At 44.1% G+C, this 270,806-nt stretch overlaps 1 protein-coding gene across 4 annotated transcripts; it reads right to left on the bottom strand.

Annotated features, from left to right (window-relative positions):
• Window positions 1-59,676: 59,676 nt before the first annotated feature.
• ARHGEF10 (Rho guanine nucleotide exchange factor 10) lies at window positions 59,677-257,377 on the bottom strand. 4 transcript variants are annotated; one of them, XM_040428537.1, is made up of 30 exons: window positions 212,159-212,169; window positions 211,023-211,027; window positions 209,385-209,475; window positions 205,787-205,939; window positions 204,835-205,131; window positions 201,802-201,865; window positions 200,768-200,847; window positions 198,937-198,993; window positions 197,822-197,991; window positions 181,776-181,892; window positions 181,551-181,665; window positions 176,188-176,300; window positions 168,974-169,051; window positions 160,494-160,673; window positions 158,416-158,532; window positions 152,178-152,270; window positions 150,211-150,381; window positions 142,719-142,864; window positions 141,042-141,211; window positions 133,770-133,885; window positions 120,946-121,073; window positions 120,721-120,821; window positions 115,141-115,262; window positions 114,714-114,800; window positions 105,309-105,532; window positions 102,083-102,240; window positions 95,210-95,352; window positions 93,735-93,909; window positions 78,550-78,672; window positions 59,677-60,418 (listed from the first exon to the last, which is right to left on the bottom strand). In XM_040428537.1, the coding sequence occupies exons 3-30, from the start codon at window positions 209,437-209,439 to the stop codon at window positions 59,898-59,900; spliced, it is 4,074 nt and encodes a 1,357-aa protein (XP_040284471.1). In that variant the 5' UTR covers window positions 209,440-209,475; window positions 211,023-211,027; window positions 212,159-212,169; the 3' UTR covers window positions 59,677-59,897. The 4 variants fall into 4 exon arrangements, with proteins under 4 accessions (XP_040284471.1, XP_040284470.1, XP_040284472.1 ...); XM_040428536.1 differs by lacking the exons at window positions 211,023-211,027; window positions 212,159-212,169 and adding an exon at window positions 257,256-257,377; XM_040428538.1 differs by lacking the exons at window positions 211,023-211,027; window positions 212,159-212,169 and adding an exon at window positions 257,256-257,377 and having other exon boundaries at window positions 152,178-152,267.
• Window positions 257,378-270,806: the final 13,429 nt, after the last annotated feature.

Here is a 270,806-nt window from a genome sequence, read left to right as displayed (position 1 = left end):
GGGGGAAGGCAATTAATAGAATACTGAGAACAGAGAGGAGTAGAAGGGAGGGACTGTGGCCACTGCGCCACCAATGAATATAGTTAATGCTTGAATACAAATGTAGCCTGCGTGTGCCGGCCATATCAAATACCTGGCCCCCGGCTTCTATGTCGCTGCGATCAGCCGCAATTAACAGGTCCTGAGGGGTTAATTGCGGCGGATCGCAGTGCGCAGTCATAGAGGCCGGGTATGGGATATGGCCAGCACACACAGGCTACATTTGTATTCAAGCATTAACTATATTCATTGGTGGCGCAGTGGTCACAGTCCCTCCCTTCTACTCCCCCTCTTCTCAGTATTATATTAATTGCAGTCCCTGCCCCCCACCCACAGAGCGCCCCTCTCCCCCCCCCCCCCCCCACAGTATTAAATCATTGGTGGCAGTGGCCCCAGGGTCCCCCCTCCTCACCCATTGGTGGCACAGTGGCAGCTTCTGATCGGAGCCCCAGCAGTGAAATCCTGCGGCACCGATCGGTTACCATGGCAGCCAGGACGCTACTGAAGCTCTGGCTGCCATGGTAAGCTCCCTGCTGCAGTGTGCACAAATCACAGGGCAGCAGGGACAGTGCAAAGTCCTATTCACTCTAACAGATCTCTATTAGAGTGAATAGGACAAGGGTTATAGCCCCTAAGGGGGCTAATAGTAAAAAAAAAAAAAGTTTAACCGCCCTCAAAATGTAGAAAATAATATATAGCGATATATATCGTTATCGCACATGCTTCAAATTATATTGCGATATAGATTTTAGGCCATATCGCCCAAGCCTAAGTTAAATACACTTCAGTACACTATATACTATAGTATACTGCAGTGTATTGTAAGCCATCAGACCCACTGGATCTTCAAGGACCAAGTGGGTCTAAAAATGTAAAAAAAAATTGAAAAAAGAAAGAATAATTAGAACAAAACCTTCCTATATATACACATAATTGGTTAAAAATGTAAAAAATAACACTAAAACACTAAACATGTTTGGTATCGCATAAAAGGATCATGTTATTTTTACTGCATGGTGAACACATAAAAAAAAAAGAAAAACTATGATGGAATTGCACACCGCACTTCCTAAAAAATTGTATAAAAAGTGATAAAAAAGTCATATGTAACCAAAATTAGCACCAATCAAACTGTGGCCTCATCCCACAAAAAATGAGCCCTGCATAAGTCAATCGTCCCCAAAAAAAAAAAAATGGCTTTCAGAAAATGGAGACTCAAAAACATGATTTTTTTGAAACATGCTTTTATTGTATAAAATAAAGTAAAAAAAGCACATATTAGGTATCGTCTTGTCCGTAACGACCTGCTCTATAAAAATAGCATGTGATCCAACACATCTGGTGAACACCATAAAAAAAAAAAATAATAATATGTGCCAAAAAAAATCCATTTTTTGTCACCTTACATCTCAAAAAGCGCAATACCAAGCAATCAAAAAGTCATATGTGCCTCATAATGGTGCCAATCAAATAGTTATCTCATCCCGCAAAAAAATGAGACCTACCTAAGACAATCGCCCAAAAAAAAATATGGCTTTCAGAAAATGGAAACAAAAAACATGATTGTTTTCTAAAAATATTTTATTGTGTAAATCCAAAATAAAATAAAAAAATAGACTTATTAGGTATCGCCGCATTGTTGGCTACAGTCCATTTTTAAGAGGAGGGGCGGGCATAACTGAAGCATCAGGGCGGTTCTGGGGTCAACCGTGTTAGTGTCAGACTGAAGTTCCCTGGATCCATCAGAGGAAATTTGTCTGAGGGCCCAACTGCTTATTTATGCAGGGCATGTGCACTTTTAAGTAATCAATGCACATGCAGGACCTTTAGGCTACTTTCACACTTGCGGCAGAGTGATCCGGCAAGCAGTTCCGTCATCCGGCAAAACGTATGCCAACTGATGGCATTTATAAGACTGATCAGGATCCTGATCAGTCTGAAAAATGCCTGATCAGTCTGAAAAATGCATTGAATTGCCAGATCTGTCTTTCCGGTGTCATCCGGCAAAACGGATTTATTTTTTTCACCTTTTTGAATGCCGGATCCGTCACTAATATATTCCTATGGAAAAAAATGCCGGATCCGGCATTCAGGCAAATCTTCAGTTTTTTTCGCCGGAGATAAAACCGTAGCATGCTGCACTTTTATCTTTTGCCTGATCAGTCAAAATGACTGAACTGAAGACATCCTTATGCATCCTGAACGGATCACTCTCCATTCAGAATGCATGGGGATATGCCTGATCAGTTATTTTCCAGCATGGAGCCCTTTTGACGAACTCAGTGCCGGGAAAAGAAAAAAAAGCTAGTGTGAAAGTACCCTAATAACTATGACAATAGTGAACAGCTCTTTACATGCAATGAAGTAGACATTAAGAAGCATTGGTGTTTTTTTTGTAAGATAGAGATGAGCTTCTTTTCCTACTTGGCCCTTGAGCAGGGCCACATATGGTATGTCCACTTCTTATCTGAAACATTACCTCGAAATGAGATGGTCTTCTGCTAGATCTTTGGAGCCCTGTTTTATTAGGGTCTATTATAGTTTCAGTGCTTGGGCCCACCAGGATCTTCAAGTACTCTGATGGGCCAGTTGAACACTGGATAAAAATGCTCCTCATTTTAAAAGGTATCATAGAATCTAGAAAGCATATTACCAGATCAGAACATATATGTACAGTCGATCTACTGTGACAGCTCAGAAACATGTCTTGATCAGAAAAACTGGCCACCTCAGTTTTTGCATTCCTTCTTTTACCACGCATAATCCAACTGTATCACTTCAGGCCATGATAATAACTGTACAAATATTAAAGCTGCAGGTGCCAACGTGCCACTTTCAGTCTGTGCTGGCAATGTGCTTACATTCCTTGATCATGTTGCTACATTATATCCCTATCTATAGAGTACAACCTCCTGGAGTCAATATAAGAAGCAATGTGCAATGGTCTCCACACCCTGTATCATTATCTTCTTTTTCCATTTAGTCACTAATTCAGTTGGGCATTAGAAGTTACAACTCTTCTGCCACTTCCCTTTTCCAGTCCATGATCGGATGCCCCCCCCCCCCCCCCACTCCACTGTTATTAACCTTTTCATCTACTAATAAAATGTATCAACACTACCAAAGCTTTTACTAAAATATGTGGAGCATAAAAGCAGACAAATTGGGTGTCATTTATTCAGAAAACCTATGCTACTATACTATTTGGCGTAATTCCATTTTGCAACTTATTTTTACTCTCATGCGACAAAATTTAGTTGCACGGTATTTTTACACCATCCTCATCACTAGGGAGTGGCGGGGCAGTGGTGGGGGCTGGGTCTGGGCCGGGACATCAGCCCCGGCAAATTTACTAACAATTATGCCTGGAAACAAAAACTACTTCAGGGACATGGACTGCTGGAGGTGAGCCTGATTGATAAGGTCTGTGCCTGGTCATAAATTAACAACGGTCATTGGACCAAAAAAATCCCTTTAGGGATCTCCACTAAATTTGTAAAATGATCTCTTTATTTCATTATTTTAAAACATGCGGTATCAGGACAGAAGGAACCGTTAAAACTATCAGTCCAAGATGGGTTTTGAAACCAATTTACCCAGTGGCTGCTAGTGATCACTAGCAGTGACTGAGAGGCATGTGGCCATATGGATGTTGTAACCACATCCAAATGCTCATTACACTGTTTTGGAAAATGAGCAAGACAACATGTGTGATTTTAAATGCAAATTTGCAAAGGTGTACACATAACCCTATTCCTGAAGGCATGCATTAGCCATTGACAGCAGAGTATGACTTGTATTATTGATAGGGGCAGGCTGGTACTGTGATAGCTAGTTAGTTGTGCATATGTATGCTCATAGAAAGCAGGCTTTGGATGACTGAGTAGTGCTAAAGTCTAACCACACAACTATTTATTGTGGTTGATCTTTGCCTGTTTATTTCACAGGTATAGCACTTGGGTCAGTTGCCCTGCAATTGCTACAATGTGTATTAAACACATGACTCAATGGCATACATTGTTACTAAACACTATCTGTGTGCCGCCCCTGTCTTTATCTATCTATACTGTGCAGTGGCAAGCCTTAATGGACGCACATGTTGCTGACTAACTTGCCCTCAGTGAAACATCGCTCACTGTATTCCGCACTTGGACTGTCTAAAACTAAAGCGCAGCACAATCACACCTCACCCGACATGTTTCGCCGCGGAAGTGGCTTCGTCAGGGGATGTGGGGTACTAGCGTGTGCGCGCTACAAAATGCCGATTGATATGTATGTCTGGGATCCGCCCCCAACGTCAGCATCCAATGATAGAGCAGTAATGCAAATTGGCTGGCGCACGTCACTGACTAGCCGGCGTATGTTGCTGACTGAAGCGGGCGCGTCACTGTGAGGTATTTCTGCGCTCATTCCCACTTTAACCCTCGCTGAACTACCATCGCCGTTCTGTGTCCACCCCATCTGTGACGATCATTATTATGAGTTAACCCTCTAGTTGTCACTGATCTGCTTACACCCATGCTGGGGAGAACATGTAGAGAGAGGACACAGAAGTGTTCTTACTAATGGTCCTCCTGCAAAGCCATATTATACTACCCACATGCTATCTTGTGTATATGTACCTAAATTTAGGTGTGTTAGCTCTATGATAAGAGTATATAACACCAGTTACCATGCAGTAATATGGTTGTATAATGTAACATGTATTGCACAAATATATATGGCATCAGTATAAGGAGGCCAATCACTCTCATATGACAGGATTGTGTGACTTCGATATATAAAAACCAATCAATGGACTATACCAAACTGTATTTGGCCAAGAGAGGTCTCAGTTATTGGCCAATACTATATGGAATATACACTCACCTAAAGAATTATTAGGAACACCTGTTCTATTTCTCATTAATGCAATTATCTAGTCAACCAATCACATGGCAGTTGCTTCAATGCATTTAGGGCGGTGGTCCTGGTCAAGACAATCTCCTGAACTCCAAACTGAATGTCAGAATGGGAAAGAAAGGTGATTTAAGCAATTTTGAGCGTGGCATGGTTGTTGGTGCCAGACGGGCCGGTCTGAGTATTTCACAATCTGCTCAGTTACTGGGATTTTCACGCACAACCATTTCTAGGGTTTACAAAGAATGGTGTGAAAAGGAAAAAACATCCAGTATGCGGCAGTCCTGTGGGCGAAAATGCCTTGTGGATGCTAGAGGTCAGAGGAGAATGGGCCGACTGATTCAAGCTGATAGAAGAGCAACGTTGACTGAAATAACCACTCGTTACAACCGAGGTATGCAGCAAAGCATTTGTGAAGCCACAACACGCACAACCTTGAGGCGGATGGGCTACAACAGCAGAAGACCCCACCGGGTACCACTCATCTCCACTACAAATAGGAAAAAGAGGCTACAATTTGCACGAGCTCACCAAAATTGGACTGTTGAAGACTGGAAAAATGTTGCCTGGTCTGATGAGTCTCGATTTCTGTTGAGACATTCAAATAGTAGAGTCTGAATTTGGCGTAAACAGAATGAGAACATGTATCCATCCTCTGATGGCTACTTCCAGCAGGATAATGCACCATGTCACAAAGCTCGAATCATTTCAAATTGGTTTCTTGAACATGACAATGAGTTCACTGTACTAAAATGGCCCCCACAGTCACCAGATCTCAACCCAATAGAGCATCTTTGGGATGTGGTGGAACGGGAGCTTCGTGCCCTGGATGTGCATCCCTCAAATCTCCATCAACTGCAAGATGCTATCCTATTAATATGGGCCAACATTTCTAAAGAATGCTATCAGCACCTTGTTGAATCAATGCCACGTAGAATTAAGGCAGTTCTGAAGGCAAAAAGGGGTCAAACACCGTATTAGTATGGTGTTCCTAATAATTCTTTAGGTGAGTGTATATAGCCCATACTCATTTTTGTAGAGTACAGTGATGCTGTTATTTAATGGTCAATATAATGTAAAGTATATGCAGACCATAATAATTTTATCGGATATGGTCACACTATTATTTAAGGGTATTCAGATGCGATGAGTATGTGGATATAGATGGCTATATACTTACCTAGTGATCCCATGACGTGCAATCAATAAGGCACATCGTTCTGTACCTGCCTGACTCTTGGCAGTATTCCTCATACATTAGGTTGTCATGGTTATTACTATGTAAAATGTTAGATAAAGGCCGTATACGAAAATCCTTAATTTAGGCCATTGGGGCTGAGGGTCTGCAACCTATGGATCCATCTTGCCTCTTCTTGAAGCAACTTTTGGTCCAGGTTACCACCTCTGGGGCCCAATTTGATCTTGGTCAAACCCCAGAATTTTAAGATGTCCAGATTACTGTTGTGGGCATATGTAATATGTCTATACAGTGAGGTGTCTTTTTCTGTATTGATGGCACTGATGTGTCCTGATATCCTTCTCCTAAATTCTTGTATTGTTTTCCCTACATATAATTTAGGGCAGGAACGTGATGCCACATATATAATCCCACTACTCCGACAGTAAGAACTCTCTTATTGTGTATTCTCGCCCATCCACCGGATTTCTAAACTTCTTTACTTTGGGTACATATTTGCACTGTGTGCAATTACCACATGGGAACGACCCCAGAGTATTTGATTTTAACCAGGTTTCTTTAGTTTTTTTTGCATTACAGGGAGAAAACTGTGAACCAATTTATCCCTAAGATTTTGTCCTCTTCTGTAGGTTACACTCGGATATGATGATATGACTGTACTCATTTCTCGGTCACCGGTAAGTATCTTCAAGTGTTTTTTAAGGATGTTCATTATTTGTAAATGGTTGTGATCATATGTACCAATACATCTTATCTTTTTTGTATAGTGCATGGAATCAATTCCCTTTTTTTGTGATAGGAGCTCCTCTCTTTTTAGACTTTTTGCTCGAATGGCTTTGCAGGAGGACCATTAGTAAGAACACTTCTGTGTCCTCTCTCTACACATTCTCCCCAGCATGGGTGTAAGCAGATCAGTGACACCCAGAGGGTTAACTCATAATAATGAGCGTCACAGATGGAGTGGAGACAGAACAGTGATGGTAGTCCAGCGAGGGTTAAAGTGGGAATGAGCGCAGAAATACCTCACAGTGACGCGCCCGCTGGTCAGTGATGTGCGCCAGCCAATTTGCATTACCGCTCTATCATTGCTTGCTGACGTTGGGGGTGGATCCCAGACATACATATCAATCGGCATTTTGTAGCGCGCCACGCTAGTACCCCACATCCCCTGACAAAGCCACTTCCGTGTCCAAAAAATGTAAAAAAAAAAATAGAAAAAAGAAAAAAAAATAATTAGAACAAAACCTTCCTATATATACACATAATTGGTTAAAAATGTAAAAAATAACACTAAAACACTAAACATGTTTGGTATCGCCGTGTCCGTAAGGTCCTGATCTATAAAAGGATCATGTTATTTTTACCGCACAAATCACAGGGCAGCAGGGACAGTGCAAAGTCCTATTCACTCTAACAGATCTCTATTAGAGTGATTAGGATAAGGGTTATAGCCCCTAAGGGGGCTAATAGTAAAAAAAAATATATATATTTAACCCCCCCTCAAAATATAGAAAACAATATATTGCGATATATATCGTTATCGCACATGCTTCAAATTATATTGCGATAGAGATTTTAGGCCATATCGCCCAAGCCTAAGTTTAATACACTTCAGTACACTATATAGTGTACTACAGTGTATTGTAAGCCATCAGACCCACTGGATCTTCAAGAACCAAGTGGGTCTGAGTCCAAAAAATGTAAAAAAAATAAATTACCATAAAACCTTCCTATATATACACATAATTGGTTAAAAATGTAAAAAATAACACTAAAACACTAAACATGTTTGGTATCGCCGTGTCCGTAAGGTCCTGATCTATAAAAGGATCATGTTATTTTTACCGCATGGTGAACACACATAAAAAAAAAGAAAAACTATGATGGAATTGCATACCGCACTTCCTAAAAAATTGTATAAAAAGTGGTAAAAAAAGTTATATGTATCCAAAATTAGCACCAAACAAACTGTGACCTCATCCCACAAAAAATGAGCCCTGCATAAGTCAATCGTCCCAAAAAATAAATAAACAAATGGCTTTCAGAAAATGGAGACTCAAAAACATGATTTTTTTCAAACATGCTTTTATTGTATAAAATAAAGTAAAAAAAAAGCACATATTAGGTATCGTCATGTCCGTAATGACCTGCTCTATAAAAATAGCATGTGATCCAACACATCTGGTGAACACCATAAAAAAATAATAATAATAATATGTGCCAAAAAAATCCATTTTTTGTCACCTTACATCTCAAAAAGCGCAATACCAAGCAATCAAAAAGTCATATGTGCCTCATAATGGTACCAATCAAATAGTTATCTTATCCCGCAAAAAATGAGACCCTATCTAAGACAATCGCCCAAAATTTTTTAAAAAATATGGCTTTCAGAAAATGGAAACACAAAAACATGATTGTTTTCCAAAAATAATTTGTGTAAATCAAAAAATAAAATAAAAAAATAGACTTATTAGGTATTGCCGCATTGTTGGCTACAGTCCTTTTTTAAGAGGAGGGGTGGGCATAACTGAAGCATCAGGGCGGTTCTGGGGTCAACCGTGTTAGTGTCAGACTGAAGTTCCCTGGATCCATCAGAGGAAATTTGTCTGAGGGCCCAACTGCTTATTTATGCAGCGCATGTGCACATTTACTTTTAAGTAATCAATGCACATGCATGACCTTTAGGCTACTTTCACACTTGCGGCAGAGTGATCCGGCAAGCAGTTCCGTCATCCGGCAAAACGTATGCCAACTGATGGCATTTATAAGACTGATCAGGATCCTGATCAGTCTGAAAAATGCCTGATCAGTCAGAAAAATGCATTGAATTGCCGGATCTGAGATCAGCCTCTTTTTCTACTTGGCCCTTGGGGGCGGATCCCATACATACATATCAATCGGCATTTTGTAGCGCGCACACTCTAGTACCCCACATCCCCTGACGAAGCCACTTCCGCGGCGAAACATGTCGGGTGAGGTGTAATTGTGCTGCGCTTTAGTTTTAGACAGTCCAAGTGCGGAATACAGTGAGCGATGTTTCACTGAGGGCAAGTTAGTCAGCAACATGTGCGTCCATTAAGGCTTGCCACTGCACAGTATAGATAGATAAAGACAGGGGCGGCACACAGATAGTGTTTAGTAACAATGTATGCCATTGAGTCATGTGTTTAATACACATTGTAGCAATTGCAGGGCAACTGACCCAAGTGCTATACCTGTGAAATAAACAGGCAAAGATCAACCACAATAAATAGTTGTGTGGTTAGACTTTAGCACTACTCAGTCATCCAAAGCCTGCTTTCTATGAGCATACATATGCACAACTAACTAGCTATCACAGTACCAGCCTGCCCCTATCAATAATACAAGTCATACTCTGCTGTCAATGGCTAATGCATGCCTTCAGGAATAGGGTTATGTGTACACCTTTGCAAATTTGCATTTAAAATCACACATGTTGTCTTGCTCATTTTCCAAAACAGTGTAATGAGCATTTGGATGTAGTTACAACATCCATATGGCCACATGCCTCTCAGTCACTGCTAGTGATCACTAGCAGCCACTGGGTAAATTGGTTTCAAAATCCATCTTGGACTGATAGTTTTAACGATTCCTTCTGTCCTGATACCGCATGTTTTAAAATAATGAAATAAAGAGATCATTTTACAAATTTAGTGGAGATCCCTAAGGGATTTTTTTGGTCCAATGACCATTGTTCTTTTGCATTGATATCCCGAGGATCTCCAATAGGGCTTTTTGAATGGTCATAAATTAGGCACTTCCTCCAGCAGTGCAGGGGCTATCAAAGACTGTAAAAAGCCAGTCTTTGATAAATGACCCCCAATGTATGTTTGTTTTTTTGTTTTATTTTTTTGCTTCTCACATTGGCTTTTGATGACAGCAGAATTATTCTGGATAGTAGACATGCTTACTCATAGATCCAACCACCTAGGGCACGAATGGCCAACCTGCAGCTCTCCAGCTGTTGCAAAACTACAACTTCCAGCATGCCCAGACTGCCTACAGCTATTAGCCTACAGCAGGGCATGCTGGGAGTTGTAGTTTTACAGCATCTGGAGAGCCGCAGGTTGTCCATTCCTGACCTAGGGCTCTTTACACTGGACAAGAATCCACCAGATAATGCTGGTGGTGTAAAGGTGCTGCCGATTACCAAATGAACCTGCAAAATGCTCATTCGTTGGGTAATATGCTTGTTTGCGCGGACACCTAAATCGTTGTTGCGATTTAAATCGCTGCCAGCAAATAATGGTTCTGTATGTGGACAAGCGATGACATTAGTGATCTCTCCTCCCCATACTGTGGAGGAGGTCTCTGCATGTAAACGAAGCAGTCTCCTCTAGTGACAAGCAGGTGTTCCTTCCCTCCCGACAATAGCCTTCAAAATTGTCCTGTGTAAAGAGATCTTTATGCTCTTTCCTCCAGTAAATCAGTAAACACTAGTTCACTGCACCTTCTCAGACTACTGGACAGTGATACTTGCTGGGATTTGTAGTGCTATAACACTGGTGCTAAACTATGTTATTCCCTACGTGTATAATTCAAGGTGATTTTGTGGAAATTTAGGGCTCCATGGAGCTGTTTTGTAATGCAGAAAACATGTCCTGATTTGAAAATGTGTAGTGTACGGGAACTGTAATACCCGTCACTACCAAAGTGTCACTTGGTGTGCTGTCGTCCCTCCTAATTATGGAGAAGTTGTTATATGTCAGTTTTATAAAATGTCATGTAATGTTATGTATTTCCCTGTTACTGTGAAACTTGCATGTACAGGCCTGCAGGGGTGTCATTCCAGCTTCTAGTCCTTAGAGGGAGCTAGGGAGCCCTAGTTTATATAAGGCCCAGACAGGGAAGTAGAGGGCAGACGGAGTCTAGTATCTGTAATCTACAGTTGGAGATTAGACAATGTCCGAGACAAGTCCAGGCCTGAAGCCTGTTGTTCAGGAGAAGATTCCCTCCTGAATTCCCATATGCAGAAGCAGGAATACCTTAGACTAAGAGCCTGAGGAACCATTCAGAAGCTGAGAGAGACAGAGGCAAAGATCAGGAAAGCCAGAGGTACTCAGAAAGACAGAGGAGGTACTTATGGAAGCCATAGCCAAGGATATAAAGCCAGAATTAGGTTAATGGGCCTTGGTGAAGAATTGCTGTATTCCAGGATCAGACAGAATTAGAGTGCAAGCTCCTGTGCTGCAAGTCCTGTGTTCAACACTCTGTGATTACCCTGCTATAACTGAATTGCCTGCATCGACCGAATTGCAAAATCGACTGTATGCTAAGGAACTGCATTTCCATTATTGTCTCTGCTTGCAAAACTACTAAAGTTGGAGTTCTGTTTTAATACTACGTTTCCTCAATTTATTCCTGCATCCGCAAACGGCGTGCCACCGTTTACTTGGCACTGGCGTCACGAACTATTTCTACCTATACCTGCCCTTGCAGAGAGTCAGCTGTACCAGGTTAGTGTATATTGCACTACATCACCCAGAAACACCTATTGCACACAACTTGAGTACGCTGCAAATGGTCACTACTTATGCAATGTCCACACATGACGTGACTTAAATGCTGCAAATTTACCATCATAGATTTTCCTATGGCATATCTGCAGCATTGTACAGTACATGCAAAGTGCATGAGATTTCAACCGCATGATATTAAGCGTGAGACTTAACTAAGTAGGGAATGCATTAATGACCACAGGCTGCACCTGGCAAGAGGTATGGTCATTACCAAACCACAACACTGAGAATCAAGAGACTGTCAGTTAATCTCACGGGCAGTCAGTCTCTCCGATCTTCTAACCTCTGTCACAGAAGGTACTGTAACAGTACCCCCTCCCCCCCTCCTTCTACGCGTGACCTCCGGACACTCAGGACCGACCTTATCCAGATTAGCCCTGCGAAAGGCTTTCACAAGGCGTTAACGTCAGTCGCTGGAACCCACATTCACTCCTCTGGACCGTAACCCTTCCAGTGAACGAGATACTGGAGGGATCTACAGAGAATTGGGCGCCATTTACTAGGTGAAGGACCCTGCAACAAGACTGCTCCTACCCCTACCTCGGATGCGTCAACCTCCACAATAAATGACACATCCGGCTACACCAGTATAGGAGCAGAAGCAAAACATTCCTTCACCACTGAAAAGACTTGTAATGCCTCATCAGACCAGACTGAGAAATCTGCACTTTTCTTAGTCATATCTGTTAATGGTTTAACAACAGTGAGTAATTCAAGATAAATTTACAGTAGTAGTTGGTGAACCACAAAAATCGCATGAGCGCTTTCAGATTTTCGGGTCGATCCCAGTCCAACACAGCACAGACTTTTTCCGGATCCATGCGAAAACCCGAAGATGAGAGTAGGTAACCCAGGAATTGCACTTCCGGAACCGCAAATACACACTTCTCCATCTTAGCATACAATTTATTCTTCCTTAAGATCTGTAAGACCTGTCTCACGTGATCCTGATGCTTCTCCATGTCGGGGGGAAAAATGTAAATATCATCCAGATACACCACCACAAACCTGCCCACCAGATGATGAAAGAGGTCATTGATGAAATGTTGAAAAACAGCAGGAGCATTGGTTAACCCAAAAGGCATGACCAGATTCTCAAAATGACCTTCAGGGGTATTAAAGGCCGTCTTCCATTCATCCCCCTCCTTGACCCTTACCAGATTATATGTCCCCCTCAAATCCAACTTAGAGAACACCTTGGCACCGACAATCTGATTGAACAAATCTGGGATCAAAGGAAGGGGATAGGGATCACGGACAGTAATGCGATTAAGCTCACAGAAATCCAGATATGGCCTAAGAGTTCCGTCCTTTTTCTTAACGCATCAACTGGGGATTTAGACGGTCTAATATGTCTCTTAGGGCTCATGTACACGACCGTTGTTGTTTTGAGGTCCGTTTTTCATGGATCCGTTGTTCCATATCTGAGGTTTTCTTTTTCTCTGATTTAAGTCCTCTTCCGTTCCGTTATTCCACAAAACATATCTGGATGGTTTCTGTATGCGATCCGTTTTTTGCAGATCGGAAACGGAAACGGAAACAGTAACTTATTGTTCACCACTCAACACATGAGCAATATGGGCAAAGGCATAGCATTTCTACAGTATGGATCTGCAAAATACAGATGACATACGGATGTGTTCCATGTGCGTTCCCTATTTTTTGCGGACCTATTGACTTGAATGGGGCCTTGGACCGCGATTTGCAGACAATAATAGGACATGCACTACTTTATTGCAGAACGGAAATACGGAAACGGAATGCACACGGAGTACCTTCCGTTGTTTTTGCAGACCCATTGAAGTGAATGGTTCCGCATACAGTCCGCAAAAAAACAGAACGGAAGCGGAAAGAAAATACGTTTCTGTGCATGAGCCCTTAGCCAAACTCTCGGTGATATACTCTCACATGGCTGCTCTTTCGGGTTCAGAAAGATTATATAACTGAGATTTGGGCAATTTAGCTCTGGGAATAAGGTTGATAGGGCAATCATACTCTCGATGTGGGGGTAATTCCTGGTCTCCACTTTCAGAGAATACATCAGCAGAAATATAGGAAGGTACAGCTTTAGTGGTTACAACAGAAAGCGATGTGCTAAGACAGTTGTCTATGCAATAATCACTCCAATCAACAATCTGTCTTGCTTGCCAATCGATGGTAGGGTTATGTTTACTTAACCATGGTAAACCTAGCACCACTGGAACAGGTAGACCCTCCAGCACAAAACTCAAGATGGATTCTTGATGAAAATCCCCCACCTTTAAACGGATGTCCTGCACAATTTGTGATAAACATTTTTCAGTGAGTGGAGCGGAATCAATTGCAAACACCGAAGAAAAAAAAAAATTCTAATGCATTTGTTGACAAACTGACCATCAACTAGGTTAACCTCTGCCCCACTGTCAATAAACACCTCAATTCCCAGTTTTGGAGTCTAGCGCCACCTCGGCCGACAGGAGAAATCGGGTACTACCAGTAAATATAAAAAGTAAGTTTTCTGGCTCCTCCACCCACACCACCAATAGTAAGTTGGAGATTAAACATTATTTTTTTTTGTTTCACCTGAACGTACGGACATATAGTCACAAAATGTCCTTTCTTTCCACAACAAAAACAGACTCATATGACCAAAGCGCTTGCCAGCAGTTCCAGGAGTAGCTCATCCTAACTGCATAGGCTCGTCACAAGGGGTAACCACAGGTGTCTCTCCACCATAAGTGTCAAAAGAAGCCGCCACATTATTCGACGGTACGGTACTTCCTCAGCTGCACTGATCCGGACAAAATGGCGGTTTTTGCCGGTTGATAATGTCACGAATACAGGGGAGGGGAGGGACACAGAACTAGGCCTCAAGGCTAGGGAGATGGTAAAGGTCACTTCCTAGGAAGCCCCTAAACCTGGCCCTGACTCCTGTCAGTAGGTATAGACCCTGGAGGTGGGAAAATACATAACCTAGATCCTAGGAGCCCTGAAATGCCCTAGGTAGTGGCAGAGAATGAGACTACTGGTTCCTTCCTAGGCGAATGAAACAGCGTCTCCCTGAGGCCTAGTAACAACAAGAACAGGGGAACAACCAAATACAAAGAGCAGTACAACTTATGTTATAGAAAATGGATGAGCAGGAACACAGGTCAGGTCCACACACCAACTCTTCCAAATCCAAGCAGAGAATATCACGCGCATGGAGTGAGAGACCAAACTAAGTAGGGAAGGCAGTAATGACCACGGGCTGCACCTGGCAAGAGATGTGGTCATTACCAAACCACAACACTGAGAATCAAGAGACTGTCAGTTAACCTCATGTGTAGTCAGTCTCTCCAATCTTCTAACCTCAGAAGGTACAGTGACAGTGGCATGAAGTACAGAGAGGAGGTGGTGTGTAATGAGCAGCAGTATTTGTATGCAGTCTCCATTACCACAGCCCCACAGTCTGTCCTGTTAGTCTTCTCTGTACTTCATGCCTCCTCATGAACTCCATTCCTCAGAGATTCAGCTTAAGATCTTATTAAACTGTATTCAGGATGATAATCCCTGACGAGCAGAGCAGAGAGGAGGATGAGGCAGCTCTTTACCTCAGTGTTGTGAAGTAACTTGTCCTCCTGTGTGATTAGGACAGGTTTTGTTTGCACTAATAGGACGACAGCCATTTTATTTTTGCTGATGATTGCTCCCCAGACAAAACGAGCCATTATAACTAATGAAAGGTATATAGAAATATATTCATTGTAAAGTAATATTTCAGTATTTTCATTTTCTTAATTCCCAGAGAACCCCTTTATATCTGCAACAGGTCAATTCATGCTGCAGTTCTCCTCTGCTGATTTCAACCTTTGCAATGGAGAGTGAAATCCACTGCCATTTTCATGACACAAAAAAACAAATTGTAATACATGCGGTTGATGTCATGGAACAGTAGCAAAATTTTTTCAGGCATGTGTATACTAAATATATAAGTACTGTGCATATCTATGTAACATTTTAGGGTATATACCATATACATGAAATCAGCTGCAGATTTTCCACAAGAAAATTCATGCATAATGCACACCATGTGGTCTGATTCACAGGACCATGCTCGGTCTGGAAAACAAGATTCTGGGGTTGGCAACATCTCCCGGGCTGATAGCGGCTCCCCTGACCAGTCTACATCATAGTCTTATCTAATTTATTTTATTTTTAATATTTTTTATTTCTATTTTTATTTTATTTATTTTTTTATTTACCCCTTTTTCTTGTCTACACATGAATATCCCCATGTCAGATTGTTTTGCAGATATTAGTCCATAGGGTCCTATAGTTGGTCTCTTTCTTTTTGTAGAATTGTTTATGTGATCCAGTTCAGTTTTTAGTATTGTTTTAGAAGCTTATGTATCAGTAGCAGTTCAGTTTTTATTAATTAATTTAGTACCTATAAGGCTACTTTCACACTAGCGTTCGGAGCGGATCCGTCTGATGTTTCATCAGACGGATCCGCTCCGATAATGCAGACGTTCGCATCCGTTCAGAACGGATGCGTCTGCATTAAAACTTAGAAAATTTTCTAAGTATGAAAGTTGTCTGAGCGGATCCGTTCAGACTTTACATTGAAAGTCAATGGGGAACGGATCCGCTTGAAGATTGAGCCATATTGTGTCATCTTCAAGCGGATCCGTCCCCATTGACTTACATTGTAAGTGTGGACGGATCCGCTCGCCTCCGCACGGCCAGGCGGACACCCGAACGCTGCAAGCAGCGTTCAGGTGTCCGCTCACTGAGCGGAGCGGAGGCTGAACGCTGGCAGGCGGATGCATTCTGAGCGGATCCGCCTCCACTGAGAATGCATTGGGGCCAGACGGATGCGTTCGGGGCCGCTCGTGAGCCCCTTCAAACGGTGCGCACGAGCGGACACCCGAACGCTAGTGTGAAAGTAGCCTAAAAAGTTTATGGGAAGACAACAGCTCACATCTCTTTCAGCTGCTGAGGAGGGGGACAGGAGCACCGAAACGCGTTTAGTCTAGCCTATAATATTCGTCCATCTAATCAACAGTAATAATAATAATAATACAGTAATCTTTATTTATATGGCGCCAACATATTCCACAGACAGCGCTTTACAATTAGAGGGTTCATGTACAAAGTCATGCATTACATAGCAACAAACAAGACATCAATTAAAACAAGAGGAATTAGGGGTCTGCTTGCAAGAGTTTACAATCTATGAGGAGATAGGCCAGGGATGCTCAACCTGCGGCCCTCCAGCTGTTGCAAAACTACAACTCCCTGCATGCCCTAATAGCTGTAGGCTGTCCAGGCATGCTGGGAGTTGTAGCTTTGCAACAGCTGGAGGGCCGCAGGTTGAGCATCCCTGAGATAGGCGTTACACAGAAGGTAAAAAGTGCCATCCTAAGGCCTCTTGCACACAACCGTATGGCTTTTTCATTATTTTGCGGTCCGCAAAAAACGGATCCGCTAAAAATACAGATGACGTCCGTGTGCATTCCATTTTTGGCGGAATGGCCCCTGATAGAACAGTACTATCCTTGTCCGTTATGCGGACAATAATAGGACATGTTCTATCTTTGAACGGAACGGAAATCCGGAAACGTTTTTTTGCGGACTCATTGAAATCGGAATGTAAACGTAAAAGAAAAATGTTCGTGTGCAAGAGGCCTAACACAATATGATCTACTGTATGATCCGAAGCTCGATTCACAATACTACAGAGTTTGTTTGTTCCTATTAGGTCAGGTTCACATTACCATTTAGTTTTCCGATCTTCTAATCTGTCAGAAGACCAGAAAAATAAACAAAAAAAGAGAGATCCTGTATTTTAACTCCTTCTATCCCAGGCATTCCTGCCCAGGCCATTTTTTTTGCAAATCTGACATGTGTCACTTTATGTGGTAATAACTTTTGAACACTTTTACTTATCCAAACCATTCTGAGATTGTTTTCACATGATATATTATGCTTCATGACAGTAGTAAACTTGAGTTGATATATTTCACCTTTATTTATAATTTTAAAAAAATCTAAAATTTACCCAAAATTTTGAAAACTTTAAAATTTTTACAATTTTTATTTCTCTACCTTTAAGACAGATAGTAATACCTCATAAAATAGTTATCAATCATTATTCCCCATATGTCTACTTTATGTTGGCATGTCATTTTATTTTTTTAGGACGTTAGAAGGCTTAGAATTTTAGAATACATTTTTCAAATTTTCAAGCAAATTACCAAAACCATTTTTTTTTACGTAATAGAAACCACCCATAAGTGAACGCATTTTAGAAACTACACTCCTCAAATTATTCAAAACTGATGTTACAAACCTTGTTAACCCTTGAGATGTTCAACAAAAATTAAAGGAAAGTGGAGGTGAAATTTAAAAATAAAAAAGTTTTGCAGATTTTTTATGTTAATCAATTTTTTCTTGCAAGACAGCAAGGGTTAACAGCAAAATAAACCTCAATATACATTACTCAGATTCTGCAGTTTACAGAAATACCTGTGGTAGTAAACTGATTTAGGGGCACATGGCAGTGGTCAGAAGGAAAGCAACGCCATATGGTTTTTGGAGGGCAGATTTTGCTAGATTGGTTTTTGGGCGACATTTTGTATTTGAAGAGACCCTGAGGTACCCCTACAGTGGAAACCCCCAAAAAGTGACCCCTGAGTATGTACTGAGCATTTTGATCTCATAGGTGTTTTACAGAATTTAGAAACACTTGGTTGTGAAAATGAAAAGTTTCATTTCTTCCAACAAAATGTTGCTTTAGCCCCAAATTTTTCATTTTTACAAGGGGTAACAGGAGAAAAAGCATCCTTAATTTTTTACCCATTTTCTCCTAAATACAGAAAAAAACCATTTGTGGTGATAATCTACTCTAGGGACACATGGCAGGACTCAGAAGGGAAGGAGCGCCATATGGCTTTTGCAGCACAGATTTTGATGGAATGTTTTATGGGCTCCATTGGTTTTTATTTTTTGGGCCATTGTCTTATGTGGGGACCCATTTTTTGCGGGATGAGGTGACATTTTCATTGGTAACATTTTGGGGTGATTGAGTTTTTGATCACTCGATATTAACCATTTTGTAAGGTGATGTGACTGTTCTGGCACTGTTTTTATTTATTTTTACAGTGTTTAGCCGACAGGGTAGATCATGTGATATTTTTTTTATAGAGCTGCTTTTTACAGATGCCACAATACCTAATATGTCTATTTTTTCTTTTTGTTAAGTTTTACACAGTAAAAGCATTTTTAAAAAGAAAAATATCTTATTTTTTATATTTTTTGATCGATTGTCTTATCTAGGGGCTCATATCTTTGAAGATGAGATGATGGTTTGATTGGTACCATTTTGGGGTACATACAACTTTTTGATCTCTTGGTATTACACTTTTTGTGAGGAAAGGTTTTTGCTTATTTTTTTGTTGTTGTTTTTTACGGCGTTCTTCTGACGGGGTGGATCATTTAGCTATTTTTATACAGCCGATCAATACAGACATGGCAATACCTAATATCAATATTTTTTTACAATTTTATATGACTTCTGGGAAAAGGGCACTTTTTTTTTTTTCTTGGAACTTTGTGTATTGTAATGCATTGCCTGTCAGTGTATTACCAGTGTAATACACTGACAGCCGTCTTGCCTGTGAGACTCAGGGTGCTGGGTCTCACAGGCTTCCGTATAAGGCATGCCCTGATGCACGTGGAAGGCTTTCACAGCCATCAGGTCCCTGTCATCACAGCGCGTGGACCTGATGGGGACCCGTACCCTCCACAATCCCCTTCTATGCCGTGGTCAGTGCTGACCACGGCCTAGAAGGGGTTAATGCGTCGGCATCTGTGTATTAATTGCAATGTACCTGTACGCGCTGGTACTTTAAGTCACGTCCCACAGCGCGATACATGTACGGTGCTGGTCAGGAGGGGGTTAAGCATCTGTTATGTACACTTTTCATTCGTTGTAGCCATTTCCATCTGAGATCCATTATTTTAGATGGAAAAAAGTCAGTGATGTGAACGCAGCCTGATCATTCAGCTGGATGATTTGTGCATTGAATATAGAAAAAATCCTGCAACAGCTACTATACTATCTATGGATGGACAACTGCAGCCTTGAGCGCATTCATATACTGCAGAAAGCATCTTATATTAGTAATGACGTTTATTAAGATCATTTGACATCTTAGTATTAATTTAGGTACTGTTCTGGAATATTTTTAATTTAATATCTAACGATTATTACTTCCAAGTATTTTGATTATTGTGTGGACATCATTGTTAAGTTTTTTGAATTTATAATGGATCCATTATTATTACTTCAACTGCTGGGCCCGCAGCTATTACATATATATTACCTAGTTAAATTTCAGGACTGTTATCATTTTATCCTATATTTTTATATATTGTTGAAAGTGTCCTCATTAACTATACTTAGTATCTTCAATTATTTTTTTTACCTGTTACTGTTGTCACCAGACCTGTGAGGGTACGTTTACAGTTGTGGTTCAAATCTGGCAGGCTCTTCCAGTAGCCTGTTCCAGCGTAAATGCAGGCTGTTGGCCGGACAAACCAGATCTGCTGGAAGGCAGCAGGCTGCTCTCTGTTGGAACAGCCTACCGGATCCACTGCTACGACAGACCAAAAATCAGATAGGAACTGACAAGGTCGGATTGGGAACTTAAAGTGGCCCAGGAAAAAACTTAAAAAGGTGGCCCCATGTTGATGGGACAACATAAGTAGGCAGTGCCTGCAATACCATAGTGCAGCACAAAGTACCACCCCAGCAGAATCAAATACTACACAGTGCAGCACAAAATACTGCTGCCCTCTCAATAATGTTTAACTGCATCTTCATCTTGAGGATGGTAATACAGTTGAGTTCAGGAGGACAACTGCGGCCGTTGAGCATCAAATCATTATCTGGCCTGTGGCCATCAGGAGATCTTGGGTGGTCCCTGGGCATCGGCCCACCAAGAAATTTCCCTGTTGGGCCTATGGCCAATCCGCCCCTATGATGCAGTCTGCTAGGGTCAGGGGGCGACACACGAGCCATATTTCCAGGACCAACTACGGTCATGTGAATCAGGTCTTAGGTAAATTTCTGCAGCAGTACCACAAGAATCTGCAGGTAAATGTGCAGAGGCAAATCCACACCAAATCATAAAGATTTTGGTGCAGGTTTGCTGGCAGATTTCCCCTGCGGAAAACAGACAAATGACAAAAATAAAGACAATGCATACCTCCCTTGTGTTTCCAAGGCACACTTGCCTTGTTTTTGTTTTTTTTTAAACTTAGGCTAGTTTCACACTAGCGGCAAGGAACTCCGGCAGGCTGTTACAGCGGGTGAACAGCCTGCCGGATCAGTGCTGCCGCTAGTGCACACGTGCCCCCGGACTACCGCTCCTGCCCTATTGACTATAATGGGGGCGGGCCGGAGTTCCAGCGGCAGCATGGCAAACATACCGAGAGGCGGCCAGAATAAAACTACGACATGTCATTGTTTTATTCCGGCCGCCTCTCAGCATGTTTGCCGGCCCGCCCCTATTATAGTCAATGGGGCTGAAGCGGTAGTCCGGGGGCACGTGTGCACTAGCGGCAGCACGGATCCGACAGGCTGTTCACCCGCCGCAACAGCTTGCTGGAGTTCCTTGCTGCTAATGTGAAAGTACCCTTACAGATTTTGCTGCAGATCCACAGGTAATCCGCAGCAAAATCTGCTGCTTGTCAGGTATTTTGACTTTCTCCTTGAGCTCAATAGGAAAAATCTGCATTAAATCTGTGACTCTTCCGTGTAAGAAAATGATACGCTGCAGATTTCAAATTCTGCACAGGTTATTTTCCACATGGAAAATATACACAGCGCGTGGATGAAATTTCTACAAAGCCTGGTACTTTAATCCACTGCGGATTCTCTGCTTGCAAACCCCACAGCAGTTCCATTAGATGTGGATGAGCCCTTCCATTATTTAACCCTAAACAGACTGTACCATACAAACACATAAAAGTGCCTTTGCTATAGTAAGGATCAGCGTACAGGGCTGTGCTTTCATCTTCCTAGGAGTCAGCTAATTGCTTTGTACTTTGATCCGTCTGATCTGTAATAACCACGATAGACCAGTGTACTGTATTACGTACAGGGCCCCTTCCTGTGATGTATGCTGGGAACAGTGTAGCACAGTGCACACCTAAATCTGCCCCATCTCCATTTATAGTCTTTTACTGAATCTACTGATTCTCACATGTTCTTATTTAAGCATCTCATTACAAATCCCTGCAGCCACCGGCTGGACTAATTCATTCTTCATTTAGATTTAATATAGATTTTCATCTCTAAACTTTCAGTCGGAGAGCCATTGAGAAGTGAACATCTGGTGTAAGACTCAATGTACAAATACTTCACTAATACAATGAAAACAGCCATTATATTGATGTTCAGCGCATGACTGTGGGCCTTAATCAGAGTCGGGAAATCACACCAGGACGGATGATTTGCACAATAAACATGATTACACGAGGAGCTAGACCTCTGACATGCAACCGAAAATGGAAATGAGTAAAGTCAGAAACAAGAAGATCGCAGAAATCTCTTCAGGTACGTGAATATACTGCGGATGTTCTGCCGCGGAATTGCGTGAAAAAAAATCTGAAGAATGAGTGGGTGAGAATCTGCACATAAATTGAAATGTGGTGTGGATTTTAAATCCGTGGCATGTCAAGGTGTTTTTACCGGTGATTGCCCCCTTTGCAATGCAACCAACAGCAATTACACGGTTCTGCAACAAAATACGCACAGTTTTCCTGCAGATTTTCCGAGTATAGGTACCTTCACACACGGCAGATTTTGTGGGGGAAGATTCTGCGACCGAAAATCAGTTCACCTTAATGGAGCTTGCAGAAATCCATGTGCTTGCTGCCTCATTCAAATGAATGGAACGGATTTTCAGTCGCGGAATTTTCTGCCACAAAATCTGCCACTTGTGAAGGCACCCTATCAGTTCCACTTGGACATACTTTAAGGGCATGGCCACACATGGCGGGTACACTGTAAATTTTTCTGCAGCAGAATTGGATGTGGAAGATCCACTGCGTACACAGTATGAGCAAAGTGTGGGAGATTCAAAACCATCTCATCCAGATGCTGCGGAAAATGTCCACAACTTGACAAGCTATGTGGATTTTAAATACATGCATTTGAAATGCGGGTCTGCATGCTGAACCAATGGCTTCTGTACAAGTTAAAGGGAATGTGTCACAAGAACATAACCTATTGTTTAAATCACATTTTTATGTTAAATGCATTTTCTAGAAATTATTTTTTATTTTTGCATTTTTACATCATCTTTATAAAAAAAAATTATATAATCCGGCACACGTACACACACACACAGGGGGGAGGGATGTGACCACTGCTCTCCACCCTTACCCCTGGCCCTGCCTACTTGCCTCGCGAGTCCTAATGACAGGGGACAACTGGACGGCAGTCCCCAACTTGGAATGAGGGCTGAAAGGACAGACCAGACATACAACAGAATGTGAACGGACCGAGTCAAATGCCAGGAGAGCAACGAAGTACAAATGGAGCAAGCAGAGAATAGTCAGGAGAAGCCGGGGTCATAAATACCAGGAGAGTCTTGAAGTACCAAAGGAGTTAGCAGAGGATCGTCAGGAGGAAACCGGGGTCAGAATACCAGGAGAGCAGCAAAGTACACAAGGAGCAGGCAGAGGATCGTTGGATATCACAGGAGGTAAGTACGCCAGGTCAGACAAAATCGCAGGTGGAACCTAAATAACAGGCAATCTATGGCCAGAGTCACATGACTCACCCTGCTGCATACAGCTGAGCACCGAGTGCCTGGCTCGGTGCTCAGACTTAATCTGGTTGCTGGGGGAACAGAGGACACCAGCCGCACTGAGGAGACGTGCGCGGCCGGGTCCGTCCCGCCCCCTATCACCTAGGAGACGAGGACGCTGCACGTGTCCTCGCTCCTGCACAGAGGCGGGACGTCGCCGGCGCTGTGGAGAGTGAGCGCATCGTCTGCGCCCCTTGACACTCTAGGGCTCTATGTAGAAGTCGGATTTATTTGTGACTATCAAGTCACAGTAGCAGCACGTTGCATTGTGACATCATTGAAATACTTTACATGAAATGTTGCATCACAAATGTTGCAGCGTAGCCGTACCCTTTTTTTTGTGGATTATATTACTTGTCATTGTATTTCTGATTCTGAAAATAACTACTGAAAAGTGGTGAATGTGAAAATTGTAGGATTATATAAATTTGTTCTTTAAATATAGATAGTGACAAGGGAAAAAACACCAAAAAAAATAAAAATAAAAAATGTTTAACACAAAAACTTGATTTATACAATAGGTCATTTTCTGTCTTTCAGAGACTTTTGCTATTAATCGTGGCACTAGACAAGGGTATCTTCTTTCACCTTGATTGTTCATTTTGGCTATTAAGCCTCTGGCTCTACCTATACAAAATGAGGCCTCATGCATACAACCGTATCCGTATTTTAGTCTGCAAACCACGAATCCGCTAAATATCGATACCTTCTGTGTGAATGCCACATTTTTCTCACTTCGATTAATACAAATGGCTATTCTCATCCACAATGCAGACAAGAAAAGGACATGTTCTATAATTTGTGGAACACAAATACAGATGTGTGCATGACCCCACAGAAATGAATGGGTCAGTGCAAGAAATTAAAGCAAGGATGAAAAGAACGGCCGCGTGTTTTAGGCCTAAGGCCTCATGCACATGACTGTTGCCCGGCCATGGCCGTATTGCAGCCTGCAAAAAGCGGGTCTGCAATACATGGACACCGGCTGTGTGCACCCCGCATCACGGATGCGGATCCATTCACGTGAATGGGTCCACAATCCGGAAGGTCGCTGCGGAACGGCACCACGGAGTGCTTCTGTGGTGTTTCTGCATGCACTACTTTTTTATGGTGCGGACCATCGGATGAGGATCACGGACCCCATTCAAGAGAATTGGTCCGTGTTCGCATGCGGCGGCGGCTCTACGGTCGGTGCCCGTGCATTGCGGTCCGTGTACAACGTTCGTTTGCATGAGGCCTAAGGTTGATATAAAAGGGAAATTTTGGTGAAAATGACCAGAAATGTTAATTATTTGCAGATGATATGATGTCATTGATGTTACCTTTGGTATCTCTTTCTAACCTGTATAAAACTCTTGATTTGTCTTCACAGATTTTGGGACTTCATATCAACCATTCGAAATCTGAGGCTTCTAAATGGGTTACCCGATAAGAATATTACTATGCAATGAATAGAGCATTTTAAATGAAAGTATAATCGCAATATACATGCAATTAAACTATTGGGGGTCATTTATTAAGACCGGCGTTTTAGATGCCGGTCTTAATACCCCTTCAGCTGGCAGTGGATACGCTGAATTTATGTAGAGGCGCAGAACTGCAGTGTATCCACTGACTGTCTAAATGTAGAAAATGAAATGTGGAATCTGGTTGCTAGGGGCAACTATGTCAGTTTTCCTTTCCACCAGTCTTGATAAATCTTCCCCTGCGAGTCAATATTTTTGGCCATGTCATTCCCTAGATATAGTACCATGTTACATAGCAAACAGAATGCTTATCCCTGCTATCATATGATTCAGGCCATGGATATTTTTATTCTGATTAAAAATAAATAAATAAAAAAAACACGAGATGTAGATTTGTATACATCTCTGCATATAAAATAAGTCAAATATTTTGTTATGACATGGATTTTATATTGCAAATCTTAATTCTGCTTGAGTTTTTGTTTGCTTTTCTGTTGCCAAGCTTACACTGCCAAATTTCTATTTCCACTTTATTAAACATTGATTTTGTACATCACCCAAACCTTCCTAGAAGCAATCATTCCCACCACAATGAGAAATCACAAGGAAATCACTTATGTAATTACTAGCTGATAATAAATTGATTGTTGGTTCACAATGGCAAGCTATGATCAATGTACATCTCCTCCTTGGGTATAATAAAAGGTACAGTAAGGGTCCGGCCACACGGTCAGGTTCCTGTATGCGGGTTTTTAAGCCAAAAGCAGGAGTGGATCATAAAAGGAAAATATAAAAGACAGATATGACTTCTCTTTTTTTTAATTCGCTCCTGGTTTTGGCTTCTAAAGCTGCATCAGGAACCCCGACCATGTGGCCTTCCAATAAATGCAGTAAATTTAGTCTGAGAACGCGTGGATGGTTGTATGTAGTCGAAAGTGCTACATATATACTGATAGACTAGGTCACTATTTTTTATTTTATGAAATGATCACTCCATGTTACAGTCAAGTCTGTGGGAACAGAAGGAAAAATTAATGTATTGGTTTTAGTCTGGAGACTATGTTGTCCCCAAAAAAACAATAATTAAAAAAAAGGATTAAAAAACATATCTGTTGAGCCTACGCCATGTTCAACTCTACTTTAAGAGGATTTTGATGTGTCAGTGTATTAACTAATTGAATAACGACGGTTATAAATAAAGAAACAAGTTTTGATTAAGTAATATTATCCCTACTAAAATTCAAGTCTTGAACTTGAGGATTGTACCACAGGAAAGGAGGAATTTTGGGATTCTCTACATGCCTGGCTGTGGTCCCCAAGATCATCATGCAGGGCTTTTAGTGTAGCATATTTAATCAGTCAGATACCTCGATATAGATCCATCTGCCATGGGAGATATGTGCTACTCTCCACATTCTAAAGCTCTTGGTTCGAACTTGCTATGTGCCCCCAATGTGGAAAAATCAGGCATTTATTTTTATGCTGATTAGTCCTTGGGGCAATTAGAGCGTTGCAGTTGCACCTTGTTGCACCCAGAGGCTCCTCTCACTTGCTTTGAGGTCTGTACCCCCACCGGACATAGTCAAGTAGTTAAGATGTACTTACGTCTGGCCCTGAAGTCTTGCATCAGTGCATTTGGCACACATGTAGTACAGGGCTGGAGATCATCGGACAGATGGGCGATCTCCAGCCCAGTACTGCGCATGCCCCGAATTTGCTGCAGCAAGAATTCAGGGCCAGTTGTGAGTATGTCTTCACTGCCTGTCAAAGAAGTGGGGGAGTGGACATCAAGGCAAGTGAGCAAAGCTTATGGGTCCAATGACAACACCAGGGGCAATTTGCATAAAAATAAAGGGCTGATTTCTCCACAATAGGGGCACATATGGAGATCGGACCAAGAGCATTACAATGTGTTGAGCAGCGCATGTCTCCCAGGGCAGATGGATTTATATCAAATTATCTGATAACAGATTCCCTTTAATGATACAGTCGCTAGACTGAAAAATCCCTCTGGTTTGTCGGAAACATCTCTGCTAGACATATTACTGGTCATTGATCATATTTCACACTAAACAGATTCAATGGGCATGCGTCTATACATAGACAGATAAGAAGATCTGGGTGACTAGATGACAGTAAAATTAGCCCTCACACCATCTCCTATGCAAATGAATGGGGTTTCCATAACCCCTCACATGTAAGAGGAAAAACCCCACATAGCATCATTATCTCATGGATACCACCAGGGGAGGACTGGGAACTTAAAGTGGCCCTGGAAAAAAAAAAAATTTAAATGGCTACATGTTGTAGTCGGGTGCAAATTGACAGAAGGCTAGGCAACACAAGTAGGCAGGGTCAACACATGTAGGCGGGGCCAGCAATACCATAGTGCTGAACAAATTACCGCCCTAGCGGAACGAAATACCACAGAACAACATAAAATACTGCTGCCTGCACCACAGTATGAAACTATAAAAATTTCCTGAGCATCAGATTGTTATATACTTGGCTGTCAGAAATGAGGAAGGCTTGGGCAGTCCCCTGGGCATTAGTCCCCCGGGAAATTTCCCTGTAGGGTCCACATGGAAAAGCCACAGATTAATCCCGTTGAATGACAATGCTGCTAATCTTTGTGTGGATCAGAGTGTCAGCTCCAGATTTCTGCCAAGGATCCTCTAGTAAAAATACACATCAGATTTGCCCATTGCAAATGCTTGATGTGTGAACTTAGCCTTATATTCTCTTTGCTGAATTACCCATCGACATTGGCTTTACTGAATCAATAGACTGGACATAAACTTCACTCGCAAGATGGATCTTTTCCTTTTAGTTCCACTCCTGCTAAAAGATATGTAGGAACAAAAACAATAAAAAAAACACTGGAGAGAAATATGAAATGTGGAATAGTTTCCCTAAGCTTGGGAGTGAACCAGAAAAGTATTCCACTTAAAATAAGCACCGAGTGATCCATGAATGGATTTCTAGGTAAACAGTGGAAATCTGTGTGGACATTGTTCTTCTATTACAATGGGTTTCTTTATGTGCTGGTCGGAAATTTGTATATATTCATAACATGGCAAATGTCTTATTAGATTACTTGTATTGTGGGGCTCTCCATCAATATGTGCGGTTAGGTTTGGCATATTGCATTTCTATACCCAGACGGTGAATATTAGACTTGACACATTGTAACATATTGTTATTGTACATAAACCACAATATAGCTGCTGATTTCTAAAGAAAACTTTAATTTTCATACACATATTTTGTAATCTCACCGGTAAGTGGAGGAAATATATATGCCTACATTTTTTTTGTGCAGTACTTCTTTCTGTAATAAAGGGGGTTTGACAAGCCATTCTAATATGTCACATTGAGGTAATTGAGGGGGCCTAGGGGCAAGTCAAGCATGGGTCTCTAGGATCACTTGTGGTCAATATAAAGCTGTATTGTCCTGAAGTAGCGATAATAGATGATTGTATGTGTTCCAAAAGCCATAATCTGGAACGCTAAGCCTCATTCACAAGTCCTTGTCCATGCTCAAATCATTGAGAAGTTGGCAATGCATCCGTGAAACTGTCCGTGAAAGATCCGTGCTGGGTCGGTGTGTCCGTTTTTTGCTGTCTGTGTGCCCTCCGTGTTTCACTGAACCTGCACAGCTGAAAAATAATTTTCAAAGCATCTCTTTCTAATGATCCGTCAAACAAGGGATAGACACGGATTGCATAAACTACACTGCTCAAAAAAATAAAGGGAACACTTAAACAACACAATGTAACTCCAAGTCAATCACACTTCTGTGAAATCAAACTGTCCACTTAGGAAGCAACACCCAGTCCCCATAGCTCTGTGTGCTTTTATTGTGTAAAAAAAACCGATTTGATACATATGCAAATTAACCTGAGGAGTCAGAGCTTGAAAATATGACTCTTCTCTGGTCACACAAGATATGACTCTTTTATGTTAATTTGCATATGTATCAAATCGTTTATTTACACAATAAAAGCACACAGAGCTATGGGGACTGGGTATTGCGGATGTGCTAGTGGCCATCTAGCAACTCATGTCCTCAGCTCTATACCCAAAATCCAGGTGACAGGTTCCCTTTAAAGGAAGTGCTTTTGTGGAATCAGGGTCAGCATTTAGTTTTGTTGATCTCAAATTTGTTGAACGGGTAGGGATCCCAATACTAAAATTGTCCACCCCGGTCCAGGTGGTTGCTATCGACTCTACCCCCCTCCTGGGGGGCACAATAAAACTCTGTACTCCCGAGATTACCCTGTCTGTAGGGGTCTGCCACACTGAGAAATGCTCTTTTTTTGTTTTAGAGAATCTTCCGGTACAAGTAGTTCTTGGCATGCCCTGGCTTCAGCAACATAACCGGTCATAAACTGGAGTTCGGGCGAGTTAGAGAGATGGGGTTCCAACTGTAGTTCAAGCTGGAGTTTTAGATGCCATTCCTCACTTTAATGCTGATTTTTATGATGTTTTTTCCACTGCTGAGACAGACACTCTCCCTCGCCATAGGCCTTATGACTGTGTTATTGAGTTGGTTCCAGAGTCCAAGTTTCCTAAGGGACGCATTTACAATCTTTCTGGTCCTGAACGCACTGCCATGAGAGACTACATCCAGGAGAGTCTTAAGAAAGGACATATTAGGCCCTCCACCTTGCCCTTGGGAGCTGGGTTCTTTTTTGTTAAGAAGAAGGACGGTGGTCTCAGACCCTGAATTGATTATAGAAACTTGAATAAAATTACTATTAGGAATCAATATTATATCCCGTTGATTCCTGATTTATTTAACCAGATCTTGGGTGCTTCTTGGTTTTCTAAACTCGATTTGAGGGGGGCTTATAACTTGATTCGTATTAACCTCCTCAGGACCGCCGTACGCAGGATTGCGTCTTTGCGGCGGTCCTGTTGTTCTGGGTGGACGCGCCGGTGCGTCCTCTCGCGAGACGCGAGATTTCCTGTGAACGCGCGCACACAGGCGCGCGCGTTCACAGGATCGGAAGGTAAGCGAGTGGATCTCCAGCCTGCCAGCGGCGATCGTTCGCTGGCAGGCTGGAGATGTGATTTTTTTAACCCCTAACAGGTATATTAGACGCTGTTTTGATAACAGCGTCTAATATACCTGCTACCTGGTCCTCTGGTGGTCCCCTTTGTTTGGATCGACCACCAGAGGACACAGGCAGCTCAGTAATATGTTGCACCAAGCACCACTACACTACACCCCCCCCCCCCCGTCACTTATTAACCCCTTATTAGCCCTTGATCACCCCTGATCACCCCATATAGACTCCCTGATCACCCCCCTGTCATTGATTACCCCCCTGTCAAGCTCCATTCAGATGTCCGCATGATTTTTACGGATCCACTGATAGACTGATTGGATCCGTAAAAATCATACGGACGTCTGAATGCAGCCTTACAGGGGAGTGATCAATGACTGTGGTGATCACCCCATATAGACTCCCTGATCACCCCCCTGTCATTGATTACCCCTCTGTCATTGATCACCCCCCTGTAAAGCTCCATTCAGATGTCCGCATGATTTTTACGGATCCACTGATAGACTGATCGGATCCGTAAAAATCATACGGACGTCTGAAAGCAGCCTTACAGGGGCGTGATCAATGACGGAGGTGATCACCCCATATAGACTCCCTGATCACCCCCCTGTCATTGATTACCCCTCTGTCATTGATCACCCCCCTGTAAAGCTCCATTCAGATGTCCGCATGATTTTTACGGATCCACTGATAGACTGATCGGATCCGTAAAAATCATACGGACGTCTGAATGCAGCCTTACAGGGGAGTGATCAATGACTGTGGTGATCACCCCATATAGACTCCCTGATCACCCCCCTGTCATTGATTACCCCTCTGTCATTGATCACCCCCCTGTAAAGCTCCATTCAGATGTCCGCATGATTTTTACGGATCCACTGATAGACTGATCGGATCCGTAAAAATCATACGGACGTCTGAATGCAGCCTTACAGGGGGGTGATCAATGACAGTTGGGTGATCACCCCATATAGACTCCCTGATCACCCCCCTGTCATTGATCACCCCCCTGTCATTGATCCCCCCCCCCCCCCTGTAAGGCTGCATTCAGTCTTTTTTTTGGCCCAAGTTAGCGGAATTTTTTTTTTTTTCTTACAAAGTCACATATTCCACTAACTTGTGACAAAAAATAAAATCTCACATGAACTCACCATACCCCTCACGGAATCCAAATGCGTAAAATTTTTTAGACATTTATATTCCAGACTTCTTCTCACGCTTTAGGGCCCCTAGAATGCCAGGGCAGTATAAATACCCCACATGTGACCCCATTTCGGAAAGAAGACACCCCCAGGTATTCCGTGAGGGGCATATTGAGTCCATGAAAGATTGAAATTTTTGTCCCAAGTTAGCGGAACGGGAGACTTTGTGAGAAAAAAATAAAAAATATCAATTTCCGCTAACTTGTGCCAAAAAAAAAAAATTTCTATGAACTCGCCATGCCCCTCATTGAATACCTTGGGGTGTCTTCTTTCCAAAATGGGGTCACATGTGGGGTATTTATACTGCCCTGGCATTCTAGGGGCCCCAAAGCGTGAGAAGAAGTCTGGTATCCAAATGTCTAAAAATGCCCTCCTAAAAGGAATTTGGGCCCCTTTGCGCATCTAGGCTGCAAAAAAGTGTCACACATCTGGTATCGCTGTACTCAGGAGAAGTTGGGCAATGTGTTTTGGGGTGTCTTTTTACATATACCCATGCTGGGTGAGATAAATATCTTGGTCAAATGCCAACTTTGTATAAAAAAATGGAAAAAGTTGTCTTTTGCCAAGATATTTCTCTCACCCAGCATGGGTATATGTAAAAAGACACCCCAAAACACATTCCCCAACGTCTCCTGAATACGGCGATACCAGATGTGTGACACTTTTTTGCAGCCTAGGTGGGCAAAGGGGCCCACATTCCAAAGAGCACCTTTCGGATTTCACTGGTCATTTACCTACTTACCACACATTAGGGCCCCTGGAAAATGCCAGGGCAGTATAACTACCCCACAAGTGACCCCATTTTGGAAAGAAGACACCCCAAGGTATTCCGTGAGGGGCATGGCGAGTTCCTAGAATTTTTTATTTTTTGTCACAAGTTAGTGGAAAATGATGATTTTTTTTTAAATTTTTTTTTTTCATACAAAGTCTCATATTCCACTAACTTGTGACAAAAAATAAAAACTTCCATGAACTCACTATGCCCATCAGCGAATACCTTGGGGTCTCTTCTTTCCAAAATGGGGTCACTTGTGGGGTAGTTATACTGCCCTGGCATTCTAGGGGCCCAAATGTGTGGTAAGGAGTTTGAAATCAAATTCTGTAAAAAATGACGAGTGAAATCCGAAAGGTGCTCTTTGGAATATGGGCCCCTTTGCCCACCTAGGCTGCAAAAAAGTGTCACACATCTGGTATCTCCGTACTCAGGAGAAGGTGGGGAATGTGTTTTGGGGTGTCATTTTACATATACCCATGCTGGGTGAGAGAAATATCTTGGCAAAAGACAACTTTTCCCATTTTTTTATACAAAGTTGGCATTTGACCAAGATATTTATCTCACCCAGCATGGGTATATGTAAAAAGACACCCCAAAACACATTCCCCAACTTCTACTGAATACGGAGATACCAGATGTGTGACACTTTTTTGCAGCCTAGGTGGGCAAAGGGGCCCACATTCCAAAGAGCACCTTTCGGATTTCACTCGTCATTTTTTACAGAATTTGATTTCAAACTCCTTACCACACATTTGGGCCCCTAGAATGCCAGGGCAGTATAACTACCCCACAAGTGACCCCATTTTGGAAAGAAGAGACCCCAAGGTATTCGCTGATGGGCATAGTGAGTTCATGGAAGTTTTTATTTTTTGTCATAAGTTAGTGGAATATGAGACTTTGTATGAAAAAAAAAAAAAAAATCAGCATTTTCCACTAACTTGCGACAAAAAATAAAAAGTTCTATGAACTCACTATGCCCATCAGCGAATACCTTAGGGTGTGTACTTTCCGAAATGGGGTCATTTGTGGGGTGTTTGTACTGTCTGGCCATTGTAGAACCTCAGGAAACATGACAGGTGCTCAGAAAGTCAAAGCTGCTTCAAAAAGCGGAAATTCACATTTTTGTACCATAGTTTGTAAACGCTATAACTTTTACCCAAACCATTTTTTTTTTACCCAAACATTTTTTTTTTATCAAAGACATGTAGAACAATAAATTTAGAGCAAAATTTATATATGGATGTCGTTTTTTTTTTGCAAAATTTTACAACTGAAAGTGAAAAATGTCATTTTTTTGCAAAAAAATAGTTAAATTTCGATTAATAACAAAAAAAGTAAAAATGTCAGCAGCAATGAAATACCACCAAATGAAAGCTCTATTAGTGAGAAGAAAAGGAGGTAAAATTCATTTGGGTGGTAAGTTGCATGACCGAGCAATAAACGGTGAAAGTAGTGTAGGTCAGAAGTGTAAAAAGTGGCCTGGTCTTTCAGGGTGTTTAAGCACTGGGGGCTGAGGTGGTTAAGGAGGGTGATGAATGGAAAATGGCCTTTAATACCCCAGAGGGACACTTTGAGTATCTTGTTATGCCATTCGGTCTATGTAATGCCCCAGCTGTGTTTCAGAACTTTATGAGCAACATTTTTAGAGAACTTATCGGCAAGGTTATGATTGCTCATCTTGATGATATTCTTGTCTTTTCACCTGACTGGAATACCCATGTATCTCACATCAGATCTGTTCTTAAAATCCTCAAGGAGAATCATCTGTCTGCTAAATTAGAAAAATGTGTGTTTGGTGTTCAAGAGATTCCCTATCTTGGGTACATTCTTACTCCACATTCATTTAAAATGGATCCCAGTAAGGTTCAGGCTATCCAAGACTGGGTAAGACCATCCTCCTTAAAGGCACTTCAACGCTTTTTAGGATTCACCAACTTATATTGTAAATTCATAAAGAATTTTTCTGTTATCGCTAAGCCCCTTACTGATTTAACTAAGAAAGGGTCTGATCTTGTCAACTGGTCATTTGAGGCCTGTCAGGCCTTTGAGAATTTGAAAGATTGTTTTCAAGTGGCCCCACTCTTGGTTTAGCCTAATCCTGAGGAACCTTTTGTGGTGGAGGTGGATGCCTCGGAGGATGGTGTGGGGGCCATCATTTCCCAGGGGTCTTCCAACTTCACAAATTTAAGACCGTGTGCCTTCTTCTCTCGCAAGTTCTCTCCTTCAGAAAGAAATTACAACATTGGAAACTGCGAGTTACTGGCCATAAAATGGGCATTTGAAGAATTGAGGCATTTTTTAGAAGGGGCTAAACAGTGTGTTACGGTCCTTACTGATCATAAGAATTTAGTGTTTCTTGAGGAGGCTAAACGCCTTAATCTTAGGCAGGCTAGGTGGGCTCTGTTTTTTACTCGTTTTAACTTCTGTTACTTTTAGGTTAGGAAGTAAAAATATTAAAGCAGATGCCTTGTCCCGGAGTTTTAATGCCATCCAACCTCCTGACGCTCCTCCTGGATCCATCCAGGCAGCACAAAGGTGGAACACAAGGATGAGGAAAAGGACCCAAGAGGGGGCCGAGAGGTCAGCACACCAAAAACAGGGAAAAGGATAATGCAAATGAAAAGCACCAAGACGCCTGTAAGCAGTAAGCCCCGGGCAGAATCTGCAACAGAGGCAAATATAAGGGGAAAAGCTTGGTGGTTAGAAAAAAATATTCATACCCTGGATGGTGTGTCGATCTCTCAGCCGCCTCCTTATTCAAGGGATTTTTAGATCCCTAATTTGGAGGAAAAAGCAGCCGTGAATAAGTATTGCAACGCTCCAAAAAAAATAAAGAGGGGGGCATATTATCTTTACCAAATCCATGGCTCTATTTCATAGCTGCCCAGATGCAACATTTTAAAGGATGGCTCTGGACTGAAGAGTTGGATTCTTCGGCTGCCATTATCTCATCCATAACGAAACAGAGGGCTCCGATTGCCACAGTGGAAATGGGATCCTTGCACTTGACCACATTCCCTACTCTGTCCTTAGTGACCAAAGTATGGTCTAAATTTAAAAGTATGATGGCATCAATGGTTTTTGTGATGCTACCCCTTTATGGCGTAATCCCCAAATGCCTGAGATATTTCGCCTGGAGGGTTTTTCTCCATGGGAGAGAAAAGGTTTATTGTTCCTGGGACAACTTGAATCAGAAGGAGTTTTCAAATACTTTACGTAGTTGCAGGAGGAGTTTAGCTTACCTAACAAATTTTTCTACCAATATTTACAACTGAGACATGCGTTTCAGATGCAATTTCCCAGGGGTGTACGAATTTCTGATTTTCCCCCAGTGGTTAAACAGTTATTAAAAGCCTCTTCCACTAAGGGCTTTATATCTTTGTTATATAGGCATATTATAGATATCTCCTCCTCTTCTACTACCATTAAGGCAAGGGTCCAATGGGAGAGGGATCTTGGTGCATTGTTCCCAGGAACAATGGACAGATATTTTGGCCCTCACTCCCTCTGACGGTTAGTGAATCCCAGAGACTATCACAACTGTATCTTATACATCGAGTATATAGAACCCCACAATTTCTTTTCAGAATTGGAGTGCGTTCAGATTCAAAGTGTCCCAGATGTGGGGAAGGGGACGCGACATTGCTCCATATGATTTGGAACTGTGTACGATTGCGATCCTACTGGGAGGATGTCAGACATATTATAACAATGGCAACTCAGATACGTCTACCTGATGACCCTAGAGTTTGTATACTGGGGATACTGGACTCTCCAGGACTGGGAGATGGGAACTCCCTATGTATTCAAAGAACCCTGTTCCAGGCTAGGGTACTAATAGCTAAACACTGGATACGAGAGGCCCCGCCCACAAAACAAGAGTTTATTAATAGGATGAATATAATTTTGAGATTTGAAAAGGGAGTATACGCTAAATGAAAATGTCCAAATAAGTTTCTATCTTTATGGCAGGGGTGGGTTGAGTCAGCACAGCTAGCGTCCCAGGCATTAGTTCAAGACTGTATACGGGGACAAATGTCTTCCTTACACTCCCTCTCCAGGGGAATCAAATAGTTACCGTATAATGTTCAAAAGGCTGGCCTATTGTAGATAGACTGAACTGTTTTGGCGTCCAATTGTATAACTACTCTTAAACATACAGATACGGATGTTTCTCTGCTCAAGTTGGGTTGGGGGGGGGGGGAAGGGTGTTACTGTCTTATTTTATACAAGGTACAACGTTCATTTACTTAAATGCTGTTATATTCATATGGATCTTGATTTACCATAAATTGCCATGGGTGTCTGCGTACACCAATGTTTTTGTAAGTTGTTATACTTATGTCCGACTATACAAAAAACTACGGACTCCTTGATGGTATTCATGTGATAATGTTTATTTCAATAAAAAATAAACTGATTTAAAAAAAAAAAAAAGAATGAATTAATCTTCCAGGAATAAAAACGGTTTGATCTTCATGAATTATCGTTTTTATTATTCTTGAAAGTCTATTCGATAACACTTTTGATAACAATTTTATATACCGTAAGTATTCAAAAGAGATATAGGCCTATATGAATCTGGCATTAATAAATCTTTGCCCTCTTTAGGAATCAAAACAATAATGGCCTCTTCCATAGAAACTGTCAATTTTCCCCTTTTTCTAGCCTCACAAAGGGTCTCCCTTAATCCTGGTAACAATATCTGACTAAATTCCTTATAGATTTCAAAAGGTATTCCGTCTCCTCCTGGCGCTTTCCTATCCTTGACAGATCTCAGTGCCCTTTCTAATTCTTCCAATTGAATCTCTCTCTCCAGATCATCTCTCTGGTTCATCGTCAGTTTTTTTTTTAAAGGGGACTTGGTTCAAATATTGACATAAAATATCCTTCTCATAGGAAATTTTAGAGCTATACAACTCCTGGTAAGGGTACTTTCACACTAGCGTTATTCTTTTCCGGCACTGAGTTCCGTCCTAGGGGCTCAATACCGGAAAAGAACTGATCAGTTTTATCCTAATGCATTCTGAATGGAGAGCAATCCGCTCAGGATGTCTTCAGTTCCATCTTTTTAACTTTTCAGGACGAAGATAATACTGCAGCATGCTGTGGTTTTATCTCCGTCTAAAATTCTGGAACACTTGCCATTTTTTCCCATTGACATGCATTAATGCCGGATCCGGCCACGAGTGTTCCGGCAAAATGGATCCGGCATTGCGGTCTGCACATGCTCAGATCGCAAAAAATGTTAAATAAATTAAAGGCCGTATCTATTTTTCCAATGACACCGGAGAGACGGATCCGGCATTTCAATGCATTTGTCATACGGATCCTGATCAGTCTGACAAATGCCATCAGTTTGCAAGCGTTTTGACGGATCCAGCAGGCAGTTCCAGCGAAGTAGCCTAATAGGTCCAAAAAACCTCACTTATCTGTTCGGGGGTTTTTACAGTATGGCCCTTATTATTTCTTATAATTTCTGTTGATTTTTCACTATGTTAGATAGGATCCCCATTTTCTCACACTCTGAAAAAAACGTAACCGCTTGAAAAAAACAAAGCTGTTTGGGATTTATCCATGTAAATGTCTCTAACATTCTCCTGTACCTCTTCCCATTTATTCAAATTAACTTCTGAGGGATCTGCTATATAATTCCATTTTGCCTATTCCAACCTCTGATCTACTGTTTTAATTTTCTCTTTTTCTTTTTTTCCCCCAAAAGTTAACTTTATTGATCAGAATACCTCTTAAGAAAGCTTTCACAAAATCCCAAACTACTTGCCTATTGTTTGAGTCTTTATTTACTTGAAAAGAAACTTTAATTCTGCCTTAATGTCTGCCTTGTCTTTTAGTATAGCTAACCAATGGGGATTAAATTTGAACAATAGCGAGCCCTGCCTAGGAGAAAGTTCAACCTCCATTATAAGTGCACAATGGTCTGATAGGGCCATGGGGACATATTTTATACTTGATATATTTTTTTTTCAACACATTTGAAAACAGGAATAAGTCCTTTCCTCTGAATTCAATAATGGCCAGATATCTACCCAATCAAACTCAGCCATTAAATTGGCCAAGTTCGTATTGTAATATTTAGATTTACCATCAGATATCCTGTCCTTAGTTGAATCCAATATCGCATTATAATCCTATAACCCTACCGCTATCAACATACATTCTGGCTTATCCAACATATACTTTTGTAAATCATATAACACATCAGGTTTATATGGAGGAGGAATATAACTATTTGCCATAACCATTTTTATGTCATCTATATTACACTGTAAAAAGGAGGTACCTGCCGCGGTCATCCGCCTTACATGTCACGCACTAAAAAAAATTTTTTTTATTAACTAAAATCAACACTCCTCTAGAGTATGATGTATATATAGAGTGATATCTCCCTTCAAACCATCTTTTTTCCACCCATCTCACAGAATCTCTATCCAGATACATTTCCTGCAGGCAGATAACAGCCAGCAAGTACCTTCTCAACCAATGAAAAGCTGCAAATCTCTTTATTTTCTCTCTCAATCCCCGTACATTAAGTGATATTATTCTCAGCATTCAAACTATAATAATAAATAAATAAAAGAGGGACCCCTCCCCCATCTCTCTCTCCAACACAACCCCCCACATATCTCTCCCATGTTGCTCCCCTCTATAAAAGAGAGACAGCTCCAGAACCATACATATTGCTTCCTACAACCGCCCCCCTCCCCTCACATTTAATTCAAACAAATCTTTTTATACAGGCCCTTTAACTCTAACCATTCATTAGCCTCTAGCCTCTTCAGGTGACTGAAAGAAAAGTGTCCTATCTTGATGTTCCACACGTAGCTTACCCGGAAATACCAAACTATATTTGAGGCCTGCCAATCTCAATCTCCTTTTTATATCCACATATTTCCTACGGTCCTTAGTGGCCGCTGAATAGTCTGGAAAAAAAAACAACTTATTTTTGTACCCTCTATCTGAAATTTATCAGAAGATCTAGCTTCTGACAGGATAGCATCCCTATCTTTAGAAAAATTAACTTAACCAAAATTAGTCTTGGATACTCCCCTGGTACTCTTTTTTTGCTATACACCCTATGGCAGTGGTGGCGAACCTATGGCACGGGCGCCAGAGGCGGCACTCAAAGCCCTCTTTGTGGGCATCCACACCCTGGAAAAAGTCTATGGTGTACCAATATGCTTTAGACTTTTCCTGCCATTCATCAGCGCAAGACACAGTATGAACGGCACAGGCAGCGCATTGAACGCAGTCAGGCTATTATAACTGAATGATAAAGTACATGGAATATACACTATATTGGACTGTACTACTAAAGGTTAAATTGCAGTGTTGGCACTTTGCAATAAATAAGTGGATTTTGGGTTGCAGTTTGGGCACTCTGCCTGTAAACTGTTCACCATCACTGCCCTATTGGCTCTTTCTATAGCAAAAAAGTTAGAAAGTGTACCCACTTTAAAATTCTCAAGAAACCATTTCTCCATAAATTCCACACAATTAGAACCATCTACACCTTCTGGAATTTCTACACATCCCAGATTAGTTCTCCTTGCCCTATCCTCCAATTCCATTACTTTATATTCCATAACCACCTTTATTTGTTTTAGGGATGCTACCTCCTTCTCCAATTTATGTGTTAAATCTTCCACTACTGATGTTCTATTCTCTATTACCTGCAATCGTTCTCTAACCTTTACTAAATCATCTCTAATCAAACCCATGCAGCGGCTCACTGCCAGTGTCTGGGGTATCCCTTGCCCCTTAGGAGGTTTCTACAAAATACGTCCCTCTTTTAGAGCAAGTAAACTTGACACCAGTTGCAGTTAAGCAACGAGGACATGGAGTCCCCTTTGTAGATGGTAGTGTTGGTACCCAGATGTAGGATTGCCAGAGTGGTGCACGTGTCATGGTGCTCCTACATGGATATCCTTGGATCCCAGACGTGGTGTAGTCCTAAGTAAGTGTGAAAGGGATGAATAACTTGGATGATTAAGGAATAATTGAGTCCAGACTTGTAATAACGTAGAACACAACTTTACTTGGCATAGAACGGTAATCCAATTTTCGAAACGGTATCTTGGTCATCAGCAGGTATTGGCTTATTCTGGCAGGCAAACATTTCTGCAACAATCTCAGCCATGCTATGTCTGTAGCTCTCTCAGCTCTGCTATGTTAGCTGGGTAAAACAGGAACTTTTCCTCTTCTGCTGGAACTTAGTTTAGTTGTTGTCTGTCGCTTACTTTATCTTTAGTCCTATTAACTTCTTCCTGGCTTCAAGCTCTCATAGCTTGGAGTTTAAGGCAATGCAAGCCCAGGAGGGGACAAGCAACCATGAAGACTTCAGAGGCAAGGCCTGTCCGGCAGGGACACCCACATCTGTTTGAACTGACCTGATCTGAGAGACCAATTTCCCCATCACATTTTCAAGTCTGGTCACTGTATGAAAAATCTCTTTAACCATTTTCTCATTAACTACAGTTGTTATATCCTGCATTTCCTGCCCCACCGAATCATTCAATGATAAATCTCCTTTCAACAAAGAGTGAGAACTTTATCCAAGTCCAGATGTTATAGTACAACTTTCCCTTTCACCCAGAGTTTGTAGATTAAGGGTTGAAGGATAATAATTGCAAGAAAAGTTCCTTGATCCAAGGTCAACTTGTATATAAACGTGCAATTTAGCAGCTAAACATCGTGACCACAGTCCATCAATAGGGAAAGAGGAGCAAATCACAGTCTGCATCCCAAGTATAGCCTATTCCATCCAAGATTTTAAAATTAAAGGTCCATCTTTTGCAAAAACAACATTGGTTATAGCAGCGATTAGTACATTGAAGGCAGAGGGTTAACGGGTTAGCAGCAGCAGGAGTTCCTTAATCAGTGTAGACAAGTCTAGAATAATCATATACACTGCTCCAAAAAATAAAGGGAACACTTAAACAACACAATGTAACTCCAAGTCAATCACACTTCTGTGAAATCAAACTGTCCACTAAGGAAGCAACACTGAGTGACAATCAATTTCACATGCTGTTGTGCAAATAGGATAGGCAACAGGTGGAAATTATAGGCAATTAGCAAGACACCCCCAATAAAGGAGTGGTTCTGCAGGTGGTGACCACAGACCACTTCTCAGTTCCTATGCTTCCTGGCTGATGTTTTGGTCACTTTTGAATGCTGGCAGTGCTTTCACTCTAGTGGTAGCATGAGACGGAGTCTACAACCCACACAAGTGGCTCAGATAGTGCAGCTTATCCAGGATGGCACATCAATGCGAGCTGTGGTAAGAAGGTTTGCTGTGTCTGTCAGCGTAGTGTCCAGAGCATGGAGGCGCTACCAGAAGACAGGCCAGTACATCAGGAGACGTGGAGGCGGCTGTAGGAGGGCAACAACACAGCAGCAGGACCGCTACCTCCACCTTTGTGCAAGGAGGAACAGGAGCAGCACTGCCAGAGCCCTGCAAAATGACCTCCAGCAGGCCACAAATGTGCTTGTGTCTGCTCAAACTGTCAGAAACAGACTCCATGAGGGTGATATGAGGGCCCGACGTCCACAGGTGGGGGTTGTGCTTACAGCCCAACACCGTGCATGACGTTTGGCATTTCCCAGAGAACACCAAGATTGGCAAATTCGCCACTGGCGCCCTGTGCTCTTCACAGATGAAAGTAGGTTCACACTGAGCACATGTGACAGACGTGACAGAGTCTGGAGACGCCGTGGAGAACGTTCTGCTGCCTGCAACATCCTCCAGCATGACCGGTTTGGCATTGGGTCAGTAATGGTGTGGGGTGGCATTTCTTTGGAGGGCCGCACAGCCCTCCATGTGCTCGCCAGAGGTAGCCTGACTGCCATTAGGTACCGAGATGAGATCCTCAGACCCCTTGTGAGACCATATGCTGGTGCGGTTGGTCCTGGGGTCTTTCTAATGCAAGACAATGCTAGACCTCTGGCCCGCCCGTTTCCCAGACCTGAATCCAATTGAGCACATCTGGGACATCATGTCTCGCTCTATCCACCAACGTCACGTTGCACCACAGACTGTCCAGGAGTTGGCAGATGCTTTAGTCCAGGTCTGGGAGGAGATCCCTCAGGAGACCATCCGCCACCTCATCAGGAGCATGCACAGGCGTTGTAGGGAGGTCATACAGGCACGTGGAGGCCACACACACTACTGAGCCTCATTTTGACTTGTTTTAAGGACATAACATCAAAGTTGGATCAGCCTGTAGTGTGTTTTTCCACTTTAATTTTGAGTGTGACTCCAAATCCAGACCTCCATGGGTTGAAAAATTTGATTTCCATTTTTTAATTTTTGTGTGATTTTGTGGTCAGCACATTCAACTATGTAAAGAACAAAGTATTTCAGAAGAATATTTAATTAATTCAGATCTAGGATGTGTTATTTTTGTGTTCCCTTAATTTTTTTGAGCAGTGTATATCAAAGGAATCCCAGCATGTTTCAGTGTTCATAGGAGGCAATTGTAATATTTGTTAGGAGGGAGATAAGATGTTAGTACGGACCAAGAGTCCCTTTTTTCCCCTTACTCCTTCGTGGAGGAGGCACGATTTAGATCTGTATAATCGCAGGGGGGGAACATACAAAGTCAATAGTGCCACACAAAATGCGCAATTCACCTCCCCTTGCTCCTACCACCATCACTCGGGGGACTCCTGCAACCTCCAGCAAATACCTCCAGCATTTCTGCTTGCACCCCAGCTTGTCATCTCTTCCATCCACCGCCGGCACTGACCCGCTTACCGCCCGTTCTCAGCGCCTCCTCTACAAACGCAACCTTGCTTTCAACACTCCAATCCAGGCCAGGAGAAGCAGTGACCTATCTCACTATGCCGGACATTCAGTGCATCTCAAGCCGTCCTGGCACCCAGCGTCTCCACCATATTCAGCCACCACATGGCCAGCTAACTCCATAGCTTTCAGTGAGAGTGAGGGGGGAGGCGGAGCTTAGCGTCTCACGTCAGACGCCCACATGCGCACTCCACCTGACCTAATAGGTTATCTAGCTAACTAGTTCCCTGCAAAGGTCTGTTGTATTTGCTTTTCTGCCTGTATGCCAACTTCTGCCTAATGGCTGGATTCTGACCCTGTGTGCCTGATCTCTGTATTGACCCTTCACTGCCTGCCTTGACCTAACACCATATACCATATTGCAAGTACCATATTTTTCACCCCAAAGTGGGGGGGGGGAAATGCCCCTGCGTCTTATGGGTTGAATACTAATGAGCGCTTCCATTATGGAAGCGCTCATTAGTATCGGAGAACCAGGAAGCGGTGAAGGCTCTGTACTCACCGCTTCCTGGTCATTGGCTGTCGGCTGTACTGTAGCTGCACACAGCGTGAAGGTGCTTTGTGACCTCATGCTGAGCGTGCCCGTTCACAGTACAGCTGACGGAGGAGAAGGAAGAAGATCGTGGGCGGTAAGGAGCAGCACTGCCCGGAGCAGGAGAGGTAAGTGATTTGTTTATTTTATGTCATCTGAGGCATGGGGCACTTCTAAAGCAATAGGGGCTGATCAAAAGACGCATGTGGGCTCATCAAAAGTGGCAAGGGGCTGATCAAGAGAGGCTTATGGGGCTAATATGAGACTGGGCTAGTCAACAGAGGTATGGGGGCTAATATGAGACTGGGGGCTGAACAAAACAGGCATGGGGCTGATATGAGGCTGGGGACTGATCAAATGAGGCATAGGGGCTGATCAAAGGAGGCATGGGGGGCCGATTTGAGACTGGGGGTCTGATCTGAGGTCTGAATGGGGTCTTATTTATATTGGGGCTCATATCCGAAGTCTGATTGGAGGGTCACTTTTTGGTGTGAGCTGAGGTCTTATTGTGGGTCTGATCTGAGGTCTTATTAACATTGGGGATCTGATTGGAGCTGTGATCTGATTAATATTGGGGGTCTGATTGCTGGTCTGACCTGAGGTCTAATGAAATTTTTTTTTATCCCCCTCTAAAACCTAGGTGCGTCTTATAGGGCGGAAAAAAATGTACTTCTCCTGCAATGACCTCAGCCTGCCCCTGACTATGATTTTGCCTGACCCTTCAGTGCTCTACAACTGTGCTTCTCACCCCCGTGGGTCAACTGTCAACCAAACAGAAACTACTCCAGGATGTAGCAGCCTGTTGGCTCCCCTGAAGTGAAGTCCAGATCCCTGTATAGAGGTTAAAGAGTGATTACCAGGAGACTGCCAGGATAACGCACTTAGGTTTAGATCAAAGTCAAATCTGTTGGTTGACTCAGTGGTTCCACACCCACTGCCTTAACAGCCACAGGCCATGTATGTTTTCTCTACTAAACGCCTTGCGTGATAATTGTCAGTATAAGGGTCCATTCACACATCCAAAACATGGACACGGCAATGTGCATCGCGCATTTTGCGGACCACACATCGCCGGCAGTAATAGAATATGCCTATTCTTGTCCGCAATTGCGGACAAGAATAGGACATGTTCTATTTTTTTCGGGAACATCGTGCTGCCCCATAGAAATGAATGGGTCCGCAATTTCGTTCCGCAAAATGCGGAACAAAATTGCGGATGTGTGAATGGGGCCTAAAGGTGATAAAACCTTATCCTGCAGTGGATACATATGATTCCCACTATCCCTAATGCCTGTTACCAGAATGGGAGTGCATTTGAAGGGGGAAGAGCAGCCAAGCTAAAGCTGTATATCTGTACACAAAACCATTGTGTATATCTATACTGTCTCTCACTGGGTCACTGGAACGGTAAAAGGGGAACGGTGGCACTGCCTCTCACATCATTTATAAAATTCACTACCATATCTGGCTCATTTCCTTGTCAAAAAACTGCCCAAGATACAACTGTCTTTTACAATAGACCACTGACTCATCAATTGATTTTTTTTTTCAGAAACAACTCTACAAAATTTGCTGCGTTTATTTTGACACAAAAGAATGGAGTGAATTCTGGGTATTTAAAGGGAATGTGTCATCAGAAAATGACCTGCTGTTTAAATCACTTTTTTATGTTTAACATATTTTTTATTAATTTTTATGATATTTTTTATTTTCCATGTCACTTTTTATATTCAAACTAAAACCAAAAATCCTGCAGTGTTTGCACTGGCCATTATGGCTAATAATTTGCGCCACTTCTTGGTTTATATTGATTATGTTACTACATTTAACTCATTCTAATCCTGCCTGTAATAATATCACTTCTGTGTATAGATAAGGATCCACCATTCACAATAGGTGATATCACAGCTTATCTGCTCCCTCCTGACTTCTGCACAGGTCACAGAGCATGCCCAGAAACCTCTTCTATATAAGTCAATAGGGTCACCTTCTGACCATTGTGTCTATGGCCCATATGGCTGCCATAAAGTAAATGCTACCCGTATGTAAATGCTGTTAAGAACAGCTTAGGCAAGATTGCCGCCCCTGTAACCATGTTCAGGAAATAGAATTTAAAAAAATTGCAATCAGAAAATAAAAACAGATTTGAAAAAAGGAGATTTTAACTGGCAGATCCAATTTTTGGTGACACATTTCCTTTAAGGACTATGTGCCTGAGGGCAACGTATATCATTGCTTCAGCTAGGTTCACCTGGTTAACAAGCCCTGCTACGACTGAGTGGGATAAGGATGATAAAATAACTTGGGATTCACCCTCATTTTCACAGATTGTTTTAGAATTTAAAATATATAAACAGTATATAAATAAACGGCAAGACATTATGGCAATTTTTTTTGTTATAGATACATTTATGGAACATTTGTGAATTTTTCTAAGCCTACTTCGTTTTAATATATGCTACATATGGACCTAAAAGGACTACAACCCCTTCACACTATTCACAATAAAAAAAAATCATATTTCAGCTTTTCTCTATAGGAACCCATCATATTGACCGATGAATGAGTAGGACCACCTACTGGACTCTTAAGCCCGAATGAGCAGGGATTTAAAATGTATAACTTAAATTGAATAATTTCCCACAAAACTATATATCAATCTTTTAACATGCCAGCATTTTCAACGTCACACATTTCCTTTAATACAATAGCACTATACCAAGCCTTAAAATATTTATTAAAATAAATTATGCCACTTACGCTAGAATATTAAGTGATAACTGTTCCCTACTCAACTAAACCCTAAGTTTGTAAGTGCATTTATGTAAAAAAAAATATAGAAAGAGGATTGGGGTCATTGGAGGGGGAACAATAGCAATTTAGTACTGAGAGAGTTTTTTGAATTTATTTTTTAATGAAGAAAAAAAAAATAACACTGTGATCCACCAACATAGGTATGATGTCCTGCTCTGATCTCACACAATAGAGGAATCAGTCCATGGAGCCTAGGCCCATTTTCATCAATACAAAAATTGGCCAGTATACACTGATTGACCCATTAAATCACAGCGATCAGCAGCATAGTTTCCTGCATGGCAATAAAGATGGTCAGCACTCAGTGACAGCTGCCATTACCGTTCTGTCACTGTATGATTAAACACAATGACAATTTGTGTCTAGTCAGCAACTGCAAGCTAGGCACTGTACTATTTTTTAAGGACCCTTTCAGACGAGCAGCATTATGTCAGTGTTAGGCTACTTTCACACTAGCGTTCGGGGCTCCGCTTGTGAGTTCCGTTTTAAGGCTCTCACAAGCGGCCCCGAACGGATCCGTCCAGTCCTAATGCATTCTGAGTAGAGGCGGATCCGCTCAGAATGCATCAGTCTGGCAGCGTTTGTCCTCCGCTCCGCTCAGCAGACGGACACCTGAACGCAGCTTGCAGCGTTCAGGGCTCCGCCTGGCCGTGTGGAGGCAAACGGATCCGTCCAGACTTATAATGGAAGTCAATGGGGACGGATCCGTTTGAAGTTGACACAGTATGGCTCAATTTTCAAACGGATCCGTCCCCCATTGACTTTCAATGTAAAGTCTGAACGGATCCGTTTGCATTATCATGGTAATGCAAACGGATCCGTTCTGAATGGATCCAAGCGTTTGCATTATAGGTGCGGATCCGTCTGTGCAGATACCAGTCGGATCCGCACCAAACGCAGGTGTGAAAGTAGCCTAATCCAGTACATTCCAGACCTCTAAGGCTGGGTTCACAATATAGAGCTTGCTGCGATTTTCATGCAACGCACAATGTGCACAGCCCCATAGAAATGAATGGGTCCGGATTCAGTGCGGGTGCAATGCGTTCACCTCACGCATTGCACCCGCGCGGAAATCTCGCCCATGTGAAATAGGCCTAAGGGGTACATATCATCATAAATCAATATAATGCTATGCAACCCTAGCAGTGCTGGAAGTTCAGGCCGGGTGCTGCGCTGCGATTCCGCAGCGTGACACCCGCTCGTCTACCTCAGAAAAATCATCTGTTTATCTAAGCCAAACCATGTTGCTTTTGTATTAACCTGTTCAGGAAGTTGCGATTTTGCACTTTTGTCCTTTTTACTCCCTGCCTTCCCATGATTTACTTTTCCAATCATATAGCCATATGAGGGTTGTTTTTTTGCGGGACAAGTTGTACTTTCTTATTAATATTGCATAACATGTAGTAGGAAAAAAACCTCTGTCATAGCTTTATGGGTTTTGTTTTTACAGCATTCCCTATGTAGAAAAACTGACCCGTTACTTTAATTCTCCAGGTCAGTACAATTACAACGATGCCACATTTACACACTTTCTCTTGTGTTTTAATACTGAAAAAAAACGGGAAAATATTTTTTTTTTCTTTTCCTTGACAAATTGTCACCAGCATAACCTTTTTATAGTTATGTCTGCGGAGCTGTGTGTAGGCTAAATTTTTGCAGGCTGATCTGTAGTTTTTATTGATAACCTTTTGGGGTATGATTTTTTTTCATGACCTTTTTCAAAAAAAATTGGGAGGTAAAGCGTTAAATCGTCCCCTTTGATTTTTCTTTGTTAGGCCTCCTGCACACGAACGTGCCGTGTTTTGCGCAAAACACGGATGCCGCCTGTGTGCCTTCCGCAATTTACGGATGGACAAGAAAACAGACAAGAATAGGACATGATCTACAATTTTTGCGGGGCCACGGAACGGAGCAACAGATGCGGACAGCACACGGAGTGCTGTCCGCATCTTTTGCGGCCCCATTGAAGTGAATGGGTCTGCACCCGAGTCGCAAAAAATGCGACATGGATGCGGAACCAAACCAAGGTCGTGTGCAAGAGGCCTTAGAGTGTGCATCATGGGGTAAATGCATTTGTATTTTAATAGTTTGGGTGTTTTTGGATGCAGTGAAGCCCATGATATTGTTTATTGTTTATTTTAATTATGGGGAAAGGGGTTTATTGGTAGTTTAATTTTTTGTTTGTTTTTAATGCCGCCTAGAGAGGACCTGAACATGTAATCATCAGATTGCTTTTCCTATACTGGAATATACCTGCAGCTCTACTTTGGAATATACCTCTGATAGGCTTGGTAACCCCCAGCCTATTCAGACCAAGTATCAGCTTCCCCAACCTAATTGCAGTGAAGCTGTTCCATTTGCCACGGATGCCGTGGTCACAACTGATCACCACATCCGAGGGGTTACATTGTCTATGACTTCATTATCCCCAGGTGTCTGCTGTTTAAAACAGCAGACACCCGGAGGCTATGGCACCCGTGAGCGGGCACCATTTTGAAAGACCAGAATTCAGCCGTAAATGTATGGTGGATGGCCAGAAAGGGTTAAAGGAACTGTCTGTAAAAGTACTGTCTGTATACGGTACGACCAAGAAGAAATAAACTTCTCTCATATGTGTCAAGAGTAAACACCTCTTTTCATAGAACAGAAAAACAATGGAATTGACAGCATGCCGAAAGCAGCCTGTGCCCCACATACATTAGCCTCTCACTAGGTAAGGGACTACAAATATTTTCCTAAGTAGCCTGTGGCTTATTATAAGTCCAGTTGGTCTTTATGGGAAGCTTTATAAATAAGCTGGAGATGCAGTAACTGGGTTATATAAATACAGACTAATGCTCAGTAATTCACTGTCTGACTTCAAAAGCCACTAACAGAACTCTTTCATTTCATTAAAATAAGTAATGTTTTCAAACATAGTTAGAAAACATGATGTCTGGATGTACTAACATTATCTGACGTCTCATTCATGAATTGAATATCAAACTTAAATACACAAATTAGGCTATTTTCACACTGGTGCTTTGGCTTTCCGTTTGCAAGATCCGTTCATGGCTCTCAAAAGAGGTCCAAAACGGATCAGTTTTTCCCCTAATGCATTCTGAATGTAAAAGGATCCACTCAGAATGCATCAGTTTGCCTCCGTTCAGTCTCCATTCCGCTCTGGAGGCGGACACCAAAACGCTGCTGCTTTGGTGTCCACCTGACGAAGCAGAGCCAAACGGCTTTGACACAATCTGGCACAAAAGAAAACGGATCCGTCCCCCATTGACTTTCAATGGTGTTCAGGACGGATCTGTCATGGCTATAGAAGACATAATACAACCGGATCCATTCATGACGGATGTGTTCCGTATGTCTTCCGTTTTTTTTTTTTACAGTCCGCAAAAAACGGAAGAAAAAAAATAAATAATAATTAAGGCCTTGAAAAATACAGATACCGATCCGCAAAAAACGGATGACATACGGAAACCATTCCGTATGTCATCCGCAATTTGCGGATTTATTGACTTGAATGGGGCTGCGGACCGATCTGTGCAGACAATAGTAGTACAAGCTTCATATTTTTGCGGACTAGAAATGCGGAAACACGAATGCGGAAAACATACTGAACGCTGTCCGCACATTTTATTCACCCATAGAAATGAATGTATCCGCATCTATTCCGCAAAATGCGGAACGGATGCGGATAAAATTATACGGTCGTGTGAATGTACCCTTACCAGAATGAGAGTATGAGAGCAATAACACCAAATTTAACACACCTGCTCCCTATTCACACCTGAGACCTTGTAACACTAATGAGTCACATGACACTGGGGGATGGAAAAGGGCTAATTGGGCACAATTTGGCCATTTTCACTTAGGGGTGTACTCACTTTTGTTGCCAGTGGTCTAGACGTTAACGGCTGTATGTTGAGTTATTTTGAGGGCACACTAAATTTATACTTTAAATTGTATCAAAGTATCACATCTTCAGTGTTGTCCCATGAAAACATAATAAAATATTCACAAAAATGTGAGAGGTGTACTCACTTTTGTGAGATACTGTACATAGATAGCTGTCAGTCACTGATAGTTGTACATTGGGAGGTGTTATCAGTGATTGATAGCATTCTCTGTGTAAGTTTGTATACATGGATAGCTGTCAGTCACAGATAGTTGTACACAGAGGAGGTGTTATCAGGGATCAATAGCATTATCTGTGTAAGTGTGTATACATAGATAGCGGTAAGTCACTGAAAGTTGTACACAGGGTAGGTGTTATCAGTGATTGATAGTATTCTCTGTGTAAGTGTGTATACATAGCTGTCAGTCACTGATAACACCTCCCCCATGAAAAATGGGATTACACTTACCAGTAATCGGTTTTCTTTGAGCCTATGACAGCACCCATGGAGAGACAGCCTCCTCCTCAGGACAGGAAACAGGAACCAGAAACCGCTTTAAAGGAGGGACCACCCCCTCCACCACCAGTCCTTTTCCAAGAACTAAGAAACACCATAATATGATAGTTTTTTTTATTTTTTTTATATACAGTACAGACCAAAAGTTTGGACACCTTCTCATTCAAAGAGTTTTCTTTATTTTCATGACTATGAAAATTGTAGATTCACACTGAAGGCATCAAAACTATGAATTAACACATGTGAAATTATATACATAACAAACAAGTGTGAAACAACTGAAAATATGTCATATTCTAGGTTCGTTAAAATAGCCACCTTTTGCTTTGATTACTGCTTTGCACACTCTTGGCATTCTCTTGATGAGCTTCAAGAGATAGTCCCCTGAAATGGTTTTCACCTCACAGGTGTGCTCTGTCAGGTTTAGTAAGTGGTATTTCTTGCCTTATAAATGGGGTTGGGACCATCAGTTGCGTTGAGGAGAAGTCAGGTGGATACACAGCTGATAGTCCTACTGAATAGACTGTTAGAATTGGTATTATGGCAAGAAAAAAAGCAGCTAAGTAAAGAAAAACGAGTGGCCATCATTACTTTAAGAAATGAAGGTCAGTCAGTCAGCCGAAAAATTGGGAAAACTTTGAAAGTAAGGGCTATTTGACCATGAAGGAGAGTGATGGGGTGCTGCGCCAGATGACCTGGCCTCCACAGTCACTGGACCTGAACCCAATCGAGATGGTTTGGGGTGAGCTGGACCGCAGAGTGAAGGCAAAAGGGCCAACAAGTGCTAAGCATCTCTGGGAACTCCTTCAAGACTGTTGGAAGACCATTTCAGGGCACTACCTCTTGAAGCTCATCAAGAGAATGCCAAGAGTGTGCAAAGCAGTAATCAAAGCAAAAGGTGGCTACTTTGAAGAACCTAGAATATGACATATCTTCAGTTGTTTCACACTTGCTTGTTATGTATATAATTCCACATGTGTTAATTCATAGTTTTGATGCCTTCATAGTCATGAAAATAAAGAAAACTCTTTGAATGAGAAGGTGTGTCCAAACTTTTGGTCTGTACTGTACATATATATATTTTTATTTAAAGGGGAAGGGAATTAGTCAGGTGATGTCATAGGCTCAAAGAAAACTGATTACCGGTAAGTGTAATCTTATTTTTCCCCTTCGCCTATGACGCCACCCATGGAGATTTAATCTAATTTAATCTAGACCACAGCCTGGAGTACCTTACGGACAAAAACCAGGCCAAAAAAATCATTAGAAGGCAGCTGTAGTCTATAGTGCTTGAAAACAGTATGAGGGGAACTCCAGGTGGCAGTCCTACAAATAGGCTCTATAGAAGCGGAGGCCCTCTCTGCCCAGGAGACTATTCTAGTAGAGTGAGCCCAGAACCCCGATGGCGGAACAGCTCCCTTGGATGAGTACACTAAGTAAATAGCTTGTCTAGCGATAGTCTAGGAAGATGCAGCAGATCCCTTTTTCTTATCCTGAAAGGAAAGCAACAGATGGGGGGGGGGTGACCTCCAGGACTGAGTGACCTGCAGATATTAAATTATACATCTCCTCACGTCTAAACAATGGAATTCTGATTCCTTCTCATTCTTTGGAGAAGCACAGAAGGAGGGTAGAACTATCTCCTGGGAAAGGTGAAAGGAAGACGATACCTTTGGTAAAAGAGAAGGATCAGAAAAAATGACCACCCGATTTTCCAGGATTTTTAAGTAAGGTTGGTCAATGGAAAGAGCAGCGATCTCACAAACTCTCCTAGCAGAGGTAATGGCAAGGAGAAAGGCCAGCTTTAGGGAGAGCATCTTATGTGAAATACTATCTATAGGCTCAAATGGATCTGAAGTGAGAGCTGAAAGAACTAAGATTAAATCCAAGGGAGGGATTATATCTTTACAAACTGGGGATAACTGAAACTGCAGTAATGAACCTCCCAATTTAAACTCAAATAAGGCACTTAAGGCTGAAATCTGCACTTTTAAAGTGCTAGGTCTAAGTTTTTTTCTCCAACCTTCCTGCAAAAATTCTAACACAAGCGTAATGTCTGGAGGCTCTAGTACATCCACTGGTCTATTGGCAATCTGCAGAAAGCCTTCCAGACTCTCAAAGAAATCTTTGAAGTGACCTTCTTACGACTCGCCAACAGAGTAGTAATAACCTCATCAGAGAGACCCCTTCTCTTAAAAATTTCCCTCTCAATAGCCAGGCAGTCAGGAGAAGACTTTCTACTTCTGGGTGAAGGATTGGACCCTGAGCTAGAAGTCCCCGGAATACTGGAAGAACCAAAGGGGTGGCTATTGACATCTTGCGGAGTCCGGAAAACCAAACCCTCTTTGGCCAAAGGGGAGCTATCACTATGACCGTAGCACAATCGTCCCTGATCTTTTTGAGGACCCTTGGCAACAGCTTCAGAGGGGGGAATGCATAAAGAAAACCCCTTCTCCAGGACTGAGCCAATGCGTGCACAGCTTTTGGCCGTTCCCTCAGGGAAAAAGAACTCCCCCACCTTTCTGTTTGACATGGTGGCAAAGAGGTTCATCTCCGGGACACCCCATAAGACAGAAATCTTGTTGAAAACCCCCTGATCTAGGGACTATTCGCCCTGGGATAGATGACGACAGCTGAGGAAATCTGCATTCAAGTTGTCTACCCCCTTTAGATGCACAGCAGAAAGCGATAAGAGAATCCTCTTCCAGGTTGAATATCTGGTGGCTTAGGGACATCAGACTCAGAGCCCTGGTACCTCCCTGCCTGTTGATAAAGGCTACTGCTGTCATTGTCTGAATAGATCCTGACATTTCTGCCCCTGATGTTCGGAAGCCTCTGAGTCAATGGTAACCTGATAGCATCCAGCTCTTTGAAATTTTGAGACTGGGATCAGGAACTGAAGTCTCATGTTCCCTGCAGGAGAAGAGACTCCACATGGACCCCCCAACCGTAAGGGCTGGCATCCGTGGTCAGGGAGAGGACTGCATCTCTGTGCCATGGAACTCCTCTGTAAATTTTATAGATTCATCCATCACTCCAGAGAAAATGTCTGGGTTGTTAGATGAAACTCTGCTTCCAGACAGAGAATACATCTGTCCCAAACCTCCAGAATCTAAAGCTGTAGGGGCCTTGAGTGATACTGGGCCTACTCCACCCCCGGAATGGTGGCAGTCATGAGCCCCAGCACAGACATGGCCTCCCTCAGGGAAACTAACTGCCGAGACAGAAGTCTCTGAATTTTTGATCTGATCAGCTGAGCTTTGTGCAAGGGCAACAGACACCTCTTGGATTTTGAATCTAGGATCCTCTCTAAAAAGCTGCACTACTGATTTGGATGCAAACTGGACTTTTCCACGTTTATCTCCCATCCTAGCTTGTCCAGAACTTCCCTTAACCAGAAAATCTGTTCTTCCAAGATGTGACCTGACTGGGCGAAGAGAAGAAAGTCTAGATAGAGAATGATCGCTAAGTCCTTCTCTCTCACATGAGCCATCATCTCCGCAAGGATCTTTGTGAAAACCCTTGGGGTTTGAGACAGTCCAAAGGGAAGGGCCTGAAATTGAACATGCAGGATCCTGTTTTCTAGGTGAACTGCTACTCTCAAAAAACGTTAGTGGTGGGGATGGATAGGAACATGATAATACGCATCCCCGAGATCCACTGTGGCCATGTAACAGTCTGGAAAGTGATAGTTCACTGCTGACTTAATGTATTCCATCGGAAATTTTTCGTACACCAGATAACGGTTCAGACATTTTAAGTTTATTATTGCACGAAAAGAACCATTTGGCTTTTTTACAAGAAAGAGAGTAGAGTAAAACCCTCTTGACTCTTCCTGCTTTGGAACCTCCACCAATACTCTTTTCTAACAGGGAAAAAACCTCTGAAATGATGGCTGCCTGTTTTGGGGGTCTGAACGATTGTCTGTCATCAGAAATCTTTCCCCCGGCAACTTCTGAAACTTTCATTTTAAGCCCTCCCTTATAAGAGAACCCATATCCTCAAAGGGAAGCGCAGCTTTTTTTAAAATCTATTTTGGCTACCAGGGCATCCAGCTTTGGGGTTCTATACGAAGAGGCAGACACCTCCTTGTCAAAGGGGTATTTACGCTTAACAGAGGAAGGAATATAAAACTTCCCATCAGGTTTTTTCCATTCTTTTTCAATAACAGCCTGAATATTTTTATGCACATCAAAGACCTTTCTTATCTTAGGGCCCAGACCCTCAAACAGAATCCTGAACAGACTGTGGCGGCTTCTGGTCATCTAAACCCATAGTAGCTCCAGTGGCGTGCCTAGGGTATTTGGCACCCGGGGCAGGTCCTTTCTCTGTTACCCCGCCCCCAATACTTTTAAAAAAATTGTACCCCCTCACAGTAGTATTTCCCTCATTGTGCCCTCTCACAGTAGTTATGCCTTCTCTGTGCCCCTTTCACAGTATCAATCCCCATTGTGCCCCTTTCACAGTTGTAATGCCCTCTTTGCGCCACCTTCACAGTGATAATCACCATTTTGCCCCTTCACAGTAATAATCCCCATTGTGTCCCATTCATAATGCCCACTGTGCTCCTTCACAGTAATAATGCCTACTGTGCCCCTTAATAGTAATGCCCACTGTGCTAGCAATTCCCTCTGTGCCCCCTCCATAGTAGAAATCCCCATTGTGCCCCCTTCACAGTAATAATGCCCACTGTGCCCTCTTCACAGTAATAATGACCACTGTGCCACCTTCATTGTAGTAATGCCCTCTGGTTCTGTGCCCCCTCCATAGTAGAAATGCCCATTGTGCCCACTTCACATTAGTAATGCCCTCTGTGCCCCCTCCATAGTAGTAATGCCCTCTGTGCCCCCAGCTGTTTGAATAGAGGGCAGTGCTCATGTGAGAGCTGCTCTCTCTGTTCTGTCCACCTGCTCGCCGTAGCATTTGCAGTGATGAGCAGGTAAACAGAGCAGAGAAGGCAGTACTCATACAAAAAAAAAAAATAATAAGTGGACAACCCCTTTAAAGACATACTTGGAAAACATTACATACAGCGGTACAGGATAATACAGCGCCACATACCTTACATCTAGTGACTTCTCTTCTCTGATGTAGATATTCTCTTTCCTCTTCTTCTCCTGTTATACCAGACCACCATGGTGACCTCTTTCAGTCGCACCTCGTCTCTGCAGAGTTTAACAAACAGACATCTTATTTTCTTACTTTTCCATCATCCTCCCACCTTCTCAACACCCCATCCTGCCACCCCCAATACTGTGTCAACTGTGCTCCCCAATACTTTCCTGCAGAAACAGTCCCCACGAAAATACTGGTACCACACAGTGCGTCAGTACAAAAACAACCCTTTATTTTGCTCACTAGTACAAAATAAATCCCCTCTTCCTTTCAGATCAGACCCCCATATAAAACCCTAAATGAGATCCCCCCATCTCAGACCAAACCCACTTTAGACCTCTGTCAGACCCCATATAAGACCCCAGTTTTAGACCCCGACCCAATATCAGACCTCAGATAAGACCCCCATTAGACCTCCAGACCCCCATATAAGACCCCCATTAGACCTTCAGACCCACATATCAGACCTCAGACCAAACCCCCATATCAGACCTCCAGACCCCCCATTAGACCACTCCAGACTCCCAGTCAGACCTCCATTAGAACCCCAATCAGACCTCCAGACCCCCCAGTCAGACCTCCAGTCAGACCCCAATTAAACCCCCAGTCAGACCTCCAGAACCCCCCCGTAGACCACTCCAGACTCCCAGTCACTCGTCCATTAGACCCCCAGACCCCCCAGTCAGACCTCCAGACCCCGACAGTCAGACCTCCATTAGACCCCCAGTCAGACCACTCCAGACGCCCCATTAGACCACTCCAGACCTCAGATCAGACTGTAAAATAATACTTACCTCTCCTGCCGCCACTCTCCCTGTCCTGGCTGTCTTCTCTTCTCAGGGCTGGCGCTGCAGTCACCTGACCTCCAGCAGCGTCAGGTCAGAGTGCGCTCTGCACGTCCTGATGGTGCAGGCAGCCAGGACACAGCAGCGTCGGCCCTGAGAAGAGCAAGCAGGAGGAGGGGTAAGTACTGTACAGCGCTTATCTCCCCCTCCTCTAAAAACAAGGGACCAAAACAACGGCTGTGTGAATGAGGCCTAACAAAGTAAAAGAAAACTGTGAAACTTTCAGTGTACACAATTAATAAAGGGGATATCCCAATACATGTCATTTTAATATAATTCAGCATGAAAAAGTGATTACTTTTGCAAGTTACTTTCTGTTAGAAAGATGTTCCAGTGATGAGATGTTCCATTTACTTCATTATAGCGGTGCCCCCCAGTGTTCAGTCTATATAGTAAAGCACATGTCCTGCTACTGAGTAGGTCACACATGCTCAGTTCCAACCTTCAAATGCCACCAGCTGGATAGTCTTTTAAAATCTGTGCCAGCTGCAGGGAGTAAACTGCAGGAAGTAGGACATGCCCTTGAGCTGCCAGCTTGAAATAAATCTAGCAGAGTAACTGGAGGAATGAATGTGGAAATCTGATAACCCCTTCAAGCTTTGCTTGCAAAAATCCTGAGATCCACTTTAAAGGACTACCGAACCTTGAGAAACAAAAAAAAAAAAGCATACCATGCAAAAGTATAGTTGGTCTATAATGCCTTCAGTGTGGACATTTGCAAGATGCTACAGAAACCAGTTTGGGCAGATTTCCTGCAGTCGGATAAATGCATCCTTCCTACCAGTACCAGCCCCTCAATCTTCAGCTCCACAGACTCTAATGGACAGTCAGAGCACTGTGAAAGAGGAGGAAATGGAACGACTTCAGCAGCTTCTTAGGAAACCTCCCCTGTATGTGTGCAGGTGTACTGCAAAGTACAAGGGCTCTGACACTACAGAAAGTGTTACCCAGCTTTCCCAGGTGCCTGAATGTCAAGTTTGCCTATATAGGTAAAGGATTTCTCAGTGTCTGAAGGCAAATCTGACATTATTCATTGCTGGAAAGCTGGATTACAAGTCTTGTGGAGCAGTACACACCATCCAGATAATGTTACCAAACGCTTTCCATAACTCCTTGTTCATTTAAAGGCGCCATTCCTGGTTTTTGCTCACAGTCTTTGATGAAAATCACTGACAAACACTGACGTGTGAAGGAGGCTTACGTCTAGCTAAATAAATATCATCTCTCCCAAACAGTGTCATAGCTAGGCAGATTTGCCCTTCAGGGTCCAGGGAAAGCAATGGAGTCCATACTTAGTACATACATTCTGTATACATTACATCCATAAATGTAGTATCAGGACAACTGTGAATATTTGCTACATATATAGACAAAACGTATGTAGCCTAAACCAGTCCCCTCCTCCTCCTAAACTTCCTAGCTAACATGCACTCATCAGAGATGGGACGGAGGAGAAGACATGGCTGCAGCCTGAGAGGACAAAGCACTGCTTTTTTTTAAAATTATTTTTCATGGTATGCAATTGTGACATCTGACAAAACAAGAACAAGTAAAATAAGGAGCTTATGTTACGTTTTGTTGGTTGTTCTCTCTCTTTTTTTTGGGGGGGGGGGGGGGGGGGGAATACTGTGGTTAGTGGCCCTTTAAGGTTTAGATCAAATGAAACTATATTGGCTAATATAGTGTGACAACCGAGGGCCATAGAAAATGAACTGAAAGCCAAATACTGACAGCTCATGGCAAAAAAGGGGCTTTAATCTGTGACAAAAATAAGCACATACGCCTATATTTACTAATGTGTGTGTGTGTCAAAAATTGGTCTAAAAAAGTGGCAAAAATTGCCACAATTTTGAGATTCTAGAATTCTAAACTTTTTTTTTTACATGCTCCACAGTGGAGCTGGTGAAAATCTGGAGTAAAAATCTGTTTCAAAGTAAGCCAACCAATAGTTGGTATAGAGTCAGGGAAAGGTGTCTGTCCCTGCACCACATCTATCATCCAGTCTGAGCCCCTGTGATAAATCTGGTGCAGGTCTAGACAGCCGGGCTAAGCTTATGTCATTTTCAGGATTAGTAAATTCGGGTCATGGTTTCTTTTTCTGGAGACACAGACAGCAAATCCTCTGAATTAAATCCATACTATGTATTTGAATCAAATGTATTTTTTTTTTTTTGTAATGCATTTTTTTTGAAACCATTATATTTTATGTAAAGTGTATATTATTAGAAGTCATCATTGGCCCAGACATATTATGATTCAAAAACACCTCTTTTACTCACATTCGCTCATCCATAAACTAGGCCCATAAACTTTAGTGGTAAGACATTGGTTTACATGTATAATAACATAATGACAGACATTCATTTGAGCACGGAGTAACCACTAAATATTCATGGCATGTTCCATCTTCTAGTGAAAAGACAGTTTGGTTGTGTACATTTCCCTCATTTATCACACATATAAAATGGCTTATCACTTTCCAGTACAGTATGTCTCATACACTAGCATACTCATATTCATGTCAATAACTGCACCTGTTAACAGAGGCCAGCTCATAGCTCATCACGTCAGAAGAAATAGGCAAGAAAAGGATTTGTGGTCATTAGTGCTTGTTCCATAGGACATTGGCTGCAATAAACGATTATTTAAGTAGTCGAGTATTCTATCAATTATTTTTTACGATTCATCGAGTAATCTAAGAAAAACCTTCTTAAAATAGCGTATTACTTTATAAAAATGTCCCCCTTTCCCAGTGCTTCCTATGCCATCCACCATGTCCCCCACTGCCATCAGATCAGCAGCCCCTCCATGCCATGTCCCCCAGTGCCCCCATGATGGCACTGCCATCAGCCCCTCCATGACATCCAGATTGCCATGATGTCCCCCTTCACCAGTGACTCCTATGCCACCCACCATGTCCCCCAGTGCCATTAGATCAGCAGCAGCCCCTCCATGCCATGTCCCCCAGTGCCCCATGATGGCACTGCCATCAGCAAGGTCCTGCATTGCGGTGCCGACGGGAGGCCACGGAGCGGTGAGTGAGAAGCTTCACTTCACTCACGCTCCGTGGTCATGTGATTTAAACTGCATCGAGGATTTTTTTGCCTCGATTACATCAATGAATCGTTTCAGCCCTAGCTGCAGCATAGATTTCTCATAAGGTGACATCCCTGTATTTTATATAGATTATATGAATAGTTTGAGTTAGAGGGCAGCAGATTAGAAGACGGTAAAGTGTTAACGAAGAAACCTAAGAAGGAGAAGGCGCAGATGCAGCAGAATACTGTATGAACTATGGCACACATTTATTGTACTCCTGCGTGTCATTAAATGTGTAACAATGGGATCTGCCAAACCATAGCAGAAGAAACCGGCTCTTCCTGACGCTGTGGTTTATGCTTCTTGTTTATTCTTCTGTGGCCCTGTCCACCAGAGATAACCATGACAGAGTCCGCCTTAAGCTTCCTTGCTCTTTGTCTTCGGCCACTTTGTGGTGGCATGTTTGGGTCACTTAGAAGATCATAAAGAGTGCAATCTTCCCTCCCAATATCATATGAATTCGAGCCATGAGACAGCGTGAGAGAGCCAGAGGAGGAAGACAAGTCACTTTTTTGTGCAATGGACCCCATGGAGCCCCCAAGCCACACGGCGCTGTCATTGGTGGCTGCAGAAGTACCGGCTTCCTCATTTTGTACATGAGCACTGCGAGTGTCCTCTCTTTTCTCTTCCATATTTGAAGTCTGGCTAGATCTACTTGGAGTCCGCTTGTGCTTTTTGTTCACAGCAGTTGCCATTACAAGGAATTTGACAGCACCATGGTGGGCATGGTAGGATACCATTCCTCTCCCTATCAATACAAAAAAAAAAGTCATTATGTCATTTATTACCACATTACGCATTCATACAATGCTATGTACATAAGAACAACATATGCTGTACATTCTCTGTACAGATGTCACACTGTTAATAAAGCCCTGCTGTCTACTATACATAGTGTGTCTGTGCCCATAAGTCTAGAAGAGCATCTGTGAGGTCAAATACTGATGTTGGACGAGAGGGCCTAGCCTACATTCTTCATTCTAGTTCATCCCATATGGGGTTCTGGTCAGGGCTCTGTGCGGGCCAGTCAAATTCTTCCACTTTGTGCACTGGGCCACAGTCATGCTGGAACAGAAAAAAAAAAAAAAAAAGAAGTCTTCCCCAAACTCTTCTCACAAAGTTTGAAACATACAGTTGTCTGAAACATCATGCTATGCTGAAGCATTATAATTTCCCTTCACTGGAACTAAGGGCCAAGCCAACCCCTCAAAAACAACCCTAAAGCATTAACCCTCCTCCACCAAACACTACAGATGGCACAATGCAGTCAGGCAGGTAACGTTCTCTTGGCATTCACCAAACCCAGACATACCAGACATACAAGCATGATTCATCACTCCACAGAGCATGTTTCGACTGCTCCAGAGACCAGTGACTGCAAGCTTTCCACCACTCCAGATAACACTTGGCATTGTGATTCACGATGTAAGACCTGCATGTAGCTGCTTGGTCATGGAAACCCATGTCAAGAAGCTCCCAGTGCACAGTTTTTGTGCTGATGTGCTAATGCTAGAAGGTTCTGAACGCTGCAGTTATTGAGTCAGCAGAGTGTTGGTGACTTTTAGGCACTATGTGCTTCACCACTTGATGCCCCCGCTCTGTAAGTTATGTGGTCTGCCCCTTCATGGCTCAGTTGCTGTGGTTCCTAAACGCTTCCACTTTGCAATAATACCACTGAAAGTTGATTGTGGAATATCTAGCAGGGGAAGAAATTTCACAAACTAACATGGTGCATCCTATTAGAGGACCATGCTAAAATTTTGTGAGCTCTTTAGAACGAACAAATTCATTGATTAAGAGGGGCGTACCAACACTTTTGTCCATATAGTGTGTATATATTAACCCCTTAAGGACTCGGACCTATTTCACCTTAAGGACTTGGCCATTTTTTGCAAATCTGACCAGTATCACTTTAAGTGCTGATAACTTTAAAACGCTCTGACTTATCCAGGCCATTCTGAGATTGTTTTTTCATCACATATTGTACTTCATGACACTGGTAAAATGAAGTCAAAAAAATTCATTTTTATTTATAAAAAAAATACCAAATTTACCCATTTTTTTTTTTTAAATGGCAAATTTCCAAGTTTCAATTTCTCTACTTCTATAACACATAGTAATACCTCCAAAAATAGTTATTACTTTGCATTCCCCATATGTCTACTTCATGTTTGGATCATTTTGGGAATGATATTTTATTTTTTGGGGATGTTACAAGGCTTAGAAGTTTAGAAGCAAATCTTGACATTTTTCAGAAATTTTCAAAAAAACAATTTTTAGGGACCAGTTCAGTTTGCGAGGCTTACATAATAGAAACCACCCAAAAATGACCCCATTCTATAAACTACACCCCTCTAGGTATTCAAAACGGATTTTACAAACTTTGTTAACCCTTTAGGTGTTCCATAAGAATTAATGGAAAATAGAGATACAATTTCAAAATTTCACATTTTTGGCAGATTTCCCATTTTAATAATTTTTTTCTAGTTACAAAGCAAGGGTTAACAGCCAAACCAAACTCAATATTTATGGCTTTGATTCTGTAGTTTACAGAAACACCCCATATGTGGTCGTAAACAGCTGTACGGGCACACGGCAGGGCGCAGAAGGAAAGGAATGCCATATGATTTTTGGAAGGCAGATTTTGCTGGACTGTTTTTTTTTACACCATGTCCCATTTGAAGCCCCCCTGATGCACCCCTAGAGTAGAAACGCCAAAAAAGTGACCCCATTTTAGAAACTACGGGATAGGGTGGCAGTATTGTTGGTACTAGTTTAGGGTACATATGATTTTTGGTTGCTCTATATTACACTTTTTGTGAGGCAAGATAACAAGAAATAGCTGTTTTGGCACAGTTTTTATTTTTTGTTATTTATAACATTCATCTGACAGGTTAGATCATGTGATATTTTTATAGAGCCGGTCGATACGGACGCGGCGATACCGAATATGTATACTTTTTTTTTATTTATTTATGTAAGTTTTACACAATAATATTTAAAAAAAAATAAAAAAAATCACGTTTTAGTGTCTCCATAATCTGAGAGCCATAGTTTTTTCAGTTTTTGGGCGATTATCTTAGGTAGGGTCTCATTTTTTGCGGGATGAGGTGACGGTTTGACACTTCTGTATTGGAATGCATTGGCTGTATGAGTAATACTGTGTGTATTACTCATACAGCTTCCGGCCTGTGAGATCCAGGGGGCTGGATCTCACAGGCTCTTCACCGGAAGGCATCGCGCTGCCTTCCATGCCATCGGGTCCCCCCTACAGCCCCATGGGGACCCGATGGCACCACCGCCGCACCAGGTAAAAGCCGCAAACCCCAGGGTCACGGGACCCCCCGCGCATTTAGCCAAGGTGCCTGCTCAATTATTTGAGCAGGCACCAGGTCCCGATCACTGCCCGACGGTGATCGGAACTATACATGACGTACCGGTAGGTCATGGGTCCTTAAGGACTCGGGAACCATGCCATACCGGTACGTCATGGGTCCCTAAGGGGTTATATATACAAACTACCGTGCAGAAGTTTTAGGCAGGTGACAAAAAATGCTGAAAGCAAGAGTGTTATTACAGTGGTTTATTTAACCCCCTAACCTCTTGGGGACACAGGGCGTACAGATACGCTCTGATGTCCCGGTACTTAAGGAGTGAAATCAATCAGCAGGCACCCTGGGACAATGCAGAGGGGTGTCTTGTGACCCCCCGTATCGGCGATCGCAGCAAACCGCAGGTCAATTCAGACCTGCGGTTTGCTGCGTTTCCGGGTTATTCGGGTTTCTGGTGACCCGATAACCTGGAAAAGGATGGTGATCGGTGGTGTGATAATACACCACCAATCACCATCCTGCGATCCTGAGAGGTGATGGTGACATCACCTCTCAGGATCGCTTCCGATTGGCTTCCGAGGCGGGCGGGAGGTTTAACTTACTGCAGCTCTGCTCTCCTCCTCCTTTCTGTGTCAGGAGCTGGAGAGAGGAGCAGCGTCCAGCCCAGCATCACCACCATAGTGCCATATGGCACTAAAAAGGTACAATAGGGACAGGTTAGGGAGAGCTTAGATAGGTAGGGATAGTCAGGGAAATTTTAGGGAAAAGTTTTATTTTTGCATCACCCTGATCGGGTGTCTGGGGTCCACAGCACACTCAGCTGTGTGACCCTAGACCCCCCCAGGGGTGCTGCAGCTTGCCCCTCTGCCGCCCCGCCACACACATTTTTTTGGGGCACAAGCACTTTTTTTTTGTGTGCGTGCGCTGACTGTGGCCGGCACTCTTAGCGTCCGTCCATCGCCCACCCCACCGCTGATCAGCTTTGGACCGCTGATCAGAGAGTTTGAATCTTTATTTTTATTATTTTTTCACATTTATGGGGCTTTTTTTTTCTGTTTTTTTTTTTCTGTTAGGTTTAGGGATAAGTACGCGAACACCCGAGCCCCCACACACACTAAATAAAGTTTTCCACACACGCACACACATACTCCTCTATGGCCCACCAGACGTTCTCGGCCGAGGAGACATACGCCCTACTTGCCTCCGACTCCGAGAGCCCCAGTGAGGATGAGGATGACCCCACTTTCCTCTGGTCATCCGCGTCCTCCTCATCATCTAGCGATGATGATGAGCCCCCAAGGTGGCGGAGCAAGGGGACCGCCATGCCAGGGACCCTGTGGCCCACACTAGTATGAGCAGCTCTGGTGCTCGTACTAGTTTTCCAGCCCACCGGATAAGTCCACCAGAACCCCCTACCGGTGAACTTGCATGGTGTACCCCAGAGCATTTTGAGCCTGCGATTCCTGATTTTGTTGGCCAACCAGGAATCCAGATTCCCACAGTGGGCTTCACTGAATATGACTATTTTTGTCTTTTTTTCAGGGACCAATTTGTGAATCTGATGGTGGAGCAAACGAACTTGTACAGCCAACAGTTCATTGCTCAACACCCGGGCTCCTTTTTGGCTAGGCCCGGTGGCTGGACTCCGGTCAGTGCAGCCGAGAGGAGGACGTTTTGGGGACTCGTGCTGCACATGGGCCTAGTCAAAAAACCCAGTGTCAGGCTGTACTGGAGTGGGGACGTCCTCTACCAGACCCCACTTTACAGTACGGCCATGACACGCTCCCGTTTTGAGGCCATTCGGAAATGCCTGCTTTAGGCAGATAATGCAGCATGTCCCCCCCAAGGTGATCCTGCCTATGACCGCCTGTACAAAATCAGGCCGGTCATCGATAACTTCGGGGCCAAATTTTTGGAGGCCTATGTACCTGAAAGGGAGGTCGGTCGCTGTTGAGGAGTCTCTCATTGCTTTCAAGGGGAGACTCCTTTTCCGCCAGTATGTTCCCTCTAAGCAGGCGAGGTATGGCGTGAAGCTGTACAAACTTTGTGAGAGTACCTCAGGGTACACTTACAAGTTTCGTGTGTGTACGAGGGGCAAGACTCCCAGAATGTCCCCCCACTCTGGGTGTTAGCAGGAAACTTGTGTGGGACCTTATGCACCCAACTGCTAGATAAGGGTTACCACCTGTACGTGGATAACTTTTATACTAGTATCCCCTTGTTCCAGTCCCTCGCTGACAGATCCACGTCCGCTCGTGGGACCGTGCGGAAAAATGAACGCGGCCTCCATACCCACCCTCTCCAGGTACCTATCCCCAGGGGTGAGACCTGTGTCCTTACCAGTGGAAACCTGTTGCTGGTCAGATATAAGGACAAGAGGGATGTCCTTGTACTGTCTACAATTCACGGTAATGGCATCACCCCTATCCCTGTGCGAGGTACCGCGGCAACGGTCCTCAAGCCCGATTGCATAGTCGACTACAATCGGTATATGGGAGGAGTTGATCTCTCTGATCAAGTCCTCAAGCCATATAACACCATGCGCAAAACCCGGACATGGTACAAAAAAGTTGCGGTCTACTTGGTACAGGTTGCCTTGTACAACTCTTTTGTGCTGTCCCGGAGCGCTGGCAACACAGGGATATTCCTCCAGTTCTATGAGGCAGTCCTCAAGGACCTGATCATTTCTGACCGGGAAAGAGCAGGCCGGAGTACCTCGGGAACTGGAGGCGCCCGGATCGTCCCTGGCCAACACTTTTCAGGTGTGGTCCCCCATACTGGAAAGAAGGGACAGTCCCAAAAAAAGTGTAGAGTGTGTCACATGAGGGGGATACGGTAGGACACCACCACTCAGTGTGACACGTGCCCCGATCATCCGAGCCTCTGCATTGATGGTTGCTTCAGGGAGTACCACCCTTCCATGGAGTACTAAATTTATAATTCCCTTCCCCAATTTTAATTCTATTTAACCACTGACAATCGCCCAGAAAATAAAAAAAAAAAAATATGGCTCTTATGACCTAACCCCTCAGATGAACACAAGTCAAAAAAATAAAATAAAAATGTAAAAAATGGCTTTTTTTACACCATTATTTTATTTTTTTGACTGTGTTAGTCTGAGGGGTTAGGTCATGTGTTATTTTTATAGAGCAGATTCTTATGGGCGCGGCAATACCTAATATGTCTACTTTTTAAAATGTATTTAGGTTTTACACTATAATATCCTTTTTTAAACAAAAAAATAATTTTTAGTATCTCCATAGTCTGAGTCTCAGTTTATTTTTTATTTTTAGCCTATTGTCTTAAGTAGGGGCTCATTTTTTGCGGGATGAGAGGACGGTTTTATTGGCACTATTTTGGGGTGCATATAATCTTTTGATCGCTTACTATTACACTTTTTGTGATGTGACAAAAAAATTGCTTTTTTTTTGTCACCTTACATCATAAAAAGTGTAATAAGCAAGCAATCAAAAAGTCATATGCACCCCAAAATAGTGCCAATAAAACCGTCCTCTCATCCCACAAAAAATGAGCCCCTACTTAAGACAATTGGCTTCAAATGGGACATGGTGTAAATAAACCAGTCCAGTAAAATCTGCCTTCCAGAAACCATATGGTGTTCCTTTCCTTCTGTGCCCTGCTGTGTACCCGCGTACAGTAGTTTACGACCACAGATGGGGTGTTTCTATAAACTACAGAATCAGGGCAATAAATAGAGTTTTGTTTGGCTGTTAACCCTTGCTTTGTGACTGGAAAAAATTGATTAAAATGAAAAATTTGCCAAAAAATAGAAATTCTGAAACGTCATCTCCATTTGCCAATAACTCTTGTGGAACACCTAATGGGTTAACAACATTTGTAAAATCAGTTTTGAATACCTTGAGGGTGTAGTTTCCAAAATAGGGTCATTTTGGGGCGGTTTCTATTATGTAAGCCTCACAAAGTGACTTCAGACCTGAACTGGTCCTTAAAAAGTGGGTTTTTTAAGAAGATTTTCTTCTAAACTTCTAAGCCTTGTAACGTCCCCAAAAAATAAAATGTCATTCCCAAAATGATCCAAACATGAAGTAGACATATGGGGAATGTAAAGTAATAACTATTTTTGGAGGTATTACTATGTATTATAGAAATAGAAAAATTGAAACTTGAAATTTGCTAATGTTTTTAAATGTTTGGTAAATTTGGTATTTTTTTTATAAATAAAAATGAATTTTTTTTACTCCATTTTACCAGTGTCATGAAGTACAACATGTGACGAAAAAAAAAACAATCTCAGAATGGCCTGGATAAGTAAAAGCGTTTCAAAGTTATTCACACATAAAGTGACACTGGTCAGATTTTAAAAAAATGGCCTGGTCCTTAAGGTGAAAATTTGCCCGGTCCATAAGGTGTTAATGATCAGGTCAAAAAAGTCCTTAAAGGTTCTTTCCATATCTTGCCTCCTTTTCTGGTTGGATTCATTTTTCCATCAAATTATACACTGCTCGTTTCCAGGGGTTACAACCACTCTGCATCCAGCAGCTGTTGCAGCACCTGCACGCTATAGGAAAAAGCCTGCCTCTCTTGTGGCCAGGACGGTGGAAGCATAGGCATAACCCTTAGAAACGAGCAGTGTGTAATGTAATGGAAAAATGAATGAAGCCAGCAAAGGAGGCAATATGGACAATCACAATACGTTTGTAAGTGGATTCTACATGTCTACATGATAAATGCCATTTGCTGAAGTGAGGCGACCTATTTAAAAGGGATTTCCAGCTTTTTTACGATTTTAAATTTCAACTAAAACTTGCTGAAAAAAAAAAAATACTCACCTGCTCCCTGCTGGTCTTACGTTCCCCATCCTGTAAACTTCCAGATAGATGGGGTCACATGCACTGCTGCAGCCAATGACAGGTCTCTGCGTGACATGTCCACAAGTGGCAAATCAATGCTGGATCATGTGCTGCTTGTCTATTTTGGTTAGCAGAGCGTTTTTTTTCTTCTTCTCTTATTTGTATTTTTTTTTTTTTAAAACCGCATATGTCCTCCAACAAGTCATAAATGGGGGACTTTTACAATTTCTCAGTTTTTTATTTGCACTGTGGGCATCCAAAGGAGCCCAGGTCACAGGAGAAAACAGCCCCCCCGTTGGGGCATTTTACACAGGCAGGGTTGATCTAGATCTTCTTAGACCCAGAATGCATTGCCCTGGGCAGAGAACACCAAAATCTGGTGATTGTTGGGTCTTACAGAAGAAGTGTCAGCTTCTTCTACTTACTACACAGCGTTCATAAACTTGTTCATTCTTCTCCTTCGAAACCTGTGCCATATATTTACAGTGCGGCAGCTTAATTACCAGCACCTTGTGCTGAACATTTTTGGAGTATGCGCGTTATTAGGTTAAAATAACAAGAAAGGAAACAGCTACAGAGAAATCTGAGAATATCTTCCATAAGGAATCAAGTGTCTGCTTTTATACTACTGTATATATATTTAGTTTCACATATATATATAGAGAGAGAGAGATAGAGAGATATATATAGATATATATATAGATATATCAGGTCCATAAATATTGGGACATCGACAATTCTAAATTAATTACTTTTGGCTCTATACACCTCCACAATGGATTTGAAATGAAACAAACAAGATGTGCTTTAACTGCAGACTGTCAGATTTATTTTGAGGGTATTTACATCCAAATCAGGTGAACGGTGTAGGAATTACAACAGTTTGCATATGCGCCTCCCACTTGTTAAGGGGCCAAAAGTAATGGGACAATTGACTTTTCAGCTGTTCCATGGCCAGGTGTGTGTTATTCCCTCATTATCACTTAACAATAATGGGTAGCTTATTTAATTAAAACTTAACATTTAATAATGTCTTTAGGTAAAATAATGAACCCTTCTATCTTAAACACTTCTCAATAGTAACCACTGATTACACTAATCTCCTATAAAAAATAAACGGAGACGGGAAGGACCAAACATAGGGATAGCAAATATATTAATGAAGACAGGATGAGAGGTAGTTAGGTACCAAGGCAGAAGGACACAGTTCTGGGTCCAATCCCTAAGTAACCCTATCACTGCCTATCCTCCCCCCTATCTACTGCAAATGCCCTATTATCACCGTCCCTAAACGTGGACTGCCCAGCTTTGCCCGATAGACAGAAATTGGTCCCATAGATGATATGGACCGATGACCGTTACAAAAAGGGCATATGAACTGGCATAAATTTGTATGGTGGATAAGGTCAAGTATGATCAAAGCATGGCTGAAGGCCACCTGCGATACCTGATCAAATCCACACAAATATAATATAATATAAGTATTGTCAGATGATCATAATGTCCCGACGCGTTTCCTCAATAATACCCGATTCATCAGGGGACAGAATTATATCTAAGAGGCCCCTAAACTGGGGTCACTTATCCAGCCAGATAAAGGGGTCACAGAGAGTACATTAAGATACCATATCTGATTAAATAGCAAAACATAGGGATCCCGCTTGTAGCAGAGGCCACTGCTGTGACCTGACCATGATTGTTTCACTATATTTGGACTAGAGTCTCACTGATGAATATACTTTTTGAGTAGTTGAGACTGGTGACCTGGGGTTACTCTTGGTTTTTGTTCCGGATGGTGACATTTATATCCGGACAATAGTGTATATTCAATGCGAACTAGACCAGTTTTATGAATATTGACTTAAATACCAGGAATCACCGCAGGCCACGTGAACTAGAGGGTAACTTGGCCATATACCTTTGTTACCACAACGCTTGGTTGGCTTGAGTTTACACTACAACCTGTTTGTAAATTAACAACTGTTGTGCAGTCGTCTATAACAAGGTGGACTGTGCCATTTAATCAGGTATGGTATATTAATGTACTCTCTGGCGTTCCTTCTTTTTAAGAATGTTCCAAACAGTTGTTTTGTTTTTTCAGCCTAATGATGGCTTGCTTGATAGTGACAGCTCTTTGGATCTCCTCTTGAGAGTTGACAGCAACAGATTCCAAATGCAAATAGCACACTTAATAGCACCAACCGCAATAGAGGCTGCAAAACAGTCGCTACACACTCCATTTGAAAATCGTGACCCAGATGTCTTCACCTACAGCAGGGAGGATGAACTGAGGATCCTGCAAGGTACAGAGAGAGACACTACTTTTTTGTTTACCCCTTCACTACTGGATACTAAAAAACAATATGAATATGACTCTAAACGTTTGATCAACCTGGAACTCCACATGTTCACCCTGTGTGAATACCATCAGAACCACAGGATTCCACGCGGCATGCGGTCACAGTTGAGACCTGACCTGTTTCCCAATAATGTGGAATTTTGCACCCGATTTTCACAAATTTGTAACAAGTTTTCCTTTGATATGATTTTGCTTAACATTGAATTTTTACAAAAAGAGATATTGTTGATACAGGACGCTCTACAGAGAACGACGCTGTCACTGAAAGAGTTAATGTCAGCGGAAGATTTTGAAACATACACTGCATCATGTGTACCACACTTTGACAAATTAAGATCAGAATTGCAAGATAAAAAACGCCAAAAATGGTCACGTGATACGGAGGACTATACACGCGGATTCATTTATGTATGGCAACGTGACCCGAAAAATCCCAGGGGGGGCGATAGGAGACAAACCCACCCATCTGATAGAAGATTTACTAGATCTCAATCCGGCAGTAAGAGTCAGGAACGAGGAGAGGCTAATACCACAGCAACAATCCAGAAGTCTTTTTTAGGACTGGATACGGATCTAATAGAACCAGGAGGGGCGGCAAGCGCCACCACAAATGGCGAGGAAAGAAACAAAAATCACAGACCACAACGTCAGAAAATTGTGAACCGAAAGAGAACATAGTGGTAAATATCTCGTCCACTATTCTAAATGATGCACAACAATCCGTTTTGGACAAGGGCCTATCTTTTTGCCCTGTGTCAAGAACGAATTGGTTTAACTTGGAGCTGGACCTCCATAGATTTTTTCGGAGTGTCAAACTCAAAATCTGGTTTTCTGCACAAAGTCAAGCCTCAAGAGATGAAATTGATAGGCCGACAGAATTATCATTGCGTAATACAGGGCTTTATGTTAAGAGTAATTTTAACCCAATAATTGATCATCCTGCAGTTGAAGCATTTATGCTGGCTATACGTAGGGACCTTGATGCATTGAAATGTGTTTCTGAGAATAACGATCTCAGATTTGGAAATATAACTTCTGAAGAGATCTCTGCGGTGTGCTCTCTGGCCTCCGACCACAGCCTCACCATCAAGTCAGCTGACAAGGGTGGTGGCGTTGTGGTCATGGACACCAGTGAGTACATTCGGGAGATCCAGGGCCAACTTGAGGACACACAAGTGTACAAACGTGTATTACATGATCCCAAATTTGGTTTACTAAGGGAACTGAGAGATATTCTAAATCAAGCCCGAGAGGCTGATCTCATTGATGAAAAATTGTTTAATTACCTGTACCGTGATAAACCCAGTACGCCTATTTTGTACACACTGCCTAAGGTCCATAAGGGGGTGATGCCCCCCCCTGGCCGACCCATTGTTTCGGGTAGAGAGTCCCTTTTTTACAATGTGGCCATCTTTCTTGATAAAATGCTACGCTGTTTTGCCATTTCCACTAAATCTTTCATCAGAGATACGGGTGACTTTCTGTCTAAGATTAATGATCTTGAGGTCCCTGTGGGCGCGGTTCTTGTTTCGTTCGACGTATGTAGCTTATATACGTCCATCGATCATGAGCTGGGTCTACAGGCAGTTGAAGCTTGTCTTTCCAAATCTGAATATTCCCATGCTTGCCAGGTATTTTTGCTTTCACTATTGAGATTTGTTCTGACTAAAAACTACTTTTTGTTCCAGGACGACTTCTTTGTTCAGTTGCGTGGTACCGCGATGGGGTCCAACGTGGCGCCCACTTATGCAAACATCTATATGGCCCACCTTGAGGAGTCGTCGATTTATGGTAGCCACCACTTCAGACATGTTCTGGGGTGGTGGCGCTATATCGACGATATCTTCTTGGTGTGGACGGGCGACACGTTGGGCCTCCTCGCGTTCCACGCATACCTCAATGAAGTCGATCCGACTGTTAAATTTACCGTGGTTCATTCCACGGAGAGGCTTCAGTTCCTTGACACCGAGGTCCGGATCATGGGACGAGGTCTGAGCACAGACCTATTTGTAAAACCTACTGATAAGAATACCTTGCTACGGTATGATAGCCATCACCCTCGTTCCATGATCCGTTCCTTGCCGTATAGCCAGTTCCTTCGCGTTCAGAGGATAGTCAAGGATGAAAAGATGAAATCAATTAGATTTGATGAAATGAGTCACAAATTTGCCATTCGAGGGTACCCTAGAAAGTTGGTCCATGATTCCATCAGTAGAGCTAAGAATCTTTTCAATACAGCTAGACCGAAGGTTGCCCCAAAAAATCCTCGTATTCCATTCGTCTCCCATTTTTCCATTAACAGTGTGCATATTGCCACTGTTGTTCGGAAACATTGGAGTTTGATTGGGAATAGTTTCCCCCACATTTCAGAATTCCACACCCCCCCTTTGTTTTCCTATCGCAGAGGCCGTAATCTGGGAGACAGATTGATTAGGGCGGATGTGGGTAGCACTAAGACTAATGTGAGGGCCATGTGCGGTTCCACCCGCACTGGATGCTATCCATGTTATCATTGCATTAATTGCAAACTCATGCTCAAGGGTGACACGTTTCATAATCCGGTTACTAATGGTATAATTAAAATCAAAAATTTCTGACCTGTGACTCATCCTACGTGGTCTACCAACTTACCTGCCCCTGTGGGAAGCGGTACATTGGTGAGACCACGTGGGATGTAAAAACACGGCTTAACCAGCACCGCTATTCCATCAGGAAAGAGAAAATGGATTTGCCTGTGTCCAAGCATTTCAAAGAGGCTGGACACACACAGAATGACCTGAGATTCCGCATCTTGGAACAGATTGAACTAGGGAGAAGGGGTGGAGATAGACAGGCTCTACTCAAAAAACGTGAATTATACTGGATATTTACTTTGAAAACTTTAGGACCCAATGGGTTAAATGTGGATTTTAGGGTAGATTAGTACTGCCTCACTCTGTCATTTGCTGTATCCATATTCCCTACTTTATGGTGAATGCACATGCATATCATTAAGCATTTAATCAGGTGTTATTTTTATGAGAGTCTTTCTTTAATATTTTTCTCTTTGTTTTTAGATTTACAACATTCTTGCCGTCTTGATTGTGTTGCTGTATGACATGAAGTTTGTCGCAGTTCCAGTCGGCTATCCACATTTTGTATTCATTATCTTCACACATGATGTCCGGACCGCCGTTACAAAGTCAATGTTGAGTGTATTCTATGCTGTATTAGAGGTCTGCCCATACAGTCGTTACCACCATGGTTTTTTACACCTTTGTACGGAAATATGATTATTTACTTTCCTAATTTTTGGCTTGGAGATTTTACTGTTTCGGTGATATGGTGTTGCAATAATATGGGTGATTGAAGGTGGTTCGAGGAGTTGTCCTGGCGACGCCATTCTCTCCCCCATCCCCAACATTGACTGATCATTAACATGATCTGTTATTGTTGGGTGACATCTTTTCTCACCGTACATATATTCTCCTTATAGCCTGTCTCATTGGGTTGATAAGGCGCTGAATTATGCGTCCTTTTATATATTCAAGGCGGTTGCAGCGTTACAGTGTCCTAGACCCTATTCATACATATATTTACCTCTTGATATTTGTTTCTATAAACATTTTGCTCCGTATATCCATCTGGTATCTATGCACTTGACTATGAGTGTGTAGCGACTGTTTTGCAGCCTCTATTGCGGTCTGGGCATGCGCACATTGTGTGTGAGGCCATTCCGGCCATCTTTGTTGTGGTTTTCGGTCATTGTCTGGATGCCGTCAGGATCGCGATATTTGCTCCTCCCGCGCATGCGCGGTGGGTCAATGGGAACGCCACTGAACATGCGATGTGGATTACATACAGTTACACACCTGACGGCAAGTTTTTTAATCTCACTTATTCATTGGGTTCACCTGCACTCATTAAGCTCTTTTTTATGTAATATAGGAATACTGTATTATATATTTATGTATTTATAAGCATCACCTTGGTTTTTCTGCGACCGTTCTCTATATGTATTTGTACATCCACAGATATCACTATATGTATGCTTTTTTACTCATATATCTTTAATTGATGTTAATCCTTTGTTGATCAATGTCCCTATATACCACACGCTTGTATCACATGTGCATTAGGCTTGATAAAGACAGCAATGAGCTGTTGAAACGTCGCTTCATTTTTTTTGGGTCAATAAACCACACGTTTTTCCTCAATTACTTGGAGTGCTGCTGGCTTATTTTTCTTCCATTTGTTGGACCCAGGTGCTGGTCCATATTGGTCGGCTGTGCACCCTTTTGTCTACAGTGTGCTGCTTCCTCATTTTCCTAAAGTATATATATTATATATATATATATTATATATATATATATATATATATATATACATACACACACACACACACACACTGCTCAAAAAAATAAAGGGAACACTTAAACAACACAATGTAACTCCAAGTCAATCACACTTCTGTGAAATCAAACTGTCCACTTAGAAAGCAACACTGAGTGACAATCAATTTCACATGCTGTTGTGCAAATGGGATAGACAACAGGTGGAGATTATAGGCAATTAGCAAGACACCCCCAATAAAGGAGTGGTTCTGCAGGTGGTGAACACAGACCACTTCTCAGTTCCTATGCTTCCTGGCTGATGTTTTGGTCACTTTTGAATGCTGGCGGTGCTTTCACTCTAGTGGTAGCATGAGACGGAGTCTACAACCCACAAAAGTGGCTCAGGTAGTGCAGCTTATCCAGGATGGCACATCAATGCGAGCTGTGGCAAGAAGGTTTGCTGTGTCTGTCAGCGTAGTGTCCAGAGCATGGAGGCGCTACCAGGAGACAGGCCAGTACATCAGGAGACGTGGAGGAGGCCGTAGGAGGGCAACAACCCAGCAGCAGGACCGCTACCTCCGCCTTTGTGCAAGGAGGAACAGGAGGAGCACTGCCAGAGCCCTGCAAAATGACCTCCAGCAGGCCACAAATGTGCATGTGTCTGCTCAAACGGTCAGAAACAGACTCCATGAGGGCCCGACGTCCACAGGTGGGGGTTGTGCTTACAGCCCAACACCGTGCAGGACGTTTGGCATTTGCCAGAGAACACCAAGATTGGCAAATTCGCCACTGGCGCCCTGTGCTCTTCACAGATGAAAGAAGGTTCACACTGAGCACATGTGATAGACGTGACAGAGTCTGGAGACGCCGTGGAGAACGTTCTGCTGCCTGCAACATCCTCCAGCATGACCGGTTTGGCATTGGGTCAGTAATGGTGTGGGGTGGCATTTCTTTGGAGGGCCGCACAGCCCTCCATGTGCTCGCCAGAGGTAGCCTGACTGCTGATGAGATCCTCAGACCCCTTGTGAGACCAAATGCTGGTGCGGTTGGCCCTGGGTTCCTCCTAATGCAAGACGATGCTAGACCTCATGTGGCTGGAGTGTGTCAGCAGTTCCTGCAAGACGAAGGCATTGATGCTATGGACTGGCCCGCCCGTTCCCCAGACCTGAATCCAATTGAGCACATCTGGGACATCATGTCTCGCTCTATCCACCAACGTCACGTTGCACCACAGACTGTCCAGGAGTTGGCAGATGCTTTAGTCCAGGTCTGGGAGGAGATCCCTCAGGATCTCTCTATCTATCTTATATATACCAATATGCATACCGATTTGGTTTCCTATATCTGGAATCATTGTTCAAAGTGATGAAAGATCTGTTGGATATAAAAAATAAAAAAACACCTTTCCCTTTGTTCCTTAAAATGGTTAGCAGTGTTGATGCCATTATAAGCAGAGTTTAGAAAAACAAGATAAAAAGAACACATTTATCAAGAAAAAAAAAAAGGCAATGTGACCGGCCTAAAAAACTAAACAAAAGAAAACAACGACTGTGTCAAATAAGCAAGATCGTCAGGTTTCCGAAGTTCTGAGTTGCAAGACAAATAAAGAAGTTGGTGAGAGATTCCATTAGTTTGGCAGCGTTATCTGCTCTGAACTCGCAGGATAAACACTGAGCTAATATTTTACAGCTTCACCCACATCACAGATCACTGGGTGTTACACATGTGTGAAGAAGTCAGCCAGCAATCTATGAAGCAGGATGTAGCTAACACTGCAAACATGCACCAGGTGAAAGGTCAACTTCATGACCATTTCCAGTGCATGCTTCTTCCTCTGGTTCAGATTATCCCATGGATGGAGATTAAGTCCCATGTAGTGCTACGTACTCCTACAATGTCACAGTGCAGTTTGTGCACAATCCACACATAGGACGCTACTGGCCAGAGCATTTCCATATCAAACTATGTTCCATCATACCCTTCCTCAGGTTGTCCTTGTGCTCAAGTGACTAACCTCATTGGTAATTCACCTACGTGTGCTGATAGATGTCGCGCATGCGGTTTTTGCAACAACATATCTGACTTAGGGCTCGTGCACACGAACGACCGTATGCCCTCAGAGACATACGGTCCGTGAGCGGACCATATGTCCCGGAGCGGCATACATCGTGCGCACAGCATCATAGGTTACTATGATACTATACGCTCCCGTGCGCACAATGTATGCTGCTCCGGGAGATATGGCCCGCTCATGGACCGTATGTCTCGGAGGGCATAGGGTCGTGTGCATGAGCCCTTACACTAAGTACAAACTAGAGTTACATTAATGTAATTTAAGTCTGCTGTGTGTTTTTCCTTGCAAGAAAGCATACTATCATAAGGGTGCAGTTCTTACATGCATTCAGGATGCAGTTTTTTTTATTGTACTAGCTGAAATTACTTAAATCATTTCCACTATGCAGAACACCAGGGTTTAATGAGGCTGCTAAACTGGTTAAATTGAAAACTGCATCCTGAATGCATGTCAGAACTGCACTGTGTGCCAGCACCCTAAAGGCTGCATTACACCTGGCGATTTTTCGGCAGATGATCGCTAACGAGCATTCGTATGAACGCACATTAGCGATCATCTTGCAGTGTAATACTGCTGCCATCTGCACGATGAACGAGCAAAGGCTCATATATTGGGCAATTCAGATTTTTCAGCACGCTTAAAAATAATCTTTTGCCGACAGCAGATTGTATTGTCTAATTTTGATCTGCTGCCGGCAAACCACTAGACAGTATAGGGACGAACAATGGCATGGCAATCGCTCCTCCCCATGCTGCAGAGGAAATCACTGCATGTAATAGCAGCGGTCTCCTCCACTAGATAACAGGCAATTGCTGGGAGGGAACGCTTCCCGCCGGATAATCACTTGCTCAAATCGGCCTGTGTAATACAGGCTTAAGGATAGGCCATCAATATCAGATCAGCAGGGGTCCGACGCCCTGCCAATTACTTGTTCGAGAGTAATGGTTCCTTTATACTGACAGATTAAGCAGACGATGCTCATTGTGAAAATGGAAGAGACTGTTCAAAAGGCTGTAGACTGATGAACAATGGGGGTAGGGTTATCTATTGTACTATCATTTATTTCTAGTTTTAGTGTTCCTTTACAGGGGTTTGCCAGGACTTTTATATTAATGGCTTATCCTAAGGATAGGCCATCAATATCAGATGGGTCTATGTTCTGTGTTTTTGACCCGCACCTAGTTTTGGCTCACAATAACTGATTGAAATCTCTGACTAAATCACTGAAGTGTAAACTTGGCCTTAAAGTCCATAAAGCTGTTGGCTCTATATACCGTATTTTTGGCTTTCTAAAACGCACCTCCCCCCCCCCCCCCCCCCCAAAAGTAGGGGGGAAATGGCAGTGCATCTTATAAAAAGAGAATACTAGTGAGCGATTCCATTATGGAAGTGCTCACTAGTATGCATTAGGTGCCAGGAGCAGGGAAGAAGCACTGCAATCGCTTCCGATACTCACCCTCTCTGGTCTTCTTGCTAGGGCTCTGCGCACACTATGACCTGACGCTGCACGAAGTCAGGTGACAGTGCAGCGTGGGCCGGAGGGATTTCTAATGAGACCGCCGGACCTGGAGCGGAGCCACGGCGCAGGAGAGGCAAGAGAAGTTTTTTTTATTTTAGTCTGATGGGGGTCTGAAAGAAAAGGGCTGTTTTGAGGTCTGTTGGGGGTCTGACATGGAGGGCTGATATGGGGGTCTGATGTGATCTCCTGATATTTATGGGGGTCTTATTTGAGGATGTGATATGAGGTAAATTTTCTTAATTTTACTACTCTAAAATCTGGGATGCGTCTTATCATCAGAGGCGTCTTATAAAGCGAAAAATAAGGTACGTGTTTTACCCTTTGATACAGTGTTGCTTGTTCTGGCTATGCACACCACCTTTGTATAAATAAATGACAACAGAACACTTGGGCTTTATATTCTTGTGTATGACAGCTAATACTGTTCAGTTTTTCTCAGACCGTACTTACCGGTCACTTTTGGAATTCCTTGTAGACGAGGGACTGGAAATGCTACAATGACACCAAGATTTGTTCCAACCATTAGCAATCCATAGCAAACCAGTAAGCTAGTCACAGAAACACGCTGCTGTCCTGAAATGCAGAAACAAAAATTACAGTCAGAGGAACATCTTAAAAGAAAAAACAAATTACCACCACATAAGACTATGTTTTCATATAATAGAAAGATTAGCTTTGTAGCAAATTAAAATGCTTAAAGGGAACCTGTCACCAGGATTTTGTGTATAGAGCTGAGGACATGGTTTGCTAGATGGCCGCTAGCACATCCGCAATATCCAGTCCCCATAGCTCTGTGTGCTTTTATTGTGTATGCAAATTAACCTGAGATATGCAAATTAACCTGAGATGAGTCCTGCCCCTGACTCATCTCAGGTTAATTTGCATATGCATCAAATCATTTTTTTTTTTTTTGCATAATAAAAGCACACAGAGCTATGGGGACTGGGTATTGCGGATGTGCTAGTGGCCATCTAGCAACCCATGTCCTCAGCTCTATACCCAAAATCCCAGTGACAGGTTCCCTTTAAAAAAAAATGTTTTACAGGTTTTGGGACAAACATCTTCCAAAGTCTGCTACGGATATCATTAGTAAAGCACAATGACCTTCTCTAGTAAGATGGCAGTAGAGGACAGTTCTCACATATCAATAAAATGACACTGCCCTGGTGTTTGACCATCATGACCACATATCATTACATAAAAGTTATTGGCATACATATAAATTTTAAGCTCAAGACTGGACAGTCGCTTTAAAGAGGTTGTCCGGTTCAAAAATCAAAGTTCTTTTTATGTGCTCCTAACTCTGTGCTTTCTCTTTCTCTGTCTGGGCATCAGACTATCCTGGCAGATCTGTTTACTATCTTAGTTTCCTGTTTTGTTGACTATGTAACTTTATTGATAAAGCCTGTCTGCACAGTCTATTTCTCACACAGTGTCTAAATCAGATCAATGACAGTCCACAGGTTCTTCCCTCACCATTTCCAGATTGCAATAAAACAGCGTGAATCAGCAAGCACATCTGCCTGCTGGAGTGTGTATATAAAGCCCTGTGCACACAACCATATACGTTTTGTGTGAGCCCCATCACTCATACTGAGCCCCCATAACAGTGACCTCCACAGCGTCCCCCCATAACAGTGACCTCCACAGCGTCCCCCCCCCCCCCCCCCAACAGTGACCTCCACAGCGTCCCCCCCCAACAGTGACCTCCAGCGTCCCCCCCCCCAACAGTGACCTCCACAGCGTTCCCCCCCCAACAGTGACCTCCACAGCGTCCGTCCCCCCCAACAGTGACCTCCACAGCGTCCCCCCCCCCCCAACAGTGACCTCCACAGCGTCGTCGTCCCCCAACAGTGACCTCCACAGCGTCCCCCCCCAACAGTGACCTCCACAGCGTCCCGTCCCCAACAGTGACCTCCACAGCGTCCCGTCCCCAACAGTGACCTCCACAGCGTCCCGTCCCCAACAGTGACCTCCACAGCGTCCCGTCCCCCCAACAGTGGCCTCCACAGCGTCCCCCCCCCCCCCAACAGTGGCCTCCACAGCGTTCTCAAATGCCATCCAAAGAAAAACCGACAGGAGCAGTCACGTGACTGTGAAGAGGATCATGGAAACGCTGATGCTGCTGAGGGTAGTATGGCTAGCTTCATCTTCTCTCCACAGGTTAGATTTGGCCCTCATTTTTTAGGTAGGACCGGAGAACCCCTTTAAAGAAATGATAAACAAACAATGCACAATAAAAAAATAAAAATATCCCTGTAAGTTCTCTCTTCTTCTCCTCCTTTTTTGATACAATGTTGTACAATTAAAACTGAGCAATATATAAAGAAATCTTCTGTCCTCTTCCTCGCTGTCCTGTGTCTGGCTGAAGGACAACTGGCTGCAACAGGAGCCTCCGCCTCTGCTCTGTCTACAGTAAGGCAAAAAGACTGCTAATACCACCCTCTTGGTGAATCCTCAGTTGGATTCCATCTGAAAATGGAAGAGATCAGCAGGAGACTGTAGAGTGACGAACAATGGGGGTAGGGTTATCTATTGTACCATCATTTATTTCTAGGTTTAGTCTTCCTTTACGTGAGCTTGCCGGGAATTTTATATTGATGGCCTATCCTAAGGAAAGGAGATCAATATCAGATCAGCAGGGGTCCAACACCCTGACAATCACTTCTCGAGAGTAAAGGTCCTTTTACACTGACAGCTTATGCAGACCATTGTTGGGAAGGAAGCATTCTGTGTTCATTGGGTGATCAGCGGTGCCTTTACACGGCAAAATAATCGCTAAAAACCATTCCTATGAATACTCGATTATCTGACCGATGCTTGTGCAGTGTAAAAGGGACCTTAAGTCCAGCTCTGGAACTACTCAGCTCATTGTATTATGTTACTGCAGCGCCACTCCAATTCACCTTAATGGATGAGGATGTGTAGTTCCAGTGCCGGAGCTACTCGGTAACAGCGGATTGTCACAGTTGCAGGGTGTTGGACCCCCACCATCCAGATATTAAATGGGAAAAACCTCATTTAAAAGCAGAATTAGGTTGAAATAAAATGTACTGAGATTTTGGGGTCTTGAATTCAACACTTATTTTTTTAAATTAAATATATAAACCTAACTCCTGGTTCTGCAATCTAAAGCAACCCACTAATACATACTGTTGTAAGTGGTTAACACAAAACCATGGCAGGTATTCTGACTCACACTGTAGCAGCCACAAAGACGCGAACAGATTGTTGATATGAAGAAAACTCCTACACTAGAACATTAGTGAACGATGCCACAGAAGAATTTGTTTAATACCCAGTATTCGAGTAAAGAGAAACTGCCAGGAAATGAACAATGTCAATCATCTCCACAAACGGTGTATTTATAGGTTCTAGAGGTTTGAGTGCTGGTAAAGGAGACTGGGCATCTTGGAGCATCATTTATGCATGATAAAGCTTCACCACATTCCATACCTCTGCACTGGTCCTTGTCCCTAGTGAAGCCCAACATCTGAAACTTGCACACTGATAAGTATGTTTTTTTCAGATTATGGACGTATGATGGCCACAGTGGGTCCAATGATCATGGAGAAGGGTCCATTATTTATACAGTGCAGTGCTATGTAATTTGTTGTCCATTTTGGAAAGAAAAGAAAATCATCATCATCATGAATGTCTTGCATTAGCAGTAGCTCTGAAAGAGGAGAACGGGAGCGGCTGAACACCTGCGTACTTGCTTGTACTGTCCATGAGTCATTCTTCTAGCCCTGCCTTGTATGAAATAGAACTGGACAGATCTGCATCATCACTTGGTCAACGTTCAAGCATTGTCTGGGGGCACCTGGAGTATTTTCCTTTTGTGATCCAAGTGCTAGTGATTAACCTTGGACCTTAATTATAACTACACATGTGGAAAAGGTTTGACATGACTTGCTTTACAGGAAGCGTATAAATATCAGTTTGTAGCCCTCTCCTAGAGACTGTTGAAATGGATCTCTACTGCCAGCATTTTATGAAGGTTTCATGGACACACATGTGCATTACATACCAAAATAGGGTACCGAAGTAGTGATTTTGACGTTTTTCCAATTGCTCCAGTGCAACAGTAGGTTGACAAGATGAGTGGGTGACTGAAGAGAATAAAGGTGCATTTGCAGAAGATGACAGGAGCAGTAGTTTAAAAAGTCAACCAAAGAGGGTCTGATCATTTTCAATCAGGACAATTACTTGGAAACCTGTGAGCTACAATAATAAACTGGCCAGTGTAAATGCACTTTAAAGGTTGTCCACCGTTTTCCAAGTGAAAGCCTATACTCAGGAGAGCCCGACAAGATGATCAGCGGACGCTGCTGGAATTCAGCACTAGAACTATACAGCTCCATCTGTTCTGCAGTGGATGGAGCTGGTTAGTGCAGCACTGCTCCTTCTGAAATAAATGTGGGATGATGGACTCCTGCTGATCAGATAGCAGAAGAACGGACAACCCTTTTAAAGGGGGCTGTCACATAGGATAAAGGATAAATGTCTGACCCTATGGAGCAGTGGGCATGCATGAACACGACCTCTCCATTCAACTCTATGTGACTGCTGGAGATAGCAGGGTACAAATGCTCAGCTATCTCCGGCAGTCCCATAGACTTGAATAGAGTGCAGTGCAGATGCATGACCATCGCCTTTCAAAAACGGAGGAACACAAGGCCCCTGTTCCCATGATCAGCAGGGGCTTGCGCGGTCAGACCACAACCAATCAGACATGTATTCCCTATCCTGAATTTGTAATATGACAAGGCCTTTAACCCCTTTGTACCCTTCCTACAGGTCGGAGCTTTAATAATGCATAGCCAGTGGGTGACAGCTGTGTTTGGCTACTTTCACACTCGCGTTTGGTGCGGATCCGTCATGGATCTGCACAAACGCATCTGTTCAGATAATACAACTGTTTGCATCCGTTCAGAACGGATCCGTTTGTATTATCTTTAACATAGCCAAAACAGATCCGTCTTGAACACCACTGAAAGTCAATGGGGGACGGATCAGTTTTCTATTGTGCCAGATTGTGTCATAGAAAACTGATCCGTCCCCATTGACTTGCATTGTGTGGATCCGTTTGGATCAGTTTCGTCATACGGACACAAAAACACTATAAGCAGCGTTTTGGTGTCCGCCTCCAGAGCGGAATGGAGACTGATCGGAAGCAAACTGATGCATTCTGAGCGGATCCTTTACCATTCAGAATGCATTAGGGCTAAACTGATCCATTTTGGACCGATTGTGAGAGCCCTGAACGGATCTCACAAACGGAAAGTCAAAACGCCAGTGTGAAAGTAGCCTTGAACAGAAGACCGTGGTCCACAGTTTCCATGATCAGAGATCACTGCGATCACGAGTATCTAATCTCTCAGATGCCATGGTCAATTGCAAAAATGTTTGGTATCACTGCATCCAAAAATGCAAAAATTAATACAGTTATTTATCCTGAATGTGAATGCAGTAATGGGATAAAAAAATCTAATTGGCCAAATCAACGTTTTTTGGTCACTTCACCTCCCAAGAAAATTGAATAAAAAGTGATCAAAAAATTCACATATCCCAAAATGGTATGAATAAAAAATACAGCTCGTCTTGCAGTAAAAAAAAAAAGAAGAGCCCTCACAAAGCTCAGTAGATGAAAAAAATAAATTTTTATGGATGTCAGAATATGGCAATGTTTTTTTTTAAGTATTAAAACATAACAAGAACTTGTCCTGAAGAAAAAAACCTTCATACGGCAATGTGAATGGAAAAGTAAATAAAAACATATGGCTCTTAAAATGCCAGAAGAAAAAAAGATGAAAAAAATTAAACATTTTTACAGCACCATGGGGTTAACAAATGACTGCATGTGCAGTGCTCCGCTTGTTTGATGTGTTATGTTGTGCCGGGCTTGTCGGATATGTGCGCAGGACTCAAGTGCACACTAGATCATAAGGTTTAGTAAATATGCCACATGAAGGGCGTCTCTGAACACCTACTTCGTGGCGCATATAATGGCACAAGAGCTTTCATACATATAGCATTTCACCCAAATGTCATATATTCAATGCATGTACTTTCTTCCTAGGCCAGGGACATTACATCCTTTGGTCACATGTCCTAGGTGCATCTCACTCCCATTCAAATGAATGGGGCTGAGCTGCAATACCAAGCACAGCCACTATCAAATGGACGGCGCTGTGTTTGGTAAGCTGAGAGGAGGCAGAGGCACTCACTGCAAGGGCTCATTCAGACGGCTGTATGTGTTTTGTGGTCCGCAAAATGCGGATCTGCAAAAAAAACGGATGCCGGCCCGTGTGCGTTCTGCAATTTGCGGACCGCACATGGCTGCCACTCTCATAGAGAATTGCCTATTCTTGTCCGCAATTGCGGACAAGAATAGGATATGCTCTATATTTTTTTTGTGGGTCCGCAGAACGGAACAACAGATGCGGACAGTACACTGTGTGTTGTCCGCATCCTTTGCGGTCCCATTGAAATGAATGTATCTGCACCCGTTCCGCAAAAATGCAGAACGGGTGCGGAACAAAACATACGGCCATCTGAATGAGCCCTAATACTGCGGTCTCTTCAAACAGTTGATTGGCGGGGTACTGGAAGTCTGACCCCCACAGATTACATACTGCTGAGAGGTAATCAGTATTAAACACCTAGACAACCCTTTTAAGTGTGGATAGCCTACATCAGATTCACATGTCATTTATAAAGAATACATGGACAGCAGTGTGCTACTGGGACACAAATCCAAGCAGATCCAGCCTCATATGAAACAAGAGATTTTATATTTTTTACAATGGACCTTATTTTAGACCAAATTTTGGTCATGTACTGTAAATGCATGGAACATGGGGAAAGTGGTATCATCCTCCCTAGCAGCCAATAGTCTGTACCTGCAGGCTTTTTGTAGAAAGTACTGAAACTTCCTCAATCCCCACAAAAAAACAAAACAAAAATAAACACTGTCTAGTGTAAAACACTAAATGGAAGAAGAGGTGGAGGGTGTGCAGCTGCAGTCTCTCTCCCACAGTTTGTCTTCGACACTGCATGCTGTGAAAGGGGAGCCGAAACAGTAGGGGAGACATCTGCTTGGTTCAAATACACAAAACTCAACCTTACAGCCTACACCCTCGGCAAGCATGGAGAGAGAGAGAAAATAAAAAGTGCAATAACAGATGATGAAAGGAAAAAAACCTAAGCTATTCAGGTACGCTGAACTTAAAGGGGTTTTCCAGCTTTTACTAAGTGATGGCCAACAGTATCTGATGGGTGGGGATCTGACACCCCACGCCCCTGTTGATCAGTTGTCCACAACATATTTGACAGTGCTTGGTAGTTCCAGCACTGACTTCCTGCAACGGAGCTACATGGCGGGAGTGCGGGGTGTTAGGCCACCGCTGATCAGCTAGTGATGGCCTATCTTGAGTCTAGGCCATCACGTAGTATAGGCTGGACAACCCCTTTAAATCATAAACGCTATGTGAACATAGTCCCACACGTAACATTTGTGGTTGCACTTCATCTAAAATACATCTATGAGGGGCTGCGATTTTCTTTTACTAACCACAGGCCTGTTCTGTGGTCTTTATACTACCTGTGCGTCACAGTGTGTTACTATCTTATGGAGACCCATGAAAATATGGTCCATCCCTGTAGATTAGGGACTGCTGCTGAACACATTGTTTGCCATATGTTATACTTTGCCGTAACCCCGCCATGCCTCCGGTCCTTACAGAGGAATATATCATGCAGTGGTGTATTTATTTTTCTTGCTCCTAGTTCGTAACCCATGAATATTTTTCTTATTATTTGATCTTCAAAGTGGACTCATCGTGAGGAACATTTAGTGACACATATGGCATTGAGCGATAACCCTTCATCCAGGCCTAAGTATGCAGCATTGCTTATCATGTCATTCTATGTGTGGAAAACATATTAGAGGGATATTTCCTACTTCCTCCAAATTTCCACTGCGGTTTGTTAATGTTCCTGCTGTACAGAATTTAGCAACAAGGTTTATTCCATTGAAACGACAAATGGAATATTTTTTAACGAGATAAAAAACAAGACGCTTAATCTTCACTGCATAAACATTACCTGTCAAAAGTGCAAACACACTCAGGCTTCGATGTTGAAAGACAGTTTAGAAGACTGCCTGACAATATTTTACGGAAATATGTCCTAGTTTTCCTTTATTACGATAATGAGGCGTTTATATGTTGTGGGTTAATCAGAAATCTTCCATCTGGGGCACAGAATCCGCCTTAACCCCAATGCATAATGTGTGGAGAGATCAGTGTTCTCAGTATTCTCTTAAAGGGATTTTGTAAGCTGGTTTATGTTGCCCTATCTTATCCCAGCATAAACTGGTAACAGAGACCCTGATTCAAACACAGGGGCACTAACTTGCTTCTGTACAATCGTGCCCTAAAATCCCTGGTGAGAAGCTCGAGCGGGATATACGCAATGGAGTCTAAATACTCAAGAGCTGTGGCTCTCCTCCTCCAACGGATTAAAAACACTGCCCCCAAAAAAGGAACTGATTTTAAATTAGGGTTGCTGTCACCAGTTTGCGCTGACCTCATGGTGTACAAAGAAGTCAAGGGGTTATGTTCAGAAGTGCTTCTGATGATGGAAAAATCTTTCCACGGTAACAGGGATTATGAACCTCAAATAATCTTGCTGAAGGACCACAGATCTTGGGACAAGGGGTGTGCTGACACCTAAGGTGTAACTTTTGGACAACAAAAATGGAATAAGATGAAAAAATAAATACTCTATCTTTATAATTTTATAATGTGTAGCAGCTAGAGATTGGGGTCTGGTCGTGTTTGAAAGCTGAAAATTCAGCTGATGTCACCCTCAACCTGATTTCTAAAGACTATGTGGGACATTTATTAAGACCGGCTTTTTCCACACTGGCCTTAAGTTCCTCTGTGCTGCCAGAGGAAGCGCCAAAGTTATGCAGAGGCGCAGGCCACTACATAAGTTTGGTACTTCTTTAGGCAGGCTGTGTGACAGATTTAAAGGGACACTGTCACCTGAATTTCTCTTACTAAGCTATTAACATCACCACATCAGTCTCCACAATTTACATTACAATATGCTAGTATTACTGCCCTGTGTCTTGTAATTTGTCTATAAAATCGCTTTTATTAATATGCTAATTACCTCAATAAGGAGCCCAAGGGGCAGTCCCTCCGGCTGTTGGAGCCCAGCCGCGCCCATTACTTCGAAGCCCAGCACCGCCCCACTGCTAATTTATTCACTCCTCTTCGCCGACGTAATGTTTGTGCAGTGCCCGTAATACCGCGCATGCGCCCTGGATACACGTCATCGCCCGCGTGGTGTCCTGGCATCGGCATACACTTGGCTTGAAGGGGGAAAAGTCACAGATTTTGATGCAAAAATGGCATGTAACTAAACCTGTGACTTTAATAAGCCACTATTGTGGTGTATATTACTTAATAAATGTCCCCCTATATGTCCTAATACAAAGAAGTTAATTCTGTTCTTGTTTTAAAGCTTGGATTGTCAACTTTAAAACAAGACCAATTTAACATCTCTAGCTGATACACAGCTGTAACATATGTTAATTTAGACCATCGGTACAGGGAGGAGGAGACATTTGGTTTTCTCAATGGATGTCTTCTTCTCCCTGGCTGTAGCGCGGTCCAATTGCAGCGGAGGGCGTCACAGCCAGGGAGAAGGTTAGCTGTTTTTTTCTCCCTTGGCCCGCGCTACATCCAGGAAGAAGGAGTCGCGGGCCAATCGCAGTGGAGAGTGTCACAGCCAGGGAGAAAAAAGCAGCTAACCTTCTCCCTGTCTGTGACGCCCTCTGCTGCAATTGGACCGTGCTACAGCCAGGGACAAGAAGACATCCATTGAGAAAACCAAACGTCTCTTCCTCCCTGTACCGATGGTCTAAATTAACATATCAGCAGCCAAAAACAGCCGGGGACACAGCGCTGGAACAGAGGGGCGTTTTTGAAAAAAAAAGTGCTGGCATCTGTAGGGGCCGCCCTATCTGGTAAGCATACCAGTTTCTAAAACATAAACCCATGAAAGGTCCTCTTTAACTATCCCCCTCTCCTCCATCATACTTGCTCTCTGTCACATACAGTATAGGGGTCTTTTCCTCTGCGACAAATTAGGCCAAGTGTTCGGTTCACAGTGTCAAAAAAGTCACACCAAAACACTTGTAACCCCCCCTTCCCCACCTTACACACACAAACATCCATAAAGTTTCCATTATCCACTGTACCTCCTTTCCATATCCTAATTCTACCAGACAATACGCAGACTGCTTCTCTAGCAATAAATGTTACACGCTACAGTAATAGCGTGTTACATTTATCAAAAGAGAGGAATCTAATATATTTGCACTTACACGGTTATGTCAGCAGAAAAATAAAAAATGTTCTTGGTCTTGGAATGCAGCAACGCAAAAACAAGTGTTTTTATTGTGCAGGTATTATAATATAATAAAAACTATTTAAAAAAATTGGCATCATCATCATACTGACCCACAGAATAACATGTTACTAAGGCTGAATGCACACGGCCATGTTCTGCGGCATGCCGGCCTGGATTCCTGCTGACAGCAGGAGCGCACGGCGTCATAGCAACCAATGACACTGTGCGCTCCTGCTGTCAGCAGGAATCCAGGCTGGCATACCACGGACCGCTCACGGCCGTGTGCATTCAGCCTAATACCACACAGTAAACGCCATAAAAATAAACCCCACTATTGTTAAAATTGCTGTTTTTTTATTGACCCCTGAAAATAAAATAGCAAAAATGAAACACATTGGTGAAACCTGTCACAAGTTTTTAAAGGGAGTCTGTCACCACATTTGGACATTATAGACCGCTTACATAGCGTTCTGGCATAACTTTAGATGATTACAATTTGTTGCGTTCTTCTGCGGTTCACCTGCGGCAAAGACTGGCTTTTATTCATATGTAAATGAGGGCTCGCAAGAGCCCAAGGGCGGTGTTAACTTGTTTGGACCCCAGGCTGCTCATCCTCTTTTGTTAATATCCCCGCCGCAGCCTCTGCCCGCCTTTCTCTTTCCTTGCGTGCTCCTCCTCTCGCAGAAAAATCCCGTGCTCTGCCTCGCTTGGCCGGGGCATGTGCACTGCGATGCCCACTGTGGGCACGGCATCGTTGTAGCTACTGCACATGCTCCGGCCAACGGCGTGAACCCAGCTGCAAGGAGGTGGATCAGAGTCGCGCAGGAGAAGAGGAGGGCATCGCAGGCACGGAATTTCGCTGGGAGAGGAGGAGGACGCAAGGGAAGAGAAGGGCGGGCAGAGGCTGGGGAGGGGATATTAACAAAAGAGGATGAGCAGCCTGGGCTCCAAAGAAGTTAATGCCGCCGCTAGGCTCTTGAGAACCCTCATTTACATATGAATAAAAGCCAGTTTTTGCCGCAGGTGAACAGCAGAAGAACGCAACAAAGGTACCATTTGATTCATCTAAAGTTATGCCAGAACGCTATGTAAGCGGTCTATAATGTCCAAATGTGGTGACAGACTCCCTTTAAAGGGTAACTGCGTTTTAGAGCTTCTCACAAATTAACTTTAGCTTTTGCTGGGGACAGTGTGAGGATCCACTCCAGCCTCCCCCAGTGCTCTGGTCTGCTTATATTGACTTCTAGCTGCTTCGTATGCTGCTCCTGCATCCAGCAGTTCTCCTCAAGCCTGGGGGCAGTCTGCCAATACTACACTGCTCTAGACTTCCTTTCGCATACTTCTAAGCCAATCACCGGTGAGCTTTACCCTAATCCTTGCACCTATTCTCAGTACACATGGTGTGTAAGAAACTGTTTATCCTCATAGCACACAGATCTAGGACTCAGAATACACATTATGCCAGCACAGAGAGGGGGAAATAATTGAAGGTCAAGGAAGACAGTTTATGGAAAGAGGGAAAATGTATGAGAGGAAAGATCCAGAACACGATGACACATTGATTATAGTATAGACAGGGAAACGACTATGTAAACGGATGCAGATTTAGTCCAGTATGGAATGATGACTAACAAACAAGCTAAAACCAACACATGCAGAGGCACTCAAGCACTTCATAAATTAAATTTTTTATGACTGGAGTAAGGCCTCTTTCACACTTGCGTTGTCCGGATCCGTCGTGTACTCCATTTGCCGGAGGTGGCCGCCAGATCCGTAACACCGCAAGTGAACTGAAAGCATTTGAAGACGGATCCGTCTTCAAAATGCGTTCAGTGTTACTATGGCAGCAATGACGCTATTAAAGTCCTGGTTGCCATAGTAGTAGTGGGGAGCGGGGGAGCAGTATACTTACCGTCCGTGCGGCTCCCGGGGCACTCCAGAATGACGTCAGGGCGCCCCATGCGCATGGATGACGTGATCCATGCGATCACGTCATCCGTGCGCATGGGGCGCCCTGACGTCACTCTGAAGCGCCCCGGGAGCCGCACGGACGGTAAGTATACTGCTCCCCCGCTCCCCACTACACTTTACCATGGCACACAGGACTTTAGCGTCCTGGCAGCCATGGTAACCATTCAAAAAAAGCTAAACGTCGGATCCGGTAATGCGCCGACGTTTAGCTTAAGGCCGGATCCGGATTAATGCCTTTCAATGGGCATTAATTCCGGATCCGGCCTTGCGGCAAGTGTTCAGGATTTTTGGCCGGAGCAAAAAGCGCAGCATGCTGCGGTATTTTCTCCGGCCAAAAAACGAAACAACTCAAGTGTGAAAGAGCCCTAAGAAGGAAATGCTGTTATGTACTGGAGGGAAAATGTGGTTGTCATACGCAGAAAACAACAGACTGAGATGCTGGAGGGGGAAGGGGCCTCTTTACTGAGCTCAACAGTACACTGAGCTCCAGGCCAGGCAGTAAACAAAGACCCACTCACTTCCTTCAGTCCGTCTATGCTGCTAAGGACAGGATTCACCCATCAACAGTGAGCGGAGAGCAAAATTTCTACAAGAGAGACCCCTAGTGGCAGAGATTTCAGAAGTGTTTTGAGGGTGGATAACTAACATTTTTAATCAAAAGTGATTTACAGATTTGTTCAGATTAACCTAAAGTGACCCTTGAAAAGAAGTTGTTTGAAAAGTTAATGCCCATTTAAGGCTAAAATTGGTAATGTCGCTAAGGGGTTAAAATTGAGTCACTCGAGTTGTGCACAAATTATATTAACTTCAGATATAAATTCAAAATCTATAATAAAATGTGACATTTTGGGACGGTTTTTCCCAATTTTAATGTGACTGTTGGGATTAAAGGGGTTATCCATGACTGATGTAAAAAATGTAAATCAGACATCATATAGTACATGACAATCTATCTAAGGCCTCTTGCACATGAACGTTTCTTTTTCATTTACATTCCGTTTTTTGCATTCCATATACTTATACAGAACCATTCATTTCAATGGATCCGCAAAAAAAACGGAAGGTACTCCGTATGCCTTCGGTTTCAGTTTTTCCATTCAAAGATAGAACATGTCCTATTATTGTACTCATAACGGACAAGGATAGTACTGTTCTATCAGGGGCCAGCTGTTCTGTTCCGCAAAAAACTGAAAAAACTGAATGCACACGGACGTCATCCGTATTTTTTTCAGATTCGTTTTTTGCGGACCTCAAAATACTGAAAAAGCCATACGGTCATGTGCAAGAGGCCTAACAAAGCTAGAACCAGCCCTGTACCAGAGATCTCCCCAGTCATTGCCCTGCTAGATTTATCTCTGGGTTGCAGCTCAGGGGGGCAAGTCTTTTCTGCAGCAGCTCAGGGGATGTGTCCTTTCTGCAGCAGTCATATTATAACAGTAGATATTGCAGATGACAGTTGAAGAATGGAACTGGGCATGCGAGTTCTCACATGTTGATGTGATATCAATGATGGTACTGAGGTGGACAGAGAAATAAGGAAATGGAGAAACAGTATTCAGATCCAGCTGCTGGTCTGAAAAAAAGGTAGAATATTTGTCATGGGATAACCCCTTTAAAGGGAGTCTGTCCCCACATTTGGGCATATTAGACTGATCAAATAGCGTTATATATGCCACCCAGAACTTAAAAACGGTACCTTTGTTGTATCTAACGGAGTTTTCTTTTAGCCGAAAATAAACTTTTAAGATTATGTAAATGCGCCCTCTCAAGTGCCCAGGGCGGCGTCTCAATCGCAATGCGATGCCCGCTCATGGCAGGGCATCGCAATACCTACTGCGCATGCGCCCGCTACGAATTTGACCGCGCAGCCGCAGTGGAAAAGGACAGAGGAGGAGAGTAAACGGGCGGGCAGAGGCACACGGAGGGCGGGGTTATGAGCCGTTGAGGAGGTGCTGCCTGGGGCTCGGACGATTGAGACGCCGCCCTGGGCACTTGAGAGGGCGCATTTACAGAATCTTAAAAGTTCATTTTCGGCTAAAAGAAAACTCCGTTAGATACAACAAAGGTACCGTTTTTAAGTTCTGGGTGGCACATATAACGCTATTTGATCAGTCTAATATGCTCAAATGTGGTGACAGACTCCCTTTAAGTACATAGGTGAGGGAACCCCCCTTCCTCCCTATTGTGCGACAGGCTCCCATTATAACCAATCAGAATTTTCCTGTGGAGGGAAACAGAAGAAACGCACAGAAAATAGTCTGCTTTCATTTTGTACAGATCAGCTAGCATACTTTATAGCAGAGGTAGGTGACTGGCGAGGCTTTAACAATACACAGCTTACTACCATGACAAAACCTCCTGTTTTCAGACATGAGAGAAGTAATTATGTTTAAGTCACAGGCTGGACTTGCTCAACATTTGAAAAGCAATTTGCTTTAGCAAAAGCGAGGTTTTCACACATTGATTTTTGCTTTTTTTTTCACAAGGAGCACAGGCATGGACTTCTTTACTGAAGAAGAGGAGGGAAGCACGTATCAGTTAGCCTGATGACAGTATAGGAGAGACGCCCCCAGTAAAAGGGTGTTGTATGAAGTGGAGAAACATCTCAAGACCAACGTTTTAGGCTAATTTCACTCGTGTTTGGTCTGCGTGACAGCGGCATTTCCCCAACCAAACACTGCACCTCTAACCTGAACTCACAGAATTGTGATTTACAATTCTGTGAGATCCTGCCCGACCACAGGATTACTGTACTATACTCACAGCATTACATGAGTACAGTACTTCAGGGTGGGGCAAGAAATCACAGCATCATAAATCATTATTATGCTGAGTTTGGGCCAGAGAAGCACTGTTCGGCCTGGGAAATATGGCAACATGGACTCCTGCAAAATCTAATATGCTGGACTTTCTTATTCACGGTCAGATGCCGTTGTTGATTATACATGTAAAGCTACAGCATTTGTGCCAAACAGATTTTCTCCCTAGCGATAGAAGCTGAGATCACAGATGATAGCAGAAGGCCAGGTGACCAATTTAACGTTTTCACTTAAGGCACTGTCATGCAGAATAAAATACTTCATAGACCAACCATATAAGACTTGTCTGAAATCTCCAGAGTATGGCCACCTTAAAGCATTGTAATCTAATCAGGACCTGTCAGAGAACTACTAGTAGATCCCGAACTACTAATTGCGATCATAAACTATTGACTAAAATGCAATAAATTAACCTACCTGATAACATATTGTGTACTGGAGTAGCTATGCTAATATCTTGAAGGTGTTCGAAGGTCTCTGTATGGAACAGACGCAAAGTTGAGCCAGATGTAAAGGCAATCCAGATGCCGACCCCAGCGACTGCCATGTGTGAAATCACCATGCCTTCTTCTTGGTGAGCCTCAAATTGATGCTGGGGATTCAAGGTGGAATATTTTAAATTAGTAGACCAAGAAACACTTCATAGAGAGATCCTGCCTTCCCAAAGTCTTGTCATTAATGTATTGTCATTACAAATAAATACATGGAAATATTATTGAGCGTTTTAAATTGCCAAATGTTCTCAGATGATGGTCACTTCTACAGACAGAGGTCATCATTTTCAATAAGGTCATAGAGGAAACTCCTTGATACCTGACTGGCAATCCACAACCAGTCAGAAACGCTCGGTTACATGTGTTCCATAGAGGCCTTACTATTATGGGGAACTTACAAGGAGGCTAAATATTTTGTAACATTGAGCGTACCTGGTGTAATCTGCTGAAGTACATGTAGGGAACATAACTCCTGCAGGTGTTCATGCCAGCTCCTACTTGTCAATAATACAAATAGCTGACATTTTTAGGAAGATTTTCTTCCCAATGCATAAGCATGACTGTCAATAGGCTTTACTAATACTGTAATTGTGGGATTAGAACAGAATCCTTCCACTTGGCTCACTTCAGAAGATAACTACACTAATGGAAAACATCTCATCGGCATGCTTAGGTATACCTACAGTTTACAGGCATCACTATGTCCGCACATTAGTATACTTGAAGACTCACAATTATTTAGTTTTATGTGTAATCATTAGTTATTTTAGATTTCGGTGTATTTACTTATTTTTTGGATAATATGGCAGGGGAGAGCCCAAGTTTTTCTTTTAACGGTTTCCAGGCCCTACATTTCTTTTTTAAATCATGGTTTGGAGTTTAAGTAGCAGACTACCAAATGATGGAATACACCGATTTACAATTCAGTTCAATCACCTCTACAACATTAGCTTTTCTTCCATACCTTACAAAATGTTTGTCCACAAGGTCACCATCATTTCATATTGTTCTAATAAAACTCATAAGGGTCCATTCACACGTCAGTAGTGTATTGCGGATCTGCAATACACCCGGCCGGCAACTCCATAGAACGACCTATTCTTGTCTGCAATTGTTCTATTTTTTTTCGGGGGCCGCGCTCCGGAAATGCAGATGCAGACAGCACACTGTGCGCTGTCTGCATCTCTTCCGGCCCCATAGAGAATGAATGGGTCCGGATTCGTTCCGCAACAATGCGGAACGGATCCGGACCCATTCTACGGACGTGTGAATGGACTCTAATGATACGTTTTCTATCTGTTTGGATGACTGGCTATCTTGGTTCCAACCATATGAAATCATCATGTTTAAGAAAAATCTCCAATATGTAGCCGCATTGCTTGAATTAATCATAATTACCTCTATGTTATAACTCTCCTTGCCAATGATGAATATCTGTCCTCCAGAAGCAGCCCAAATAGTTCCCTCCATTACTAACAAACTGCGAACGGGTAGAACACCCAATTTTATCAGCTTTGGAGACTCGGTGTCCCAGGATCCATCTAAATAATAAAACATTGCAGGTTACTTGTATACATAGCGAATGTTAATAGGCTTCCATTGCATGGTATGAGGGAAATCTGGCTCTGCAATACTCTCATCATGGTCCATTCTCATCCCTAATACCAGTCACAATTCTGCTGACGTTTTGTAGGCCTGACCTCACCCCTCTATGCAGCTCCCTGCTGGTACAGAAATTGCGTTACCTTTGTGGTGTATACAGTTATTGTACAGATGAATTTCAGAATGCAATGAGGATCTAACTTGTAAATATAGACCAATGTAGGCTAAAGCCATGCTTTTATATATACCTAGGCAAAAATGTAAAAAAAAACATGCATTTGCTAGAAATTGAAAAATGAAAAAAGGCCTTTCTTCAGTTTTTGCTTTAGAAAGCATTAATAAGCCATCGTTGGCATTGCCTCATGCTCTCGCCACATAAAACCCAACACAAGGGTTTATAATCTTGCCATTCTAGGGAGGGAGACATTTAAACCATCAGATTTAGACGTCTAGTGACTGCAAAGTGCACTGTCATTATCCGCTGGAATAGACTGTGGTTACAATCTGGTGCCATGAGTCTCTGCAATGAACAGCAGAATGGTATAGATTAAAACTCACAGATTTCACAGCCAAGAAATCCCACTCTATCCAAAAGGCACAATTAACAAGCTAAAGTTAGAATTTAAAAGAAGAACAATGAAATTTCCTGTTTCATTCAGTAGGAAGAAAAGCTCTTTACACTGAGGAATTGTAGAAGGAAATGTCCTGGAACTTTCTTATATACATTACTTATCAATTCCTCATGGCTTTTAAGTGATTTTTTTTTATCGTCGCCATCCAAAAGCTATAACTTTTTTATTTTTCCGTCTATGTTGCCTTAGGAGGTCTTGTTTTTTCATGGGATAAGTTATAGTTTTTAAATGGTGCCATTTTGGGATACACATAACTTACGGATTAACTTTTAACAACTCTTTCTAGGGGGGGGGGAATAGCAATACTGCCAGTGAGTTTTCACATTATAAATTTTGCAGCATTCATTTTTTGGCATAAATAACATGATCACTTTATTCTCTGGGTCAGTATGAATTCAGAGATACCAAATACATATTTTGCTCAGTAAAAACCTATGTTTACAAAGGATAGAATGTTTTTGTATCGCCACACCCTATATTCCAGCACTTCATAAGCACTTGTCACCTTATTGGGTTTGCACTTTGTCTCATACATGGATTGCACCTTATGTTGTGGGAAGAGGGAGCTGTATGCATATTTAAATAAACCTCTCATGAATTGGTGTTTTTAATGGTTTTAAATTGTTTTTGTGATCATGTTATTAGATATTAATAAAATCATGTGATAAAAATTTTTAAGTTTTTGGGCGTTCGCCATTTTTTTCGCTTTCATGTGTTTTTTTTGCCTGGGTGTACGAGTTTGTGCACATGGGCAGTACCCTTCCTTTTCTGAGTATGTTTTGTGGTGCTCCCTTCTTGTGATATATTATACTGCCTTAAACTGATGATATTTGCCTATTATTGGAAAAATACGACTACTGCCATATAGGAGTTGTCATTACTAATCTAATGGGCATCTAAGGACAAGTCAGAAGGTAAAATTATAAGTATGGCTTCTGTGAGCAATGCATTAAGCTACTTTCATACTAGCGTTAAAGTTTTCCGGTATTGAGTTCCGTCATAGGGGCTCAATACTGGCAAAAAAAAATGCTTCAGTTTTGTACCCATTCATTGTCAATGCGGACAAAACTGAACTGAACAGAACGGAATGCTCCATAACGCATTCTGTTCCGTTTAGTTGCATTCCCAGACCGGAGAGCAAACCGCAACATGTTGTATTTTGCTTTCAGTCCTGGGAAAAATGGATCCGTCATGACCCCCAATGCAATTTAAAGGGAAAGATTTCTGCCACAATAGAAAACGGATCTGTCCTCTATTGGCTTTCAAGGGAGTTCAAAACGGATCTGTTTTGGCAATGTTAAAGATAATACAATCGGATCCGTTCATAACTGATGCAGACGGTTGTATTATCAGAAACTGAAGAGTTTTTGCTGGACCCTGCCGCATCCAGCAGAAACACTAGTGTGAAAGTAGCCTTACAAAAGTATTTCTCTTTGCACTGGAATTGTGAGACTGCCTCAGGGCTCCAGATGGCGACCAGAATGTTTGCAAATGTGACCTAGAATTGCTAAATGGCGACAAGACTTTGTGTTGCGCCTAGACCCGCCGCTTTCACAAACTGACATGACACGCGCTGCTCTCAGCGCGGCCATGTTCTCAACACCACAGGGGAGAAGGAGGCAGTCCCTCCCCCCTGTACTGCTGCTGCCACCAATGGGCTGATAGGGAGGAGGAGGGGAGGGGCTATGGCCACTGCGCCACCAATGAATATCGTTTATGCTTAATACAAACGCAGGCTGCAGGTGCCGGACATATACCATACCCGGCACCTGAGGGGTTAATAGCGGCGGATCGCAGCGCGCAGTCATAGAGGCTGCACCGCACCCCCCCAACCCCAGTATTATGAATCAGAATCATTGGTGGGGCAGTGCGCACCCCCCAACCCCCCCAAGTATTATAATCATTGGTGGCAGTGGTAGTTCTGATCAGAGCCCCAGCAGTGTAAGCCTGGGGCTCCGATTGGTTACCATGGCAGCCAGGATGCTATTGAAGCCCTGGCTGCCATAGGCTGCGTTCACACGGGCGAGTATTCCGCGCGGGTGCAATGCGGTAGGTGAACGTATTGCACCCGCACTGAATCCTGACCCATTCATTTCTATGGGGCTGTTCAGATGAGCGGTGATTTTCACGCATCACTTGTGCGTTGCGTGAAAATCGCAGCATGCTCTATATTCTGCGTTTTTCACGCAACGCAGGCCCCATAGAAGTGAATGGGGTTGCGTGAAAATCGCAAGCATCCGCAAGCAAGTGCGGATGCGGTGCGATTTTCACGCATGGTTGCTAGGTGACAGTCTATTCACTATATTATTTTCCCTTATAACATGGTTATAAGGGAAAATAATAGCATTCTGAAAACAGAATGCTTAGTAGGTGATCAATTGAGGGTTAAAAAAAAATTAACTCACCTTCTCCTCTTGTTCGCGTAGTTCTCCCGGTCTTTAGTTCTTTAAAAGATGAACTATGGGCTAAAGGACCTTTGGTGACGTCAGATCACATGCTCCAATCAGTTCATCTTTTAAAGAACTAAAGACCGGGAGAACTACGCGAACAAGAGGAGAAGGTGAGTTAATTTTTTTCAATTTTTTTTTAACCCTCAATTGATCACCTACTAAGCATTCTGTTTTCAGAATGCTATTATTTTCCCTTATAACCATGTTATAAGGGAAAATAATAACATCTACACAACACTGAACCCAAACCTGAACTTCTGTGAAGAAGTTCGGGTCTGGGTACCACAGTCGGTTTTTTATCACACGCGTGCAAAACACATTGCACCCGCGCGATAAAAACTGAACATCGGAACGCAATCGCAGTCAAAACTGACTGCAATTGCATTCCTACTCGCGCGGGTTTGCCGCAACACACCGGGACGCATCCGGAACTAATCCGGACACGCTCGTGTGAACCCAGCCATAGTCTGCTCCCTGCTGCTGTGTGCAGAAAGCACAGAGCAGCAGGGAGAGTGTGAGGTCCTATTCACCCTGATAGAGATCTATCAGGGTGAATAGGACAATGGATGAAAGATCCCAGGTTCTAGCCCCTAAGGGGGTAAATAGGTACTAAATAAAAAGTTAAAAAAAGAAAAAGTAAAAAAAAACAAACACCAAAATATTAAGCTTAAATCACCCCCTTGCCCAATTTTACATATAAAATATATAAACTATAAAAAAAATGACATATCGCCACGGCCGAAAAAGTGCGAACTATTAAAATATTTAAAAATATCTCCTATGCGGTGAACGCCGTAACAGAAAAAAAAAAAAAAGGTTCAATTTGCCATTTTTTGTCACCTTGTCCTGACAAAAATTAGGATCGGACTGTTCTATTATGGTCCAGGCGTTCCATAAAATGTGGAATGCACGCGGCATTTTGGGCGTTTTATTTTTTTCACGTGGTATTGAGTATCGCAATACTTTTTTTTTTATTATACCGTAATTAGATGTATTTTAAATTTGGCGACTAAAAATTTACATTTGGCTCCAAAATTTTTCAGGTAAGGAGCCAATGGCTCCTTTATATATATTTTTTGTCTGGAGCCCTGTGCCCTCATAGACGTTGTTAGACTGCAAAGCGGCAGCAGATTTCACTGTGTCCTCCAATGAAAAGTAGCATACCCTAGCAATCTGCTCAATATGCCTGCTAAATAGACAACCTCATCATAGGAAAATAGGTCAATGCTTATAAAAACAAGCCCTCCAGCTGAAGACAGCACAGCCCTGCTTAGCATGTAGCCTGTGGAGACTCGTTGTAGGCGAGCAATGCAATGGTTTAGCAAAACAAATTATGATGTTAATGGTAATTAACTGGTTAAACAGAAATGGACATGCTTTCACTTTTTTTGCACAAGTTACATTGTTTTGTTCAAAACTGGAGAAAAAAAACAAGGTGACATGGATGAGAGGATTTTCTGTACAGTATATTAAAAAAAAAAGTAGCAGGAACAGCAAATGACTGATTATCTAAACATTTATAAACTTTTTTTTAAAATAATTTATGCCTTTTACCTTCTAAAAACCGGCCCTTTTCTCGAAATTAATAAAATTCTAAATACATTCAAATGTTCATTCCCAATCACTGACCTGAGTAAACCAGTGATCAGCAAACAGTCAATTGCTTGCTTGTTGTTGGCATTACATTGCCTTGTGTAAATGGGGATCTGCTGCCAACAATAAATGTTTATGCCCGAACAATTATACTAATGATCATTCGGTCACATACAGTACTGATGACTGCTCGACGCAAATGGACCAAACGAGCGCCACTTCTAGATGTAAGACTGCTGGGACCCTCACCGACTGATAGAACAGAAGACCCTGTTCCCTCAAGTTGCAAAACGGCCTCCAGAAGCTTGAATGGAGCAGTATGAGTAAGTGTTCTGCTAGACTGTTCAATATATTATGGCACTAATTGACAGAAGCCTTGATTTAGTTTTGTTTTTTATCAGTACAAATCTTTTGGCTTACTGAGATTAACCCCCTTCCTGACTGCCCACTGGGTGTATACGTCCTATCTGCACATGTCCTGAGCAGATAGCACGTATATACACATGCAGGCAGCACTTTGATCCCAGTGCTGATCATTGCTGGGATTAAAGGAGTTGTCCGAGTTATATTTTTGTTCTTTGTATGTTTCTAACTAATCAAATGTAACAGCTATACCATGCACTTACTGCATTTGTAGTTGCTCCTTTCTCAGATTTCACTGAGGGTCACATGACCTGTGATGTCAGCCTCTCTCCCTGCTCTGATGTTTGGTGCACAAGCCTGAGAGAGCAGATATGAGTCTGTACACGAGACGTCACTGTGCTGGTCATGCCCCCCTGCCCCGGCTGAGCTGCTGCTGTCTGCCCCTTGGCTCCCTCCCACTGGATAATTCAGAAAAGATTACCCCTTCAGGAGCACAGACTCAGGGCTGAAGGCTTTACTGAGTAGCTGCAGGCAGTGAGGAGACAAATGCTGGGCTCAGGAGCTGACAGACTAGAGGCGTTCTGCAGAGCATTGCACAAGAACAGGTAGGGGGACGATCCTGTGTGTATCAGCAGTGTCATTGTACAGCTGGGACTTGTAGTCCTACACATACAACATGCTGCTGAGTATCCCAGCAGGCAGACATGTCACTCAGGGCAGACTTATTCACTCCCTTTGCAGAGATTGTTGTTATTGCAGGTAAACAAAGGGCCAGAAGAGAACCAGGGAAATGAGGAAATATATATTTTTTACCTAAAACTTGCTTCGCTCAGTTATATATTGCTGCCCATAAGATTTACAGTGATATATATATATATATATATATATATTTATTTTCATAACTCGGACAACCCCTTTAAAAGATCCCACTCCTGCAATCTAGCAGGAGCAGGTCGGGTCCCGGCTGACAGACACAAGAGAGGACAGGAGCGGTTTACTACCGCTTCTGCCTTCTCTTGTGACGGGAGGAGAGTGGTACCTGAGCACAAGGTGGAGAGAGCAGGAAGTGGCAGAGCTGCTTCCTCTGTTAGTCCCAGCAGTCAGCTCTGCCTGAGTGTCATGCTCCCAGAGGGGGATGCCCCAGTTACAGTGTTAACAGTGAGAGAAAAAAAAAGTAAAAAATAAAAAATAAGTTGGTGTCCTCCAGAGGTCTTTTAATGTGCCAAAATAATAATAATAAAAAATTAAAAATGCAGTCGCTGACAGTCACCATAGTCGCCCCGTTCGCTCAAACCTATACATGGTTATATATGAAAACGATCGTCACAAAACAGGGAAACCATTGCAATAATTAATTTGTGTCATTTTTAATATTTAAAAAATAAAAGGCTATATTTTAAAAAATTACTTTTTAATAATAATTAGCGGTTTTCCGCCAAATTAAACCTAAATTAAAAAAAAAAAAAAAAAAGGTAAAAAAATTTAAAAATAATAAAAAAATTCTAATAAAAAGTCCTAAGTGTCAAGAGGTGAATGCTGTACTCTGTATCTTACAGCATAATGCATATACCGTTTAGTAAATTTACAGAAATAGTCCATCGACAAGTACTGTACTTATAGTTGAAATTTACCTTCCATCTTTGAGTAGACCGCAAGACTGCCATTCACCAGTCCTGCATACAAGTTTCGTGGGATGCTAGCAAGACTCATGACGGTGGCTTTTTCTGGAGTGAAGAAGTGCTGCAGTCGAACCTTTTTTGAACCTTGGCTACTTTTATAAACGCATATACTGGAGAAAAGAGAGATGGAAGTTGTTATCTCTGCAGAACCTTTCTGATCAGATACAAGTGTTTGACCAGTAGCTGTGTATGTGCATGGCAAAGACCTGTCAGCTCTCCTGTCTCTCCTATGCCTGTACGGTCATAAATGCCGGCCGTCAGCCTGACAAAAACCACTGCGTGCTGCGGTATTTGTCCAGCTAAAAGCAGCCATTTATGTTGGAAACTGGCCGGATAACCATCGGATCCTATAACAGTCCATGTCTGGGCCTGTCCAGCAATGCTGCATATGGTGAACCCTGGCAGGCTTTTCTCTGTCAGAACAGCCTGCTGGATTTCATAACTCTACCTTAGAACGCCGTTTCATACCGTACCTCTATTATTCTTCATAAATGTGTGAATAAATAACATCTGGGTGTTGGGGGTGTGCACATACATTGTGGGGTACTAGCCAATCAGTGCTGCCATTGCCAGTCTGTATAGAGACACGCCCTTTTTGACAATGGGAATGCCCAGTTGTCATGTTAAAGGGATTTTCCAAGGCATTTGAACTGGTGATCAGTATCTGATCGGTGGGTTCCAACATCCGGGACCCCCGCTGGTCAGTTATTTGAGAAGGCAACGGCACTCACAGTAGTGCTGCAGCTTTCTGTACATCGGCTGTGCTTGGTATCTCAGCACTTCAATGGGGATGAGCTGCGCCTAGGCCATGTGACCGATAAACGCGACGTCGCACTGCCTAGACAAAGCTGCGAGAAGGGCGTGACGTTACGGTGAGCGCTAATGCCTTCTCAAACAGCTGAATGGCAAGGGGCCCGGGTGTTTGACCCCCACCATTCAGATAATGATGACCTATCCACAGATAAACCCAGAGACACGTCACGAGAGGTGACAAGTCCTCAACAACTCAAGTTCATTATACTGTACAATAAGCAATACAATGTATTTAAAGGGGATATCCCATGGCAAATGTAAAAAATAAAAATCAGACAGCATAAAGTACATGCCAGTCTCTTTATAACAAAGCTAGAACCAGCCCTGTACCTCACATACAGGTGAAACTTGAAAAATTCGAATATCGTGCAAAGTCCATTTATTTCAGTAATGCAACTTAAAAGGTGAAGCTAATATATGAGATAGACTCATTACATGCAAAGCGAGATATGTCAAGCCTTTATTTGTTATAATTTGGATGATTACGGCTTACAGCTTATGAAACCCCAAAGTGACAATCTCAGATCCCCTTTGCTCAGGGGGTATGGATTAATTAGCTGACTAGAGTGTGACACTTTGAGCCTAGAATATTGAACCTTTTCACAATATTCGAATTTTAAGATGCATTAATGCAATTCCTTTTCATTTGCATTACTGAAAAAAATGGACTTTTGCATGATATTCTAATTTTTTGAGTTTCACCTGTATATCCAGAGATCTCCCCATTCATTGCTCTGCTGACTTATATCAAGCTGACAGCTCAAGGGGGAGTGTCTCTTCTGCTGCAGCTAAGGGGGCGTGTCTCAGCTCTCCCTATCACAGCTCAGGAGGCAGTTGAAGGATGAAACTGAGCATGTGCGGCCATCTCAGTGAGCTGGTCAAAGAAATAAAAAAAAACAGCATGTGGCGCTACAGATACATTTTATTGACTACCTCAGTGGCTATGCAAAATGTTTAATTACATGCAAAACACAAAAGAATTCAGATCCAGGTGCTGGTTTGAAAACTGGAGATTATTTTTCCTGGGACAACCCCTTTGAGCAGTTACTGGACTTCTGATGTGGAATAACGAACTATGGAATTGAGTAATTCGACACAAAAAAAAAAAAAAATGTTTTGCATCGAGGATTCGTTTGAGTCATGTGACCATGGAGCACGAGTGAAGCACTGCTATTACCCGTACCGTGCTGCACTTTCCTCCTGACGTAAACGTGCACTATGACCTGACGCAGTGTGACGCGCGGGGAGAAGAAAATGGATGAGCTGTGGAGTGGCGTCCCTACAGGAGAGGTAAGTATTGTATTTCACTGGCGTGGGGACATGGCTAGGAGGGGAAGATGGTGGCACTGGGGGAGTGGGGCTGATGAGTTTTTATAAAGAAAAACATTCTTTAATTCGTTTTTTGTTATAAGAGTACTCGATTAATCAATAGAATACTCGCTTACAAAAATAGTCGATAGCTGCAGCCCTACAACAAACGTAAAATATGACATACATAAAAATGAAAGGTTGTAAGACCTATCCCCGAGCCTTCTTATCTGCTAGGCAGAATCTTTCAACGACAATATGTGCCCGAGATCCCACTTCTATTATGACACACCAAACATAATAAGGTGATGATGGGTGTAATTGCACTATAGTGGCATCAGCAGGAAGACAAAACGAAATCAAACATACATATACAGTATATTCTGGATATATGTACTTAAAGGGGCTGTCCCATGACAAAGGATAGGGCATAAGTGTCTGATTGGCGGGGATCAGACTGCTGGGGCCCACACTAATCGGGAGAATTACGCGTTTCCTTTTTATCTCTGTAGAAATACTAGAGATAGCAGAGTAATTGGCTGTAGTCCCATAGAGTTAACAGGGGCAGCGTTGTGCATGCTTGACTGCTGGTCCGAATGAGGGAACACCTAGCCCCCGTTCTCATGAACAGCGGATTCCCCAGTGGTTAGACCCCCACAATCAGACACTTACCACCTTATCATGTGGGTGGAGGATACTTATTTGTCATGGGACAACCCCTTTAATTAGCATGTTATCGCTATTATATACTGCTTTATGGGATCGTTTTTTGTAGCTACTAATACTAGAGAGTTGTGATATCAGACATCTGGAGTATTAATATGCATGTACATGGTATAAATACTGGTATCTAGGCAACCAGAGGCGTTAAAATCCGCTGACGTCAAGTTCTTACCATTTCTTTAATTAGCCTTAAATCTGTATCGTAAGGCCTTCAAGATGGTATTACTTTTGGCAGGAATATCTATAAAACCGAAAGATCAGCTTGTGGCTCCTAATGTAATGTGTCATATCCCCTCTGACCACCACAAGACACATGCCCATGGATAACACTTACCTTCCTTCCTCCATGCCCAGGCAGACTGTGGGCACATCTGGTGCTCGGGTAGAATCACACTCGGTATCTGGGACATCACTTGATAGTTTGTGTCTTTCCTCCTCGGGGACGTACGCCATGCACAGTATGCGGGACTCTACGTTGAAACATTCTATCACCTTTGGGCTACGGTTGTGAAGTGAAACAACGGCGATCTGCCCCATCTGATTAGTGCAGCTGCCAATCTAAGAGGCAACAAACAAAAAGCCAGGCGTGATGTCCACAGCATGGGAGGGCGATAAATCAGTCATTCGCAGTTACGTGTCTGTACATAGAGCGTCCCAGTGGACTAACACAGAATGAAAGCGGCACCTACTGATCCTTCTAAATGTGATGCTTTCAAGTTTGGTTCTCTCCAGTGTCACCTCCAAGCAGTGCGGTAGAAGCTCAGGGAAAAGCTGTTCCCGCACAGACTCCCTGAGCTCTCCCCTTTGACATGGGCACAGTGACGACATAGCATATGGATCCCTGCTCAGTGGTACGTACAATTAAATGCAGCAATCATCAGATTGTACCTATGATCATCCCCATAGAGTTCACATATTTTCAGTAGCACATCTCCTGTTTGATTTTTTTTTGCCCACATAAAAGATGCAATCAATAATCAAAGTATTTGCGAGGTTGATCACTGGGCAGTGATTGTCCTATCATAGGTCCATATAAAATGCCTTTAAAGGGGTTGTCAGCGCTTTTACTATTGACGACCTATCCTCAGGATAGGTCATTGAAATCAGATGGGTGGGGTTCGACACCCGGTACCCCCGCCGATCAGCTGTAATGAGGACAAAGCGTGCACGTGCAGTCTCTTCTCCCTTCCTGTCCGCTGCTGCTGTCTATTCTTTGCCATAGACCGCAGCGGTGAGCAGGAAGAGAGACGGGAGACAGCACATGCGCACGCTGTCTCCTCATACAGCTCATCGACGGGGTTGCTGGGTGTCGGACACCAACCGATCTGATATTGATGACCTAAGGATAAGTCATCAATATTAAAAGCCCGGAGAACCCCTTTAACAATTCGGCAATAACAATAAGGAATTGTTCTACCCAATCATAGAGAAAGCTTTACAGTCATAGAGTTACAGCTGTGTGGTCCTCTCTATCTCCTATACAAGCTGGGACCATGCTGAAGCATCAACCCTTTCACTACCCTCCATCCCTGCAGTAACCCCCGTCATTGCCCTAAACCACATTAACTCCTTTACTGTTCTAGACAACTAGGGGTGGTCACAATAACTCAATCAGCACCCTAGGCTACCATGGATAATAAAATAAACCCTCTAGATTACGACGCATGTGGACATTAACCCCCTTCACTCGTCTAGACTAATAACAATATTTACAGTAACCCTTTCACTGCCCTAGACCACCAGTGATACTGGCCACAATGTATATTGAGATTAAGACCTTTACTGCCCCAGATCACCAGGGATGCGCTCATTAATCTCTTCATTGCAGACCACCAGATCTATTGAAGGTACATGGACTCTGTTTAATATTGTCTGTCTGGATGTTATGTGGCTCTGTATATTAGGCTGCTTCACAGCTAATATAGCGGTATGTTAATATTGTATTACCCATTTTAACAGTGCCCTGGTGCCCAAATGTCCTGTGGACTAGCTACAAAGGCTTAAAGGGAACACCGTTTGTCTCCCTCATGCTAGACCACTATATCTCACACATTATTGATGAATAAAGCTCTGATGTGATGGTCTTAATGTCTGTGGGCACGGTGTCGATCCAAATCCCCAATCCTGACTAGCTAACACGGTAGTAGTAGTGTATACATATGGAGATTGCATCCAAGGTCTCTGTGACAAGAAAACATCTGACATCTGCAAGCAGAACAGCAGCGCAGACAATTCCTTTAATCCTGTCAGTGGCAAGGACATATATGATACATCAGGACTTTACAAGACTGGCACAACTGAAATCTAAAGGATACAGCTGATAGATTCAGTTCAGAGTCGAGGTTCAGAGAGGAAGCTGCTTGTGACTTAAAGGGAATGTGTCAGCAGAAAATGACCTATTGTTTACATCATGTTTTTACGTTAAACAGATTTTTTTTTTAGTTTTTGTAACTATATAAAAATAAAAAATCATTAAGTTGTCGCACTGGGTATAATACTATGTTGAGACTTCCTGTTCTGTACAGGTAACTTTTGAGTAACCATTGCATTATCATCACAGACAGAATCACAATGAAAGATATCACCTCTCTATGGATAACACACAATCACAACTGGTGATATTCGTTAATTTCTAACGATAATTTGTTTTCCCTTAGTCCTAACAGTGGCACAAATGGGGTATTCTGCCCCTGTGGACTGGTTAGGACAGGTGGAAGTTTAATGAACAAATAAAAAAACACCGGCATGCACACGCCCTCCCTGCCCCCAATAAAGAGGGGTGTGACCCTCCAAAGAATGTGTAATTACAAGTAGACAAACATAATCATAATAACATAGGGGGGGGGGGGGGAATTTGTGTGCCACTGTTAGGACTAAGGGAAAACAAATTATCGTTAGAAATTAACGATTCCCTTACGTCCTAACCAGTGGCACAAATGGGGATTTAGCAAGTAGAAACCCCCATGGGAGGGTCCTCATGCCTGGCGGAAGATAACACTGTCCGGCCAAATGAGGAATAACTATGTATTCTGGTATCCACTCTATAGTGTGAGATAAAAGTGGAGTGAGAACTCCAAGAAGCTGACTTACAGATCACATCCAATGGGATCGAGCTTCTCTCTGCAAAAGAAGTGGCCACTGCTCGAGTAGAGTGGGCCCTTACAAATTCAGGGGGCTCCGAGCCCTGAGACATATAAGACTCCCGAATTGCCTCTTTAATCCAACGACTGATGGAGGGCTTAGAGGCTTTCCTCCCCTTATGGGTACCGGAAAAAAGGATAAGGAGGTTTTCATCCTTCCTAAATACCTTGGAGCGTTCCAGGTAAATCCTAAGACATCTCGCAATATCGAGGGTATGGAGCCCTCTTTCCTCAGAGGAGGGGGGTGGAGCCAAAGTTGGTAGGGAGATCACCTGATTGATATTGTCAAAGGAAGGAACCTTTGGGATGAAGGTAGGTAGAAATTTTAGAAGTACCCGATCCTGTAGGAACTTTGTATATGGCTCAAAGGCAGAAAAAGCCTGGAGTTCCCCAACTCGCTTTGCAGAGGTAACAGCTAACAAGAAGGTGATCTTCCAGGTCAGGAACCTGAATCCCGCCTCCTCTAGGGGCTCAAAGGGGGGAGATGATAACCCCCTGAGCACGACCGACAAATCCCAGGCCGGGATAGGTCTGATTACTGTAGGCTTTAATCTTGAGGCTCCCTTCAGGAATCTCTTGATAAGGGGGTCTTGAGAAATAGCTCTGTTTAGACAAGCAGAGATAGCTGAAATCTGCACTTTAAGGGTAGCTGGTGATAGCCCCCTGTCCAGACCGTCCTGAAGAAATTGGAGGATCATCGGGATGGAAGCTTCAGCGGATCTTTGCTGATGTCTTGTACACCAGGATGAAAAGATCTTCCAGATTCTGGAGTAGGCCTTATTGGTAGCTTCTGATCTGGAGTGCTCCAGGGTTCTCAAGACAGACCCCGATAGCCCTTCTATCCCTGGAAGGGACTGATCAACCTCCAGGCCGTCAGGTTGAACATTTGAAGATTTGAGGAGACCTGGGTGCCCCCCGACACCAGTACTCTCTCTGGGGGAAGCCTCAGAAATTGACCCCGACTCATCTGTAAGAGTTGGGTAAACCAAGCTCTTTTCGGCCAGTATGGGATAATGGCGATAACTGACGCTTGGTCCTGCCTGATCTTCATCAAGACCCTTGGTATCAAGGAAATTGGAGGGAAGATGTAGGCCAGCCTGAACCTCCATGGGATTGACAGTGCATCTATTGCCACCGGGTTGTCCTCCCTGTAAAGGGAGCAATACTTCTCCACCTTGGTGTTGAACCTCGTTGCCATGAGATCGATCTCTGGCATGCCCCACCTGAGCGTTATCTCCTTGAAGACCTCTGGATGGAGTGACCATTCTCCGGTTGGAAGACCTCGGCTCAGACGATCCGCAATCACATTGTGAACTCCGCGAATGTGAACGGCTGATAAGTGGGTGAGGTTCAGTTCTGCCCAATCCAAAATCACACCTATCTCTCTCAGGAGACTTTGTGACCTCGTGCCTCCCTGCTTGTTGATATACAGTACAGCGGTCATGCTGTCTGACTGTACCTTTACTGCCTTCCCTCGAATGATGGGAGCAAAATGAAGAAGAGCTAGTCTGATTGCTCTGATCTCCAGGAGATTCGATGACAATAACCTCTCCTGAGGTGTCCAAGTTCCCTGGACTGTCTTGTCCTGAAGATGCGCACCCCAGCCTACTAGGGATGCGTCTGAAGTAAGTATGATCCAAGAGGGTTGGATCAGGGACTTGCCGTTCATGAGGTGGGACCACCACCTCAGAGAGGATCGGACTTTGTAAGGCAGGGAGAGCACGGAATTGAGTCCCACCGGACTGTGATTCCACTTGGCTAATACTTCCGACTGGAGCGGACGTAAGTGCCATAATGCCCAAGGTACCGCCTCTGCGGTTGAAGACATTAGTCCCAACATCCTCATCCACGTTCGAATCGTTACCTGTTTTGGTACAGAGAGAGAACGGGCTGTTTGTTGCACGGATTGCCTTCTTTCGGGAGTGAGATGAATTGTCATCCTGATTGAATCCACCATGAACCCCAGGAACCTTACCGAGGTGGCTGGTTGAAGTTGGGATTTGTCCCAATTGATTATCCATCCTAACTGATGTAGGAATGTAACAGCCTGTTGGATGTGTTGGGACAGGATCGCTTGGGAAGGAGCTCTGAAGAAGCCAGTCGTCCAGGTATGGAACTATGCTCAGGCCCTGAAGCCTTAGAGCGGCCACCACAGAGACCACTACTTTGGTGAAAGTGTGTGGGGCTGAAGAAATCCCAAATGGGAGGGCCACAAACTGATAATGTTTTAGGACCCCCCCGATGTTTACCGCGATCCTTAAGAATCTTCTGGACCCAGGATGGATGGGAATATGGAGATAAGCATCCTTGAGGTCTAAGGTTGCCAAGAAGTCTCCCGGCATAAGAAGATTGGTCACTGACTGGATAGTTTCCATACGGAACTTCTTTTGTTTTATGAAACGGTTGAAGAACCTCAGATCTATAATCATCCTCCAACCTCCGGTATTCTTGGGTACCAGGAAAACTGGGGAGTAGATACCTGTTCCCCTCTCTTGGAGAGGAACCTCTTCTAAGGCCCCCTTCTGGAAGTATTCTAGCACGTAGGTTTCTAGAATCTTCTGTTTGTTGCTGGGAAGAAGCCTTGTCTGAACAAACTTGTCCAGAGGCAAACTGCTCAAGTCTACAAGGTAGCCATGCGAAATTACACGCAGGACCCAACTGTCCTGGATATGATCCTGCCAACAAGGTAGAAAGTGATGTAGGCGGCCGCCTACGGGAATGTGGGGAGAAGGGAGCCCGAGATCTCCAGTCAGACCGGCTAAATACCAAGAGCCTCGAGGAGGCCCGCAATCAGAGCGCCGAGGACTTCTTGGGGGGTCTAGAACCCCGAGAGGATCTTCCTCCTCTACGGGAACCCCAATTCCTCTGGGGTCTGGGTTGCGGTTCCGCTCTGGAACTATACCCCCTGCCCCGACCACGAAAGGACTGCTGGGGAAGGGACTTGCCCTTCTTGTCCGACAGCCCCTCCATTATGTGGTCAAGCTCTGCACCAAACAGTTTGCCGGGTTCATATGCCATGGCACAGAGGTTATGTTTTGAGGCCGTATCGGCCTTCCAAGGTTTCAACCACAGCGGACGCCTGCCCACGGTTGAAAGGGCCATGGTCTTGGATGCCAACTTCAGTTGTTGTGTAGCTGCGTCACACAAGAAGTCAATGGCTAGGCTGGCCGTCTTACATGAGGCCAGAATGTCGTCCCTAGAAACCCCTTGGTCCAGGTCAGACTGGATTTGCGAAAATCTAGATCTTAGAAAATTCGCCACTTCGGACGAGGAAATTGCGACTGAGGCGGAAGCGGAGGCCGAGGAGTAAGTGCGCCTAAGGGCGCAGTCCGCCTTCCGGTCCATCGGGTCCAGCAAACTTGACCCGTCGTCTGAAGGGATCAGGGTCCTTCTGGATAATTTTGCTATGGCCATGTCCACTTTAGGGACAGGCCCCCAGGATGATACCTGATCCTCTTTAACCGGGAACACCGCCTTGAACCTTTTGGTCAACACTGGACCTTTCTCTGGCTTTCTCCACTCTGTTTTCATCAGAGATAGGAGAGAATCATCCGCTTTAAAGGCCCTAGGCCCCCTAGAGGCAGAGGATGAGGCTTCCCCCGGATCAACGTCCTGGTCCCCCGACCGGACGGATTTTAGTAGTCGCTGGGCCTTCTCCAGCGGGAAAAAATATGCGAAACCATCCTCCTCATCCAAGGAGGAAGAGGCTGAACCCTCTCTCGCCTCCTGAGCCCCCGAGACCTCCATAGCACGATGGGGGGAGGAGGGACGATGACGCTTGGAGACCAGGGCACTCTTCAATTCCTGTATGGAGGCGTTGACCTGGGACATGTTGGACTCCATGTACCCCTTCACCCAATCTACCACGTCGTGGACAGATGGCTCCAGCGGGGGGAGGGTCTTGGCCCTGCAGGATGGGCACCGGGAGAAGTCGTAAGAGTCCTCCAGGACAATCTGACAGTCATGGCACTGCAGGTGGCGCCTTTTGCCCGCGGACTTCCTGCTGGGCTCTCGCTCACCGTCACCGGTAGACGACATGGCTGAAAATTAAGAAGAGACATGAATTTAGCAAAATTTAAGAAGACAAGGCTTAATGGCAAGCTTTAGGATCTTTACCCAGAAGATCCTAGCAAGCTCAATATAATCAGCACAAAGAAGATTTTCAGCACAGAGGTAACAACACTCTAGCACCAAACCACACTCAAGGTTAACAGCAAGCTGCGCTCCAGGAGACTGAACCTGGAGCTTCATACAGTTTAAATAGGGTTGTTGGCGCCAAAAGAGAAAGCCCCGCCCACAAGGGGGCGGGGAAAACCTCTGAGTTTGTATCTTTAAACTAAAAGAACAAACTAAAAAGAAAAAACTTTATATTGAGGACCCAAAGAGGGCCCTGAAAACATCTAAAGGCCCCCCACGGCCTTATAATACGAAAATACACCTCCGGCCAACGATCCGAACGGCCGGAGCGAAAACCCGGAAGTGACGTCACCTGACGTCACTTCCGCAGGATGGCGGCGCCCAGCAAGACATGTGGGACGCAGCCACCGCCGCTCCAGCACGGAAGAAAAGGTAAGCCCCACAGTAGCAGGGCTCTCTGCAAGGGAGGCAAACAGCGGCATAACCGGAGGAGCCCCTCCGCAACAACGGAGGAGCGGAGCAGTTCCCAAGGGAACAAGTAAAACCTTAAGAAATTCAAAATAGAATAAAAAGGGGGGAAACCAACACTCTCTCCACCGCAGGGATGGAGGAGTGCACCACCCGTCCCGTCCTGTCCGCAGGACAGAAAAAAACACATTCTTTGGAGGGTCACACCCCTCTTTATTGGGGGCAGGGAGGGCGTGTGCATGCCGGTGTTTTTTTATTTGTTCATTAAACTTCCACCTGTCCTAACCAGTCCACAGGGGCAGAATACCCCATTTGTGCCACTGGTTAGGACGTAAGAGAATGCAGTTTTAGGCTACTTTCACACTGGCGTTTTGGTTTCCGTTTGTGAGATCCGTTCAGGGCTCTCATAAGCGGTCCAAAACGGATCAGTTTGGCCCCAATACATTCTGAATGGAAAAGGATCCGCTCAGAATGCATCAGTTTGCCTCCGATCAGTCTCCATTCCGCTTTGGAGGCGGACACCAAAACGCTGCTTGCAGCGTTATGGTGTCTGTCTGATGAAACTGAGCCAAACGGATCCGTTCTGACACACAATGTAAGTCAATGGGGACGGATCCGTGTTCACTGACACAATCTGGCACAGTAGAAAACGGATCCGTCCTCCATAGACTTTCAATGGTGTTCAAGACGGATCCGTCTTGGCTATGTTAAAGATAATACAAACAGATCCGTTCTGAGCGGATGCAGACGGTTGTATTATCTGAACGGATCCGTCATGGACAAAACGAGAGTGTAAAAGTAACCTTTCTCTCCAGACCTCGGATCCTGTTGCATCACTTGTCATTCGTTTGAGCCATTTCTGTCTGAGATCAGTTTTTTGCAGACGGAGAAAAAAAGTCCTGCATGTAGTACTTTTTTACAGGCTCAAATGGATGACAACTGATGCAACAGGATCCTTTTTTGTTTTTTACAGGAGCCTGTAAAAAAAACGGATCCTATGCATAAGGGTCTATTCACACGTCCGTAGTTCTGGCTCCGCATTCCTTCCGCAATTTGGGGGAACAGGTACAGACTTATTTATTTCAAAGGGGCCACAAAAGATGCGGACAGCATTCCGCGTGCTGTCCGCACCTGTAGTTCCGTGGCCCCACAAAAAAGATAGAGCATGTCCTATTCTTGTCCGCAAGAACAGGCATTTCTATCATAGGGCCAGCCATGGGTGGGACGCAAAATGCGGAACGCACACGGCCGGTATCCTTGTTCTGTGACTCTGCAATTTACAGACTGCAAAATACTTACGGATGTGTGAATGGACCCTAACTGGTGCAACAGGATCAGTTTTTTTTTACAGGACCCTGGTTTTTTACAGGACCCTGTTTTTTTTACAGGACCCTGGTTTTTTACAGGACCCTGGTTTTTTTTACAGGACCCAGTTTTTTTTTTTCTCTCTTCTTCTGACGGATCAGAAGAACGAAAAGATAAACGGTGATGTGAACTCTGCCTATTTAACATAAAAACTTGATTTAAACAATAGACATTTTGTGTTGATGCCTGATAATATCATCTCTAATCCTGTCCAGAGATGAATCGGAGATATCAGCCTCCAGTGACCCTGGGATGCTGCTGGAATTGGTTCATTTTCCTGCTGTAGTTGTTTTTAAGAACATTATTTTTTTTTACTTCTTACAGCAGATTTTTGATCTCTACAGTTTTGGACGAATAAGGGGTATGCATGAAGTCTGCACATCTTGAACTTTCATTTTTAGGAGGTGTTGTGCGTTCAAGGCTCTGCTTGGGTCAGACTTTTAGCCATTTTTATGCACCACTGTTCAAAGGCACCCAGGAGTGTAATGTGGTATTATCACTACCTATTTTTAATCCATCAGATTTTTTGGCAAGAAATGTGTAAAAACTGTCCTTGCAGCAGAAGGGTTAATTTTTGCAGGGTACAAAGCCCCAGTTACAAATCGGACCCTTTAAAAGGTGTCACTTACCCACAGAAATCCATGATGCACTGAAAGAGTATCAGGATCGTTTTCACTACTGAGATAAGGTTCAGGATTATAGACGGCACATTCAATCTGAAAATAAATCAGGGAAATGCTAATTGGGTCAGAGAACATTACGTCCATACCTGGCTCTATAAATACACTTAAATCCTATACAGTAGGTAACATCAATCATGTGGAAGGTAAGCTACAGCTATTAATAAGGCCAAGCCTGGTGTTATAAATATGGCACCCGACTGTCTGTATGCAGCGTATTTACTGACAAGACCAGATGGACCTGCAGTCTATGTTCTCCCAATGCCAAGTCAAGAAGGAGAGTTACTGAATTTCAAAATATATTCTGAAAAAAGATCTTAGCAGCTCTGTAGATACCAAGGACCCCGTAGAACGGCTGCATCTAAAAGCCACTCACTTTAAATTCCTGCTGCTTAGACATGATCACGGGAAGGTGCTTGACGAGCAAGGGCTGCTTTTCCTTTTTGATAGGGTTTCCCTCATCTTCTAGGCAGAACCAACCCAGCTGGTTCTCCTCTCCTGTGGGAGAAAAGATAAAATATATGTATTCACCATTTCTAACCAGGTAAATAGGGCAGATTTGCAAAAGCCTTTTTGCCAATTTTGTGGCGTTAAAAAGTTGAGTATTACGGCACACCCAATATTTGCGACTTTTTGTGCTTCTTTTTCAAAAGCGCTGAAAAGAGGGGGGTAGGGCATAGCGGGAGGGGCTTGGCCTCTAAGGACCACCAGATTTACTATAATTTACAATGGAATATGGTGTAAAGCAGTGATGCCCAACCTGCGGCCCGCGAAGCCGTGTCATGCGGCCCGCGCAGTGACCGGACTTTATCAGCGCAGGGTGCGCTGCGAACGGCACAGGCAGCAAAGCAATGCTGCCTGTGCCTGCAATCTCCCTGCCCAGCCCCGCCTCCTAGCTAATTTATTCACTGCACTTGCCTCTGTGAAATTGTAGAGAAGCGTCGTAATCTCGCACAGGCGCACTGGCAGAGGCATCGACGTGCGCATGCACAGTCTTCCTGGCCTCTGCCTGTGCGAGATTACGGCGCTTCTCTTCAATTTCACAGAGGCAACGGCAGTGAATAAATTAGCTAGGAGGCGGCTCTGGGTGGGGGGGATATCTGTGGACGACACTGAAGGGGGGGGGGTCTGTGGACGACACTGAAGGGGGGGGGGGTCTGTGGACGACACTGAAGGGGGGGGGGGTCTGTGGACGACACTGAAGGGGGGGGGGTCTGTGGACGACACTGAAGGGGGGGGGGGGTCTGTGGACGACACTGAAGGGGGGGGGTCTGTGGACGACACTGAAGGGGGGGGGTCTGTGGACGACACTGAAGGGGGGGGGGGGGTCTGTGGACGACACTGAAGGGGGGGGTCTGTGGACGACACTGAAGGGGGGGGGTGATCTGTGGACGACACTGAAGGGGGTGGGGAATCTGTGAACGACACTGAAGGGGGGGGGGGGGGGGATCTGTGAACGACACTGAAGGGGGGGGGGATCTGTGAACGACACTGAAGGGGGGGGGGGTCTGTGAACGACACTGAAGGGGGGGGGGATCTGTGAACGACACTGAAGGGGGGGGGGGATTTGTGGACGACACTGAAGGGGGGGGGGATCTGTGGACGACACTGAAGGGGGGGGGGGATCTGTGGACGACACTGAAGGGGGGGGGGGATCTGTGGACGACACTGAAGGGGGGGGGATCTGTGGACGACACTGAAGGGGGGGGGGGATCTGTGGACGACACTGAAGGGGGGGGGATCTGTGGACGACACTGAAGGGGGGGGGGATCTGTGGACGACACTGAAGGGGGGGGGATCTGTGGACGACACTGAAGGGGGGGGAATCTGTGGACGACACTGAAGGGGGGGGGGATCTGTGGACGACACTGAAGGGGGGGGATCTGTGGACGACACTGAAGGGGGGGGATCTGTGGACGACACTGAAGGGGGGGGATCTGTGGACGACACAGAAGGGGGGGGATCTGTGGACGACACTGAAGGGGGGGGATCTGTGGACGACACTGAAGGGGGGGGATCTGTGGACGACACTGAAGGGGGGGGATCTGTGGACGACACTGAAGGGGGGGGATCTGTGGACGACACTGAAGGGGGGATCTGTGGACGACACTGAAGGGGGGGATCTGTGGACGACACTGAAGGGGGGGGGATCTGTGGACGACACTGAAGGGGGGGGATCTGTGGACGACACTGAAGGGCGGGATCTGTGGACGACACTGAAGGGGGGGGATCTGTGGACGACACTGAAGGGGGGGGATCTGTGGACGACACTGAAGGGGGGGATCTGTGGACGACACTGAAGGGGGGGGATCTGTGGACGACACTGAAGGGGGGATCTGTGGACGACACTGAAGGGGGGATCTGTGGACGACACTGAAGGGGGGGATCTGTGGACGACACTGAAGGGGGGGATCTGTGGACGACACTGAAGGGGGGGATCTGTGGACGACACTGAAGGGGGGGATCTGTGGACGACACTGAAGGGGGGGATCTGTGGACGACACTGAAGGGGGGGATCTGTGGACGACACTGAAGGGGGGGATCTGTGGACGACACTGAAGGGGGGGATCTGTGGACGACACTGAAGGGGGGGATCTGTGGACGACACTGAAGGGGGGGGGGGATCTGTGGACGACACTGAAGGGGGGATCTGTGGACGACACTGAAGGGGGGGATCTGTGGACGACACTGAAGGGGGGGGGATCTGTGGACGACACTGAAGGGGGGGGATCTGTGGACGACACTGAAGGGGGGGATCTGTGGACGACACTGAAAGGGGGGGGGGGATCTGTGGACGACACTGAAAGGGGGGGGGATCTGTGGACGACACTGAAGGGGGGGGATCTGTGGACGACACTGAAGGGGGGGGGATCTGTGGACGACACTGAAGGGGGGGGGATCTGTGGACGACACTGAAGGGGGGGGGATCTGTGGACGACACTGAAGGGGGGGGGGATCTGTGGACGACACTGAAGGGGGGATCTGTGGACGACACTGAAGGGGGGGATCTGTGGACGACACTGAAAGGGGGGGGGGGGTCTGTGGACGATACTGAAAGGGGGGGGGGTCTGTGGACGACACTGAAAGGGGGGGGGGTCTGTGGACGACACTGAAAGGGGGGGGGGTCTGTGGACGACACTGAAGGGGGGCGGGATCTGTGGACGACACTGAAGGGGGGGGGGATCTGTGGACGACACTGAAGTCATCACATACTGCACTACATACATTACACACATGTATACATCTCATGCCCCCTTACAGTAATAATGCTAAGATATGTGCCCTCTTCACAGACTTAATGCCCAGATATGTGCCCCCTCACAGTAGTTATGCCCAGATATGTGCCCCCTCACAGTAGTTATGCCCAGATATGTGCCCTCTCACAGTAGTTATGCCCTGATATGTGCCCTCCTCACAGTAGTTATGCCCTGATATGTGCCCTCCTCACAGTAGTTATACCCTGATATGTGCCCTCCTTACAGTAGTTATGCCCTGATATGTGCCCTCCTCACAGTAGTTATGCCCTGATATGTGCCCTCCTCACAGTAGTTATGCCCTGATATGTGCCCTCCTCACAGTAGTTATACCCTGATCTGTGCCCTCCTCACAGTAGTTATGCCCTGATATGTGCCCTCCTCACAGTAGTTATGCCCTGATATGTGCCCTCCTCACAGTAGTTATGCCCTGATATGTGCCCTCCTCACAGTAGTTATACCCTGATATGTGCCCTCCTCACAGTAGTTATACCCTGATATGTACCCTCCTCACAGTAGTTATACCCTGATATGTGCCCTCCTCACAGTAGTTATACCCTGATGTGCCCCCTCACAGTAGTTATGCCCAGATATGTGCCCTCCTCACAGTAGTAATGCTCACACGTGCCCCCTCATAGCGTTTGCATTCCTTTCTGGCAAAGCTACCTGGTTCCGGCCCGCGAAATTTATACCAAGTCTAGTGCGGCCCTCAGACGAAAAATGGTTGGGCACCACTGGTGTAAAGTATAGTTGAATTCTAGACCAGCTCATAGCTGGTGTACGTTTCAAATTCTGGCGCACGACTGCCAGACTATGCACCAAATTTCTGGCAGCGCATTGTACACTAATGGACTTTAGGGAATTAGATTGGTGGTGGTCAAACTCCTGGGCCTCCAGCGATCACAAGATCTACCCCACACTCTATGGGACTGCTGGAAATAGCCAAGCACTGTACTTTGCTACCTCAGGCATTCCCATAGAAAATGAATGTAGAATGTAGTATTTACCGTTCACTGCACCCTGCTATCTCCAAGAAAATTAATGGAGGGGCACATTGCATGCTTGACCACCTGTGTTATTCACTTCAGTGTATGTGACCCACATTCTCATGATAGGTGAGGGTCCTAGCGGACAGACCCCACCAATGTAATAGATATCCCCTATTCAATGACATGATAGGCGATAACTTCTCATAACCAGAATAGCTCTTTAAGCCACAGGCAGACTCTGCAGAGAACCTCCTTGAGAATGAGGATCAGCTACAGTACCTTGAAATCCAATATTACTGATCCTTCTCCCACATGCACTCTCCTGTTGGTGACAGCTAGGACTCCCCCACACACATTCGTCGGTCAGCCACTCCTGCCAACATTGCAGGCTTGCTAACATTTGCATCTCCTTCTCTCCCCCTCTTAGATACTATACCACCATTAATTCCTGCCTGTGCACAAATCTACTACCTAGTTAGCTGTTAGAGGACAGGGGGTGCTTACTGCACATCTGGAGGTAATGACTGGCAAGGTCAATGGGCATCTGTCAGCAGATTTGTATCTATGAACTGGCTGAGCTGTTACATGTGCGCTCGGCAGCTGGAGGCATCTGTGTTGGTCCCATGGTCATATGTGCCCGCATTGCTAAAAAACATGATGCTTTAATATATGCAAATGAGCCTCTAGGAGCAACGGGGGAGATGCCTTTACACCGAGAGACTCTGCTCTCTCTGCAACTGCTGTGCCCTCTGCATATATTACAATTTTTCTCTTCAATGTGGACACATATGAACATGGGACCAACACAGATGTCTTCAGCTGCCAAGTGCACATGTAACAGGTCAGCCAGTTTCATAGGTACAAATCTGCTGACAGATGCCCTTTAATGGGCACTGTGGCTGGCAAAGTTATAACGGCATAGTAGCTGGGCAACAAAATGTAGTAACATCAGATGTGACATAGGCTTCTGCCTCATTTTACATTCTACCTGAGACAATATTGCACCAAAGACACGAACAGTAAACTGCTCTTTTTTTAATCTTAGGAATTTCTTATCATCTGGCACATCCTACAGCGCAAATAGTATAAATTGAGGCATTATATATACAGCTCTATTAAATCTATCTATAGAACAAATAAATGTTAAAAGGGTTTTCCAAGACTTTAATACTGATAACCTATCCTTAGGTAATCAGTATCTGATCGGTGGGAGTCCGACACCCAGGACCCCCCCCCCCCGATCAGCTGTTTGAAAAGGTAGCGGCACTCCTGTGAGCGCCACAGCCTTCTCTCTGCTCACCAAGCACAGTGTCGCACAATGTATAGCGGCTGTACTTGGTATCACGCACAACCCTATTCACTTCTATGGGGCTGAGCTGCTACTAGACCATGTGACTGAAGAACGTGTGGTCACTGGCCTAGGAAAAGTTTACGAGTAGGTCACGGCGGTATTACAAGCGCTGCTGTCTTCTCAAACAGCTGTTCTGCAGGGGTCCCACTGTTCAGATACGGATGACCTATGCTGAGGATGGGTCATTAGTATTGAAGTCTCGGAAAACCCCTTTAAGAATAAACTGACAGGTGCGACCAACACAATCCATACTTCCTAACTTTTCATGTGGGAAATTGCCCGCTGCTTAAGTGCCCGTGGAGTAACGCTGAATTACTTTCAGGAACATGAAAGGCTTCTTCCACCATTACTGTATGACTTACCAAGAGCTAGTTTCGCCATCTGTAAATTATTGATCCAAGACTGCTTTGCAGCAGGAGTAAAAGTATTAAAGACCGCGGTAAAGAAAGTGGGTCGTCCTGATCTGAAACACATTTCAAATGGAGGATAAAAGGAATACGCATGACTGAAATAGTTACAGTGCCTCGAAATTTATGCTGTGTATGAACACCATGGCCGAAAAATCATCAAAAACAAATGCCACTGACTTGTCGTGCTTGCCAGGAAGCTGGAGCTGAATTCTGCAGCGGTCTGCGGCTCGAATTTCATTCTCTTTCCTCAAGATCAGTCTTTGTAAGCCTGAAGACCAGTCCTGGGCCACTGTAGGATTCAAGTTCTAAAACACAACAAAAACAGGATCAAAGACTATATCTCAGTTCACCAAATGGGCCGTGGCCCCTCCTGGACCCATTATTTCATGTATGTAGAGACACTGACAACTCGGATTTACACAAGACGACCATTAGTTGACTGGCTTACAACTATTCAGTAAAACACATGGGACAAATTTACTCTGAATGGAAAAAACGTCAATGAGGCCTGTATTAATAATAAAAACATGCTAAATATCAAGACAACCGCAAAATTACCATTTATTAATGTTTTCCATTTACGTTTCCACTCTGTAGGCATTTCATTAAAGACATAGAACATTAGAAATATACGCTCAACGTAAAATAGGTTTTTGCTGTGTGATATTAATGTGTGCCTGAACAACACTATTAATATTGTACCCTCTGAGGATATGCCCTATAAGGATATATGGAGGTTATAGATGGGTCTCCAATCCATTAGGCACTGAAAGGAACCACTAAGAAAGAGTGGCACACGCTCTGGCCATCCATGTTCCCTTTAAGCTCCCATGCCTGCCGTGCACTGTTTACCCTGCATAGCGGTACCCTGGACCCCTACCGTGCAGCACAGTGCCGGAAGGAAAACTGGCATGCAGAACTAAACCAGAATTGCAGCCCTTCTGTTCTTCGGATTGGTGGAGTCCCAGAGGTTGGATGACATCACTTTATAATACTGGAATTTCCCTTTTAAAGCAGGGATGCCCAACCTGTGGCCCTCCAGCTGTTGCAAAACTACAACTTCCATCATGTCTGGACAGCCTTCAGTTATCAGGGAATGCTGGGAGTTGTAGTTTTGCAACAGCTGGAGGGCCGCAGGTTGGGCATCCCTGCTTTAAAGCAATACTGTCCGTAGGATGTGATATTCTTAACCATCATTCCGAGAGCACACAGCTTAGACCACGTTCTCATCACGGCTAGTCATTTTCATTATTCTGCTCCCTCAGCAAAACCAAAGTCACATGCGTGCTCGATTCAGCACCACAACTGAAATCAAGGGAGCGGAACATACCCTATTGACTATAATAGGGTCTCCTCGGTTCTCATTCAGGCGTCTGCTTATTTGTACATGCAGGACTTCTGTCCACTCTTTGTGACAGATTCTGTGATGGAGACCCCCAATGAAGCATACAACACAGATGTGAACATTGCCTTAGAGCAGTGTTCCTCAACTCCAGTCCACAGGGCTCACCTGGTGGTCGTGTTTTCAGGATTTCCTTAGTATTGAGCAGGCGATATAATTAGTGTCAATGCCTCGGGACTTACCTCAGGTGTACATTCTGGGGGATATTCTCAAATCATGACCGGTAGGTGGGTCCTGAGGACTGGTGTTGGGGAACACTGCCTTAGAGGAAGCAGCCATATAAAATAATTATTGTACATGGTCGCCATGCAAAAAATATGACATTTCGCACTGCAGCACAGTTTGTTGGTGAACATGCAGGACAGCAGTGGGGAGATGTACATGGACCCCAAGATTTCTATAAATTGGCCTAATCTGAGGAGCTTGCAGAAGGTCTGCCAGACGGAGACAGGTGACTTTCTCCTAACTCCCTCTATGCTCTGACTGAGGAAAAGCTGAGCCCAGTCTCTGGAGAAAAGTTTATTTTGTGAAAAGGAGAAGATGTAAAGTGATAGGAGGCTTGGCTCAGATGTTACATGGCATTCATACTGTCACACCGTGTACCTCCTCAGATATAGTCAGTCTGGTAACCAAGACACACACTTTCCATAGGAGTCTATGACAGCCTGTCTGTAAGTAGCATTCTAGACTACTCAGTCAAATTTGGTGCAGGAAGGCTCCATGAGATGTCAACCATCACAAACATGCTCCAAATGATTCTGATTCTTCATTGTGGTCAATTTGTTCTACTGAAAGGCTATTCTAACACCAACTACCAGGCTGATCTCACCCCCGCTAACAATTCTTAGGCAACTTCCCCTCTTAAAAAAATATTTTTGGTTAGGACTTGAAAATGTCACTTGTTTCATAAAAGATTAGGAACATGTAGAATAAAAATGCCTAGGTAAGTTTTTGCATTAAAGTTGGGGTTGTCTCACTTGAGCAAATGGGATATACCATGTAGAGAAAGTTAATACAAGGCATTTACTAATGTATTGTTACTGTCCATATTGATTCCTTTGCTGGCTTCGTTCATTTCTCCATTACATTATACACTGCTGCTTTCCATGGTTATGACCACCCTACAAGCCATCAGCGGTGGCCGTGCTTGCTTACCATAGGAAAAAGCACCGGCCTCTCTCGTGGCCGGGACAGTGGGGTCGAGCATAGGCTAGTGCTTTTTCCTACAGTGTGCAAGCACGACCACTGCTGCTGGATTGCAGGATGGTCCGTAACCATGGAAACGAGCAGTGTATAATTTGATGGAAAAATAAATCCAGCAAGCAAAGGAAGCAATATACACAATCGCAATACATTAGTAAGCGCCTTGTATTAAGTTTCTCTACATAATAAATGCTATTTGCCGAACTGCAACAACCCCTTTAACCCCTTCCTGACCTATGACGTACTACTACGTAATGGGAACCACTGCCTTCCCGCAATTTGACGTAATAGTACGTCATAGTGATTGCACGGGCAATGGAACGGTGAGCGCGCGATCACTGCAGGGGCCCAGCAGTCCAAGGTAGCCAGGCCCCTGCTGTATCCACTGGCATCGCTGTAAAAGCCGATGCCGGCAGATTAACCCCTTCTATGCCACGGTCCGTGCTGACCGCGACATAGAAGGGGTTTGTGTCGGGTGAGTGATCGCTGCTGTGGCGGGGACCCGATGCGTCACAAGTAGAGTTGAGCGAACACCTGGATGTTCGGGTTCGAGAAGTTCGGCCGAACTTCCCGGAAATGTTCGGGTTCGGGATCCGAACACGATCCGAACTTCGTCCCGAACCCGAACCCCATTGAAGTCAATAAGGACCCGAACTTTTCGGCACTAAAAAGGCTGTAAAACTGCCCAGGAAAGAGCTAGAGGGCTGCAAAAGGCAGCAACATGTAGGTAAATCCCCTGCAAACAAATGTGGATAGGGAAATGAATTAAAAAAAAAAAAAAAAAAAAAAAGACACAATATAAATTGGACAGAGGTCCCATAGCAGAGAATCTGGTTTCACGTCAGCAGAGAATCAGTCTCTTCATGCCATAGCAAAGAATCTGGCTTCATGTCAGCACAGAATCAGTCTCTTCATGCCATAGCAGAGAATCAGGCTTCACGTCACCCACCACTGGAACAGGCCACTGTCACACATTTAGGCCCCGGCACCCAGACAGAGGAGAGCGGTCCCGTAACAGAGAATCTGGCCTTATGTCAGCGCAGAATCTGTCTTCATGTCATAGCAAAGAATCAAGCTTCACGTCACCCACCACTGGAACAGGCCACTGTCACACATTTAGGCCCAGGCACCCAGTCAGAGGAGAGAGGTCCCGTAACAGAGAATCTGGCCTGATGTCAGCACAGAATCTGTCTTCATGTCATAGCAGAGAATCAGGCTTCACGTCACCCACCACTGGAACAAGCCACTGTCACATATTTAGGCCCCGGCACCCAGTCAGAGGAGAGAGGTCCCGTAACAGAGAATCTGGCCTTATGTCAGCGCAGAATCTGTATTCATGTCATAGCAGAGAATCAGGCTTCACGTCACCCACCACTGGAACAGGCCACTGTCACACATTTAGGCCCAGGTACCCAGGCAGAGGAGAGAGGTCCCGTAACAGAGAATCTGGCCTTATGTCAGCGCAGAATCTGTCTTCATGTCATAGCAGAGAATCAGGCTTCACGTCACCCACCACTGGAACAGGCCACTGTCACACATTTAGGCCCCGGCACCCAGACAGAGGAGAGCGGTCCCGTAACAGAGAATCTGGCCTTATGTCAGCGCAGAATCTGTATTCATGTCATAGCAGAGAATCAGGCTTCACGTCACCCACCACTGGAACAGGCCACTGTCACACATTTAGGCCCAGGCACCCAGGCAGAGGAGAGAGGTCCCGTAACAGAGAATCTGGCCTGATGTCAGCACAGAATCTGTCTTCATGTCATAGCAGAGAATCAGGCTTCACGTCACCCACCACTGGAACAGGCCACTGTCACATATTTAGGCCCAGGCACCCAGGCAGAGGAGAGAGGTCGCGTAACAGAGAATCTGGCTTCATGTCAGCACAGAATCTGTCTTCATGTCATAGCAGAGAATCAGGCTTCACGTCACCCACCACTGGAACAGGCCACTGTCACACATTTAGGCCCCGGCACCCAGACAGAGGAGAGGTTCATTCAACTTTGGGTTGCCCCGCAATATAATGGTAAAATGAAATTAAAAATAGTATTGAATGAGGAAGTGCCCTGGAGTAGAATAATATATTGTTAAGGGGAGGTAGTTAATATCTAATCTGCACAAGGGATGGACAGATCCTGTGGGATCCATGCCTGGTTCATTTTTATGAACGTCAGCTTGTCCACATTGGCTGTAGAAAGGCGGCTGCGTTTGTCTGTAATGACGCCCCCTGCCGTGCTGAATACACGTTCAGACAAAACGCTGGCCGCCGGGCAGGCCAGCACCTCCAAGGCATAAAAGGCTAGCTCTGGCCAGGTGGACAATTTGGAGACCCAGAAGTTGAATGGGGCCGAACCATCAGTCAGTACGTGGAGGGGTGTGCACAGGTACTGTTCCACCATGTTAGTGAAATGTTGCCTCCTGCTAACACGTTCCGTATCAGGTGGTGGTGCAGTTAGCTGTGGCGTGGTGACAAAACTTTTCCACATCTCTGCCATGCTAACCCTGCCCTCAGAGGAGCTGGCCGTGACACAGCTGCGTTGGCGACCTCTTGCTCCTCCTCTGCCTTCGCCTTGGGCTTCCACTGGTTCCCCTGTGACATTTGGGAATGCTCTCAGTAGCGCGTCTACCAACGTGCGCTTGTACTCGCGCATCTTCCTATCACGCTCCAGTGTAGGAAGTAAGGTGGGCACAAGTAAGGTGGCAACCCAGTAGTCCGCACACGTTAAAATGTGGGCAACTCTGCTGTCATTGCGCAGGCACTGCAGCATGTAGTCGCTCATGTGTGCCAGGCTGCCCAGAGGTAAGGACAAGCTGTCCTCTGTGGGAGGCGTATCGTCATCGTCCTGTGTTTCCCCCCAGCCACGCACCAGTGATGGGCCCGAGCTGCTTTGGGTGCCACCCCGCTGTGAACATGCTTCATCCTCATCCTCCTCCACCTCCTCCTCATCCTCGTCCTCCTCGTCCTCCAGTAGTGGGCCCTGTCTGGCCACATTTGTACCTGGCCTCTGGTGTTGCAAAAAACCTCCCTCTGAGTCACTTTGAAGAGACTGGCCTGAAAGTGCTAAAAATGACCCCTCTTCCTCCTCTTCCTCCTGGGCCACCTCCTCTTCCATCATCGCCCTAAGTGTTTTCTCAAGGAGACATAGAAGTGGTATTGTAACGCTGATAACGGCGTCATCGCCACTGTCCATGTTGGTGGAGTACTCGAAACAGCGCAACAGGGCACACAGGTCTCGCATGGAGGCCCAGTCATTGGTGGTGAAGTGTGTCTGATCCGCAGTGCGACTGACCCGTGCATGCTGCAGCTGAAACTCCACTATGGCCTGCTGCTGCTCGCACAGTCTGTCCAGCATATGCAAGGTGGAGTTCCACCTGGTGGGTACGTCGCATATGAGGCGGTGAGCGGGAAGGCCGAAGTTACGCTGTAGCGCAGACAGGCGAGCAGCGGCAGGGTGTGAACGCCGGAAGCGCGAACAGACGGCCCGCACTTTATGCAGCAGCTCTGACATGTCGGGGTAGTTGCGAATGAACTTCTGCACCACCAAATTCAGCACATGCGCCAGGCAAGGGCTAGTCCCAGAGCTGCAACGAGATTTCGCCCATTATCGCACACCACCAGGCCGGGCTTGAGGCTCACCGGCAGCAACCACTCATCGGTCTGTTGTTCTATACCCCGCCACAACTCCTGTGCAGTGTGGGGCCTGTCCCCCAAACATATGAGTTTCAGAATGGCCTGCTGACGTTTACCCCGGGCTGTGCTGAAGTTGGTGGTGAAGGTGTGTGGCTGACTGGATGAGCAGGTGGAAGAAGAGGAGGAGGAAGCTGAGTAGGAGGAGGAGGAGACAGGAGGCAAAGAATGTTGCCCTGAGATCCTTGGCGGCGGAAGGACGTGCGCCAAACAGCTCTCCGCCTGGGGCCCAGCCGCCACTACATTTACCCAGTGTGCAGTTAGGGAGATATAGCGTCCCTGGCCGTGCTTACTGGTCCACGTATCTGTGGTTAGGTGGACCTTGCCACAGATGGCGTTGCGCAGTGCACACTTGATTTTATCGGACACTTGGTTGTGCAGGGAAGGCACGGCTCTCTTGGAGAAGTAGTGGCGGCTGAGAACAACATACTGTGGGACAGCAAGTGACATGAGCTGTTTGAAGCTGTGTGTGTCCACCAGCCTAAATGACAGCATTTCATAGGCCAGTAGTTTAGAAATGCTGGCATTCAGGGCCAGGGATCGAGGGTGGCTAGGTGGGAATTTACGCTTTCTCTCAAATGTTTGTGAGATGGAGAGCTGAACGCTGCCGTGTGACATGGTTGAGATGCTTGGTGACGCAGGTGGTGCTGTTGGTGGTACATCCCATGTTTGCTGGGCGGCAGGTGCCAACATTCCTCCAGAGGCAGAGGAAGAGGCCGAGGCGGCGGCAGCAGCAGAAGAGGCCGAGGCAGCAGCAGAAGAAGGGGCAGCAGGGGGAGCCTGAGTGACTTCCTTGTTTTTAAGGTGTTTACTACACTGCAGTTCATGCTTTGCATGCAGGTGCCTGGTCATGCAGGTTGTGCTAAGGTTCAGAACGTTAATGCCTCGATTCAGGCTCTGATGGCACAGCGTGCAAACCACTCGGGTCTTGTCGTCAGCACATTGTTTGAAGAAGTGCCATGCCAGAGAACTCCTTGAAGCTGCCTTTGGGGTGCTCGGTCCCAGATGGCGGCGGTCAGTAGCAGGCGAAGTCTCTTGGCGGCGGGTGTTCTGATTTTGCCCACTGCTCCCTCTTTTGCTACGCTGTTGGCTCGGTCTCACCACTGCCTCTTCCTCCGAACTGTGAAAGTCAGTTGCACGACCTTCATTCCATGTGGGGTCTAGGACCTCATCGTCCCCTGCATCGTCTTCCACCCAGTCTTGACCCCTGACCTCCTGTTCAGTCTGCACACTGCAGAAAGACGCAGCAGTTGGCACCTGTGTTTCATCATCATCAGAGACGTGCTGAGGTGGTATTCCCATGTCCTCATCATCACGAAAAATAAGTGGTTGTGCGTTAGTGCATTCTATCTCTTCCACCCCTGGGGAAGGGCTAGGTGGATGCCCTTGGGAAACCCTGGCAGCAGAGTCTTCAAACAGCATAAGAGACTGCTGCATAACTTGAGGCTCAGACAGTTTCCCTGATATGCATGGGGGTGATGTGACAGACCGATGGGCTTGGTTTTCATGCGCCATCTGTGCGCTTTCTGCAGAAGACTGGGTGGGAGATAATGTGAACGTGCTGGATCCACTGTCGGCCACCCAATTGACTAATGCCTGCACCTGCTCAGGCCTTACCATCCTTAGAACGGCATTGGGCCCCACCAAATATCGCTGTAAATTCTGCTGGCTACTGGGACCTGAGGTAGTTGGTTCACTAGGACGTGTGGCTGTGGCAGAACGGCCACGTCCTCTCCCAGCACCAGAGGGTACACTAACACCACCACGACCATGTCCACGTCCGCGTCCCTTATTAGATGTTTTCCTCATTGTTCCCGTTCACAACAATTTTGAGAATGGCAAATTCGGGAATGCTTTTTCAACCCAGAACAAAAAGTCTGCTTTTACGGTCACTACAAATAACTTGACCAGCTAAAACTGTGCAGATTTGGTTGAATAGAGATGTGAGACCTGGTTTTTTTTTGCGCTGTGTGACAGTTATAGGTTTAATCACAGAATGACACTTCTATCAGCACGCTAGCGTGTGTCTTAGGTTTTTCTGAATCACACTATCAATACCTTCAATGTAAGATTTTCTTTTTGGGATAGATTTCAAGTAGGCCTCAAATACCACAAACTAGTAATTTTGAGAATGGCAAATTTGGGAATGCTTTTTCAACCCAGAACAAAAAGTCTGCTTTTACGGTCACTACAAATAACTTGACCAGCTAAAACTGTGCAGATTTGGTTGAATAGAAATGTCAGGTCTATTTTTTAGGCGCTGGGTGACAGGCTCAACTTGCCTCTGATGTAATATATGGCCAAAAAATAACCACACTGTTGATGGTTAAATGCACTTGGGTGACACAGGCTCAGCCTGCACCAGATGTAGTATACGGCCAAAAAATAACCAGACTGTTGATGGTTAAATGCACTTCTTTGACACAGGCTCAGCCTGTAGCTAATGTAGTATATGGCCAAAAAATAACCAGACTGTTGATGGTTAAATGCACTTCGGTGACACAGGCTCAGCCTCAAAAAAGTGAGCAAGTCAATAAAAGCACTTCAATGATCCACAGCTGCAGATCGATCACAGAATGAAGTCTTTTGGAGGAGTTAATCTGCCTAATCTCGCCCTAACGTCGCAGCTGCAACCTCTCCCTATACTGATCATAGCAGAGTGACGTGCGGCGCTACGTGACTCCAGCTTAAATAGAGGCTGGGTCACATGGTGCACTGGCCAATCACAGCCATGCCAATAGTAGGCATGGCTGTGATGGCCTCTTGGGCCAAGTAGTATGACGCTTGTTGATTGGCTGCTTTGCAGCCTTTCAAAAAGCGCCAAGAAAGCGCCGAACCCGAACTTTTACGAAAATGTTCGGGTTCGGGTCCGTGTCACGGACACCCCAAAATTCGGTACGAACCCGAACTATACAGTTCGGGTTCGCTCATCCCTAGTCACAAGGCAACCCGATGCCGTGCTAAGGCTGCCCAATGCCTTGCACGGCATCATGAACTGCCTTCTCCTAGGCGACATGTTAGTGTATGACTCAGTGTCATACACTAACAGGCAATGCATTACAATACAAGATGTATTGTAATGTATTGCAGAGGAGATCAGACCCCCAAAAGTGAACATCATAAATAAAGTAAAGAAAAAAAAAGTTAAAAAAAACAAACAAACAAACAAAAAAAAAAAAAAAAACGCTCCTTTCCCCTTATTTTATAATAAAAAATTTAATAAAAAAACCACACATATTAGGTATCGTCGCGTCCGTAATGACCGGCTCTATAAATATATCAAATGGCCCACCCTGTCTGATAAACACCATAAAAAAATAAAAATAAAAAACGATGTAAAAAAAAAAAGCCATTTTATGTGACCTTACATGACAAAAAGTGAAACACCAAGCGATCAAAAAGGCGTATGTCCCACAAAATGGTATCAATAAAACAGTCACCTCATCCTTCAAAAAATGAGCCCCTACCTAAGACAATCGCCCAAAAATAAAAAAAAATACAGCTCTTAGAAAATGGAGACACTAAAACATATTTTTTTTTGTTTCAAAACTGCTATTATTGTGCTAAAGTGAAATACATAAAAAATATAAAAATATATATACATATTCGGGATCGCCACGTCCGTAACAACCAGCTCTATAAAAATATCACATGACCTAACCCCTCAGGTGAATACCGTAAAAAAAAATTATAAACTGTAAAAAAAAAAAGCTATTTTTGTCACATTACATCACAAAAATTTCAACAGCAAGTGATCAAAAAGGTGTATGCCCAACAATATAGTACCAATCAGACCGTCACCTCATCCCACAAAAAAATTAGACCCTAGAATCGGTCAAAAAATAAAAGAGCTATGGCTCTCAGACTATGGATACACTAAAATATCATTATTTCGGTTTCAAAAATGCTATTATTGTGTAAAACTTAAATAAATAAGAAAAAGTACACATATTAGGCATTGCCACGTCCCTAACGATCTGCTCTATAAAAAAGTCACATGACCTAATCCCTCAGGTAAACGCTGTAAAAAAATAAAATAAAAACTGTGCCAAAACATCCATTTTTTGTTTACCTTGTCTCACAAAAAACTTAATATAGACCAATTAAAAATCATATGTACCCCAAAATAGTACCAATAAAACTGGCACCTTAGGCCTCATGCACACGACCGTTGTGTGCATCCGTGTCTGTTGTTCCGTTTCCCGTGATTTTCTGCGGACCCATTGACTTTCAATGGGTCTGTTGAAAACTCGGAAAATGCACCGTTTATCATCCGCATCCGTGATCCGTGTTTGCTGTCCGTCAAAAAAATAAGACCTGTCCTATTTTTTTGACGGACAACGGTTCGCGGACCCATTCAAGTCAAGGGGTCCGTGAAAAAACACGGAGGCACACAAGATTGTCATCCGCGTCCGTGATCCGTGTCCGTAGGCTACTTTTGCACAGACTGATCCGCTGATCCGTCTGCATAAAAGCTTTTTCAGATCTGAGATTTCAAAATCGTGAAAACTCAGATCCGACAGTATATTCTAACACAGAGGCGTTCCCATAATGATGGGGACGCTTCAAGTTAGAATATACTAAGAACTGTGGACATAACTGCCCCCTGCTGCCTGGCAGCACCCGATCTCTTACAGGGGGCTGTGATCCGCACAATTAACCCCTCAGGTGCCGCACCTGAGGGGTTAATTGTGCGTATCATAGCCCCCTGTTAGAGATCAGGTGCTGCCAGGCAGCAGGGGCCAGACCCCCCTCCCTCCCCAGTATTATATTCATTGGTGGCCAGTGCGGCCCCCCTCCCTCCCTAGTATTATATTCATTGGTGGCCAGTGCGGCCTCCCCTCTCTCCCACCTCCCCACCCCCCCATCATTGGTGGCAGCGGAGAGTTCCGATCGGAGTCCCAGTTTAACCGCTGGGGCTCCGATCGGTTACCATGGCAGCTAAGACGCTACGGTAGTCCTGGCTGCCATGGTTACTTAGCAATTTTAGAAGCATTATACTTACCTGCGATGTCTGTGACCGGCCGGGCGCTCCTCCTACTGGTAAGTGACAGGTCTGTGCTATAAGCAATGCGCCGCACAGACCTTTCACTTACCAGTAGGAGGAGCGCCCGGCCGGACACAGACAGCGCAGGTAAGTATAATGCTTCTAAAATTGCTAAGTAACCATGGCAACCAGGACTGCAGTAGCGTCCTGGTTGCCATGGTTACCGATCGGAGCCCCAGCGATTAAACTGGGACTCCGATCGGAACTCTCCGCTGCCACCAATGATGGGGAGGTGGGAGAGAGGGGAGGCCGCACTGGCCACCAATTAATATAATACTGGGGAGGGAGGGAGGGGGGCCGCACTGGCCACCAATGAATATAATACTGGGGAGGGAGGGAGGGGGGCCGCACTGGCCACCAATGAATTTAAAACTGGGGAGGGAGGGGGGTCTGGCCCCTGCTGCCTGGCAGCACCTGATCTCTAACAGGGGGCTATGATACGCACAATTAACCCCTCAGGTGCGGCACCTGAGGGGTTAATTGTGCTGATCACAGCCCCCTGTAAGAGATCGGGTGCTGCCAGGCAGCAGGGGGCAGTCATGTACACAGTTCTTAGTATATTCTAACTTGAAGCGTCCCCATCACTATGGTAACGCCTCTGTGTTAGAATATACTGTCGGATATGAGTTTTGACGATCTAACTCAAATCTGATGGTATATTCTAACATAGAGGCGTTCCCATGGTGATGGGGACGCTTCAAGTTAAAATATACCATCGGATTGGAGAAAACTCCGATGCTATGGTATATTAACTCCTGACTTTACATTGAAAGTCAATAGGGGACGGATCCGTTTGCAATTGCACCATATTGTGTCAACTTCAAATGGATCCGTCCACATTGACTTGCATTGTAAGTCAGGACGGATCCGTTTGGCTCCGCACGGCCAGGCGGACACCAAAACGACTTTTTCTTCATGTCCTTGGATCCTCCAAAAATCAAGGAAGTCCCACGGAAGAAAAAACCGACACGGATCACGGACCTACGGACCCCTTTTTTGCAGACCTTAAAAAAAAAAAAAAATCGGTGCATATACTGTGTGAAAATACAGAGGCAAACTCATTTCTAAGGCAGCCAGTTGTACTTAAATTGAGTCTGTCAGTAGTTTTGTTCATGTTACACTGCTGACAGCACTAAGTAGGGCAGGGGAGAGCACTACAAGCATACCATTTGTGGAACATTTATTATCAGGAGTATTATGAACATGAGCTTTTATTCTGCCAGACACTCCTCCCGCAAGTGCCCAGGAGGTGGAGCCCCTCTGCATGACAGCTGTAGAGGGGTCCTGGTTGACTGCTAAAGCTGTTACTTGGAGCAGAGGGAAGGAGTTGTGCAGCAGCTCAATGCAGAAGGCACTTGCAAGAGCAGTGCCTGAGGGAATACAAGTTCATATTCACACTACTCCTCATAACACTTAGTGAGGTCAGCAGTTTTGCATAGTCAAAACTTCTGACAGATTCTCTTTAAGATGGAAATTGAATATCTGCTGCATGTTCATACAATAAATGCTGTCAAACACCAGCATAGAAGGGGGGAGGTCAGGTTTCCACACTCTGAAATCCTTTTTTCCCCTAGCCTTTTAAAAATGGCGTGTTCCTCTATCTTCTCATAGTATTACACGTTGCTCTCAGATAAGGTAATAAGAAATTCAGCAGTGCTTACCTGATAGTTTCCTCTCAGTTGAGATACTAATTGAGAGATTTGGTTTACAACATCTAAATCGTGCAGCAGATTCTGTAAATCTTGATAAAGTTGCCCAGGCCCCATGTATAATTTATCTGTAGATGTACAGATGGAATAATGTTAATTAAATATACAGAATACTAAAAGAAGGAAAATGTAAAAGCATAAAAATCCCATGGCAACCAATTTTATCACTTCTTTTATTTTCAAAGCTACTCTGAAAAAACATGACTTCTTGTTACAGTCCGCACTGACACGCTTCGGCTCTGTTCACACTGGCATCACTGCTTCTGTGTATAAAGGAGCAATGACAGCTATGCTGGGTCCATGCTTTAATACACACTGCACTATACATGACGAAAATTATTAACGGAAAAAAATCACACAACTACCACAAACAAGTCAGATCATGGGAAAAAGGCTCTGTACAGTAGGAGGATCTACTGCAGATTACACTGTTTTTGACATAAAACTAAGCTGCATATCATTATTTTTCATTTCAAACGACAATGGAACCTGGTTCCTCCATTCTCAGTCAGTAAGTGCCGTTGGCGCAGATGGTACCGTGCTGCTCATGCAAGAGATTGGGCAAAGTGTTATGGCTTAAAGGGTTCTCTGGAAAGGATTTAGAATAGCCACCAGCAGTCTGTCCTAGAATGTGAGCGGGACTGGTTGCCTCACCAATCAGCTCTTATCACCAGGAAAAACCGCAGCCTTCCATTATTGTGCATTATCTGCAGGCCATTAGAATAAATGGCTGGACATGTAATATGTGGATGAGCTGGGCCCACCATAGTGGGAGCTATATTTTGGAGTGATTTTTTGTGGGATCATCTAAAAAAAATATGTCTTAAAGGGGTAGTGCAGGATTTTCATATTGATGGCCTATCTTGAGGATAGGCTATCAATACCAGATCGGATGAGGTTCGACTACCGCCGCCCAAACTCAACAGCAATCAGGCGAGTGCGGCGGCCTCTTTCTAGGCCAGTGACATCACATGACATCGGTCACATGGCTTAGGCACAGCCCAGCCTCACTCAAGTGAATACAAAGTACAACTGTTACCCAATGGATGGCACTGTTCTCGGTAAGCTGCGCAGATGCCAATCACACACTGTATACCCTTTAAGATAAAAATTGTAAGGAGATGGATAGGAAAGTGAAAACTGTAACATAACAGATAAAAAATATGTTCTGTCCAAAGGTTATAATAGGATGATAAGGCTATGTTCATGATTGAGCTGAAATCGGCATTTGTAGGAAACAGAAGTCTTTGGGGCAGGCAAGTATAAATGTCTGCCAATCCAACTGGGTAAACAAAATATTATACAATATATATATATTTAAAAATCTAATAAAAGTGGATCTGTAGTTTGCATTCTTAAGTATACTGTTGGTCGTCCAGGAAGCATGTGGGCCCTAAGCAGTTAATTGGTATTCAGAAATGCTAATGAGTGTAATGAATGGTCTTCTTGTGTGAAGAAACATTTCCGATTGGTGCCAATGCAATCAGAGCAGATCAGGAGCTTTAATCATGTCCCTTATAGTGACAAGACCAAACTCTCAGGACAAGGGGGTCTGTGTTGCCCATATAGATGTGGGGCACAATTCTTCACAAAAATGTAATGAAAGGAAGCTTTGCATCTATGTAAAAGGAAAACTTCATTTCCTTCCCACTAGTTAGTTATAGTCAGTCCACTAGATGAGAAAATCAGGGTGCTGAGGACTCCAGACGTCTTTACACAGGGCTGGAGGAAATCATTCTCCAGATTACTCCAACTCTTACATGGAGACCATATAAATCAGGGATGGCCAACCTGCGGGTCTCCAGATGTTCTAAAACTACAACTCCCACCATGCCCTGCTGTAGGCAGTGTGGGCATGCTGGGAGTTGTAGTTTTGCGACAGCTGGAGAGCCTCAGGTTGGCCATCCCTTATATAAAATCAATGATTTAATGCAGTTAGGTGGAAATTTGTCTAAAATATTCCCAGACTCCAAATATCAGCAGAAGTTTTTTGGCCTCACTTAAAGAGGACCTTTCACCTGTATAAACTATGTTAACTGAGTATGCTGCCATATAGAGCGGCGCCCGGGGATCTCACTGCACTTACAATTATCCCTGGGCGCCGCTCCGTTCTCCCGTTATGTCCGGGGACTTGGTTATAGTAGGCGGGTCTTCTCTTGTCCTGTGGGCATCTTCTTCTCCTAGGCTGCAGCGCTGGCCAATCGCAGCTCACAGCCTGGGAGAAAAAAACCTCCCAGGCTGTGATCTGTGCGCTGCGATTGGCCAGCGCTGCAGCCTAGGAGAAGGAGACGCCCACAGGACAAGAGAAGACCCGCCTACTATAACTTAAGAAGCAAAGGTACCGGAGCCTATAACGGGAGAACGGAGCGGTGCCCGGGGATAATAGTAAGTGCAGTGAGATCCCCGGGCGCCGCTCTATATGGCAGCATACTCAGTTAACATCGTTCATACAGGTGAAAGGTCCTCTTTAAGCAGAAACTACAAAATATCCTGTGGTGTACATTACAATATAAGGGGCGTTTTTACAGCAATTTTCGAAAACCATGGCAGAAAATGTACTGTGAACACAGCCTAAAGTAGATCTGTATCTGTTAGAGGTCCGCATAGTATGGGGACAGTTCTGTTCTACTCTTAAGCTACTTTCACACTCGTGTTTTGGTTTCCGTTTGTTAGATCCGTTCAGGGCTCTCACAAGCGGTCCAAAACGGATCAGTTTTGCCCTAATGCATTCTGAACGGAAAAGAATCCACTCAGAATGCATCAGTTTGCCTCCGTTCCGTCTCCATTCCACTTTGGAGGCGGACACCAAAATGCTGGTTGCAACGTTTTGGTGTCCGTCTGACTAAACTGAGCCAAACAATCTGGCACAATCTGGCACATGACAGATCTGCACCAAACGCGAGTGTGAAAGTAGCCTTATAATTTAGGTATGGTCTGTAGGACCAGAAATCCCTTTAGGGGTCCCTAACTAATAGTAAAATCTTAACTTTATTTCAATCAATCACAAGAAAACCTATTATTAAAACTATCAGAGTATCAGTGAGGTAGAGGAAAGGCTATACAATTTTGATCCTGGTTGCTCAGGGCAACCTAACTATTCCTATATAAATGCCTATAGGGTGCACTACTGTTGCCACTCTCCAGGGCCACCTTTGACAGTGGAAGCAGTCATCCTTCAGAGTTCTCACACTTGGATGTGCCCGCTATGTGTATCAGCCTATTTGAGCACAATTTGTATCAAGTTGTCTGGGAGGAGGTGCCAAGTTTAGCAACAATTCGCTACTCCACAGACTGTGCTACTACCCCATAGGCTTACACGCAAGACCGGAGTGTACATCAATCACCAGCTGGTAACTGCTATTATTTTTCCAAGGCAGTCAGTTTGTAGATATGGAGTATACCGGGCACTTTGTCCCTCGCTACCTACTATCTATGGCTACTAGTGCCGCTCGTAATGCTCCTAATGGACCTCACTGGCTCTGTCTAAAATGTTTGCGCTAACCTAATACACCCCTCCCGACATGTTTCGCCACTTGCGTGGCTTCGTCAGGGGAAGTGGGGTATAGGTGCGTGCGCGCTCATCATGACCTTTTTTTACTCCGCAGGGAGTCCCGCCCATCCATTCCCTCTGCCCACTGACTGTGCTACTATTCCTATATGGCACATTGCAGGGCCCATCAGTGAGGAGCGCGTCATTTTACATGGATATCAAGCGCTCCTCCCTCTGTCGCATCATCGCGAGTTCAGTCAGGCCGGGGCGCATCCTCTGACGTATGTATTGTGCGCTCCTTGTTCTGAGGCCCCGTCGCAGGTAGATGTGGTATTGTGAGTTCCTCCCCTTCTGAGTGATATGCCTCCTCTCTTCCAAAGCCATTAACCCCTTCCTGCCGGGCGCTCGGATGTTCTCATGGGAATATGTGCAGTGCTTATCTATCCATCTCCATAGGTGCTCCTCTGTTTACCTCCTTATATTTCCACTTTTATGTAAACGATGGATATAAAACTATTTCTTAGCCATAGCACTAGTTTCTCAAAGTACCCTTCTTTTACAAATTAACATAGATCTGATTATGATACCCCTCTACTTTAGTGTCCATTATTCATGATGTTTTATATTCTATAGTCACTCATATTCTATATTGGCACATATTTAGGGCGTTCCATCTATGGGGGGGATAGTCAATATTATGTAATTTAGTTTTATAATGGCTCTGTCCAGAGGTTGCTCATCATGTATTTATAGCTCCTACCTGTATATGGCTCCTTTTCATTATTTATTTTTTATTTTTCCTTTTTCAGTTTTTCCTTTATACATCTGTAGGGGCCATTAGTGCTCGGGGAAAGTAGCCTTAGCTCAAATAGTACAAAAAACATAGACCTGTCTGGCTAATAACTGCTGACTTGGTGGTGGGAGGTGTCTGCTCAGCTCTGTTCTTGGTTAGTGTCATGGGGAATGGGGAAGGGAAAATACCAGATACACACAAAAGGAAATAGACAACAATCTAAGCCTCAAAAGCTAAGGAAGAGGGATGGTGACCTCCTAGTTATCCCTAGGTCTTTCCCTAACTCCTGCCAGTATGAGCAGATCCTGATGGCGGAAATGCTCATACGCTGGATACCTATGCCCTGCAAAAATTGACGAGCCCTAGGATAGGTAGCCGGGGATGAGACAGCTGGTTCATTCCCAGATGAAGAAACCCGCGTCTCCCTGAGGCCTAGAACCAAAACACACCAGAGAACAACAAACAGAAAAGGCAACTAGTACTTAGCTTTGCGATGTATGGAGAAGCAGGAGATCCAAGACAAACAAGCTCTAGCAACTCCAAAAGGAAATATCAACCGCATGGTCAGCAGTGTGAGGCGGATCTAAATAGAGCCTCATCACTGATAACAAGCAGAACCTGAGGAGAGGTGAGATCCTGCCAAACAACATACAAAGAGGGAAACAGAGAGACCTGTCAGATAGCCTCACGTGCAGCAAGTCTATCCGATCTTCTCACCTCTGTCACGGGAAGGACCGTGACAGTTAGTTGCTATTGGCCAAATAACAAAACATTTTCTGTGCCATTTGAACTAATAATAAAGTGGACCTGTCCTCATATATGCGCAGTGACCCAACGGTTCCCTGCTAAATGGGGTTATGTGACTTTACTATGTATATTATTTCCCACAGGCTCCGTATAGGAGAAATAGTTTATCCCTTTCCCTAGACTCAGTTACTAGGGTGGGCTGGCCCCATCCCTATGAGCTGGGAACTGTAGGACAGTGTGGCATGCAACCAACAGCTAAAGTGGCTAGCTGGTGCCAGAGAGAAGCACCAGACGGGGTTACACCTGTCCTGCAAGCTGAGAGTGACCATAAAAGTGACTGTCTCTGAGAGAAAGAAGTATTGAACTTTGCAGAAGGTTGGGGGCCATTACAAAGGGACAGTGAATGGACAAGTTGTCAGTGAAAGATAACACACATATTGAGGCTGTGGACTTCACTGCATTCAGTTAGGGAGAAGATTCAGGCGCTCTGCCTTACTTCTGAGACAAACTGGCCATCTGTTAAAACACTACACCCCACATTTGGACACTGCAGTGCTATACTGAGAGTGAGAATTTCCTGTGATAGGCTCTACAAGTGCCCGTATCATCTACAAGAATTATTTCAGTAAAGTACAGTTAAGTGGTTACCCCCAAATCTAGCCTCATCATTGCCTTGCACTACCTCTCTTCACAGTCGCGTCATCACTCCTTCCTAGCCCTCCAAGGAAGCCCTGCCTGCAACACAAAACCCACCTACACTGAAAAAACCCCCACCTAACATCAGGTAGGAGCCCTAAAATCAAGGTGTACCAGGGGAAGCATCAGAGTGAGGACAGCTACTGTGACTACTACTACTCATATCCTAGCCACCAGCACCACCCACTGCTGTCCTCTCATGGGTCACTGCCTATGTAGCATATAAAGACAGACAGACGTTAAGGGGGTGGCAAATGCTCTTGCCTATATGGATTGTTCTCCCCTGATCTCCACAACAGCTTATTTCTTACAAATCAGAAATAAATATGCTGCCATCAGAATCTATCAGCAGTGCAGCCTCAGGGTTTGGGCCTGTAACTTCAGTTTTAATATGTGGAGACATGATCACCTGACATTCACATTTTTATGTACATTAAAGGGCCTTTCATAATTTATTTTCTTAGCTGGACCCAAGTAGACCCCACATGCAATCCTCAGACTGCAACTTGTAGAGAGTAATGGAATTTTCTCCATTATCCTATACAGCTCTGGCTCATTACTTACAAGGAACACCTTTCTGGGAGAGGCAGAGATCAGGGACCATGGCATCTGAGGGGTTAAATGCCAATACCAATAGCCACAGCCAACAGCCTGTTCCTAATGTGCCAGCTCTATTCTGGAGCGGGAGCCATCTTTAAAGACCTGATATCCACCATACATGTATGTTGGATGTCAGGAAGGGGTTAGGATTCTTTTATATGGATTGTATAAAAAAAATATATAATAAATAAATTCACAAAAACACACCAAATCCTTTTCTGATTCCACATTCCCTAACAAAATACAACATTATAAGTCAGAAGTCAGACCAGTTGTCAGAATTTAATAATTAAGCCTTAGTTACTCAAAAGGTTTGGCCAGGTTTTTGAAAAAAAAATATCACCTCAGTCCATGGACTGTCTCTGGCATTGCAGGTCATACCTACAGTAAATGGAATTGGGATCCCCTACGATGCCAGGCACAACACATGGACAGGCGTAGTGCTGTTTCTTGGGGGGAAAAATGCATTGAAAACTGAATATTAACACCAGACAGATGAGCGAGAATGTGAGCTCCCGTTCTGCCCTCCGCTCCTCTGACCGCATTGCACAGTATTATAAGGATTTATAATGCTGTGTGTCCTTGCGAAACCTGGAATCTATTTTATTACAGTGACATAAAGCAGTCAGTGTAATTCAGTAGATTCCAGGTCTCTCAGGGTCACACCAACTTATACATCATTATAATGCTGTGCGATCCTGTCAGAGGAGCGGAGGGCAGAACGGAAACTTACAGTGCCACATGCGAGTTTCTTGCATTGAATTCGCTCGTCTGTGTCTGGCTTAACCATATAAAATGACACTCTCAAAAGAAAGCTCCAAGAATTAGAACTCCATTACAAGTATATAGACATTTCTACCACTGATCTCTAGGTCTCAAAGGTTTATCAGGTACTTACTTGGTTTGACACAAACAACCTTCTCAGCTGCATGCAAAGAAGAAAACCGAGTCTGATTTCCTTGCTCTTCACTTTCCCCATATTCAATAACTTCAACATGACCCAGAGGTACACTCCATTTCAGTAAGTATTTCTGACTTGTTACCATATTGCTGCCTTCATTAGACGACCTAAGATAGAAAGGAAGCTTCTAAATGACCTGTGCTACATCATACAGAATAGGCTACTTTCCTATTAGCGTTGTTTTTTTTTTGCGGATCAGTCATGGATCTGCAAAACGCTTCCGTTACCATAATACAACCGCATGCATGCATCATGAACGGATCCGGTTGTATTAGGTCTTCTATAGCCATGACGGATCCGTCATGAACACCATTGAAAGTCAATGGGGGACGGATCCGGACAGAAAACGCTGCAAGCAGCGTTTTGGTGTCCGCCTCCAGAGCGAAATGGTGTGTGAACGGAGGCAAGCTGATGCATTCTGAGCGGATCCTTTTCCATTCAGAATGCATTAGGGTAAAACTGATCCGTTTTGGACCGCTTGTGAGAGCCCTGAACGGATCTCACAAACGGAAAGCAGCCATATTCAGATGGACGTATAATGACTGTCTTTAAGATACCAGTATTAGATCTGCACATATTTATTACGCAGTTGAGCATATTATTCACTTTTATAAGTACAGTTTCTTATACTTACTAGACAACAAAAAACATTCATAGTTTAAAACCTGATTCATATGGATATTTTTAGCCTGCAGATAAGGAAGCAGATAATGTAGTCCAGGTGTATATAAATACGATCACATATAAAACATCTTATTTCCTTGTGCTTTTCTTTCCATTTTCTCATTAAATTGGGACATAAAACTGGATTTGCACTGGTAAAACGTCTTGCTCCCAGACTAAAGCTCTGGTTTCGATAAGTGCATGCTAGTGCCATCTGCTGGCTCAGTAGCACCATGCAGCATCCCCTGCCAGAGTATAAGTGCTCATAATACATGTTATTGTGATTTAATTACAAGCAAAAATCAATGTAATACAAAGCAGTGGTGAGCATTACTCAAACCTGTATTAATAGTGCAGACATCAATTTAAAGTGGGACCTTATTATCCTTTTATATTCTGACTTTCCACTACTACATTAAAGGGGTTGTCTGGGCTTTTAATATTGATGACCTATCCTCAGGATAGGTCATCAATATCAGATCGGCGGGGGTCCGACACCCCCGCCGATCAGCTGTTTGAAGAGGAGGCGCGCGCCGTGCCAGCGATGCCTCCTCTTTACCGTTTACCTTCTCGCTGTCGCCTCTGCAGCGGTGAGCAGGTGTAATTACACCCAGGCCGTCCCATTCATTTCAATGGTACGGATCGCTCCTATACAAGTGTATGGGAACGATCCGTCTTATTGAAATGAAAGGGACGGTTAGGTGTAATTTCACCTGCTCACCGCTGCAGAGGCGACGGCGAGAAGTTAAACAGTGAAGAGGAGGCAGCGCTGGCACGGCGCGCGCCTCCTCTTCAAACAGCTGATCGGTGGGGGTGCCGGGTGTCGGACCCCCGCCTATCTGATATTGATGGCCTATCCTGAGGATAGGACATCAATATTAAAAGCCCGGAGAACCCCTTTAATACTATTTCTCACAGAGTACTTATTTTTATAGACCAGAAACATCCAACCTTGTATTAGCTGTGGCACACATCAGTACGTCATTCAGCATGAAGAGACGTCTCTGCTTAGTTTTCAGTATCTCGCCCTTCTCGTTGTACACGGTTTCTACCATGTCATCTGATCGGATAAGATATCTGCTTCCATTACTGAGGAGCTACATTTCAGGGGAAATAGACAAAATGACAGCGGTCAACCATGATACATCACAAACCTGACCTTACAATAATCTTCCCTTATTAAACCCTTCTATCCCAGACCAGTTTTCACCTTCCTGCCCAGGCCATTTTTTGCAAATCTGACATGTGTCACTTTATGTGGTAATAACTTTGGAACGCTTTTACTTATCCAAACCATTCTGAGATTGTTTTCTCGTGACACATTGTACTTCATGAAAGTGGTAAATTTGAGTCAATATATTTCACCTTTATTTATGAAAAAATCCCAAATTTACAAAAAAAAAAATAGAAAGATTTGCAATTTTCAAAATTTTGTAAATGTCATTTTATTTTTTGGGGATGTTAGAAGGCTCAGAATTTTAGAAGCAATTCGAAAAATGTTTAAGAAAATTTCCGAACCCACTTTTTAAGGACCAGTTCCAGTCTGAAGTCACTTTGTGAGGCTTACATAATAGAAACCCCCCAAAAATGACTCCATTTTAGAAACTACACCCCTCAAAGTATACAAAACAGATTTTACAAACTTGGTTAACCCTTTAGGTGTTCCACAAGAATTAAAGGAAAATGGAGATGAAATTTCAAAATTTCACTTTTTTGGTAGATTTTCCATTTTAATCCATTTTTTTTCTATAACATATCGAGGGTTAACAGTCAAACAAAACACCATTTATTACCCTGATTCTGAGGTTTACAGAAACACCCCACATGTGATCGTAAACTGATGAAAGGGCACACGGCAGGGCACAGAAGGAAAGGACTGCTGCATGATTTTTGGAAGGCAGATTTTGCTGGACTGGTTTTTAGACACCATGTCCCATTTGAAGTCCCCCTGATGCACCCCTACAGTAGAAACTCCCAAAAGTGACCCCATTTTGGAAACTAGGGGATAAAGTGAGTTTTATTGGTACTATTTTGGGGTACATATGATTTTTAAAATCGCTCTATATTACGTTTTTTGTGAGGCAAGATAACAAAAAAAAATGGCTGTTTTGGCACGGTTTTTATTTTTTACAACATTCATCTGACAGGTTAGATCATGCGCTATTTTTATAGAGCAGGTTTTTACGGACGCGGTGATATCAAATATGTCTACTTTGTTTCTGTTTTACAAAATAAAGCATTTTTGAAAAAGAATTGTTTTTGTGTCTCCATATTTTTTTATTTTTCTGCCAATCGTCTTGTGCAGGAAGAGTTGGCGTTTTTATTGGTACCATTTTTGGGTACATATTTTTGTTCATTATTACAATTTATGAGGCAAGGTGACCAAAAGAATTGGTTGTTTTGGTACAGTTTTTATTTATTTTTACAGCGTTCACCTGAGGGGTTAGGTCATGTGATATTTCTATAGAGCAGGTCGTTACGGACGTGGCAATACCTAATATGTATACTTTTTCTTATTTATTTAAGTTTTAAACAAGAATAGCATTTTTGAAACTAAAATGTCAGAGCCATATTTTTTTTTATTTTTGACTTTGTCTTAGGTAGGGGCTCATTTTTTGCGGAATGAGATGACTGCTTATATTTTGGGGGGGCATACGCCTTTTTGATCGCTTTTTTATTTATTTCACTTTAACGCAATAATTGCATTTTTGAAACAAAAAAAAATATGTTTAAGTGTCTCCATGTCCTGAGAGCTATCTTTTCTTTTTTTTTTGGGCAATTGTCTTAGGTAGTGTCAGCCTCTCACAGGGCAGGGCGTGACAGGTAGGGGCTCTTTTTTCGCGGGATGAGGTGACTTTTATTGGTACCATTCCGGGGGGTATACACCTTTTTGATCGCTTTGTGTTGCACTTTTTGTGATGTAAGGTGACAAAAATGGCTCTTTTTTTGTACAGTTTTTATTTTTTTGTTTATCGGACGGGGTGGATCATGTGATATATTTATAGAGACTGTCATTACGGACGCGTTGATACATAATATGTGTGTGTTTTCATATATATATATATATATATATATATATATATATATACATACACATATATACATACATACATACACACACTGCTCAAAAAAATTAAGGGAACACTTAAACAACACAATGTAACTCCAAGTCAATCACACTTCTGTGAAATCAAACTGTCCACTTAGGAAGCAACACTGAGTGACAATCAATTTCACATGCTGTTGTGCAAATGGGATAGACAACCGGTGCAAATTATAGGCAATTAGCAAGACACCCCCAATAAAGTAGTGGTTCGGCAGGTGGTGACCACAGGCCACTTCTCAGTTCCTATGCTTCCTGGCTGATGTTTTGGTCACTTTTGAATGCTGGCGGTGCTTTCACTCTAGTGGTAGCATGAGACGGAGTCTACAACCCACACAAGTGGCTCAGGTAGTGCAGCTTATCCAGGATGGCACATCAATGCGAGCTGTGGCAAGAAGGTTTGCTGTGTCTGTCAGTGTAGTGTTCAGAGCATGGAGGCGCTACCAGGAGACAGGCCAGTACATCAGGAGACGTGGAGGAGGCCGTAGGAGGGCAACAACCCAGCAGCAGGACCGCTACCTCCGCCTTTGTGCAAGGAGGGACAGGAGGAGCACTGCCAGAGCCCTGCAAAATGACCTCCAGCATGCCACAAATGTGCATGTGTCTGCTCAAACGGTCAGAAACAGACTCCATGAGGGTGATATGAGGGCCCAACGTCCACAGGTGGGGGTTGTGCTTACAGCCCAACACCGTGCAGGACGTTTGGCATTTGCCAGAGAACACAAAGATTGGCAAATTCGCCACTAGCGCCCTGTGCTCTTCACAGATGAAAGCAGGTTCACACTGAGCACATGTGACATGACAGAGTCTGGAGACGCCGTGGAGAACGTTCTGCTGTCTGCAACATCCTTCAGCATGACCGGTTTGGGATTGGGTCAGTAATGGTGTGGGGTGGCATTTCTTTGGAGGGCCGCACAGCCCTCCATGTGCTCGCCAGAGGTAGCCTGACTGCCATTAGGTACCGAGATGAGATGCTCAGACCCCTTGTGAGACCATATGCTGGTGCGGTTGGCCCTGGGTTCCTCCTAATGCAAGATAATGCTAGACCTCATGTGGCTGGAGTGTGTCAGCAGTTCCTGCAAGACGAAGGCATTGATGCTATGGAATGGCCCGCCCGTTCCCCAGACCTGAATCCAATTGAGCACATCTGGGACATCATGTCTCGCTCTATCCACCAACGTCACGTTGCACCACAGACTGTCCAGGAGTTGGCAGATGCTTTAGTCCAGGTCTGGGAGGAGATCCCTCAGGAGACCGTCTGCCACCTCATCAGGAGCATGCACAGGCGTTGTAGGGAGGTCATACAGGCACGTGGAGGCCACACACACTACTGAGCCTCATTTTGACTTGTTTTAACGGCATTACATCAAAGTTGGATCAGCCTGTAGTGTGTTTTTCCACATTAATTTTGAATGTGACTCCAAATCCAGACCTCCATGGGTTGAAAAATTTTATTTCCATTTTTTTTATTTTTGTGTGATTTTGTTGTCAGCACATTCAACTATGTAAAGAACAAAAGTATTTCAGAAGAATATTTAATTAACTCAGATCTAGGATGTGTTATTTTTGTGTTCCCTTTATTTTTTTGAGCAGTGTATATATATATATATATATATATATATATATACACACACATATATACATACATACATACACACACATATACACATATACACACACACACAGTACAGACCAAAAGTTTGGACACCTTCTCATTCAAAGAGTTTTCTTTATTTTCATGACTATGAAGGCATCAAAACTATAAATTAACACATGTGGAATTATATACATAACAAACAAGTGTGAAACAACTGAAAATATGTCATTCTAGGTTCTTCAAAGTAGCCACCTTTTGCTTTGATTACTGCTTTGCACACTCTTGGCATTCTCTTGATGAGCTTCAAGAGGTAGTCCCCTGAAAGGGTCTTCCAACAGTCTGAAGGAGTTCCCAGAGATGCTTAGCACTTGTTGGCCCTTTTGCCTTCACTCTGCAGTCCAGCTCACCCCAAACCACCTCGATTGGGTTCAGGTCCGGTGACTGTGGAGGCCAGGTCATCTGGCGCAGCACCCCATCACTCTCCTTCATGGTCAAATAGCCCTTACTTTCAAAGTTTTCCCAATTTTTCGGCTGACTGACAGACCTTCATTTCTTAAAGTAATGATGGACACTTGTTTTTCTTTACTTAGCTGCTTTTTTCTTGCCATAATACCAATTCTAACAGTCTATTCAGTAGGACTATCAGCTGTGTATCCACCTGACTTCTCCTCAACGCAACTGATGGTCCCAACCCCATTTATAAGGCAAGAAATCCCACTTATTAAACCTGACAGGGCACACCTGTGAAGTGAAAACCATTTCAGGGGACTACCTCTTGAAGCTCATCAAGAGAATGCCAAGAGTGTGCAAAGCAGTAATCAAAGCAAAAGGTGGCTACTTTGAAGAACCTAGAATATGACATATTTTCAGTTGTTTCACACTTGTTTGTTATGTACATAATTCCACATGTGTTAATTCATAGATTTTGATGCCTTCAGTGTGAATCTACAATTTTCATAGTCATGAAAATAAAGAAAACTCTTTGAATGAGAAGGTGTGTCCAAACTTTTGGTCTGTACTGTAATATATATATATATATATATATATATATATATATATATATATAATATAAGTGGAAAGGGGCTCTTTTATTTTTTTACTTGAAACTTTTTTTATTTTATTAAAAACTCTTTTTTTTTAACTTTATTTCTGTCCCACTCTTGGACTTTACTTTTGGGGGTCTGATCACATCTGCAATGCATTACAATACATCTGTATCGTAAAGAATTGCCTGTTAGTGTATTACACAAAGTAATACACTAACAGGTTGTCTAGGAGACCCAGCCTGAGGCTGGATCTCCTCGGCACCTGTAGAAAGCAGGTCCCGATGCTGTGCAAGGCATTGGGCAGCCTCTGCACGGCATCGGGCTTCTTTCTCACCCTTCGGGTCCCCGCCACAACAGCACAGGGACCCGATGGGCTCCCTCACCCGCCGCAAATCCCTTCTATGCCGCGGTCAGCGCTGAACGCGGCCTAGAAGGGGTTAATCCGCTGGCACCTGCTTGTACAGCGATGCCGGCGGATACAGCAGGGGCCCGGCTACCAGGGACTGCCGGGCCCCTGCAGTGATCAGGCGCGCTCTGCTCCGATGCCTGCACAATCACCATGACGTAATAGTTTGTCAAAATGCGGGAACGCACCTGCTGCCATGACGTACTATTACGTCATATGTCGGGAAGGGGTTAACCATCGGATTTTTGCCAGTTTATATTTTCTACTTTTCTGCACCGCAATTCTGCATCGTCCCAGGTTAAATATTATCAGATTTTAGAGATTGTTACTACCAACTGATTTTATTTAACGGGTTTGTGAATTGAGAAACTCAGTTAACATATGAAATGTTAAATACTTACCACGGAAACGCTTTTCAACACCCACATTATTCCTGTCAGAGGCCTGGCAAAGTGTCAGCTACATTTATAGAGCGGTGCGTATGGTATGTGAAAGCTGTTCTATGCGATACACTCTGGAAAGCTTGTCAATATACTGACATTAATAGACATGGAGATCCCACCATTATAAAGATGACTGGTTACACATTGGGCCCCATCTATTTGGCCAAAACTGACCCAGGAGCACCTTGTTGGCCATAGCAAATCGTATTTCATTTTGTCAATCTGGTTTAGAAAATAAAAGTTGAACTCCAAAGACATCCTGATGGGGACCTTAGATTATGAGCCCCATTGGGGACAGTTGGATGCTAGTGTCTGTAAAGCGCTGCGGAATATGTCAGTGCTATATAAGTAGGTCAAAAAAACACATACATTTTGATGGGATCAGCATGGAGCACCAATTCTGCTACAAGAGGCTCGTGGCTTTTCAAGCTCTCTATGTAGCACTCACCAAGGGCTTTTCACATTAGGTAGGTGGCAGGGAACAGTCAGTGTGGTGTTCTTGTGATTGGTGAGCCACCCGCCATCATACTTTTATCTTATCACCTATCCAGCGGTTATAAAATAACTAGACTCGGTAGATGCATAGATCAAGTTATGTAACTTGATAGGGAACTTTGGAGTGTGGGAGGAAACCGGAGTACCCGGAGGAAATCCACACAAACACGGGGAGAACATACAAACTCCATGCAGATCTTGCCCTTGGTTGGATTTGAACCTTGGACCCCAATGCTGCAAAGGAACAGTGCTAACCAGTGAGCCGCCCTATTAACAAGCAGCGTATAGAAACAAGGGTGGAGACGAGCAATGTATAATGTGATGGAAAAATGAATCCAGCCAGCAAAGGAGGCAATATGGATAATCACAATACATTAGTAAGTGCCTTGTAGTAACTTTCTCTACATGATAAATGCCACTTGCTGAAGGGAGACAGCCCCTGTAAGAAGAAGTCTTATCAGTTTGATAAGAATTTAGCTTAAAGGGAATGTGTCAGAAAATGACCTATTGTTTAAATCACGTTTTTATGTTTAACATATTTTATAAAGAATTTTTGATGATGTTATTTTTAATTTTCCATGTCACTGTCTGTCTAAAATCCTGCAGTTTTTGCACTGGCCACTAATAGGCGCCACTTCTTGGTCTGTACAGTTCCCTGCTTATCTATACACAGAGGTGATATCATTACAGGCAGGATTAGAATGACAGATAAGACAGGGTGATTGTCAAAGCATATCTACTCCTTCCTTGTACAATGACCTCTGCACAGGTCACAGAGCATGCCTCGAAAACTGGCCCATGGGGCTGCCGTAAAGCAATTTTCTTAATACTTTCTAAATGCAGTTAAGAACAGCTCAGGCAAAATGGCCGCCCCATAATCATGTTTAGGAAATAGAATTAAAAATCTGCAATCAGAAAATAAAAACGGATTAGAAAAATGGAGATGTGTCACCATCTGGTTTTATCTGGCAAATACAATTTTTGGTGGCACATTTCCTTTAAATGAGTGTTCGTAAGCTGTTTGACAACTATAGATAAGGGCTACAGATAAGCTGACAGCAACTCTCTGACAGATTTCAGAGAAGAGCAGAAAGAACAGCCTGCAGAGGACAAACTGTTCAAAAATTTACATTACGACCAATTGAAAAATGATTTTCAGCAGAAGTGGAAAGCAATAATAAAAAAAAAATTCACAAAGTTGTCCATAGCCTTTAATTTATGTAAAAGTACTGTCTCGTATGATAACTGATCAGACCAATTGTGACAAAGCAGAACTACTTTACTGCAAATATCTTAATATTTCATATGTTTGTGTGCACCCCTGTTCATCCCCCGCTATTGCCAGTGACTAACCTTGTTGAGGTACCTTTCATTCATTGCCTTGGCGATTTGCTTAATTTCACAGCGTTGATCTGCGTCTCGCTTCCTTTCGTTGAGTTTGTCTGCTAATGTTTCCAGCTCTGTCAGAGCCATCTGTAGGGGAAGTCGATCAGGGTGACCCTTCACTGTGTTTTTCAACATATCCTGCAAATAAAAAATATTAAAAACAAAACAAAAAGGTTGTAAAAGTCTATGAGTTCCAGTCCAAGAATATAAATATTTATCAAAACTCGTAGGCCTCTTTCACACGGGCTTCATGTTTTTTGCCCGGATAAGATGCGGGTGCGTTTCGGGAAAATGTGCGATTTTTCCGCGCGAGTGCAAAACATTGCAATGCGTTATGCACGCGCGTGAGAAAAATCGGCATGTTAGGTACCCAGACCCAAACTTCTTCACAGAAGTTCGGGGTTTGGATCGGTGTTGTGTAGATTTTATTATTTTCCCTTATAACATGGTTATAAGGGAAAATAATAGCATTCTTAATACAGAATGTATAGTACAATAGGGCTGGATGGGTTAAAAAAATAAATAAAAATTTAACTCACCTTAATCCACTTGCTCGCGCAGCCCGGCTTCTCTTCTGTCTTCATCTTTGCTGTTCACAGGAATAGAACCTTTGATGAGGTCACTGCGCTCATCACATGGTCCATCACATGATCTTTTACAATGGTGATCGATCATGTGACGGACCATGTGATGAGAGCAGTGACGTCACCACAGGTCCTTTTTCTGTGCACAGCAAAGATGAAGACAGAAGAGAAGCCGGGCTGCGCGAGCAAGTGGATTAAGGAGAGTTAAATTCTTTTTTATTTTAAGCCCTATTGTACTATGCATTCTGTATTAAGAATGCTATTATTTTCCCTTATAACCATGTTATAAGGGAAAATAATAATGATCGGGTCCCCATCCCGATCATCTCCTAGCAACCGTGCTTGAAAATCGCACTGCATCCGCACTTGCGTGCGGATGCTTGCGATTTTCACGCAGCCCCATTCACTTCTATGGGGTCTGCGTTGCCCGTGTGAAAGGGGCCTAAGTGATCATTCATGGCAACCAATTGCATCGCAGCTTTTATATGAGCATGGAAACGGCCGGTACCATCATCAGATTGTGTCGCGGCTCTGAACTGAAATGAGGTCTGAGCCAGAAAAAAAATAAAGTAAGGCTGGGTTGCGGGAAAAGATGCAGGTGAGTTGCGGGAACATGCGCAATTTTTCAGAGTGAGTGCAAAGCGTTTCAATGCGTGGTGATGGATCATGTAATGGACCATGTGATGAGCGCAGGGACGTCACCACAGGTCCTTTTCCTCCTGGACAGCAAAGAAGAAGACAGAAGAGAAGCCGGGCTGCACGAACAAGTGGATGAGGGGAGTTAATTTATTATTTATTTATTTTTTAACCCCTCCAGTCCTATTTTACTTAGCATTCTGTATTAAGAAGGAATAAGGAAAAATAATAATGATCGGGTCCCCATCCCGATCATCTCCTAGCAACCATGCTTGAAAATCGCATCGCATCCGCACTTGCTTGCGGATGCTTGCGATTTTCACGCAGCCCCATTTACTTCTATGGGGCCTGCGTTGCGTGAAAAACGCACAATATAGAGCATGCGGCGATTTTCACGCAACGCACCAGTGATGCGTGAAATTCACTGCTCATATGCACAGCCCCATAGAAATGAATGGGTCCAGATTCAGTGCGGGTGCAATGCGTTCACCTTACGCATTGCACCCGCGCAGAAATCTCGCCAGTGTGAAAGGGGCCTAAGGGGCACAGGATTTGTTTTAATTATTTCACTGCTACCATGGCACAAATCTTTTTTTCTTCCATGCAGGAAATTACCCAGTTCATTCTCTGCACAACCCAGCACTAAGTCATGCATCAAACTGGATAGAATCTGGTTACTGAAATCTAGAAACTGTATAATGGAAAAAAACTGACCTGTAACAAGAGGATAAACTGTGGGAAGCGCTGGATTGGCTTCATCATCAAACCGTACAGAGTGATGCGATCAGGGCTGCAGTCTTGACTCTGCTGTAACACAAATGCTGATCACTGGGGGAGGTTTATCATAAGAAGAGTTTTCACAGTCAGTGTTGTCATAATTTACACCAAATTCCTCAAATGTTGCATGATGTCTGATAAAATTGGTGCATCTTTGGAACTCTCTACCGCAACATATCAGACTCTCACCTACCGTGGAAACCTTCAAAAGAAACCTGAAAACCCACCTCTTCAGACAAGCCTACAACCTACAGGAACCCTGCTGCCACCATACCGCCGTGACCAGCCTAACCCTCACCTACTGTGTCCTTCCTCCATCCTTTGTAGATTGTAAGCCCTCGTGGGCAGGGTCCTCTCTCCTTCTGTACCAGTCTGTAACTCCTCTTGTTCATGCTTATTGTAGTATTTTTTATTTTGTATTCCCCTTATTATAATAATACCCCTTAATAATAAATAATAATAATGATAATCTTTAAGTCCAAAGGGTTGTGCAGTGTGATGATATTGGATTAGTGGGGGTCTGACTCCTGGCACCCCCACTGATCAGCTGTTTGAAAGGGTCCTGACACTCCTGTGAGCACGGTGTCCTACATGCCGTCTAGATTGGAGCGGTAGTGCAGTCATGCAGTTCACGTCAATGGGTCGAGCAGGTGGAATTACACAGCACCGCAGCAGTTAATCAGTGAGGAGGACGCAATACCTGTGTGAGCGCTGCAACCCCTTTAAATAGGGGTGCTGGGAGATGGACCCCAGCTAATTAGAAACTCATGACTTATCCTGAGGATACGTTATCAGTATCAGAACTGCACAACTTTACAGTCTAACCATGCCCACTTTCCAAAACTGGAGTGGAGTAATAATGCAAAATATAAACACATTGTTGGCCAAATAATCCCATTTTGTGACTTTTTGAAGCCAGAATTTGGTAGCGCAGGGCTTGATGAACCTCCCCATACACACATGCATTTCCATACCAATACACTATTTCTCAGATAACTTAAAGGGAGTCTTTGAACAGTTTAAATCATACCTTATGTGACGGTCCTGCAGGTAGCATGGCAAAGACATTTTAATTCCTCTGGCACTATGACAAAGTGCCCAGGAGGTGGCCCCTTAAAGGGATCCAGTCACCATGAAAACGTGAATGTGCAGGCTGCATATTATAGAGCAGGAGGAGTTGAGCAGACTCATATAGCTTTAAGGAAGGAAAATATTCAGTAAAACTTGTAATTTATTCATTTAAATTCCTGCTCAATCTTGGCTTTGAAGTCCAGGAGGCGGCCCTATCAGTGATTGACAGCTCTCTCTGTATACACAGTCAGAGGCAAGGCAGTCAGTCACTGATAGGACAGTATCCCTTTTCCCATAAAACTATATATCAGTCTGTTCAGCTCCTCCTGCTCTATAACATGCTGCCTGCAGCTCAGACACCATGTCCCAGGTTCCCTTTAACGTTCAGTGCCCCGAGCTCTTTTCACTGAACACATCCCAGAACCTTGTGGTCGCAGCACCAGGAGAATTAAAACTTTGATTTCTCGGTCTTACTACCTGTATGACCTTTACACGAGGTATGTTTGCCTTAGGGCTCGGTCACACGAACGTGTGCTGCCCGTTGCCGTATTGCGGATCTGCAATACACGGGCACCGTTCAGTGTGCATTCCGCATTACAGATGCGGACCCATTCACTTCAATGGGTCCGCAAATCCGGAGATGCGGAAAGGCAGCAGAGAACAGAACACTAAGGAAGCACTACGGAGTTCCGTGCCTCCGCACCGCAAAAAGATAGAACATGCTCTATGTTTTTGCAGAACGGAGGGATCGTGGACCCATTCAAGTGAATAGGTCCACAATCCCCATGCGGCTGGGCCACGGTCGGTGCCCGTGCATTGCGGACCGAAATTTGCGTTCCACAGCATGGGCACGGGCTTCACGCGGTTGTGTGAACGAGCCCTTACTCTCGGTGCTGTAAAATATGCTGGCAGTCTCCTTTTAATGATCACTGCAAAAGTGACTTCAATCACATATTTAAATATTCCTGATTTTGTGATATGCCAAAATGCGGCTACTGGCGGCAGAATCATGGACCTACAGTACAAGTATGCACCACGTAAGACAAAAAATACAATAAAAAGGTGGCTCGTGGCAACAATCAGATTACAAGGAGTCCAGACAATGAACAACCTGCCTGTGGTGCTGTTGTGGGCATTTTCTTTGAATCCTGAGCCATCCTGAATGCCACATGGCGATTTGTACCTCCTTAGGGCAAACTGGTATGTCCCATCGTGTCTTCTTCAGGATTAACAGGGATAAACATACAGTTGCCTGCTCATTCACAAGCACACAGAATGTATGACTGAAGGGCACACTTGTTTTTCAGAAATACACATCTGAATACGGGGCAAACATGAAGAATCTAACAGTGCCATCTCATTCTGCACGGACCCTTTCCTAAAATAATATTTTAAAAGGAAAACTCCCCTGAAAGCTTCTTTTAAAATGTATTAATAAAATGTAGGCAGTGCACACCTAAATGAGGCAGGCAGAGGATAGACCAAATGTAGGACAGTGGCGCCAGACACTCTTCTATTCCCTTCACCACCTTTCGACAGCTGTACTTTACACTAGGATCTTGCACCAAAATGATGGTGCATGCCATTAATACATCTGGTACATTTTAGACATTTTCTAAGGCTACTTTCACACTTGCGGCAGAGTGATCCGGCAAGCAGTTCCGTCTCCGAAACTGCCTCCCGGATCCGGCAATCTGCATGCAAACGGACAGCATTTGTAGACGGATCCGGATCAGTCTTACAAATGCATTGCAAGAACAGATCCATCTCTCCGGATGTCATCCGGAGAAACGGATCCGTTATATATTTTTTTCACATTTTTACCAGTCTGCGCATGCGCAGACCGGAAAGACGGATCCGGCATTGCAGTCTTTTTAATGCCGGATCCGGCACTAATACATTTCTATGTAAATGAATGCAACTGATCCGGAATTTTGGACGGAGATAATATTGCAGAATGCTGCGGTATTTCCTCCGTCCTAAACGCCATTCAGTGACTGAACTGATGACATCCTGATGCATCCTGAACGGATTGCTCTCCATTCAGAACGCATTAGGATATACCTGATCAGTTCTTTTCCGGTATTGAGCCCCTGTGACGAAACTCAGTGCCGGAAAAGAAAAACGCTAGTGTGAAAGTACCCTTAGCCATAACCCCTATTCAAAACCAGGCACATAAACTGCACGACATGTACGTTGCTTTGTTAGTGCACTCTGAGCCAGAATTCGGGAACATTTTGCTTAGTAAATCTGCCCAAGGTATTTTTTGATGTTGGATTTTGTATGACTACTAGAGTTAACTGGACAGAGATGATCACTGTGCACAGAACATTAGATCGTCCAGTGAGCACAGACCTACCGGTAATCGGATAATTCCTGGATGTATCACACAGTCTCTACATGATACATACCACTATCCAACACAGCACTTTGCGTATCACTTGTGATTATACTATTAATTGCACTCAATGAAATGAGTGATTTGGGATTAGCAGCAGATCTGACAACCACCACCAACTGAGGCTGGGTCCCTGAGGGGGCAAGTAACAGTGCTTACAGAGAAATATAACCAAGTGGCTACAGTCACAATTTAGGAGATGTAGAATGTACAAGGTTTAGGGGTGCTGAATATTAGAGATATATGTATGATATATGAAGATATATGTATACTGTGTATATGTGTCAGAGTTCAAGTATGCAAGGCAATTTTACTAAAACAAGAATATTCGGCATCCATTTTAAGAGGACCAGTCACCTCTCCTGGCATGTCTTTTTAGTAACTAAAATAATTCCCCTTGTAATAACAATTCTGGAGCATCTTTTCATATATGTTCTGCTAATACTCTATTATTCCTACATGAAGTTTAGGAATTAATTACAGAAGTCTGCAATAAGGGTCCAACTGGGGGCTATCAGTTAGGGGGGGTGTCTCTGCAGCACAGAGGATAGTGTCAGACTGTACAGGAACCCCTGGAACAACCTGGAGCTTCATAGCATTCAGAACTTCTAATGGGATTAATAAAGGAATGGTACAGTATAAAGTCATACGAATGGATGCTCCATGGGGCATGCAAGTAGTTACTAGAACAGACACGTCAGGAGCGGTGACAGGTCCTCTTTCACACAAACGGAACACACATGCAATACTGTACTGTTATATGAACACGTCATAACTGAACACAGCACCATCTAGTACAGGTTTCAGAAATTCAAAGCACACCGTACATCACCTTTTGTGATCTAGAATACTCAAAAATAATGACAATTAGTCTCCATGACATGCTGTAGGAAGGACAGAAAAAAGGTCAATGAGGATGTGCACATGACGTCATGGTCAGCGCTATGAAGCTTCTATAGGTCCTAAAGCAGGAGGTTCTCCATAGACGTCATTACTGAACCTTATTCTCAGACATGTCCCAATACAATCCGTAAAAAAAAAAAAAAAAAAAATCGCACAGAAGAAACTTCAATATCCGATTCATCAGGATAAGGGTCCATTCACACGACCGCACATGGCCGGCACTATGATAGAAATGCCTATTCTTGTCCGTTGCTGCGGACAAGAATAGGACATGCACTATTTTTTTGTTAGTGCGGATGAGGACAGCACGCGGTGTGCAGTCCGCATCTTTTGCAGCCCGATTTAAATGATGGGTCCGCACCCATTCCGCGAAGCGGACCCATTATGCGGACGTGTGAACGGACCCTTGAGGTTTCACGCTTTATCAGATCCATATGATGCAGCAGGTATGGAATTTGAAAAGAAAAGTGTTTTTTTTTTTGTCTAGCAAGAAAGTCACACTAGGTCCAAGGATTGTGGGATTTGCTGCAAATGAATTCTTTTATGAAAATCCAATGTTTCCGGTCACCATGGATGAGTAGTTGATCGCATGTATTTATACAGTGGTGCTAGTAGCAATTCTCATATGATCATTAAATGGGTTATCCCAAGTTTTAAAGACCGATAGGTAGTAAGGGACTGATCATTGCTATGACCCCCACCATTCACAAGAACGGGGTCCCCGCCATATGAATGTAGTGGTGGTTGAACACGTGCATGGTTGCTCCATTCAGGTTTATGGGCCTGCCAGAGATGGCCGAGCGTTGTACTCCGCTACGCTTCAGCAATCCCATAAGTAGTTCTTGTGACTGTGAACAGACTTTTAATCAACTAAACTATAGATAGGTCATAAGTTGACATTTTAGGACAGCCCATTTAAAGATTACTTTTATATTATTCATGAGAACTTGTTGAAGTGTTAAAGTCCTAAGGTTTCCCAACTGTAACATTCAACCAAATAATGCACAATAAGATACAGGTGTAATTCCGATACGTTCCAGTGACTGCAGATATTGTACTCCCATTTGATGACCACCTTCCTAAGGGCTCATGCACACGGTCCCCAATGCACGGACAACATGGATGGATCCAAAGCCATTCAACTTGAATGGGTCCATAATCCGTCCGCTCCGCAAAAAAATAGAACATCGAGTGAATGTCTCGCGGGCCGCAATACGGGCACGGCTGTGTGCATGAGCCCTAATAGAGAGAGGAGGCTCTTTTCATCTGAAGCAAACCAGCACTGTATAGTCTGCTGAAAATGGACATGGGGTGACCCTATTCCTGCCTCCTTGTAGTAGATGGGGCAAAGAGATCACTCTGATCTAAACAGACAAAGTGAAGGGTGCTCTACACTGCCTGATTGACGCTCATTGGCGATTATCTGCCGGTGTGAAGGTGCCGATGATTATCCGAAACGCTCGTTCATCGGGTAATAAAGATCCTTGGTGCGGTCACCTGTATTATTGTTTGTGGGCAGCAGAACATGCTGTCTAAACAGCATCTGCTGTCCATAAAAAACGATTCTGTATGGGGGCAAGTATCGGCACTAGCGATCATTTCTCCCCATACTGTGGAGGAGATCGCTGCATGTCGATGCAGCAGTCACCCCCACTGACAAGCAGGCGTTTGCCAGGAAGGAAAACATCACAGGTCCAAGGGTGTTGTCCTGAAGAATCTCTTCCTTTATGTACACAGGCAGAAGAAAGCACAAATAATGAATAGTAGTAAAGCTGGGGCAAAGGAATACAAAGACGCACTTACTTTTAAAAATTCCAAAAAAGCTGGTTTGGTGGCACATGTTTTCCTGAGGACCCCAACTGCAGTGCTGAAATTGTTGACGTATTCGCTATAAGCATCGAGCACCATGGATTTCGAAAACTGCAGAGGGAAGAATTGAGAAGTACAAGTATAAGAAACTTTTGTGTAAAGGTAACAAAAACATTCAAACAAGTTAAACTCTGCCCTCATGCCCACAATCGTGTCCAATTTCCGGTCAGCATTTCCATTTTTCCTCACTAACATCAATAGGAAGGGTTATGCTCATCAGAACCTGTGGTGTGATTCTCGGACTGAGCGTGAACGGTATGTATTTTGCAGTCCAGATCAGGCCTGTGCTTTCCGCCTCCGTATGTCCGTTCCACAGACAGATAGAACATGTCCTATACTTGGCTGCAAACTGTGGTTCATGGACCCATTGAAATCAATGGGTCTGCAAAAAAAAAAAAAAGGATGCAACACAGACGTCACACAGATATCATTTTGTGTATCTGCGTTCTACATACGGTCTGTGAATGTACCCTTATTCTGTTCTGTCAGAGGAACAGAATCAGGGGGGAAAAAACCGACCCGTTTTAACCCTAATTAGTTTGAATGGGTTATTCTGTGCTCAGTTTGCATCAGTATGTGTCAATTCCGCCAGGTTATTCCAGGTGACAGAAGCCTACCTGCTGTACTTTTATTTCCACCAAAAACCTGACTGAAAGGAACGAGCATTCATTTTTTTTTTGTATTTAAGTCAATGAAAGATGGATAGGAACGGAAGGTGCTCAGATTTGTATTCGTTATTCCATCCATTTAACAGATCAGGTTTTTTCAGTTCTTCTGATGGAGCAGAAGAGTTGGAAAGTCAACGCACATATGAACTCACGTTTTGGTGCTTTCATTTCACTTCCTTCTGGGACGACAGCCATGCAGACCAATTTGATGCAGTGTGCGGCATATGGTCTGAGCTCTGACAGGCTGACCCTCCACCCCTTTAACCTCTTCAGCAATGCTGGCAGCACCAACCTCTAGATACGATGCTTCTTTGGTTGACCATGGTGAGGCCTGTTTTGAGTGAACCTGTCTTGTTAGACCAGTGTATGGTCTTGGCCACCATGCTGCAGCTCAGTTTCAGGGTGTTGGCAATCTTCTTATAGCCTAGGCCAGGGATGCTCAACCTGCGGCCTACAACTCCCAGCATGCTCTAATAGCTGTGGGCTGTGCAGGCATGCTGGGAATTGTAGTTTTGTAACAGCTGGAGGGCCGCAGGTTGAGTATCCCTGGCCCAGGCCATCTTTATGTAGAGCAACTATTCTTTTTTTTCGGATGCTCTTTGCCATGAGGTTCCATGTTGAACTTCCAGTGACCAGTATGAGAGAGTGTGAGAGCGATAACACCGAATTTACCACACCTGCTCCCCATTTACACCTCAGACCTTGTAACACTAATGAGTCACATGATACCGGGGAGGGAAAATGGCTAATTGGGCACAATTTGGCCATTTTCACTTAGGGGTGTACTCACTTTTTTTTGCTAGCAGTTTAGACATTAATGGCTGTGTGTTGAGTTATTTTGAGGGCCCACTAAATGTATACAAGCTGTACGCTGACTACTTTACATTGTATGAAAGTGTCATATCTTCAGTGTTGTCCCATGAAAAGATAGAATAAAATATTTACAGAGATGTGAGGGACGTACTCACTTTTGAGGGATACTGTATTTTTGGGGGAAAAAGCCTGTATTTTGCATCAGTTTTTGATCAGCCTTTTTTTGCCGATAGCACAAGGACCTATTCATTTCTATGGGTTTCAAAAATATAAAAACCAAAAAACAGCACTGTCCACAGCAGTATGTTCGTACCGCAAATTATAGAAGAGGGGTTACTTTGGTCCATATTGTGGACGAGAATAGTCATTTCTAGTGATGGGAGTTTAACTGCAGATGCACCTCTCCTGAGAGGTCTAACTCCGGGAGGAAACATGTAGCTAGATCCACCATTTACTGCTGCAATATTATTTCAAAGGTGTAAGAAGAATAGTCAAGAATTTCACGATTATTGAGTTTGCCATTTCACTTACCGATGCCACAAACACATCTCCAATCATTTCTGTGGAGTCCCACTCAGACACCCGGCTGGCAAGAGCAATCTGGAACAGCGAGTGGCACTGGAGAATTTCCTTTATCCGATAGAACACTATTTTCAGCTTCCTTTCACTTAACAGCTTGGGCTCCATATCACACAAAGGCTTCTCGTAATTCTGGAATTGAAGGGAAAAACTGTGAAAATATAATCTAAATAAATATAATTAAAAACTTACATATTTGGAAACATAGCTACTAAATGTAATTGGCTGCAAGCTAGAACCGAGTACCATCATTTTAACCATGCCCCTGGTACCAGACAAGTTCAGGTTAAACAGCAGAGTGAGGTAGGAAAATAGGACTGCCCACGTGACTCCAGGTATCACGAGGCCTTGAAGGGCCACAAACACCTGTGTAAGAACACCTCCTGACTGACCACCCCCTTTCTGGGATTTCACAGCCAATGGCTGAGGCAAGGAGGATGTCAATCAGCCTGGAGGAGGTCTGACTATGCAAGGTTCCTCCAGGTATCATATTTGCATGCCTTGGTTAAAGGCTACTTTCACACTAGAGTTTTTCTTTTCCGGAATAGAGTTCCGTCCTAGGGGCTCTATACCGGAAAAGAACTGATCAGGCATATCCCCATGCATTCTGAATGGAGAGTAATCCGTTCAGGTTGTCTTCAGTTCAGTCTTTTTGACTGATCAGGACGAAGATAATACTGCAGCATGCTACGGTTTTATCTCCAGCCCAAAAAAACTGAACACTTGCCTGAATGCCATATTTTTTCCATAGGAATGTATTAGTGCCGGATCCGGCATTCAAAATACCACAATGCCGGACCTGTCCTTCCGGTCTGCGCATGCACAGACCGAAAAAAATGTTTGAAAAAAAATAAATGCTGGATCCTTTTTTTCGGATGACACCGGAAAGACGGATCCGGCATTTCAATGCATTTGTAAGACGGATCACAATCCTGATTTGTCTTACAAATGCCATCAGTTGGCACACGTTTTGACGGATCCGGTAGGCAGTTGCGCCGTTTTTCGTGATTTTCTGCGGACCCATTGATTTTCAATGGGTCCGTTGAAAACTCGGCTAATGCACCGTTTGCCATCTGCGTCCGTGATCCCAGTCCATCAAAAAAATATAACCTGTCGTATTATTTTTGCGGAAAACGGTTTGCGGACCGATTCAAGTCAATGGGACCGCTAAAAAACGCGGAGGCACACAAGATTGTCGTCCACGTCCGTTTTTTCCTATCATTTGCATGGCAAACCTGTCTTAGACTTTTTTTTTTACATTCCTTTATGTCTGGTGGTCCTTCAAAAATAAAGGAAGACACACGGAAACGGATCACGGAACGGAACACAACAACTGTCGTGTGCATGAGGCCTTATACTGACTATCCTCAGGAAAGATCATCAATATCCGATCACTGAAGGTACGACTTCAGGCGCCCCTGCGATCAGCGGTTTGACTAGCACTGCGTCCGCTTGGAAAATGACCTCCCTTTGCAGCGGTGACGTTGGTGTAATTACAGCGTCTTGGATGAGACGAGCAGTTGTAATTACACCACGCCGCCTCTACAAAGGAGAAGACATGCAGCCAATTTTAAAGAGGAACCCCAACCAATCTGATATTGAAGACCCAAGCCCTTTAACTCTCTGGATAAATGAAATTCACTTCAATAGCCAAAAAGCTGATGGCAGGTTCCCTTTAAACCCATTTTGTTCCTGGCTTTTCTTTTCTTTTCTTTTTTTTTCAATTAGCAAAGTAAGGCTACTTTCACACTGGCGTTTTTGGGTCCGCCTGTGAGATCCGTTTCAGGGCTCTCACAAGCGGCCCAAAACGGATCAGTTCAGCCCCAATGCATTCTGAATGGATAAGGATCCGCTCAGAATGCATCAGTTTGCCTCCATTCCACTCTGGAGGCGGACACGAGAAAGCTACTTGCAGCGTTTTGATGTCCATCTGACGAAACTGAGCAAAAGGGATCCGTCCTGACACACAATGTAAGTCAATAAGGACAGATCCGTTTTCACTGAGACAATATGGTACAACTGAAAACGGATCCGCCTCCCATTGACTGATACCAGACGGATCCGCACCTAACGCAGGTGTGAAAGTAGCCCAATTACAATACTTAGGCTTTTCTTTCCCCAGAAAATGACTATGTTCCTATGTGAACTCCTAATTAGTACAGTACAAGCTCCCCAATGGTTTGCGGATAATAAAAATGATTACAAGCAATAGCAGCTTTGTCAAATAGGACTCCATAGGGATACACTAAATAAAGGGGACATCTGCACAGAATACACGTACTAAACATCTGTGAGCAGAAGAAAACTCTCGGGCATGGCACCGCCAGAGTCCTGGCATTCCAGCTGTAATACCAGGAAGAGGAAACACATGTACTGTTCTCTAACTGCCACCTGCTTCCAATCCGTTTTATTCCCACCATGTAATGTAGGCTTCATGTCCCTGCATATCACAAGGGTTGTGTCCGGTGTGCAGTGGCTACATGTATAGGTGCAGATGCACAATGTCTCTTTAAGCAAATACTACTACTTCAATATATCCATGGGCTGCGGGTAAATAATAATAGGAGCACAATAGAAAGCGTGGGCCATTCTTCAAGATATGCTGGCAATGAGAAGAGATAGATCCCAAGTCACTGAACGTAAAAACATACAGCACAACATAAAAAAATGTCTGCATTGGCAAATTTTGATCACTTGGGTTCTGGGCAGTGAGATGCCCCCATGGGAAACAAACATGGATGAACACAGTGCATGCTTTTTCCCCCAGGAGTTGAGGAAAGTGGTGCCGTCTAATACAAAGTCCGATATACAGTTAACTAGCCCCAAATAGGGCACGGCATTATACCCAATTATACCCCTCACCTACGGTGTCCTTCTCCCATACCATGCAGACTGTAGGCCCTCTCCTTCTGTACCAGTCTAACTCGTCTTGTTAATGCTTCGTGCAATTACCTGCATTATGTATGTATACCCCTGTACTCATATGAACAGCACCATGGAATGAATGGGGCTATAATAATAAATAATAATAATCCATTTTAGTGATCAATGAGGTTCTCAGCACTTGGATCCAAACTTGTGACCCTTTCACGACTTTGTAGTACGGTAAAACAACTTTTTTTTAAATATATTTCTAAATGACACTTGACTAGTAACATACAAGGAGAACTAAGCTTTGGTTAACCCCTTGAAGACCTCTGGCATACATGTACGGTGGAACCAACACTTTAACCCCTTACTGACCAAGCGTTTTTCTTACTTTTTTCATTGTTGCCTTCCAAGAGCCATAACTTTTTTTATTTTTCCGTCTATGTAGCTATATGAGGGCTTGTTTTTTGCGGGACAAGTTGTAGTTTTTAATAGTGCCATTTTGGGGTACACATAACTTTCTGAATAAACTTTTATTAACTCTTTCTGGAAGATGTAAAAAAAAAAAACTGCAATACTGCTACTGAGTTTTTACATTATAACATAATATCTCTATTCTCTGGGTCAGTAGGATTACAGCGATACCAGAACATATAGATTCTTTTACGTTTTAATACGTTTTGTGCAGTAAAAACCCCTGCAAAATAATCTTTTTGCATTGCCACATGCCAAGACCCATAACGTTTTTTATTTTTCTTTCTATGGAGTTGTGTGTGGGCTTGATTTTTGCGGGACGACCTGTACTTTTCATTGGTATCATTTTTGGGTAAATAACACTTTTTGATCGCTTATTAAGTTTATTTGGTGGCGATTTTTGGGTGGTCATTATGGACGCGATGATACCAAATATGTGGAGGAGATTTTATTTTTGCATTTTTTGTTATTGAAAAGTATATTTTCAATGGGGGAAAAAAAAAGCATATTTTTTATTCTTTTAACCACTTAATAGTCCTACAAGGGAACTATAACAGGCATTCTTTTGATTGCTTTTAAAATGCAATGCACTTTAGGGATCGTACATTCTATTTTAATGTCAGTGCTACACTGACTGACCAGCAGGCTCCACCAGAGAGGCGCAGACTCCTGGGAAACACTCAAGGCAGGCTTGGGGACTACACCAGGTCCCAGCCAGCCTATACACACATTGGCACCCCGCAATCGCATTTGCAGGGTGCCGAAGGGAGTCCGTTCCCTCTGTCACCACTTACATGCTGCGGACGCCATTGACCACTACATGTAAGTGGTTATATAGCCCGGATCTGAACGCCTGCCGATGCGGGCTGTTAGAACAGGAGTGCAGCTCTCATACAGCGCTTAGACAGGGCAGCAGTGAAAAGGCAGTGGCCCAGCCTAAGGCCTCTTAGTGACCGCTGTAAAAAGGCATATGGGTGGTCGCTAAGGGGTTAAAGATGGCACACACTTATGAGCGCAGCGGGCGCAAGAGCCACCAGGTTGTTGCTGTTTAAAACAGCACTGGCGCAGGGCTAAATGTCTGTGATCAGCCATAAGGCCAATCGCAGACATTTAACCCCTCACTTGGCATGGTCAAATGTGACCATGGTATCTGAGCAGTGAAAATGCAGGAGCCACGTGCTCCCACACTCCTAGCACCTTTCCCGGCTGAGATTGGAGAGGTTGTTATATGCTAGTGATGGGCATCAGTGCCTCAAGCAGGCTCCAGGCTATCACTGGTATATATTTCAATACAGGCCTGCAAGTGGCAGCATTGTATTGGAATATACTGAATGCTGTGTTCTGTGATAAATATCCATCACAGAATACATATGGCAATCTAAGGATTGCTTGTACTGTCTCTTTTAAAATAAAAATGAATTTAATAAAAAAAAAAATCATAGGCATCACCGCTTCCAAAAACACCTGTTCTAATAAAACATAAAAGTATTTATAACATACAGCGAATGGCATAACAGAAAAAAAATATCAAAATGGCCCATTTGCAATTTTTTTGCTCACGTCACCTCCCCCCAAAAATTAAAAAGTATACGGCAGTAAAAAACAATAAAAAAAATAAATAAATAAATTTTACAAAGTTTTTATTTTTTTCACTATTAAAACTCAAGAAAAACTTTACATGTGGTATCGCCATAATCGTACTTACCCAGACAATAAAGGTAACAGGTCAGTTTCACCGCATAGGGAACGCAGTAAAAACAAAACCCATAAAACTGTGGCGGAATTGCGTTTTTTTTTCCCAATTCCACTCCATTTGGATTTTTTTTTTTTCAAGTTCCCACTACATCATATGCAATATTAAATAGTGACATTATAAAGTACAACATACGGCTATGTGAACAGAAAAATGAAAAAATGATGGCTCTGGTAAGGCTTGGAGTAAAAAACAAAAACGGAAAACCTTATAACATGGTTATAAGGGAAAATAATAGCATTCTGAATACAGAATGCAAAGTAAAATAGGGCTGGAGGGGTTAAAAAAAATATTAATTCATTTAACTCGCCTTAGTCCACTTGATCGCGATGCCCGGCATCTCCTTCTGTCTCCTGCGTTGAATAGAACTTGTGGTGAGCATTAAATACAGTTACAGGACCTTTGATGACGTCACTCCGGTCATCACATGGTACATCACATGATCTTTTACCATGGTGATGGATCATGTGATGACCGGAGTGACGTCAAAAGGTCCTGTAACTGTATTTAATGCTCACCACAGGTCCTATTCAACAAAGGAGACAGAAGGAGATGCCGGGCCGCGATCAAGTGGACTAAGGCGAGTTAAATTATTTTTTTTAACCCCTCCAGCGCTGTTTTACTAAGCATTCTGTATTCAGAATGCTATTATTTTCGCTTATAACCATGTTATAAGGGAAAATAATACAATCTACAGAACACCGATCCCAAGCCCGAACTTCTGTGAAGAAGTTCGGGTTTGGGTACCAAACATGCGCAATTTTTCTCACGCGCGTGCAAAACGCATTACAATGTTTTGCACTCGCGCGGAAAAATCGCGGGTGTTCCCGCAACGCACCCGCACATTTTCCCGCAACGCCCGTGTGAAACCAGCCTAAAGGTAACATATTGTCAGAAAGCGACATATTACATCAGGTAGTCATTATAAACATAATGTTTAAAAACTGGTGCTGTGATTAACCCATATAACAAGATTGTGAAATATTTCAGTTTTCATGCTGGCCACATGAGCATCACAATAAACAGATCCTTTTAACCCCTTCACTACCGAGCCACTTTTCACCTTAAATCCCAGGCCGATTTTTGAAAATATGACATGTGTCACTTTATGTGGTAATAACTTTAAAACACTTACTTATCCAGGCCATTCTGAGATTGTTTTCTCGTCATATATTGTATTGTTCATGACAGTGGTAAAATTGAGTCAAAAAATAAATAAAATGTATTTGTAAAAAAATACCAAATTTACCAAAAATTTGGAAAAATTAGCAAATTTCCAAATTTCAATTTCTCTACTTTTATAATAGATAGAAGGCTTAGAAGTTTAGAAGCAAATCTTGAAATTTTCAGAATTTCCAAAACCCACTTTTTAAGGACCAGTTCAGGTCTGAAGTCACTTTGTGAGGCTTACATAATAGAAACCAGCCAAAAATTACCCCATTTTAGAAACTACACCCCTCAAGGTATTCAAAACGGATTTTACAAACTTTGTTAACCCTTTTTCGGCAGATTTTTTCCCCACTAACGAAGCAAGGGTTAACAGCCAAACAAAACTCAATATTTATTGCCCTGATTCTGTAGTTTACAGAAACACCCCATACGTGGTCGTAAACTGCTGTACAGGCAGACGGCATTGCGCAGAAGGAAAGGAACGCCATATGGTTTTTGGAAAGCAGATTTCACTGGGATAATTTTTAAAGGGAACCGGTCACCTCCAAAAAACATCCCAAGCCGCCAGCAGTACCTGACAGTAGCCAGCAGCGTTTTTCCGACCATAATTTTCTTCCTGAAGGCCGATGCGGCTAAAGCTCCGAAAACCTTTTTTTTATCCCCCGCCCGCTTCACTAGTCATGCTTGAAGTCAAGGGGGCAGCGACCTCCTTGCTTCAAGTCAAGATAACCACGCTCCCTTCCCTGCCCCTTGGCTGTGACTGACCGTGCTTATGCAGAGAATTCGTAAAAGCCAGCCGAACTGCCGGCTGTCAGTCACTTGAAACTTAAAGAGAACCTGTCACCAGGATTTAGTGCATAGAGCTGGGGACATGGGCTGCTAGATGGCCACTAGCACATCTGCAATACCCAGTCCCCATAGCTCTGTGTGCTTTTATTGTGTTAAAAAACAGTTTTGATCCATATGCAAATGACCTGATATGAGTCCTGTATCCGGAGATGAGTCAAGCGGAAAGGAGCCCAGCACCACCCCGCGTCCTCCGAATCTCCTCCTTGCTGGCTGACGTCACAGAGCTGGAGCGCTGAAATCTCGCGATGCGCGAGCTAGCGCATGCGCAGTGTCGGCATCATGTTTATTCCCTGTACTGGCATCAGCACAGGGAACAAACTATGCATGCGCTAGCTCGCGCATCGCGAGATTTCGGCGCTCCAGCTCTGTGACGTCAGCCAGCAAGGAGGAGATTCGGAGGACGCGGGGCGGTGCTGGGCTCCTTTCCGCTGGACTCATCTCCGGATACAGGACTCATATCAGGTCATTTGTATATGGATCAAAACTGTTTTTTAACACAATAAAAGCGCAGAGAGCTGTGGGGACTGGGTATTGCAGATGTGCTAGTGGCCATCTAGCAGCTCATGTCCCCAGCTCTATGCACAAAATCCTGGTGACAGGTTCTCTTTAAACTTATTTTTTTTTACTTTATTTTTTTTCCCATTCTGAGACTTCAACTTTTGGGGGTCTGATCCCCTTTACAATACATTAGAATACTTCTGTATTGTAATGCATTGGCTGTAAGTGTATTATCACTGTAATACACTTACAGCCTGCTTGCCTGTGAGATCCAGGGGGCTGGATCTCACAGGCTCTCCCGGAAGGCAGCCACGATGCCAAGGAAGGCATCGGGCTGCCTTCTCTGCCATGGGGTCCCCGTAACAGCAGCGCGGAGACCCCATTGACACCGGCACCCGTGAGGATACCGCACGTGCCGCGGTCAGCGCTGACCGTGGCCGTGCAAGAGTTAATGCAACGGCATTGGTGTTTTCACAGATGCCGGAGCATACAGATGCCGGACCCCTGCCTCTGATAGAGCGGGCGCAGCTCCTGCAGCCGCCCGATCAGCGCGCCGTACCTGTACTGCGCTGGGATTTCTGTTCCGCATTTCTGCGCCGTACATGTACGGCGCTGGTATCCTAAGGGTTAAGAAAAGTCCAAACGTTATTTATCATCTATAGAAATCTAAATGAATACAACAAAAATTAAATACACTGCAGGACACATTCCCTTTAAAATATGACCTGCATCCAACTTTACAGCTTGAAATCTCAGCCTTTTATGTGTATAGTTTATGCCCAGACATTACTTTGCAATGGTTATAAAAACCTTATAGTACCTCGAGAATTCGTTTCAATGAGTCGACATAGTTTTTCTCGCTTTCCACAATCGATCCGAGAATGTATCTTCTAACAACCTATAAAAATAATTCACAGTTTTATTACAGATCTATAAACCGTGGTATGGAATATCTCCCCATCAACAGGAGAAAATACAATGCAAATACAATCCATTCAATATTGCAGCATGTCACTCCAGGTCTACAAACGCCAAATATAAGATATAATAATCCTGCTTCCCCGTTCTCAGGATGAGGCTCGGAGCCTCCTACAACTATGGCTCTGTTCACACTGCCATTAGGGTCCATCCTGTCACGCTTAGGCTACTTTCACACCTGCGTTCGGGTGTCCGCTCGTGAGCTCTGTTTGAAGGGGCTCACAAGCGGCCCCGAACGCAGCCGTCCAGCCGTAATGCATTCTCAGTGGAGGCGGATCCGTCTGGCAGCGTTCAGCCTCCGCTCCGCTCAGTGAGCGGACACCTGAACGCTGCTTGCAGCGTTCGGGTGTCCGCCTGGCCGTGCGGAGGCAAGCGGATCCGTCCAGACTTACAATGTAAGTCAATGGGGACGGATCCGTTTGAAGATGACACCATATGGCTCAATCTTCAAACGGATCCGTCCCCCATTGACTTTCAATGTAAAGTCAGGACGGATCCGTTCAGGCTACTTTCAGACTTAGAAATTTTTCTAAGTTATAATGCAGACGGATCCGTTCTGAACGGATGCAAACGTCTGCATTATAGGAGCGGATCTATCTGATGAAACATCAGACGGACCCGCTCCGAACGCTAGTGTGAAAGTAGCCTTACATTGTTGACAGCCACAATAGATTAGTATGTTGCAGATCCTTCATAACTCCCATGGCCAAAATGGCTCCAAATTGTACCATAGGGCATCTCGTGCTCCTTTACTTTGGAAATAGGAGCTCACAGTCATATCGATAACATCATCTGATGGATGGGTGGTTTACCCTTAAACATTTTTTATTTATTTTTTATAACGTTTATATTTATTTGATTTAGTGGGGTTATATAAAATTTAGCTTAAAGCGTATCTGTTACTAGAATATGCTACCCTATGTAGGAGATGCATACTATAGGGTCAGGTCCACTGTATTATTGGCCCAAACAATTGTGCGGTTTGGTTAATAAACAGAATACAGCTGCGTCACCCAATCGGTTTGACTTTGGGCTACTCCCAAGGGCATTATCCTGGCAGTCCCCTGGTATACACCCTTGAACCCCTATACAGGGATCTGGAATTCACTGCAGGGGAACCACCAGGCTGCTACCTCCTGGAATAGCTGCGGTGTGGTTGACTTCTGAACCAATGAGGTCAGAGGCACTCAAATAGTACAGAGAGATCAGGCAAAACTCGTAGTCAGGGACAGGCCAAGGTCAGGGCAGGCAGTTTGTGCAAATCCGAGAAACAATCCAAAAGGTCAGGTCAAGCATTGCAGAGTTAGTACGGTGAGCAGGCATGGGTTAGGTGGCAGAGGGTCAGAATCCAGGAGTTCGTACACAGACAGACAACAAATAATGCACAGGGACTAGTAAGCTAGATGACCTATTGTTGCCTAGGGAAAGGTGCCTTAAGTACCCCAGGGCTGCCAGTCATTGCCTGGTGAAGACTAGCACATGCACACACTGGCCCTTTAAGAGCTGGGGAGCACACACACCCTACAGAGAGATGAGGGCTGCCCAGCAAGTACAGGTTGCGGCCTACATTGCGGTGGAATACTGGTGGCCAGACACACTAATGGCGGGTAAAGAAGTGCCAGCAGGTCTGGTGGGACAGAATCAGCAGCAGTATAGTAAGTGGATCAATGCCCGTGCCCGGGGAGCAAGACAGCGCCAGGCACGGGCCGCCGACATCAGGACAGCATACACTTATGAGTTTGCTGAATTCATGAAGAGGGTTCTTCCGCCTGCTTGTTTTCTCCCACCTCCCTCGCCAATGACTGACAACTGCCGCATATACAGGCAGATACACGACACGATTCTAAGATTCTGCTTGCGTCTTGAGACTTTTAGCCAGAAACATGACTTTTCATGCATTTAAAAAAAAAATAAAAAAATGTTAGTCTGATGCAAAATTGCAGGAAGACGCCCAGGATTATAAAAAGCTGGGTGGCATTTTAACAATGTGCAGAAAATATAATGGTTTTGTGGGGTGGACAATATCTTATCTTATACTTCAAAACTGGGAAAATTATCCTGGAATGAAAAGGTTTAATATGGCACCTCTCTACTAATGCTGGGGGGAAATCTAATAAATGCCACAGTGGTTGTCAATCCACCAGGAGAGTAACGAGGCAAACATTTCTGCACCCAGTTATGGAGCACATAGGTCTACTGTATTTGGAGGCCCCTAACTAGCAGTCCTTAACCAAGTCCAGGAGTAAAAGGCCTCTGAACAACATTGCTGATTTCTTTTCACAGAATAGTGTAGGGGTGCCAGCCTGAACTCAGACTGCTTTGTAGGAGAAAATGTGCTGCCACATTCATCTGGCTCCCGTTTACTGCTGGAGGGGCACAGACAGAACTACAAAGCAATGTGTTACATGGCCAGCGGACCAGGGGGAGTGATGGAATGAGCTCAAGAGACAGAGGAAAAATACATGGAAAGCTGGAAACTGGTGACTGATGTATTCAAGGGTACTTTCACACTAGCGCTAAAGTTTTCCGGTATTAAATTCCGTCCTAGGGGCTCTATACCGGAAAAGAACTGATCAGTTTTATCCTAATACATTCTGAATGGAAAGCAATCCGTTCAGTATGCATCAGGATGTCTTCAGTTCAGTCCCTCTTACGGTATTTGGCAGCATGCTGCAGTATTTTCTCCGGCCAAAATTCTGAAACACTTGCCGGAATTAATTTCCATTAAAATGTATTAATGTCGGACTGGTACCAAGTGTTCTGGAAAACCGGATCCGGTTTCCCGGCCTGCGCATGTGCAGACCTTTAAATCTGTGGAAAAAATAAATACCGGATCCGTTTTTTCGGAGGACACCGGAGAGACGGATCCGGTATTTCAATGCATTTGCCAGACAGATCCGCACCTGGATCTGGTAACAAATCAAATGCTATCCGTTTGCATACGGATTTCCGGATCCGGCAGGCAGTTCCAGTGTCGGAACTGCCTGCCGGAATCCTCTAACGCAAGTGTGAAAGTACCCTTAGGGCAATTATACCCTCACAGCGGGCAGCATATTTATACTAAATATAGGGAAAACAGAAGGGCCTCAGAGCATAGAGCAGGTCTAGTGCTGGCACTTCCTAATATAGTACATAGGGGTGCGCTATAAAAACTAGAATCTTTATTCATATAGTGCCAACATATGCTGTGGCACATTCCAATTGGAGAGGTCTCTGCCCATAAGAGCCCACAATCTTGATATGTTCTATATCAATCTTGATGACCTATCCTCAGTATCAGATCGGCGGGGGTCTGTCTCCCAGCACCCCCGCTGATCAGCTGTTTGCAGAGAACACAGAGCTCTTCACCGTTTACCTGCTAGCAGTGAGCAGGTGTAAGTGCTGAGGATAGGTCATTATTATAGAAAACCAGTCAACCCCTTTACAGGCAGCCATACACACTCAAAAGTCGTCGGCCGACAGTTAGCTCTCCCGATTCCCTCACAACTCCCATCATACACATATACGTTCGGCTCAGCCAAATGTGTATTCAATTGGGAGAGGGAAGAAGGACCTACCAGACACTTCTAACAACCAATTATCTCCCGGAAGAGCAAAAGGATTGGGTGAAAATATTTATCTTGCCTGATCCCCTTCTACCCTCCTCCTTACTGACCTCATCTGTCAGAGAGAGTAAAGAGTTGCCCATATATACAGTATTAAACTGCTGGCCGAACCTGCCTTTATCTGCAGGTTCAGCTGACAATACACTTATGTGTATGGGGGGGCCTTTACACAAGCAGAGACTTGCCTTGCCCATCACTAACTCGGCCCCTCCATGCCAAAATTAAAAATTATATTTATCGTTGGAAGCCCCCGCTCAGCCGATGCGGATTGGATGCAGACCCATTCATTTCAACGGGGCCGCAAAAAATACGAAAAAAGCAAACTGTGCTGTCCGCATCCGTATGTTCATTCTGCAGTCCCGCAAAAAAGTTAGAACATGTCCTATTTTTGTCGGTTTGGTGGATAAGAATAAGTGTTGTTACAATGGGTCCGCACAAAAAAATGGATCCAACACAGACATCATCGTATTTTATGTGGATCCTCATTTTGCAGACCACAAAGTACATACAGTTGTGTGAATGCACCCTAATTCAGAGAGTGTACACATACAACTCCAACCTTGTATTACTTTCTGCACAAATCAGGGCATTCATAGTAAAGAAATGAAAAGGCATTCCTTAAAAAGGGATTGTCCGAGTTATTTTTTTGTTCTTTGTATGTTTCTAACTAGGCAAATGTAAGGGTTTTACCATGCACTTACTTCATCTGCCGTGGCCCCTTTCTCAGATTTCACTGAGGGTCACATGACCTGTGATGTCAGCTTCTCTCCCTGCTCTGATGATGTTTCGTGCACAAGCCTGAGAGAGCAGATTTGTCTGTGCACCACACGTCACTGTGCTGGCCACGTCCCCTGCACTGCCATCTGCTGCTGTCTTCCCTCTCCCTGGATTCTTCAGGAAACTTTAAACCCTTCAGCAGCAGAGAGGGCTGGAGGCTTTCCTTAGGAGCTGCAGGCAGTGAAGAGACACAGGATCTGTCCTCCTTATTCTACAGACACAAAGCTGACAGAATGGAGGAGTTCTGCAGAGCATTGCACAAGAACAGGTAGGGGGAAGATCCTGTGTGTATCAGCAGTGTCATTGTACAGCTGGGACTTGTAGTGCTACACATTCAACATGCTGCTGAGTATCCAAGCAGGCAGACATGTCACTCAGGGCAGCACGGTTATTCATTCGCTTTGCAGAGCAGGGGGAGGGGCAGAGATTGTTGTTATTGCAGGTAAAAAAAAAGAACCAGAGGATAACCAGAGAAATTAGCAAATAGAAATATTTTTTTTGCCCAAAACTTGTTTAGCTTATGTATATATTGCTTAGCATCAGATTTACAGTGCTATATATATTTTTTTTATAACTCTGACAACCCCTTTAACCCTTTCGCTACACATGTACAGCGCTGGAGCAATGTGTAAACATGGCGCCCACTCGCACATGCAGCGGGCGCCATGGCCGGCAGATCTCTGTTGTTTCAAACAGCAGAGACCTGCTGCTAATTACCGTGACTGGCAATAATGCCGATCGCGGTAATTAAATGCTTTAGATGCCGTGATCAAGTTAGATAACAGCATCTAAATGCGCAAAAACCTGGAAGCTCAAGCTCCTAGGCATCCTACCGATGCCCCGTGCGGCCAATTGAGGCATCGGTAGTTGCGCTGAACACTTTCATCCTCGCTGATGAGGCTGAAAGTGCTCATGCTGCAATTCTTATTTTAGCAGACCAGGATAAGAAATAAGCAATATTCAGTTTAAATCGCATTTTAAAAATCCCTGATAGAACAAAATTAAAAAAACATAATTTATAGGCTTGTATATGAGCCTCAAAATCATCACAAAAAATGAAAAAATAAAAGTTAAAAAATATATTTAAAGAAAGTTTAAATCACCCCCTCCTCATCCCCATTAAAAAATAAACACCTAAATAACAATAAAATATAAACACCATAGGTATCACCGCGACCAAAAACTCCCATACTATTAAAATGGAAAAAAAATTCCAATACGGCGAATGGCATAACAGAAAAAAAAAGGGTCAAAATGGCCGGTTTGCAATTTTTTCATTGCTTCTCTTACCCAAATAAATGAAATAAAATGTGATCAAAAAGTCACGCACACTCCAAAATGGCATCAATAGAAACTACGGATTGCCCCGCAAAAAATTAGCCCCTAAACAGCTCAGTAGACATAAGTATAAAAAAAAAGTTATGGGGGTCAGAATATGGTGATGTAAAAAAAACAACTTATTTTTTTAAACAAAGTTTACATTTATTTTTACACTATTTAGACATAAATCGTTGTAATCGTACTGACCCAGAGAATGAAGGACATGGGTCAGTTTTGCCGCAAACGAAATGCCGTGGGAACAAAACCCATAAAACGATGGAGGAATTATGTTTTGTTTTTTTCAATTCCACCCCATTTGGAATTTTTTTACCGATTCCCACTATATTTTATGCCATAATTAATAGTGGCATTAGAAAGTACAACTTGTCCCGCAATATAAAGCCCTCATACAGCTATGTGAACGGAAATACAAAAAAAAAAGTTATGGCTCAAGGAAAGAAAAATTAAAACGTAAAAACGAAAAAAACTTTGGTAGTGAAAGGGTTAAGGTCAGTCAGGACCTGGTAAAGGATGGATACGGCATCAACGGGCTAGCTAAGGCCAGGTTCATATTGCTGCTACACCTTCGACATCATTTCCATTGTTCTGTTCCTTCATAGAAACAGAACAATGAAAGTGACGGAGGTGCTGGATCCAGGGACAAGAATAAAAGATGTTTAAAAGCAGAACAACTTATGTAATCTTCTAGTACAATAAATCATATGCTTCTAAATTGTGGTGCACTGCCAGGAAATTCTCCCAGCACACAGCATACGCTGACTATGGTGGTATCATCCTGCTGCCCCCTTTCTAACAGTCCCACCGAACCAAACAATGGATACGGAGTGAATGTAACCTTACTCCTAATGACGTACTGCTTGGGCAGAGTTCACATCACATTAAGAGCATGCCTCAGGAGGCTGCAAATATCCCATGGTATATGGTGTAAATAAAATCACCAAGAGGCTCCTACTGTAAATAAAGACATACAGCATGCTATACTTTTTTGCTTCACTCCTTTGTATGACAATCTGCAGCCTACTACACCAATCTGAGGGGAAAAAGATATACCAACCTACACAAGCTTGATGGAGGCTAGAACCACACTCTTATCCATAGGACTTAAATTTGCCTGATTGAGGTTAAGTTTGGCCAAACGTAGGGCTGAACATGATGTATACATAGCCTTAGCCTGCGTCTCTACATCATAGACTAGACTGTCCACTAGATGGCGGTCTCAACAAAACAATGCAAAGTCAGCACTGTATGGTAGAATTACGTACTACATACAATAGACATACTGTATAATTCAGGCCAATGGCGCTATTATATAAGTATTCAGAGAATGGTGTACCTGCTGCTGGGTTAGTCCTTCTGGCATTGGGGACATGATGGCCTCAGTATGCACACAGTCCACATCGATGAATAAATTTAACTCTTCATCCTCAATACAAACAGATTTACGGTCTAAAATCCAAAGAAAACATATTAGCTTTATCCAATATAACTTTGCAAAAACGTTCTTATGTGTACAAGTAGAACCAAAGAATGCACACGTCTAAAGGCTCAAAAAAATAGACTGCAACTAATAGCAGGGAGCAGATCTACTACATGCTGGAGCAAATACGTTTACAATAAAAAGAAATGTGTGTAATGAACGCCATGTGGCTGCCTGCATGTCTGACGCCTAAAGCATACTTACTTTACCGTGTATGAATACATTCAGCATAGGGAATGCCACTATTGCTGCATACTGACTGCTGACTTTTTATGTCTTCTCAGTATTCAGACGTGGTCGAAAGTACAGTCGTGGCCAAAAGTTTTGAGAATGACACAAATATTAGTTTTCACAAAGTTTGCTGCTAAACTGCTTTTAGATCTTTGTTTCAGTTATTTCTGTGATGTAGTGAAATATAATTACACGCACTTCATACGTTTCAAAGGCTTTTATCGACAATTACATGACATTTATGCAAAGAGTCAGTATTTGCAGTGTTGGCCCTTCTTTTTCAGGACCTCTGCAATTCGACTGGGCATGCTCTCAATCAACTTCTGGGCCAATTCCTGACTGATAGCAACCCATTCTTTCATAATCACTTCTTGGAGTTTGTCAGAATTAGTGGGTTTTTGTTTGTCCACCCGCCTCTTGAGGACGACCACAAGTTCTCAATGGGATTAAGATCTGGGGAGTTTCCGGGCCATGGACCCAAAATGTCAACGTTTTGGTCCCCGAGACACTTAGTTATCACTTTTGCCTTATGGCACGGTGCTCCATCGTGCTGGAAAATACATTGTTCTTCACCAAACTGTTGTTGGATTGTTGGAAGAAGTTGCTGTTGGAGGGTGTTTTGGTACCATTCTTTATTCATGGCTGTGTTTTTGGGCAAAATTGTGAGTGAGCCCACTCCCTTGGATGAGAAGCAACCCCACACATGAATGGTCTCAGGATGCTTTACTGTTGGCATGATACAGGACTGATGGTAGCGCTCACCTTTTCTTCTCCGGACAAGCCTTTTTCCAGATGCCCCAAACAATCGGAAAGAGGCTTCATCGGAGAATATGACTTTGCCCCAGTCCTCAGCAGTCCATTCACCATACTTTCGGCAGAAGATCAATCTGTCCCTGATGTTTATTTTGGAGAGAAGTGGCTTCTTTGCTGCCCTTCTTGACACCAGGCCATCTTCCAAAAGTCTTCGCCTCACTGTGCGTGCAGATGCGCTCACACCTGCCTGCTGCCATTCCTGAGCAAGCTCTGCACTGGTGGCACTCCGATCCCACAGCTGAATCCTCTTTAGGAGACGATCCTGGCGCTTGCTGGACTTTCTTGGACACCCTTAAGCCTTCTTAACAAGAATTGAACCTCTTTCCTTGAAGTTCTTGATGATCCTATAAATTGTTGATTGAGGTGCAATCTTAGTAGCCACAATATCCTTGCCTGTGAAGCCATTTTTATGCAACGCAATGATGGCTGCACGCGTTTCTTTGCAGGTCACCATGGTTAACAATGGAAGAAAAATGATTTCAAGCATCACCCTCCTTTTAACATGTCAAGTCTGCCATTTTAACCCAATCAGCCTGACATAATGATCTCCAGCCTTGTGCTCGTCAACATTCTCACCTGAGTTAACAAGACGATTACTGAAATGATCTCAGCAGGTCCTTTAATGACAGCAATGAAATGCAGTGGAAAGGTTTTTTTGGGATTAAGTTAATTTTCATGGCAAAGAAGGACTATGCAATTCATCTGATCACTCTTCATAACATTCTGGAGTATATGCAAATTGCTATTATAAAAACTTAAGCAGCAACTTTTCCAATTTCCAATATTTATGTAATTCTCAAAACTTTTGGCCACGACTGTACGTCATTCTTTTCAATGCTTACAGGGGGTGTCCAGAGGGTAAGACATTTTTAGGAAAAGGATCACAGTGGGTTGGGAGAAAAAATAAAAAATTATGCCCACCTCACCGACCCTCCGCAACTCTGGTTCCAAGCTTACTGGGTCCCCACTGGTCTCATCTCATCACACAGGAAAAGCAATCTCAGGCAAACAGTGGCCACGGCGGTCACCTGCCTCTGAGTGTTAAGACAGGACTAGGAAGCAGAGACCAGTGGGGGTCTGGTAAGCGTTGGAAGCGGAGAGGCAGGAGGTCGGTGAGGTAAATATGACTTTTTTATTGTTTAACCCACTTTGAGCCATTTCCTAAAAAAATACTCCAGTCTGCAAACCTCCCATTGCATAGTCAGTTCCAAACTGAAATATTATGGATATCCTGAAGTAGAGATGACTGAATGAAAGAGCTCTTGAGCAGTGAGGGGCTGTCCCCTGTTGCTCAAGAGGCACCCTTCTGCCTGTGCATGTGCCATTACATTTCTGGGGACTGGCGCATGAGCCAAAACCACAGAACAGGTACAAATCTTTCCATGATACCTCATCTCTTTGGAGGCTCCAGTCCTGGTTTTGGCTCACAATCACTGATGGAAATCACTGACCAAACACTGACGTGTGAAAGAAACCTAAGGAAGCTTAGGAAGGCAGTAAGACAGTGCACCCTATGAATCTTTAAAGGCAGGATGAAATGGCACATCCATGGCAGAATGCCAGCCTCAGATTGCTACTGCAGATGACATGTGTGAACAGACCTGTTACAGCTTCCACACAGTGCTAGCAATCAACTAGCATAAAGACATTACTGTTATGCAAATCATTTATCACTTCATAACTAAACAGATATACCATTAAAGGGGTCCTCTCACTTCAGCAAATGACATTTATCAAGTAGAGAAAGTGAATACAAGCCACTTACTAATGTATTGTTTGCTGGCTTCATTCATTTTTCCATCGCATTATACACTTTCCGGGGGTTACGATTGGGCTTAAGCGCATCGACCTTCAGGTCACAAATCCGATGTCGGTTTGTTTGAATACTTTGGCTCCACACATTTCGTATAGCAGGGATGGCCAACCTGCGGCTCTCCAGCTGTTGCAAAACTACAACTCCCAGCATGCCCAGACTGCCTACAGCTAACAGATTTATTTAACCAATCATTAGTAACAGGAGTCGTCCCGGAAGATTGGAAATTGGCAAATGTCGTGCCCATTCACAAGAAAGGTAGTAGGGAGGAATCGAGCAACTATAGACCAGTGAGTCTGACATCAATAGTAGGCAAATTAATGGAAACCCTATTAAAGGATAGGATTGTGGAACATCTAAAATCCCATGGATTGCAAGATGAAAAACAACATGGGTTTACTTCAGGGAGATCAAGTCAAACAAAACTTATAGATTTTTTTGACTGGTTGACTAAAATAATAGACGGTGGAGGTGCAGTAGACATCTCATATCTAGATTTTAGTAAGGCTTTTGACACTGTCCCACATAGAAGACTTATCAATAAACTGCAGTCATTGAGCATGGACTCCCATATTGTTGAGTGGATTAGGCAGTGGCTGAGTGACAGACAACAGAGGGTTGTAGTCAATGGAGAACATTCAAAACAAGGTCATGTTACCAGTGGGGTTCCACAGGGATCTGTACTGGGACCAATTTTGTTTAATATCTTCTTAAGTGATATTGCAAAATGCCTCGATGGGAAGGTGTGTCTTTTTGCTGATGACACAAAGATATGTAACAGGGTTGATGTTCCTGGAGGGAAACGCCAAATGGAAAAGGATTTAGGAAAACTAGAAGAATGGTCAGAACTCTGGCAACTGAAATTTAATGTGGATAAGTGCAAGATAATGCACCTGGGGCGTAAAAACCCAAGGGCAGAATATAGAATATTTGACACAGTCCTGACCTCAGTATCTGAGGAAAGGGATTTAGGAGTAATTATTTCAGAAGACTTAAAGGTGGGAAGACAATGTAATAGGGCAGCACGAAATGCCAGCAGAATGCTTGGATGTATAGGGAGAGGTATAAGCAGTAGAAAGAGTGAAGTGCTTATGCCGCTGTACAGAACACTGGTGAGACCTCACTTGGAGTATTGTGCGCAGTACTGGAGGCCATATCTCCAGAAGGATATAGATACTCTAGAGAGAGTTCAGAGAAGAGCTACTAAACTAGTACATGGATTGCAGGATAAAACTTACCAGGAAAGGTTAAAGGACCTTAACATGTATAGCTTGGAAGAAAGAAGAGACAGAGGGGATATGATAGAAACTTTTAAATACATAAAGGGAATCAACTCTGTAAAGGAGGAGAGCATATTTAAAAGAAGAAAAACTACCACAAGAGGACACAGTTTTAAATTAGAGGGGCAAAGGTTTAAAACTAATATCAGGAAGTATTACTTTACTGAGAGAGTAGTGGATGCATGGAATAGCCTTCCTGCAGAAGTGGTAGCTGCAAATACAGTAAAGGGGTTTAAGCGTGCATGGGATAGGCATATGGCTATCCTTCATATAAGATAGGGCCAGGGGCTATCCATAGTATTCAGATATATTGGGCAGACTAGATGGGCCAAATGGTTCTTATCTGCCGACACATTCTATGTTTCTATGTTTCTACAGCAGGGCATGGTGGGAATTGTAGTTTTACAACAGTTGGAGAGCCACAAGTAGGCCATCCCTGTCCTATAGTGTGCAAGTACTGCCACCGGTGATGGTTTGTAGGGTGGTTGTAACTAGGCTTGAGGGAATCGACCTTTGGATCATAGATCCGAAGTCAATTCGTTCAAATACTTTGGGTCTACGGAGCCAATACATTTTCATGCTGTACAGATACATCATTAAAATATAAGTATTTGCACAAGTAGTCTTCGGAGCTATTATCTGAAGGTCTATTCCCTCAAGCCTAGTTACAACCACCCTACAAACTATCACCAGTGGCCGTACTTGCAAACTATAGGAAAAAGCGCCAGCCTACACGTACACCCGTGGTCCCGGCCACCAGGGAGGCCAGCGCTTTTCCCTATAGCGTGCAAGCATGACCACCGCTGCTGGATTGCGGGGTGGTCAAAACCCCTGGATACAAGTATTGTGTTATAAGATGGAAAAAAATTATCACGCCAGCAAAGGAGGCAATATGGAAAATCACAATACATTAATAAGTGCCTTGTAGAGAACGTTAATACATGATACACGCCATTTGCTGAAGTGACACAACCCCTTTAAGAGGTGACCATATTAGCATACATGTCCTCTTCACAGGAAGCACCCAGGGGCAGCTTCTCCAAGCCGTGTCATTTGAATCTCAACGAGTTAATAGACCGTACCATGCAAAACAAAAGATTTTGTTCGGATGTAGGAGCGACCCTTCTTCACAGCAGCCTTCGTTTTCTCAAGTCCGTCTTTTGTGCCTTCCTTTGCAGCCTTCATCAGTCTCTGCATCTAAATCACAGAGCACAACAGAGGTAGGTAAAGAATGGTGTAACACGAGGGGTCTAGGAGGACGTACTGTTCATGCGCTAAATGAGGAGCTAGAATCTCGGCTACATCACCTTGAGTTCATGTTTGTGTTTTAACTGTTGGATCTCTACTCCTCCCACTTTGTTTGCCACCAAATCTTTCATCTTTTGCTCGTAGTGCTGTTTTATACGTGTAAGGTCCTGAGAAAGCTAAACGGAGAAATATGGTATAATCTGTGTGAATTGAAATGTAACACTTGAGCATTTTTTTTTTTTTTTTTTTTTCCATCCTTTTGAAATAGTCAGAATGGCTCTATCATATAAAGGGTGTGCGTCCATCCTGGAGTAAAAGGAAAATCTGGGCACCTGAATCTCAGACACAACTATCTGTGCCAGGCAATACCAGCACTGTGGTAGTTTAGGTAGGCGTTCTATACAGAGCACTATAGAGCCAGGCCATGCTCAGGAAACGCATCAGAAGATCCCTTTAAAACCTTTTTCACAGTGAATCTGTCACCTGGTACCTGTAAGTAAAACCAGTCTGCCCTCGTTGCCCCCAGGTATAATTTTATGGTATCTTTTAATTTACCATACCTGTGAAAATTACTTGTAGGGTGATCCGATCAGATGGCAGAGGGAGACCCTTCCCTCTGTTTAACTTCCCAGATGCCACGGTTGCTATTGACTGCGACAATCACCGATCCCGGTCATTGCGGCCGGTTGTCAGTTGTAATGCAAAGCCAGTGCCCGCTTCTTACACTCCATGCACATCCACAACGTAGAGTAATGTCATGGTGCGTATAGGAGTTCCAGGGTTACTCCCCACTCTACATTTTTTGGATACTGTATCCGCAGGAACATGATCTGGTATGTTACATTATCTTAATCCATCTGTCTGGAAGCACTGCAGGGTCTTTACAATCCCTTGGCACAACATAAAAAAAGGTGCAGCCAACTGAGTACCTGAAATAATCCTTGGCAAACAACCCTCGTAGAGTGCGCCTCCTAACACGAAAACTAGACTGCTTCTGAATCCTTAGGCCTTGTAAGCCGCTACTGAATTCTTCTAACTTCAGCCATATAAGCTACCATAATGCCAATATTTCTGTCAGTCGGCCAAGCCCAGAGGACAAGTCTGAGAGGAATCATGTCTGCAGTCCCTGGAACCCTCTTCACCATACAGAAGCTTCCTCACTCTGTAGATGCATGTCTGACTCCTGCAAACATCAGCTGGTCTGCCACCGCTTCACATGAAAAAACTCGCATCTATAAATGATCCAGATAAAGCACTTAAAGGGAACCTGTCACCAGTTTTATGGTGTCCTAACTAAGGGCAACATAAATATTTGATTGATTCTCTTAACACAATGCTGGGTCACTTTCTTTAATTGACCCAGTCAATCTGCCAACATCTTGCATTGAAAAGCTGATAATGATGAGTCCTGAATATTCATGAGCTCCTGACTCTCCCCGCCCACCTGCTGCTGAGTGACAGTTTGTTTCCATAGGAATCAGCAGCAGGTGGGCAGGGGAGTGGCTATAGCTTTGAATTAAATATACGCTGGACTCAATGACATCACGCTGGACTCAAATCAGCTCATTAGCATGCGGCATCTTTGTGTGTATATTATGAGGTAACCATCTGTCACACCAGTAAGTGAATACATCTAAGGCACTTTTTAGTAGTTAATGATTGTATATAATTAGTTAGATTATAATCAAATATCCACATGACAGGTTCCCTTTAATGTAAAGATCAGACACAAAGTTCAGAGTGTGCTTCTGCGTTTCAAGCCCTCTGGTCCTCAGCAGGCCACCATTAAGAAACAGATGGTTAGAAACCGTCCATCTACAGTACCTACAGCCTAGCTAGGCTAATGATGTGCAATAATTACCTACACTATCGGGTTGTGAAAAAACAAAAAAAATAAATAAAATGTGACACTTCCTATCCTGTAGAGATAATTTCTCAGCAGGCATCTCATTATCATCACAGGGAGATGATCAAATATTTTCTGCAGCACATTTCACCGTGTTAATACGATATGTGCGGCCGACTAATAGAAACTGTATGGGGATGAACGGAACAATCATTTGTCCCCATTCTCCTTATGACTACTGCATGTGATTGCCACTTAACAAGCACTGATCAACATGCTGCAAGGCCGATCGGTGGACGGTAATGGGTAGAAATCTGCCTCTTTCAAAGAACCCTTCACAAGGTCCAGCCCAGGGGGCTCAACCAGACATTTCAGTCAAGACCCTGATAATGACTTCCTGCATCTGTATTAGGAAGCACATGGCTGAGCACTGAACAGAAACGCTACATGCAGTAAGTGCACATGAGGATTCACTGCACTAGGTCTGGGGTGTTTTCAGTTTTGGCATGTTTTAAGGGGTTAAACTAAAATTATACAGCCTAATAAAATCAAAAAAAATTTCCTTTTCCAGATAGAACATGCTGCTAAAGGAAAAATACAGTAACTCTCTAACGGGATAATCACTCAAGATGAAGGAATTTGCTGAAACATTCCTGAACACTTGCATCATTCCTTGGCCTAAAAAGGCTCGGCTCAGAAATCCTATCACATAGCCCTCAAGACAGCAATGACAGTCCAGTACATATTAATGCCCAATCACACACAGAAAAAACATAGTAATGTGTACCTATGAGACTGGCTGACCTGTTACATGTGCGCTTGGCATCTGAAGACATCTGTCTTGGTCCTGTGTTCATATGTGCCCACATTGTTTTAATATATGTAATATATGTAAATGAGCCTCTAGGAGCAATGGGCTCAGCTCTCTCTGCAATGGCAACGCCCCAATTGCTCCAAGAGACTCATTTGCATATATTAAAACTTCATGTTATGTCAAAATTGCTATTTTTTTGGTTCCAAAAGATAAAATAATGAACGTTATTTACTACACCAGGCATGGTCAACCTGCGGCCCTCCAGCTGTAGGCTGATAGCTGTAGGCTGTTCGGGCATGCTGGGACTTGTAGTTTTGCAACAGCTGGAGGGCCGCAGGTTGAGCATGCCTGGCCTACACTACATGAACCCCAAAATGGCACCCAAAAACAAACGACAATTCGTTCTGCAAAATTGTAGGTCTCATATAGTTAAACTGGAGAAAAAAAAAATATATTTTAACATTTTTTGTTGTGACCGCTGGGACACAGAGGGGGAAAATATTACTGGGCCTAAAATTAGTTATGTCACTAAGGGGTTAAAATGCATTTGTGTCCCACTAGATTTTCTTCAGACAAATGCTGAACTCTTTCCAGTTTCAATGTTAAGGGGTTAAATGGGTTGTGAAGTGGCTTGGGGTACTTTCACACTAGCGTTTTTCTTTTCCGGCGCTGAGTTCCATCACAGGGGCTCCATACCGGAAAAGAACTGATCAGTTTTATCCCCATGCATTCTGAATGGAGAGTAATCCGTTCAGGATGCATCAGGATGTCTTCAGTTCAGTCTTTTTGACTGATCAGGCAAAAGATAAAACTGCAGCATGCTACGGTTTTATCTCCAGCGAAATAAAGTGAATGCCTGAATGCCGGATGCAGCATTTTTTTTTCCATAGGAAGGTATTAGTGCCGGATCTGGCATTCAAAATACGTGATTGCATGCGCAGACCCAAAAAAAGGTGAAAAAAAAAAAAAAGCCAAATCTGTTTTGCCGGATGACACCGGAAAGACGGATCCAGCATTTTTATGACTGATCAGGCATTTTATCAGACTGATCAGGATCCTGATCAGTCTTACAAATGCCATCAGTTGGCATACGTTTTGCCGGATCCGGCAGGCAGTTTCGGCGACGGAACTGCTTGACGGATCACTCTGCCGCAAGTGTGAAAGTAGCCTAAATATTAATAGGTCCCTGGCTCCCCCGCCAATCAGCTGTCTGAAGGGGTCACGGCACTGGTGCGAGAGCTGCATTGCGAGTGGCATTGCTGTGTAATTACAACGGCTCCGTCCCATTCACTTGAGTTAAACCCCTGGCAAATTGATATTGATGCCTTATTTTGAGAATACGGTAGGTCATCAATATTAAAAAGGGATATTCCAGTTTTTATTTTGTTTATATAATGAGAAATCGTACAATTTTCTCATATATATGTATTTAAAATTCTGCGTACATACCTTTCTTATATTAGGCAGTAGACCCGTATATGCAGAATAATGGTATAGCCCATGTATCAGTCCTGTGTAATGCATCCATGGCTTCAGTCACAGATCGCCTGTTCAGGTAATTTTATTCCCTAAAAAAAGTCTCACGTGTACCAAATATGCGTTAGACTTTTCCCTGCATTTATGAGCGCAGGGCGCGCTGTGAACGGCACAGGTAGTGGAGCGATGCTGCTGGTGCCTGAAATATCCAATAACAAAGCTCCGTACAGCAAGGAGTGTTGTTACCAGTCGCTTGCGATCTTCATATATAACGACAGGCACACACCAGGCAGCTCTAGCAGCGGGTGCTGCCCACACTCTACAGCACCATGCACAGGAACTAGATCAGTGCCTGCCTTCGGCCCCATACTGGTGAACATGGCTGCTGCTGTGCCTTCAGCTGCTACTCTGGATGAGTTCAGTAAGTTAGCTACCGTTTTTGTGTGGTGAGGGGCACTGTGGTTAGAGGGGGCACGGGTATCAGTGTAACATCTCTGCAGCATGTGTATTCATCTGTCGTGTGGTGTATGGGCAGAGAATGAGCCGTGGCACTGCAGCCTCCAGTGTGTGTATGCTCTGAAAAGGAGGAGGGGGCATGCCCCTGGCGCTGCTACTCTGAAGTGGCCCTTTACATTTGAAGTGCAGCAGGGTGAGAGGCAGACAGTGGCAGGGAGGCCTCTCTGCAGTCCTTAGTCTGGAGATAGTCCCTCTCCATAGCGCTGGTTCACTCCCATGTTACAGGACATATGTGTATATGACGTGTCATAGTCATAGGATCAACTGCTGGAGGGTTCCAGTGCTAATGAAGTCTCAGAGCACCCAAACATGCCTGTAACTCCATGGATCTCTGGGCAGCTATGACACCTGTATCCTGAAGGCTGTTGCGGCCTACTCATTCTTTCTGTCAGTGGACCCTTCACTTTTATGACCTGTCTGTCTTGTGTCTTAAATGCTAGTGATAAAGTACAGGGAAGATGCACTATATTGGACTGTACGTTATCACTTCACTATAATTGTCTGCTGTGCTATAATTGCCTGATATTATTAAAGGTCCCTTTACACAGGACGATATTACAGCGTTCCTTCCCGACAACCTGCTGATCGCTGGTGGAGGAGACCGATGCATTTACATGCAGTGATCTCCTCCAGAGTATGGGGAGGGGTGATAGCTAATGACATCACTCCTCCGCATACTGTCTCGTTTGCTGGCAGGCGATCATGTGTACACAGCACAATCTGCTGCCGGTAAACGATCAATTTTGCGTGCGCACAAACGACTGGATTACCCGATGAATAAGCGTTCAGCTCGCTCATCAGGTAATCGGTGGTACATTTACACCGGCAGATCATCGCTAATGAGCGTTACTATGAACACTTGTTATCAATAATCTGTGCGATTCTTGGTCTGTGTAAAGGGCCCTTTAGACTAGTAATGGTTCTCCTGCATAAATACCAACCTCTTAGTCCATGTTCACACCACTGCTATTTATTTCTGTTGTTCTGCTCCATCAGATGTGGAGAACAACAAAAATAACAGAAGGGCCGGATTGGGCACATAATTGACCCGAACGGAGATGATAAAACTCTTTAACTATAATAGAGTCTGTTTAGTTTCCGCTTGGGTCTCTTTACCAAACAAAAAAGTTCTGCATTCAAGGCTTTTTTGTCTGGTCTTTTTGACAGAATCTGTGACAAAGGCCCCGAATGGAGCCACCAACGCAGATGTAAATAAGTCCTTAACATCATCTCAGCCTACATATTATTTATTTGAATTACTGCAACTTTCGTACTTCTCCTCAGCTAAAAATACTCCTCAAAAATGTTGGAGTACTTTTGCTCTTCCGGAAAAAATTTAGTGCTACCTCTGGCATCCGTTATGTGACACCCTACATATCATGTAACTTCTGACATTCAGTAAGCAAAAGTGTTAAATGATGTACATGTGCTGGATCAGCACACATCCATTTGATAATTAAATATAACTAGTGCTGGAATAATGGTTTTATTGTGGTTATTACAGTAACTACATTACTGTATGCATTTACATGGCCACCTACCTCTAGGTGATGTAAAAGGACTGCTTGTCTCTAGGTGATGTCAATAATTATTTTTTTTCTTTAGGGAAAGGCTACTGTATGGATATAAGTGTATGCAAGCAAAATGTTAAATAGATGTACATTAGAAAATTGTATAACATCCTGTTCTCTAAACAATTAAGCTACTGCAAAACCCCTTTAAATCTTCTGGATAAATATGGTTTTAATTTGGGCGAGTTCAAGAGATAAGTTCTTGGCACACACATTTTTTGGCCAGGCACACTAACTGCACGGACAAGCCGATTACGAACTTCACTGCTGAACACAAAAGTGACATAAACCCAACTATTCCAGCGATGGAGAGAGGTGATCTCTAAGGCTACTTTCTCACTAGCGTTTTTTGGGGATCATGGATCAGCAAAAACGCTTCCATTACAATAATACAACCACGTGCATGTCTTCTATAGCCATGATGGATCCATTCAGAATGCATTAGGGCAAAACTGATCCGTTTTGGACCCCTTGTGAGAGCCCTGAACGGATCTCACAAACGGAAAGCCAAAACGCTAAGGCAGTGCAGAAACACACATCCCAAGGTTACAGATGCCTCCCTTGCTGGCTGCTCGGGACACTGTTAATGTAATGTTCAAACGTACCCTCTTGTAATTATACATTAGAAGCATAAGTGTTATCTAAAGTTATAAGAAACAAACAGTAATAGACATATTCTTCTGAAGAGCGAGAGTGACGTGTACACGGACTGGTAATGCAGAATGTAATGTGGTAAAGAGCTCCTGGGTGGTTATCCATTACAAAGACACAACCTGTTAGCTCGTGTTATGCGAAGAATGAATATACGATTATTAACTGCCTTATCACATAAATAAGCGTAGATCACAATAACAGAGCATGAAATAAATGTAAACCAGTCGTTGAATGTTTGGGTGAAACTCCCCAAGATGGCCTTATACAAAGATCTGCCAAGCCCATAAAATGTTCATTTGTATCTATCATCTAACCAGGCACATGAGGTAGGCCATTGCCAAGACCGTGACCTCTAAACAAAAAAGCTTTCTACTCCATGAGGAGCAGCCAAGATTGGACTGCTTATTAGGCCAGGTTCATATAGGGCAGTTTGATCCACTTTTTTTATTTTTTTTAGGCAAACCCAGGAACGGAGCCTAAAGAGAAGAAAGAACTTGCTGTAAAATCCTTACAGTCTGTGCCAGAAAAGAGTCATGGTTGCTTGAGAGGAGTCACAGTTGTTCATGAGCTTCTCCTTCCCAGCCACCTGCTTATGATTAAAGGGATTCTGTCACCAGGTTTCACCCCTGTCAGCTAAACATATGCTGATGTTCAGGGCCTCATCACGATTCCTAATGTGGGCTTCCAAATGTGATCCGTAGCCTTATTTTGCTAAAAAAAAAACACGGTTTTACTAACCTGTCAGTCAAAGAAATAAGGTGCCCAAGGGGATGTGAAGTGATGCAAGGTGCCGGCCGCACCCGCCGCCTTTCCAGACTTCTGCATCGCCTCCTAATCCTCTGTGCCGCCTCTCGCTCTCCCTCCCTCCCCCTCCTCCTGCTGCTGCTGTAAGATATTGCGCGTGCGCACAGGGCTCTGAGAGACTGGCACCAGAGTGCAGGTCATGCCTGGTTTGAGCGAAGTGACGGCGCATGCGCACTTCGCTTCAAGAAGCCAAATCGAGAAGTCCACACGGGCGCATCAAGCAGAGCCCTGTGCGCACGCGCGAGATCTTACAGCAGGAGGAGGGAGGAGGGGGGAGGGAGGGAGAGCGAGAGGCGTCACAGAGGATTAGGAGGCGGTGCAGAAGTCTGGAAAGGTGGCGCTGGGCACGAACGGCGGTGGGTGCAGCGGGCACCTTGCATCCCTTGACATCCCCTTGGGCACCTGATTTCTTTGAGTGACAGGTTAGTAAAACCTGTTTTTTAGCAAAATAAGGCTACGGATCACATTTAGAAGCCCACATTAGGAATCCTGATGAGGCCCTGAACATCAGCATATGTTTAGCTGACAGGGGTAAAACCTGGTGACAGAATCCCTTTAAGGGTACGGCCATATGTCCATAAAAAGGAGTGAAAGTTTTAGGGTCCATTCACACGTCCGCAAAATGGGGCCGCAATTTTGCGGAACAGGTGCGGACCAATTCATTTTCAATGGGGACGGAATGTGCTGTCCGCATCCGCATTTGCGGATCAGCACTTCCGTTCCGCAAAAAAATAGAACATGTCCTATTCTTGTCCGCAATTGCGGACAAGAAAAGGCATTTTCTATGAGAGTGCCGGCGATGTGCGGTCTGCAAAATGTGGAACGCACATTACCGGTATCTGTGTTTTGCGGATCCCTTAGGCCCCTTTCACACGGGCGAGTTTTCCGCGCGGGTGCAATGCGTGAGGTGAACGCATTGCACCCGCACTGAATCCGGACCCATTCATTTCTATAGGGCTGTGCACATGAGCGGTGATTTTCACTCATCACGTGTGCGTTGCGTGAAAATCGCACCAAGCTCTATTTTGTGCGTTTTCCACGGCTGCGTGAAAATCGCAAGCAAGTGCGGATGCAGTGCCATTTTCACGCACGGTTGCTAGGAGACTATCAAGATGGGGACCCGATCTTTATTATTTTCCCTTATAACATGGTTATAAGGGAAAATAATAGCATTCTGAATACAGAATGCATAGTACAATAGGGCTGGAGGGGTTAAAAAAATTATAATAATAATTTAACTCACCTTAATCCACTTGTTCGTGCAGCCGGCATATCTTCTGTCTTGTTCTGTGAGGAATAGGACCTTTGATGACGTCCCTACGCTCATCACATGATCCATCACCATGGTGATGGATCATGTGACGGACCATGTGATGAGCATAGTGACATCATCAAAGGTCCTATTCCTCACAGAACAAGACAGAAGAGATGCCGGCTGCGCGAACAAGTGGATTAAGGCGAGTTAAATTATAATTTTTTTTTTTTTTTTTTTTTTAACCCCTCCAGCCCTATTGTACTATGCATTCTGTCTTCAGAATGCTATTATTTTCCCTTATAATCATGTTATAAGGGAAAATAATACAATCTACACAACCTTGAACACAAACCTGAACTTCTGTGAAGTAGTTCGGATCTGGGTACCACATTCAGTTTTTTATCACGTGCGTGCAAAACGCATTGCACCCGCGCAATAAAAACTGAACAACGGAACGCAATCGCAGTCAAAACTGGCTGCTATTGCGTACCTACTCGCGCGGGTTTGCCGCAACGCATCCGGACCTTATCCGAACACGCTCGTGTGAAAGAGGCCTTAAGAGCAGATAGGACTTCTCTTTTTTGAATCCATACCTGGTTTTGGTTTCAAAAATTGTATAAATTTTTTTTGAACATGTAGCTGTACTCAAGGACAAATCTGTCAATCATGGGAAAGTAGGAGTGAGAAGGAGCTCATGAATACCCATTTTGTGACTTTTTTGGCAAGGGATGCAATGATTATACAGTAAGTTCTTGGCAACTACCTAATATTAGCGTATGAATGACAGACCGCTGAAATCAGTGTCTCTCACCACTTTATGCTGTCCTCAAAGAGGCCAGCATTAATTTGACGACAGGTTGAGACTTACAATATCATATTTTTCAGACTAAGACACAACTAGGATTTGGAGGAGGAAAATAAGAAGAAAAAAAATTTTCAGCAGAGAATATTTTCGGGAGAAAACGTCTGTATGTGGGTAAGTAACTGGCTCAATGATAGAAAACAGAGGGTGGTTATTAACGGTACACACTCAGATTGGGTCACTGTCACTAGTTGGGTACCTCAGGGGTCAGTATTGGGCCCTATTCTCTTCAATATATTTATTAATGATCTTGTAGAAGGCTTGCATAGTAAAGTATCAATTTTCGCAGATGACACTAAACTGTGTAAAGTAATTTACACTGAAGAGGACAGTATACTACTACAGAGGGATCTGGATAGATTGGAGGCTTGGGCAGATAAGTGGCAGATGAGGTTTAACACTGACAAATGTAAAGTTATGCACATGGGAAGGAATAATGCAAGTCACCCGTACATACTAAATGATAAAACACTCGGTAACACTGACATGGAAAAGGATCTAGGAATTTTAATAAACAGCAAACTAAGCTGCAAAAACTAGTGTCAGGCAGCTGCTACCAAGGCCAATAAGATAATGGGTTGCATCAGAAAGGGCATAGATGCCGGTGATAAGAACATAGTCCTTACCACTTTACAAATCGCTAGTCAGACCCCACATGGAGTACTGTGTACAGTTCTGGGCTCCTGTGAACAAGGCAGACATAGCAGAGCTGGAGAGGGTCCAGAGGAGGGCAACTAAAGTAATAACTGGAATGGGGCAACTACAGTACCCAGAAAGATTATCAAAATTAGGGTTATTCACTTTAGAAAAAAAGACGACTGAGGGGAGATCTAATTAATATGTATAAATATATCAGGGGTCAGTACAGAGATCTATCCCTTCAGCTATTTATCCCCAGGACTGTGACTGTGACGAGGGGACATCCTCTGCGTCTGGAGGAAAGACGGTTTGTACACAAACATAGAAAAGGATTCTTTACGGTAAGAGCAGTGAGACTATGGAACTCTCTGCCTGAGGAGGTGGTGATGGTGAGTACAATAAAGGAATTCAGGAGGGGCCTGGATGTATTTCTGGAGCGTAATAATATTACAGGATATAGCTACTAGAGAGGGGTTGTTGATCCAGGGAGTTATTCTGATTGCCTGATTGGAGTCGGGAAGGATTTTTTTATTTCCCTAAAGTGGGGAAAATTGGCTTGTACCTCACAGGGTTTTTTTTTGCCTTCCTCTGGATCAACTTGCAGGATGACAGGCCGAACTGGATGGACAAATGTCTTTTTTCGGCCTTATGTACTATGTTACTAAGTTACTATGTTACCTCAGATCAGACCCCCATCCTTCATCAGGCCTCAAATCAGACCCTCAGACCCTTAAGCTCCATCAGCCTCATATCAGACTCACCCATCAGGCCTCAGATCAAACCCCAGATGAAACGATAAAAAAAAAAATAATAATAAAAAAATAAATTAAAAAAAATTGATTGCTTCGCATAGCGCTGCCATTCTGCCACTCACTGCTCCCTGGTCTTCTTCTGGTCCACACTGCACTGTGACCTAACATCGGACATCGTAATGTCATGGTGCATGCCAACATGCACTACGTTGTGACGCTGTACACCGTACAGAGCAGGGCTCTGAAGAACATCAGGGAGGGTGAGTACAGCCGCGCAGTGTTTCCCTCACCTCTCCCCGCACCTCCCACATGCTGAAAACCACTTCCATAATGAAAGTGGTCATTAGCATTCGGACAATAACACCCACTGCCACTTTTCCCTCACTTTCTTATAGTGCGAAAAAGGAGTATTACACTCATCTGTAATCCGGTTTCCTGGAAGTCTCCATGACAGCACATCCGGAGACTGATTTCCTCATAGGACAGGAACAAACACAGAGAGGTTAAAAACCCCACCCCTACCCCTCATCGCCAGTGTATTTTAATGGAAACCAGGATAAAGGGTAGAGCCTGAAAAGAATAGAAAAGAATAGGGTGGGAAATATGTGCTGTTATGGAGACTTCCAGGAAACCGGATTACCGGTCAGTGTAATACTCATTTCCCCAGTCGTCTCCATGACAGCACATCCTGAGAACTAAGAAAGTGAAAAACTCAGGGAGGGACTGCAGCACCCAGGACTTGTGTTCAAAGGCCATGTCCTCATTGGCAAATACATCATGCCTATAATGTTTAGTGAAGGTATGGGCCCTCTTCCAAGTGGCCACCCTGCAAAACTGCTCAAAGGAGGCAGAGGCCCTTCCGGCCCTGGATGTAGACACTGCCCTCACTGAATGGGCTCTGAGAGAAGGAGGAGGTTCTTTACCGGAAGCTCTATATGCTTCCGGAATAGCATTCCTTATCCAACGGAGTATGGAGCTCTTTGCCACTTTCCTGCCTCTATTAGGGCCAAAAAAACTGTACAAACAAATTTTTGTCTATCCTCTATTCTCTGGTAACATCTAAATAATGAAGAACGGCCCTTCTCACATCTAGATTATGGAATTTTGCTTCCTGTTCATTTCTGGGATTGGCACAGAATGAGGGAACGACAGTGAAATGTAGATAATACCTTTGGAAGGAAACTGGGGTCTAGTTTAAATATGAGCTTATCCTCAAAGGCCCTAAAAAGGGCTCTTGGATGGACAGGGCCTGAAGTCCACAGAGGATATTGCTACCAAAACAAAAATGTTTTAAGAGTAAGCCACTTTATAGACAGAGAATCTAGAGGCTCAAAACGGGGAATCTGACAAGCCTAAAAGAAGAACTGTATTCAGGTTCCACAGAACTACCATATTCTTAATTTTAGGGTTCAGCCTACCTGCAGCTTTCAAGAACCTAGAAACCCAGGGGAAATCATAAAGACTGGTGTTATAAAGGACACCCAGGACAGACACCTGCACCTTTAGAGTGTTTGGGGAGAGACCCATATCCAAACTATCCTGAAGGAAATCCAGAATGAGAGGGATATTCAGAGTAGACTGGTTAAACCTGTCACCACTCCAGGAGGCGAACTTCTTCCAAACCTTAAGATATGCCTTAGAGGTATTGGACTTCCTATTGAGCATTATGGTACCCACTACCCTCTGAGATAGACCCAGACCTAGGAGGATGGACTGTTCAGTAACCAGGCTGACACCTTAAGAAGCCTGGGGTTCGGATGATTGATTGGACCCTGCGTTAGAAGGTCCTCCGTCGGAGAAAACAGAATTGGATCCTCCCGGCTGAGGGATCGCAGATGACCGAACCAGCCCCTTCTGGGCTAAAAGGGGACCACCAGGATTAGGGTACATTTCTCGGTCTGGAATTTCTGCAGGACCTTCGGAATCATCGGAATTGGGGGAAAAACATAAACGAGACCCGAAGTCCAATCCCGAGTGAAGGTGTCTACTGCCACACAGGGATCCCTTGGGTTGAGGGAGAAGTAATGAGACACTTTGTGGTTTTTCTTTGAGGTGAACAAATCCAGACTCGGACTGCCCCAATGAACCTGGATCTTCCGAAAGGCTTTCTGAGAATGAGACCACTCGCCTGGATCCAGTCTCTGCCGACTGAGAAAGTCTGCCCTTATATTGAGGGAGCCCTTTAGGTGCACCGCTGCGAGAGATCTTAAATTCGTCTCTGCCCACGAGAAAATCTGTCTTGAGAGACTCTAAAGATGACCATGCATTGTGCCTCACTAATGTCGGATGAAAGCCACTGCTGTGAAGTTGTCCGAGTGGACCAGTACATGACGGTTTCTTGACTGGGCCTGTGTTGCTTTGAGACCTTCCCATGTTGCCTGAAGTTCCCTGTAATTGGACGACATCCTCCTCTGAGGTTCGGATCAAGTCCCCTGGAAGGAACTTCTGGCTGTAAGGGTGACCCAGCCGCAGGAACTGGCATTCATTGTCAACGAGAAAACGTCTTCCTGATTCCAGAAAACCCCCGTCTGTAGATTCTTGTCTCTGAGCCACCACTGTAAAGAGATTATTACTTCCCCGTTTAGAGATATCCTCTGGTCCAGGGTTGACTTAGACCTGTTCCATTTCCTGAGGACGATGTCCTGCAGAGGTCTCATGTGGTATTGAGCCCGGGCAACCGCGGGAATGCAGGATGAGAGGCGTCCTAGAATTTTCATGCCCTCTCCGATCGAGAAAATGTTTTTTTTCAGGAATTGCTGGACTCTGAGCTACAGATCCTGGATCTTTGGGAAAAAGTAAGAAAGATTTCTGGAGGACGGAATCTAGAAGGATGCCCAAAAATACTCTCCGATTGTCTGGAAGGAGGTTGGATTTTTGGCTATCCAGCCCAGGGCTGGAAGATGAGAATGAACCACCTGAAGATTGGAATGAAGAAGATCCGTATTTTCTGCTATGACTAAAAGATCGTCCAGATACGGAATTATTAGTATCCCCTTCTGGCTTAGGAAGGCCACTACCTCTGCCATGATCTTTGAGAAAATGCGAGGGGCAGAAGATATTCCGAAAGGAAGGCAGTTGAATTGATAATGATAGACCCTTCCTTCCAGCCGGACTGAGAATCTTATATTTTCTGGATTGGGACGTGAAAGTAAACATCCCTGAGGTCTATCGTGGCCATCATAGCGCCATTCTTGATGAGTTTTACTGCAGACCCTACTGTTTCCATCTTGAATCTGCGATAGGTGATATATTTGTTCAGTGGCTTCAGATTTATTATAGTCCTGAATTTGCTGCTTGGCTTCCAAACTAAAAATAATGGGGAATAGTGACCACTTCCCATTTCCCTGCTGGGAACACATTCTACTGCTCATAGGCATAATAGGAAAAGACAAGACATTTGAGATAAGGGGAGCTGGGTTAAACAGAAATCTCCTGTATTCGTTATCTTCATCGGACACCTGGGTCTTATCCAAGATATCAGGATCTCTAAAAAATCCCAGGAGGCCAGGGCAGATTAAACTTCCTCCCTAACCATGGATTTGATGTCTTCCAACAGGCTAGTGGATTCAGATTTAACAACCGATGCGGTACATTCTTTACACAAAGGTTTAGTCCCAGAAGAAGGCAGACGTTTTTAACCTCTCTGTGTTTGTTCCTGTCCTATCAGAGGAAGTCAGTCTCAGGATGTGCTGTCATGGAGACGACTGGGGAAATACAGTATATACTAGTACTCTTTTTTTATTGCATCCACTGCTTTTTTTTTTGCTTAAAAATGCACTAAAAACTGTACTATGTGAACCTGGCCATTGCTCAATTGATGGGTAACACAGAACAGGGTGTGGCAGTGACATAGTTAACTACATTTTCTGTACACACTAAATGCCCTACAAGGCAGGGTTAAGTGCTGCATATGCCAACCAGATCCTTGAATTTTCTGTCAACGACCAGCCAACATGTCTTTAGTAATCTGAATACAGAATTGGTCATCTTCAAATGTATTTTCACCGATATCGCAGGTTTAAAATCAGTCAGGTTCCCTTTATTATACAGGGTGGGCCATTTATATGGATACACCTTAATAAAATGGGAATGGTTGGTGATATTAACTTCCTGTTTGTGGCACATTAGTATATGTGAGAGGGGAAACTTTTCAAGATGGGTGGTGACCATGGCGGCCATTTTGAAGTCGGCCATTTTGAATCCAACTTTTGTTTTTTCAATAGGAAGAGGGTCATGTGACACATCAAACTTATTGGGAATTTCACAAGAAAAACAATGGTGTGCTTGGTTTTAACATAACTTTATTCTTTCATGAGCTATTTACAAGTTTCTGACAACTTACAAAATGTGTTCAATGTGATACACACTGATAGCAACACCGCAGAAGAAATGCTAGCACAGGCTTCCAGTATCCGTAGTTTCAGGTGCTGCACATCTCATATCATCTGAAGGCAATCGTCTATGCTGTGAAGATGTGCAGCACCTGAAACTACGGATACTGGAAGCCTGTGCTAGCATTTCTTCTGCGGTGTTGCCATCAGTGTGTATCACATTGAACACATTTTGTAAGTTGTCAGAAACTTGTAAATAGCTCATGAAAGAATAAAGTTACGTTAAAACCAAGCACACCATTGTTTTTCTTGTGAAATTCCCAATAAGTTTGATGTGTCAAATCACCCTCTTCCTATTGAAAAAACAAAAGTTGGATTCAAAATGGCCGACTTCAAAATGGCCACCATGGTCACCACCCATCTTGAAAAGTTTCCCCCCTCACATATACTAATGTGCCACAAACAGGAAGTTAATATCACCAACCATTCCCATTTTATTAAGGTGTATCCATATAAATGGCCCACCCTATAGAAGGAAACAGTGCAGTATGATGTAAAGAGGTCGAGGGAGAATAGCACACTTACATGTCTCTTGTTGCCTCCTCTGAGGAAAGAGATTGGGACACCATGCTTAGATTCTGAGTCGCTCTGCTCGTCATAGCTTTCAAATTCACTAGAACTCCATCCATAATCCAAAGAGCTGTTTCCAGCCTCCTCTCCATTCTCCACATCATCATAAATCATCTCCTCAGGATCTAAAATAATATAATGCATTGGTTTAAGGGAAATGGAAAATTAATTCACAAAAAGAGGGGTTGATGATGCGGAGTGCAAGCACCCCTCTCTTGCAGCAATATGATGTGTCTTTAATGAAAATTTCCTACCTTTATTTCTAAGTTATTGAGGTGCACGCAGCACCAAGGGGCAGGCCTAGGCCTTCAGAGCACCACTTCACGTCTGCATTTCTGCCTTAGTCACCGCCTCTCTCTCCCAGTGATTAACAAGGCCAGCCATCATCACTGTGCCTGACCCAGGAATCTCGCACATATGTCGGCGAGAGTTCAGTCAGTGCATGCGCATTAGATCTCATTCGGCTCTCCCTTCTCTGCCAACTGAATTCTCGCCAGCGTACGTGTGAGATTTCAGTGCAAGGCATCATAACTGTTCCAATGCCTGGACCTGAAATCTCACAGATGTACCAGAAAGGTCTTAGTCAACGCAGTCCAGATCTCAGGATATGGGAATTCCTAAAGGTAGTGGTGAAGTGGTGCTCCGAGGGGCTAGGCTCGCCTCTCGGTGCTCCGACAATCGAATTAGCATAAAAAGGAATTTCCCAATAAAGGCACAGCAGATTGCTACAAGAGAGGGGTCCTTGCACTCAGCAAGATCAACCCTATAGGAAAGTCCTCCCTAATCATTGGTTTAGGCTGTAGTTCTCTCTCTCAGTGCATCTCTGTCTCCTCAGATTGACTGCTGTATATAAACACAACTCTCCCACAAGAAAGACAAATTCCAGTGATTATACCTAAATATTTCATGACCACCAGTGAGAAAAAAAGGTGAGCATACATATACTGAGGTAAATGAGCCCTGGTAAGGAGGAAACCTCGAGGACTTCTTTAAATAAATACTGACCAACAGATTTGATGCTAAACTTCCCTTTTTTGTTGCTTTAAAGACCACACTGTCATAAAGAATACCTGTAGCTGAATCAGAGTTTTCCCTTGGAACATCATCATAAATCACTTCATCAGGATCTAGAAAGAACATAAAGCAAATCACATACATACTTAAATAACAGGATATATAGTTTAGTAATAAAAACATGTGTACCATATAGCTGTACACATTGCATATAAAATGTCACCACGTAGCAGTTAGTATGTACAGCCCTATGAATCTGATGGAAGAAAATATGCAGAAGGAGGAAGAAAGAGGAAAAGAAATCGATATTAAGGGTACACAAGGTACTGGCAGCCACCGATGGGGCAACATTTCAGATCACATTGAAAATGCTGTATAAATGCCAAGAATATAGTAACTTATGACGCAATATATGGAGGCAGAGTTCATGCACTGCATAGGGCATGGAAACTTCTGCACTGAAAAAAGGAGCCATTCAAGGTAATATATTTATCAACTGTATTTATACCAGAAACCTATTTTATGGGCAAGCTACTGAAATGTAAATTCGTAGCATGCCCTGGTGTCATAAAGTGCCATGGATTTTAATCAGGGCAATGTTAAAAACATGAAAAAAAAAAAATGTAAAAAAAAATTATATTTATCAACTAAATTATATGAGGATTTTTGTACCAACGGCTCAGCTTGGCCTAAAGAGAACAGTGCCCACTTGATACAGGGTGCAGCTAGTGATTACAGTGGATATCGTAGTTGCCAGTGAAAGCAGCAGTTGGAGAAAAAAAAAAAATGAAGGGAAGTTGCTGAGAAATGACAAAAAGGAGGAAAAGACACAGGATAGCCCCCATACCAAAATAATCATGTTTGTTTTTAGTGTCCTTAAAGGGATTGTCCCAGCTCACTATTTCCTTGGAGAGATAGGACTATGCGCCAGCCCCAGATGGTCGGGCTTATGGAAACGACTGAGCGGGCCATCACTCGCCCATTATAGTGAATTAGTGCTACACAAAAAGCGCAGCAGAACAAGCTCCAATTCACCACAATGGGAGTTACGGAAACAGCGGAGCATCGGCCCGCTCAGATGCTTTCATAAGGCCAGCGCTTACTTAGTCCCATCTGGTTGCAGAAATGGCTAAATGGGACAACTGCTGCTCAACTGGTAGTTACACAAAATGCCCCATCTAAACCCAATGAAATAAAGTAGGGACCTGCTGAAAGGACACCTTTACTCTAAAAGGATTATGTAGCCAGGTCTATGTTGTCACTTCAGCACGGAGAGGAAGGAGTCTGATGCATTCATGAAATGCTAACTCCCCTCATCCTCCTGCCAATGATTGAGAGGTCTCTCCTATTACTGTGCAAAGGGAGAGAGCTGTCAATCAGCGGTAGGATAAGAGGATCTAATATACATCAGACTCCGTCCTCACAGCACTGACTGCACGCACTACGTCTGTTACCATATCACGCTGCCGTCACCTCTCCTGACAGGTCTGTTCTAGTAAACTCTTGTGCTCCCCAGGAAATACCAATGTTTTAAGAACTCTACATAGAACTATTCTTCCTGGAAATGAATGAAAAAACGGACATTAAGGCGTTACCATTTTCAGCCTGACATGGTTGGCGCTAAATTGGACAATGCCGGACCAATGACCCAGTGCCAAACTTATTCCTATATTTCCAAGAGGAATGGCACAAGACAAAACACTAAATACAAACTACTAATACTGCACCAGCAAGTCGAGAGCCGATAGCTCTGCTGTTAGAACTGCATTCCCTGAAAGAATCTCGTCAAAGACGCAAGGTTAGGCAACGATGTAAGATGGAAAATGTTCAGGAAGCAAGTTATAAAGAATAAAGAAGTGTGGAGATAATGTAAGTCACTGTATTTACTCTCCATCCATTCCGTATTTGCAGGATCGGACACCCATTTTGCCAACACGTCCTCTTCTTTGAAGGCTTGGAAATCTTCACTGTAATGAGGAAGTGACACCACAATACTGATATTCTTGTCCAAGTACGACAACAGAAAATACGGTAAAAATATACAGCCCAAAAGCACATGAAATATATATAAAAAAAAAAAACACTATCTAGTAGTAGATAGAATGCCCTTGTAACTAAATAATGTTGTACCAGAGAGAATGTAAAGCCATCATAAAACATAACAGCAACATAAAGCTCATTCCTGAGATACCGTGCGAGTACAGTACAGGCAGAATAAAGTACCAGCTGGAGCCTGCAGGATATAAGGGCTGTGTTCACATCAGGGAGCTTTCTGTCAGGGGGATACGTCTGAATATCTAAAAACACATATCCTACATTAGATTCATTCAATTCAATGTGGCAAAAATTCCACTTCGGACTCCCTTTGACCTGCTTTCTGTTGCATTGGTTTTCAATGACACAATCGCCTACTCTACCGCACTATTGTTTCCTGCAGAAAATAGTGTGCACAGATGGAAAGCAGGCGCAAATGGAGTCCAAAGTTTACGTTTTTGAACAGTTTTCGGGTATTCTTACATATTCCCCCAGGGGAAAGACCAGCAGAGAACTAAAACAAGATGTGATCAGACACTGACTAATATTGCTGTGTTACATATTAGGCCCTGGTCCGCTTCCAGCGTTAACACGTGGCTGTATGTATACTATAGCGTCACCTAATGGACGTACATAGAGCTCTACAGCCACTGAACAGCGAGGCTCAATTTCTACCTATATTCTCAAGTATATGCAGTTTGGATTACTTTACTATGTTTAAGTTCATATGATCTAGGAGCTCCCTGCTTTGTTTTATCTATCCACCAATTCAAACATAAGACGTCCTAATAGGTCTTGAAATTTGGGATGGAGCTCCCCTCACATATAGAATATATGACAGTATACAAAGAAAAAAAGAGACACAAACTGTAATATGTGTTGTATACCTTATATGATTGTTGTCCACGTCCACAAGATGAAAGTGAGGATTAGACACCTCCTCTTGAACGCCTGCAAATGGTGACCAGAACATCCCTTAATGTCTAGGTGACAGTTCAGAAATCAAGACTGCCTTAAAAGTATACAGTACGACTTCATGCCTCTTATCTTGTCCAATCGATCTTACTGATGCAGTTAGTCATTTTCATGTGCCGATGGTGCAGGCAATTATCGGAATGGGACTTTTTCCTTCCTGATAATTGCCGGCTCATCAGTGGAGGTGAAGGGCGACATTTACATGCAGGGATATTCCACTGTATGATGTAGTAGTAGTGATGGCTACTACCAATGCTCATCCTCACACAGATTCGTGGTCTCTGGGCGACAGATCACTGTTCACACAGAACAGTCTGCTGCCCAGAAACCATCATTTCATGTACTGTGTGAACAATCATGTCACCCAATGAACGAGCGTTTTGCTCATTCATCGGGTGATCAGCAGCACCTTTAAATGGGTAGATTATTGGGAACGAGCGTTTGCTGTAAGGTTCATTCCTGATAATTTGCCAAACAACTGCACATATGCTGAAGCAGATGAAAGGGTTTCCGCGTGCTTCCGCATCCATGCAGCCGCACACGATAACGCATGTCCTATACTTCGCCGCAACATGCTGAGCATGGACCCATTAAGTGAGCGCGTCACCGCCGTGATGTGGCGCGCAAACGGACGGTAACAGTGTTTTGCAGTTCCGCGGTTTGCAGACTGCAATACACTTATTGTTATGTGAATAAAAGTCTATGATGAAGAGGAGGAAAGGAAGGATTAACACACTTTTAAAGGGGTTTTCCGAGAGTATAATATCGATGACCTATCCTCAGGATCAATATCAGATGGGCGGGTGTCCAACACTCAGCATCCTGGGCGATCAGCTGTTTGAGGAAGCCGTGGATCTCCAGAGAGTACCAAGCACAGCACCATCCTCTTAATAGTGGCTCTGCTTGGTACTGCAGCTCAGCCCCATTGACTTGAATAGGGCTGAGCTGAAAATAGGCCATGTGACAAATGAACAAAATGTCACTGGCCTAGGAAGAAGGGTTTGATTAGTGGGGGTTTGAGTGTCAAGATTCCCACCAATGGCTAAAACAGCGAGTTAGCTGAGCGGTGTCTCTCCTAGCTACTAAAGACAGAAATGGAGACCGCCTCAACAGAAAGTCCATGAGGCAGTCTTCAGCAGAGCTCATCCGAGTGCTTCTTACTTCTCATTTTAGCAATCGGCAGGGGGTCTCAGCACTCAGACCTCCTCCAATGAAAACCTTTCACATCACCATGATATATCAAACATTTTACTAACATGTAGTTACTTTTTAAGTGGGCCTATGTATACAAATAAGAAAATGCCAAGTCCTGGATAGAAACACATGGCCCCAGAGGTTGCCATGGTGAGAATGTGGCCTCACAAGACTTATTAATCACTTTTCCATTTTTCAGGGGAAAGCGAAGTTACAAAAAAAAACAAAAATACAAAAAAAAAAAACAGCAAATCAGCAATTTTTTATTTTTTTTCCAATTACCACTTTCAAAGCGCAATATTTTTATATTTTAATAATGTGGGCATTTTTGGACACTGGGATACTAATTAGTTTTATTTTTTGCTGTTTATTTTTATATGCAAAATTGGGAAAGAAGGGTTGATTTGAATTTTGAAGATTTATATACCGTACATATATTTAAAAAATAAAATAAAATCAGTTTATTTTAACTTGAACATGCAATCCTCTAATTGCTTATATAATAAACTGCATGGTATACTACTGCAATGTATTGGATTTTTACCGGCTTTACAAGCAGTTTCCTATGACAGGCCTGTAAGCCTTCAAACGGCCCCAGGCTGCCATAACATTTCCGTTAAGGGGTTATTAACAACAAGCTCCTTAATAGCCATCGGCGCTGCCCATCAATGACTGCCAGTATGGAGCTTTAATATTTGCCATGTTGGGCATCAGTATTAGTCGTGTGCCGGAGCTCTCCATGAGACTTTTTGCATATAAAATTGTTTGTAAAAGCATCTATGATCTGTGAGTACCAAGACTTAAGGTGGATTTAGATTAACCTTCGAACGCTCGTTCTCGACAATCTGCCCGTCTAAAGGTGCCACTGATCACCCGATGAATGAGCGAAACGCTTGTTCATCGTATCGTCCTGTCATTCGAGCAGACACCTAAATTATCGTTTCTGGGCAGCAGATCGTGCTTTCTAAGCAATCACAATAGCGTGAAGGAGATTGCTGCATGGAAATGTAGCGCTTTACCTCCCCTGCCCGAGCAGCCGGCCGCGTTCTTTCCCGACAATCTGCTGCTGCTCAGCACATGGAAATGTGCCTTTAGGTGACTGGCTGAATGAACAAGTCTCTGGCCTTGAGATTTTCGATAAATGAGGAAGCACATGGCTCCGAGTGTGAGAGCACTGTCATTTGGACACAGTATGGCACTATTATTTGAACAATGTTTGACAGTACTATTTGGGTACCCTATATAACCTGTTATTTGCACAATGTATGCCACTGTAATTTCTACGGTGTACCATTTTGCACACTGAGAAAATGTACCTAAGCAAATACTTCAAGCAAGGGTTTTCCCACACAAGTGGCATTTACTGATAGGTGGGATCAGTCCTCTAGGACCCTCACCCCTTGCAAGAATAAAAGGGCTCTCCAAGGCTCCTTGCAGAGTACTGCATGGGGTTCAGGCACAGTTCTGTGCTTCGTGTTCTTGTGATTGGCCAGTGACCTGTGGTTACTCATCTGCACTTCTTAATGATATGTCACCACTAGTCAAGGTAGCAGATCTAGGGGGACAGGGAATGAGGAGGAAACGGCACGGATCTGAACCTAAAGGCCATGTACACTTTTTTTTTATGATTGCATTTTACTCAATTAGTCTTTATTAAAAAAAAATATTCAGAGGTGTACATAGCCTTTAAGCACTCAAAAACAACAACCTTAAAATGTTTGAAGAAACGTTCAAAATGTTCACTGTCTGACCTTGTTCATCAACAGATATGTTGCGGATTATAACTGGTGTGGAGTACGCTGGCAACAATAAGGGCAAGTTGGAAGGGACGGCATAGCCACATGGCACAGGAACAGAATAACCACTTGGCACCCGAGGACTAGAGCAGTCTTCCTCAGACGGAGACTCTAAAGAAGTAGGCTCTCCCTCTTGAAATGGCGCAATATCGATCACAGAATACGGATTCACTTTCTTTGGTGCTGCACTCAGATCAGTTAGAGCTGGTGAATCTTGCAGTATGGCTCCACAATCATCTTCTAATAGTAGATCTAATTTATAGAAGCAGACCGTTAGATTAATAAAAGTATTTCAAATATAGGTTTGTAGTTAATAAATGGAAAAGGTTAGAAGTGAATCATCAATGTATCCAAACTGTTCTCTCCCCCCCCCCCCCCCCCCCACGAGACGGTGTGAGCCAATAATGAACCTGCAGGAATGTGGCGAGTTTTCACTGCATATGAAGACACTATATACGGCAGCTGATATGCTATCAATAGACCATTCAGAGATTGCTGCATTTCCCATCTGCAATAAAACAGCATCCAGATTCAGCTAAAGCCGTCAGCACTGAACCTGAATCCCCAGGGCAATTATCAGGACAACCCTCTTATAAGGCTGTCTTCACATGGTCGTATGTTGTCCATATTTCCGGGACCGCATGAGGCTCCTGTGAGCCGATCTTACAGCATTATAGATCACTGTGATGCTGTGAGTTCAGCTCACACAAGCTGTGGTTGGTCTCGGAAATGTGACCATCACATGGACCACACGTGGCTGTGTGAAAGCAGCCTTAAATGCAGTATTCCGCTAATAAACTTAAACTAGGTAAGAGCAAGTTATGCATCTCTCTAATATAATAATTAAAGTACCTTACAATAAATAAGAGAGATCAGACGCTATAATACAAATAAAAAATATTCATACCTGGAGGATCGGGGAGGTTGAGCCCCATGTCAATTAGATCATCCTCGGCCACTGGGAGTGGCTGCCTATCTGCTTCCGGAGCATCATCTCCACTATCAAAATCAAATTTCTCGCCTTCGTCCTCATCCTCATAAACGCCAGCATTTTCCAAGACTAATGCACAAACAAAAAGAATACATTTTACTACAGCAGTATCAAAGGGGAACAATGCTAACAAGCTGAATGCCATCAGATAAAATAGACCTAATGCAGTGTGTGTCTACGATTCATAGATGGCTACTGTCAGGACCTCAGACTAGAGCATTTCCTTATTAACTCCTTAGTGACCACTAATACGTCTTTTTACTGATGTAAACAAAGGGGTTTTTAGCTAAACAGCTGGCTTTAATTAATTATTACATGTACCCAAAATGGTGCATTAAAAACGATAACTTGTCCTACAAAAAATAAGGGTTTGCACAGGATAGGTGAGAGAGATGTGATTGCTGGGGTCCCACTGAAAATTAAAAACACAAGCTCCGAGACCCCTGTTCCTCCTTAGGCAGGACCATGGTCAAGCATGTGTAGGACAGAGAGGCTCCATTCAAACCCTATGGAGCCGAGTCTGCAGAGTACAGCACTTGGCTGTTTGCACCAGCCCTAAAGACTAACCTAATCTTTACAGTTTTGTCATTAAAATATTAATTTTACTTTTCTGTATTATTATTATTATGGATGCAGGACCTGCATGACACACTGTTGCTCTCACAATCAGACAATGGAGAAACCAGCCAATCTACGCAAGATAGTTATATCATTAAAAGGGTTTTCCAAGATATTTTTACTACTTGGAAACACCCGAATGGCGGGGGTCCTGGGTGTCGGACTCCAAATGATCCGATACTGATGATCTATCCAGACGATAGGTTATTAGTAAAATATTTCTTTTTTTTTTTTTAAATCAGATCCTTTTTTATTGACATCGCCAAATACCGTAATAATACAGTCTTACAACAGAATATAGCAATGAAAGGCTTTTCCAACAACACATACAATCTTGGTCTGTACTCAGAACCTTAGAATATATCATGATACAACTTTTAACCCCCCGACCTCCCCTTCCCATTGGTGTTAGTGATCCTTACCAAATATTGTTATTCAAACGCCTAAACAAGAGCCAGGAGTCCCAAAGTTTTTCAAATTTTGTGGGACACCCCCTTTTCTGAAATACAGCTTTTTCATAAACCAGCATTGTGTCAACTTTGCGTATAAATTCTCTAAAGGATGGAGGTTCCGCCTGTATCCAGTGCAAGGCTATCAGCTTTCTTGCCACATATAATAACCGACCCACTGCTACTTTATACATATGTTCAGTTGCAATCTCTGACACATAGCCCAGAACGCACACCTTGGGATCACACAGTATTTGCACCTTATACACATCGTGTATGACCCTCAGTACCTTCCTCCAGTACCCCCTTAGTTTCTCGCTGCTCCACAGCATGTGTATAAGATCTGCAGAGTCCACAGAGCACCGAGGGCAATCAGCATTGGGTCTATACCCCAAGCCATGTAAAAAGACTGGTGTCTTCTAGACTCTGTGGACAATAAACAGCTGCAAAAGCTTACCCCCTTCGCTCAAGGAGGATATCGGTATCGTTTCCAGAATATCTGACCATTGGTCATTTGAAATGGTCCCTACATCTTGTTCCCACTTGCGTTTCCTGGACAAAGGGTAAGACATCAAATAATTATCTAGCAGTAATTTATATATCATGGATATCATCCCTCTCCTCACCCCTTTGGAGATAACCTGGTGCAGGACCACATCCCTTTTTGACACTCTAACATTGTTTTTGAACCTAGTGTTATACGCGTGGCGTATTTGGAGATATTTATAAAATTGGCCTCTAGATAGGTCATACACTTCCTGCAATTTAGTAAATGTTGCAAAGGCTTCACCCTCTAGTAAATGGCCTATTCTTAGAATCCCTTTCCGTCTCCAATCCCCAAAGCCTACTAAGGAGATAAACTCGGGCAACGCTGGGTTACCCCATAAAGGAGTATATTCCGTAGTTCCTTCAACCTTTCTTAACTGTTTTATCCTACTCCAAGTTTCATACATTGTGTAACCTAAAGCGCCCATTGGTCCTCCCTGACGCACCTGTGCACCCTCCAGGAGCCACAAGGTCTCAGCTTTTCAGTTGATATTGACTGGTCACGTCACTAGATTCAGAGTCCAACCATCCCTTGAAATGTATTAGTAGAATATTTAAAAAAAAAAAAAAAAACTCTGGTGTAGACACTACTGGTTGGCTTACTTTGCAACTGATTTTTACACCAGAATTGTGGCACAATTTTGGCGTAAAATGGTACATCTTAGGTCCTAGCCCTTTGCTGTGAAGCCCCACCTCCTTGTTGAGCATGTCGGGGGGGGAGTGAGCAAAATTGTACCACTTTTTTTACACAGATAATTGGCACAGACACATTAGTAAATCTTGGCCTTTGTGTTCACATACACCAGACCACCGGAACGCCTGGCTATAACTGAAGAGGCAGCAGGTTAGAATGACAGCTCAACTGGGCTATTCTACCAAATTAAAAAAATTGCGTTAAACAGTTGTTAAGAAAGAAACGGTTCTGGGTCCCCTATGAGCAAAGTGGTCCCCCGCCCCCTTACCATAGGCTGATGGCAGCTATGTGTCTTTCTGTATGCAGAGCTGAAACCACACAGATCTCATCCACATGGGCACTGACCTGCGGGGAGGACTTTATCTATGACATGTATAACAGCCCACCCCAATACAGTGGAGGGGAAACCTGCTGCACAACAGCCGACATGGCAAATATAAAAGTCTTATCTCCTCGCCCTTTTTACACACAACATTTAGGAAAATGAGTAAATCTTCAATTGTAATTATACTATACAATGTGCATACCATAATGATATGTCTGTATATAATAGACAAAGAGATGAATTGTGAGAGCACATGCTTAAAAAAATGGCCTGGTTAAAAAAAAAAAAAAAGCATGTCCGTTTTTTCAATCTAGCTATTGTAGCAAACAAGTGATGTGCATTTATGGTGGAGGGGCTGTGCGGCCTGCCATTTCAGATAATCTTCCCTTTTTATGAAGGCTTCAGAGTGTGTCAGACACCAGTGACAAGGGAGCTTTGATGGGAACAATTCAGATTCTGTCCTCCGCTCTTTCCACCGCACTGCCCCCTCATATCACCCAGTGCTCCAGCAATTTCCCTTCTGCCACTGCAAGCAAAAAAGATCACTTCTGAGCAAAGAGCCACCAGGCCGCGCTCAACTATCCCACACACGGTATTCTTACCCTGAACAAAACACTACATATAAAAGTCATCACATACATGTATGTAAAAGCTCCCGAGATTCGGCGGCGCCTGCGCAACTCCCACTCACTTCTGTGGGAGGTATGGAAACTATGTAGCACAGCAAGCTTCAACAGGCAAGAGACCTGTTCTGGAGAGGGGAGCCACATCTATCAGACACTTATGGCATATCCTGGGCCATAAATGTGGTAAAGGCATTATATAGTCTGTATACAGCGTATTAACCCCAACTGATGGTCTAAACTTTGGCTTTTACGTTACCTTCAGGAGGTGGAGGAGGGAACTCCTCTAAATCTGTATTTTCCATACTTCCCATCCTCCCAGTTTGATCTTTTCAGCAGAAAATGCCATCCTGGAATCAACACATAAAAAGTGTTAAAAAACTAATACAGCAACAACCAGGTGCCAAGCAACCTGAAATGATAGCTACATTACCAATGAAGGAACAGGTCAAGACACGTGGAGGCTCGTAGCACAAATTACTAAAATTCAGGACAACTGGGCCCAAATGATTCTGCCATACAGTGCCAAAAACAGACATGTCCACACCGATAGTGCCCGTAGGGCCCCAATGCAACAGCAGACTGGTGAACGATGACACATGACCGCTGCAGGCCCAGCAGTGCTGGAGCAGCAAGAGTTCTTTTCCTTTATTTTATACAGCCCCCTGGGGACCTACAGGCACGGCCAGTGTAGACATTGCATATTGCTGGACTTCGCCCGCAGCTGAAGGGAATTCTTGAAACTATTCTTCTTGTGCAGGAACTTGAGCGAACTCGTATTCAGGTTATCTAGGAATTCAGTCATGGATTCCGCTCCCATGGACTATAACTTATGGCCGGCAGTAGTGAAATCCATAACTGAATTCTGAGATAACCCGATCCTTGTACGAAACGTGAAAACACAAGTTCGCTCATCCCTAGTCGAAAAGGCAGGCAGACTACAGAATGCAAAGTGTGGAATGCTATGGCATGGTAGAATGATAATGTTATTCTCAAATAATAGACTTTTATACCCAGGATGAAAGAGGCATATCATTAACATAATGTCTCAGTCTGCTACAGTACATTCACATCAATGGCTTTCATACATGACATTATCACTATATAGAACATCAACACATTAATATGCATAGGGGAAGCTCCCCCTCTAGGTGTACTATGTAAAAGTATTCCGTCCGTTCCATGCATGCAAATAGTGTTCTCAAAGTATAACAATAACCTTTGATCTTACTTTCTTCGCGGTTTCAATCCTCTAAAAGAATTGATTGGTTATGAAACATCCAGATCTATTACCGATTTTGTCACAGATTGCACAAATTAGGTACAACCGTAAATGTAATTATGAACACCCTATTGGGTACATCAGTGTCCCATAGATGCCACTATCAGTCTGAAGAGTATCTTGCTTTTCCAAGGTCAACATTACCACAAAGCTACTTCTAATTTGTTGGATTCTCCAGTATGGAAGTAGCCGCTAATGGACAAGGGAAGTAAGGTGGCCAATTAGAACAACAGTTGATTATGCAATAAGACCTCATTTTCCTAAACATCATCCGTTTTTGGCGCCGTATGGCAGAATGGTTAGCTCCCCTAGAAGAAATGCTGTTGTTACAGAGACTGTAATAGTAGAACAGCATTTACCCAAACTGAAAAGCAATGTAAAAGAATGTACCAGAGGGCATTAAAGAGTTAAAGGGGCTCTCTGGGATTTTAATATTGATGACCTATTCTCAGGATAGGTCATCAATATCAGACCTGCGCAGGTCCGACACCCGGCACTCCCGCCAATCAGCTGTATGAAGGGAAGGTGTGCGCGTGCCGTCTCGCTTCCTGCTTGCCATAGACACAGCACAGCAGCAGCGAGCAGGAATAGAGAAAGGAGCTGGCACGCGCGCACCTTCCCTTCATACAGCTGATCGGCGGGAGTGCTGGGTGTCGGACCCCCGCCGATCTGATATTGATGACCTATCCTAGGAATACATCATCAATATTAAAAGCCTGGAGAACCTCTTTAACCCAGCATAATCTTCTCAAGGGCGAGTGCGAAACTGGGGTTAACTTCACATAGACTTCACATAAAAGGTATAACGCATATACATTAATGAAGGTACAGGCTCTTGTATGCCTTGTGTATACCTGTTCTAGCTGTCGTGCCATTTCTGGCTGTTTAGAAACAGAGGGGGCAGTCTTATCACACAGCGAACCGTCACTCTGACCTGTCTGAATGGGCACCATGTAATACTACATCTTTCCCCACAGAAAAAAAATTGGCTGGCCATAACTTTCAGGGGGTACGGTACCACTGTCACAGGGTACGGGGCCACTGTCCTCATGATCTGTGAGGGTCCCAGTGATAGGACCCCACCAATCTAATTGTTGTCTCCTATTCTGGATCAAAAAACAGTTTTGATCCATATGCAAATGACCTGATATGAGTCCTGTGTCCGGAGATGAGTCAAGCGGAAAGGAGCCCAGCACCGCCCCGCGTCCTCCGAATCTCCTCCTTGCTGGCTGACGTCACAGAGCTGGAGCGCCGAAATATCGCGATGCACGAGCTAGCGCATGCGCAGTGTCGGCATCATGTTCATTCCCTGTACTGGCATCAGCACAGGGAACGAACTACGCATGCGCTAGCTCGCGCATCGCGAGATTTCGGCGTTCCAGCTCTGTGACGTCAGCCAACAAGGAGGAGATTCGGAGGACGCGGGGCGGTGCTGGGCTCCTTTCCGCTTGACTCATCTCCGGACACAGGACTCATATCAGGTCATTTGCATATGGATCAAAACTGTTTTTTAACACAATAAAAGCGCACAGAGCTATGGGGACTGGGTATTGCAGATGTGCTAGCGGCCATCTAGCAGCCCATGTCCCCAGCTCTATGCACAAAATCCTGGTGACAGGTTTCCTTTAAGCGCGTTTTACAAACCTTCCATATCTGTGGTTTATCCTGCTTATACTTCATACTATGGAACAAACTTAGAAAACAGATGTTTCCCAAAATGACACACACTCGCCTCTCCCCACAGAGAACACTGGAGGAGGCCTGCTTACAGGGAATGTGCTACACAGATGGCTGCTCCCCACCAGAGATGGACACAGGATCGTACAGATCACTGAACCCGGTGTCTGAGCTGCAGGCGCTGAGCAGACCGATCTGTACGGGGGACATTTGTCAGGACAGGTGCTCTCTGCACTGGTCTTGATGTCCCCTGCGCCCATCATACATTAGGCGCATCCTCCAGCAGTCGGTGGGCCTAAACAGAAAGCTATGGCTGCCGCAGATTTCTGGCTTCATGCCTCCTTCCCGTACTTGCCATGTCCCCTTTTTGAAGTCTGGCAAGGCCAGTATAAAAAAAACACTTGTGACTATTTTTTTAAAAGTTGAAACTTTTTAATGCCACTTTTCCATAACAGGGAGATGATAAATCTCCCCCATAGTCTGTGGGAAAACATTCAGTAATACTTGTATTTCATTCATTTACATTCCTGCTCTTTTTGAGCTTCGAAGTCAGGGAGGCGGTCCTATCCGTGATTGACAGCTCTACCTGTATACACAGAGATAGCTGTCAATCACTGACTGCAGTCAGGGAGGCGGTCCTATCCGTGATTGACAGCTCTACCTGTATACACAGAGATAGCTGTCAATCACTGACTGCAGTCAGGGAGGCGGTCCTATCCGTGATTGACAGCTCTACCTGTATACACAGAGATAGCTGTCAATCACTGACTGCAGTCAGGGAGGCGGTCCTATCAGTGATTGACAGCTATCTCTGTGTATACAGGTAGAGCTGTCAATCACTGATCGGACCGCTTCCCTGACTTCAAAGCCCAGAATGAGCAGGAATTTAAGTGAATGAAACACAAGTTTTCCTGAATATTTTCCCACAAACTATGTCTGCTCAGCTCCTGCAGATTACACTGCATTTTCATGGTGACAGGTTCCCTTTAAGGATCTACTAGCCAACCACCTAACATTTACTCCTATGTCTGGAGGAGAGAAGGGTCGAGCTGCTGGATTTCAATCACAGGTGTCTAGCAGCCACTTACTGCCCTCTTTCTATATTTGGAAGGGGATATTCAGGGAGGGGTAGGTGTTGGGCGACTAAGCATTCTACTGACAGTTTTGTACTGTAAGCGATCATGCACACAACCATGTGCCGGCCCATGCTGCGGACCGCAAATTCACTTAAATGGGGTCTCTGATCCGCATCCAACGGTGTGCAGCACAAAAAAGTAGTGCATGCACTATTTTTTACAGTGCAGAGGCACGGAAGCGTTCCATAGTGCTTCCGTGGGCTCCTGATCCGTGCCTCCGTTCCACACCACATCTCCCGGATTGCGGAACCATTCAATTGATACAGTCCATGCACAGCCGGTGCCCGTATATTGTGGACCCGCTGTTTGTGGGCCGCAAAGCGGGCAAGAGCCACCTACGGTTGTGTGCATGAGGCCTAAACAAGATCTACTGAAGCTTTTGGGCCAAGTCTCATGGGCCTCTCCAGACCCCCCTAACATCATCTGTCAATGGAAGCCACAGAAACAATACAAACAACACATGGTGCAGTCATGAGAATTATACTCCATCTCGCTCAATAAATATTACATTGTGCCCTGTAGACCGTGATGCAGCCAATGGTGTACATCTAACCAGGGCAATATGCAGGAACTGAGTCTATGCTATCTCCTTGTGTAAAGCTATGGAAATATCAGGCACAAAATAATACGGTACCACCTCTCCTGACATGTCTGCTTTACTGCTCTACTTGCATCCCCCCAATTCTGGAGCATCTATTTTTATGACTTTATGACGTGCCATTCCTTTGTAACAACCAGCCCTGTACCTCACATGGATCCAGAGATCTCCCCATTCCTTGTCCAATTGTTCTGCTAGATGTTCTCATGCTAGCAGCTTAGAGAGCAGGTCTTAGGGTGGGTTCAAATTTGCGTTCTGGATTCCGTTATGGCTTTCAGCTATAACATGGTTATAACGGAAAATAACGGAATCCATAAGACTGAAGGAAAGATCCGTTATGCTGCCCATAGACTTGTATTATGACGGAATGCAAAAGGGAAGCCTTTAGAGGCATTCCGTTTTGCTTTCCGTCTTAATAGAAGTCTATGGGGAAGAATAACGGATCCATCCAGTTTCCGTTATAAAGAACGGAGAAAAAAGTCCTGTCGACAGGACTTTGTTATCAGTCTTGCATAACGGGACCCAGACGGATCAGTTATTATTCTCATAGACTTCTATTAAGACGGATTAAAACGGAATGCCTCTAAAGGCTTCCGTTTTGACTTCCGTCTTATAGATTCCGTTATAACCATATTATAACAGAAAGCCATAACGGAATCCAGAATGCAGATGTGAACCCACCCTTATCAGGGGCATGTCCTTTCTGCTGCAACCTTCTCTCCCTGTAACTGTCACAGCTTCTAACAATAGATCAGCTGGTGGCAGTTGAATTATGGAACTGAGCGTGTGTGTGACCACTTCTGTGAGGTGGACAGAGAAATAAGGAAAACAAAAAGGTCACTCACCTATTTACTTTCCATCACTGAGCCTCTCATCCCCAAGTAGCACATGACCATAAAGGCACAGTGGTGAACGCATTGCACCTGCACTGAATCCAGACCCATTTACTATAATGAGGCTGTGCAGATGAGCGGTGATTTTCACGCATCACTTGTGCGTTGCATGAAAATCGCAGCATGTTCTGTATTAAGCGTTTTTCACGCAACGCAGGCCCCATAGAAATGAATGAGGCTGCGTGAAAATAGCAACCATCTGCAAGCAAGTGCGGATGCGGTTCGATTTTCACGCATGGTTGCTAGGAGATGATAGGGATGAGCAACCCCATTAAAGTCTAATCCCTGTATTATTTTCCCTTATACCATTGTTATAAGGCAAAATAATAGCATTCTTAATACAGGATGCTTAGTAAAATGTGCCTTGAGGGGTTGAAAAATAAAAAAAAATGAACAGGAGAGCAGGGCAGGCCAGACAGGTGCTGGTAGTGGGAGACTCCATTATTAGGGGAACAGATAGGGAAATCTGTCACAAAGACCGTGATCGCCGAACAGTGTGCTGTCTTCCTGGCGCTAGAGTTCGACACATCGCGGATCGGGTTGACAGATTACTGGGAGGGGCTGGAGACGATCCAGCGGTCATGGTCCATATCGGAACCAATGACAAAGTTAGAGGTAGGTGGAGAGTCCTTAAAAATGATTTCAGGGATTTAGGTCAAAAGCTGAGGGCAAGGACCTCAAAGGTAGTATTTTCCGAAATACTGCCTGTACCACGAGCCACACAAGAAAGGCAATGGGAGATTAGGGAGATTAACAAGTGGCTCAAGAACTGGTGTAGGATGGAGGGGTTTGGGTTCCTGGAGAACTGGGCCGATTTTTCTATCGGCAACAGGCTCTATCGTAGGGACGGGCTGCACCTCAATGGGGAAGGGGCAGCTGTGCTGGGGAGAAAGATGGCTAGAGGGTTGGAGGAGTGTTTAAACTAGGGACTGGGGGGGAGGGTATTTACGTTATAGGAGGGGAAGATAGTGCAGATAGAGAATGGGGTCCAGGTAATGGGACTGGGGGAGGAATGGAAGGAGGGACTAGAACAGTTCAGAAGGAAAGGTGTAGGGTAAAAAATATACATAAACCTCTCAAATGTATGTATACTAATGCCAGAAGCCTGACTAATAAAACTGGTGAACTGGAATTAGTGATGTGTGAGGAGGACTATGACATAGTGGGAATAACTGAGACATGGCTGGATGATAGCTATGACTGGGCAGTTAATGTACAAGGTTACAGTCTGTTTAGAAAGGATCGTCAAAACCGGAGAGGGGGAGGGGTCTGCCTTTATATAAAGTCCTGTCTAAAGCCCACAGTCCGAGAAGATATAAGTGAGGGACATGAACATGTGGAGTCACTATGGGTAGAGATACATGGAGCTAAAAACAACAATAAATTACTAATAGGAGTTTACTATAAACCACCTAATATACCAGAGTCCACAGAAAATCTACTACTAAACGAGATAGACGAGGCGGCAAATCATAATGAGGTGGTTATTATGGGGGACTTCAACTACCCAGATATAGACTGGGAAACTGAAACTTGTATATCTCATAAGGGAAACAGGTTCGTGGCTATAACCAAAGACAATTACCTCTCCCAACTGGTTCAGGACCCGACTAGAGGGACGGCCATACTGGACTTAGTATTAACCAATAGACCTGACAGAACAACAGACGTGCAGGTCGGGGGACACCTGGGAAATAGTGACCATAAAGTAGTAACCTTCCAATTATCATTCAAAAGAGCGTTTCTACAGGGAGGAACAAAAATACCAAACTTCAAAAAAGCTAAATTTAGCCAACTAAGAGAGGCCATAGGCCAAACTAACTGGGACAAAGTCCTCACAAATACAGACACAAAATGGGATATCTTTAAAAACATCCTAAAAACTCATTGTGAGAGGTACATACCATATGGTAATAAAAGGTTAAGGAACAAAAAGAAACCAATGTGGATAAATAGAACTGTAAAGAAAGCAATAAATGACAAAAAGAAAGCATATAAAACACTAAAACAGGAGGGTTGCACGGAAGCACTGAAAAACTATAAGGAAAAAAATAGAACATGTAAAAAACAAATAAAAGCGGCCAAACTAGAGACCGAGAGATTAATTGCCAAAGAGAGTAAAACTAACCCTAAAATGTTCTTCAATTATATAAATGTTAAAAAGTATAAAGCTGAAGGTGTTGGCCCTTTAAAGAGTAATGAGGGGGGAGTCGCAGAGAGCGACGAGGAGAAAGCAAAGCTGTTAAATATTTTTTTCTCCAATGTATTCACTGAGGAAAATAAATTGTCAGATGACATGCAGAATGCAAAAATAAATTCCCCATTAAAAGTGTCCTGTCTGACCCAGGAAGAAGTACATCAGCGGCTTAAAAAGATTAAAATAGACAAATCGCCAGGACCGGAGGGCATACACCCCCGTATCCTAAAGGAATTAAGTAATGTCATAGCCAGACCCTTATTTCTGATATTTGCAGACTCTATACTGACAGGGAATGTCCCACAGGATTGGCGCATGGCAAATGTGGTGCCAATATTCAAAAAGGGGCCAAAAACAGAGCCTGGAAACTATAGGCCGGTAAGTTTAACATCTGTTGTGGGTAAACTGTTTGAAGGTTTTCTGAGAGATGCTATATTAGAGCATCTCAACGGAAATAAGCAAATAACGCCATATCAGCATGGCTTCGTGAGGGATCGGTCATGTCAAACTAATTTAATCAGTTTCTATGAGGAGGTAAGTTCTAGACTTGACAGCGGCGAATCAATGGATGTCGTATATCTGGACTTCTCCAAAGCATTTGACACTGTACCGCATAAAAGGTTGGTATATAAAATGAGAATGCTCGGACTGGGAGAAAACATCTGTATGTGGGTAAGTAACTGGCTGAGTGATAGAAAACAGAGGGTGGTTATTAACGGTACACACTCAGATTGGGTCACTGTCACTAGTGGGGTACCTCAGGGGTCAGTATTGGGCCCTATTCTCTTCAATATATTTATTAATGATCTTGTAGAAGGCTTGCATAGTAAAGTATCAATTTTCGCAGATGACACTAAACTGTGTAAAGTAATTTACACTGAAGAGGACAGTATACTACTACAGAGGGATCTGGATAGATTGGAGGCTTGGGCAGATAAGTGGCAGATGAGGTTTAACACTGATAAATGTAAGGTTATGCACATGGGAAGGAAAAATGCAAGTCACCCGTACATACTAAATGGTAAAACACTCGGTAACACTGACATGGAAAAGGATCTAGGAATTTTAATAAACAGCAAACTAAACAGCAAAAACCAGTGTCAGGCAGCTGCTGCCAAGGCCAACAAGATAATGGGTTGCATCAAAAGGGGCATAGATTCCCGTGATATGAACATAGTCCTACCACTTTACAAATCGCTAGTCAGACCACACATGGAGTACTGTGTACAGTTCTGGGCTCCTGTAAACAAGGCAGACATAGCAGAGCTAGAGAGGGTTCAGAGGAGGGCAACTAAAGTAATAACTGGAATGGGGCAACTACAGTACCCTGAAAGATTATCAAAATTAGGGTTATTCACTTTAGAAAAAAGACGACTGAGGGGAGATCTAATTAATATGTATAAATATATCAGGGGTCAGTACAGAGATCTATCCCATCAGCTATTTATCCCCAGGACTGTGACTGTGACGAGGGGACATCCTCTGCGTCTGGAGGAAAGAAGGTTTGTACACAAACATAGAAGAGGATTCTTTACGGTAAGAGCAGTGAGACTATGGAACTCTCTGCCTGAGGAGGTGGTGATGGTGAGTACAATAAAGGAATTCAAGAGGGGCCTGGATGTGTTTCTAGAGCGTAATAATATTACAGGCTATAGCTACTAGAGAGGGGTCGTTGATCCAGGGAGTTATTCTGATTGGAGTCGGGAAGAAATTTTTTATTCCCCTAAAGTGGAGAAAATTGGCTTCTACCTCACAGGGTTTTTTTGCCTTCCTCTGGATCAACTTGCAGGATAACAGGCCGAACTGGATGGACAAATGTCTTTTTTCGGCCTTATGTACTATGTTACTATGTTACTATGTTAACACCTCATCCACTTGATCGCGCAGCCGGCATCGTCTTTTTTTCAGGACCTGCAAAAGGACCTTTGATGACTTCTTCATTCAGCAGGACCTGCACTGACGTCAAAGGTCCTTTTGCAGGTCCTGACAGAAGAAGACAATGCTGAATAATAATATCAAGTGGATGAGGTGAGTAATGCTTTTATTATTTTTTAACCCTCAATTGACATATTATTTTCCATTATAACAATGTTATAATGGAAAATTCTAAAATCTACAGAACACCTAACCGAAACCCGAACTTCTGTGAAGAATCCGACCTGAATTATCAAATCCACCATAAGGCCTAGTTCTACCAGTAGAGTAATATTCACTCATTAACCCTTAATTGAACATAAACCTCTTGCTGATGCTGTCTCTTTTCATATATAACGCCACCCAAATAAACATCACTTCATTACCTATCACAGCAGTGCGGACCGCCATACACCCACCAAAAGGGATCTCCAACAAGAGTGACCTCCATTTAGCCTACGGTGACAAGGATACAGACTTGATGAAGGGGTCTGCGTACCCCGAAACGCGTCGTCTTTGCATACCAAAAAAATTTAAAATATTTCGTATCCTCAACTGGGTTGTGAATTGCGCCTTGTGTCCATCCGCTCACCGCACGAACCTAGTGCAGACGAGCTCCCCCCCATATACCACAATACGCACCAAAGTGGCGGCTTGGCTCCCGCCTATGGTAAACTTGGACGATATTCGGCTGCACCAACCCAGATCACCCCTACGATTTTACCTCCACCGGAATTGTACTACATAAAGTACAACCATACCAAGGTGAGTAGTAACCACTCACCCTGGCTAGGAGCAGATAACATATCTTGTCCACCACCACCTATGAGCGCCTTCTCCCCCTCTCTCTTTGGCCATTTAATCACTTCTGTGAAGAAGTCTGGGTTCGGGTCTGGGTACCACATTCAGTTTTTTGTCATGCGCGTGCAAAACACATTGCACTCGCACGGAAAAAAAACTGAACAACGAACGCAATCAAAACTGACTGCAATTTCGTGCCTACTCGCGCGGGTTTCCCGCAATGCATCCGGCCCTCACCCACGACGCCCGTGTGAAGGGGGCCATAGAGAAAGAGTGGCGGTGAATAGGAAAGTCCTCTTTTTATTTCATTTACACCCTTTCAGGGCAATAACTACATTGGTTTTGGGGCCAGACAACCATTTTAAGCACACAAATACACATATGCCAAATAAGGGTTCTTTAACCACCTCAGCCCCCAGTGCTTAAACACCCTGAAAGACCAGGCCACTTTTTACACTTCTGACCTACACTACTTTCACCGTTTATTGCTCAGTCATGCAACTTACCACCCAAATGAATTTTACCTCCTTTTCTTCTCACTAATAGAGCTTTCATTTGGTGGTATTTCATTGCTGCTGACATTTTTACTTTTTTTGTTATTAATCGAAATTTAACGATTTTTTTGCAAAAAAAATGACATTTTTCACTTTCAGTAGTAAAATTTTGCAAAAAAAAACGACATCCATATAGAAATTTTGCTCTAAATTTATAGTTCTACATGTCTTTGATAAAAAAAAAATGTTTGGGTAAAAAAAAAATGGTTTGGGTAAAAGTTATAGCGTTTACAAACTATGGTACAAAAATGTGAATTTCCGCTTTTTGAAGCAGCTCTGACTTTCTGAGCACCTGTCATGTTTCCTGAGGTTCTACAATGCCCAGACAGTACAAACACCCCACAAATGACCCCATTTCTGAAAGTACACACCCTAAGGTATCCGCTGATGGGCATAGTGAGTTCATAGAACTTTTTATTTTTTGTCACAAGTTTAGCGGAAAATTATGATTTTTTTTTTTTTTTTTTTTTCTTACAAAGTCTCATATTCCACTAACTTGTGACAAAAAATAAAAAGTTCTATGAACTCACTATGCCCATCAGCGAATACCTTGGGGTCTCTTCTTTCCAAAATGGGGTCACTTGTGGGGTAGTTATACTGCCCTGGCATTCTAGGGGCCCAAATGTGTGGTAAGGAGTTTGAAATCAAATTCTGTAAAAAATGACCTGTCAAATCCGAAAGGTGCTCTTTGGAATATGGGCCCCTTTGCCCACCTAGGCTGCAAAAAAGTGTCACACATCTGGTATCTCCGTACTCAGGAGAAGGTGGGGAATGTGTTTTGGGGTGTCATTTTATATATACCCATGCTGGGTGAGAGAAATATCTTGGCAAAAGACAACTTTTCCCATTTTTTTATACAAAGTTGTCATTTGACCAAGATATTTATCTCACCCAGCATGGGTATATGTAAAAAGACACCCCAAAACACATTCCTCAACTTCTCCTGAGTACGGGGATACCAGATGTGTGACACTTTTTTGCATCCTAGGTGGGCAAAGGGGCCCATATTCCAAAGAGCACCTTTCGGATTTCACTCCTCATTTTTTACAGAATTTGATTTCAAACTCCTTACCACACATTTGGGCCCCTAGAATACCAGGGCAGTATAACTACCCCACAAGTGACCCCATTTTGGAAAGAAGACACCCCAAGGTATTCCGTGAGGGGCATGGCGAGTTCCTAGAATTTTTTATTTTTTGTCACAAGTTAGTGGAAAATGATGATTTTTTTTTTTATTTTTTTTTTCATACAAAGTCTCATATTCCACAAACTTGTGACAAAAAATAAAAACTTCCATGAACTCACTATGCCCATCAGCGAATACCTTGGGGTCTCTTCTTTCCAAAATGGGGTCACTTGTGGGGTAGTTATACTGCCCTGGCATTCTAGGGGCCCAAATGTGTGGTAAGTAGGTAAATGACCTGTGAAATCCGAAAGGTGCTCTTTGGAATGTGGGCCCCTTTGCCCACCTAGGCTGCAAGAAAGTGTCACACATCTGGTATCTCTGTATTCAGGAGAAGTTGAGGAATGTGTTTTGGGGTGTCTTTTTACATATACCCATGCTGGGTGAGATAAATATCTTGGTCAAATGCCAACTTTGTATAAAAAAATGGGAAAAGTTGTCTTTTGCCAAGATATTTCTCTCACCCAGCATGGGTATATGTAAAATGACACCCCAAAACACATTCCCCAACTTCTCCCGATTACGGAGATACCAGATGTGTGACACTTTTTTGCAGCCTAGGTGGGCAAAGGGGCCCATATTCAAAAGAGCACCTTTCGGATTTCACAGGTCATTTTTTACAGAATTTGATTTCAAACTCCTTACCACACATTTGGGCCCCTAGAATGCCAGGGCAGTATAACTACCCCACAAGTGACCCCATTTTGGAAAGAAGAGACCCCAAGGTATTCGCTGATGGGCATAGTGAGTTCATGGAACTTTTTATTTTTTGTCACAAGTTAGTGGAATATGAGACTTTGTATGAAAAAAAAAATAAAAAAAAAAATAAGCATTTTCCACTAACTTGTGACAAAAAATAAAAAATTCTAGGAACTCGCCATGCCCCTCACGGAATACCTTGGGGTGTCTTCTTTCCAAAATGGGGTCACTTGTGGGGTAGTTATACTGCCCTGGCATTTTCCAGGGGCCCTAATGTGTGGTAAGTAGGTAAATGACCTGTGAAATCCTAAAGGTGCTCTTTGGAATATGGGCCCCTTTGCCCACCTAGGCTGCAAAAAAGTGTCACACATGTGGTATCGCCGTATTCAGGAGAAGTTGGGGAATGTGTTTTGGGGTGTCATTTTACATATACCCATGCTGGGTGAGAGAAATATCTTGGCAAAAGACAACTTTTCCCATTTTTTTATACAAAGTTGGCATTTGACCAAGATATTTCTCTCACCCAGCATGGGTATATGTAAAATGACACCCCAAAACACATTCCCCAACTTCTCCTGAGTACGGCGATACCAGATGTGTGACACTTTTTTGCAGCCTAGATGCGCAAAGGTGCCCAAATTCCTTTTAGGAGGGCATTTTTAGACATTTGGATACCAGACTTCTTCTCACGCTTTGGGGCCCCTAGAATGCCAGAGCAGTATAAATACCCCACATGTGACCCCATTTTGGAAAGAAGACACCCCAAGGTATTCAATGAGGGGCATGGCGAGTTCATAGAAATTTTTTTTTTTTGGCACAAGTTAGCGGAAATTGATATTTTTAATTTTTTTCTCACAAAGTCTCCCGTTCCGCTAACTTGGGACAAAAAATTCAATCTTTCATGGACTCAATATGCCCCTCACGGAATACCTGGGGGTGTCTTCTTTCCGAAATGGGGTCACATGTGGGGTATTTATACTGCCCTGGCATTCTAGGGGCCCTAAAGCGTGAGAAGAAGTCTGGAATATAAATGTCTAAAAAATTTTACGCATTTGGATTCCGTGAGGGGTATGGTGAGTTCATGTGAGATTTTATTTTTTGACACAAGTTAGTGGAATATGAGACTTTGTAAGAAAAAAAAAAAAAAATTCTGCTAACTTGGGCCAAAAAAATATCTGAATGGAGCCTTACAGAGGGGTGATCAATGACAGGGGGGTGATCAATGACAGGGGGGTTGATCAATGACAGGGGGGTTGATCAATGACAGGGGGGTTGATCAATGACAGGGGGGTTGATCAGGGAGTCTATATGGGGTGATCACCACAGTCATTGATCATGCCCCTGTAAGGCTTCATTCAGACGTCCGGATGCGTTTTGCGGATCCGATCCATCTATCAGTGCATCCGTAAAAATCATGCGGACATCTGAATGGAGCTTTACAGGGGGGTAATCAATGACAGGGGGGTAATCAGGGAGTCTATATGGGGTGATCACCACAGTCATTGATCATGCCCCTGTAAGGCTTCATTCAGACGTCCGGATGCGTTTTGCGGATCGGATCCATCTATCAGTGCATCCGTAAAAATCATGCGGACATCTGAATGGAGCTTTACAGGGGGGTGATCAATGACAGGGGGGTGATCAGGGAGTCTATATGGGGTGATCACCACAGTCATTGATCATGCCCCTGTAAGGCTTCATTCAGACGTCCGGATGCGTTTTGCGGATCGGATCCATCTATCAGTGCATCCGTAAAAATCATGCGGACATCTGAATGGAGCTTTACAGGGGGGTGATCAGGGAGTCTATATGGGGTGATCACCACAGTCATTGATCATGCCCCTGTAAGGCTTCATTCAGACGTCCGGATGCGTTTTGAGGATCGGATCCATCTATCAGTGCATCCGTAAAAATCATGCGGACATCTGAATGGAGCTTTACAGGGGGGTGATCAGGGAGTCTATATGGGGTCATCACCACAGTCATTGATCACGCCCCTGTAAGGCTTCATTCAGACGTCCGGATGCGTTTTGCGGATCCGATCTATCTATCAGTGGATCCGTAAAAATCATGCGGACGTCTGAATGGAGCTTTACAGGGGGTTGATCAATGACAGGGGTGTAATCAATGACAGGGGGGGTGATCAGGGAGTCTATATGGGGTGATAACCACAGTCATTGATCACGCCCCTGTAAGGCTTCATTCAGACGTCCGGATGCGTTTTGCGGATCCGATCCATCTATCAGTGGATCCGTAAAAATCATGCGGACATCTGAATGGAGCTTTACAGGGGGGTAATCAATGACAGGGGGGTGATCAATGACAGGGGGGTGATCAGGGAGTCTATATGGGGTGATCAGGGGTGATCAGGGGCTAATAAGGGGTTAATAAGTGACGGGGGGGGGGGGTGTAGTGTAGTGTAGTGTAGTGGTGCTTGGTGGGACTTTACTGAGCTACCTGTGTCCTCTGGTGGTCGATCCAAACAAATGGGACCACCAGAGGACCAGGTAGCAGGTATATTAGACGCTGTTATCAAAACAGCGTCTAATATACCTGTTAGGGGTTAAAAAAAACACATCTCCAGCCTGCCAGCGAACGATCGCCGCTGGCAGGCTGGAGATCAACTCTCTTACCTTCCGTTCCTGTGAGCGCGCGCGCCTGTGTGCGCGCGTTCACAGGAAATCTCGCCCATCGCGAGATGACGCATATATGCGTGACTCTGCGCAGGGCTGCCACCTCCGGAACGCGATCCTGCGTTAGGCGGTCCGGAGGTGGTTAAGAAGACTTGAGATGGGGTCTTCACTGCAGCATTCAGTATGTACTTACATAGTGATATAATAGATTATTGTAACGCCAATGATCTATGGCAACTGCTATCCTGCTCCTCCCTATGGACATCACTCTTAAAGTGGCATTTATCATATAGAGAAAGTTAACAAAAGGCACTGACTAATGTATTGTTATTGTCCATATTGCTTCCTTTGCTGGCTGGATTTTTTTTTCCATCACATTATACACGTCTCTTCATTTCTATGGTTACGACAACCCTGCAATCCATCAATGGTGGTCATGCTTGCACACTATAGGAAAAGGGCCGATCTCTCTGGTGGCCAGATACATTAGGAAGTATCTAGTATTAATGTTCTCTACATAATAAATGCCAATTGCTGAAGTGAGACAATCCCTTTAAGGGACACATCTCCACTGGCTCCTTCTTGCTTGATTAATAGGCGTCTCCATACACAACACTAAGGCTAGGGCTAGACGACGACATTTGTCACGCGGCATTTTGTCGCACGGCAATTTTTATAATGATCTTCTATGGTGTCGCACTGCGACAATAGCAAAAAACGTATCCGCAGTCGCAGCGCAACACCATAGACTATCATTATAAAAAATTGTCGTGCGACATCAATGTCACAGTGTAGGTGTGCCCTATGTGTCGCGGGACACATGTCGTCGTGTAGCCCTAGCCTCACTCTTGTAGACAGGATAGACTTATCAAATCTGCTTTGCCAGTTTTGTGGAGTTAAAAAGTGACAAGTCATGCCCGTGTGTGGCGTTTGGTGCATATTTTGGTTTTATCTGGTTACACTTGGTGACATTGCAACTTTTAGAAGTGGAGTGACAAGTAGGTCAAGATTTCAGAACACCTTTAAGTCTCATTTATGATGTGCGACTTTTAAGAAGTCACATCTCTATTCCGGTAACCGCCTGGTGTACTTTTACCACACATAGGTAGACAACACATTGCACGTGTGCCAAATATATTATTACTGTGCGCCATTTAATACATTTGGCACCACCACCAAAAATGATAAATCTCCCCCACAATTGCTATCATTAATATTTGATGGCATATGACATCATCCAATTCCAACATTTAATGCTTCTCGAAGAGCATTTTAAATAAAGTAGCTGGAAAATGACGGGTACACACATGCAGAATTTTGTCTCAGCGAGCTATAAACTTGTACTCGCACATTCAGCCAACTTAGGGACGTAATGTGGAAAATACACCCTTTCCTTGGGGAACCTCGCCCTTGAAAATGATTTTGCTTGCTTAAATATTGTAGAAGCATGTAACATGTTCACAACATGGTTTCCTTATTTTTTGGGAAGAAGAGGTATTGGTAGGTGATGCTCATTATGGAGAATGACTTCCCACACACTGGTACTGATGAGAACTCAGATAGGTGTAAATGTAAACTATGTTTTTCTAAAGATTCAAAACAAATATTGTCACATCTCAGATTTGTGACACTCGGTTTTCAGAAACAGCAAATGTTTTTCACCTTATGTATGTGCACCAGGCTTAAAGGGGTTAAACCACAAAAAATATTCTACAGTTTTCAAACCAGCACCTGTATCTGAATACTTTTGTAATTGTATGTAATAAAAAAAGTAGCATAGACACTGAGATATTCAATAAAATGTATCTGTATAGCGCCACCTGCAGTTTTTTTCTTATTTCTTTGTCCTGCTCACTGAGATGGCCGCACATGCTCAGTTTCATCTTCAACTGCCTCCTGAGCTGTGATAGGGAGAGCTGAGACACGCCCCCTGAGCTGCCAGCTTGATATAAATCCAGCAGAGCAATGAATGGGGAGATCTCTGGATCCATGTGAGGTACAGCGCTGGTTCTAGCTTTGTTAGAAAGAGATGGTCATGTGCTATGTGATGTCTCATTAGAATTTTTTACATTACTCAAGGGATATCCCCTTTAAACAAAGTGTCAACCAGGGATCTGACAGTTTAAACACCTTCAAACCCATTATCACCGGGGGAATCTGCCAGTAGTCACACAATGGGGGTCACTTATTACCCCCTACTCCAGTTTTTGGAGTAGAAAAGTCGCAAGAGACCCCATTTTGTATTTCTTTGAACACCGGTGTGCCTAAATGTTGGCACACATGATTCTTTTACACTGGCCTCAACAATGGGACAGGCATAGGGAGACAGGGCCATCTGCCCTGACAAATTCACCAACATTTAAGCCTTTTCATTGTCATAAATCACAACTGAAATCTACTCCAGTCAGGGGATGGCGTAGATTTCAATCTAGGTGCATGAACTGGCTGAGGATGCGCTTCATCATACATTTATATTATTTTTTTTTTACTTATGACCTATCCTCGGGACCCCCGCAGATCAGCTGTTTTAGAAGGCAAGTGGAGCACCTGTGAGCATCGTGGCCTCCTCATAGCTCACCAAGCACAGTTCCGTACATTTTATAGCGGCTGTACTTGCACCTCAGCCTAGGCCACGTGAACAATAAAACGTGAGCGCCACGGCCTTCTGAAACAGCTGGGGGTCTCGAGTGTCGGACTCCCACCGATCAGATACTTAGTTTATCCTGAGGATACATCAATAAAAATAAAAATGTCAGAAAACCCCTTTAAGCACATCTTCCAGCAGCAAATGGGGTATCGAAGACTGGTGTAAACCACTGGTCTTTGATAAATGACCCCCAGTATCTCTAGCTAACAGAAGGGTTCCCCCCTCTATGACACTATATGCCCTGATAAGACAAAGATGGGATATGCCCCCATTGTCTTGTAGGTGCGGGTCCCACCACTGGGACCCGCACCTACATCAGGAACAAAGCCCTGCAAGGTGGTGGCTGGAGGACTCCAGTCCGGCCACCACCAAGCCAACTCCCCATAAAAGTGAATGGGAGCGCACCGCGCATGACCGGCCACCGCTCCCATTCACTTCTATGGGCTCGACAGAAATAGCCAGCCCCGTAGAAAATGAATGAATGAATGAATGAATGGATGGATGGATGGAGGGCGGCTGCGCATGCACAGTGCGCCCTCCGTCACTCTCGGGGCTCTGTTCTCTATATTAGGTGCGGGTCCCAGCACTTATAAACCACACTTATAAAGACAATGGGGGCATATCCTAGCGATATGCCCCAATTGTCTATGATGAGACAACCCCTTTAAATGGCAAAATTCACAGGTGTTTGATCCATAAATGGCCCAATAAATTTCCTGGTTCAATTAGTATTTCAACTAGGGATCGACCGATTATCGGTTTGGCCGATATTATCGGCCGATATTGAGGATTTTGAACGTTATCGGTATCGGCATCTATTTTGCAGATATTCCGATAACGTATGGGGAACACAGAACGCGCTGCTCTCAGCGCTCTCTGTGTTCCCTCCGCAGCACAGGGGAGAAGGAAGCAGTGTCTCCCTCCCCCTGTGCTGCTGCTGCCGCTGCCGCCAATGAGAGGAGAGAACATAAGAGGAGGGGAGGGACTGTGGCCGCTGCGCCACCAATGAAGATAAGCCTTTCATTCATTCATATACAGGAGGCGGGAGCTGGCTGCAGAATCACATAGCCGGCTCCCGACCTCTATGAACTGTAGCTGCGGTCCGCGGTAGTTAACCCCTCAGGTGCCGCGGATCACAGCTACCGCTCATAGAGGTCGGGAGCCGGCTATGTGATTCTGCAGCCAGCTCCCGCCTCCTGTATATGAATGAGAGACTTATCTTCATTGGTGGCGCAGTGCGCCCCCCCCCCCCAAGCCCCCCAGTATTAATCATTGGTGGCGCAGTGCACCCCCACCCCCATCCCAATAGTAAAAACATTGGTGCGCCCCCCCCCCCCCACCCAAGCCCACCCAAGCCCACCCCCCCCCCCAGTTTTACTCATTGGTGGCAGTGGCCACAGGATCCCCTCTCCCCTGCTCCTCCGATCGGAGCCCCAGCAGTGTAATCCTGGGGCTCCGATCGGTTACCATGGCAGCCAGGACGCTATTGAAGCCCTGGCTGCCATGATAAGCTCCATGCTGCTGTGTGCACTATGCACAGAGCAGCAGGAACAGTGTGAGGTCCTATTCACCCTGATAGAGCTCTATCAGGGGGAATAGGACAAGGGTTCTAATCCCTAAGGGGGCTAAAAGTTAGTAAAAAAAAAAAAAAAAAAAAAACACAAAAATATTAACCCCTTAAGGACACAGCCTTTTTACACCTTAGGACCAGGCCATTTTTTGCAAATCTGACCAGAGTCCCTTTAAGTGCTGATAACTTTAAAACACTTTGACTTATCCAGGCCGTTCTGAGATTGTTTTTTCGTCACATATTGTACTTCATGACAGTGGTAAAATGAAGTCAAAAAATTATTTTTTTTTGCACCAAAAAATACCTAATTTAACAAAAATTTGGAAAAATTTAGCAAATTTCAAAGTTTCAGTTTCTCTACTTCTGTAATACATAGTAATACCCCCAAAAATTCTGATGACTTTACATTCCCCATATGTCTACTTCATGTTAGAATTGTTTTGGGAATGATATTTTATTTTTTGGGGATGTTATAAGGCTTAGAAGTTTAGAAGCAAATCTTGAAATTTTTCAGAAATTTACAAAAACTAAATTTTTAGGGACCAGTTCAGGTCTGAAGTCACTTTGCGAGGCTTACATAATAGAAACCACCCAAAAATCACCCCATCTAAGAAACTACACCCCTCAAGGTATTCAAAACTGATTTTACATACGTCGTTAACCCTTTAGGTGTTGCACAAGAGTTATTGGCAAATGGGGATGAAATTTGAGAATTTAATTTTTTTGTCTAATTTTCCATTTTAACCCATTTTTTCCACTAACAAAGCAAGGGTTAACAGCCAAACAAGACTGTATCTTTATTGCCCTGACTCTGCCGTTTACAGAAACACCCAATATGTGGCCGTAAACTACTGTACGGCCACACAGCGGGGCGTAGAGGGAAAGGTGCGCCGTTTGGTTTTTGGAGGGCTGATTTTTATGGACTGGTTTATTTACACCATGTCCCATTTGAAGCCCCCTGATGCACCCCTAGAGTAGAAACTCCCTAAAAGTGACCCCATCTAAGAAACTACACCCCTCAAGGTATTCAAAACTGATTTTACATACGTCGTTAACCCTTTAGGTGTTGCACAAGAGTTATTGGCAAATGGGGATGAAATTTGAGAATTTCATTTTTTTGTCTAATTTTCCATTTTAACCCATTTTTTCCACTAACAAAGCAAGGGTTAACAGCCAAACAAGACTGTATCTTTATTGCCCTGACTCTGCCGTTTACAGAAACACCCAATATGTGGCCGTAAACTACTGTACGGCCACACAGCGGGGCGTAGAGGGAAAGGTGCGCCGTTTGGTTTTTGGAGGGCTGATTTTTATGGACTGGTTTATTTACACCATGTCCCATTTGAAGCCCCCTGATGCACCCCTAGAGTAGAAACTCCCTAAAAGTGACCCCATCTAAGAAACTACACCCCTCAAGGTATTCAAAACTGATTTTACATACGTCGTTAACCCTTTAGGTGTTGCACAAGAGTTATTGGCAAATGGGGATGAAATTTGAGAATTTCATTTTTTTGTCTAATTTTCCATTTTAACCCATTTTTTCCACTAACAAAGCAAGGGTTAACAGCCAAACAAGACTGTATCTTTATTGCCCTGACTCTGCCGTTTACAGAAACACCAAATATGTGGCCGTAAACTACTGTACGGCCACACAGCGGGGCGTAGAGTGAAAGGTGCGCCGTTTGGTTTTTGGAGGGCTGATTTTTATGGACTGGTTTATTTACACCATGTCCCATTTGAAGCCCCCCTGATGCACCCCTAGAGTAGAAACTCCCTAAAAGTGACCCCATCTAAGAAACTACACCCCTCAAGGTATTCAAAACTGATTTTACATACGTCGTTAACCCTTTAGGTGTTGCACAAGAGTTATTGGCAAATGGGGATGAAATTTGAAAATTTCATTTTTTTGCCTTATTTTCCATTTTAACCCATTTTTTCCACTAACAAAGCAAGGGTTAACAGCCAAACAAGACTGTATCTTTATTGCCCTGACTCTGCCGTTTACAGAAACACCAAATATGTGGCCGTAAACTACTGTACGGCCACACAGCGGGGCGTAGAGTGAAAGGTGCGCCGTTTGGTTTTTGGAGGGCTGATTTTTATGGACTGGTTTATTTACACCATGTCCCATTTGAAGCCCCCCTGATGCACCCCTAGAGTAGAAACTCCCTAAAAGTGACCCCATCTAAGAAACTACACCCCTCAAGGTATTCAAAACTGATTTTACATACGTCGTTAACCCTTTAGGTGTTGCACAAGAGTTATTGGCAAATGGGGATGAAATTTGAAAATTTCATTTTTTTGCCTTATTTTCCATTTTAACCCATTTTTTCCACTAACAAAGCAAGGGTTAACAGCCAAACAAGACTGTATCTTTATTGCCCTGACTCTGCCGTTTACAGAAACACCCAATATGTGGCCGTAAACTACTGTACGGCCACACAGCGGGGCGTAGAGTGAAAGGTGCGCCGTTTGGTTTTTGGAGGGCTGATTTTTATGGACCGGTTTATTTACACTGTGTCCTGTTTCAACCCCTCTGATGCACCCCTGGAGTAGAAACTCCCTAAAAGTGACCCCATTTTGGAAACTACGGGATAAGGTGGCATTTTTTTGGGGACTATTTTTAGGGTAAATATGATTTTTGGTTGCTCTATATTACATTTTTGTGAGGCAAGGTTACCAAAAATTTTAATTCTGAAATTTCATCTCCATTTGCCATTAACTGTTGAGGAACACCTAAAGGGTTAATAAAGTTTGTATAATCAGTTTTGAATACCTTGAGGGGTGTAGTTTCTTAGATGGGGTCAGTTTTGGGGAGTTTTTACTCTAGAGTGCATCAGGGGGGCTTCAAAAGGGACATGGTGTCAATAAAAAAGGCCATCAAAATCGGCCTTCCAGAAACCATGTCGGTCCTTTCCTTTTGCGGCCTCCCTTTTACTGATACAGCAGTTTACGACCACAAATGTGGTGTTTCTGTAAACTGCAGTATCAGGGTAATAAATATTAAGTTTTGTTTGGTTGTTAACCCTTGTTTTGTTACCGGAAAAAACGGATTGAAATGGAAAAGTGCCAAAAATAGCGGTTTTGGCACCGTTTTTTTTTTTTTTTTTAACCGTGTTAATCTGGGGGGTTAGGTCATGGGATATTTTTATAGAGGAGATTCTTACGGACGCGGCAATACCTAATAAGTCTACTTTTTTTACAATTATTTAGGTTTTTGACTATATTATCTTTTTTGATACAAATCTTTTTTTTGGGTATCTCTAAAGTCTAAGGGTCATTTTATTTTTATTTTTTTTATCCAATTATCTCATGTGGGGGCTCATTTTTTGCGGGAGGAGCGGACGGTTTTATTGGCACTATTTTGGGGGCTATATGACTTTTTGATCGCTTGCTATTAAACTTTTTATTATGTAAGGTGACAAAAAAAAACTTTTTTTGCACCTTTTTTTTTTTTTTTTTCTTGACCGTGTTAATCTGGGGGGGTTGGTCATGGGGTAGTTTTATAGAGGAGATTATTACCGACGCGGCGATACCTAATATGTCTACTTTTAATAAATTATTTTAGTTTTTTTGGGTGTCTCAGGTCTGAGAACCATTTTTTTTTTATCCGATGTCAGTGCTAAATTGGGATATAAATTTAGTACTCCATGGAAGTGTGATACTCCCTGAAGCAACCGTCAATGCAGAGGCCCGGATGATCGGGGCACGTGTCGCACTGAGTAGTCGTGTCCTTCCGTATCCCCCTCCTGCGACACACTCTGCACTTTTTTTGGGTTCGTCCCTTCTTTCCAGTATGGGGGACCACACCTGGAAAGTGTTGGCCAGGGACGATCCGGGCACCTACAGTTCCCGAGGTACTCCGGCCTGCTCTTTCCCGGTCCGAAAAGATCAGGGCCTTGAGGACTGCCTCATAGAACTGGAGGAATGTCCCTGTGCTGCCAGCGCTTCGGGATAGTACAAAAGAGTTGTACATGGCAACCTGCACCAAGTAGACCGCAACTTTTTTGTACCATGCCCGGGTTTTGCGCATGGCATTATATGGCTTGAGGACTTGATCCGAGAGATCAACTCCTCCCATATACCGATTGTAGGCGACGATACAATCGGGCTTGAGGACCGTTGCCGCGGTACCTCGCACAGGGACAGGGGTGATGCCGTTACCATGAATTGTGGACAGCATAAGGACATCCCTCTTGTCCTTATACCTGACCAGCAACAGGTTTCCAGTGGTAAGGGCACGGGTCTCACCCCTGGGGATAGGTACCTGGAGGGGGTGGGCAGGGAGGCCGCGTTGATTTTTCCGCACGGTCCCACAAGCGGACGTGGATCTGGCGGCAAGGGACTGGAACAAGGGGATACTGGTATAAAAGTTATCCACGTAAAGGTGGTAACCCTTATCCAGCAGTGGGTACATAAGGTCCCACACAAGTTTCCCGGTAACACCCAGAGTGGGGGGACATTCTGGGGGTTGAATCCGGGAATCTCGCCCCTCGTACACACGAAATTTGTAAGTGTACCCTGAGGTACTCTCACAAATTTTGTATAGCTTCACGCCATACCTCGCCCGCTTGGAGGGCACATACTGGCGGAAAATGAGTCTCCCCTTGAACGCAATGAGAGACTCATCAACCGCGACCTCCCTTCCAGGTACATAGGCCTCCATGAATTTGGCCCCAAAGTGATCGATGACCGGCCGTATCTTATACAGACGGTCATGGGCAGGATCACCTCGGGGGGGACATGCTGCATTATCGGAATAATGCAGACATTTCCGGATGGCCTCAAACCGGGAGCGTGTCATGGCTGTACTGTAAAGTGGGGCCTGGTATAGGACGACCCCACTCCAGTACAGCCTGACACTGGGTTTTTTGACCAGGCCCATATGCAGCACGAGGCCCCAAAATATCCTCATTTCGGCTGCACTGACCGGCGTCCAGCCACCGGGCCTGGCCAAAAAGGAGCCCGGGTGTTGAGCGACGAACTGTTGGGCGTACAGATTCGTCTGCTCCACCATCAGATTTACCAGTGGGTCACTGAAAAAATGACAAAAAAAGTCATATTCAGTGTAGCCCACTGTGGAAATCTGGATTCCTGATTGGCCTACAAAATCAGGAATCACGGGCTCGTATCGCTCTGGGCTACACCAGACAAGTTCACCGGAAGGGGGCTCCGGTGGATTTAACTGGTGGGCCGGGAAACCAGTACGAGCCCCAGAGCTGCTCGTACTAGTGTGGGCCACAGGGTCCCTAACATGGCGGTCCCCTTGCTCCGCCTGGCGGCGTCTCCGCCGCCTTGGGGGCTCATCATCATCGCTAGATGATGAGGAGGATGCGGATGACAACAGGAATGTGGGGTCATCCTCATCCTCACTGGGACTCTCGGAGTCGGAGGCAAGCTGGGCGTATGCCTCCTCGGCCGAGAACGTCCGGCGGGCCATAGGGGAGTGTGTGTCTGCGTGTATATGTGCGTGTGTGTAACTCTTTATTTTGTGTGCGTGTGTGTGGGGGCACGGGTGTTCACGAACTCACCCTAAAACTAACAGAAAAAAAATAAAATAAACTAACTAAAAAAAGGGCAAAAAATGTGGGGGAAAAAAATCAAAACCGCTGATCAACTGTCCGAAGTTGATCAGCGGTGGGGTGTGCGATGCGCTAACAGTGGCCGGACACTAAGTGCCGGCCACAATCAGCGTACAAAAAAAAAAAATAAAAATGCACCCCAAAAAAGGTGGGGGGGGGGGGGGGGGGGGGGGGGGGGGACAAGTGGCAGCACCCCTGGGGGGGTCTAGGGTCACACAGCTGTGCTGTGGACCCCAGACACCCTAACTTAGGGTGATGCAATCAAAGTAAGAAAAGTTCAGAAACTAACTTTCCCTTTTTTTTCCCTGCCTAAAACAAACTTTCCCTATGCTGTCCCTATGTACCTGATGGGGGGTGCTGGGGCACAGATCGGGTCCTGGGGGCACAGATCGGGTCCTGGGGGTGCTGGCAACGATGGTGGGCACACGTGCAGGCAGCTCCTCTCTCCTCCGGCTCCGGAACACAAAAGGAGGAGGAGAGGAGCGCCTGCCTCTTTTGAATTTGGCGCCAGACCGCCCACAGACCAATCGGAAAGCGATCCTAAGTGGTGATGTCACCATCACCACTCAGGATCGCTGGATGGTGATTGGTGGGGTGAAATCACACCACCATCACCATCCTGTTCCGGGTTATCGGGTCTTCAGAGACCCGAACAACCCGGAAACGCAGAAAACCGCAGGTCTGAATTGACCTGCGGTTTTCTGCGATCGCATACATGGGGGGGTCACCGGACCCCCCGGCGCATTTGCCCCAAGTGCCTGCTCAATGATTTGAGCAGGCACGGGGTTCCGATCACCGCCCGCCGCCCGGCGGTGATCGAAAATACACAGGGCGTACATGTACGCCCTGTGTCCTTAAGTACCAGGGCACAAGGGCGTACCTGTACGCCCTATGTCCTTAAGAGGTTAAAGTATAAATGAAAAAGATTTAAAAAAAAAAAATTAAAAAATACACATTAACAATAAACATATTAATTTTCAGCAGATTTGTGTAGGAAATTTTTTTTTTCTCAAAAATAAAAAAATTCCCAGAATATCGGTATAAATTATCGGCTATCGGCCTGAAAGTTCACAAATTATCGGTATCGGCCCTAAAAAATCAATATCGGTCGATCCCTAATTTCAACAGTCCTCCTCATCATGCTGTTCACATTTTGACATCATAAAACCAAGAAGACACCTAACAATTGATCAACAATACCTCGCCATTGCAAGGTTTCAAGCAGGATGTTCTCAGATGGAAGTGGCCACTGAGCTTAGAGTGCCACATAGTGTCAACAGCAGGTTGCAACAGAGATACAGAAAGACTGAGAGTCACAAAAAGGCATAGAAGTGGACGTCCTTTGGCCAAATCCCACACTGATAATGGCTTCATTGTGAACAATGTCCTGCAGAACCGGATGATGAATGTCACACAACTCCAGGCACATTTAAAGGAGGTGAGTGGCACCCAAGTGTCACATCAGACCATTTGAAACTGTTTACATCAGCCTGTTCTGCAAGGGTACCTGACCACACCACCAGACACAGGCCTCATCGTCTTGCATGGGCCAGAGAGCATCTACACTGGATGAGGGACCAGTGGGCCTCAGTACTGTTCACTCATGAAAGTCAATTCACGCTGAACAGAAATGATGGCCACCAACGATGTTGGAGACGTCAAGGAGGGTGCTATGCATCAGCCAGATGAGCCTTTGGTGGTGGTGGTGTTACAGTGTGGGCAGGTGTGTCTAGTCAATACAGAACTGCCCTACACTTTGTGAATGGTAGAGTGACAAGCCCTTATTACTTCAATAACATCATTAATCTAGTCATTATGCCTCTGCATAAACAACACAGGCTTAATTTCATCTTCATGGACGACAATGCGCCAGCTCAGGTCGTATCATTAGGGAACGGCTGCTGGAGACTGGGGTACCTCAAATGGAGTGGCCTGCACTTTCTCCAGACCTGAATCCCATTGAAAACCTATGGGATCAGCTGAGTTGCCGTGTAGAGGCTCATAAATCAATGACCTGAGGGCCACCCTTCGAGAGGAGTGGGATGCCATGCACCAGCAGACAATAAGAGGACTTGTGAACAGCATGAGAGGTCTTTGTCAAGCTGTAATTGATGCTCACAGCCACATGAGAAGTTATTGAGGCATTGACATTTTTGGTGGGGGTATTCCAACCGCTGTTGTTGGCTTTTGATTCAATAAAATGATTGAGATGAGAAAATCACCATTGCATGCATCTACTTACATGCCCTACTTTCAGGATATAATATCCCTGTAGTGTGAACTTTTTAAATTTTCTATCATTTTCACACAAAAGCCAAATATCCCCAACTTTTTGAGAGTCGTGTATACAATCATATAGGAATCCTGTTACATACACTGTGTACATCTGGAGGAACAGAAGCAGACTTTGACCCCTAAAAGGGAGTCTGTCAACTCTAAAATCAGTTTCACAATAAGCATACTGTTATGTATGGCAGATGTCCTGAAACATAACCATATCTCTCTTGTGAAAATCCGGTCCGCGATTCCTTAGAAATACTTCTTTTTGTTTTGATGCAAATACGGGTGAACTGTGGGCAGGGCCTCTCCAGGCTGCCCCCGTGTAGTTTTCCATCCATAGAGATGTATGAGAGTTTTTATTGATGCCATTCTGGGGTACATACATCTTTTTGAGTGGTAGAACAAACACAAAAAAAATTTAGGGGCCAAAAAGTATTTTTGGCTGACAATTTTATTTGCCACAGCTAATTCTAGCTTCATATGTGAATTACGACAAAGTGACCAGTTTGTAATGACCAAGCACAAGGTTGGGAGGCCCGGACAGAGGGAGGGACTGTTATCACAGCTGTTATATGACACCACCTCACCCAACTTAATTAGAAGTTACAGAAAATGGCGGGTCAGAAGTTCACATGAACGTTGATGTACTGCACAGAATTACAAAACTATCTTCTTGCATGAAACTAAGAGTCTGAACTATTTTTAAAAACTTTCAGAAACATTTTGTAGAAAATGGCATCAATGTGGCATCAAAAACTGATCACCTCAACCGATAATACATCCATTGTCACACATGAAGCCAGCTGTAAACCATCCAAAAACATATTCCTATGACTGAAGTGCAGCTGTGCCTTTCTCCGGCAAGAACAGCGCAAGCGCAGTGTGCTACTGTCAGGGGCGCGCTTCCAGAGCCTCATCCTGTATCTCCACAAGTGCTTCTGCCGGTCTGTGCCATTAGATCAGGAGCCCAGCTCTCATGTAAGAGCCAAGCCTCCGCTGCATGGGAGACCCACGCAGTGCTTAAACTAGGCCACCGTAAAAAGGCAGCGACCTACCCCAACGCCTGCTGGTGTTGGGTTGGATTGAAAGATGAAAAACAACATGGGTTTACTTCAGGGAGATCATGTCAAACTAATCTTATTGATTTTTTTGATTGGGTGACTAAAATAATAGATGGAGGAGGTGCAGTAGACATCGCTTATCTAGACTTTAGTAAGGCTTTTGATACTGTCCCACATAGAAGGCTTATCAATAAAGTGCAGTCTTTGGGCTTGGACTCCCATATTGTTGAATTGATTAGGCAGTGGCTGAGGGACAGGCAACAGAGGGTTGTAGTCAATGGAGAACATTCAGACCAAGGTCTTGTTACCAGTGGGGTACCTCAGGGATCTGTTCTGGGACCCATATTGTTTAATATCTTTATCAGCGAAATTGCAGAAGGCCTCGATGGTGAGGTGTATCTTTTTACTGATGACACAAAGATTTGTAACAGGGTTGATGTTCCTGGAGGAATACACCAAATGGAAAAGGACTTAGGAAAACTAGAGGAATGGTCAAAAATCTGGCAACTAAAATTTAATGTTGATAAGTGCAAGATAATGCACCTGGGGCGTAAAAACCCAAGAGCAGAATATAAAATCAGTGATACAGTCCTAACCTCAGTATCTGAGGAAAGGGATTTAGGGGTCATTATTTCAGAAGACTTAAAGGTAGGCAAACAATGTCATAGAGCAGCAGGAAATGCTAGCAGAATGCTTGGGTGTATAGGGAGAGGAATTACCAGTAGAAAGAGGGAGGTGCTCATGCCTCTCTACAGAGCACTAGTGAGACCTCATTTGGAGTATTGTGCTCAGTACTGGAGACCATATCTCCAGAAGGATATTGATACTTTGGAGAGAGTTCAGAGAAGAGCTACTAAACTGGTACATGGATTGCAGGATAAAACTTACCAGGAAAGATTAATGGACCTTAACATGTATAGCTTGGAAGAAAGACGAGACACAGGGGATATGATAGAAACTTTTAAATACATAAAGGGAATCAACAAGGAGAAAGAGGAGAGAATATTTAAAAGAAAAACTGCTACAAGAGGACATAGAGGGGCAAAGGTTTAAAAGTAATATCAGGAAGTATTACTTTACTGAGAGAGTAGTGGATGCATGGAATAGCCTTCCTGCAGAAGTGGTAGCTGCAAATACAGTGGAGGAGTTTAAGCATGCATGGGATAGGCATAAGGCCATCCTTCATATAAGATAGGGCCGGGGGCTATCCATAGTATTCAGTATATTGGGCAGACTAGATGGGCCAAATGGTTCTTATCTGCCGACACATTCTATGTCTATGACTTGATTTTATGCTCTTCCTAACAAAATAGGTGCCCTAAGTTTGGGCCTGTCTATAGAGCTGTTCATGGCAGCACATACGCATGTCTATGATGTATAGCATATTCTGTATGTCTTTGGATGTCATATCTTGATTTCATACTGTACTACATAAAAGGCAAGGACAGTGCTCCCTCAAGATACAATGGCCTCAGGATACAATATTTTCAACATACAATGGTCTTTTCTGACCCATCGTCAGTTGAAACTAGACTCAACATACAATGTCTCAGACTCAGATCCAACCAATCAAGGCCACCTCTCTGGTAAAATGACTGTATTTGCTAGTTAGCAGCCATTCCTGACTGTTATATGTAAGGACATGTTTTATCTGTCTTAGTTATCTGCTTATTTTTTTAAAATCTTAATTTTCTCATCTTGAATGACATTTTGGGGCTTTGGAACTGATTACTCCACTTACAATGGTTTCAACATACAATTGTTGTCCTGGAACCAATTAATATTGTAAATTGAAGGACCACTGTAGATACAATGAGACTGGGGGAAGTGTCACCATCACCAGTGGGGTACCACAGGGGTCAGTATTGGGCCCCATTCTCTACAATATGTTTATATCTTGTAGAAGGCTTGCACAGTAAAATACCACTTTTTGCAGATGACACTAAGGCTACTTTCACATCTATATTGCGCTTTCCGGTTTTGAGATCCGGCACAGGGTCTCAAAATTGCAGCACAACGCTTCAGTCTTGTCACCATCCTGAACTGTGTAAAGTAATTAACACGGGAAAGGACAGTATACGGCTACAGAGGAATCTGGATAGATTGGAGGCTTGGGCAGGGAAGTGGCAGATGAGGTTTAACACTGACAAATGTAAAGTTATGCACATGGGAAGGAATAATGCAAGTCACCCATACATACTAAATGGTAAAACACTGAGTAACACTGACATAGAAAAAGGACCTAGGAATTTTGGTGAACCGCAAACTAAGCTGTAGAAACCAGTGTCAGGCAGGTGCTGCCAAGGCCAATAAGATAATGGGTTGCATCAAAAGGGGCATAAATGCCCATGATGAGAACATAGTCCTACCACTTTACAAATCACTAGTCAGACCACACATGGAGTACTGTGTACAGTTCTGTGAACAAGGCAGACATAGCAGAGCTGGAGAGGGTACAGAGGAGGGCAACTAAAGTAATAACTGGAATGGGGGGACTACAGTGCCCTGAAAGATTATCAAAATTAGGGTTATTCACTTTAGAAAAAAGACGACTGAGGGGAGATCTAATTAATATGTATAAATATATCAGGGGTCAGTACAGAGATCTCTCCCATCATCTATTTATCCCCAGGATTGTGACTGTGACGGGGGGGACATCCTCTGCGTCTGGAGGAAAGAAAGTTTGTACACAAACATAGAAGGGGATTCTTTACGGTAAGAGCAGTGAGACTATGGAACTCTCTGCCTGAGGAGGTGGTGATGGTGAATTCACTAAGGCCTCTTTCACACGGGCGAGATTTCTGCATGGGTGCAATGTGTGAGGTGAACGCATTGCACCCGCACTGAATCCAGACCCATTCATTTCTATGGGGCTGTGCACATGAGCGGTGATTTTCACGCATCACTTGTGCGTTGCGTGAAAATCGCAGCAAGCTCTATATTGTGCATTTTTCACGCAACGCAGGCCCCATAGAAGTGAATGGGGCTGCGTGAAAATCGCAAATATCCGCAAGCAAGTGCGGATGTGGTACGATTTTCACGCATGGTTGCTAGGAGACGATCGGGATGGGGACCCGATCATTATTATTTTCCCTTATAACATGGTTATAAGGGAAAATAATAGCATTCTTAATACAGAATGCATAGTACAATAGGGCTGGAGGGGTTAAAAATAAATAAATAAATTTAACTCCCCTTAATCCACTTGCTTGCGCAGCTCGGCTTCTCTTCGGTCTTCATCTTTGCTGTCCACAGGAAAAGGACATTTGATGACGTCACTGCGCTCATCACATGATCCATCACCATGGTAAAAGATCATGTGATGGACCATGTGATGAGCGCAGTGACGTCATCAAAAGGACCTATTCTTCAAAGAAGAAGACAGAAGAGAAGCTGGGCTGCGCGAACAAGTGGATTAAGGGGAGTTAAATTTTTTTTTTTTTATTATTATTATTTTAACCCCTCCAGCCCTATTGTACTATGCATTCTGTATTAAGAATGCTATTATTTTCCCTTATAACCACGTTATAAGGGAAAATAGAACAATCTACACAATAGCTAACCCAAACCAGAACTGTGAAGAAGTTCGGGTTTGGGTACCAAACGTGCCGATTTTTCTCACGCGCGTGCAAAATGCATTACAATGTTTTGCACTCGCGCAAAAAAAATCGCGCATTTTCCCGCAACGCACCCGCCTCAGAGGCCTAAGAGTTCAAGAGGGGCCTGGATGTATGTATGGAGTGTAATAATACTGCAGATTATAGTTATTAGATTTCTGGAGAAAGGTCATTGCCCCAAGGTGTTATTGTGATTGGAGACGAGAAGGAATTTTTCCCCTAAAATGACTTCTACCTCATGTTTTTTTTTTTTGCCTTCCTCTGGATCAACATGCAGGATAACAGGCTGAAGTGGATGGACAGATGTCTTTTCTCAGTCATACAAACTATCTTACTATGCCATTATTAGGTTCAAAAATTCACTGCCAATTAATTTCTTCTAGGAGTTTTTAGCCTAAGGACACTTATCAGCCATCCACAGGACAGGTTTGGAGTCCCCTTCCCTCCCCATAACATAAATGGAGCAGCTATCAAGCATGTGGTGTACTTGGCTGTCTCGGTTAGTCCCATTGGAGTCCCAGTGCACACGCTCAATCACCACTATAGTCAAACTCCTCCTTACCATGCTTGTGCAGTGAGGAGGAACAGGGTACTCGGGATCCCCATTTTTGTGATTGAGGGGGTCCCAGACGTGGATAAGTGATAAAAGTTTTTGGTGGTATAATCCCTTTAACTTCATATTTAAAAAGCTGCAGTGAAATAGCAGGGAAGAAAGGAAGCCATAGAGATGCCTGCCGTGAGTCAGAGCCTGGAGGAAGAGAGGGACGCACATGGCACACAATAGATCACACATTCTTCCGTCTCCGTTCCCTTAGTAACCAGTGTAAGATGCTATAGCCTCCCACATGCACTTGCATCTTTGCAAAGACAAGAATTCCCTATTACATTGCTAGTCACTGAGATAAGACGGCTGGGGTCAACCACCTCGGATGGTTTCCTGCAGTCCAGCATCAGAGACTACTGAGGGATCAGCGTGACACTGACAGAGATAAAAGCTCAAACCCATTCACTTAGATATTATAGTGAAAATAGTGATAAAACATTAGTCAAGATGAGCACAAATTGTATAAGATCGGTTAAAGCCCACTGACACTGGCCAATAATCGCCCAAAAGACTGTTACGAGCAACTGTTCACAATCATTGCCCAGTATAAAAATGTCCGCTCGTCAGTCGCTGATCACATCTTTTATGCAGATCCTAAGGTCATCAGTGCTCAGGAGCAGAAACTTTCTAGGAAACAGGTACCTGATAGTCACCTATAAAGGGCTAATTCACATGACCGTGTGTTGGCCGCATGTCCCGAACCTGAACTGACTGCATCACAACAATTTACGATAGTCAGTTCATATCTGATTGTGGATCTATTGTACTGTGCTCACATCATCATGGGAACTGACTTTATCATAAATCACTGTGATGCAGTCAGTTTGGGTCAGGGGAGCCGCGGTCAGTCCAGATGTGACCGAGCAGCCCTAATGGAAACATAAGACTGGAGCTAACACAAGATAACCAATGTAGAAAAAAAAAGCACATGATCTGTGTTACATACACATGCAAGTAAGGGCTCATGGACACGACCCCGGTTTGGGTCCGCATCCGATCCGCTTTTCTGCAGGTCGGATGCGAGCTCATTCCGTCTCATGAGTCCAGTGTGCACATTCATAAGATAGGCCGTGTAGAACCGACTGGAATGTTGGGAAGCATGGGCTGCAAGTACAATGAGGAGTCCTGCATCCCCTCCGCTGTCCTGAAGGTCTGGGAATCGATCAATACTAAGAGTCAATGAGGAATTTTTACTGGCAGCATCTCCGCATGTGCAGTGCTTGCTCCCAAGTCTAGATTCTCTCCTGTAAATTGCCAGTGCCATAGAAAGTTCGTCAGTCTGTGAGGAGCAACAAAAAAGTAAGCCAAGGAACAGATTCGTTTTTATGGCAAATAGGGCTCATTTTGTAAATGGATTTTCTTAACGAAAAAAAATAAAAAGGGGGAGGTAGAGTGGAGCATCATGGGACCATAAAAGACAGACTTTCTTATCGAGGGCTGGAGCCAAAGACTTAGGCTACTTTCACACAAAAATTTTATTTATTTTTTTTGTTCATGATAATGCAAACGGATCCGTTTTGACTTTGCATTGAAAGTCAATGGGGGACGGATCCGTTTGAAAATTGAGCCATACTGTGTCATCTTCAAACGGATCCGTCCCCATTGACTTACATTGTAAGTCTGGACGGATCCGTTTGCCTCCGCACGGCCAGGCGGACACCCGAACGCTGCAAGCAGCGTTCAGGTGTCCGCCTGCTGAGCGGAGCGGAGGACAAACGGTGCCAGACTGATGCATTCTGAGCGGATCCGCATCCACTCAGAATGCATTAGGGCTGGACGGATCCGTTCGGGGCTGCTTGTGAGAGCCTTCAAACGGAACTCACAAGCGGAGCCCCGAACGCTAGTGTGAAAGTAGGCTAATACGAGGAATGGACTAGAGGAAAGGCAGGTCAACCAATCCAAAATAGTCCTGATCAAAAGTTTAAGACCACTTGAAAAATGGCAAAAAATCATATTTTACATTGTTGGATCTTAACAAGGTTCCAAGTAGAGCTTCAACATGCAACAAGAAGAAACGGGAGTGAGACAAAACATTTTTTGAGCATTCAATTTAATGAAAACAACGAATAAACTGAAACAGGCTGTTTTTCAGCTGATCAAAAGTTTAGGACCACACCTCCAAAAAAAAAAAAAAAACTAAACCCCCCAAAACAGAAATCCAACTTCCAAACATGTACTCAGTAATGAGTAGCTCCGCTGTTATTGTTTATCACTTCAAAAATTCGTTTCGGCATGCTTGATGCAAGCGTTTCTATGAGGTGAGTGGGAACATTTCTCCAAGTGGTGAAGACGGCCGCACGAAGGCCATCTACTGTCTGGAACTGTTGTCCATTTTTGTAAACTTCCCTTGCCATCCATCCCCAAAGGTTCTCAATTGGATTTAGATCAGGGGAACACGCAGGATGGGCCAAAAGAGTGATGTTATTCTCCTGGAAGAAGTCCCTTGTCCTGCGGGCATTGTGTACTGTAGCGTTGTCCTGTTGAAAAACCCAGTCGTTACCACACAGACGAGGGCCCTCAGTCATGAGGAATGCTCTCTGCAACATCTGGACATAGCCAGTGGCCGTTTGACGCCCCTGCACTTCCTGAAGCTCCATTGTTCCACTGAAGGAAAAAGCACCCCAGACCATTATGGCGCCCCCTCCACTGTGGCGCGTAGAAAACATCTCAGGTGGGATCTGCTTGTCATGCCAGTAACGTTGGAAACCATCAGGACCTTCAAGGTAAAAAAAATTCTCATCAGAGAATAAAACTTTCTTCCACCTTTGAATGACCCATGTTTAGTGCTCTCTTACAAAGTCCAAAATGAGTAGTTCTGTGGCGTTCAAGGAGACGAGGTCTTTGAAGAAGTTTTTTGTTTTTGAAGCCCTTCAGTCTCAGATGCCATCTGATGGTTATGGGGCTGCAGTCAGCACCAGTAAGGGCCTTAAATTGGGTCGAGGATCATCCAGTGTCTTGACGGACAGCCAATTGGATCCTCCGGCTCAGTGCTGATGAAATTTTTTGGGGTCTTCCACTTGACTTTTTTGTTCCATAACCCTCAGGATAATTTAAGAAATTCCAAATGACTGTCTTACTGCGTCCCACCTCAGCAGCGATGGCGCGCTGTGAGAGACCCTGCTTATGCAGTTCAACAACCCGACCACGTTCAAAAAGGGAGTTTTTTTTGCCTTTGCCATCACAGTGTGACTACCTGACAGAAAATGACAATGAATCCACATCTTTGCACAGATTTGGCCTTTTAAAAAGGCATGTGGTCCTAAAATTTGGATCAGCTGAAAAACAGCCTGTTTCAGTTTAATCGTTATTTTCAATTAATTGAATGCTCTATACATGTTTTGTCTCACTCCCATTTCTTCTTGTTGCATGTTAAAGCTCTACTTGGAACCTTGTTCAGATCCAACAATGTAAAATATGATTTTTTGCCATTTTTCTAGTGGTCTTAAACTTTTGATCAGGACTGTACTAGGCTTTGCCAATAATTTCCAGTGACGTGTGCGTTGTCTAACTCCTGGAGGCACATGGGGTGGAAACAACGTGTCACCAGAATGGATCTCTGCTGCAAAGTAAAAACTACATCATCTAATCACACTGACAACACTTTCAACTGGAGACTGAATATATCATAATTTCAAGTGTCTAGTGAGGGGAAAAAAAGATGATCAGCAATTGCACAACCGGCACTGGCCGGAGAGGAAAGATCCGTAGCAGAAGATCAGCGATTTCACAGCCGGCGCGGGCCGGAGTGGAAAGATCCGTAGCAGAAGATCAGCAATTGCACAACCGGCACTGGCCGAAGAGGAAAGATCCGTAGCAGAAGATCAGCAATTGCACAGCCGGCGCTGGCCGGAGAGGAAAGATCCGTAGCAGAAGATCAGCAATAGCATACCCATGCCCAGATTTACAAAGCTTGTAGATGGCAGAAGCTTATAGCCCTATTGGACTGCATGATTTCAAGCCAATTATAAAAAACAAGAGTTCATACAAATGCTCATTCACAACAATTGGCCTGGATAACCAAGCAGCCGATCATGGGCTGATGGGCATTTTTCATCAGTGTCAGCAGCATATATCTCTGTGTAACCAGGGATTTGCTGCAGACAGTGATTGAACAGAACGGGGGAGGAACAACTGTGGTAGCAATAGTTCCTCCAGCATTCAGGTTTGCATCTGTCTGGCCTGTGTAATTAGGCCACTGCAAACGAGCGCTGATGGATGTGGATGATCGGGCAGTGTAATACCACCTTTAGCTCGGCTGTCTAGACCTGCCCAGATTTATCACAGGGGCTCAGGGTGGATGATCAATGTGGTGCAGGGACAGACACTTTTCTCAGACCTCTATACCAACTAGTAGTTGGCTTACTTTCAGATCAGTTTTATACCAAAATCTTAGGCCCAGCCCACTTTTTCACGAAGCTCCTCCTGCTTTCTGATAAGCCCTAACCCTCTGTGAATAGAAGTGTAGAAACCCTGGATGTGCCAGATTTCACCAATCTGTGAAACTTTTTTTAAACAGATTTTTGGTGCAGATAGATTAGTAAATCTTGGCTCCAGTGCTGACTGAAGAAGAAAGTTCTGCTATAGAGCAGAAGATATGGTAGATCTTAAATTTTGCACATTTTCTAGTATGTATCTATTATTCTAAATAATGGATAGCATTCGTCTTATTTCACTTCGCTGGGCAACATCCACACTATGGCAGAAATCATAAGGACACCCCTCCTATGTAGGGACTTTCCATGTTTCACCCACAGCCTTTGGCTGTATAAAGTCAAGCATACCGCCATGCCATTAATAGTAGGAGTTGTACTGCAGCGCAGTGGTCCAGATTTACTAATGTGTCTGAACCTAAAATCTGTAAAGTGACACAAATTGGAGCAATTTTTGGGCTACTAGAGTTTCTACACTTTTCTTCCAACTTGCTTGAATAGGGGGATGGGGCTTATTAGAAAAGGGGCAGTGTTTTGTAGGAAAGGGTGTGGCCTAAATAGCACCACAAATCTGGCCTAAAATTCTATCTTAAAGGAAGCCAACCAATAGTTGCCATAGAGTTAGACAAACGTGTCTATCCCTCCCTGCACCACATCATCCAGCTTGAGCCCATGCGATAAATTTGGGGCAGGTCTAGACAGCCCGCCATTTATAGGATAAGAAAATCTGGGCCAGTCATAGGATGCCATCTTTGCTAGGTAGTTCATAAACTTCTGAAGAGCTAGATCTGTACTGGCTGACTGTGTATGCCACAAGTGAAGTGGAAGAGTCTAGGAGTAACAACCACCACAAAGTGGTAGTCCACAAAAACTCATAGCAGGGCCACCAAGGAGATATTGAAGAGCACCTCCTTGACATTGAGGTTTCCTCTTTTGCTTCACTGACTATAGAGTCTAAGACCTCTGAAACTAGGTTGGCATAAGAATGGAAGCTTCATGATGTGGTTTTTCACTGTCAAGTAGCTAACTGCACACAAGCCTTAGATCACCAAGCACGATGCCAAGCGTCAGCTCGTACAGTGTAAAGCATGTCCCCACCGGGCACTGGAGCAGTGAAAACATGTTCTCTGAAGTAATGAATCAAGTTTTCTGGCAGTCTGATAGATGACTAGGTTGGGCCGATGAGGAGCTTTCTACACTACCTAACTAAATGCAAAGTGCCTTCTATAAAACTTGGTGGAGAAGTAATAATGGCATGGGGAGGGTGTTCACTTGAGTGAGGCCCCTTATTTCCAGTGAAGGGTAATTTTATTGCTACGGCATACAAAGACATCTACAGTTGTGTTCAAAATAATAGCAGTCAGACATCACTAACCTGATCAATCACTGTTTTTGGTAGAAATTATATTTCTACATGGCAAATAATTTACTAGCAGGTGTAGTAGAGTAATAGAAACCCAACAGTCATGACATGCATGCTGCTGATTCTCTGTAATTCAATCACTTATTGAAAGGGGCATGTTCAAAATAATAGCAGTGTGGAGTTCAATGAGTGAGGTAATTCATTCTTTGAAAAACAGGTGGCAATTATTACCCTTATTTAAGGAAAAAAAGGCAGCAAATGTACATGCTGGTTACAGTGCATTTCTCTCTGAAATTCTAAGGAAAATGGGTTGTTTCAGACATTGTTCAGAAGAACAGAGTACCTTGATTAAAAAGTTGATTGGAGAGGGGAAAACATAAAGAAGTGCAGAAAATGATAGGCTGCTCAGCTAAAATGATCACAAATGCTTTAAAATGGCAACCAAAATCTGAAAGACGTGGAAGAAAGCAAATAACTACCATTCGAATGAATAGAAGAACCGCCAAGATGGCAAGGACTCAGCCAACAATCAGCTCCAGGAAGATCAAAGAAGGTCTAAAGTTACCTGTGACTACTGTTACAATTAGAAGACGCCTATGTGAAGCCAAGCTATCTGCAAGAAGCCCCCGCAAAGTCCCACTGTTGAAAAAAAGACATGTGCTGAAGATTTTACAACTTGCCAAAGAGCACATTGACTGGCCTAAAGAAACATTATGTGGACTGATGAAAGTAAGATTGTTCTTTTTGGGTCTAGTGGCTGGAGACAGTTTGTCAGACGACCCCAAACACTGAATTTAAGCCACAGTACTCTGTGAAGACAGTGAAGCATGGTGGCGCAAGCATCATGATATGGGGATGTTCTCATACTACGGTGTTGGGCCTATTTATCGCATACCAGGGATCATGGATCAGTTTGAATACATCACAATACTTGAAGAGGTCATGCTTCCTTATGCTGAAGAGGAAATGCCCTTGAAATGAATGTTCCAACAACACAACGACCCTAAACACACCAGTAAACGTGCAACATCTTGGTTCAAGACCAACAAGATTGACGTTATGGAGTGGTCAGCCCAATCCCCGGATTTTAATACAATAGAAAACTTGTGGGGTGACATCAAAAATGCAGTTTCTGAGGCAAAACCAAGAAATAGAGAAGAACTGTGGAATGTAGTCCAATCATCCTGGGCTGGAATACCTGCTCACAGGGGCCAGAAGTTGGTTGACTCCATGCAACACAGATGTACAGCAGTTCTCAGAAACAGGGGTTATACAACTAAGTATTAGTTAAGTGATTCAAAGAAAAGAAAAATCTTTAAACATTTTTCAGTTTAAATAATTTATATAATGAATGTTTGAGTTTGTAAAGAAGAATACAAACACTGCTATTTTTTTTGAACAGTCTAATATTCACTTTTCTTCAATTTTTTTTTAGAGGAACAATAAACATTTGATATATTCTTCTTCATGTTTTGATTTGGAATAGAATGTGTAGTGTTCCCAATGCATTTGTGTGTATGGAAATAAAAGCTATTAGATGGATTTTGAGCTTTATTCACTTTTTAAAACACACTGCTATTTTTTTAACACAACTATAAGACAAATGCATGCTTCCAACTTTGTGGCCCTTTAGGGAAGGACCTTTCCTATTCCAGCACAAATGTGCCCCTCGAAAACTTTTTGGAAAGCCTCTCTAGAGAGTGAAGGTTGTTATAGCAGCAAAAAGGGAGCTAAACACCAAATCAAAGGCCATAGTCCGGAATAAGATGTAAAAAAAGATCATATACTGTATCTATAATGGTCAGGTGTCCACGTAGTGTACCTGTAGTAACAAGTATAGACATACAGGAAATTGCTTTTAGATTTTGGAAATGGAAAGGACTCCAGAAAGTGGAAAAGTCTAAATGAACCGTAACACTGTGTCCACCAGCATCTCCTTAGTCCTGGAACGCTGACTTGACTCTTTAACTCCAGTTTCCCAGCGGTCCAGGCCTGTAAAGGCCTCTCTCTGCTCCTTCATGGGAAGTCACACTGCTCCATCCACACCATGCTCAGCTGTGGCCTTGTCCTTGTGCCTGCCTGTAGTGGCTCCATCCAGCTTTTAAAGGGCCAGTCTGCCAGCCTATGGCTAACCTTCCTAGGGTATTAATCACCATCCCCTGTAGGAGGACTGTACTGGATTTAAACAGTGGTGCCTGTCCTCGGCTTGTCCACCAACCACAATTTTGCCTGTCCCCTTCTGTGCTCATGACCTGCCTGGGTCAGCAGTCATTGAACGGAGACTACTCCAAGGAGGTAGTGAGCGGCCTGGTGGTTCCCCTGCAGTGGACTCCAGATCCCTGTATAGGGGTGGAAAGGTGAAGAGCAGGGGGGGGGGGGGGGGGGGGCACTTAAATAACCCCCTTAAGAGTAGCCCTAGCCAAATACTTGCAGTGACTCACCTGCTGCCTTATATTTTCCTTTCCCATTCTTTGGGCTCAGCACTCACAGATGAACGCAGCACATGAACCAAGAACCAGAGGAACGTTCCACACTTTGGTTGAAGGAACATACACATAAGGGTACGTGCAGATGTTACAGCTTCATACAGTTTTCAACACTCTGCCTTTGCCAGACTATAAAGCCCTCCTCCCCCAATGGGTAGCACCCATCTGGACCTTTACTGCACACATTACTACATTCATTAATAAACTTCTAGAGGGAATAACAGAAGAATGGCAAAACAAAGTTACCGTATATGAAAAGACGCTCCAAAAACAGTATTATAAGGGGAATGCAAGTAACTACTAAAAGACATGAAAGGAGAGGTGTTCTTTAATTCTAGATTATAGGTAAGATCCATAATCTGAGACTTCACCACCGTGATCCACTCACATGTATACATTGTATGTTCTCCCCTTGTTTGTATTGGTTTCCTCCCACACATACCGATAGGGAACTTAGATTGTGAGCTCCATGGGGGACTGCAAGCAATGATCAAGTCTGTAAAGCGCTGCATAATATAGTAGCGCTATATAAATGAGTAAAATAAAACAAGAAAAATTATGAAATAGCAGAGGATCACATTGCCTTCATATCCAGAATAAATAATGTATAATCTATGAACTACCACCATTCATCAAATGCCACGCTACACCAACAAAAAACAACAGTAAAAGGCTTTGTTAGAAAAAACATAGAATGTAATGTCAGGGACAAAGCAAACCATGGATGTGAGCTCTGCGGACATGGCGGTCAGGACAGTGCATGTAGGTCTGCAGAAGTACTGAGCTACCAACCTGCTGCAACCTCTTAGGCCCGCTTCACTGATCAGTTGGTTTAGACCAGTGGCTGGACAGGTGTACTGCACCAGCATCTATAGACTGATAGAGAAAAACGCTGCATGCTGCGCTGTCCAGCGCTATTGGACATCTGGTGTCATCAGTGGTGGCCCAGATGACTATGAACAATCACATAGGAAATGATGGGATCAGATCTCTCTTCAGTTCCCCTCCCGCGTTCTGCAGCGCACCAGAGGGGATATTGAACTGTATCACCAGGTATATGCTGGTCTAAGGCCTCGTTCACATCTCCGTTTCGGAGATCCGGCGCAAATGCCGGCCGTCAGTGAGACAAAAAAAAAAAAAAAAAAGACATGCCAGAGTTATTGTCCGGATAAAACCCAGCATTTATGCTGGAAAGTGGTTGGACCACCGCTGGACCTCAGTACAGTCAGTGGAGATCCGGTGGTCTGCTCTGACGGATATGTGAACAAGGCCTTACAGGTCGTATATGTACTTTCCTCCAGTAGTCAGAAGCTCTCCACGGGCTGTGCATAGAAATGATTACAATGCACTTGTCTGAACAAGCCCTTAGGAGATACAGGGAGGGAGAATCACAAGGCATCTCTTTTTACCAGGATTCAATGCTGCAGAGCTAAACAAATATCTAAGGGTCCATTCACACGTCCGCAAAGTGCAGATCCGCAAAATATGGACACCGGCCATGTGCGTTCTGCATTTTGCGGACCGCACATGGCCGGCACTATAATAGAAATGCCTTTTCTTGTCCGTGTCTGCAGACAAGAATAGGACATGTTCAATTTTTTTTGCGGGTCAGCGGAACCGATGCAGACCCATTTTTGCGGACGTGTGAATGGACCCTAAGAGTGACATTGTGCAGACCGATATATACCGTATTTTTCAAGCTATTAGGACGCACTCCCCCCCCCCCCCCCCAAGTGGGGGGGGCGTCTTATGGGGCAACTGCGCAACGTCAGCGCTCTGTGATCTCACGCTGTGCGAAGACCAGCAAGAACACTAGGTTTTAGGAGCAGGAGAGGCAAGTTGATTTTTTTTTTGGGGGGGGGGGTTTGTCAGCTCTGAGTAGGGGTGAGTGAAGCGAGCTTCGGATGCTTCAGATCCGTCTCTGTACAGCATTAAAATGTACGGCCTCTGATGAGGCGAAGTTATTTGCGAAGTCTTACAAGACTTCTGTTAATAACTTCGGTATTTTATTTTTATAGAGGAAAACCACTTTAAAGCTTTGAACCGAACTCGGCTTCAGCTCCATGGTACCAGTCAGAACCGAAGCAAAGTTCGGATCCAAGTTTTAAAACCAAGTACCGAAGTTATTTACCAAAGTCTCGCGTGACTTCAGGAATAACTGACTTCGCCTCCTTGGAAGCAGTGCTGTATGGAGACGGATCCCCGCACAACATTAATCCGAAGTTTTTAGTGAAGTGACTTCGGGTGTAGCATCCGAAGCTCGCTTTGCTCTTCACTAGCTCTGAACATGGGGGTCATTCACATTGGGGGTCTGAGCTGAGGGCTAATGAAAAATTATTATTTTTTTTATTATTTTCCTCCTCTAAAACCTAGATGCGTCTTATGGGCAACATCTTATAGGGTGAAAAATAAGGTTATATATATTGTGTGGATACGCTCTGGTAGACAGGGTGTGCGGACGCAGTACAGAGGCAAATTACCAGTTCTTAAATCAAACTTCCGTGTTTATTCACACATAAAGCAAAAACAAAATGTCACTTTGCAGTCTTGGTGTTAGTTCACACATAATGGAAAGTCCACATAACAAAAATCACCTTGTTGGCAGTTCTGCCTCCAGCAGTCCATAGCAGGCTTTTAGGGGGCCCGTTTCCCTTACAGACGGGTCTCAGCCCTCCAGCACGGCACAAGCCTCAGATCCCAGCATACACACCTCCTGAGCTCCACTGTCAGACTAAGGTAATCCTCCTCACGTGGCAGTTCTGGCTGGTTTTTAAGCCTGGCAAAATCCGGCCTGGAACACGGGGAGTAGTCACCCACCCAGCACTTTGACTACTCCCAGTAAGTGCCATCCCGGATCAGCTATACAGCCATACTAAGTATTAAGGTGTCAAACAGCAACTGCTGCTGACACATAAAAACCGGCTCTCACGTCATAGGCCAGGAACCTTGGTGACACGTACCTATCATCCACGATGATTCCTTGTACCTTCTTACTATATATATATTCATTCAGGAGGAAATTCTGCTAGAGGGTCTGCTGTATACATTACAGTGCTGCACATGTCAGGTGCCCTGTACTATCAGGCCTCCTTCACAAAAGGGATACGGATTGTGTCAATATCTGTTCAGGGGGAAAAAAAAATAATCGGATGGTTTTGGACACAAGTTCAATCAGTTTTTTCTGCGATTGCGTTCAGTGTTTGTTTTTCCATCTGTATTGTATCCTGATTGCTTACGTTTTTCACGCACGGGAAGAAAATCTGAAGAATAGCAATCTACATCTCCTAGCAGCCATCAGTGAAAAACACATTTGGGGACATTTATCAATAATGGCTTAATTTGCACCAAAAAATACTAACATTACAAATCAAAAGTGGCGATTTTTATTTCACCTCATATATCACAAGGCACGCACCACTTTTAAAATGTGACTTTTTTAAATATAAGTTTGATTATCCACCCATTTCTCTCAATTTGCAACATTTTAACGCCAATAGCACTAAAATGCGACTTTTTAAACCGAAATGTGCCATTTTAGCCAACCCCCTGCAAGACCGCACTTGCGACCTTTGAAACATATTTGCAACATTCCCAGTGGTAAATTGCGACTTTTGTCGCAGACTCGAGACGTTTGTTATTGTTTTGTTAGATGTCAATTTACTGATAAAACCGTGTTGTTTAGCTCCTTTATATTCGATAAATCACTTGTCCCCATAAATGCGACTTTTTGACAAAAAAAATTGCATCTTTATGCCATAAACGTGACTTTTTAGACAAAACACCACGACGTAAGCTGGCTGAATTGTCCGCAACGATTTGAGCCATTTCTGCCGATAAGAGGATGATAAATTAGGTGTAATATGCGCAAATTTGATAGCCCCGCCCACTTTTATAACTCATTTCTGGCGTGATGCATTCTTTACGGTGAAAATTCTGGAGAAAACAGTTGATATATTTGGCGCAAATAAAAACTAAAATAAAAACATTCTTTTTGGCACACTTTACACCATAATTCTGGCGCAACATGCATGTCCCCCAGTGAATCCCGATGTTGTCCGTTTTTCACACAAGCTTCATTCACTTCTTTGGAGCCAAAACGCCCAATATAGAACATGCTGCGATTTTTCCTGAACACAGGGATGATGCTCATGTGCACACACCAAGTGAAACGAATGGGTCAGGATTCAGTCCGGAGGCTATGCGTTCACTACTCGCACCCCATGTGAATGAGGCCTTAATCATACTTGATCTTCTGTAGGAGGAGGACCCCAGTTCTAATCCACAGTAAGCCCTGGCACCCAATGTCTGGGCCAGGAGCTGCGCTCTCTCGCAGTACACAAGGATTAACCGTACTCTGCAAAGATACACATTCTCCGAGCAATAAACTGCGAACTGACTGCACCATGTGACTACACCCTTACACCAAGCCAAGCAGCGGTGGACCATCATGGACATCAGCATAAAGCCGCCACATACAGCACATTTACCAAATAGTTCACACAGGACTAGTCTGATCCTACAGGCATGTGTTAAAGGGGCACTCGCAGCTGAACCCGCTATGACATACACCCCCGCGCCTACGTGGAGGACAGTGGTTCCCGACCCACCTGGTGAGGAGGGTGCCAACCAGTCATGGCACACTAGAAGAGGGGCAGATGTAAGCAAAGCCCTTGCAGCCTAACCCCATTCACTGCTGCAGACGGCTTCAGTCGTTCCGGATTTCCTGTGGATATTTCATTCTATTTCCCCCATTGTACCGTGAGGGGGGAAATCTGCGCATAACGGACAAGGATAGTACTGTTCTATCAGGGGCCAGCTGTTCCGTTCCGCAAAAAGCAGAATGCACATAGACGTCATGCGTATATTTTGCGGATCCGGTTTTTGTGGACCGCAAAATACTGAAAAAGAGACCTTAGGGCTCATGCACACGAACGTGCCATTTTTTGCAGTCCTCAAATTGCGGATCCGTAAAAAACAGATGCCGCCTGTGTGACTTCTGCAATTTGTGGAACGGAACAGGAGGCCCATTATAGAGATGCCTATTCTTGTCCGCAAAACGGACAAGAATAGGACATGTCTCATAATTTTTGCGGGGTCACGGAACGGAACAACGGATACGGACAGCACACAGAGTGCTGTCCGCATCTTTTGAGGACCATTGAAATGAATGATTCCGAATACGGACCTTATACGGAATCAAAATACGGTCCGTATACGGAATGCAAAATCGTGTGCACGAGCCCTTTTAAAGTGAGGTTTGTACTTTTTGGCCACGTGCAGGCAAATTTGACAGAAAATAATTACATGACAGGGAGCACTGATTGGATAGCGGTACACTGCGCAGGGACACCCCCAGCTGGACCTTCGTCGCAGACCACTAGTTATTCATTCATAACTAGCAGGAATAATAGAGTCATAAGAATAGATGCCCGAATGGGGGATGGAATTAGTTGATCAGAACACATGATTGGCTGGGGTGTCGGGGTCGGACCCCCACCGATCACATACTGATAACCTATCCTGAGGATACATAGGTCATCAGTATGAAATATTCAGAAATCACCTTAAAACATGTCCCACATTTATCAGACATTGTGAACATTTGAAACTTCTGTCAGCACAGACTGGTTACTATATGACGGTGCATGGAGTAACTGTCTTCAGCCTGTCAGTCGCTGTGTAGCCGCTCCTCCCAGGTAAGGCTACTTTCACACTCACATTTTGGCTTTCCGTTTGTGAGATCCGTTCAGGGGTCTCACAAGCGGTCCAAAACAGTTTTCCTCCGATCAGTCTCCATTCCGCTTTGGAGACGGAAACCAAAATGCTGCTTGCAGCGTTTTGTTGTCCGTCCGATGAAACTGAGCCAAACGGATCCGTTCTGACACACAATGTAAGTCAATGGGGACGGATCTGTTTTCACTGACACAATCTGGCACAATAGAAAACTGATCCGTCCCCCATTGACTTTCAGTGGTGTTCATGACGGATCCGTCTTGTCTATGTTACAGATAATACAAACGGATCGGTTCTGAACGGATGCAGACGGTTGTATTATCAGAGCGGATCCATCTGTGCAGATCCATGACGGATCCGCACAAAACGTGAGTGTGAAAGTAGCCTAACCCGTGCTGCTGTGAGCACAGTGCTGGACAGGTAGGTGGTGAGGCGATCTCTCAGCTATGTCAAGGGTGCTGGAAAATATTCGGCAGATTCAAGATTTGGGGGTCACAAGAAAGTCAAGGAGATGTGAGAAGTACATTACCAGTGACATAGCTGGGCTTATCAGACGGATCTCCGCTATCAGGCCCAAAGTGGCTGAACACATGCCACCAGGGCATCCACTGCCTGCTAGAAGTGCCACCACTGGCATCTACTGCCTGCTATAAGAGCCACCAGGGCATCTACTGCCTGCTAGAAGTGCCACCACTGGCATCTACTGCCTGCTAGAAGTGCCACCAGGGCATCTACTGCCTGCTAGAAGTGCCACCACTGGCATCTACTGCCTGCTATAAGAGCCACCAGGGCATCTACTGCCTGCTAGAAGTGCCACCAGGGCATCTACTGCCTGCTAGAAGTGCCACCACTGGCATCTACTGCCTGCTAGAAGAGCCACCAGGGCATCCACTGCCTGCTAGAAGTGCCACCAGGGCATCTACTGCCTGCTAGAAGAGCCACCAGGGCATCTACTGCCTGCTAGAAGTGACAGGGCCACCCTGCTGCCTGTGGAAACCCTCATGGTGGAATGACACTGGGGTTCCCCTTTAACCAAGTAATACACGCAGGTTGTCAGACTGATGGACGATGAATTAGCACCATTAACCCCTTACTCGCAGGACGCACACATAACACGGATAATACGCAGTGCAAAACACCGAGCCCACTACAGACACGTCCCCAGAACGTGCGGTAATGAGGCCACTCACCATCCCGGAGGAAGCCGCCTCAGACTCCTCGCATCCCACTCCTCCTCTACCAGCCGCAGGCAGCCAAGTTTGTTCTCATTCTTTCTGCTATTTTTTTCAAACTGGGATGTACGAGACGTCCGCCGGCCGGGACGAGCAGCTGATTGGCTGGCTTCATCAAGCAGCTGCTTTCCCATTGGTTGAGACGCGCGTCAGTCGAACGCTGGAGTGGGCTAGACTGGGGTTCTCTGCCCCCACACTCGGCATTCCTCGGAGGTCACGTGATCGCCCGATGGCTTCTTTCCCAACAGCTGTCACTAGGACGGACTTTATCTTCTAACGGGACCGATTAGTCCTAGTGTACGGGAATGGGATGTAGTCCCTGGGAGTTAAAAAAATATATAAAAAATCTGTTTAGCTTATTCACATGTCCGCAAATGGGTCCGCATCCGTTCCGCAACGGGTGCGGACCCATTCATGTTCTATAGGGACGGAATGGATGTGGACAGCACCGCCCCGATCTTCAGGTCCGCAGCTCCGCAAAAGATAAAACATGTCCTCTTCTTGTCCGCAGCTTGCGGACAAGAATAGGCATTTCTATAGGGATGTCGGGCGGGTGTCCGCAACACACCACGGACGTGTGAATGGAGCCCGCAGGCTGATGCACACCAGCGTTGGATGTTTTCCAAATTGCGGATCCGCAAAACGCTGATACCGGCCTCGTGCATTCTGCATTTTGTGGAAAATTAGGGCTGGCCCTTAAAGGGAATCTGTCACTAGCAATTTACCCAAATTTTTTTTTCATGAATCCATGTTTAACAGAGTACCTTTTTTCCATCGGTCTTGTTCTTTTGATTGTCCGTCTTGTCATTTCTTCAAAAAAAATCGATTCTTATGATGTGTAAATGACGCTGTAAGGAGCCCAGAGGGGCGTTCTTCTTTCTCCACGGTGCCCAGGAACGCCCCTCTGAAGTGCCGTGCCCGCCTAAATTTGAAAACTAATAACGCCTCCAAGTTCATATAAATCCGCGCCCAGAGGCGCGGCTAAGTGCTCAACAACGCCCCCTCCTCAGCGCCGCGCTCTGCGGCAAACACCCCGATCCTCCTCTCGCCGGCATCCCAATCCCCGCGCAGGCGCAGTGCCGGCGATTTCCTGGGCTATGATAAGATGACTGTCGGCATTGCACCTGCGCGGGATTTGGGATGCCGGCGAGAGGAGGATCAGGGTGTTTGCCGCAGAGCGCGGCGCTGAGGAGGGGGCGTTGTTGAGCACTTAGCCGCGCCTCTGGGAGGCGATTTAGATGAACTTGGAGGCGTTATTAGATTTCAAATTTAGCCGGGCACGGCACTTCAGAGGGGCGTTCCTGGGCACCGTGGAGAAAGAAGAACGCCCCTCTGGGCTCCTTACAGCGTCATTTACACATCATAAGAATCGATTTTTTGAAGAAATGACAAGACGGACAATCAAAAGAACAAGACCGATGGAAAAAAGGTACTCTGTTAAACATGGATTCATGAAAAAAAAATTGGGGTAAATTGCTAGTGACAGATTCCCTTTAACAGAACAGTTCTATCCTTGTCTGTAATGTGGACAATAATAGAACGGCCATGTGGGCATACAGACAAGGCAGGCACACAGAGTCTTTTCCATTTTTTTGTGGCCCCCATTGAAGTGAAAGGTTCTGCATACAGGGCACACAAAAAAGTAGCGCTGTTCAATCGCTGCGCAGAGCGTCACAGCCAGGGAGAAAAAAAGAAAAAACCTCACTGGCTACGACGCTCTGAGCTGCGATTGGACAGCGCTACAGCCAGGGGTGAAGGAGACGCCCACAGAGAAAGACTGTGTCTCCTCCCCATTGCTTTGATGCTCAGTATTAGCATACTGAGCGCAAAATTTGCAGGGGGGCCAAAACGGGGTGCAGATGCTTCCCTGGTCTGGCGTACAGTGGATGGGAAGACAGCACAAAATCCTCTGGGGCACTCTCTGTTGCAGGCAGGGCCGGTGCAAGGATTTTTGCCGCCCTAGGCAAGATAAAAATTGCAGCCCCCCCCCCCCCCTTATCAGATGATCTGCCCATATCATGTTCCACCCCTTTCTCAGCATTTAAATGAAAAGAACTGCTATGTTTCCCTTGGGGTTAATCAAGCCTGACAGCCGCTAGAGGGGCTTCCGCGATTCTCACTGTGAAAATTACAGAGGGAAGACGTGGAACATAGCTTTGAATGCGTGCGCATTCGCAGCAGAGAGGAGGATCGGGGAGAAGAGTTCCCAGTGAGGGGTTTTAACCCCTTCAGCCCAGTGGGAGGGGGACACGAGGGTGCCCCACTCCTAACAACTATATAGTGCCAGGAAAATGAGTTTGTTTTCCTGGCACTATAGTGCTCCTTTACCACCAGTACTGCACAGTGTCTGTTCTCTGCAGGAACAGGCTATAGACACCAGTACCACTACATTAAACTGTACAGGTTCTGGGACTATAGTGTCCTTTTAGGCTCCATTCACACGTCCGCAATTTCGTTCTGCATTTTGCGGAACGGAATTACGGACCCATTCATTCCTATGGGGCAGCATGATGTGCTGCCCGGACACGGAATTCCGGATCCGCACTTCCGGGTCTGCACTTCCGTTCCGCAAAAAAATAGAACATGTCCTATTCTTGTCCGCTTTCCGTGTTTTGCGGATCCGCGGCTCCGTGTATCCGCAAAACACGTTGCGGACGAGTGAATGGAGCCTTAATGTGAGGTAAATTAGTTTCCAATGTAGTATTAATAACTAAACAATTACATAATAAACATATTGCATTGTCTACTTACCACCAGGACAATAAGATGATCTGGTCTCTGGCTGCAGTCTGACTCTGGGGACTCCCTTGTCACTCTCTTCTCCCCCCCCCTCCCTTGTCACTCTCTCCCCCCCCCCCTCCCTTGTCACTCTCTCCCCCCCCTCCCTTGTCACTCTCATTTACTCCCCCCCTCCCTTGTCACTCTCTTCTCCCCCCCTCCGTCCCTTGTCACTCTCTCCCCCCCCCCTCCCTTGTCACTCTCTCCCTCCCTCCCTTGTCACTTTCATTTACTCCCCCCCTCCCTTGTCACTCTCTCCCCCCCTTGTCACTCTCCCCCCCCCCCTTGTCACTCTCATTAGCCCCCTCCCTTGTCACTCTCTTCCCCCCCTCCCTTGTCACTCTCTCCCCCCCCTCTTGTCACTCTCTCCCCCCCTCCCTTGTCACTCTCTTCCCCCCTCCCTTGTCACTCTCTCCCCCCCTCTCTTGTCACTCTCTCCCCCCCTTCCCTGTCACTCTCTTCCCCCCCCCTCCCTTGTCACTCTCTCCCCCCCTCTCTTGTCACTCTCTCCCCCCCTCTCTTGTCACTCTCTCCCCCCTCCCTTGTCACTCTCTCCCCCCCTCCCATGTCACTCTCTCCCCTCCCTCCCTTGTCACTCTCATTTACTCCCCCCCATCCCTTGTCACTCTCTTCTCCCCCCTCCCTCCCTTGTCACTCTCTCCCCCCTCACTTGTCACTCTCTCCCCCCCTCACTTGTCACTCTCTCCCCCCCTCACTTGTCACTCTCATTCCCCCCCCTCCCTTGTCACTCTCACCCCCCCCCCTTTGTCACTCTCACCCCCTCCCTTGTCACTCTCACCCCCCTCCTTTGTCACTCTCACCCCCCCCCCGTCACTCTCATTCCCCCCCTCCTTTGTCACTCTCACCCCCCTCCCTTGTCACTCTCATTATTCCCCCCCCCTCCCTTGTCACTCTCATCATTTCCCCCCCACTCCCTTGTCACTCTCATCATTCCCCCCCTCCCTTATCACTCTCATCCCCCCCCTTGTCACTCTCACCCCCCCCCCCCCACTCCCTTGTCACTCTCATCATTTCCTCCCCCCCCCCCCACTCCCTTGTCACTCATTACATTCCCCCCCCCCCCCACCTCCAGTGTAGCGTGGCCGAGCTCTGTTTAGACCGTGGTAAAGGAGCATTTGTTTCCTATACCCGGCCGGACTGAAAGGAAGTGCACAGTAAGTGAGCACTTCCTGTCAGTCCGGCCGGGTACAGAAAACAAATGCTCCTGTACCGCAGACAGAACAGAGCTCGGCCACGCTACATTAGAGGCGCTTCCCTCCTGTCAGTCCCTCTCTCTGGGCAGTACGGCAGCCGCCCGGTGCGGGGGAGGACCCGCCGCCGGCCGCCGTACTTAAAAAAAAACAAACTTGCGGCAACACTTTTTTTTTTAACCACACGGGGCTGGCGCCCCCTGCTAAATTGCGCCCTAGGCGGCTGCCTAGGCCGCCTTACAGGTGGCGCTGGCGCTGATTGCAGTGAAGACCAGCCAGATGTTGGTTGAGGTGCCCTTGATGGTAATTGGTGTTTAAGGTGCTTTGGTGGCTGGGCTCCTGGTTCGTGACGCAGTACCGTGAGGTGCAAATGTTGAGTTTAGTAGTGGAAATGATGAGGAGTCAGTTGTTATCAAACAGTTGAACATTTACTAAATCAATTGTCTTCAGGTAGTCAGTACAGACACAGTTCATTTGTATGATACACTACTTGTCCAAAAAAAAGTTGTCACCTGGATTTAACTAAGAAAATAGTTACGAGCCTCCTATTGGATAATTACTGCATGGGCGATTTTCTTTCAGCTGGCAACAAGTTATTTAACCCCAACTGGTGCGATGAGTTGCTTCTCATTTCTTAAACAACCATCTCGTGGTCGTGGAAAAGATGTTAGTCTGTTTGAGAAGGGTCAAATCATAGGCATGCATCAAGCAGAGAAAACATCTAAGGAGATAGCAGAAACTACTAAAATTGGGTTAAGAACTGTCCAACGCATTATTAAAAACTGGAAGGATAGTGGGAACCCATCGTATTCGAGGAAGAAATGTGGTGGGAAAAAAATCCTGAATGATCGTGATTAGCGATCACTTAAACGTTTGGTGAAATCAAATCTAAGAAGACAGTAGAACTCAGGGCTATGTTTAATAGTGAAAGTAAGAGCATTTCCACATGCACAATGCGAAGGGAACTCAAGGGATTGGGATTGAACAGCTGTGTAGCCGTAAGAAAACCACTAATCAGTGAGGCAAACAAGAAAAAAAGGCTTCAATTTGCTAGGGAGCATAAAGATTGGACTCTGGAGCAATGGAAGAAGGTCATATGGTCTGATGAGTCCAGATTTACCCTGTTCCATCAGGGTAAAAAAAGAGGCAGATAAAGTGATGCACCCATCATGCCTAGTGCCTACTGTACAAGCCTGTGGGGGCAGTGCTATGACCTGGGGTTGCTGCAGTTGGTCAGGTCTAGGTTCAGCTACAGTATGTGCTCCAAGAATGAGGTCAGCTGACTACCTGAACATACTGAATGACCAGGTTATTCCATCAATGGATTTTTTCTTCCCTGATGGCATGGGCATATTCCAAGATGACAATGCCAGGATTCATCGGGCTCAAAGTGTGAAAGAGTGGTTCAGGGAGCATGAGACATAATTTTCACACATGGATTGGCCACCACAGAGTCCAGACCTTAACCCCATTGAGAATCTTTGGGATGTGCTGGAGAAGGCTTTGCGCAGCAGTCAGACTCGACCATCATCAATGCAAGATCTTGGTGAAAGATTAATGCAACACTGGATGGAAATAAATCTTGTGACATTGCATTAGATTATTGAAACAATGCCACAGCGAATGTGTGCCGTAATCAAAGCTAAAGGCGGTCCAACAAAATATTAGAGTGTGTCACCTTTTTTTTTTTTGGCTTTTTTTTGGGACAGGCAGTGTATAAGTGATGACTCAGAAATAAGTTCAATTGTATTCCTTTTATCAGGTTTAGGCAATTGTCAGTTAAGAAGTTCTCTTTAGGATTGACTCTTTATAGGCAAGACTTCTGTAATTATTCTAAGTCCAAACTATAGCACTCTGGTACTAAATATGCTGTTTTCTACTTATCTTGAGCTATCCAATAAGGGTGTTCCCCTTGCGGCAGGCAAACTCTCTGCGTCATTATTTGCTGCGTCATTAGGATGCTTCCCTAAAAAGGTTTAGGTTTTTCCACTCTGTCCCGGAAGGCTTGTGTAGTAGATAAGGACAATTCTGCGCACTAATTATCCATATGTGTCCTCTCAGGCCTCTCTGTTCTGTTAAGTTACTCTCAGGCACTGGTGCTGATGAGGTCCATAAACTAGATTCAGCTGTAACCCTCAGTAGGCTTGCTTCATATTTAGACATAGACTTACTGTCTGGTGCTTAGCTGCTGTAGATAAATGTTAGATGTACTCCCTTTAGCCTGGCCATGACCAAGGAGTAGAAATACATGGTGGACGATGCCTGTTTCTCTCCTTCATACACTTGCTTTTCCTCCTCTCACTAACTACTAAATTCCAGTTCTTCTCTCAGCTAGACACACCCAAGCTATAATACATGATGTGGTGACAGCACCACCTAGGGGCAACTGGGTGTAATGACATTGCCAGCCTGATAATAGGAAATACCATACAATGCAAATACATAAGCAGATGTTTAAAGTGTCCCATTTACACACTGATATGGGACGCTGCATATAGCACTGTAAATCTAATAGGCAGCAATATATAACTAAGCTAAGCAAGTTTTAGGCCAAAAAAATTACATTTCCTAATTTCCCTAGTTCTCTTCTGGCCCTTTGTTTACCTGCAATAACAACAATCTCTGAGGTTTTCCTCTTGAATATTTGTGCCCCTCCCCCTGCTCTGCAAAGGGAGTGAATATAAGTGCTGCCCTGAGTGACATGTCTGCCTGCTGGGATACTCAGCAGCATGTTATATGTGTAGGACTACAAGTCCCAGCTGTACAATGACACTGCTGATACACACAGGATCTTCCCCCTACCTGTTCTTGTGCACTGCTCTGCAGAACTCCTCTAGTCTGTCATCTCCTGTGCCCAGCATTTGTCTCCTCACTGCCTGCAGCTATTCAGTAAAGCCTTCAGCCCTGAGTCTGTGCTGCTGAAGGGGTTAAAGTTTCCTGAAGAATCCAGGGAGAGAGCAGACGGCAGTGCAGGGGGACGTGGCCAGCAAAGTGAGGTCTTGTGTACTATCATGTTACACATGCATAGTTTGCCTTTTCATCATGTGTGTCCCTTCTCTCTTCCCCTAGCTTCTGCTCTCTCTCTTGTCTCCTCCCCTTTTCTTCATTCTGGCTTCACCCCTCATCTCAGCTACTTGCTCTGTTAGCTGCTCACAGCATGATTTTTTGACCTATCCATTTGTTCATCGGTGTATGATCTGCACAGTTTGGAATAAAATTCTTCACGATCTACAAGGTCTTGTTTGGATCGAGTCACTGTCAGCCAATTCACCTAAGATTATGGTTATCGCTATCTCATCAGAACTGTAAGTTCAGAGATCACATTGTAATGCTTAGACTGGAGAGGCAGAACATGTACCATATCTGCTCTCTCAGGCTTCTGCACAATACAAACTGCAAAGAAAAAAAGGGGGTCAGTCAGCACATCCCGAAGCGCAGATGCACGTAGCTGTGGCTGAAAACACTAAGTAAAAAATATGGTGGGCCCAGCATGCATGTGGAACCTACACTCCCTGAATTGTATGGTAGCCGTCATGGCACATAACAGGTAGAATTTAGTGTTAGGCTCCCGTCTTACAGAGATCGACTTGACGTGTGGCAGACGGGCCCAAATAATTTTGTACAAAATGTATTTGCCAAGCATTTCTATTTTACATAATAAGCATAGCATTAGCATTAGAATACTTTTTGTACTTTATTTGGTTTGCAGAGAGCTGTTGCATTGTATTTTTTACTTTGTGCACGATACATCATCAGAGCAGGGCGAGAGGCTGACATCACAGGTCATGTGACCATCAGAGAACTCTGAGAAAGCAGCAACTGGGGATGCAGTAAGTGCATGGTAAAGCCTTTGATTAGTTAGAAACATACAAAGAGCAAAACAAAAAGCACTCGGACAACCCCTTTAAGTTCCAAGTCCACCCCTAAAAGTGGATGAGATGAGTGATTTTTTTAACCCCTAAAACGCCATATTGCACTAGCGTACATGTTTTTAACATCAGTTAGACTTGTGCACTCCTAAGCAACCGTTAAAATTGGTTTCCGTCTGGCCGTTCACTGGATCCGGCCTATAATGGGATCCAGCCACATTCTGCCATGAGTGGCGCTGGCCAGGTACATATCGGTCTGATGTTGACATCCGGTACCTCTGAACTCTGCTGCATTTCCGTCCTCAGTATGGTGATAGGGCAGTATTTTGTGTTGCACTGTGGTATTTGGTTCTGCTGAGGCGGTATTTTGTACTGTACTACGGTATTGCTGGTCCCTACTAATTCTTTTGTCTTTGCCCACCTTCTGTTAATTTGGACCCACCCACAACATAGGGCCACTGTTAGTTTTTTTTTCCAGGACCACTTTAAGTTCCCAGTCCCCCTTTGCTGTCTAGGCTGGATCCGGTGAATTCCGGCAGGCTATTCTCTGCTGGAACAGTCTGCCTGATCCATTTAACGCAACCTGTCTTTGGAATTTCTCTCAGCACCATAGACTAGAAGAGCAGCAGGATGCGTATTTGAGCGCCACTCTATTCAAACCCCCACTATCCAAGTTGTTCAAATGGGGCTCCCCATTATAGCAATTGGGGTCCCAGACAACATTTGCAACCTTTCCAGAGGATAGAAACTGTGGGGCACATTTATTAAGATCATGGTTTTAGACGCTGGTCTTATTAAACCCCTAATCTGGTGGTGGATCTGCTGGAGTTATGAAGAGGTGCCGCCTCTCCATAACTTTGGCGGATCCTCCACCAGTTCTAAATGTAAGATATCAGCTTCCAAGCTGTCTTACATTTAGACCATTTTCTAAGCCTCGAACAGGCGTAGAAAATGGTAAATCAGACGGGCCTGCCGTGAGCGGGGAGAAGTCGCAGATTATGATGCAACTAACCATTGTGCCGCAATCTGCGCCTGTAATACGCCTAATTTAGGTGTATTTCAGATTAATAAATGACCACCTAATGCTCTGATTTATCAAGACCAGCGTTTGCTATGCCAGTCTTGATGGGCCCTGTGCTGCCAGATCAGGCATTTCATATGATCAGGCACAGGCCTCGTCATAAATTAAATGCCTCCTCCACCAGTCCTTGCACCCGACTGAAATCTACTCTCACTCGAAGCTGGCATAGATTTCCGTCATCATTTATGCCATTCTGTGGCGTAAATGGTGATAAAAGCGCTGGGGCCGATGGTCCTGGCCTGGCCCCCCCACCCTTTTAAGAAGCTGGGGTGGGTGGCATAAAAAACCCAGTTGTGACTAAATTTAGTTGAAAGGGCGTTTAAAAAGAAACCTGCCATGTGGATTTTAAATCTGAAACACGCAAATTTCTGATGCCGATTACCTTTATGGAAAACCAGTATTTATGCTATGGCGTAGGTCAACCCCATGTGGACATACCCTTACAGTGCCCCCATGAACAGTGCCAGAACGGGAGCCCCTGGGCCAGCAACAGCTGTAGTATAAATGTAATGTCTCGCAAGGTAATGCAAGAAACCTTGTTTTCTGTAGGTGACAGCCTTAGGCCCCATTCACACGACCGCATTTCTGATCCGCATCTTTTGCGGATCGGATATAGACTCATATGGATTCATTTAAATGTTGCTGCAAAAAATGTGTGCCTTCTGCATCCGTATATCCCTACCACGGTTCTGCAAAATAGATAGAACATGTCCTATTCTTCTTCGTTTTGTGGACAAGAATAGTCATGTCATTGTGACAATGGGTCCACAAAAAAAAAACGATGCAACATGGACATATTTTTATATCCGTATTTTTTGCGGATGTGCGTTTTGACGACCACAAAATACATACGTCGTGTGAACGCACCCTGACTATGTGAAAGATGAAAAATCCTGGAATGCTGCAGCACACTAAACAAATTGGGAAAAGGGGATAAAAATATAGCACTTATGTTCAGGGGATGAGAGGGATCGGGAAATGGTGTGCGCCTGGCGGTGAATGTGTCATTGCTGCTGTTGAGCTACCTTAGTTTTCTGCTATCAGGGTCAAAATCCGCAGAAATGATTGGCACGCTAGTTTAAGAATGAAGAAAGCACAGACCTCTTTTTCACAAAATGTATAATACGTTACTGTTCCTTTGATCAACTGTTACTATGTTACGGTTGTAACAGTTTTACTGTGGAGGCTTGTGACTTTTCCTCCATTGAATGTAATATTTCATTGTTTAACCACTTCACATCCGGGCCATTTGCCCCCTTCCTGACCAGGCCTAATTTAGCAAATCTGACATGTGTCACTTTATGTGGTAATAGCTTTGGAACACTTTTACTTATCCAAGACATTCAGAGATTGTTTTCTCGTGACACATTGTACTTCATGATAGTCATAAATTTGAGCCAATATATATCACCTTTATTTATGAAAAAATCCCAAATTTACCAAACATTTAGAAAAATTAGCAATTTTCTAAATTTCATATTCTCTGCTTTTAAAACAGATAGTGATTCCTCATAAAATATTTATTACGTAACATTCTCCTTATGTCTACTTTATGTTGGCGTCATTTTGTAAGTGTCATTTTATTTTTTTAGGACGTTAAAAGACTTAGGCCCCTTTCACACGGGTGAACGCATTGCACCCACACTGAATCCGGATTCATTTATTTCTATGGGGCTGTGCACATGAGCGGTGATTCTCACGCATTACTTGTGCGTTGCGTGAAAATCGCAGCATGCTCTATTTTGTGCGTTTTTCACGCAACGCAGGCCCCATAGAAGTGAATGGGCTGCGTAAAAATCGCAAGCATCCGCAAGCAAGTGCGGATGCAGTGCGATTTTCACGCATGGTTGCTAGATGATCGGGATGGGGACCCGATCATTATTATTTTCCCTTATACCATGGTTATAAGGGAAAATAATAGCATTCTTAATACAGAATGCATAGTAGAATAGGGCTGGAGGGGTTAATGAAAACAAAAAAATAATTTAACTCACCTTAATCCACTTGCTCGCGCAGCCCGGCTTCTCTTCTTTCTTCTTCTTTGCTGTGCAGGAGGAAAAGGACCTGTGGTGACGTCACTGCGCTCATCACATGGTCCGTCACATGATCCATCACCATGGTAAAAAGATCATGTGATGGACCATGTGATGAGTACAGTGATGTCATCAAAGGTCCTTTACCCAGGTCCAGAAGAAAGAAGAGAAGTCGGGCTGCGCGAACAAGTGGATTAAGTGATGACCGGAGTGACGTCACCACAGGTCCTGTTCCTACAATCAGCAAAGAAGGAGACAGAAGGAGATGCCGGCAGCGCGATCAAGTGGACTAAGGTGAGTTAAATTATTTTTTATTTTTTTTAACCCCTCCAGCGCTATTTTACTATGCATTCTGTATTCAGAATGCTATTATTTTCCCTTATAACCATGTTATAAGGGAAAATAATACAATCTACAGAACACCGATCCCAAGCCCGAACTTCTGTGAAGAAGTTCGGGTTTGGGTACCAAACATGCACGATTTTTCTCACGCGAGTGCAAAATGCATTACAATGTTTTGCACTCGCGCGGAAAAATCGCGAGTGTTCCCGCAACGCGCCCGCACATTTTCCCGCAACGCCCGTGTGAAAGAGGCCTAATAGGAGAGTCTTTGGAATTATAGTGAATGACACACGGATGGTAAAAATTGACACACGGACCAACCAAGGACATTGTCCCGGATAAAACACGTATGCTTTATTTCACGGACGTGACACTGACACGGAAATGTGAGCGAGGCCTTTTATAGCTCTCTATGTTCCCAGATAATGATCACAGTACAATTTCAGGGTGCCAAGGGCCTGTCATGTTAGCTGGGGGCTTACTAAAAGGCCCACAAACCTACCTTCTTAGCAGTCCTATTATACCCCACAAAAAAGTTCACATTGCCAAAATTGCTGTTTTTTGCTCACTTTGCCTCATAGAAAAATGGAGTAAAAAAAGACAACGGTACCAATAAACACCCGCCCTCCCCAACTAAAACAAATGATGAGTCTCAGAATATGGTGACACAAGGCAATTTTTTACAAGTAATTAAAAAAGAACCATTTAAATTTGGTATCACCGTAATCACCAATGTGTTGTGGACCCAATCCTGGTTTTGGCTCACAAATACTGATGAAAAATACTGATCAAACACTGAGGCCTCCTGCACACGACAATATCTATTTTACAGTCAGCAAATTGCAGATCTGCAAAATAAGGATTTGGTCCGTGAACGTCCCACGATTTTTACAGAACCAACTGTAAAAAAAAAAAAAAGCGAACAAGAATAGGACAGGTTCTATAATCTGCGGCCTGGCCACACGGATGCGGACAACAGGCAGATAACATCCCTGTGCTGTCCGTTTTTTTTTTTTTTCCGGACCCATATAAAAATCTGCGAACCACAGTCTAAAAATATGGTTGTGTGCATGAGTTCTGTCTGTTTGAAAGTGGCCTAAGACCTTATTCACACTTCAGTGTTTTCTATCAGTGTGAGCCAAAATCAGGACTGGAGCCTCCACAGTCATAAGGTATAAGGGAAAGATCCGCACCTGTTCTGTGTTTAGAGCCGCACCTGGTTTTGGCTCACAATCGCTGATGGAAATCACTGACGTGTGAATGAGCTCTAGAGGAGAGACTGATCTCCCTAGCAAAATGATGAGAAATTGACACAATACGTTGCTAAAGGTTTATTACACCCTGTGACACACGCCCTGTGTCTTTTTGTTCTAACAGCTGGAAGTCCACTTTAACACTATAGTGCTCCAGGCGTCAGTCAGCACTGCTCTTGCTTCGACATGCTTCGTTCCAGTTGTGTTGTGTGGGAACAAGAGAAGATACAATCATAAGACAAGCTTCTGCATATGCATGTAAAAAAATGTGGCAAAAACATGCAAATCCATACAGAGCTTTCCTTTTTTGGCCCCAAAAAAATGAATTGGTGTGTACTGCAGTGCCATCTTAAGAGCATTATAGGCCCCCGGGCAATACAGTGCACTGGGGCCCTGTCTACACAATCACGCACTAGAATAAAAATGCAAATTATCAATAAGGCGATATTTATTGGGCATTTCCTCTTGTGGATTTTCCCCAGCAGTAGGATCAGGTAATGATACCATTGGTATTTCTGCTGGAATTGGAGTGCATGTAGATGTGGATGCTACATCTGGAGGAGCAGAACTACTGGCTGACGTTGCACCTGGATTGAGCCAAGATGTTAGTTTTGGAAGTTTGCACATTTTCTCTTTCTCCTCTGCAGCCTTTTTGCTCTTCTGTGCTCCACTCAAAACATTACGTTTCATTTCTGCACTAAAGGTTATTTTCACCAACACGTAATAAACTTTATTTTTCCTCACCTTTTTTACACTTCCTCGAACGAGTGGCAACTCTAAGATTGCTATATAAGGGGGACACATAAGATATTACAGTCAAAACTTGAGGGGCACTAATAACTTAAAGTGGATGTAAACCCAAACATTTTTTTTTTTTGTGATGTCACAATGTAGAGTACCCAGGCAGTACACACGCCACTCCAACATTAATACCCACCAGCA

The sequence above is a fragment of the Bufo bufo genome, chromosome 4, assembly GCF_905171765.1.
Source record: "Bufo bufo chromosome 4, aBufBuf1.1, whole genome shotgun sequence".
Classification (NCBI taxonomy): domain Eukaryota; kingdom Metazoa; phylum Chordata; class Amphibia; order Anura; family Bufonidae; genus Bufo; species Bufo bufo.
The sequence above is the reverse complement of the archived record's forward strand: the minus strand, read 5'-3'. Positions and strand labels throughout refer to the sequence as shown.

Excerpts from the sequence above, each read along its gene's own strand:
- ARHGEF10 (XM_040428536.1), bottom strand. The coding sequence starts at position 209,439 with ATGGGAAGTATGGAAAATACAGATTTAGAGGAGTTCCCTCCTCCACCT. Across the intron at positions 205,940-209,384 it reads CCCTCCTCCACCTCCTGAAG|TCTTGGAAAATGCTGGCGTT; the intron begins GTAACGTAAAAG and ends TTTGTGCATTAG. Across the intron at positions 150,382-152,177 it reads AGTTTATCCTCTTGTTACAG|GATATGTTGAAAAACACAGT; the intron begins GTCAGTTTTTTT and ends TTTTATTTGCAG.